We start from the raw sequence: 257,374 nt of genomic DNA, 5'->3' as shown, positions 1-257,374 counted from the left end.
TATCAATTTAACTATTCGATTTTACTTGGACAAGTAACATCTTGAAATTCTATCTATCTCCTTCTATTACTTATTGTTTGTTAAACAGTTAGATTAAGTAAAATGCTAAATAAACACAAACAAGCCAGACACCCAGTTTCCTTGGTATTGTCACACTCCCGACAAGACACATTTTCCTAGAATTAAATTTCCCTGTAAAATAAATTAGTTCTGTAGCATTGGTTATATATACCCCACAATGCCAATCAATGTATTTTATGTTGTCTTACATAATATGTTGTTCTACATACATAGTTACATGGCTGAAAAAAAGCCATCAAGTTCAGCCTTTCACACATATATTTCTGCTATTGATTCAAAAGAAGGCAACAAAAACAGCTTGAAGCTCTTTATAATTTTGCAACAAAATCAACCACAGAATGGCAGTCAGATCTCTCCTTAAATATGTTTTTGCAAAAATGTATCCAGTCGCTGTTTAGACAAGTAAATAACCCATTCCTTTGCCTTAGACTAAATCTACTTTCTAAATGGTTGACATTGTGGGCTATATATTATATTTATAAAAGGATTTCCAGACAATGGTTTGTATTGGCCCTGCATATGTGTGTATAATGTTTTCATATTCCCTCTGAGGGGACTAAACATATTTAGGTTTGTTAGCCTTCCTTCATAACTAAAATCTTCCATTCCCCTTATTGATTTAGAAGTTTTGAATGCGGCTTTAAATTAGTGGAGCAATGGAATTGGTAAGAACAATCCTGTGGTGAATTTGTCACTATAATTACTTTACATAATCAAGAGTGTGGAAATAGATGATGCTTTGAACTCTTGTTTGTGTTGGAACATGCAGGGTCTCTAGGCAGTGTATCTAGTAACATAGGGAACAGGTGAATAGCTACATATATAAAAGTATGTTTGCTTAGCATTAGTTTGTGTCATTCGTTAATGTCATTCGTCATGTCCTATGCCAGCTACTTGCTCGCTAAGGATTGATTGAGCAATCTCTTGGTGGAAAAGTATGGATTAGTTGTATGTGTTATAGTTTTACCTGATTCTGTGCTAGTATGGTCAGAGTCGGTTGTGTGGAGTGAGTTTGGCCGTTGATGTCAGGCATGTAGTTCATTATGTGGCTTGTTAATGTAGTTAGGAAGGAGGGAAGAGATCTGTCTGGATCAAGGAAAAAGAAAGGATAGCCGAGGGGGAAAAAGTAGTATGATGCAGTTAAGAGGTTGAGTGGCAGATGCAAAGAGAGAAGAGGGCCTCAGAGGAGAAAAGGTGGCAGGCCAGCGTGCACGGGTCCCCCCCGTCCTGCCTCAGTCAACCTCTCCCCCTCCAATGCCCTATCTTGTGCTTGCTAGATACATATACCATGGGCGCAAGTTTGTCACTTTGGTTTAATAGTTCCGCTTGCTTCGCCTCAGCAGCATGGATTTCCTCCACCCTCAGCAGCGACTGAGAGGTCATCGGGGTTTTATCTGTTTCCAGAGGGCCAGCACCAGTGATTTGGCTGAGTTGATCAGATGTCGCAGAATCGATTTTTTGTATCGTGAGACTGGTAGGTTCGTTGAGTGCAGAAGCACATTCACGATATCGAAGTCTGGTGTCTCCCCCAGAATCACCGCTGTTATGGTTTTGATCTCATTCCATTATGTGCAATCCCACCAGATATGACACGTGGTCCCCACCCCTGCCTCGCACCTCCAACAGAGGTTAAATACCATTGGGAATATCCTGTGGAGAAGGGCTGGACCATGGTACAGTACCATTGTGAGAGTAATTTATACTTTACCTCTTGATATTTGCAGCTAATTGAGCTTTTTTTTCAGGATGAGAATTTTCTCCTCTTGGGCTTCAGAGAAAGATTGAGAAGTTATCTCCTCCCATTGTCTTTTGAAGGGGTCCTTGCGATATAGGTTACCCACCAATAGCCGTTGATATAGGGAGGAAACACATTGGAGTCTGCAAAGCTCTCCAAGCCAAGTTAATTCCCTGTGTATTTTTGTTTTGTTTGGTAGTTTGGAATATAAATACTGTAGTTGTGAGTAGCAGAACTGGTGCATAGGGGTCGGTGCCCACCAGGTCGTGGAGGTCTCGTACCCCCGTGTTCGTAAGTGCTTGTTGGGGTGGTATGAGTTCTGCGTGTTGCGCAAATGTCCATGCATGAGGGGGGAGTCCTCCACCCAGCTCTTTATTATATGTCAAGGGTATCAGTGGGCTCGGTCTTGGGGCTAGGTTCTGTTCATGCCTCACCTTGTTCCACACTTTCAGTGTATTCAAAATAGGTGAGATGAGTGTCAGGACTGGTGTGGCGTCTATGTCCTTATACCACATGTGTATAGCGTTTTATTGGCACTCGCCTTATCTAAAGCGACCCATAGTTCGTGGGTTGGGGTTTCATGCCATTCGCATATTCGTTGTAGGACTGTTGCTTGGTGGTATTTTCGGAAGTCTGGTAAGGCAAATCCTCCCCATTCTTTCTGAAGGCATAGCTTATCATGTCTCAATCTGTCTCTCTCTCCTCTCGAGACATACTGGAGTGCTGTTGTTCTTATCATGATGAAGAAGTCTCTCGGCAGACTCAAGGGGATGGTGTGAAACAAGTAGAGGAATCTCGGAAGGATGTTCAATTTCACTACTGCTATGCGGCCCTGCCAGGAGATGTGTGCACAGTTCCAGTCTTTAAGGTTTTCTTGTACGGTCCTTAGAAGTGGGAGGAAGTTCTGATGGAAGAGTTCCGTTTGCATGCATGGTACCCATACCCCAAGGTAGCGCATTTTATCTGTGCACCAATGGAAGGGCAACTCAGCTTTAAGTTGGGTACACGTCATTCATAACAGTAACATTTAGGATCTCACATTTGGTGAGATTGAACTTGAGACCCGATAGTTTGCCATATATCTGGAACTCCTGTAGTAGTGCCGTTAGAGTGGTTTGGGGTTCTTCTACGTAGAACAGCATATCATCTGTGTATGCAGATATCTTGTGCTCCATGCCCTTGTATCGAAACCCTTTGACCAATTGTGCTTTCCGTATAGTGGTTAGGAAGGGCTCCAAAGTTAGGGCGAACAGCAGGGGCGAAAGAGGGCACCGCTGCCTGGTGCCATTGTGTATTTGGAAGCAGTCCGTGAGTGCCCTGTTGTCCCTCACCCTCGCATTCGGGTTATGGTAGAGCGCTCAATCCAGCTGAGCAGTCTCCCCCAATGCACACTTTTCAAAGGGTTGCCATCATGAAGTTCCAGTCTACCCAGTCAAAGGCTTTCTCCGCATCTGTGGAGAGCATGAGAAGCCTTCTACCCTCTCGTCTGGCCGTTGTCAGGATCGGGACAGGGATCCAACACGCAGAGTACAAACAGTAGCCAGATACGTATACCGGACCTTAGAATGGCCGGACTAACGTAAGTAGTACAGTATAGAATGGTCAAAGACAAGCCGAGGTCGAGGGTAACAGAAGACAGGTAAGCGAGAGACAAGCCGAATCAAGGGTAACAGAGATAAGCAGAGTAAGGTAAACAAGCCGGGTCAAAACCAAAAGGGATAATAGAATACACAAGCACTGAGTGACTAGAACAAGCTAGAACCACGACAGGGCAATGAGCTAATGAAACAAGCTCTGTTAAATACCCTGTTCAGAGCAGTAACCACGCCTCCGAGGCGTCCTGATTGGTCCTGAAGCAATTGACTGACAGGTCGTTCCGGGGGAGTGTCCTGATGACTACTTCCTGCCTAGATGCTGTAAAAGGCAGTCACTCCCTCGCGGACGGCCTAGCATGACCGGATAGACCGCGGGGAAGGGAGCCATCAGACTGTCTGCATGGAGGAACAGCTAAGTCTCTACCTCTTTCGGAGGTAGAGACCACAGGTACCCTGACAGTACCCCCCCTCTCAGATACGCCCACCGGGCGGAATGAACCGGGACGAGATGGGAAGCGAGAGTGATACGCCCTGCGGAGACGGGGAGCATGAACATCCTCCTGAGGTACCCAACTCCTCTCCTCAGGACCATATCCCTTCCAATCAACCAGATATTGTACTCTCCCCCGGGAGATTCGAGAATCAATAATAGAGTTAACCTCATACTCCTCCTGACCCTCCACCTGAACGGAGCGAGGAGGGGCTATTGTGGAGGAAAATCTGTTACATATGAGTGGTTTCAGCAATGAAACGTGAAACGAGTTCGGGATGCGTAAGGTATTAGGAAGAGCTAAACGATACGCAACTGGATTGATACGGGTCAGCACCCTGTAGGGTCCAATATAACGAGGAGCGAACTTCATGGAGGGCACTTTTAAACGGATGTTCCTCGTGCTCAGCCATACCCTATCACCAGGAACAAAGACCGGAGCCGCCCTTCTACGTTTATCAGCGTGTTTCTTGACCAACATAGAGTTGTGCACAAGGATTTGTCGAGTTTGATCCCACAACTTCCTCAAATTGGCAACATGAGCATCAACCGACGGTACCCCCTGGGAAGGAGAATCCGAAGGAAGAATAGACGGATGAAAACCATAATTCATGAAGAAGGGGCTTGAATGAGTAGAATCGCAAACGAGATTGTTGTGTGCAAACTCCGCCCAAGGAATCAAACCGACCCAATCATCCTGGTGTTCAGAAACAAAGCATCGTAAATATTGTTCAATTTTCTGGTTGGTACGTTCAGCAGCTCCGTTAGACTGAGGATGATAGGCAGAAGAAAAGTTTAATTTAATACCAAGTTGAGAGCAGAAGGACCTCCAAAAGCGGGAAACAAATTGGGAGCCTCTGTCCGATACAATTTGAGAGGGTATCCCATGTAGGCGAAAAATCTCCTTAGCGAATATCTCTGCCAATTCGGGAGAAGACGGGAGTTTAGGCAGGGGAATGAAGTGTGCCATCTTAGTAAACCTGTCAACCACGGTGAGGATAACAGTCTGTCTTTTAGAGATAGGTAGATCGACAATAAAGTCCATGGCCAAACAGGACCATGGTCTTTCTGGAACCTCCAAGGGTTGCAGGAATCCACATGGAAGCGTATGGGGTTGTTTGGTTTTAGTACAAACTTCACATGCAGCGATGAACTCCTCAATATCCCTCCGTAAAGCAGGCCACCAGAAGTCCTTAGAGATCAACGCGTAAGTCTTGCGAATACCAGGATGTCCCGCCATCTTGCTATTATGTAAACACTGTAAAAGTTCCAGTTGAAGAGCAGGAGGAACGAAATGATGGCCCGCAGGAGTCTGTTTAGGTGCTAGATGTTGCAACTTAATGATCTCGGCCAATAATGGAGAATGAATCCTGAGATTCGTATTAGCAATGATATTGCATTTGGGAACTATAGAAGAAAGAACTGGTTCAGGTACAGTAGAAGGTTCATATTGGCGAGATAATGCATCGGCTTTAGAGTTTTTAGAACCAGGTCTGTAAGTCAGTACATAATTGAAGTGAGTCAGGAATAAGGACCAACGAGCTTGTCTAGAGGATAAGCGCTTAGCCTCCCCAATATAGGACAAGTTTTTGTGGTCCGTCAAAATCGTAATAGGGTGTAGGGTCCCCTCCAACAAATGTCTCCACTCCTTTAAGGCTTTAATGACTGCTAACAGTTCCCTTTCCCCGATGTCATATCTGCTCTCAGGCCCAGAAAATTTCTTAGAGAAGAAACCACAAGGGTGTAATGGTTTATCCACCCCTAACCTTTGAGACAGAACAGCCCCAACTGCTGTCTCAGAGGCATCGACCTCGAGCAAGAAAGGCAGAGTCGTATCAGGATGGACTAGAATGGGAGCCGAGGCAAAAAGTTCCTTGAGAGTCTTGAAAGCACCCAGAGCCTCCTTAGACCAGAACTTAGTATCAGCCCCTTGTTTGGTCATATTGGTAATAGGCGCAATGATAGAGGAGTATCCTTTAATGAAGCGCCTATAGTAGTTGGAAAAACCAATAAACCTTTGGATAGCTTTGAGTCCTTTGGGCAAGGGCCAGTCTAAAATAGATTGAAGTTTTACAGGATCCATTTTAAAACCTTCCCCAGAAATCACGTATCCAAGAAAGTCTACCTGAGACTGATCAAAACTGCACTTCTCCAATTTGCAATATAGACCATGTTGCAGCAGCTTGTGTAATACCTTTCTGACCTGTCTATGGTGAGTCTCAATCTCCTTAGAGTGTATTAGTATGTCGTCCAGGTAAACGATAACACAATCATGCTGAAACTCCCTAAGTACCTCATTAATCAAATCTTGAAATACTGCAGGAGCATTGCATAGTCCAAATGGCATAACAGTGTATTCGTAATGGCCATACCGGGTATTGAATGCCGTCATCCACTCGTGACCTTGCTGGATTCTCACCAAATTGTAAGCCCCTCTGAGATCTAACTTGGTGAAGATTTTGGAGCCCTTAAGACGATCAAATAACTCGGTAATCGATACAAGGTCTCAGCGTGCCATCCTTCTTCTTAATGAAAAAGAACCCAGCCCCGGCCGGAGAAGAAGACCTCCTGATGAATCCCTTTTCTAAATTCTCCCGAATATACTCCTCTAGAACCGAGTTTTCCTGAACAGACAAAGGATATACATGGCCCCTCGGAGGCATAGTGCCGGGTAGAAGCTTAATCTTACAGTCAAATGACCTGTGTGGAGGCAAAGAATCGGCATTCTTCTTGTCAAACACTGCCCTTAAGTCTAGGTAAAGGTCTGGTATTTGTCTTTCTGTGGACTGAGTAGGATTCTCCGGTATGTTAATATTAGCTAATGGAGAAACCTTGCACAAACACCGATCCTGGCAGCCCTGGCCCCACGAGAGTATCTCTCCTAACTCCCAATCGATAATAGGGTTATGTTTTTTCAACCATGGGTACCCCAGAACTATGGGAACAGAAGGAGACGAAATGAGCAGAAGAGATAAATTCTCCACATGTAGGATACCAACATTTAAATTAATGGGTATGGTCTCACGAAAGATAACAGGGTCTAGTAGTGGTCTACCATCTATGGCCTCAACGGCCAAAGGTGTCTCCCTTAGCTGGGATGGGAAATTGTTCTTACTAGCAAAGGCTTGGTCGATAAAATTCTCAGCAGCACCGGAATCTATCAATGCCATAGCCCTTACTACTTCCTTCCCCCAAGTTAAGGAAACTGGTAGCAGAAGCCTGTGATCTTTATAATCAGGAGTAGAGGACAAAATAGAAACACCCAAGGCCTGTCCTCTAGAGAGACTTAGGTGCGAGCGTTTCCCGGGCGGTTAGAACAGTTCGAGAGTAAATGACCCTTGGCTCCACAATACATACACAAACCCTCTCTTCTCCTGTGCTGTCTTTCCTCCTCAGAGAGGCGGGTATGCCCTATCTGTATAGGTTCAGTAAGCAAAGATATCGTGGAGTCAGGACTTGGAACAGCGGGAGCTAACCTAAAAGAAGGTCTCTGGTTCCTCTCTCGAGTGTTCTGTCTCTCTCTTAGACGTTCATCTATACGAGAGATGAACGAAATTAAATCCTCTAAATTCTCAGGGAGTTCTCTGGTAGCAACCTCATCAAGGATTACATCAGATAGGCCATTCAAAAATACATCCATATACGCCTGCTCATTCCACTTGATTTCTGCCGCCAGAGACCTGAACTCTAGTGCATAATCCACCAGTGTTTGGTTCTCCTGTCTCAGGCGCAACAGTAATCTGGCTGCATTAACCTTTCTACCTGGAGGGTCAAATGTTCTTCTAAAAGCAGCTACAAATGCGTTATAGTTATAAACTAATGGATTATCGTTCTCCCATAGTGGGTTGGCCCATCTCAGAGCTTTCTCAATGAGTAGGGTGATAATAAATCCTACTTTTGCCCTATCTGTAGGATAAGAGCGAGGTTGCAATTCAAAGTGGATACTAATTTGGTTTAAAAAACCACGACACTTCTCAGGAGCCCCACCATAGCGTACTGGGGGGGTAATGTGAGAAGAAGCACCCACTGTGGCTACCTATAGACCTGAACCGACAGGAGAAACAGGGGTATTACGTATCTCCTCTGGTGGGTTATTGGCACAAGCTAATAGAGCCTGTAGCGCAAGCACCATCTGATCCATTCTGTGATCCATGGCTTCAAACCTAGGATCAGGAGCAGCCAGCTGACTGTTTGTACTTGCAGGATCCATTGGCCCTGTCGTAATGTCAGGATCGGGACAGGGATCCAACACGCAGAGTACAAACAGTAGCCAGATACGTATACCGGACCTTAGAATGGCCGGACTAACGTAAGTAGTACAGTATAGAATGGTCAAAGACAAGCCGAGGTCGAGGGTAACAGAAGACAGGTAAGCGAGAGACAAGCCGAATCAAGGGTAACAGAGATAAGCAGAGTAAGATAAACAAGCCGGGTCAAAACCAAAAGGGATAATAGAATACACAAGCACTGAGTGACTAGAACAAGCTAGAACCACGACAGGGCAATGAGCTAATGAAAGAAGCTCTGTTAAATACCCTGTTCAGAGCAGTAACCACGCCTTCGAGGCGTCCTGATTGGTCCTGCAGCAATTGACTGACAGGTCGTTCCGGGGGAGTGTCCTGATGACTACTTCCTGCCTAGATGCTGTAAAAGGCAGTCACTCCCTCGCGGCCGGCCTAGCATGACCGGATAGACCGCGGGGAAGGGAGCCATCAGACCGTCTGCATGGAGGAACAGCTAAGTCTCTACCTCTTTCGGAGGTAGAGACCACAGGTACCCTGACAGCCGTGTATTGAATAGAGAACATTCTCAGCATGCATTCTCGCCTCCCTCCCTGAAATCCAGCTTAGTCTCGGTGTACTAATTTTGGCATAATGGTTGCATTCAAGCGCTAGGATCTTGGACAGTATCGTCATGTCTGCGTTAAGCACAGATATCAAGCAGTAGCTCCCACAGCTCTCCGGGTTTCCCCCCGGTTTTTGGAGTACTGTTATTGTCGCCACCAGTGATTCTCGCTGTAGGGTAGACCCAGTCATCAGCTCATTTAGTGCTTTTGTTAGTTTGGGAAAGATATTTCCAAATTTTTTATAGTATCCTGCTGGTAGCCTCCGGTTCAAATCCCTGAAGGTATCTTTCTATGTCCCTCTACCTCTGAGGAGTTCCTCGGTGAGTGGCTTGATGTTGTACAGTGTCCCATAGTATTTACAAAATACATCCGCTATCTTCTCAGGGAATTGTGTCAGGCTCCCTGATGCCTTCCTTATCTTGCGTACCTGTGCCATAGCTTGTTGCCCTCGTAGCATTCCGTCTAGTAGTTCTCCGCCCTTGTTCGCGTGTAGATAGAAGAAGATTTTCAAGTGTTGCAGTGCCCGGTGGTATTTGCATTCTAGGAGTTCCGTCAGTTGTCGGCGTGTAGTTATTAAATCCTTGTATACCTGTTCTTTTTGGTGGCGTTTGTGCTATGTTTCAAGTTGGGCTATTTTTGTTGAGAGATCACAAATTAGTTTCCTGTTTTCTTTCTTCTTGTCAGTTGCTATTTTGATGAGGTGCCCCCTAATGACACTTTTACGCGCCTCCAATATGGTTGACTCTGACATTCCATCAGTTGTGTTCTCTGCAAAGTAGAGATTTAAGTGCTGCTTTACTTTTTCTACTGTAGCCAGGTCTGTGAAGAGTGACTCGTTAAGTCTCCAGGCCATTCTAGTGGGTCAAAACAGGGGCGAGTCCATCGACACTGTGGCCGAGCAATGGTCTGACCATGGGGTTGATGTTATGTCCACTTTCTGTAGATGTGTGAGTCCCTCCCGTCGAATAAAAATGTAATCTATGTGGGAGTATCTATGATGGAGTGCCGAATAGTATGTGAAGTCCCTTCCTTCCTGATGCAATGCTCTCCAGGTGTCTACTAACCGCAAGTTACTGAGGGATCTTCTATACTGCAGGTTTGGCTGTTTGTGGTATGCTAGTTTGGCGAGTAGAAGAGTCCAAGATGGGGTCGAATGGTACATTAAAGTCTTCAACCAGTATCAGTGCTCCTTCCGTGAAGCCTGATAGGAGCTGTAGTGTTCTGCGTAGGAAGTTGGCTTGCCTGCAATTCGGTGCATATATCGATGTGAAGGTGTACATACTCTGTGACACTTCCCCTTTCACAAACAGGTATCTGCCTTCTGGGTCTGCCATGGTGTCCGACATTTTGAACTGTATGTTCGCTGCCAGTAGAATCGCCACTCCAGCCCTGCGGGCATCTGGGTGGTTATTGAAATAGTTTACTGAGTAGTGTTTGTCTTTCAGAGTCAGTGCTGTATATTCGCTAAAGTGCGTTTCTTGAAGTAATGCTATGGAGATTTGTTGTCGTTTAAGTTCCTGCAGAAGATATGAGCACCTTTCAGGGATGTTTAAGACCCTACAATTCTGAGCTAGAATCCAAAGCGGAGCCGGGGTGTATGCCATGTCGTGAAGACTGGACTCTGACTCCGGAGGGTCCCCAGATGCGTTATGGTGTGGCCAATCTGTTACATTGTCTCTGCAATGCTCATTGGGTCGTGCCCCCGCACGTTCGCCATGATGGTGTTAGGGAGAGAAAGAGATCGGGAAGAGTAGGCAAATGGTCTCCCAGCCATGCCCGCCGGCTGTCACAGCGGGAGGTGACCAGAAGAGTGGAGCCAGAGAAGAGATAGTCAGGTGCAATGCGTGGAGGGGTTAGATTAGGTAACAGGTTGAGGACCCTGCAGGCACCCCCCCATGTCTGGTCACTCCGCTATGCCCCTCCAGTAAAAACTGATGGGGGATAGCTGGGCGAGCACCGGTCTGGTGGTGAGAAGGTGGTAAATGGGGGGGGAGAGAATAAAGTTAGAAAGAGAGATAAGGGACCAGAGATAGAAGCCAAACAGAGAAGAGGAATGGGGGAGAGAAATTAGTTTGTAGGTAGATGTTTCCTCTAATCAAGAAGACCTTGTGTGTCTGAGTGGTTGGTTGGCGCAGAACCGCTCCCAGGTTATGCCTGGGGCAGCCTCAGCATCAATGCCCTCAGTGTTCAGTCACACACGGGTACAGGGGGTGCACATGTCTGGTCCATCCAGGGCGACCTGTCTTTGTAGCCGGGTTAGATATTATTTTCGGTTGATTGATCTCGTCTCATTGTCCACTTCTAATAGTATGTTGTATGTGTCGTATGGTTGGCAGATAATAGCGACAGTGGGTGTTATAGGTTCTCAGTGTTGCGTGCGTTCGATAAGGGTCTACCAGGGAGAGCATCCCAATGTGCCCATCCCATCTCTAACGAAGTAGCTGGGAGGTTGGGTGTCTGGGACCGTCACATTCCTGGTTTCTAGCATTCTGCCTTGACTGTTATTGTCTGTACCTGGGCTGTGTCACAGTATGGTGTATCGGTGGTATGTTCGTTGGCCAGCTCGGAGGCTGCATCTTATTTGCTCATCGAACCTGAGAGAAGGACTGGAGTCAATAGCGGCCAGGTTAGGGCCTTTACTGAACTTGTCTTGTGTACTGCTCTCTCGTCATGGTGAGGTTAGGGATATCGCACTAAAGGGCCTCTGGGTCTCAGTGTGAGTATGCCCATGTCGGCTGGGAGGGAGGGAAGGGTGTGGGGGGTGCCCCTGGTTTCATCGGGAAGTCGTATGGTATGTCTGGAGATCTTGTGAGAAGGGAGGTGTGTGTGCATCCACTGCCATCCTGGGGTGCCCCCCCCCCTTCTTCTTGTGTCCCCATTTTTACACATCCTCCCTTTGCTCCTGCTCAGCCCTCTTTCTCCCCCTATGAAGTAACTCCGCATTCCACGTGTCCCTTCCCTTCACCTCCCTGTTCTCTCCATCTCCCCCTATGCATTAGCAGTATTCCCCTCTCCTCATCTCTCCCGTATTCAGTGTAGTCCCTCACTGCCTTTTGTCTACCATTCCCCTCCCCACGTCCTCCATGTTGTATCTTTACAGACCGCAACTAGCTCCTTATCAGGTCTTGTGTAGAGAAGAGGGCCTATAGGCAGTAATAAGACCAGTATTTCCGCTCCACCGGGTACTATATCATTGAGTCATCAAGAGGTAGTCCCTCTGTTCTGGGTGTCCCCTCAGGTTTGAGTTACAGGTATGGGCAGCTGAAACTGAAGCGAAAACCCCTCTCCCATAGTACCCCCCCTCCCCAATCCAAATTCCAGTTACCCAGGGTAAGAAGCTCACCATGTTCCAGCTCTGGCTGTTACCAGAAGCCAAGTGTCCAGTCGAGACGTAGGGGCGCCGGGCTTCGGGTGTGTGGGAATTCACCCAGTGAAGGAGTGGGCAGGCTATCATGAGGTCCTAACACCCGTGACACCCCCATCCCAAAACCAAGTCCCATGTACCCAGGGGGGCAAAGAGAGGCCCTTCCAATCCAAATTGGGATCATCTTTGGTCGCAACCCCAGGACCCCAGACTCGGCTCCGGGCCCAGCGATTGTTGGAAGCTAAAAATCCAGTCAGGCAGTAAAAAACGAACTTGGGGAGGAGGAGTGTTGACTGTCGTGCCCCTATCTCTCCCTCTTGCACCTTAGATTGAGTACTGTTCTCCGGTGGCATGAGGTGTAGAGCAGGCCTCCCAGGCATTGAGGCGTTGATATCTGTCTGTGTAGCCTGAGACAGCTGGGCCTGCTCCTCCTGTCGGCCGAAGTTATTCCTCAGGTAGGCTTGGGTCATGGTTCCTCCGTGGCCTGGGTCCTCCCGGGGAGCACCCTCATCTGCACTGTGGAAGCCGCTGTGGTGGCAGTCCAGGTCTTCTTGTGACCTGTCCTAGGATCCAATCTGGGACCTCCGTGGGTTGTAGGCCCAGGCATTGTAGGAAGTTTGGGACTTCGCCCGGCTATTGCAGGGATACTGTAAGCATCCGACCACTTACCTTATTGGTCTGCCGATACCGGGATCTGTCGGACCGCCACTCCCATGCCGGGACAGGATCCATTAAGTATCAGGGACACCGACCGCGATGCGCCTGCCCCTTTTGAGGACGCGGCGCATGCGTACCAGTGCCATGAGGTCAGGCGAGCTCTAAACAACAGAGCTCAATGCGCACGTACCTTTTGATGGTGTGGTTAGGAAAATCATGCCCCCAGTCATATAAAAGCCCAGTCTGCCCCTAAAACAGTGCCCTGTTGTGATTCATAGTGTGCCTTGTGTCTCTAGTGTCCCCTCAGTGTGTTCCTGTATCCTTTTGATAGTTCTTTGGTTTTGACCCGGCTTGCTCTTGTCTATTCTTATTTCTGGTTTCCATGACTTGGCTTCATTCCTCGCTATTGTGTATTTCTGGCTTCCCTTGACCTTGGCTTGTTCCTGGTGTTTCTTGCAGTTTCTATTTTATCCAGCCATTCTAAGGACCGGTTTAGGGACTTATTTTCCGTCTCTATTATTCTAGTGGTTTTCACTCTGCGTATTGGGTAATATCGTTACAGATATTGTTCACAGTTGGAGTGTCACAGGCCTCAGCGCTCTGCGAGCTTCCAATGTTAAGAGGTCTTGAAACAGGGAAACTGCTGCTCCCTGATATTATCATGAGGATCTAGATCTGGCCTTGTGCATAATCTTCTCCTTTGTGGAGAATTAATGGAGGCAGCATATTACGTCTCGCGGTGTCCCTTCCTCCAGTCTTGGCTGTGTCGCCCTGTGTGTTCTGTCGAATTCAATACGGGCGGGTGCATCTGCGCCTAAAATCTCTCTGAACAGCATATCCAATAATTTTGCGACATCTTCGGTACGTTGTGGCTAAGGGAGGCCTCTGACCCCTGATGTCCAGGTCTTCGGTTTGCCGCCTGAGTGCTAGCAGCATGTTCCCATGTCTCTTCAGGGCAACACTGGAGGTCTTCTTGTGCATTTGGAGGGACTGTGTTGTTGCTTCCAGGGCCTGTATGCGGCTCCCCTGGGATACCATCTCCATCCTCAACATCAGGCCCGGACTGGCCATCGGGCATACCGGGCAAATGCCCGGTGGGCCGCGATGGCCGTGGGGCCGAGGCCGGCAGGGGAGATCACAGGAACTCCCCTGCCAGCCCCTGCAGGGCCAGCGCGCTACCCGAGCACCGGCCCTGCTCTGTGCCTCCATGGGCCGGTGGGGGAGATCAAAGATCTCCCTCACCGGCCCAGAGGCAATTAGAGGCGGCCGCCGGCAGGACAGTGTGTGAGGGGTGAGGGAGGGAGGCAGAAGAGAGGACTGGCGGAGCTCTATCCAGCAGCTCCACCGGGTCCTCTCGCGAGGTCTGAGAGTTACCGCGGCAACGCTCAGATCTCGCGAGAGTGAACTCTAGCCTACAGGCTAAAGTTCACTCTCACCACTGGACCACCAGGGAAGGATGGCAGCACGGCACCCCCCCCACCCCCCAGGTAGAACGGACCCCCCCTCCCCCCAGGCAGAGAACGGATCCCCCCCTCCTTCCAGGCTAAAGGTAAGAAGGGAGGAGGGGGGATATAACATTTTTATTTTTATTTTTTATTAATAAAACAAATATATTTCAATTTAAATAAAATATACATTCACACTCACACACACAGCACCCCCAGACACACAGCACCCCCAGACACACACAGCACCCAGACACACACCACCCCCAAGCACACACAGCACCCAAACACACACAGCACCCAAACACACACAGCACCCCCAAACACACACAGCACCCAGACACACACAGCACCCAGACACACACAGCACCCAAACACACACAGCACCCAGACACACACAACACCCAGACACACACAGCACCCAGACACACACAACACCCAAACACACACAGCACCCTCAGACACACACAGCACCCCCAGACACACACAGCACCCCCAGACACACACAGCACCCTCAGACACACACAGCACCCACAGACACACACAGCACCCAGACACACACAGCACCCAGACACACACAGCACCCTCAGACACACACAGCATCCAGACACACAAATCACCCTCAGACACACACAGCACCCAGAAACACACAGCACCCAGACACACACAGCACCCAAACACACACAGCACCCAGACACACACAGCACCCTCAGACACACACAGCACCCCCAGACACACACAGCACCCTCAGACACAGACAGCACCCTCAGACACACACAGCACCCAAACACACACAGCACCCAGACACACACAGCACCCTCAGACACACACAGCATCCAGACACACAAAGCACCCTCAGACACACACAGCACCCAAACACACACAGCACCCTCAGACACACACAGCACCCAAACACACACAGCACCCAAACACACACAGCACCCTCAGACACACACAGCACCCAAACACACACAGCACCCTCAGACACACACACAGCACCCTCGCTCACACATATACAGCACACTCCCACACATACATATATATATTATACACACACACACACACTACAGCACCCCTCACACTGCACCACTACACACATTACGCTCCAGATACACGCTAGATCCCTTACCCTATATGCACTCGTAATCAGGGGCGGGCTGGGCCGGGGGGCAGGGAGGCAATTGCCCCCCAGGCCGCCCGAAATTATTTTAGGACCGGCCGCGGCGGGCCGGCCCTTTAAATGATGCAGCCGCCGAGCGCTCTGTAAAGAGCGCTCGGCGGCTGCAGCTGCTTTTCCCTCCCTCCCCTCCCCTGTAGGTGGCCGAGCTGCACTCCGGTCCGCGGTCCCGGCCGGAGTGATGGGAAGGTGCACACTGAGTGTGCACTTCCTGTCAGTCCGGCCAGGTACAGGAAACAGAAACTCCTGTTCCGCGCGGAACAGGAGTTTCTGTTTCCTGTACCCGGCCGGACTGACAGGAAGTGCACACTGAGCACTTTCCTATCACTCCGGCCGGGACCGCGGACTGGAGTGCAGCTCGGCCACCTACAGGGGAGGGGGTAAGAAGAAGGGGGGGGAGAGTAAGAAGAGGGGAGGGGGAGAGTAAAAAGAGGGGAGGGGGGAGAGTAAGAAGGGGGGGAGAGTAAGAAGAGGGGGAGAGTAAGAAGAGGGGAGGGGGGAGAGTAAGAAGAGGGGGGAGAGTGAGAAGAGGGGAGGGGGAGAGTAAGAAGAGGGGAGGGGGGAGAGTAAGAAGAGGGGAGGGGGAGAGTAAAAGAGGGGAGGGGGAGAGTAAGAAGAGGGGGGGAGAGTAAGAAGAGGGGAGGGGGAGAGTAAGAAGAGGGGGGAGAGTAAGAAGAGGGGAGGGGGGAGAGTAAGAAGAGGGGAGGGGGGAGAGTAAGAAGAGGGGGGAGAGTAAGAAGAGGGGAGGGGGAGAGTAAGAAGAGGGGAGGGGGAGAGTAAGAAGAGGGGAGGGGGGAGTAAAAAGAGGGGAGGGGGGAGTAAAAAGAGGGGAGGGGGAGAGTAAGAAGAGGGGAGGGGGGAGAGTAAAAAGAGGGGGGAGTAAAAAGAGGGGGGAGAGTAAGAAGAGGGGAGGGGGGAGAGTAAGAAGAGGGGAGGGGAGAGTAAGAAGAGGGGAGGGGAGAGTAAGAAGAGGGGAGGGGGGAGAGTAAGAAGAGGGGAGGGGGGAGAGTAAGAAGAGGGGAGGGGGGGAGAGTAAGAAGAGGGGGGGGGAGAGTAAGAAGAGGGGAGGGGGGAGTAAAAAGAGGGGAGGGGGGGAGTAAAAGAGGGGAGGGGGAGAGTAAGAAGAGGGGAGGGGGGAGAGTAAGAAGAGGGGAGGGGGAGAGTAAGAAGAGGGGAGGGGGGAGAGTAAAAAGAGGGGGGGAGTAAAAAGAGGGGGGAGAGTAAGAAGAGGGGAGGGGGGGAGAGTAAGAAGAGGGGAGGGGGAGAGTAAGAAAAGGGGAGGGGGAGAGTAAGAAGAGGGGAGGGGGGAGAGTAAGAAGAGGAAAGGGAGGAGAGTAAGAAGAGGGGAGGGGGAGAGTAAGAAGAGGGGAGGGGGGAGAGTAAGAAGAGGGGAGGGGAGAGTAAGAAGAAGGGGAAGTAAGGAGGGGAGATAAGAAAAAGAGGGGGGTAAGAAGAAGAAGGGGGGAGTAAGAACAAGAGTGGGGAGTAATTAGAAGAAGGGGGTAAGAAGAAGAGGGGGGTAAGAAGAAGAAGGGGGAGTAAGAAGAAGAAGGGGGAGTAAGAAGAAGAGGGGGGAGTAAGAAGAAGAGGGGGGAGTAAGAAGAAGAGGGGGTAAGACGAAGGGGGTAAGAAGAAGAAGGGGGTAAGAAGAAGAATGGGGTAAGAAGAAGAATGGGGTAAGAAGAAGAAGAGGGGGTAAGAAGAAGAAGAGGGGGTAAGAAGAAGTAGGAGGGTTAAGAAGAAGGGGGAGTAATACGAAGAAGGTGGTAAGAAGAACAAGGGGGGGAGTAAGAAAGAACACAGGGAGGAGGGGGAGTAAGAAGAGGGGGGAGAGTAAGAAGAGGGGAGGGGGGAGAGTAAGAAGAGGGGGGAGAGTAAGAAGAGGGGAGGGGGGAGAGTAAGAAGAGGGGAGGGGGAGAGTAAGAAGAGGGGAGGGGGAGAGTAAAAATAGGGTAGGGGGAGAGTAAGAAGAGGGTGGGAGAGTAAGAAGAGGGGAGGGGGAGAATAAGAAGAGGGGGGAGAGTAAGAAGAGGGGAGGGGGAGAGTAAGAAGAGGGGAGGGGGGAGAGTAAGAAGAGGGGAGGGGGAGAGTAAAAAGAGGGGAGGGGGGAGAGTAAGAAGAGGGGGGGAGAGTAAGAAGAGGGGAGGGGGGAGAGTAAGAAGAGGGGAGGGGGGAGAGTAAGAAGAGGGGAGGGGGGAGAGTAAGAAGAGGGGAGGGGGGAGAGTAAGAAGAGGGGAGGGGGGGAGAGTAAGAAGAGGGGGGGGGAGTAAAAAGAGGGAAGGGGGGAGTAAAAAGAGGGGAGGGAGAGTAAGAAGAGGGGAGGGGGAGAGTAAGAAGAGGGGAGGGGGGAGAGTAAGAAGAGGGGAGGGGGGAGAGTAAAAAGAGGGGGGGAGTAAAAGAGGGGGGGAGAGTAAGAAGAGGGGAGGGGGGAGAGTAAGAAGAGGGGAGGGGGAGAGTAAGAAGAGGGGAGGGGGGAGAGTAAGAAGATGGGAGGGGGAGAGTAAGAAGAGGGGAGGGGGGGAGAGTAAGAAGAGGGGAGGGGGAGAGTAAGAAGAGGGGAGGGGGGAGAGTAAGAAGAGGGGAGGGGGGAGTAAAAAGAGGGGAGGGGGGAGTAAAAAGAGGGGAGGGGGAGAGTAAGAAGAGGGGAGGGGGGGAGAATAAGAAGAGGGGGTAAGAAGAAGAGGGGGGTAAGAAGAAGAAGGGGGAGTAAGAAGAAGAGGGGGGAGTAAGAAGAAGAGGGGGTAAGAAGAGGGGAGGGGGAGAGTAAGAAGAGGGGAGGGGGGAGAGTAAGAAGAGGGGGGAGAGTAAGAAGAGGGGAGGGGGGAGAGTAAGAAGAGGGGAGGGGGGAGAGTAAGAAGAGGGGTGGGGGGAGTAAAAAGAGGGGAGGGGGGAAGTAAAAAGAGGGGAGGGGGAGAGTAAGAAGAGGGGAGGGGGGGAGAGTAAGAAGAGGGGAGGGGGAGAGTAAGAAGAGGGGAGGGGGGAGAGTAAGAAGAGGGGAGGGGGGAGAGTAAGAAGAGGGGAGGGGGTGAGAGTAAGAAGAAGGGGGAAGTAAGATAAGAAAAAGAGGGGGGTAAGAAGAAGAAGGGGGGAGTAAGAACAAGAGTGGGGAGTAATGAGAAGAAGGGGGTAAGAAGAAGAGGGGGGTAAGAAGAAGAAGGGGGAGTAAGAAGAAGAAGGGGGAGTAAGAAGAAGAGGGGGGAGTAAGAAGAAGAGGGGGGAGTAAGAAGAAGAGGGGGTAAGAAGAAGGGGTAAGAAGAAGAAGAGGGGGTAAGAAGAAGAAGAGGGGGTAAGAAGAAGTAGGAGGGTTAAGAAGAAGGGGGAGTAATACGAAGAAGGGGGTAAGAAGAACAAGGGGGGGAGTAAGAAGAACACAGGGAGGAGGGGGAGTAAGAAGAGGGGGAGAGTAAGAAGAGGGGAGGGGGGGAGAGTAAGAAGAGGGGGGGAGAGTAAGAAGAGGGGAGGGGGGAGAGTAAGAAGAGGGGAGGGGGAGAGTAAAATAGGGGAGGGGGAGAGTAAGAAGAGGGGGGGAGAGTAAGAAGAGGGGAGGGGGGAGAGTAAGAAGAGGGGGGGAGAGTAAGAAGAGGGGAGGGGGGAGAGTAAGAAGAGGGGAGGGGGGAGAGTAAGAAGAGGGGAGGGGGAGAGTAAAAAGAGGGGAGGGGGGAGAGTAAGAAGAGGGGGGGGAGAGTAAGAAGAGGGGAGGGGGGAGAGTAAGAAGAGGGGAGGGGGAGAGTAAGAAGAGGGGGGAGAGTAAGAAGAGGGGAGGGGGGAGAGTAAGAAGAGGGGAGGGGGAGAGTAAGAAGAGGGGAGGGGGGAGTAAAAAGAGGGGAGGGGGGAGTAAAAAGAGGGGAGGGGGGAGAGTAAGAAGAGGGGAGGGGGTAGAGTAAGAAGAGGGGAGGGGGGAGAGTAAAAAGAGGGGGGAGTAAAAAGAGGGGGGAGAGTAAGAAGAGGGGAGGGGGGAGAGTAAGAAGAGGGGAGGGGGAGAGTAAGAAGAGGGGAGGGGGGAGAGTAAGAAGAGGGGAGGGGGGAGAGTAAGAAGAGGGGAGGGGTGAGAGTAAGAAGAGGAGAGGGGGGAGAGTAAGAAGAGGGGAGGGGGGAGAGTAAGAAGAGGGGAGGGGGGAGTAAAAAGAGGGGAGGGGGGGAGTAAAAAGAGGGGAGGGGGGAGAGTAAGAAGAGGGGAGGGGGGAGAGTAAGAAGAGGGGAGGGGGAGTGTAAGAAGAGGGGGGGGAGAGTAAAAAAAGGGGGGGGAGTAAAAAGAGGGGGGAGAGTAAGAAGAGGGGAGGGGAGGAGAGTAAGAAGAGGGGAGGGGGAGAGTAAGAAGAGGGGAGGGGGGAGAGTAAGAAGAGGGGAGGGGGGAGAGTAAGAAGAGGGGAGGGGGGAGAGTAAGAAGAGGGGAGGGGGGAGAGTAAGAAGAGGGGAGGGGGGGAGAGTAAGAAGAGGGGAGGGGGAGAGTAAGAAGAAGGGGGAAGTAAGGAGGGGAGATAAGAAAAAGAGGGGGGTAAGAAGAAGAAGGGGGGAGTAAGAACAAGAGTGGGGAGTAATTAGAAGAAGGGGGTAAGAAGAAGAGGGGGTAAGAAGAAGAAGGGGGAGTAAGAAGAAGAAGGGGGAGTAAGAAGAAGAGGGGGGAGTAAGAAGAAGAGGGGGGAGTAAGAAGAAGAGGGGGTAAGAAGAGGGGAGGGGGGAGAGTAAGAAGAGGGGAGGGGGGAGAGTAAGAAGAGGGGGGAGAGTAAGAAGAGGGGAGGGGGGAGAGTAAGAAGAGGGGAGGGGGGAGAGTAAGAAGAGGGGAGGGGGGAGTAAAAAGAGGGGAGGGGGAGTAAAAAGAGGGGAGGGGGGAGAGTAAGAAGAGGGGAGGGGGGAGAGTAAGAAGAGGGGAGGGGGGAGAGTAAGAAGAGGGGAGGGGGGAGAGTAAAAAGAGGGGGGGAGTAAAAAGAGGGGGAGAGAGTAAGAAGAGGGGAGGGGGGAGAGTAAGAAGAGGGGAGGGGGAGAGTAAGAAGAGGGGAGGGGGGAGAGTAAGAAGAGGGGAGGGGGGAGAGTAAGAAGAGGGGAGGGGGAGAGTAAGAAGAGGGGAGGGGGGAGAGTAAGAAGAGGGGATGGGGGAGTAAAAAGAGGGGAGGGGGGGAGTAAAAAGAGGGGAGGGGGGAGAGTAAGAAGAGGGGAGGGGGGGAGAGTAAGAAGAGGGGGTAAGAAGAAGAGGGGGGTAAGAAGAAGAAGGGGGAGTAAGAAGAAGAGGGGGGAGTAAGAAGAAGAGGGGGTAAGAAGAGGGGAGGGGGGAGAGTAAGAAGAGGGGAGGGGGGAGAGTAAGAAGAGGGGGGAGAGTAAGAAGAGGGGAGGGGGGAGAGTAAGAAGAGGGGAGGGGGGAGAGTAAGAAGAGGGGAGGGGGAGTAAAAAGAGGGGAGGGGGGAAGTAAAAAGAGGGGAGGGGGAGAGTAAGAAGAGGGGAGGGGGGAGAGTAAGAAGAGGGGAGGGGGAGAGTAAGAAGAGGGGAGGGGGGAGAGTAAGAAGAGGGGAGGGGCGGAGAGTAAGAAGAGGGGAGGGGGGAGAGTAAGAAGAAGGGGGAAGTAAGATAAGAAAAAGAGGGGGGTAAGAAGAAGAAGGGGGGAGTAAGAACAAGAGTGGGGAGTAATTAGAAGAAGGGGGTAAGAAGAAGAGGGGGGTAAGAAGAAGAAGGGGGAGTAAGAAGAAGAAGGGGGAGTAAGAAGAAGAGGGGGGAGTAAGAAGAAGAGGGGGGAGTAAGAAGAAGAGGGGGTAAGAAGAAGGGGTAAGAAGAAGAAGGGGGTAAGAAGAAGAATGGGGTAAGAAGAAGAATGGGGTAAGAAGAAGAAGAGGGGGTAAGAAGAAGAAGAGGGGGTAAGAAGAAGTAGGAGGGTTAAGAAGAAGGGGGAGTAATACGAAGAAGGGGGTAAGAAGAACAAGGGGGGAGTAAGAAGAACACAGGGAGGAGGGGGAGTAAGAAGAACACAGGGAGGAGGGGGGTAAGAAGAACACAGGGAGGAGGGGGGGTAAGAAGAACACAGGGGGGTGAGAACACACAGAGGGAGGAGTGAGAAGAACACAGGGAGGGTGGAGGGGGGATGAGAAGAGCACAGGGAGGGTGGGTGAGTGTGAGAAGAGACCGCTAGGGGAGGGTGGGGGAGAGGAGAGACCACTAAGGGGCAGGGGAGAGCTCTAAGGGACAGAAGGGATAGCTCTATAGGACAGGGGGCAAGACAGGGAGCTCTATAACACTATGCGCACACACACACACACACACACAATGCATCCCTATACATACACAGAAACACACAATGCACCCCTATACATACACAGAAACAGAACATGCTTCACTTACACACAGAGAAACACACAATGCATCCATTACACACACACACAATGCAACCCTTACACACAAAGACAATGCATCATTTGCACACATACACAGAAACATACAATGCAAACCCTTACACACACATGCAACACACACACTGTTTTTCTTACACACAGAAACACAATGCATCTCTTACACTCAATGCACACACATACAGACACACACCTTGCATCCCTTATGCATACAAACACAGATTCACACAATGCATCCCTCACACACAACCAGAAACACATAATACATCCCTTATACACAAATACACACTGCTTCCACTACACACAAACACACTGCATCACCTGCACAAACTGGTATCCCTATACACTACATATCATAAGCACACATATGAGATAACACATAACACATCCCCTACACACTCCACTCCCTGTGAGCGAGCTCATGGGTGGGTGGAACATATAAGTGGACTTATGAGTGGGCCTTATGGGCATACTCACCGTCAGGCACTGGGGCCCAGACCTTGAGCTGTGTAAGAGGCCCCCAAAAAATGGAGCTGCTTCCAATTCTCCCAGAACGTTGAATTTTGTGACCACAGTTGCAAACAGCCTCCAGAGGTCCTGTTCTACACCAGACCAGTGGAGCCAAACTGCAGCCCATCATCATCCTCATCTAATTGTAAGTAGGCAATCTAGTATATTATTAGTGACACTAATCTATAATTTACCTCACATTAAAGGGACACTATAGCTTAATGAAGTAGTTCTGGTGTCTATAGCTGGTCCCTGCAGGCTTTTTAATGTAAACACACACTGTGTGCAGCACTGGCGTTCATATGGCAGATCATATGGGTTGGGAATTGTGATGTCACATGGGGGGGGGCGGCAAATTTATATTTTGTCTAGGGCGGCAAAAATCCTTGCACCGGCTCTGATCCTGGGCAGGTGCACCAGTCTACTGGTGACCCACAGGAGGGGAGTGCACTGATTGCACTGCACTCTCCTCCTGCCCAGACCCGTCTTGACCACAGTGCAAGTGCCCTCTGCCCCTAATTTACAGTGGCTCACACTCACAACAAGCAGTGCCTAGAGCCCTTTGCAGAGACGGAAACAAAGAGGTTCTGCGGCAGCTGGCCGTCCTGCAAGCATTACATTAAACAGCTGTTCCCCATGCAGCCACAGGTGGCGTTGTGCTGGGAGACTGTGATTACTCTTCACTTCCTCCCAGCCTACAGAGCAGCGCATGGGGGAGAGAGGAGGAGGCATGATTTAATCTTGAATAAATCCTCTAAGCAAACCTTTATAAATTTGGGGGGATCAGCTCTGTTTCCACAGTTTATTGGTGTTTACTCTCATCTCTGTATTAATATTGAGGGATGTCTAAGTAGTAACATCAGTGTGTGTCAGCAGGGCCAGCCGTTGGAGTGGGCAAGCTGTGCGGTCACGCAGGGTGCCATGACAACAGAGGCGCCCGGCGGCCAACACAGCTCACAAGTTGGGTACACCAGCATATTTAATTTAAACGATTCGCTGGTGGTCCACTGGTGCGCACCAGCAGTAGGTGCAGTCAGATCAAATCCTCTCCCTCGTGGTTCCGGCGCTCAGTTAGTGAGTCAGAGCACAGGCTCAGAGATTCTCAGCCTGTGCTCTGACAACATTGAAAGTCAGAGCCGTGAAGGAGCGGGTATGGCAAATAGCTACTGATTAGCATAACATCAATATCCGTTATAAAACCAGAAAAAGGTGGGCATGGATGGTGAACTGATTTGGTGGCGCAATGGGCCACTTGACTGGTTTTGCCCCCCAGGCCTAAGGCTGCCAGCCCTCCCCTGCTCGTAATCCTCTACACACACACACACACACACAATCTCCTATACACACTCTGGGTCCTATACACAGTAGATCTCCTACACACACACTGCACCACCTACACACACTACATTCCTTGTCAGCAAACACATACAACATTCTCTAAACACACCCTCTCTACAACCCCTACACACACTACGTCACCTATACACACACACTACAACCCGTATGCACACACTCGCTACATCCCCTATAACACTATGCCCCCTATACACACACTCTCTACAGCGCCTAGCCACACATATTACACCACAAACACAAATTAAATTTACCTATTTACACAATACCACACCACACTCTACACACACGCAATCCCACAAGCAGGCTCCAAACATATGCACCATGCACTTTCCTGGCCCTTTTGTCCTCTGGTATCCCACTTGTGGAGACACCAGAGACAATTTAAAAGCAAACACAGTGCAAGCATGTTATTAATTTTGCTTGCGCTGCGCAGAACAAATTCAGGGCCTTTTTCTAATGCCAGAGCTCTTCAGCGGGGCTCTGTGCATTGAACTAACATGCTCACTTTGAGAGGGGGCGTGCTTGTCATTAGTGATGACAAAACACACCCTATCTGGCCCTGCCCCTTTCTTAGGGGGCCGCTCTGATTGAAAAATGCCCGGGCCTAATTTTTTTCCCAGTCCGGCCCTGCTCAGCATGGCTACTTCTGTGCTGATAGCCGCGTGGATGTCCGCTGATAGTGTTTGCAGGTCCGATTTGGGGACCCTGGTGGTGGTGAATGCCCTAAGGTCGGCGCTGATATCGGCCAGTATGGGTCGATCCCTGTCTGAATTAGGCGGTGTTTGCTGGTATCCATCCATTGGTCTGGGATTAGACAAGCCCGGGTGGTTCCTCTGTGTCTGGCCGGTGTCTGAACACTTGGTACAGTGGAGTGTGCTGTTAGGAGCTACGTGGAAGAGAGCAGGAAGATCAAGCGGCCATTACCTCTTGTGTACACTCTAATGTAATGTACTGTACAAGTCTATGCTATTCTATATACTAACACACCAAGGTACTTACAGATATGTTTTATTAGCCGAAATGAGAAGGAATTCTCAGATACACTCTATTAGCCAACATGACACTGAACTCTCAGATACAGTCTGTTAGTCAACATGTATGCTTACTAATGCAAGGAGCCTAAATAACAAAATTGGGGAACTAGAGGCATTAGCATACACTAAACAATATGATATAATAGGCATAACTGAAACATGGTGGGATGAGACACATGACTGGGCAGTTAACTTAAATGGGTACATGTTATTTAGGAAGGATATGAAAAACAAGAAGGGTGGTGGGGTATGTTTGTATGTCAACCATGATTTAAAGCCAAATCTTAAGCAAATGGAATGCGATGAGGAAAATGTGGAGGCTTTATGGGTAAATATCTGCTTGGGGGAAAATAAGGGAAACCAACTATTGGTTGGGATATGTTATAAACCACCTAATGTTAATATTGACGAGGAACAACAGCTGTTTGAGCAAATTGAGAAAGCTGCAAATCTGGGTAACACTTTAATTATTGGAGATTTGAATTACCCGTACATAAATTGGGACAGAGGGACTGGTAGCTCAGCAAAGGGAATTAGGTTTTTAAACTTGTTAAATGACACCTTCATGTCACAACTTGTACAAGCACCAACTAGAATGGACGCTTCTCTGGACCTGGTTTTAACAACAAACAACGTTGATCTTTTGACCAACATTCAATTAGGTGAGCACTTGGGAAATAGTGATCACAATATAGTGTCCTTTGAAATGAACTCAAAAAAACAAAAGCACCTGGGGTATACTAAAACATATAATTTTAAAAAGGCCAATTTCAATAAGTTAAGGGAAGCTTTACAATATATTGACTGGCATAAACTCTTTAGTGAAAAGAACACTGAGGATAAATGGATCATCTTCCAACAAATATTACAAAGGTACATTTCTCAGTATGTACCATTGGGAAATAAATATAATAGAAACAAATTAAAACCAATTGGGCTTAGTAGAGAAGTAAAACGAGAGATTAAAAATAAGAAAAAGGCATTTAAAGCATTTAAATCGGACAAATCAGATGCATCTTATAAAAGATATAAGGAAGCAAATAATGCGTGCAAAAAGGCAATTAGACTTGCTAAACTTCAAAATGAAAAAATGATAGCTAAAGAGAGCAAAACCAACCCCAAAGCATTTTTTAAGTACATAAATTCTAAAAAAAAAAAAAAAAAAATTGAAAGTGTAGGTACACTAAAAACTGAAACGGGGGTGTTACTTAATGAAGACCAGGAAAAGGCAGGAATTTTAAATAACTATTTCTCCTCCTTATATATTAAGGAAGAACCCATGGCAATAGATGTGCAAATGATTGCTACTAAAAACTTGCAGAATAATTGTAATTGGTTAACTCAAGACAAGGTGCTGCAGCAACTAAAGAAAGTTAATATAAACAAAGCTCCAGGGCCTGACGGTATCCATCCACATGTACTTAAGGAACTAAGTGTAGAAATAAGTGATCCTCTGTTTTTAATCTTTCAAGATTCTTTTCTTTCAGGAAGTGTTCCGGAGGATTGGAGGAAGGCAGATGTGGTTCCTATATTCAAAAAGGGTTCAAAATCCTTGCCTGGAAATTATAGACCTGTGAGCTTAACTTCTGTGGCTGGTAAAATATTTGAAAGGTTATTAAGGGATAATATTCAAGAATTCCTTGAGTAGAACATGGTTATCAGCAAAAATCAGCACGGTTTTATGAAGGACAGGTCGTGTCAAACTAACTTGATTGCATTCTACGAAGAAGTAAGTAGAAGTATAGATCAGGGTGTTGCAGTGGATGTGATCTATTTGGATTTTGCCAAGGCATTTGATACAGTTCCACACAAAAGATTATTGTTCAAACTCAAGGAAATCGGTCTAGATGAAAATGCTTGTTCTTGGGTAGAACATTGGATTAAAAACAGAGTACAAAGAGTTGTCGTTAATGGTAAATTTTCAAGCTGGACAGAGTTGGCAAGTGGTGTCCCTCAGGGGTCTGTTCTGAGACCCCTTCTATTTAACATGTTTATAAATTATTTTGAAGACAGCATTGAAAGTCATGTTTCAGTGTTTGCAGATGACACAAAACTTGGAGGACTGGGCACTCAAATGGCAGATTAAATTTAATGTTGAAAAATGCAAAGTTATGCACTTCGGCGTAAAGAATACACAAGCAACGTATACCCTTAATGGAAGCGAATTAGGGATAACAACACATGAAAAGGACTTGGGAATTGTTATAGACAACAAACTATGCAACAATGTGCAATGTCAATCAGCAGTGGCCAAGGCCAGTAAGGTATTGTCATGCATGAAAAAGGGCATTCATTCTCGGGACGAGAGTATAATTTTGCCTCTTTATAAATCACTGGTAAGACCACATATTGAATATGCAATTTTGGGCACCTGTTCTAAAGAAGGATATTATGGCACTAGAAAAAGTGCAGAGACGGGCTACAAAATTAATAAAAGGAATGGAACATATCAGCTATGAAGAAAGGTTAACAAATTTAAACCTATTTAGTTTAGAAAAATGTCACCTGAGAGGGGATATGATAACATTATACAAATATATTCGGGCCCAATACAAACCATTGTGTGGAAATCTATTCACAAACTGGACTTTACATAGGACACGAGGCCATGCGTTTAGACTGGAAGAAAGAAGATTTCATCTAAGGCAAAGGAAAGGTTTTTTACTGTAAGAACAATCAGGATGTGGAATTCTCTGCCTGAATAAGTGGTTTTATCAGAGTCCGTACAGATGTTCAAACAGCTACTAGATGAATACTTGCAAAAACAGAATATTCAAGGATATAATCTTTCAATGTAGGGTAATAGCTGCTTGATCCAAGGATAAATCTGACTGCCATTCTGGGGTCAAGAAGGAATTTTTTTCCTAGCTTGTTGCAAAATTGTGCTTCAAACTGTTTTTTTTTTTGCCTTCTTTTGGATCAACAGCAAAAAAACAAATGTGAGGAAGGCTAAACTTGATGGACGCAAGTCTCTTTTCAGCTATGTAACTATGTAACTATGTAACTATGACAATGAATACTCAAACCCATGCTATTAGCCAGCATGACATGGGCTATGACATTGCTGTAAAGGTTATCATCATGAATATTTGTATATTGATATATATTCAGTTGAGAATGTTTTTCAGAGAGTGTGTCTTACAAAGGAGGACCTGCTAATATATATATATTATATATATATATATATATAATAAGCGTTGTGTCCTGCACTCACTGCTCCTGGTCTGTTGCCCAGGTGCAAACTTCCACCTCCAAATATATAAATCCTTGTTTGAAGTGCACTCACAGGACTCAAATCGTGCTGTTTATTCAAAGCATATAGGATATAGAATGCACACCATAACAATCTCAAAAAAATATTTACATTTTATTATGGTGTAAACATATAAGAAAAAATGAATGTAAACAAAGTAACAGAAGTAAAGGCAAATTACAATAAAATAATAGTAATAAATTACCACAAAAATCCTTACAAGCCTCAGACAGAAACACGAGTCACCAAACCCCCCCAACGTTTCGGCACCAACTGGCTGCCTTTATCAACAAGAACACCTAGGCAGCGAGCCTGCGTGGTGGAGCTGATGGTAGCACCATTGACTTGGAGGAACACAGGAATAGCAACACTTGAGGGAGGAAATACAAGAATTTCAGTTTTGGTCAAAGTTGAGTTTAAGGTAGTGGGCAGCCATCCAGTTAGAAATAGCTGAGAGGCAGTCAGAGACACTAGTCAAGAAGGATGGGGAGAGACCAGGAGAGGACAAATAGATTTGCGTGTCATCCGCATAGAAATGATATTGGAAACCAAGGGAGGCAGTATAGATGGAGAACAGTAGGTGACCGAGGACTGAACCTTGGGGGACACCAACAGAGAGGAGTTGGGGAGAAGAAGTAGAGCCAGAGAAAGAAACACTGAAAGAGCGCTGGGAGAGGTAGGAGAAGCACCAGAAGAGAGCAATATCTTGTAGACCGATATTGCGGAGGATGAGAAGAAGCTGTTGATGATCAACAGTGTCAAAAGACGAAGAAAGGTCAAGGAGAATTAAGTGTGCTTTTGATAAAGCCTTATATGGGCGAAACGCATCCAACTTATTCTTTTAAAGGATTTTATTGTTTTTGATTCAATAAATAGCTGGCTTTTTTATAGCATTTTTGCTTTTTATTGATTTATCATTTTGCTTCCTGCTACTTTCATATCCTGAGGTGGGGATTATACCACCCATGCTGATTGTACTAGAGCAAGGTTTGCTCTAGCAAATGTAAGTACATTACTTTATCTCTCCTATATATGTACAGTACTTACTTCACTATTGGAGTTCTCCCTCTCTCGTTTTGTCTCCATACATATTTGTATACTACATTTGGTGCTTCAGCACACCTATACTGCCACCATATCCTTAGACGGGGATAGTACCATCCATGTGCAATCCAGCTGAGCTCTTAGTTAGCTCAAGCAAATGTGAGTGAATTTAACATAATATTGTGATTTGAACTTATATATATACTGTATTACACTATTATTGTGTTCTTTTTTTCTTTTTCTGTTATTCTGAGGTTCAAAGTACCATATTACCCAGTGATATATGTACGAATAATCTTGGGCGCGGTATATGCCTTTTTTTATTTGCTTGTTTATTCACGAGGTTGGGAAGCCTTGCACTGTGTACTGCAGCCCACACACACAGATCCTCTCAACTATAGTGAGCACCTATTACCTATACTTTTTTACAAATCTAGACAAGAAGCTATTGTCTTTATTAGAATTCTTGCACTCTATATCCCATTAGAGTCAATAGTTAATGTAAGATGTTCGGCAAACTTCTAAAATAGGTACTGTGGTATTGTTGATACTTTTGCATGGCTATTCTACTATTTACTAGATATTCTGTTTAATGCACACCCTATGCGGTATCCAACAAAGCACGTGTGAACTTAAGATATCACTTAAAAAATTTAAAGATGTCTTAATTGTTAAAGGGACACTATCGCCAGTAGAACATCTACAGCTTAATGTAGTTGTTATGGTGTCTACAGCCTGTCTCTGCAGGCTTATTAATGTAAACACTGCCTTTTCTAATAAGAGGCAGTATTTGCATGCAGAATCTGCAGGGACAATCTTTCATCCGAACCACTACATTAAACTGAAGTGGTTATGGTGTTTGAAGTGTTCTTTAATACTTTAGTCTATTGACTAAATAGAACCACATAGGTTAGAGTAAATCTTTAATGGGCTATAGTCTGTATATTTATTTAGAAAATCGTCATCATTCCAACAGAGTGACTGCCTTTCGCTGAGTTAGAACTGTTAATATGTAACCAGTGGCAGCATATTAATTCTAATTTAATCAGCCAAGAACAATTACACACAGAGTGTTCCGTACGGTGACAGGAGCACTGCCTTAAGCTAAGATTTTCATACTTAGTGTTCTCTGAACCTGTTGTTAGCTGTCTTAATATATTGTAAAAAAATGACTAAAAATATGCCTGGGCTGAATAGATGTGTGGATAACTGTACGTTAAGTACACAGCTAAGAGAAGCACACAGTTAGAGGACAACACAATTAACAAATACAAAACACAATGTAAGTACTACGGTGACTCCCCGGAGATGGATAACTGATGTCCTCACCCAATTTCACTTACCTAGACTTCGAAGGGTCATGTCACGGGCTGCCATTATATATATATATATATATAGGGAGGGAATATGTGAGGGAGTGAATCATTGCTGGACTTTCCAAAACATGTCCATTGACTTAATGATAGGTGGGGTAGGCAACTTATTAGATTTATACAATGTTATTAGATATGTTTATATTTCAGATGCGTTTGTCTTGTTTATTATTCGTTTTTGCTACCTAATAGACTTATGCACTTTGAGAGAATGTGGCTTTTCAAAAATAAATATAAATTATTATATATATTTATTTGTTTTATTGCACCTGATTTTTTTTGTCTTTATTGCTCACTTCTCTCACCTGATCTAACTTCAACATTTAGTCACGGTCCCCTAGCCATCATCCATATATTTACCCATTAGTCATCTCTATTATTTTGTTTTTGGCACCACAGGCGGAATTCAGAATCATGAATCAAACCAAACATGCTTGGCCATTGTAAGCTTCATTTGTTTTGCGATTCTGCTCCATTTTAGCTGGGATCTATCACCAAAATTCAGACAGTTTGCACTTCGGAATTAAATAAATCTCCAAGCTTTATTCATTCATTCATTAATTCACTCAGTTGTAAATGTAAATAAGAGATTTACCGCCTTAGACCTCATAAATAATTCAATAGTCCAATACCTTCAGTTACACTTTATTTGAACATTATAAATTCTACCCTTCTTTTAGAACAGCACCAATTTGTGTTTCCTTCAATATTAAAGTCATTTAACTGTAATGATGCCTATTATACCTCTAGCTGTGTCCTCCAACCTTCTTTTACTTCTAGAGCTGTGATTTATTGTTCAGTTTATTATCCATTAATCAGGAACCAATCCCGTGTTTGTATTTCTACTGTTCTCCAGAAAGAGATCTTCTTTACTGACATATTTCACTCAATCATATTACTACATTTTGCATATCTATCTAGATTTAACTATCTATTCATTTGTGGTTTCCAGATATTGTTAGTTTTTGTTTTTTTATTGATGGGAACAGATTTAGTTTGGGATCTCCGACATTCATTAGTTTGACAATTTGGTTCTTCTGAATATCGTCCATGAAAAATATCCAGTAAAACTATTTGCAAAACAATAAGAGACGTGAAAATGGACCAATTAGTGTACTGCAAAGTATACGCATAATGCAAAGGCGATGTTTCCTGCCGTGTGGTTAACAGAGAAAGTGAGAAAAAAACTAACCAACAGAGGAAAAAGTGATGGAGCAGTAATTTATTATATATATGATATATAAATATAGATTTGTATTAATGCTTCTCCTTTTTCACTCTATTGGCCACTTCTCACCTGATCTTTGAATTATGAAATCAACATTTAGTGGATGTTCCCTATCAAATATGGAGTCACTGGAAGAATCAGAATCGTGAAGCAAACAAACATCTTACCCACTGGGCTAGTTGTTTGCTCACCTATTTTTGCCCAGAGAGGCATAACCGGAGTGAAATGCCAGAGCTGAAAGTACGCTTGTGCTGTGCTCCTGCCGTGCAGAGCACGGGAATCCTGATTACCTCAGATTGTTAAAATGGCATAATTGATGGAGGACTCCATATCAGTGTCTGATTTAATGGATGCTTCTCCTTGGGGCAGTCCCATCAATGTTGTAAAGCTCCATAAGAGAGCTTTCCTTTCCAGGGATCTGTCCTCTTCACTTTCTATGAAGGACATGGTCCCAGTTCCACATAAAAAGAATAAAGAGAGTCTCTTCTGCCAGTTCCTCATCTGAGGATATTTTTTCTGCTCCTTCTTTCCCTCATACTCATTTGAGCAAGCACAAAATTAAGGGGACAGGATCCCAAAAGAGAAATAGTGTGTTTCCCTTGTTTGAGCACCAGAAACACCTTCCAGAAAAAATGGACAAATCTTGTTGGAGGCTAGATAGTCCTTCTCCTTCCTCTTCTAGAGCGTTTGCTCCTTCCTCCTCCCAAAGCCGATCCAGTTCTAGACACGGTTCTCCAGAAATAGACTGGGAATATGAGGAAGTGGTCCATTCAGCAGCTTCAACTGAGTGAGGGAAACGTAGCGGGCCAGAAGGAGTCTCCTAGGAAAGACTCTCCCAACAAAATTATTTCACTCCAGGTGAGCTATGGAGCACGATTCTGAGGTTAGAGATTTTGCCAAACTAGCCTTTAGACCCCGTTGGTTAAGGAGGTTGACCGTCCCCTCAGGAACCACATTGGTATACCAGACATCCAGGCTTTAATGGCTCCTGAGGTAGATCCTGCTCTGTTATCTATCAAATTTGCAGAACCCGCTGGCTCCAAGCAGCAGGAATGTCTGACCTAGCCCCTAAATCACATGAGTTCCCAAATTTGGAGGATTCTTACCCTTTCGGTCCTTTGTTCATTCAGGAGGTTAAGTGCCTGTTATAAGGCAGGGAAATAATTTTCAGAGCTCAACAAGTCCTTTAAAGGCTACAAGAAGCCCTTTCAGACAGAGGGTCACCCCTATCGCGCTGCAGGAGCATCCCGAGAAGCATCTCACCAGGCCCAGTGCCACCACTACAGTAAAAAATAGTTCCCAGGTAGAGGAGCACGTACCAGATGTGGTCCAGCTTTTAAGAGAAAACCTATGCATTCAAGTAAGTGTGCCTCCTCACACGCCACTAAATTGGAAGGATATTTCTTCAGACAAATGGGTTGTAAAGATTGTTCAAAAGGGTTTACAACTCCCCCTTTTAAGGTTCCCAGTTCAGAGGTGTGCACCCGGCAGAGAGGTGAACCCAGTGATAGATGCCTCCCCTTCCCTCTCTAGCTTAAAATCAAGGGAAGATAGAGTTGGTAGGCATGTCTATCACAGGATGGGTCAGTCCGTTATTCCCTATACCAAAATCAGACAGTTCCTGAAGACTGGCTCTAAATGTGAGGTCTCTAAACACTTTCATCAAGAAAAAAAGCTTCAGGATGGAGGGTTTATCAGATCTTCCAGGCTTAGTATAGAAACATTTCTTCTGCATAAAGTTAGACCTAAAAGATGCCTTCCATTCGGTCCCTATTGCCAATTAACACAGGCGTTTCCTCAGGTTTCTGTGGAAAGGAAAGGTTTGGCAGTGGACTGTTATGGTGTTTGGCCTATCCAACACATTCTCCTGAATAATTAAATCCGTGATTACTCATGTCAGACTAAAATGTTGCATGTGTCTGTACTATCTAGATGACATCCTGCTAATGAACCCAGATAGGGAAGTCATTCCTTCTCAGAGGGACTATCTTGCTTCCTTTTTACAAGACCTAGGATTTGTAGTGATTTTATATCAGTCCTAATTCCCACTCAAAGCATTTTATGGATTTTGTACTGAATACCAGGACTATGTCACTAGGAATCCCTCAGGACAAATGGGACAAATTATTGGTACATTTGACCCAATCTCTCAGGCACCAGAACTGGTCCTTGAGAGATCTGGCAAAGGTTATCAGGAAATGAATAGCTTTAACACCAAGCTACAATGATTCCCCTTTATTTTGCATAAGTCTTCTGTTTATAGGGAATCAATTAAGACAGGGTAGCCATTGGGAATCAAAATTCTTTCTCCCGAAAAAGGCCAGAGAAGAGTTGAAGTCTATTCTGGGGTTAGAAATCCCACTTCCTCGTCCCCTGTTAGAGCATCCGTTTGCGGTTGCTCTGACATCAGATGCCTCAAATCACAGTTGGGGAGCATTTACAGCCCAAAGCACAATAGAAGGAATTTGGTCAGACCAAGAGAGACTCCTTCATATAAACATCTTGGAGTTAAGAGCAATAAAATTAGCTCTTCAGGGTCTAGTTCCTCTAAACCATGTCGGTTAAAGTCCAATCGGACAACAGGACAGCGGTGGCTTACATAAACCACAGAAGGGGGCACAAGATCAAGGGGTCTTTGTTTGGAGGCTCTAGATCTTTGGTCTTGGGCTTTAGCAAATAAAGTTGGGGTTTACACAGAATACAAAAAAAGTCACTCAAACCACAACAAAGTGGATGAGTGAAAGCTCTATAGTTAGTAAGTATCTTGTTTGAATACCTGTTTAGCTTAGCTGGAGAAGCTCTAAATGTACATATATACACAGATGAGTCTCAAAACTAGAAACAAAATAAGAAAATGACTAGCCTTATAAGGCTTCTCCACTAACTCATAATGGGAGCATAGGGTCATCCAGTTCAGGGGCGGACTGACAACTTACAGCGCCCTCGGTTAATAGGAGATCAAGGGCCCCCCTCCTGGTGCAAGGTCGTTGTGCAGCTCTCATACAGATATGTGCACGCGACCCAGCATGGCTGTGTGAGTCATGGCGTCCCCCAAACAGGGCCAGATATACTTTAAGGGGTTAATCCAACCAAAAACAGTGTTTTAATAAAACATTTATTTTGAGTGGACTACCCCTTAATAGCTTGCCTTACGTTCCTCTCCCCCCTCCCCCCCCCCCCCCCCATTAAAATAAAGAAATAAAGCAAATTTAATTACTCCCTTCCTCTGTGTTTGTTGGTGACATCACAAGCAGCATCCCCCACATGTTCAACCATACAGGTAGCCTCCAAACACATGTTTGGAGGTTACTTGTGTGGGATGCTGCTTGTATTCCTGTATGTCAACATGTTGAGTTAGAATTAATTATCTTGTTTTACCTATTGTACTGCACTGCAGAATATGTTGGTGCTATATAAGTAATTGTAATAATTGCATTTGTGTGTGTATATAAGGAGGCTGTATGCAGTATTGCCATGCTGGGGATGCCTCTTGCGTTGTGTGTGTAGGGAGATGCATGTGGTATTGAATGTGTGGGAATGCTGTTTGTGGGATTATGTGCATACAGTGAGGTTCCTTGTGGGTTTGCGTGTGTATGGAGCTGTTTGCAGTGTCGTATGTTAGTGGAGAGGGCTGGTTGTGTTGCAGAGAGTGTGTGGATAGGGGCTGTTATGTGTGTGGGGGATAGGGGCTATAGTAGACATCTGGGGAATACTGGGGCTGTCATGTGTTTGTATGGATACTAAAGGCTCTACTGTGTGGGGGAGATGCAGAGGCTGCAGTATGTGTGTGGATAGTGGCTGCAATGCATGAGGGGGGATATGGGCTATAGTAGGTGCAGGGTGGGGGGATAGCGGCTGTAGTGTGTGCAGGGAGGGAGAGGGATGAGAGTGATGAGGGCTGTAGTGGGTGCAAGAAGGCATGGGGTGAGGTGGTTACAGGGAGAGAGAGAGAGGCTGCGGAGTGTGCAAGAAGGCACAGAGGCTGTGGTGGGTACAGGGAGGGATTGGAATGAGAGTGATAGGGCTGTAGTGGGTGAAGGGGGAGTGGGGTCTGGGATGGTAAAGTGGGCATGGAGGCTGTGGTGGGTGAAGGGGGCATAGGGGCTCAGATGTATAAAGAGGGCAGAGGGGCTGTGGTGGGTGAAAGGGATCTCAGACAGATAAAGGTGCATAGTGACTGGGATGGGTGAAGGGGGGCACAGGTGCTGTTATGGGTGAATGTGGCACAGGGGCTGGGATGGGTAAGGGGGCACAGGGGCTGGGATGGGTAAGGGGGCATAGGGGCTGGGATGGGTAAAGGGGGCACAGGGGCTGGGATAGGTAAAGGGGCACAGGGGCTTGGGTGGGGGCACAGAAATTTGTACAATTCTGTTTGTTTCTGGCTGGGGAGATCTGTGATCTGATCTCCCAGCCAGATAGGAAAAGGTGGGCACTGGGGCTGGGATAGGTAAAGGGGCACAGGGGCTTGGATAGGAAAATGGGGGCACAGAAATTTGTACAATTCTGTTTGTTTCTGGCTGGGGAGATCTGTGATCTGATCTCCCAGCCAGATAGGAAAAGGTGGGCACTGGGGCTGGGATAGGTAAAGGGGGCAGAGGTACTGGGATGGATGAAGGGAGCACAAGGGCTGGTATGGATGAAGGGGGGCACAGTTGCTGGGCTGGGTGAGGGGGCACTGGGGCTGGGATGGGTGAAGGGGGCACATGGGCTGGGATGGGTGAAGGGGGGCACTGGGGCTGGAATGGATTAAGGGGGCACAGGGGCTGGGATGGGTGAAGGAGGCACTGGGGTTGGGATGGGTGAAGGGGGGCACAGGGCTGGGATGGGTAAAGGGGGGCACTGGGGATGGGTGAAGGGGGGCACTGGGGATGGGTGAAGGGGGGCACTTGGTCTGGGATGGGTGAAGGGGGGCACTGGGGATGGGTGAAGGGGGGCACAGGGACTGGGATGGGTGAAGGGGCACAGGGGCTGCGATAGGAAAATGGGGGCACAGTGGCTGGGATAGGAAAATGGGGCCACAGAGGCTGGGATAGGAAAATGGGGGGCACAGAGGCTGGGATAGGAAAAGCGGGGCACAGGGCCTGGGATGGGTGAAGGTGTACAGGGGCTGGGATAAGTAAAGGGGGCACAGGTACTGGACTGGGTGAAGGGGCACAGGGGCTGGGATGGGTGAAGGGGCACAGGGGCTGGGATAGGTAAAGGGGGCACATGGATGGGTGAGGGGGGCACAGGGCTGGGATGGGTGAAGGGGGGCACTGGGGATGGGTGAAGGGGGGCACTTGGTCTGGGATGGGTGAAGGGGGGCACTGGGGATGGGTGAAGGGGGGCACAGGGACTGGGATGGGTGAAGGGGCACAGGGGCTGCGATAGGAAAATGGGGCCACAGAGGCTGGGATAGGAAAATGGGGGGCACAGAGGCTGGGATAGGAAAAGCAGGGCACAGGGCCTGGGATGGGTGAAGGTGTACAGGGGCTGGGATAAGTAAAGGGGGCACAGGTACTGGACTGGGTGAAGGGGCACAGGGGCTGGGATGGGTGAAGGGGCACAGGGGCTGGGATAGGTAAAGGGGGCACATGGATGGGTGAGGGGGGCACAGGTACAGGGATGGGTGAAGGGGCACAGGGGCTGGGATGGGTGAAGGGGCACTGGGGCTGGGATGGGTGAAGGGGGCACATGGGCTAGGACGGGTGAAGGGGGGCACTGGGGCTGGAATGGATTAAGGGGGCACAGGGGCTGGGATGGGTGAAGGAGGCACTGGGGTTGTGATGGGTGAAGGGGGCACAGGGCTGGGATGGGTGAAGGGGGGCACTGGGGATGGGTGAAGGGGGGCACTTGGTCTGGGATGGGTGAAGGGGGGCACTGGGGATGAGTGAAGGGGGGCACAGGGACTGGGATGGGTGAAGGGGCACAGGGGCTGCGATAGGAAAATGGGGGCACAGTGGCTGGGATAGGAAAATGGGGCCACAGAGGCTGGGATAGGAAAATGGGGGGCACAGAGGCTGGGATAGGAAAAGCGGGGCACAGGGCCTGGGATGGGTGAAGGTGTACAGGGGCTGGGATAAGTAAAGGGGGCACAGGTACTGGACTGGGTGAAGGGGCACAGGGGCTGGGATGGGTGAAGGGGCACAGGGGCTGGGATAGGAAAATGGGGGCACAGAAATTTGTACAATTCTGTTTGTTTCTGGCTGGGGAGATCTGTGATCTGATCTCCCAGCCAGATAGGAAAAGGTGGGCACTGGGGCTGGGATAGGTAAAGGGGGCAGAGGTACTGGGATGGATGAAGGGAGCACAAGGGCTGGTATAGATGAAGGGGGGCACAGTTGCTGGGCTGGGTGAGGGGGCACTGGGGCTGGGATGGGTGAAGGGGGCACATGGGCTGGGATGGGTGAAGGGGGGCACTGGGGCTGGAATGGATTAAGGGGGCACAGGGGCTGGGATGGGTGAAGGAGGCACTGGGGTTGGGATGGGTGAAGGGGGGCACAGGGCTGGGATGGGTAAAGGGGGGCACTGGGGATGGGTGAAGGGGGGCACTGGGGATGGGTGAAGGGGGGCACTGGGGATGGGTGAAGGGGGGCACTTGGTCTGGGATGGGTGAAGGGGGGCACTTGGTCTGGGATGGGTGAAGGGGGGCACAGGGACTGGGATGGGTGAAGGGGCACAGGGGCTGCGATAGGAAAATGGGGGCACAGTGGCTGGGATAGGAAAATGGGGCCACAGAGGCTGGGATAGGAAAATGGGGGGCACAGAGGCTGGGATAGGAAAAGCGGGGCACAGGGCCTGGGATGGGTGAAGGTGTACAGGGGCTGGGATAAGTAAAGGGGGCACAGGTACTGGATTGGGTGAAGGGGCACAGGGGCTGGGATGGGTGAAGGGGCACAGGGGCTGGGATAGGTAAAGGGGGCACATGGATGGGTGAGGGGGGCACAGGGCTGGGATGGGTGAAGGGGGGCACTGGGGATGGGTGAAGGGGTGCACTTGGTCTGGGATGGGTGAAGGGGGGCACTGGGGATGGGTGAAGGGGGGCACAGGGACTGGGATGGGTGAAGGGGCACAGGGGCTGCGATAGGAAAATGGGGCCACAGAGGCTGGGATAGGAAAATGGGGGGCACAGAGGCTGGGATAGGAAAAGCGGGGCACAGGGTCTGGGATGGGTGAAGGTGTACAGGGGCTGGGATAAGTAAAGGGGGCACAGGTACTGGACTGGGTGAAGGGGCACAGGGGCTGGGATGGGTGAAGGGGCACAGGGGCTGGGATAGGTAAAGGGGGCACATGGATGGGTGAGGGGGGCACAGGTACAGGGATGGGTGAAGGGGCACAGGGGCTGGGATGGGTGAAGGGGCACTGGGGCTGGGATGGGTGAAGGGGGCACATGGGCTGGGACGGGTGAAGGGGGGCACTGGGGCTGGAATGGATTAAGGGGGCACAGGGGCTGGGATGGGTGAAGGAGGCACTGGGGTTGTGATGGGTGAAGGGGGCACAGGGCTGGGATGGGTGAAGGGGGGCACTGGGGATGGGTGAAGGGGGGCACTTGGTCTGGGATGGGTGAAGGGGGGCACTGGGGATGAGTGAAGGGGGGGACAGGGACTGGGATGGGTGAAGGGGCACAGGGGCTGCGATAGGAAAATGGGGGCACAGTGGCTGGGATAGGAAAATGGGGCCACAGAGGCTGGGATAGGAAAATGGGGGGCACAGAGGCTGGGATAGGAAAAGCGGGGCACAGGGCCTGGGATGGGTGAAGGTGTACAGGGGCTGGGATAAGTAAAGGGGGCACAGGTACTGGACTGGGTGAAGGGGCACAGGGGCTGGGATGGGTGAAGGGGCACAGGGGCTGGTATAGGTAAAGGGGGCACATGGATGGGTGAGGGGGGCACAGGTACAGGGATGGGTGAAGGGGCACAGGGGCTGGGATGGGTGAAGGGGCACTGGGGTTGGGATTGGTGAATGGGGAGCACAGGGCTGGGATGGGTGAAGGGGGGCACTGGGGCTGGGTGAAGGGGGGGCACTAGGGCTGGTATGGGTGAAGGGGGGCACAGGGACTGGGATAGGTAAAGGGGGCACAAGGGCTGAGATGGGTGAAGGGGCACAGAGAGAGATAGGTTGCAGGAGCAACCTATCGCTGAAATTTGTACAATTCTGTTTGTTTCTGGCTGGGGAGATCTGTAATCTGATCTCCCAGCCTGAGCATGTTTGTGCATCCTGCCGGGCCCCTGACTGCCTCGTGCCCTCGGTCCATGACCGATCTGCCCGGGTGGTCAGTCCGCCCCTGATCCAGTTAATTACTTAAACTAATGGTAGTTTTATTACAATGCTTGTTTTAGCCAAGGATTTGCCCTGTCTCCAATCTAGATTAACGTAAATATAGCAGGATGAGAGTAAATACCTTACTAGTGGGGGTGTCCGAGACCAATAGACACAATATCTATGGAGTAATAAACAGCCCTAACAAAGGTAATTAGAAAGTTTGTAGGACAGTAAGATAAAAAGCCTCTCTCCCTGGTAAGCTATCTAGATAGTTAGTAGAGACAGAATAAAAAGAGTGAGATAATAATTAAATCAGTGAAAACACTGCATGTCAATATTAAATAAATATCCCAAATGCATAGGTGATAGGTGCCCAACACCCACTTAGAACATAACACCCGCCGCGCGTTTCGGTGCACTAGCGTGTGCACCTTCGTCAGGGGCCCCTTAAGTGGGAAGATTGGACGTTCATCAGGATCCACCTAAGTAGGAAGATTGGATGCTAGTAGTATCTGCAATATGACATTTTCATTTGCTCCATGCATAAAGGCTCTGCTCTCAGTATCTTGTTACATCATTTCATTTATCTTTACAGAACTTATTTTATTGCAATTTATGATGTTCCAGTTTCAGTGTCTTATTGATACTTTCGTAAACTTATACATTGTTTTCTTGTTATCTGTTTAGGTGTGTGCAAGGTGGTTATGCTCATCCCCAAGACAAAAAAAGCTTGCAGATCATAGATTCCTGCAAACTCTGATATGTCTGTATGTCACTACACAGATTCTGAATTTAGCCAAACTGATTGGACCAAATACCACCAATTTGCCCAATATCTAATTAAACAACCAAATTCATTATTCTTTTTTTTTTTATTTTAATTATTTAAATGTGACTGCATAGCAATCTTAACAGGATTATGTGGTTTAATAAATTTGATTCATGACAAACATATCATGCTGCAAATATTGAACACAAGACATTTGTGTCATTTATTGATGTTGGACCAGCGGTTACAGACAAAATATTCTGAAAAGCAAAAAGCAATATTGTAGCATTAAAACATAGTTCACTTTACATACAATAATCATGACATTGGAACATAGCTCAATTCATCAACAATGTTAATTTCCTTTAAAGATTTGCTTAAACATTTCTAAGTTTGATAAATAAAATTAACAAATCTATGGGGTCCAATCAAAAGACTGCATTGCAGTGATTACAATTTTTCAATATTGAGGCCAAAACAATGAAATGTAAACAACTTCAACTCATCTATATTCCCAATCTTGACTTTTAGGCCATGGGTCCAAATAGGGATTGTAGTGTGTAGGTATTTGATTGTTATTTTCATTCCCCTTAATTTCGATTTTACTATTCTTGCTATTTACTAAGCTTTGTTTTTGTGAATATTACCATCATTTTATTTAGAACCATGGAAGCACCAGATGGTTTCTGGGATGCTGGAATCATAACAGCAGCCCTTGGATTGGCAGTCCTTGCCACTGATATTCGGATACCCACATTCCTTTCTGAATTTGTGGCTCACGGAACAACCTGGTTAAACCACGTGGGGAAAAAATTTAATTGATCATATTATTGCAAAGATAAAAAGCCAGTACATGCTAATATTTACCCACGTGGATGTAGATATTTACCTTTAAACTTTGGATAGAAGCAAAAGTTAACCCCTCCAGTGCTTGCATCAAAGCAGCAGCCAATGGCTTGGCACTCCTTGGCGCTGATCCCAGGGTAACCGCAGTCCTTTCTTTTTTTGGTGCCTACACTGCACTGTGAATTATCTGAAAACATAAAACAGCAAATGTAACAATAATGAACATACTGCATACACACATGGTATTGATTAAACTATAAATTGTTTTCATTTGGGCCAAAGTAGCCCAAAGTAGTATTTTCTATTCCAATCCGACCTAACTTTTTGAATTCCCAGGGCCTTTCTTAACATATGCACAATTTATTTGTGCTCTCTGCCTGTAAAGTGCTGAGTACACCTTTTAACACTGTATAAATAAAATATACATACACTGTATACCAAGCATGTCAAACTCACGGCCCACAATGGAAATCTTTGCAGCCCGGCAAGCCACGAGTACATGCTTGGTGTTAAAGCAGAATAGGCACCTGCTTTCTTCACATTGCCTAGTCTGCTAAAATTTACTTTACTGGAGAGGAAGCAGGATGCTGGCGGCAGCGAGTGAGCTCAGTCTTCCTGCTCCTCACTCTCACTCACATGTGCCGTCTGCACACGGCATCATTAAACTGCACGCAAGGGAGCAGTGAGGAGCAGAAAGACAGAGCTCCAGATAGAAGATCCCCACTAGACCCCAAGGAATGATGTATGTGTGCAAGAATGTGTAAATGTGTATGTGTCTGTCTGTCTGTCTGTCAGTATGTGTGTCTGTCTGTGTGTCTGTCAGTGAATTAGTGTGTGTGTGTGTGTGTGTGTATGTCTGTCAGTGAGTGTGTGTCTGTCAGTAAGTATGTCTGTGTGTTTGTCAGTGAGTGTGTGTATGTCAGTGTGTGTGTATGTCAGTGACTGTGTGTCTGTTTGTCATTGAGTATGTATTTGACTATCATTGTGTGTCTTTCAATGAGTGTCTGTAAGTGTTTGTGTGTCTGTTAGTGTGTGTGTGTGCCTGTCAGTGAATGAGTGTGTGTCAGATCAGTGAGTCTGTCAGTGATGTCTGTGTGTTTGTCATTGAGTGTGTGTGGGACTGTCAGTGAGTATGTGCCAGTGTGTGTCTGTTGGGAATGTGTGTGTGTCAAATCAGCGAGTCTGTGTCTGTCAGTGACGTTTGTGTGTTTGACATTGAGTATGTGTGTGTGTGACTGTCAGTATGTATCTGCCAGTGTGTGTCTGTCAGTGAATGTGTGTGTGCCTGTCGGAGTGTGTGCTTAAAGGTAAACTATAGGCACCCAGACCACTTCAGCTCATTGAAGTGGACTGGGTGCAGTGTTCCACTCCCCTTTAACCCTGCACGTTTAATGATTGCAGTTTCTCAGAAACTGCAATAATTACCTTGAGGGGTTAACTCCTTTCGGGTGTTTAGGTGCATGAGGACACCGGCGCCTGCTAAATTCCCATAGGAAAGAATTGATACAATGCTTTCCTATGAGGAAGCTTAATGCAAGAGCGGAGGAGCCCTATAGTATCCCTTTAAAAGGAGGAAGGGGTGGGTTCTTAATCAGGAAGAGGTGCAGCCTTGATCGGTAGGAGTGGGGCAAACTTAAATTAGGGGGGTGCCCAGTTTTAGTCATGCCTAGGGCAGCATAAAACCAAAATACACCACTGGCCTAAGACCCTCTATAATTATTTTCTATTTATTTCAAAAATGAGCTGGTCATATTGCTCGCATCCAAAAGTTCTTATGAGAAAATTCAGCCATTCTGAAAGAGATTCTTTATAGTATGATACATGGAAGCAAGTGTCTCTTTGTATTGCTATGCAACAAATTACAGTAACTACATTTACCGTTTCACAATAGAGACATTTTTCAATGTGAACATATTGTAACACAGCAATGTTGTGTATAGATTGCTTTGCAGACAAACTTAAAAATGTAAAATGTGTAAATTTACACAATTTTTATTTTTCACGTATTTGTTTATTCTTTATAACAATATTTGGAAAATTGAAAGCTTTAGACATTATACAGTATCCTTTATCTTGCAATATTTCACACAGAGTATGACATTCTCGTATAAAGGAAACAAAATGCAAGATGTCTCACATGCAGTAGGAGTGGCACAAATATTTGAATACAAATTGTAAAATACCTTGCTAATGGGTATTTTTAAGAACCCTGAAGGACCTACTAGTAGTACAGATTACTAAGAATCTCAATAGAATGGAAAAAGAATGTCTGCCTTTATCCATAATGCCCAGATATAATAAATACCGTTCAATCTTATATTTCTAAATCATAGCTATTTAAGACTGCTACTATTTAATTACCTCACAGGCTACACCGTGTTTGCATATATCCCCTGATCTCTGAAATCATTTTGTGTTACCTTTAGATTGTAAAGTATCATGCTAAGCACTTTGTAAAAAGTACTTGTATTTTCTAGACAGTAAGCTCACTGACTCATTTTATACCAGTATGACTTTATTATTTGCCTGTATTCCCTCTGTTGTACAACGCTGCGGAATATGGTGGTGCAATATAAATACTTAATATTAATAATTTAGGAACAGGTGAGCTTAAACTGTTGGCAACACGGCTACTGTCCTCGTATGAGTAAGACGTACCTTGGAATTTGCTGAAAAAACACCAGATTTCTTCTGAGATACTGGTGTCAAAGCAGCAGTTCCGTTTTTCACATTCCAAAGCGCTGATTCCACGATATCCGCACTCTCTTCTCTGACGTGGAGCAATGCTACATCCGTTGGTGTCACTTGCTGTCAACATAAAAAGAAAACTTTTAATGCAGAAATGTTGCAGCATTTATGAAGACTGTAACTTCAAGCTTTCTTCACTTGTCAATCATCATTCAAGATTGTAGCAGAAGAAAAACGGAGGAACAAGTCACTTTATCTTATATCTACCTCAGCTAACTACGAGACTTTCACAATCACTGTAATAGTAATTATTACTGTGAAGGAATACCCCATCACGTTCGGCTCTTTCTGTTCATCTGGATTCATGTCCCAGTTTTGTTTCATTTATTTTGTTCGGTTCCCGAACCGTGGCCACCCCAGAGACCCATTAGAATGTGGAACGTTATGTATCTTGTACAAAAACCGCAAAGGAAATAATTAATAGAATGCTCCACTGGGTGTCTCCCGAACGCTGGCAGCGGGACTTGGTCGTTGAGTGCCTGGAACTCATTTCGACCAGGCACTCCCGCGAACACCGGTCACCATGGACCGAAGGCCTGTTCCAGTTCCAGTTCACATAGATGAACGGCATTCGGGAGTTACAGACTACCGAACAGAGGGAGCATTCTACATGAACCAGCTTTCCTATACCTTATGTGGTTTTTGTACAAAACCCCACGAACGGAGACCGGCTCTTGCCACAAATTCCATGGAACTATTTTGGGCTTCTACCTTGTGGCAGACCAGTCAGAACTTCCCTGTTATGGCGATACAAAACTACCAAACGGATCTGGGTGATTTTTGGATATATTGTTAACCCAGATCCAGGCTATCCAGGGATTGGACTTTTGTGGGGTTCCCATGTGTTGTTGAGGTACTTTTAGGGTGTTGTAAAATTGTTCATTTTTCTGTGCATGGAGATAATTGAGTTTAGTACAGTTCCTGACTCAATTATCTCACAGGCAAAGAGGAGGAGTTTACTGACTGTATAAATTTGATGTATGTACTGCCAATAAACAGTCTTCTCCCAGCATTAAGCCTTGGCTCATGTTTGGGGGGGAATATGTGATACCATCAATATTATACCTCGTGGATTATTGGTGTGTTATTATGGGAAAAGAGCATCCGTGGCAGTGATACTTTGACAGACCGTCCACAATTACCATTCTTCTTCTTCCTATTAATATTATTGCCATTATTATTTATCTTTATCATGATCATTCTTATTTTAATTAATGTTACCATTATTATTTGTACAATTATTATTACTAAACTAGTGCATTTCGTGAGTTGCATTAGTGGCATCAGGGCCAGCTCATCCTATAGGCGACTAGGGTGCACTGGCCTGGGGGGGTGCCAAATTTGAATGACTGGTAGGAGGGAAGCGCACAGCGTGGCCAGGCAACGTGGACCACGGTACAGTAGTTCTGTTTCCTGTACCCAGCCAGACTGAAAGGAAGTGCTCTCTCAGTGAGCACTTCCTGTCAGTCCGGCCGTGTACAAGAATCAGAACTCCTGTACCCTGGACCGTGCCACACGGCCACGCTATACCAAGGTAGGAGGCACACAAGGGAAAAGGGGGGGAGTGGGAGAGACCACCAGGGGAGGGGGGAGGGGGAGAGAGTCCAACCAGGGGAGATGGGGAGTGAGAGAGAGACCAGGAGGGGAAGGGGGTAGAGAGAGAGACAGCCATTGGAGGGAGGGGGGGTGAAACCACCATGGGAGGGAAGGAGAGCAAGAGACCACCAGGGGAGGGGGTCAAAGAGAGAGAGACCACCGGGGGGGGGAAAGACCACTAGGGGAAGGAGAGGGGAGAGTCCACCAATGGAAGGGGGGGAGAGGTTAGAGTCCACCAGGGGAGGGGGGGAGGAAGAGAGAGAGAGACCACTAGGGAAGGAGGGGAGGGAGAGAGACCATCAGGAGAGGGGTTAGACACCACCATGGGAGAGAGACACCACCAGGAGAGAGGGGAGGGGGGGAGAGGCTGGACCACTAAGGGACAGGGAAGCAGGAATCCTACACACACACAGAAACACACCATGCTTCCCTTACACACTCGTCTTTACACACAATGCAGCCTTTGCACACATACACAGAAGAAAAAAGTTTTAAAAAATGCATTTGAATTTTTTCTTAACACAAGGCCATGCTAAGCTCTCGGTGCTGCTCGGCTAGCCTCCTTGTTATGTCACAAGAGCAAAGCGAACGTCCAATCAACGGCTTCTCATGAAAGACTTTGATTGGATCATTTCACCAGCTCAGGGCGCATGCACACACTCTGAGATGGCAAAGGCAGGGGAAGAGGGAGTGGGGAGGGAAATAAGGATGAGTGAGGGCTGAAATAAAATAAAACAGCAGAGATTATAGAGAGGAGTGATGGCTGTATTTAAATAGGGAGGGAAGGATACTCAATCTTAATCTTGCAGGCTCGGCCTGTAGAGGGAGAAGAAGAGAACGTCTGTTGTTAGTGTGCAGTGCGTGCAGACGACAGACGTAAAACATTTACAGAATTAAAATTTGGTCGTCCGGAAGCAGACGTGTTAATGGTGGTTGGACTAACCATTTAATTTTTATCTCTTGTCTTTCCTCTACCTATTCCCTATCAGTCTGTCTGTCTATCTGTCTGTCTCATCAGTTTGTATCTCAATTCAATATTGTATAAAATTAACCTGCTATACAATATATTATATACATACAGAACATGTTATAACATTTTATATACTTACAGAAACTTTCTTCACTGCTGCTGCTGCTGCTGCTGTCTTTGTCGGCCAAGCTCGGCTGCCCCAAAACCAGGACAACCACTACCAAAGTGACGATTTTAGACATCATTGTAACCTTAATGCAGCTTTTGTCAGATCGCAAAGTTAAGGTCCTCACTGTATATATTTATATAAACCGAGCTGTTTGAACAGCCCAGAGAACATTTACAGAAGGTGGCCAATTTCAGTAGTTATTGTGGCTGCACCCATTTTTAAATAATGTTAGATCACATTATGGTCCGTAATAAATATTATAATTTAATTTATTACATTTGACAGGAACAGACAGTAGACTGATTATAGAGTGATACATAATTACCTTTATCTGAACAGATATAAATGCACGTGATGAAGAAATTAAGGACAACCAGCCCTGTATTTGTGTAAACTCTTTTTAAGGATTTATTAATCAAGCAGTATGTTCATTTGGATTATGCAACTGTGGTGAATTTTTACTGAATATAAAAATTGATGCGAAAACAGCTGAGTTGGAAGACTTACCAGCACTTCTAAAATGACATTAATTTTGGAATTCAATTGTAATCACATTACAATTCACTGTTTAATAAGCATACCTATTAAATAATTCTATTAATGATACACATATTAACAGATGACTGATTACGTGTACAAAACACAGACGTGTTGCTTTCTATATAGCATGATCAAACAACATGTGTACAACACATACAAAATACCTGACATTTTACTATTTGGTTGAATTTTAAAACACCTGAAATTACATTTATCAATAGAAAAAAATAATAAAGTATCCAATTTTTGCACTAATTACCCAGTCTGTGCACTAATTAACTTACCAATGTAGGCACCCGTTCACATGCCAGACTCCTTCAGGCAAACCCAAGCAGCATAACAATTTTGAAAACAAATGTCACATAAAGTAATGTGATAAAAATGAGTGTGTCTGACGCATTTCACCCAGTAGTAAACGTAATAATAAACTAATGTTATTGGAAAAGTTACCACATTTAACCCTATAAGTAATATAAGGTTTACCTACAGTAAAGATAGACAAAGTATAAGTAAGTAATAAAATAAATGTAATCAGTAGAAAACGAAGAAAACAAAATAATATAAAAAGCCAAATAAACCAAATGTCCCCAATCCCATTAGATAGGTTTTAAAAAAAACATGAAGTATGAGCATATGAACCACAAAACAAATTCAGAAAAACATCCTTGTCAACAATATTACATTGAAACAAATTAATGTATTTTATATTAACTTCTTAGAAACATAGCACAACAATAGAATCCCCTTCCCCAAAAATGTCAGGGTTGCCTGTTTTGTAAAATTGAGGCTAAAGTAGCCAAACTTTGACTAGGGGCGACACTTCTTTTCCAATGTATTTCTAGTTGAACACACCTTAATTTTATATTTGGATCGAATTTGATCAAAATATGAATTTTATTGAATAAACTTGTACCACAAGTGACACTGTAATGTAAATATACATCTAAATATACTATGAAGTATAAGAGGGTAATCTTGTATTACATGAGATCTACAGGTACATAACAAAATACAATACTTACTGAAAGGAAATACTAATGTGAGCGCTGCCATTGATGTGCATGCGCATTCGATCTGCCACACCAGCTGACGTTAATAGGAGAGAAGCCAGAACCAGTGCTGAAGGATATCGCCCTGGACTCAGGTAAATGATAGAGGGGGGCACTATAAGGAGCCATAGTGAAAGGAAAACCAATTTGTTTGTGTGACACTGTAGTGTCCCTTTAAGGCTCTGGATGAGACCTTAAAAGAAATTCTAATGGATCAACTGAAATAGTGTCCAAACATTTGCACATGCCACATTTACTTACTGTATTACTACCTGTTAAATTCAGCAAATAAATGATAAATACTCTTTGTGATTTATAAAAAAGTATGTAGATTATTTATTATATATGTGCTGATATTTCTTGCACACTACATAATAAATTGTAAATCTTATACATCTTTCTTTTTATCTTCTTTTGATAGTTACATAGTTACATAGTTAGATAGCTGAAAAGAGACTTGCGTCCATCAAGTTCAGCCTTCCTCACACCTGTTTTTTGCTGTTGATCCAAAAGGCAAAAAAAAAAAAAAAACCCAGTAAAAAAAAAAAAAAACAGTAAATATATAAATATATATATATATATATATAGTAAATATATATTTTATAATACATGAACTGCTATGGTATATTATACACAAACATTACTTGTTTTTCTAAAGAGGTCCATCTTGCCTGGTGGAGTGTACCCTAACACTAAGGTGAGGCTGCTAGGATTACTGTGACCTTTCTACACAGCTGCCATCTGCACCTTCTAGTGACACCAGTGATGGAGTGATGTCACCTTGCATCGTTACAGGGCACACTTGGGAGATGTGCAGGAAGAGGACTAATATCTTAGTCTGTTTTCTACTGAGCCCTCTCAACAAGGTACACAGGTAACTAAACCCCCAACAAAATGACCAGGGCTTGACACGGACAGAAATATGGCCCAGGCACTTAGAGGCATTAAAGAGCACCCATAAGAGAGTCTGGACCAGAGAGGTCTTGTGCTATGTGATTACCAATGACTATCCCTCTCCCCCAAAATGAGTGTTAGTTTTATACCGCTCCATGGCATCCCACAAGCAGAGTCCTGCTGAAAATGTCCTGTATTTGTTTTGCACAGCAAAAGTACATTTATTTGGTAAATTTGCTCTATGTTTGCTGGTGGGCTGGTAGAGGGTGTTGTGCATCTGTGGGGGGCTGCTTGTTGTATGTGTTTTGGATCCTGTTTGTAGGATTGCCTGTGTCTATAGGAAGCTGTTTTTGGTGTATTATATGTGGCTGAGTGCTGTTGCATATGTGTGAGAGATTGTGTGTGTGTCTAGGGCCTGCATATGAGTGTGTTTCTAGGGGCTATTGTGTGTGTGTTTTATACCTAGGGGCTACAATGTGTATTTATATGTGTGTGGGGGCTGCAGTGCATGTGTATTAGGAGTTGTAGTGTATATATGTGCATAGGGGTTGTAGTGAGCATGTGTGTATAGGGGTCGTGGAGGTTTTAAGGGCATATAGTATCTAGGAGGTTTAGTGTGTGTATAGGGGGTGTAGTGTGTGTATAGAATGTGTAGAATGTGTGAACAAGGAGTATTGTGGGTATAGGAGTATGATGTCTGTATAAGGGATATAGTGTGTGTGTGTGTGTGTGTATGTGTATAGTGGATGTAGTGAGTGTATAGGAGATGCAGTGTGCATTTAGTGCTGTGATGTATCTGTTGAGAGGTGCACTGTGTTTATAGGGGGTATGGATGTGAATATGGGGTGTAATGTGTGTAAAGTGGGTGTAGTATGTTTATAGCTGGGTGTATTGTGGGGTGGATAGTAGTTTTATTTAATTATTATTAATAATGTATATTTTTTTAAACGTTAATTACCGCCTCCCTCTTGTTACCTTCCATGAAGACCCCTGATTATTTACATACAAAGCTAACTTTAACTGCAGAAATTAATTGCAAACATAAGCAGAGATATGAATTCAAGGGGAGGAAGGGAGACATTAAATGAAAGGAGGGAGAGAGTTAAAATAAAGGGGAGAACATGTAAACTATAGAGCCGAGAGTGGAAATTAAAAGAGAACCGGAACAGCAAGAAGACTCAAAACGTAACACAACATATTCCAAGCCAAAAACATCATAGACGATGTCAATGTTTTTCCTTTCTCCCAAGGTATGTAACATCTTGGAGCCATACTAAAAAACAAAGACTATCAGGGTTATTTAAGAACTTAAAGCAAATTTAAAGTGAATTTCACATTTAAGGCCAGAGTAGCTGAATAGAAAGCATAGTTGGCCTTGAATTCTCACTTCAGTGAATAACCCTGTATATCTTGTATCCTGTGACTAACTCAGGTCTTCAAGTCACTAGGGACAGCCAAGTGTCCTTCTCCTGTGCCTTAAGGTGACTCATCGTGGCATATGGGCATCTGAACCTCTTGGCTGGTCTCCCCTCTCCAGACCACAAGACCAGCCAAGAAGTTCTGACGCCCATATGGCACGATGAGTCACTTCACTAGATGTTCCTCAACACAACTCATCCTTTGAAGACAGAAGGTCCCAGATGGTCTTCACGGAAAGTTGGTGCCATTCCTTAACATTAGCAGAACTTTCTTTTAACAAGCCCATACTAATACATTTGAGTTGGTTTTACAACCACCCCTAATATTTGGACCTATAGAATAATATAGGAACCAAATATCCTTATACCTCCTTTAGCTAACCATTGGGAAATCACTGTTTTGAAGATCATTAACCATTGGTTCAAATCAGGACTGAGATTAAATTATTCTCAATAATGTGAACGATGACTTCAGACAGATGGTAAGTGGTAGGTGGCTACAGGTGTAACATAAAAGTGGATGAAAACGAGGGAGTTGACCTATTTACTCAGTATTTTTATTTTCAGCTTTCAGGGTGTTTTTTAACTTTAATAATCTTACTCAGTTAACAGTAAACAGAGCAGACAATGCAAAGCAGCCTGAGACTAGGCGTGCTAGAACTATTTACCTTTGCTATAGTGTGGGATGAAGAGAAGTGAAAAACAGGTACAGGGGTTGAGTAAATACATGAGAAAGGAGTTATATAGCAGTAAAGTTGATCAAAGGAATCAGGAAAACAAGTAATGATTTATTCTTTTAAACATACATAAGGAACTACACTCAATTCCATCAATCTGAGCCAGGGTGCAGCATAACCAGGACCAATCACCAGGTTCCAATGGCAATAGCATACAGTATAAAGATGGTTCAGGCACTCCAAGGTTCAGAAAACCCACAGCCACGTTTCGTCATTTAATCAAACAATAAAAATTAACAGATATGTAATTAAACAATATATTATTAAAAAAGGCATTGACAGCTTTTGTATATGGTTTATGAACCTAGATTATGTTTTTGAATGCTACGCTTGTACGGATGGACCAGTTTTGGCTGTATCAATTTCCTTTAAACAAATTCCAACGGTTAGTTATTTTTATTTATTCATCTTTATTTGAAATTTGCCCTTTACAATCTCCCATCGGTGTTGGGTTTTCTGCAACAGCTGTCACTGCCTTTTTTAATTATATATTTTTTTAATTACACATTTGTTAATTATTGTTTGATTAAATGAATTGATGTGACTATATATTCTCTGTGATATATATGTGATTGATAGTTTGACAAAGACCGCAAGGTTGAAACGTTGCTGTGGGTTCTAATAATTTTGCCTTTTCTGAACCTTAGAGTGCCTGAACCATCTTTATACTGTATGGTTTATGCCTTCCTTGTCCAGAAATGTTGAGTTCAGAGAAGAATTTTGCATGTAAGGATTGTTCCGTTGTTAAAGGCTACTTCTTTATCTGTTGTGACCGGTTTGGTGAAGAGGGTTTAGTGAAGAGGAGATGAATAAAAATCCTTGTTGCCTCACTTACCAGTCCTTCTAATAACCTGTAGAAAATGTTAGATTAACAACCTGTTCACTACTCTCAAGTTACAGTCTGGTAGTTAAAAATTTGCCAGATTTTCTCATGGGGTGCAATTGTGAGATTCACTAAAGGAAGGAATATCCAGTATGAACAAGGCATTCATATGTCATTAGAACATCTTGTCAATCAAAGTTCTGGTTTAAGATCAGTCATTTTCCTCTATAAATCCTAAACAAACATTTATTTGCTAGAGTGATAATTGTAGATTATGCTAGCTTTAGTGTACCTATAATCTTAATTTTATTAATGACAGGAGGCGAGTATTTGCTTAAGACTTTCTTTACTTAAGCTTCACAGCAGCACTTTTTACTTAGTAACAGGGTAACCAATCAGAAAAAAGATAACATGGCATAAAAGTCCCTCCCTGTGACGTCACTTCCTCTTTCTGGCTGCGAACAAATAGGAACAGGAAACTGATAAAGAAGTCCAGATGCGAAATCCAGAATGCCAGGTGAGAAAGTTGATGCTTGAGAGGGAACAGGAACGTAAACAAAGATGTCTTCTTGGAGAGCTGAGATAATGCTTGATGATACGGCACCTAGGCTTGTCCTCTTGAGGGAGCTTTACGCTGAAACGAGAGAGCAGAGTCGAAACCAAGGATTAATCCGTGAATTGGATTTCTAAAATTATGACATCCAGTAATTAGAAATCATATATCATAGCCCACCTCCAACAAAGTGTTAAACTATTTACCATAGAGTGTAACCCTTAGCCCCCCCTGGGAGAAGATACATCGTGTATTACTCTTATCTTAGATGAACTTACCTAATGAGGCGACTCTAAAGGGGGGGAAAACGATAGTGAATGGGTGGGAAATACTCGCCTCCTGTCATTAATAAAATTAAGATTATAGGTACACTAAAGCTAGCATAATCTACAATTTTATAACATGACAGGAGGCTTCGTATTTGCTGTTTTAACGCTCCCCGAGAAGGGGTAAAGAAGCGTGCACAGCCGGACGAAAATAGAAGTTGCGGAACGTCTGCTCCCGTGACCAGTCTGCAGACTGAAGAATGTCTCGAAGAGAGGCTCCCGCGTTGAATGCTCCCGATGCCGCCGCTCCCCTGATGGAGTGGGCTCCGAAGGATGCTTCAATCCCGGCCAGGGAGAGTAACCATCTAACCCATCGGGCAAGGGTTGTGGTTGATACCGGATGGTGAGGTCGAACATACGAGACCAATAGTTGGCTGGAGGAGTTTGAACGGAGAGAGGAGGTGAGTAGTAAATAACGGGAGAGAAGTGAAACCACACACAATTTCGGGTGGTTAGGGAAGTACGGGTAAAAAACTGAAGAAGAGTTTGATTTTGTCCGTCTGGATACTAAAAAGGTGACACCTTCTGGAGAAAAATTGACAGCGTCATGGTCAAATGCTCGAACATCCGATACCCGTCGGAAGGACACTAGGCAAAGTAACAGGGTGAATTTTGCAGAGAGTTGACGGAGGGATAGATCTTCGTTGTTTGGCCAAGTTTCCAGGAAGTGAATCATGACATTGACGTCCCAGAGATGGGAGTATTTCGGTGTTGGAGGGCGAGCCAGTTTAATGCCCCGCAAAAGCCTACAAACCAGCGGGTCCTGGCCCACTGGAGTTCCTTCTAGGGGAACGTGGGCTGCCGAGATGGCTGACCGGGCAACGTTGATGGATCGGTAGGATCGGCCCAGGTCGAATAGATGAGAGAGGAAATTCAATATGAACTGTCTAGGGGCAGTAAGGGGATCGGTATGCCGTTCCAGGCACCAATTGCACCAAGTGTTCCAGGAGGAAAGGTAGCATCTTCTGGTGCCAGGGGCCCATGAATCCCAGAGGAGTTCCTTAGTTCTCTGCGATAGTTCTCCGAAATGCCAGGTTCCCCTGAAAGAGTCCAAGCTACTAGGTGGAGGTGGTCTTGCAGTATCATTGGATGAGGATTCCCTTGAGGGTCCTCTAGGAGATTGGGCCATGGAGGTAGCAGTAGAGGATGTCGACAGGAGAGGTCCAGGAGATCTGGAAACCAGGCTTGGCCCCGCCAGAGTGGGGTGAGTAGAACCAGCATGACCTGTTGTCTGCGAACCTGAAGAAGGATTCTGGAGATCATCGCAAATGGAGGGAAGGCATAGGCTCCCGTTGTCGGCCACCTCTGAAGGAAGGCATCCACTGCCGAGCATTCTGGGTCTGGGAGCCAGCTGAAGAAACGAGGGACTTGAAAATTCGTCCGGGAGGCGAATAGATCTAGAACAAACGGGCCCCTGAGTTTGGAGATGCGAAGGAAGATTGTCCTGTGTAGGCGCCAGTCGCTGGCGTCTCTCCAATGTCGGGAGAACCAATCCGCGGTAACGTTCGTCTCCCCTGGCAGATATTCTGCTTGAAGTGTGATGTTGCGTTGGAAGCAAAATTCTTAGATGTCCTTTGTCACTTCGGAGAGGATGTGAGATCTGGCTCCGCCTAATTTGTTGATGTATTGGACGGCTGAGATATTGTCCATCCGAAGGAGAATACAGCAGTTTGAGAGATGATTGGTCAAACTGCGAATTGCGAAAGAGCCGGCTATTAATTCCAGGCAATTGATGTGGAGAGAATGTTCTGTGTTGGTCCATGGTCCTCCGGTGGATGATGTATGGCAGGTTGCGCCCCAGCCTAGAAGGCTCGCGTCTGATTCCACCACGAAGTCCGGAGTGGGACCGAAAATTGCCTTGCCGTTCCAGGCAGACATGTGGCGGAGCCACCAGTAAAGTTCCTCCCTCACTTCGGTGGTGATCGGGACCCTCTGATCGTATGATGGGTGGGTCCGGAGGAATTGAGCTTTCAAGCGTTGCATGGCCCGATAGTGTAGTGGACCCGGGTAGATTGCCTGAATGGAGGCTGAAAGTAGGCCTACGATCCGAGCCAAACCTCGGAGGGGTAGATCTGCTTGACGAAGCGTTTTGCGTAGTTCTTTCCTGATCGCAGTTAACTTGGATTGAGGCAGGCGAAGAACACAGGTTGAAGAGTCGATCTCGAAGCCGAGAAATTGAATGACTCTGGATGGGGCCAGTGATGATTTCTCTTGGTTGATGACGAATCCCAAAGATTCGATCAATAAAGATGTATAGTTCGTCTGTGAACGCAGCCTGGATACGTCTTCGCAGAGTAGCAAGAGGTCGTCGAGGTAGATTAGGCAACGAATGCCCCTTTCTCGAAGATGTGCGGTGACTGGTTTGAGTAGTTTGGTGAAGCACCACGGGGCGGAACTCAGGCCGAATGGAAGGCAGGTGAATTGAAAAATCCGGTGGTGCCAAGGAAAGCGGAGAAAACGCCGACTGGATGGATGTACTGATACAGAGAGGTAAGCATCCTTGAGATCGAGTCGGGTGAACCAATCGCCTGGTCGGAGAATGTCTCTGAGGAGATGTATTCCTTCCATTTTGAAGTGTCTGTAAACCACGAAAGTATTCAGTTGGCGAAGGTTGATTACTGGGCGGTATTCCCCAGATTTCTTTTTGACCAAGAAGACGGAGCTGAGGAAGCCTTCGTCGAGGGGAGCAGGTTGAATCGCTCCTTTTGTTAGAAGAGAACGTAGTTCTGAATCGAGAAGACGATTCTGAGATTTTGACATCGTTGGATAGAGAGGATAACCTGTTTGAGAAGGGAGAGAATGAAACTCTATGGAATAACCTTGAACTGTGTTTAGAACCCAGGTATCTGAAGACAGCGTCTTCCACATGTCTACACAAAGTGACAACCTGCCCGCATGATAAACAGTAGAAAGGTGAAAGATAGGGAATCTCACCTGTTGGGTATCTGTTGCGTCCGCGGGCTCTGTATCCTCTTCCCCTATCCGCCCTTTGGGTGTAGGAGCCCCTTGATTGATAGTTGGGGAAGAATGGTGAAGTGGGGGTTCTCTGGCGTTGATTTGTGGACCAGAAGCGGCTGACTGTACGACCCCTTGTACGGCCAGCCCTGCCAAAAACCCGTGAGGGTTGATGATGGAATACCCTTTTCATGGATGACTGCGCCTTGTTTAGTGTGGCGTATAAGTTTACATGTTTATGTAATTCTTTAATGTAGGGTTCTCCAAACAACAAGCCTTTGGCCTTGGGACCCAATTCTTTTGTTCCCAAGTCAGCTAACTTGGCATCCATGCGCAGCAGCACTGCTTTTCTACGCTCGGTACAGAGAGATGTATTTGCATTGCCCAGCAGGCAAATTGAGCGTAGTGCCCATTCTCTTATCACGGATGGGTCTAAAGGATCTTCATTAGAAAGGGCTTCATCAGCCAGTAGAAGAATTTTGGCCAGGGGTCCCAGGATATCTAGCATTTTGTCTTGCGTGAGGCGCAAGCTGCGCTCAATGCCCTTTTTAGGGTCACGGCCGGATCTGGCCATATATGTGTAGAGCAGTGTGTCAAACTCTGGGGTGACAGCGACCTTGTCCGGTAGAGAAGGTCTGGGACATTCGGCTCTTAGGCGCTTGCGGACTTCCCGATCTAGGGGTCTCCTGATCCAAAAATGTATATACTTGGAGAGATGGTCTGGGAGTGACCATTCAGATGATCGAGGGTATCTGATCTGTCTTGGGTCGAAAAGAGGTTGACCAAGCGAATCCAGAAAGGATTCAGCGTCCCCAGAAGGATTGGAACTGGGTACCATATCTTCAGTTGTGAGATCTCCCATAGCAGTTTGAAGGAGAGGTGCTCCTTTAAACGATGTCTCGGGCCAGTCTTCCTCATCTTCAGAGGAGTGGTCGGCTTGCCATTCATCTAGGATGGCTAAGGGGTGTAGGTCGAAAGAATCTTCCTCCTCTTCCGATAGAGTGGGTTGGACTGAGTGCTTCTCTTTAGTGTCTGACTGTTTGGGGCGTTTCGCCGGTTCTTTCCCCTTGCGTTTGAGAGGTTCTGGCCCATTCCCTTTCCAATATCTCTTATTGGGTTTGGAAGGGTTTATTTTTGTGGAATCGGACTCCACCGCTTCTTCGTCAGAAAGCGGGGGTTCAGATATTTGTGGATCCTTTGGCTCAATGGGCAGCACCCGAGCCAGGGCCTTTTCTAGTGAAACGGCTACAGCCGCATTAATAATTGCTTGCAGGTTTTGATCTTGATTTGAAGCCTCCATAGCAACAGTGTTGAGACCTATGGGGCAGAATAGGCCAGCATTAGAATGTATCTTAAGGCCGTCACCATATATCACAATATGTTATAAATCCGCAGTGCAAGCTGAAACTGGGGGTCACCCAGCATAAATAACCTCTGGGAATAATTATACAGACCCGTATAGAGGTATGGAGGCACAGACAAAGCGGGCCAATCATGGGCTGTATAAGTAAACAGCAATCATAAATCTTGTGTAGGGATTTTTCCCTATACCCATCCACAGTATAAGTATGGGTTGTATTTAGTCAAAGGTATAGACAGGGAATTTACCCCATATGTATTCCAAGGTATTCAGTAATATAAACAAGGATTGTTTTATTCAATGAGAGTATAGGTTAATGTAGTATAAACAAATTTTCACCAGGGGGTGATAGTCTGAAATAGATTGTGGTTGTTCTAATGGTATTTTAAAATCCCTCCTATGGTGAGTAGAGGGAAGTAGAGAACACTTAAACCTGTAATTTTAAGTTATATATAGTACTGAGCAGGTATACTTGAATGTTTGCGTTTAATCATATAGGTAAGTTAAATATGAAAACGCCGCGAAATGCGGCAAAAAATGGCCGCCGCACGGCCGGAGAGATTGCAGATCGCGGAACCAAGAAAATGGCCGCCGCGATCTCGCGCATGCGCACAAGCGAACGAGGAGGCCGCTTGGATCTCGCGGATGAGTGCGAGATCCAAGATGGCCGCCGTGCGCACTGAGAGCTGATGGAGGCGTTCTCCACAGCCCAAAAGCCCGGGAAAAACGGGGCACAGAATGCCGCTCGCAAACCGGACTAAAAGAGGTAGCAAACAGATATTAGAAAACGGAAAAAAACAGTTATAAAGAATCGGAATACAAAAGATAGAATTTAGATGTAGTGAAAACATAAAAATCTCAATAGTGTTTTAGGAAAGTATAGGCAAAGGATAAATAAGGTGGATAAATAAAAGACCAAGGATAAGAAATATTAGAACAAATATAACAGTATATAATAATAATGAATGATGTAAAACAGATGACAGAAAATTAGTAAGTGAACCACAGAAAAACCCACAGAAAGTAGGAGACAGTGGCACTCTGACCTGTACTGGTGTGAAGCAGCAAAGAAAGAGGAAGTGACGTCACAGGGAGGGACTTTTATGCCATGTTATCTTTTTTCTGATTGGTTACCCTGTTACTAAGTAAAAAGTGCTGCTGTGAAGCTTAAGTAAAGAAAGTCTTAAGCAAATACGAAGCCTCCTGTCATGTTATAAAATTCAACGTGAATTTCAAATTCAAGACCAAAGTAGCCAAGCGGGAAGCATGACCAGCGCAAAGAGTTTTTCCAGTACAGATATTATGGCCAAGTCATATGGAGGCAATATGCCCACCATGTAATTACCAAGTCAATGTCCGTCTCTAACACCCACCTAACATGGTTCATCAATTTTCCAATACTAGAAAATGTTCCAAATAATTAGCAACATTTATTAGTAAGGTGGGTGTCTACAAGGCTATTAGCTTTCCAATACTAATTTATTCTCTGTAAACGTTAGCTGACATGATGACAAACTCTAAAACACACAGTTATTCTTCACCTGTTTCCTGATCTCATCTTTCCTCCAAGTCTTACATCTTTTACCATTATTCCCACCATGTTTTATTTATTTTCAAGGTATTTATTTTATTTTCATTTGTAAGAGGTTCTCTCATGTGGTAAGTTAACTACTAGACATTGACCTTGATTACCTGTCAATAAAACTTAATTGCAAAATAAAACTTCTTGAAAATTGCAAAAAATATATATATATATTTGTAATGATTAATTAAAAATAAATCTGATGTATACGAATATTAAAAATAAATAAATAGTAGTTTGATTGTATAGTTATTTACACAAGTTATGCTGTATTTTAGAATGACCGTCCCTCAGAAAAACAAAAATCCACTAATCATTGAAATGATGTACAGAACATACATGTAATGGACTTTCTCAAATAATAAAGAAACATGCCAACATTAAACATATATGGATTTATTTTAATTTTAATGATACAGTTTTCTCCATTAGGAATACATGCTTAAAAAATATAAAATATATATACCGGTATATATATATATATATATATAAATCTCCACAAAAAAAGGCACACGCTGGGCTTTTTGAAGAAAATTATTTGTCTTTATTCATAACTCATGGGTTACACCAAATCGACGTTTCAGTCCATCATAGGACTTTCATCAGGATCCTTCAAAATTGTCTTCAAAAAGCCCAGCGTGGGGAGTCTGACCGCCATGCCGAACAGATGCACGGGGTAAAAGCTCCTGGCGGGCGAGAGAAACAGAGGGCACTAGCGGCGGTTATACAGCCCAACGACATCCCGAGGTTTGCTACCCACGTTGGGGGCGCACTGAGATCTCAGGGGATACCCTTTGGGAGCCTATCGGGGCATATTGAGCGACAAGCAATCTGAGGCCTGCAGGAGCGGGAGCCGGAGAGAGGCGGCTCTCTCCGACACCGCATACACCAGCAACCACAGCTAACCTCCTAACCCCTCCCCCCCCCCGGACCGGTGGGGGTCATCCCAGTCCCCGCAAGACAAGCGGACGGACATTGACAGCAAGCGAGCTGAACTAAATAAACGGAAGAAGCGAGGGGCAGTCAGAGCGCGTCCAAGATGGCCGACCGACAGCAGCCACAGAGAGAGACCACGAGCAGCAGTCAGAAGCCTAACTCCCTAGAGGCCCTCGACCGACTCTGCTCGGCCTTCTACGAGATGATGTGCAGTCGGGGTATGCCCCACCATCAAGCGGCCCGGACTGTGGCCTCGTGGATACGCCCGACGACCCGCCGAAGCTACTACGATGTGCCACAGCAGACATTTCAGGCGGGCGTCCGACGGAGCAAACACGGACAAACACGCAGGCGGGAAGCAGACCGCGCCGACCCAGGCACGTATACCTACACAAGCGGTGAAAAAAAGGCCCCAGCAGTATGTCAAGATGCAACACCTCTGACCAGCTAGCCACTATGCTGCAACCCAAGAACGCCGGCCCATGGAGGTCACCACCTTTCCAAGTTTGACGCCGCACACGGAAAGAGCGAGGAGGGGATGCAGAACCCGATACCATGCTACCTCATCAGACCTGGACTCTAAGTGGCATTGACTAAATGTCTTGTGTAGACTCATACTAAACCAAGGGTAACCAACATGTTATAACTTAGATTGCATTCACTTTTCTTTTTCTTTTTCTTTTTATTTCCTCTGATTAGAACGCCTCAAATCTATAATCATCAGTAGCATTTGTACGCATGCCTGCTATATGCTTATGCTCCCCATCATACTGATTGATCTTTTCCTATAGTACACAGTGCTACCTAATCTAACCTATTCTATTAACACTCTCATGTCTGCCGTTTCTACTCATGTCTCAACGTATAACCAATCATATCGTTATCTTTTGTTTTCCCAAGAATGATACATCAGTCATGTTTCCTGTATTATAAGCATGTTACATTAACCACTCGGCGATGACTGTTTTTAGCCAGACTTGAAGGTTAACGCTCATACTATACGGTGAGAGTACATAGTAACTCCGTCTTAACTCACTTGCATGCTAGACTACAGTGCAGTAACTATTAACCATTGTTCAGCCTGTTATTCAGCTTACGTACCTGTCTAACCTACAACTGTTTATTAAGCATGACCACGATATATATGCTCCTAGCTAGGCATACAGCGGTCATAGCGTCCCACTGCTCCTCTTCTACTCATGTCTCAACGTATAACCAATCATATCGTTATCTTTTGTTTTCCCAAGAATGATACATCAGTCATGTTTCCTGTATTATAAGCATGTTACATTAACCACCTGCACAAAGAAAAATAAAGAATACAAAAAAAAAAAAAAAGCCCAGCGTTTCTTCGTGGCGATTTATGTTGATTTGGCTGAAAGAGCACCGTGGCACTTATACTACAAATGTGAGTGCAGGATCGTGGATTATATATATATATATATATAGATATACCATGATAAGAAGCATTAGGACATGCATATATCCAATGTTTGTACTCACACCTCCTCTTCAAGACTTCTCTAGGGCTGTGCTGTTCTTACGGACCTTCTGTCTCTACTCTGTTAGACTCTCATCCAGTCTCAGTTGCTTCAAAAAAATCATTAAAAACTCACTTCTTTAGGAAAGCATTTCAATTAAACTGCTAATAGCTTTTCCTCTCTGCACCTTAGTAACTCACCCTGTTTTTGCTCCTGCCACTGTGCTATCCAGTAAACTAGCCCTTCATTCAATCTTTTTTCCCATACATGCAGGGCCGGATTAAGAGCCCAGTGGGCCTGGTGCTGATAATTATGATGGGCCTAATTACAAAATCTTATTGACCAAAAACACTAAAACAGTCCTACCTCCTAAGCGTCATGTATCTGATGGAGATGATGCTGTAGGGAAACTCATAGGATGCAACTATGAGAAAACACATACCCTTTGCTAATCTCATGCTTTCATCTTTCAAGTAAACCCATACCCCCTAACAGCAGTGTCCAGTAAAGCAGGAAGTCTATGGATGCGGTAAAAGGGTGGGCTACTGACACAAATCACATAACCAGAACGTCCGAAAGGGCGAACATACACAAAAAGGGGGAATGTCTGTGTCCCTATGTCTCCCAGTCCCTTAGTGTTTGTGTCCTCATGTCTCCCAGTGTCCCCATGTCACTAGGGGACATTGAGAGACATTGGGACACTGGGAGACATGGGGACACAGATACTAGGGAACACTGGGAGACCTGGGAAATCTGAGACTCTTAGGGACACTGGGTGACAGACACGAGGGGACACAGGGAGACATGGGGCACTGAAATACTGTGATATATAGGGGACACTGGAGACTTGATAAAAACCTGGGTACAGGTCAAAATGTTGTGGTGTCCAATAAACCTGCTTAAAGCTATCACAGTGAGTGCCTGAGATTTTTTTCTTTTATACTAGGGGACACTGAGACACTACGGGCACAGAGACACTACGGGCACAGAGACACTACGGGCACAGAGACACTACGGGCACAGAGACACTATGGGCACTGAGAGACATGGGGCACTGAGACACTGATACATAGGGGACACTGATACATAGGGGACATTGGAGACTTGATAAAGACCTGGGTACAGGTCGAAACGTTGTGGTGTCCAATAAACCTGCCTAAATCTATCACATTGAGTGCCTGAGATTTTTTCTTTTATACTAGGGGACACTGAGACACTAGGAGACATGGGGACACAGAGACATTGGGAGACTAGGGGACTTTGGGAGTCTAGGGAACACTGAGACACTAGGGACACTGGCACACTACAGACACTGAGAGACACCAGGGACACATGGCGATACTGAGATACTAGGGACACTGGCTGGGAGACATGGGAACACTGCCATGTCTCCTATGTCTCAGTCGCCCAGTGTCCCCATGTCTCCCTGTGTCTCCATGCCTCTCAGTGTCCCCATGTCGCCCAGTGTCCCCTAGTGTTTGTATCCCCATGTCTCCCAGTGTCCCTTTGAGTCTGTGTCCTCATGTCTCCATGTGTCCTGATGTCACTAGGACACTAGGGGACACTTAGAGACATGGGGACACTGGGAGACATGGGGACACTGAGACACTAGGGACAGTGGCTGGGAGACATGGGGACACAGACTAGGGGCCACTGGGAGACATGGGGCCACTGTGTCCCTAGTGTCTCAGGGTCATGGGCATCCGAATGGGGGGGTAAAGGGGGTACTTGGCCCCCCCGGATTTTTCAGCTTGTGCTGCTATTTTTCGTTTTAGTGTGAGAATACAGTGCAATACCAGCGCTGGCCAGTAGGTGGCGCTGTGAATGGAGAAAGGCAGGAAGCTACAGCTTATCCCTGCCTCTCTCTCATGACTGAAACCGCAGGGGAGCAGCACAGAGGCAGCCTACAGAGCAGGTAAGTGAGGGATGGGGGGTGGGGGAGACCGCATAGAGGAAGGTAAAGTAGAAACTTTGGACCTTCTCATCTCCCCAGGTAAAAACAAACAATATCAGTGTTAATGTGTTCACTTTTATTTACTGAGTGTCAGGAAACACAGAGGGCCGCTGGGTAGGGGTGCCGCTGATTGGCTAGATGGGTCAGCTAGCACTCTAAGCCAATCAGTAGCTCCCCATTCATAAAAACGTAAAACATTTTTATGTATCGGGAACTAGCGATTGGCTTAGAGGGTCAGCTGACCACTCTAGCCAATCTGCAGCACCCATGCCTGACGTCAATCTGCACTTCCTGACACTCTGTTTCAGAAGTTGAATACCACTGAGCGACCTGGAGATCTGGAGCTGAAGGAAGCCTTTGGGGGTAAACCATTTGAGAGCGGTTTAACCCCTTCAAAGAAAGAGCACCCAGGGGCCTCCTTGCATCACATCATTTTCATTTAGATAAAGTTGTTATGGTGACCAGAATGTTCCTGTAATTTGATGAAAGGAACACTATAGTGTAAGGAATACAAACATATATTCCTGACACCATAGTTGTGAAAACGCTATTCACCCTGGCTTTATGTGAAAATGACTATGCTCCTTCCCTTTCGTGACACTGTCAAAAAGGGGCCAAGCATGGATGTCATTACAATTATGTCCCCCCTCCCCCCCGGAAAAATTCCTGCGGACGTCCATGCTCAGGGTCCCCATGTTACCCAGTGTCCCAATGTCTCAGCGTCCCCATGTCTCGGAGCTGCTGTCTGGACTCTCTGTGCAGAACTGGTCCCCGCGGATCAGTGAGTAGAGAGATGCAGGGAGGGAGATGCCGTAACTTCTTATCACTGCCTCTCTCCACACAAACAGCGACCCCTACTGGCCGGCGCTGGTATTGCAGAATAAACTATGTTTATACTGAGACAGACATTTGTATTGCCGGTATTACTGCAATACCGGCACCGGCTAGGCAGCCTCAAATACCTGAGAAATACTTCTGAGAAATACCTGGCAACCCTAAGAAATACATGAGAAATACCTGGCAACCCTAAGAGTAGTGTGTAAAAAAAAAAAAAAAAAATGTAAAAAAAAAAAAAATTTTTTTTTTTTTTTTAAAACCAATGGGCCTATTCCATGGGCCTGGGCCTGGAGCTGCAGCTCCATCAGCCCCTATGTTAATCCGGCCCTGCATACATGACAGGGGCATCATCGCCATATTGGCAGGTGAAAATTACCCCAACAAAACCTATCTCAATAAAACACATACACTAATGATGTATGAGTCAAATATGTCCACAGCTTTAATAAGTTATAACATAAAAATTAAATAAAGTTGTTGTCCCCAACCCCACCCTACACCATGACTTATCCCACATGTAATGACAAAGGCAATGACCCGTATCTTTAAACAATAACATTAACAATATAACAAACAATGATTGGCATCACAACAATAAATAAGTAAGTAACGTGCCAACAAATTTTCTTAAATAACTAAGGTAGGGTAGGGGCCACCGACAAGTTCAAAACTTACCAAACTTATAACCAGCAATATTTATAAGCCCGCCTCCTAGCCCTGTCAAGGCCCCTTTCCACTATGCTGTGCTTGTTACATGGGACTATATAAAATACATCCTTACCCTACCTCTTGTGCCATTTTACCCCACTACCTCTAGAATGTAAGCTAGTTCCTCTTTTCCTGTGAGTTTCAACTTGTCTTCTTGTAAATACTTATCTGCTAGCCCACCAAATGTAGAGAGCTGTAGAATTTGTTGGGCCTTTATAAATAATAATGGTAATAATGAATATATTCATTCATTTAAAGTCTTCAAGAGGAAGCATCTCTATCGGCTGTCTGATTGATTGATTGATTGTCTGACAGCCATTAAAGAGGCATCCTTATTGACACATGTAAACACCACCAATGCTTGCATTTTTCACACTGCAAGGACAGGGTCTGTGCGCCAAAATCAGTAAATGAACATGTAGTGGTATCAGTACTTAGAGTGTTCCATTAAGGTTTTTGCTATACTGTTTCTTTAAAAGAAGTAAGGTTAATGGTTCTTGCGACACAATACTTGGCAAGTTAGATGTTTGTTCTGATAGCAGTTATACTCGGTAAACACACAGACTGCATCAAACAACTGGTCAGTGTGGCATATGTCAGACAAAGATTGAGATCAAATACTTATTGCAGTTTCCTTTTGTTCTTTGTTTCGAATTGCGCAGTTTGCACCTGTTCACGCGTTATGTATATGGTGCAGATTTACTTTAAAAAACGCAATATAAATAAAGAATAGTGATCGCTTTAGGAATTATCAAGGTAGATAAACAGCAGTAAATTATGATAAATAAATTCCATCATAACCCTTTAATCAAGGTCCGATTGTGCAAATCTAGGAATGACCCAAAGCAAGTGCAATCAAAGTCTAATCAGTCGCGCCTTGTAATTGATTATAGCTATAGCTGGGATAAATGATTGATGAATTAACTGTATGCAAACCACCTCATCATTTCATTTCTTCCGGATTTAAATGGGATTATCCACTGGGATCCAGAGGATGCGGAGACCAGGAGAATGGAATTGCCTGATTGTCAGCCCAGTGTACGAGGACGTGAGACTCAATATCCACTTACATTAGCGGTTTCAGGCTAAAATGCAGCACCTTTCTGATTAGTAGGTGCAGTAAACTAAAAGGAACCATGTTTCACAAAATGTAGAAATTACACAGCAAAGAACAATGAAGTGATTAAATAATAATGACCAATATGTGAATTAGGATTTAAAAGTGGAATTGCAGCAGCAAACAGCACTTTCCCATCAGAATAGCAGAAGAATAATTACACTGTGATAAAAAGGTGTCTATACCCCTTTAACCCCTTAAGGACCAAACCTCTGGAATAAAAGGGAATCATGACATGTCACACATGTCATGTGTCCTTAAGGGGTTAAGCAATCCCACTTTCCTTCCAAAATTGTTTATATAAATAAAATATTTGATTGTTAGATACCGCCCTGTGGTACCCTAGTATGTGTGTGTCGCGAAACCAACCTCGCCACTGGGCATTGGAGAAGCCTGTTTGCCCGCCTCCTGCCTGCTGACTATGGCCCCTGGGAGATTGGCCCTTTAAATACAGTATTTGGGCATATTGTATTTTATTATGCTGCTGCTGGCCCTTTAAGAACCATCTGGGGACATACTGTGACTTTTGGGAACAATGCCCCTTTAAGACAGTGTCCCCAGTGTCCCCAGACTTATTTAGGACAATGCTCCTTTAAGACTTTGTCCCCAGTGTCCCCAGGCTGTTAATATACTGTGTTCCTGGCTTTCTCCCACTTGGTTCAGTAAATGGGGCTTACTGAACCAAGTACCACACAGGCGGACCACCCAGAAGTGGAAGTGTGCAGGCAATTTACCTCCCAGGCTGGGAGCCTGCTGTAGGTAAATTGCCGACTGCTGGGTGGCCGCCGTTCGCGCAAACGAACATGTGGCGGTGGCCATCTTTAATTCAGTTGAAGTTTTACCTTCTCCAGACTTCAATGCATTCGACAGTTCGAATGCCATTCGACAGCTCATTCGACAGTTCGACAATTCGAATGGTTGTCGTTCGTCTGTTTGAACTGACTTTAACATGGGAAATAGACCGACCGCACAGCCTGCTTCTCTGGAACTCTTTTGGGCATGAAAATGTGCTTGCGGTCGGTCAAATAAGACTTTCCCTTAACTTTTTAACCCCTGAACCGATTGCCCTGATTTTTGAGTATGTGTATATTTCAAGCATGCTGATTCTGAAAACGTATGTGAATGGTATGTGTATTTTGGAAGTTATTAATATTTTGTAAAAACTGTATTTCTCTGCCTGTGATAACTATATTAACCATTGTGTTAAGTAATCATATCACAGGCAGAGGGGAGGATTTTGTGTGGGAGTAAAAACAAAAGGATAAATTGGTTGGGTGGTGAAGGAAATGACACATTTAAACTTAATGTAGGCAAGCCACTGTTCTGAGGTCACTCCAACCTCTATACAAAAATAAACACAAAGTCTGGACTCTAGTACAGACTACAGGGCGCCACAAGCATTAAGATGTGTGGTGATCTAATTAAAAATGATACTGAATAATTCAGAATAATGTCATAAAAATACCATATATGAAAGTATAAAATCCAATTTATTAGGACAATATCTAAAAGTGCAACATGCACAAAAGAATCAAGAGCCCCTAGAGGCAGCAGCTATACTTATACAATGCTTGAGTAAAGTGCCAAATGCTAAAGTGCAGGACATACAAAGTGTCAATGATATTTTCTTTAAGCAAAAGAATGCACAAATACTTTAACAGAAAAAAGCATGTAAGACTAGACTGCTATACCAAAATTGTGGGGTTCTTGCAGGTGCTCGGTGCTCAACGCGTTTCGTCGGTAACGACTTCCTCAGGAGCTTGCTGAATTTCTGCCGGTCTTCTCTCTCTTTTAAATTCGCCGGTCTGGCCGCCAATTAGTGTTTGCGCATGCGCAGTCCGTGCCGTGCGCGCCGTCATACGTAATGACGTGCGGTTAGTCGGAGTGCGCATGCGTCATCCACTCTGGAACGCAAATAAACTTTATGTGTAATATACACAGCCACAAAGCGAGCAAAACTCCACTTGGAGCGCTCGAAAATAATGCGGTCTGTATTCACAGACCTGCCTACATCCAATCTTTGTGTAATTACAATTTCAGCATCCTAAATAAAGATGCAAATCGGGCCTTAAAGATAGAGAAGACCAATTTTAGTTGAGTTAATTTACAGAAAATGTGGTATAAAAAATCTATATATGGTATATGAAAACATGTGACAATCTACATGTATATATATATATAAAAAGAAAAAATAGGACCTGATAGCCCATTTGCATCACTACATTCATGATATAAATTACATAAATATATCTAAGGCTAACATAGAAAAGCTATCTACAAGAGGTCATAAAAATGAACAATAAATCAGTGGATCCTAACGAAATATATGGAGAATATCAAATAGTTGGATATCAAATCCATGAATATAAAATATAGAGATTAAAAAGAGAATAAAGTTCAACTTAATTGAATAGAGAACAGATATAAAATAAACAAATAATATCAAAAAGCCACGGAAGGTTATAAAAAATGGCAACCTCTATATAGTGAGGATCATTTTATAAGATTCAACGAATGGAGGAGCTTTCTCTTGTTTTCTTCATTGCACAGACCGGACCAAAGGTAAATATAAAAAATAAGAATAAGGATATATATATATGGAGAAATCTAGATAAAAAGGGGATATAAACACAAGTTAATATATGCAGGTTAATCCATAAAAACCAGTATGTCAAGATCCGTATTAAGACCCGAGGGAACCGATGATTTCATTCTATATATCCATTCGGTTTCCCTCATTGCCAACATTTTCTCTGTATTCCCCCCTCTCCAGTGTGGTTTAATTAAATCAATCCCAATGCAAATAAAATCCTTCCAGTTAAAAACATTGCAGGTAGTACAGTGTTTCGGAACGCTATGTTTCAAGTTTTTATTATTAATCCCATTAAAGTGTTCAAGCAGTCTAACATGAAGTTTTCTGATAGTGCGACCTATATACTGGACGCCACATTTACATTGTAATAAATATACAACATTTTTACTCTGGCAATTAATAAAATGTTTTATTTTAAAAACCTCCTTTGTGACTGTGCTCCTAAATTCCATAGTTTTGTTTGCTTGAAATTTACAAGTACTACATCTGCCACATTTAAAAAAACCATTCGGTTTCCTGGATAAAAAATGCTCCTTATCCTTGCCTTCCTTGGGTAGTATACTAGGTGCTAGAATGTTTTTCAAATTATTAGTTTTTTTGTATAGCACTTTCGGTCTTGATGGTAAGACCCTTTTTAGATACTGATCCTGTAGTAAAATGGGCCAATTCTTCCGTATAGATCTTTCGATCAGATTCGCCCTGCCATTATACTTAGTGAGGAAGGCAAAATCAAAGTTATTCCTATGGCTTTTATTATTCGTAATCTTATGTTTATCTTTATCTACTAGGAGATCTTTCCTCTGGAAACCTTCTATCTTTTGTTGGGTTTTAAATAAAAGATCATTGGGATAGTTCCTGTCTTGAAATTTTTTGTTTAAGATTTGTACTTGTTGTTTAAAATCGTCCCTGTCTGTACAATTTCTAAAGATTCTCATGTGTTGCCCCCTTGGGATATTTGTCAACCAATTGCGATTATGGCAGCTAGAAAATTCAATGAATCCATTCCCATCTGTGGGTTTAAAATAGGTCTTACTTCTGACTTTTCCTTCTTTTATAAATAGAGTCAGATCTAAGAAGTTTATATGTGTATCGTGGATTTCCTCAGTAAATTTGAGGCCATAGGTATTAAGATTAATAAAAGATAAAAACTCATTTAAAATCTTCCTTCCCCCCTTCCAAATTATTAAAACATCGTCAATATATCTTCTCCAATGTACCAGGTTCGCACCGAATGGGTTATTCTGCCAAATGTTCTGAAGTTCCCAATCTGCCACAAAAATATTAGCATAACTCGGTGCGAACCTGGTACCCATTGCTGTTCCACAAGTTTGAAGGTAAAAAATCCCCTCAAACCAGAAAAAGTTGTGGAACAGAATGAACCTTATGAGGGTCAGGATAAAAGAAATCTGCTCTGTGTTCATTTCTGGGTCTTTCATTAAAATCCTATGGACGGCATCTATACCCTTCTCATGATCTATAACGGTATATAAGGATGCTACATCCACAGTTACCCAGATATACTCATCACACCACTCAAAATCTTCGAACTCCCTAATGATCTGGGCAGAATCCTTGACATACGATCTCGCTTGTGCCACGTATTTCTGGAGAAAAAAATCTATGTACTGTGAGATGTTGCTAGTCATTGAGCCAATCCCACTAATGATGGGTCTTCCTGGTGGGGATGTGAGGCTCTTATGTACCTTTGGTAGGTAATAGAAGACTGCTGTCTTGGGGGACGAGATGAACAAATAATCAAGTTCTCCTTTATCTATAATGCCTTTATCATAACCCTCATTTAAAATTACATGTAATTTTCTCTTAAAATCACATGTAGGGTTACTTTTCAAAACTTTATAGGTATTAGTGTCACCCAATATTCTTTGGGACTCTTTCATGTAGTCGTCTCTGTTTAAGACCACAATACTCCACAATACTTTATCACAGCTCTACACCTTGACATTGTACTTACTCTGTAGTTACCGTAAAGGAAAGTGCCATTTGTTGCTGAAATTAGTTAAAGGGCTATGCACATTTTTTTTCTAGTATTTTGAAGGGTAAGTGATGTTCACTGCTGCAAATACTTAAAAGGATATGCAGACCTATTTTAGCACAATTCACATATTTATTATTATACTTTGTGCACTTAATTTTCCGATTCAACTTTATTATCACTGTACAGTGTACATACAGAGACAATAAAACACGGTTTGCCTCTGATCAGGAATACAGTAGTGACTAATAAAATATACATTTGAATTAAAATGTACTCCCGGTGTGACAGTCCTTACCCAATGCCATTATCAGTGGCGGAAGTACCGTCGGGTCCAACACACTTTGGGGGCCCATCAAAAGGATTATGCACTTAGGGTATTATGACTTTATTTCTGAACAGGGGCCTGCTTAGGTGCAGCGAACCTTTAACCCCTTAAGGACCAAACTTCTGGAATAAAAGGGAATCGTGACATGTCACACATGTCATGTGTCCTTAAGGGGTTAAGAGAGCAACTGGGCCCCTGTAATATCAGGGCCAGGCCAGCTGGGAGGAAGTGACAGCCTGTCACTTCCTCACAGCTTCTCAAAGAGCGTGCTACGCAGGAGAGGGAGGATGCAGCGGCACCCAGCCAGCAGTGGGAAGAGAAACAACCAGAGAGCAGCAAACCCATTAACCCATGGCGCTCTCTACGTTAGTTCTGCCAACAATACAATCTAACTCTATCGCTTATAACCAACACTACAGATGGAAACATCTATCCAATATAAAGCAACTACACTGTAGGGAAGATAAAGTGTATCAAACTACAAATACGATTAGCATAATCTTGTGCAAATAATGTACATATTCTCAACAATATATCATGTGAGAATTAGCGCATACCACAATTCAGCTAATCAAATCATCGTACGCACAGAACACAAGTTGAAAGCACATTGATCAATAACATAATTGTGAGAACATAGGCTATCTGCATGAATTGCAAGATATGATCATATAGACCATGTGCATAAGAGTGCAAGTGAGAGCACATTGGCTATATAAATAGAGTGCAAATTGTACATTAGTCATGAGCATAAAGTGCAAATATGAGGATAACAATCATTATGACCATATACAGAAATTTCTTAAAACATTTTTTTTTTAATTCAGGAAGTGACAATTCAGTTTTATATAGTGATGTCGCGAACATAAAATTTTCCGTTCGCGAGCGGCGAACGCGAACTTCCGCAAATGTTCGCGAACGGGCGAACCGCCATAGACTTCAATAGGCAGGCGAATTTTAAAACCCACAGGGACTCTTTCTGGCCACAATAGTGATGGAAAAGTTGTTTCAAGGGGACTAACACCTGGACTGTGGCATGCCGGAGGGGGATCCATGGCAAAACCCCCATGGAAAATTACATAGTTGATGCAGAGTCTGGTTTTAATCCATAAAGGGCATAAATCACCTAACATTCCTAAATTGTTTGGAATAACGTGCTTTAAAACATCAGGTATGATATTGTATTGATCAGGTAGTGTAAGGGTTACGCCCGCTTCACAGTGACAGTCCAAACTCCCCGTTTAACGCACCGCAAACAACCGCAAACAGTCCATTTGCACAACCGCAAACTCCCCATTTGCACAAGGTTGGATACCAAGCTAGCCATGTCCCGTTCCTTGTCCTCACTGATGACAACATCATCATCATCACACCGTACGTCCATGTGTGTAATGCTGCCTGACTGAGACATATCCCTGTTATCTACATCCTCTGGCAATAATGGTTGCGCATCACTCATTTCTTCCAACTGATGTGTAAATAACTCCTCTGACAGATCAAGTGAAGCGGCTGTGGTGCTAGTGTTGGTGCTGGCGGCAGGTGGGCGAGTGGTAACTTGAGAGGTGCCCGAAGCTAAGCTGGAGGAGGATGGTGCGTCAAGGTTCCGAGCGGAAGCTGTAGAAGATTGGGTGTCCTGTGTTAGCCAGTCAACTTTGTCCTCAGAACTTTTCGAGTTCAGGGTACGTGGCTTCTGAACACTGGGCATTATTCTAGGGCCAAAGGGAATCACAGCACCACGACCACGATGGCCTCTGCGGGGTGGCCTGCCTCTGCCTGTCATTTTTTTTTCGATTAGTGGTACTATGCATGCAAGCTACTGTGACAACAGATATGAGTGGCACTGTGCACTGGCAGAAGTTGGCAGAGTAGACGCTGTAGGCCTGACACACACACTTGCAGACAACTAACTGCTATTCAATCTATTACAGTCAAATTTTTTTTTTTTTTAGAGAAAAAAACGGGTCGCAAGAGTATTCTGAGAACGGACAGCAGCTTGAATAGCCTGCCCTTCGGTGGGTCCCCGCTCAGAACTCAAGCTGGTTTTAGCTCATCTTGTGCCATTACAGAGAGAATATATCTGAAGCATATCAGACTGGTCCCACCCATACGGGCAGTCCAGATCCGAAATGCCAGCAAGTTCTCTCTGCACGAGAGATACAGCAACCCCAGACGATCGTTTCAGCCTTGTTAGGCATCATCAGTGAGGCATAGCTGATATCTCTCTAGGCACCGTGAGCAAGGGGTCCACGTCTGGATTACCCTTTAAACTTATGGAGAGAAAAAAATGGGTCACAAGAGTATTCTGAGAACGGACAGCAGCTGAAATAGCCTGCCCTTCGGTGGGTCCCCGCTCAGAACTCATGCTGGTTTTAGCTCATCTTGTGCCATTACAGAGAGAACATATCTGAAGCGTATCAGACTGGTCCCACCCATACGGGCAGTCCAGATCCGAAATGCCAGCAAGTTCTCTCTGCACGAGAGATACAGCAACCCCAGACGATCGTTTCAGCCTTGTTAGGCATCATCAGTGAGGCATAGCTGATATCTCTCTAGGCACCGTGAGCAAGGGGTCCACGTCTGGATTACCCTTTAAACTTATGGAGAGAAAAAAACGGGTCGCAAGAGTATTCTGAGAACGGACAGCAGCTGAAATGGCCTGCCTTTCGGTGGGTCCCCGCTCACAACTTTTTTTTTTTTTAAATGTACACTACTGTTACACCAGATATGAGTTGCACTGGTGTGACACTGTGCCCTGGCAGGCCCTGAAACGCACACGTGTGAAGGAAACTGACTGCTATTATATTACAGTCAAAAAAAGTTGTTGTTTTTTTAAATGCAAGCTATTGTGACACCAGATATGAGTGGTGGCACTGGGCAAGTGGGCACAGTATACGCTGTGAGCCTGACACACACGCTGGCAGGCAGGCAACTGCAATTAGATTACACAGGAAAAAAAAAAGCAGACTGATGTTCTAGCCCTAAAAAGGGCTTTTTGGGGTGCTGTCCTTACAGATCAGATGAGTCCTTCAGGACTGTAGTGGACACTGAATACAATAGCCTAGCTATCGATTTCCCTATTAAATCAGCAGCAGCTACACTGTCCCTCCTCTCACTAAGAATGCAGCTTCCGGGGTGCGGGGCCTAGCTGTCATGGAGGAAAGACGCACTTCATGTGAGCTCCCTCAATATCTCACTTTAAGCAGCTATCAAAAAGCGAATTTCATCAGGGGATGACCCAGCAATGTTTTTCCTACCTGACCGACCTGACATGCTTAATAGCGGTCAGCAACTCGACAGAGTCTTACTTACCTCCGCGTGGCAAGTGTGACCTGGTGCTCACCGGGCGGGAGAGGCGGCCGATCTCCCGATCCTGGGATGCCCAGGAGCAGCTACTTCCCATCAGGTGCTCCGTTACCCCCCCCCCCCCCCCCCCCCGGACCGGTGAGAGGCTGTCTGGAGCTAATGGACACACAGAGCACAGCCGCCCAGGCTGACATACTCATCTGCGACTCTCCCAATATGGCGGCAGCCGCGTGTCCTCCTGGTACCAGCAAAGCATGGCAGGATATTGAGTCTAAGCTGGACAGACTCTTTAATCAATTTTGGAAGCAAATAACAAGCAGGAAGCCCCAACAAGCTCCACCACAGCCCCAACAAGCTCCACCACAGCTAAGCGAAGCAGTCCACATTAAAATCCACCAACGTAAAAGGCGTCGAAGACGGGACCGGAGGCACAAGCAGAAATGCAGAGCCTGCCCCACGTCAAGCACTCGCCTCCACCTTAAGCCACCACAATCCCGCACCGGACATGAAGCACCACCGGGACAGATCCGACCACCTGACAAAACAAGCGTCCACCACCTCAAGCCGCGAACCCGGCACTCAGCCAGAGACTTGCCTTTGTTGTTCCAGGTATAAGGGACTCCCAGGGTCTGCACCTGGCGCCCAGAAGGGATCGGATGAGCACAAGCAGTAAACAGCAGCCTGCCAAGCATGTCCCACTACAGGGAGTGCAGAATTATTAGGCAAATGAGTATTTTGAACACATCATCCTCTTTATGCATGTTGTCTTACTCCAAGCTGTATAGGCTCGAAAGCCTACTACCAATTAAGCATATTAGGTGATATGCATCTCTGTAATGAGAAGGGGTGTGGTCTAATGACATCAACACCCTATATCAGGTGTGCATAATTATTAGGCAACTTCCTTTCCTTTGGCAAAATGGGTCAAAAGAAGGACTTGACAGGCTCAGAAAAGTCAAAAATAGTGAGATATCTTGCAGAGGGATGCAGCACTCTTAAAATTGCAAAGCTTCTGAAGCATGATCATCGAACAATCAAGCGTTTCATTCAAAATAGTCAACAGGGTCGCAAGAAGCATGTGGAAAAACCAAGGCGCAAAATAACTGCCCATGAACTGAGAAAAGTCAAGCGTGCAGCTGCCAAGATGCCACTTGCCACCAGTTTGGCCATATTTCAGAGCTGCAACATCACTGGAGTGCCCAAAAGCACAAAGTGTGCAATACTAGAGACATGGCCAAGGTAAGAAAGGCTGAAAGACGACCACCACTGAACAAGACACACAAGCTGAAACGTCTGGAGCTGAAAAGACTGGGCCAAGAAATATCTCAAGACTGATTTTTCTAAGGTTTTATGGACTGATGAAATGAGAGTGAGTCTTGATGGGCCAGATGGATGGGCCCGTGGCTGGATTGGTAAAGGGCAGAGAGCTCCAGTCGGACTCAGACGCCAGCAAGGTGGAGGTGGAGTACTGGTTTGGGCTGGTATCATCAAAGATGAGCTTGTGGGGCCTTTGCGGGTTGAGGATGGAGTCAAGCTCAACTCCCAGTCCTACTGCCAGTTTCTGGAAGACACCTTCTTCAAGCAGTGGTACAGGAAGAAGTCTGCATCCTTCAAGAAAAACATGATTTTCATGCAGGACAATGCTCCATCACACGCGTCCAAGTACTCCACAGCGTGGCTGGCAAGAAAGGGTATAAAAGAAGAAAATCTAATGACATGGCCTCCTTGTTCACCTGATCTGAACCCCATTGAGAACCTGTGGTCCATCATCAAATGTGAGATTTACAAGGAGGGAAAACAGTACACCTCTCTGAACAGTGTCTGGGAGGCTGTGGTTGCTGCTGCACGCAATGTTGATGGTGAACAGATCAAAACACTGACAGAATCCATGGATGGCAGGCTTTTGAGTGTCCTTGCAAAGAAAGGTGGCTATATTGGTCACTGATTTGTTTTTGTTTTGTTTTTGAATGTCAGAAATGTATATTTGTGAATGTTGAGATGTTATATTGGTTTCACTGGTAAAAATAAATACGTAATTGAAATGGGTAAATATTTGTTTTTTGTTAAGTTGCCTAATAATTATGCACAGTAATAGTCACCTGCACACACAGATATCCCCCTAAAATAGCTATAACTAAAAACAAACTAAAAACTACTTCCAAAAATATTCAGCTTTGATATTAATTAGTTTTTTTGGGTTAATTGAGAAGATGGTTGTTGTTCAATAATAAAATTAATCCTCAAAAATACAACTTGCCTAATAATTCTGCACTCCCTGTATAGCCGATCCTCCACACCATGCCTTTGATCACATGAACTGCTCTCTGCACATTAACTAATCATAAAGTAGCAAGCGTTTAAACATGTCATTATTTCACCTCCTAAAGAGTTTATTGTCGTAGTTCCTTACATGCCTTTACCTTAACCGTTCATATATTATGTTATTCACTAGTCTCATCTCATGGGGCGACTCACACTTGATTTATAACTAGTGGTGGAGCTGCTGATATAAATACACAGTTGATAACGTGCAAGCTACACCCTAAACATGACAGCCATCTTTCACAACAATGTACTGCTATATACTCATACCCTCAGTGCAACTAGCCATGATATACGCACGTTCAGCCTAGCATGCTCAAATATAACACACTTCTGTCTAAAAAAAAATAAAAAATAATACAAAAAAAAAAAGAATGCAGCTTCCGAATGAATCTAAAATGGATGCTGGTTGAGAGCATGAACTAAGCACTCCCAGTCACTAAAAGAACCTCTTAGCATATAAATAAAATTACAATTATCCATTCTGAGTCTCTCTTTCCAGGCTAGCTTCTAAAGGCAGACAGAAGTGGAGTTACACCTCCAGCATCAACATAAAAAAAAGTATGAAATGCTGCAAATACAAATTTTTTGCACCACCACCACCACTTTCAAACACAGAAGTAGTCAAGGTACTTGGGGTAACGATGGTGAGTATGTGTGTTATTGTGGAACAGGGGCACCTGCTGGTAACTGTTGTATCACCAGGTAAACAGACAGATTGACTACAAACTATTAGAACATTTGCTAAACTGGAAACAGACTAAGTAATAACACATTTTATGGTAAAATATCTGATGGGAAATGAACTGTTTTACCTAGGCAATGCTTAGTGAATATTCCTCTACACATACAGAGCTATAAATATATGCATTAACCTATAGATGTATTGCATACTGAGACATGGATTTAACAACATATATCATTCTGTATCTACAAATACCCGGACAGGTCTTTCTCAATGATTTGTTGGTGGGGGGGGGGGGGGCAAGGGAATAGATGTGAAGCGCTAATTAAAGGCCCACAGGTGTAATTAGTACATTATTATTTTTATTATGTTATTATTAATATAGCGCCAACAAATTCCGCAGCGCTTTACAGTGGGTGGACGAACAGACATGTAGTTGTAACCAGACAAGTTGGACACACAGGAACAGAGGGGTTGAGGGCCCTGCTCAATGAGCTCACATGCTAGAGGGAGTGGGGTAAAATGACACAAAAAGGTAAGGATAGTATTAGACTAATGACAGTTGCAAGAGAGGAATCAGTTGGGAGCTATTAACCATTTTTATTTATACGCTTTTTTTTTTTTTTTTAAAGTGGGTTTTTAATGATTTTTTTGAAGGAGTGGAGACTGGGCGAGCTTCTCACGGAGGAGGGAAGTGAGTTCCACAGGAACGGTGCAGCCCTTGAGAAGTCTAGAAGGTGAGCATCAGAGGTGGGAGTACGGACAGAAGATAGACGTAAGTCTTCAGCAGAGCGTAAGGACCTAGATGGGACATACTTGTGTATTAGGGAGGATATATAGGTGGGAGTAGCATTATGTAGAGGTTTGAAAGCAAGAACCAGAACATACAAAAAGATTAAGGAAAGCAGGATGTGTTAATTGCATAAGTCCATGGCAGCATAAGGGTTACAGACCCTGTACATTTTGCAGCCTAACAATATCCAAGCTGGAAAAATAGCTGAGTTGGAAAATTTAGTTGACATTTAACTACATTTCCCCTTTGGTAAATAACTTTGTAAGTTTTAAAATAGATCATTCAGAAGGAATAACAATTGTAGTTGTAATATTATATTGTACCCTCTTGTAGCAAATCACAATGTTTGCGGGCCCAGGACATGCCTAAAAACGAGAAAAATGTCAATGTATCCTTCCTGATAAAATATATTAGAAATAAATATATTGTCGATTGGGCCCTGCCTGCACCTGAACAGACACACTACACGGGGCACCAATGAACACAATAAATTATTTTTAATTTTGCTCAGTTCATTTTTATATGTAATATGATTGATTAGTACAAATGGAACTCTACCTTCTCATTACACATCTGCAGGGCATTTGCAGCCCACACTGCACTATGTACACAAATGAAATGTTTTGCTCGTGTATACAGTGATATCTCCTTAGAAAAACCTATGCTGAGTTAGGGTAGCGTTACAGTTATTATTGGGTTAGGTGTCATGCGAAGGTTAAAGTAGGGTTAGGAGATATAGCAATTGGGGTGGAGGTAATTAAGGAATAGGGGACAAAGTTATACTTGTCTGTCTGAAGGTTAGTTGCTCGCTTACCTTTAGTGCCATCTAGTGGTTAGAAAGGATATTTAGTTAAACAAGTGCACCACACTAAATTTGCTTTAGGATTTTAAAATACTTAAATAATCTCATGGGGTGTCTTTGATTGTTTCTGGCCTACAACTCCCATAATCCTCAACTATGCTTGGCTTAGGGAGCTGTAAGTTCATAGAGCATTAGGTGAGGTTTGGGTTACGATTAAAATCCCTTCAATGACTACTAGTGATGTCGCAAACATAAAATTTTCCGTTCGCGAACAGCGAACGCGAACTTCCGCAAATGTTCGCGAACGGGCGAACCGGGCGAACCGCCATAGACTTCAACGGGCAGGTGAATTTTAAAACCCACAGGGACTCTTTCTGGCCACAATAGTGATGGAAAAGTTGTTTCAAGGGGACTAAAATAAAAAAAAGTTGTTTCAAGGGGACGTGTATATAAGGCATCGATTTTAGGAAGCAGGAGATGGAAAAAGATGCTTGGTCGGTCCTCCTACTTCAAATTTGGGGCACTGCGCGTGCAATCTAATGTGCCACCAGATAGGAGTAGTGTGTTAAGTAGTACTATTCTTATCAGTTTAATCCCTGTTACGTCCCCTATCAGGGGACGTGTATATAAGGCATACATTTTAGGAAGCAGGAGATGGAAAAAGATGCTTGGTCGGTCCTCCTACTTCAAATTTGGGGCACTGCGCGTGCAATCTAATGTGCCACCAGATAGGAGTGGTGTGTTAAGTAGTACTATTCCTATCAGTTTAATCCCTGTTATGTCCCCTATCAGGGGAGGTGTATATAAGGCATCGATTTTAGGAAGTGTGTTGTGTTAAGTAGTACTATTCGTACCAGATAGGTGACAACGAGCACCCTGGGATGCCTGTTGTGGTTGGTCTTCCTCCACCTCCTCAAAGCCACATTTCTCCTCTGACTCCTCTTCCTCACAATCCTCTTCCAGCGTTGCCGCAGGTCCAGAAAGCGATGCTGATAAGGCTGTTTCTGGTGGTGATGGTGACCACAACTCTTCCTCTTCACGCTCATCTACGGCCTGATCCAGCACTCTTCGCAGGGCACGCTCCAGGAAGAAAACAAATGGTATGATGTCGCTGATGGTGCCTTCGGTGCGACTTACTAGGTTTGTCACCTCCTCAAAAGGACACATGAGCCTACAGGCATTGCGCATGAGCGTCCAGTAACGTGGCAAAAAAATTCCCAGCTCCGCAGAGGCTGTCCTAGCACCCCGGTCATACAAAAACGGCTTTTTCTTGTTGGAGCAGGCGGTCGAACATTAGGAGTGTTGAATTCCAACGTGTCGGGCTGTCGCAAATCAAGCGCCTCACTGGCATGTTGTTTCGCCGCTGGATATTGGAAAAGTGCAGCATGGCCATGTAGGAATGCCTGAAATGGCCACACACCTTCCTGGCCTGCTTAAGGACGTCCTGTAAGCCTGGGTACTTATGCACAAAGCGTTGTACGATCAGATTACACACATGTGCCATGCACGGCACATGTGTCAACTTGCCCAAATGCAATGCCGCCAACAAATTTCTTCCGTTGTCACAAACCACTTTGCCGATCTCCAGTTGGTGCGGAGTCAGCCACTGATCCACCTGTGCGTTCAGGGCGGACAGGAGTGCTGGTCCGGTGTGACTCTCTGCTTTCAGGCAAGTCAACCCCAAGACTGCGTGACACTGCCGTATCCAGGATGTGGAACAGTACCTGGGGAGCTGGGGGGGGGGGTGCCGTTGATGTGGAGCAAGACGCAGCAGCAGAAGAGGACTCAGCCGAGGAGGTTATGGAAGAGGATGGAGTAGGAGGAGTAGAGGAGGTGGCAGCAGGCCTGCCTGCAAGTCGTGGCGGTGTCACCAACTCCTCTGCAGAGCCACGCATTCCATGCTTGGCAGCCGTCAGCAGGCTTACCCAATGCGCAGTGTAGGTGATATACCTGCCCTGACCATGCTTTGCAGACCAGGTATCAGTGGTCAGATGGACCCTTGCCCCAACACTGTGTGCCAGACATGCCCTTACTTCCTTTTGCACAATCGAGTACAGGTTGGGGATTGCCTTTTGTGCAAAGAAATTTCGGCCGGGTACCTTCCACTGTGGTGTCCCAATAGCTACAAATTTTTTGAATGCCTCAGACTCCACCAGCTTGTATGTTAAAAGCAGGCGGGCTAAGAGTTCAGTCAAGCCAGCTGTCAGACGCGGGGCAAGGGGGTGACTTTGTGACATTGGCTTCTTATGCTCAAACATGTCCTTGACAGACACCTGACTGTGGGCAGATGAGCAGGAACTGCTCAAGGCGAGAGACGGAGGGGCGGATGGTTGAGAGGGGGCAAGGAGGACAGCAGTGGTTAACGTGGCTGAAGATGCTGAACCAGGAGGAGGAGTTTGTGTGCTGCTTGTACTCATGTGTTGATCCCATAGGCGTTTGTGATGTGCGATCATGTGCCTTCGCAAAGCAGTTGTACCTAGGTGGGTGTTGGACTTCCCACGACTCAGTTTCTTTTGGCACAGGTTGCAAATGGCATCGCTGTTGTCAGAGGCAGACACACAAAAAAATGCCACACTGCTGAGCTCTGCAAGGACGGCATTCTGGTGCTGGCAACAGCATGCGTTGATTGGCGAGCTGTCTGGCTGACCCCGGGTGCCGATGCATGCTGTCTGACTGTGCCACTAGCTCCTTGTGACGACCTCCCCCTGCTTCCAACTCGTCTCCTCCTCTCTGTCTCCCCATCTGAATTTTCCCCCTGTTTTTCTTCTCTTCTAGCTGGCACCCACGTGACATCCACGGACGCATCGTCATCATCAACCGCTTCACTTGTATCTGACAACTCAGCAAAGGAAGCAGCAGTGGGTACAACATCATCATCATCACACCGTACGTGTGTAATGCTGCCTGACTGAGACATATCCCTGTTATCTACATCCTCTGGCAATAATGGTTGCGCATCACTCATTTCTTCCAACTGATGTGTAAATAACTCCTCTGACATACCAAGTGAAGCGGCTGTGGTGCTAGTGTTGGTGGTGGCGGCAGGCAGGCGAGTGATAACTTGAGAGTTGCCCGAAGCTAAGCTGGAGAAGGATGGTGCGTCAAGGTTCCGAGCGGAAGCTGTAGAAGATTGGGTGTCCTGTGTTAGCCAGTCAACTATGTCCTCAGAACTTTTCAAGTTCAGGGTACGTGGCCTCTGAACACTGGGCATTATTCTAGGGCCAAAGGGAATCACAGCACCACGACCACGACGGCCCCTGCGGGGTGGCCTGCCTCTGCCTGTCATTTTTTTTTTTATTAGTGGTACTATGCGTGCAAGCTACTGTGACAACAGATATGAGTGGCACTGGTGTGACACTGTGCCCTGGCAGACCCTGAAACGGACACTCGTGAAGGAAACTGACTGCTATTATATTACAGTCCAAAAAGTTTAGTTTTTTTTTAAATGCAAGCTATTGGGACACCAGATATGAGTGAGTGGTGGCACTGGGCAGGCCCTGAAACGCACACTCGTGGAGGAAACTGACTGCTATTATATTACAGTCCAAAAAGTTTAGTTTTTTTTTTAAATGCAAGCTATTGGGACACCAGATATGAGTGAGTGGTGGCACTGGGCAGGCCCTGAAACACACACTCGTGAAGGAAACTGACTGCTATTATATTACAGTCCAAAAAGTTTAGTTTTTTTGTTAAATGCAAGCTATTGTGACACCAGTGAGTGAGTGGTGGCACTGGGCAGGCCCTGAAACGCAAACTAGTGAAGGAAACTGACTGCTATTATATTACAGTCAAAAAAGTTTCGTTTTTTTTAAATGCCAGCTATTGGGACACCAGATATGAGTGAGTGGTGGCACTGGGCAGGCCCTGAAATGCACACTAGTGAAGGAAACTGACTGCTATTATATTACAGTCAAAAAAGTTTTGTTTTTTTTAAATGCAAGTTATTGTGACACCAGTGAGTGAGTGGTAGCACTGGGCAAGTGGGCACAGTATATGCTGTGAGCCTGACACACAGGCTGGCAGGCAGGCAACTGCAATTACATTACACAGAAAAAAAAAAAGCAGACTGATGTTCTAGCCCTAAAAATGGCTTTTTGGGGTGCTGTCCTTACAGCAGAGATCAGATGAGTCCTTCAGGACTGTAGTGGACACTGAATACACTAGCCTAGCTATCAATTTCCCTATCAAATCAGCAGCAGCTACACTGTCCCTACTCTCACTAAGAATGCAGCTTCACAATGAATGTAAAATTGATGCTGTCCAGGAAGTGGGAGGGTCTGGGAGGGAGGGTCTGCTGCTGATTGGCTGGAATGTGTCTGCTGACTGTGAGGTACAGGCAGGGTCAAAGTTTACTCAATGATGACGAATAGGGGCAGACCGAACAGCGCATGTGTTCGCCATCCGTGGCGAACGCGAACAAGCGATGTTCGCCAGGAACTATTCACCAGCGAACAGTTCGGGACATCACTAATGACTACCATATGGAAAAAAACTCGGTCAGCAATGGAAATTGATAAACTAGCTTTGCAGTTACACGTCACACCCAAATTCTTCGATATAATGTGGAATCATTGGCTGAATGGAGAAATCCCTACTTACTTGGAAATCATTGATCTTAACCTCAAGGCTTGAACCTCAGAATAAAGGCACTCCATCTCACACCTTTACTCTGTCTCTCCTTCATTCTATCTTAATTTGTCTCTCCCTATCCACTCTTCTATCTAGTTGTGAGCCTGGGCACTTCGTCATGCTCGTATCTACTCATCCTCTTTATTTTCATTTCAATATTCCCCTATTTGGACCTAGTCCATTTTATTTCCTGTTCTCTCTCCGACCCTATACCCCTTCTTCCCCATCACCTCTGCTTTTTATCTAAACTTCAGGGATGCTTGCTGTAATGCGAGCCATCAAGATCTTCACATCACAAAACACTGGAGCTTGCCATATCTAACTCATTCCCATTTTGCTCTGTTTGATAAATGTTTATATTTGTTTTTGTACAAAGCTATCTTATTCACATGCAAGTTTCAGACTTATTTTCCAAATGCCTTTATGTAACTCTGTTTTCTTTGAAATGGCATTGCCCATCATATATTATAAAGTTTAATGCTTACATGTCATGGATCCAGTTACATTGTTATCCTTTTTATACTTGCATGTCAATTTATTTACTATATGCTTATCCTATGACTCTTAATAAAGGAAATAAAGAATAAAAAAAAACATCAAATATTTTATTACAAAAGGGCAAGTAAGGGCAGCCAACTGTGTTAAGTTATATACAATGTTTCTTCTGCTATTAGTGGTGTTTAAATAGCAAATAGGGGTTTATTCTTCCATCTTTAAAGTCTTAGCTAACAATGAGAAGGTGCTGTGTTTTTTTTACGTAACTCCTACGGTTTTTATTGTGACAATTTCTGACATTAAATGCCTTCTGTACTTTTATTTTTATTTTTTACAGTACCGACTGCCCATCTGAAACATTAACTTGACAACTGACATTTATGATTTGTCCAGAGTAGTTTTTGCAATTATGGCCAGTTTGAAAATTTTGCCGGTTCCAGCTGCCGTGGTGTAGATTTTGACAGCTGGATGTAAGAGTCTCACATTTTAGTGTTTATTCCGTAAACCATCAAGACTTGGTAGGATGAGCCTGTAGATGTTGGTAGGAAGGTCCAGGGTGTAGGGTCTTACGCAGCAATTCTTTTTAGTCACAATCTGTAAGTAAATGAAATGTGTATATTTAATATGTTGCAAGGCAATGGAAGTGGGTAATGTAATAATGGTTAAAATTATTGTTTGAGTATTGCAGGACTTTTTAGCCCATACAAAAAACACTTGCACATTTTTGCCTAGGCAGGTATAATGGCATTGGTCATCTGCCTTACATGGCTGCATGTAATTTTAATACGCCCACAAATCACACCACGGAAGCAGCTCTCGCACCGTGTCCCATAAATCCCTGCTTCAATTGCGGCTCTGAGTCTGCGAAGGAGATTTATCAAAGTGTTCTTTTTATGGGAATTCAAAAATCTGCTCCAATTTAATAAAGTGTTTTAAACACGATTTTAAAAAAAACAAAAAACAACAACATATTTTTCTAGTTTATATTCTTATTTTTTTGTGTGTGTGCTTCTACCACATACTAAGTATAAACTGGGAATTTTCTATGAATACTCTCTATCACTTTCTATGCCAATAAAAGAAGTGTGAAAGAGCTTTAGAAATTAAAAAAAAAAGATCTGGTGCACAAAATACCATATGACAAATATTTCAGGTGCAAAAAAAAAACCCAACAAAACAAATTAAACACAAACACAAAACACAAAAGAAAAAGTCTATTGAATGTAATTGATAAAACAAAGACCTCAGAATTGATTATTCCCAAAAATCCTGAATGTGCAGATTATTAAGTGGCTTTTTAGCCTCCCCTTGTGTGTGAGGCAGGTTGAGTGTGTGGGCATTTTTGTATGTGTGTGTATATATGTATATACACACACATATATACATACACACACACACACACACACACACACACGATATAGCCATAATGAAAAAACAAAAATGCCTATATATTTATATATATATATGCAAATAAATGAAGAGATGCACTCTGAGGACTTTTTAAGTGGATAGAAAATAATTTATTCCAGTAGGTATCACATCAAAAAAATGACCGATGTTTCGACCCGTTCGGGTCTTCCTCAAGATCAATGTACCAATACACAAAAGTTATATATATATATATAAGAAATATAAATGTGTACTCACCAATAGTGAAGAAACCCCTGATTCCCTCCGTGCCTACCTGGAAGTCCTGAGAGTGCATCTCTTTTATTTGTATTTATCCACAGCGTGGGATTGCACCCAGGCACAAACCAATTGCATTTGGAGAAAGGGTGAGTGCCAAGTTATCTATTTTGTTTATATATATATGTATATGTACAGGTGTGACAGCCTGTGCGTGTTTAGGTGTCAATGTGTTTACTGGTGTCACTGTGTTTAAAAGTGCCTGAGAGCCGAGAAGCAAGATACACACAGGAGATAAACAGAAATAATTGAGACTGTAAAATTCTAATGGAAAGTAAAATAATTATAACACTTCATTGTTTCTTAGAAATATTGCAATTCGATATCTGTGTACAAGTAAGGTTTGAAGCAATCAAGCTCTTCAGTTACACTTTGCAGGGATCTTCTCTGTAACGCTATTGTAATAATGTATTAGGGTTGTGCACAAATTGTAACAAATCCTACTGGATAAGATCATGTAAGAAATACTTTTAATAATTTTGAAATGAAGTATTGATGCTTTAACGCCTTAAGTACCAATTACATTACTTGCCTTTGGTTCTGGTTCTCAAGGGACAAACTCCAAGCACCATGACCACTGCAGTATGCTTTAGTTGGTATAGTGCCAGAGGTGCCCTTGCATTTAAAGGAGTCTAACCATTTTTGAATAATTTGACTTATTGCCTGGGTGCCGCTCTACCTTCTGCATTACCAACGATCCAGAGCCAGGAGTTCCTAAGTAAGAACTCTCATTATTTCTCCTGAGCTGAGCCCTGCAATTCAGGTCTCATTGGCACAGAGTGTCAGCCTGGCAAAGGCATATATAAAGAACTCAGGAGATTTTGACAAGCAATTTTTTTTAAATTGCAACAACATTTATTGAATTAACCAAAAGCACAGCAAAAATCTAATGTTGAAGGGGAAGGGAGCAAAAATATGAATTTTTCCAAAACAAAAAGAAAGTGTCAAAAGGCCTTTGAATTTGTTATGGTGCTAGGAGGATCCCCAGCACACTCTTATCTTAAGAGGTTAAGCCATTCTTGAATGGTATAGCCCCAAAAGTTGCCTTCAACACCGATGTCCAGATCCCCCAGACAGCATTTGGCTTCTGAGTCTCAGTTACAGGAAGTGCCACTGACTGGCTAGAGTGGTCAGCTTCAAAAATGGTTTAACCCTTAAGTTAATAGTGCACACAAGGGCCTTCTGGCACCACAACAACTCCCAGATTGTCCCTTAAACTGTTCAAGGTTGTTTTAAAAAAAAATCCCTTTCTTTGTTTTCAGTTTCAAAAATGTTTTCTTTGTTTTCAGTTTCATCTGAAAGCTATCAAAAAAATTAAATGGCCTTAAAAATAATAGATATAAATGATGTTACCAGGCTCGGGCATAAAACACTTGTCTCCTTCTGGCATTTCATCATCGAAGCAGCATCCATTGTCTTGACATTCTTTTTGGGTGTTTCCTTCCGAGTCACACTTTGTTCTTTCTTCTACAGGAATATCACACACAGACGAAGCTATGGAGGAAGCAAGAGACAAGAAAGATACCTGAGCCTGGACAAACAAAGCAAACAAAGGAGATTTACAGCAATAAACAGCCGGTAACATCACATCATTAAAATGGCAGGAGAATTTATCAGTTTAATTATAACACTTCACTGTTACTCATAGCTATTGGAATTCTATTTCTCTGTACAAGTGAGGTTTGAAATGGTCATTCTCTTCGATTACACTATCCAGGGATCTTCTCTGTTACACTATTGTAACAATTTATTAGAGTTTTGCACTTTGTTTATTTGTAGAAGTTAAAATTTTAACAAATCCTACATATAAGATCTTATTATAGATTTTAATAATGTTGAAGTAAAGCAATGATGTTTTAGCTCCTTAAAAGGACATTATAGGCACCCAGAACACTTCAGCTCATTGAAGTGGTCTGGGGGCTGGGTCCCTTTTGTACTAAGTGCTGCAATGTTTACATTGCAGCTCTAAGTCTGCCCACAGTGGCTGTCTACCAGAGTGCGTACGGGGCCTACTGGCACCAACACAATTTAATTTAGCTGAAGTTGATATAGTGACTGGAGTGTCCCTTTTAATGTTTAACGTTGTTTTCATTTACATTTTTTTTTACACATTTCTTTATTTTAGGTTTCATCTGACAGCAATCAAAACTATTAAATGGCATTAAAAATAATAATGATATGAATGACGTTACCAGGGTCAAGCATAAAACACTTTTCTCCTTCTGGCATTTCATCATCAAAGCAGCATCCCTTGTGGAAACATTCGCTTTGGGTGTTTCCTTCAGAGTCACACTTTATTCTTCCTTCTAAAGGAATATCACACACAGACGTAGCTATGGAGGAAGCAAGAGACAAGAAAGATACCTGAGCATTAACAAACAAAGCAAACAAAGGAGATAAACAGCAATAAACAGCCGGTAAACTCACATCATTCAAATGGCAGGAGGATTTGTCAGTTTAATCATAACACTTCATTGTTACTTATATCTATTGGAATTCTATTTCTCTGTACGTGTGAGGTTTTAATATATCAGCTCAATGAAGTGGTCTGGGTGCCAGGTCCCTCAGGTTTTAACCCTTCACATGTAAACATAACTGGAATGTGAACCAAGGACAGGTGTCCAGGGAACACTAGTGAGATACTGGCCTGAGTTGTTAGTCACTTAAAATAAAAAATCATTTAATCGGTATACAAAACCATGAACTTAGAGTAAATGTAAAAAGAAAAAAGTATAAAAAGTGATAAGTGCACTCCAACAGGGAGGAGGGTAAAGAGGTAGCTCAGGGAGCGCAGGGATGAGCTTAGGCAATGGGTAAAGGGAGGTAAAAGTAGTTATAGCTATATACTAGTCCTATGCAAGAGAAGACAGCTCTCTACAGAAATGGACATAAGCTATAGTGGCTTCTATGAGAGCCTCTCCAATACCCAGAGCAACAATGTACATAGACTGGTAAACTCCAGGATACTGTAACAGCCTGTGTGATGTAGAGTGCTCCACACCTGCTATAGAAATAGAATAAAACCTTGGAGTGTACAACCAGCCCGTTAGTAGTACCCCAGTAAAAGGTTACATGAGAGGATAAAGACCTAGACCTGTGTTGCAAATTGCTTCACACTATCTCCTAAGGTACAGTATATCCTCAAAGGCTAATGCCCTATCTGTGCCAAATCTGAGGTATAAACTCATACTGAGCCCTGAATAACGCTCCAAACCGGCTACCAACCCTCCTAACCCCGATTAAACACCCAAAACAATGGTGAAGAAAATAGTGCTGTGCTTTAAAAGAACATTACTTCTGCCTAAAGAACATTACTTCTGCCTAACGCGTTTCGGCGCTAAAGAGAGCGCCTTTCTCAAAGGCTATCAACGGAGAACTGGCTCCGGACTCGTGTTAAGTATGTAGTGCTGAAAGAAATAAGCCAATCAGTGATGAGTGTGGGCGGCGTTCTATTCAGCCGTAATAGCCGTTTGTGAGTGGTTCACCAATCTGTCAATCAGATGGTGAGGCCCCAATCGGAAGCAGAGGGGCGGAGCTAGGTGCCGAATCTGGAACTCATGTATAATGAGTTACCATGGGTACCTGCTCGTGTACCGGTCTCGTTCTTTATAACGTAAGTGTAATCATACAGTATGGTATTGCCTTAGTCGCTCGAGGGAGACAGTAATCCCCATTCTCCATGTAATGGCGATGGATAAATCGCCCATGGGGTGGGTTTTTCCCCCGATTTATGGCAAGAACGTATTGAATGGATTACATATAAAGTGCATATGGAGACACAGTGTATCACATGGTGGCTATTAACAAGAAATACATAAAGCTGCCGTAGATCTTTTTACAACAGTCCATGAAAATGACATATTAGTATAATGATGCTTGTTGGGAAAAGTGACAAGCAACTAATATATATCGTATGAAGGATTTATGATGCAATAAATGGGGTGAATGTGAAGTCTTCATTGAGGCCACAAGGGGATAGGGTGTTCAATGTCTGGATCCAATAGCATTCTTTCTGCCTCAAAATCAGATCCAGATCTCCCCTTCTTTTTCCCACAATGACCTTCTCAACCCCTGCAAATTTGAAGCATCTAAATGTTTCACTATGGTGTCCTCTAGCATGTCTAGCCACAGGGGTATCCCTATTTTATGGAACTGAGTGGATATGTTCCATCATACGCCTCTTGAAGGGGCGTATAGTTTTTCCCACATATTTTTTTCCACATTTACATGTGAGTAGGTAGACTAGTCCAGTGGAGTTACAATTAAAAAACTGTTTGATAGGGATAGTTAGTGTGCCTGAGGAGTCTGTGATGGATTTGGAGTCTTTATCTATGTAGCGACAAGCCACACAGCGTCCACATTGGTAGGTGCCGTACACATTTAACCAGTTTTCCTTGCTAGTACTGTGTTTGGAAAAGTGGCTGGGTACTAGCATGTCCTTCAGATTTTTGCCTCTTCTGGCTGTTATTGAGACATGTGGGGGGATCACATCTTTGAGGTGTCTATCTTGAGTGAGTAGTGGCCAAAACCTAGCCAAAATCTTTTTCGCTGGGTCCCATCCTGCATCGAACTTAGCCACGCATCTAATAGTTTTAGGGGGGCATGGTTTGGGACGGTTGTCCAAGAGATCCTTGCGTTCACTTAAGAGTGCTCTTTGGTATGCCTGTTTCAGGCATCTATTAGGATACCCTTTGGCTTTAAACCTTGCCCTCAGTATGGCTGCTTTCTCTATAAAGTCTTCCACAGATGAACAATTTCTTTTAAGGCGCAAGTACTGTCCCACTGGAATACCCCTCTTTAGTGGGTTAGGGTGGTGACTACGCCAGTTGAGCATATTGTTAGTGGAAGTGGGTTTGCGATATAGAGTGCTCTGAATTGTGAGTTGTTCAGTAATAGTGAATGTGCAGTCTAGGAAATTCAAAGATGATAACCCAATTTCCATGGTCAGACGGAGGTTCAGGTTGTTAGTGTTTAGAACTTCCACAAATTCTGTGAATAGTTCTTGGGTTCCTGTCCATATGACCAGGATATCATCTATATAGCGTTTCCAAAGATGGACGTAGTCCATATAATGTTTTAGGCGCTCTGAGTAGACAATATGTTTTTCCCACCATCCCAGGTGCAGGTTGGCATAGGAGGGGGCACAAGACGTTTTTTAATTGTAACTCCACTGGACTAGTCTACCTACTCACATGTAAATGTGGAAAAAAATATGTGGGAAAAACTATACGCCCCTTCAAGAGGCGTATGATGGAACATATCCACTCAGTTCCATCAAATAGGGATACCCCTGTGGCTAGACATGCTAGAGGACACCATAGTGAAACATTTAGATGCTTCAAATTTGCAGGGGTTGAGAAGGTCATTGTGGGAAAAAGAGGGGGAGATCTGGATCTGATTTTGAGGCAGAAAAAATGCTATTGGATCCAGACATTGAACACCCTATCCCCTTGTGGCCTCAATGAAGGCTTCACATTCACCCCATTTATTGCATCATAAATCCTTCATACGATATATATTAGTTGCTTGTCACTTTTCCACACAAGCATCATTAGACTAATATGTAATTTTCATGGACTGTTGTAAAAAGATCTACGGCAGCTTTATGTATTTCTTGTTAATAGCCACCATGTGATACACTGTGTCTCCATATGCACTTTATATGTAATCCATTCAATACGTTCTTGCCATAAATCGGGGGAAAAACCCACCCCATGGGCGATTTATCCATCGCCATTACATGGAGAATGGGGATTACTGTCTCCCTCGAGCGACTAAGGCAATACCATACTGCATGATTACACTTACGTTATAAAGAACGAGACCGGTACACGAGCAGGTACCCATGGTAACTCATTATACATGAGTTCCAGATTCGGCACCTAGCTCCGCCCCTCTGCTTCCGATTGGGGCCTCACCATCTGATTGACAGATTGGTGAACCACTCACAAACGGCTATTACGGCTGAATAGAACGCCGCCCACACTCATCACTGATTGGCTTATTTCTTTCAGCACTACATACTTAACACGAGTCCGGAGCCAGTTCTCCGTTGATAGCCTTTGAGAAAGGCGCTCTCTTTAGCGCCGAAACGCGTTAGGCAGAAGTAATGTTCTTTAGGCAGAAGTAATGTTCTTTTAAAGCACAGCACTATTTTCTTCACCATTGTTTTGGGTGTTTAATCGGGGTTAGGAGGGTTGGTAGCCGGTTTGGATCGTTATTCAGGGCTCAGTATGAGTTTATACCTCAGATTTGGCACAGATAGGGCATTAGCCTTTGAGGATATATTGTACCTTAGGAGATAGTGTGAAGCAATTTGCAACACGGGTCTAGGTCTTTATCCTCTCATGTAACCTTTTACTGGGGTACTACTAACGGGCTGGTTGTACACTCCAAGGTTTTATTCTATTTCTATAGCAGGTGTGGAGCACTCTACATCACACAGGCTGTTACAGTATCCTGGAGTTTACCAGTCTATGTACATTGTTGCTCTGGGTATTGGAGAGGCTCTCATAGAAGCCACTATAGCTTATGTCCATTTCTGTAGAGAGCTGTCTTCTCTTGCATAGGACTAGTATATAGCTATAACTACTTTTACCTCCCTTTACCCATTGCCTAAGCTCATCCCTGCGCTCCCTGAGCTACCTCTTTACCCTCCTCCCTGTTGGAGTGCACTTATCACTTTTTATACTTTTTTCTTTTTACATTTACTCTAAGTTCATGGTTTTGTATACCGATTAAATGATTTTTTATTTTAAGTGACTAACAACTCAGGCCAGTATCTCACTAGTGTTCCCTGGACACCTGTCCTTGGTTCACATTCCAGTTTCGTTTTTGTATTGCATTACAAGGGTTATCCCCTACAGAGATACGACCTGGACACACTGAATTCATCTCTGTTTTCAGGGATTTGTTCTTTATCTCACATGTAAACATAGCAGTTTCAGAGGATTTGGGGTTAATCCAGCCTCTAGTGGCTGTCTTCCGGACAGCCACTAGAGGCTCATCTGCGACGCTGGAAGCGAAATTCGCCTCCATCGCGCAGAGCGTCCATAGGAAAGCATTGAGAAATGCTTTCCTTTGGACACTTTGAATGCGAGCAAGGCACTTGCCGCACATGCGCATTCAGCTCCAGTGACATCAGACAGGGGAGCTGACGTCGGACGGGGAGGAGAGGTCACCAGGTAAGTTGCTGAAGGGGTTTTAACCCCTTTAAGGTTTGAAACGGTCGTTCTCTTCAATTACACTTTCCAGGGATCATCTCTGTTACACTATTGTAACAATTTATTAGAGTTTTGCACTTTGTTTAATTATAGTAGTTAAAATTGTAACGAATCCTACGGGATAAGATCAGTTGAGAAATACTTTAAATAATGTTGAAATAAAGCAATGATGTTTTAGCTCATTAAGTATCAATGACATTATTTGCCTTCATCACAATCTGGTCCTTAATAGGACACTATAGGCACCCAGACCACTTTAGCTCACTGAAGTGGTCTCGGTGCATTGTCTCTGTCCCCCTTAGTCCTAATTATATTGCAGCACTACCAGACAGCCACTGGAGGTGCTCCCGGGATTTTACCAGACTTTAGGTCGCCTAACTGACGCTAGACATCCTCTCGCTCTGCATGAGGACATCCAGCTTCAGTAAAATCCCCATAGGAAAGCATTGAAGCATTGGATGATGCTCTGCATGAGGACACCCAGCATGTGTGACATTCGGCGCTGGAATCGGGTAAGTGATTAAAGGGTTTGTAACCCTTTATTGGCCAGGGGGCTATGAGGGAGGCAGGGGCCAGGGGGAACTAAAGTGTTTTGCATTCCTAACACTATAGGACCCCTTTAACCCCTTAAGGACACATGACATGTGTGACATGTCATGATTCCATTTTATTCCAGAAGTTTGGTCCTTAAGGTGTTAAACAAATGCTTCAGAGTGTTGTTGTGGTTATGGTGCCAAGAGTGCCCTGGTACCATCCTCATTTTTTCCCATAATAAGCAGTCAAACCATTTTTGAACAGTTTGACTTCTTACCTGGAGTCCTCTGGGAGCAGCACCACGCTTGCACTACCAGCTTCAGAGAGCTGAGAAATTCCTTTTAAAGACAGAATGTTTTGATGGAATAAGCTATAATTGGTACTTGATGGGTTAATGTATTGCATTCCACATGAAAGTTAAAACCTTTTTCTCCAGTTTAATTTGTGGTGATTGGATTTATCTCACACCTGGGATGGCACTGACTATATTGGAATTTCAGCATTTTGGGATTAAAGAACAGGGTGAGGCATTAATAATTAATAGTGATGTCCCGAACAGTTTGCCGGGAACCGTTCGCTGGCGAACATAGCGTGTTCGTGGTCGCGAACACGCGCGCTGTTCGGTCCGCCCCCTATTCGTCATCATTGAGTAAACTGTACCTCACAGTCAGCATACACATTCCAGCCGATCAGCAGCAGACCTTCCCTCCCAGATCCTTCCACCTCCATGACGAATAGGGGGCGGACCGAACATCGCGCGTGTTCGCGACCGTGAACACACTATGTTCGCCGGCGAACGGTTCCTGGCGAACTGTTCGGGACATCACTAATAATTAACCCTCAGTGTTCTAAACAACACAGAATGTCATACATTATAACCACCAATATTTCTGCAAAGATGGACAAAGAAATTCAAGTAAAATGCATTTTTCCTAAATGTTCAAAGTTTCATTTGACAGCAATCCAATAAATAAAATACATAAAAAGTTGATAAAGATGTAAATGATGTTACCAGCCTCGGGTATAAAACACCAGATAGCATCTGGTGTTACATCATCAAAGCAGCATCCATGGTCAATACATTCTTGTTTCGTGATTCCTCCAAAGCCACAGTTTAACCTCTCCTTGGGAGAAAATTTGCAATCATCGTTAGCTATGGAAGAAACAAGATACACACAGTTATTTACTTTATACATTTGTGCGCATATCCAAAACAGGCACATTCACTACATGTAAATTCAAGTAGAATTCCAGTAATCATTCATTGTTAAAAAATATTAACAATTAACAATCATTTAAAGCATGGTCGTGCCTTGAAGCGGACAATGACATACAATGCATTTTAATATCAAGATGTGTCACATTGTGGAATTGAAACAGCCATAGTCGTGGCGCAATTATTATTATTATTTTTTTTGGCGGGGTGGGGGGGGAGTAATTGCCCTCCCCCCACCATGAGCCGTTGAATTTGCTGCATATTCTACAGCAGCAATTGGTCTGTATAATTGTTAGACCCAGCCCAGCACTCCTTTCCAGTGGCCAAGTAGTTATCATAGACTGGCAGTATACTCAACAAGGCATGGCTCTCCTGACCGGGAGCAACCCACAAACTCTCTGGAACTCCTAATCGGATGGTGGAGTTGCCACGATCCGGTAAAACTTTGTCAAGCATGTTCTTGGTCCAAGAGTCACCAAACAGTGTGGGTGGAGGGTGGTAGAGGGGGTGTTTAGACATCGAATGATACCACAGACTTGCTTGAGCTCCATGTAATGACGGAAAGCGCCATTATTTAAGATGACTGGAATTTCACACACAGCGCTGAGTCAGAGTACGGTCACGGACCAGTCAAAACTTTACTTCCAGCCAACTCAGGCAAGATATCTCCAATCTGAGTGCTTTTTGGACAGAATGGGTGTTTTCTGGGGATGGCATTTATTTGGGAATGTGGGCACGGGGACCCTGTTTTATTGTACATATAGTTTTTCAGTGCCGAGGTGTCTGGCTGCTATGTAAACTACCTGATCAGGCACAGATACCTAGGCGCCAGGTATGTTGCACTGTTCATTGTTCTCCTCAGGACCTCCTATTGGGGACCCAAGTATAAAAGTGTGCCATTCGGTCAATAAAATCAGTTCTGCATCACCCTACACTAAGTCTCAGGTTGTATACTCTGGGCTATAATTACTGAAGGTAATGGAGTCTTTGGCAGTGACAACTCTGTGAGTAGGCCGCCACACAGATATTATTTTATACTACAGCATATCAAAGGATGTCTTTCATGTCAGATCCCTGCCATTCATTAAAGGTATCACATATACACAACACTCATATATTAGAACTGACTGTCATGTACTTATTATATATGAGCCACAGGGATTCTATTATCATATCCACGTATTAACTCGTTTTCCAACTTACCTAAAGGAGAATATTCACCTTAAACAGAAATAAGTCAAAATGTAAGAATAATCATGCAGATTCACTTTAAAGACATGATATCCGAGTTTTTTTTTTTTTCAGAAAATCTGCCATTTTGAATTCAGACACAGTTGTAAACATATTGTGAGGGTTATGTACTAAAGCATGAATTGTTGGGAATTCAAAATGACTATTGAATTTTTAATTGATCCTCAAACATAATTGACTTGATGAATTTTTCCAATTTTGCTATTTTAGACAATTCACACTACATTCATCATGTAGCCAGTGAGATAGCTCAGTGGGCTAATAAATCATCAGTAGAATCTGTTCAATTCCGGCAGGGTTGACTCAGCCCTTTAACCTTCCGAGGTAGATAAAATGAGTACCATTAACGTGTATGTACTTGACAAGTATGTACTTGAAAACCAGAGTCATCTTAATGTACCTTTCCTGGTTAAATACTTTGTTGTCCTTATTATTATTATTAATCCATAAGCATTCTCGGCCTCTCTATTGAGGGAGATGCTCAGATACCATAGAGAGAAGGAACCATGGTGACAGTATTTTTCTAAAAAACGAATAAATATTGGACTTTGCAGATGGCGACAGGTGAAAAAGGTTTAATATCAAAGTCAAGGAGGGGATTGGAGGTTAAGTTAAAGAAACACTATGTAGTAAACTAACTATTTAGATCACAACCCCCCCCCCCCCCCCCCCAAGAACACAAAAAAGTTGTTTAACCCCTTTTTCTTCATTACCTACACAACCATTTGTATCTAACTTGTGATCGGTTAGGATCACTGTTTATAATAAGTATATAATTCTCCACACATTTAGTTCCATTTCTATTCATCTTCTGATAATGACCTTTCTTTTCTCTCTTTATTAAACTCTAGACTAGCTCCTCCCCCCGTATTACCCTGACCTCAAGATATCAGCTCCTCTCCCCCTGTATTATCCTGACCTCATGATATCAGCTCCTCTCCCCCTGTATTATCCTGATCTCATTATATCAGCTCCTCTACCCCTGTATTACCCTGACCTCATTATATCAGCTCCTCTACCCCTGTATTACCCTGACCTCATTATATCAGCTCCTCTCCCCCTGTATTATCCTGACCTCATTATATCAGCCCCTCTTCCCCTGTATTATCCTGATCTCATTATATCAGCTCCTCTACCCCTGTATCCTGACCTCATTATATCAGCTCCTCTACCCCTGTATTATCCTGACCTCATTATATCAGCCCCTCTTCCCCTGTATTATCCTGACCTCATTATATCAGCTCCTCTTCCCCTGTATTATCCTGACCTCATTATATCAGCTCCTCTACCCCTGTATTATCCTGACCTCATTATATCAGCCCCTCTTCCCCTGTATTATCCTGACCTCATTATATCAGCTCCTCTACCCCTGTATTATCCTGACCTCATTATATCAGCCCCTCTTCCCCTGTATTATCCTGACCTCATTATATCAGCTCCTCTCCCCCTGTATTATCCTGACCTCATTATATCAGCCCCTCTTCCCCTGTATTATCCTGACCTCATTATATCAGCCCCTCTTCCCCTGTATTATCCTGACCTCATTATATCAGCTCCTCTTCCCCTGTATTATCCTGACCTCATTATATCAGCCCCTCTTCCCCGGTATTATCCTGACCTCATTATATCAGCTCCTCTTCCCCTGTATTATCTTGACCTCATTATATCAGCCCCTCTCCCCCTTTATAATCCTGACCTCATTATATCAGCCCCTTTCCCCCTGTATTATCCTGACCTCATTATATCAGCTCCTCTTCCCCTGTATTATCCTGACCTCATTATATCAGCTCCTCTACCCCTGTATTATCCTGACCTCATTATATCAACCCCTCTTCCCCTGTATTATCCTGACCTCATGATATCAGCTCCTCTTCCCCTGTATTATCCTGACCTCATTATATCAGCTCCTCTTCCCCTGTATTATCCTGACCTCATTATATCAGCTCCTCTACCCCTGTATTATCCTGACCTCATTATATCAGCTCCTCTACCCCTGTATTATCCTGACCTCATTATATCAGCCCCTCTTCCCCTGTATTATCCTGACCTCATTATATCAGCTCCTCTACCCCTGTATTATCCTGACCTCATTATATCAGCTCCTCTACCCCTGTATTATCCTGACCTCATGATATCAGCTCCTCTTCCCCTGTATTATCCTGACCTCATTATATCAGCTCCTCTACCCCTGTATTATCCTGACCTCATTATATCAGCCCCTCTTCCCCTGTATTATCCTGACCTCATTATATCAGCCCCTCTTCCCCTGTATTATCCTGACCTCATTATATCAGCCCCTCTACCCCTGTATCCTGACCTCATTATATCAGCTCCTCTACCCCTGTATTATCCTGTCCTCATTATATCAGCTCCTCTACCCCTGTATTATCCTGACCTCATTATATCAGCCCCTCTTCCCCTGTATTATCCTGACCTCATTATATCAGCCCCTCTACCCCTGTATTATCCTGACCTCATTATATCAGCCCCTCTTCCCCTGTATCCTGACCTTATTATATCAGCTCCTCTACCCCTGTATTATCCTGACCTCATTATATCAGCCCCTCTTCCCCTGTATTATCCTGACCTCATTATATCAGCTCCTCTACCCCTGTATTATCCTGACCTCATTATATCAGCTCCTCTACCCCTGTATTATCCTGACCTCATTATATCAGCCCCTCTTCCCCTGTATTATCCTGATCTCATTATATCAGCTCCTCTACCCCTGTATTATCCTGATCTCATTATATCAGCTCATCTTCCCCTTTATTATCCTGACCTCATTATATCAGCCCCTCTTCCCCTGTATTATCCTGACCTCATTATATCAGCTCCTCTATCCCTGTATTATCCTGATCTCATTATATCAGCTCCTCTATCCCTGTATTATCCTGATCTCATTATATCAGCTCCTCTTCCCCTGTATTATCCTGATCTCATTATATCAGCTCCTCTATCCCTGTATTATCCTGATCTCATTATATCAGCTCTTCTACCCCTGTATTATCCTGACCTCATTATATCAGCCCCTCTTCCCCTGTATTATCCTGACCTCATTATATCAGCTCCTCTTCCCCTGTATTATCCTGACCTCATTATATCAGCCCCTCTTCCCCTGTATTATCCTGACCTCATTATATCAGCCCCTCTTCCCCTGTATTATCCTGACCTCATTATATCAGCTCCTCTTCCCCTTTATTATCCTGACCTCATTATATCAGCTCCTCTCCCCCCTGTATAATCCTGACCTCATTATATCAGCTCCTCTACCCCTGTATTATCCTGTCCTCATTATATCAGCTCCTCTACCCCTGTATTATCCTGACCTCATTATATCAGCCCCTCTTCCCCTGTATTATCCTGACCTCATTATATCAGCCCCTCTTCCCCTGTATTATCCTGACCTCATTATATCAGCCCCTCTTCCCCTGTATTATCCTGACCTCATTATATCAGCTCCTCTTCCCCTTTATTATCCTGACCTCATTATATCAGCTCCTCTCCCCCCTGTATAATCCTGACCTCATTATATCAGCTCCTCTACCCCTGTATTATCCTGTCCTCATTATATCAGCTCCTCTACCCCTGTATTATCCTGACCTCATTATATCAGCCCCTCTTCCCCTGTATTATCCTGACCTCATTATATCAGCCCCTCTACCCCTGTATTATCCTGACCTCATTATATCAGCCCCTCTTCCCCTGTATCCTGACCTTATTATATCAGCTCCTCTACCCCTGTATTATCCTGACCTCATTATATCAGCCCCTCTTCCCCTGTATTATCCTGACCTCATTATATCAGCTCCTCTACCCCTGTATTATCCTGACCTCATTATATCAGCTCCTCTACCCCTGTATTATCCTGACCTCATTATATCAGCCCCTCTTCCCCTGTATTATCCTGATCTCATTATATCAGCTCCTCTACCCCTGTATTATCCTGATCTCATTATATCAGCTCATCTTCCCCTTTATTATCCTGACCTCATTATATCAGCCCCTCTTCCCCTGTATTATCCTGACCTCATTATATCAGCTCCTCTATCCCTGTATTATCCTGATCTCATTATATCAGCTCCTCTATCCCTGTATTATCCTGATCTCATTATATCAGCTCCTCTTCCCCTGTATTATCCTGATCTCATTATATCAGCTCCTCTATCCCTGTATTATCCTGATCTCATTATATCAGCTCCTCTATCCCTGTATTATCCTGATCTCATTATATCAGCCCCTCTTCCCCTGTATTATCCTGACCTCATTATATCAGCTCCTCTATCCCTGTATTATCCTGATCTCATTATATCAGCTCCTCTATCCCTGTATTATCCTGATCTCATTATATCAGCTCCTCTTCCCCTGTATTATCCTGATCTCATTATATCAGCCCCTCTTCCCCTGTATTATCCTGATCTCATTATATCAGCTCCTCTTCCCCTGTATTATCCTGATCTCATTATATCCGCTCCTCTTCCCCTGTATTATCCTGATCTCATTATATCAGCTCCTCTATCCCTGTATTATCCTGATCTCATTATATCAGCTCCTCTCCTCCTTGTGTTATCTCACCCTTTCTTTCATCCCCTTAGTATCAGCATTTATGAAGCACAAACATATTCTGCAGCTATATATATATATATTCAGGCAGATAAATATCATTAGGGGAACCAAGGAATTTACTGGTGAGGTGGTGAGGTCTGACCTGGATTCAAAACTGCATTTCCCAAGTGTCCCTGTTCTAAATTAACACTGTTCTAGCCAACAGATATCTGGTGCTCTCTATATCAGCTCCTCTCACCATTTACAGGGATATTTCCTGGTGGGCAGGCATACCTTCAGGTTGTTCATGGCCTCCTAGTGTGCACCGGCCCAGGAAGAGGGGTGGTGTGCGCAATCACCGGATGACCGTCAGTACGGGAAGCACTCCCCTCCTCCTGGTCACTCTATGTAGCATGGCCGAGCATACCACGGGTAGAGAATCACTACTGGGCCTGACAGGAAGTGCTCTCAGTGAGCATATCCTGTCAGGCCTGGTAGAGTAAATAGAAGATCCTCTACCCACGGTCCACAGCTCTGCAACACTACAAGAAGGCCAAGAGTGGAGTAGGAGACACATGGAGGGGCTGGGGGGGAAATGAGACACTTAGGGACTAAGGGGGGAATGAGACAGAAGGAGGGGCTGGATAGGAATGAGACTCATGGAGGGGCTGAGGATGAAACACATGCAGGGCTTAGGGGGAATGAGACACATGGAGGAGCTGGGTGAATGAGACACATGAAGTGATTGTGGGAGAATGAGACACATTGAGAGGTTGGGGGAAATGAGACAGCAGGAGAGACTGTGCGGAATGAGACACACAGAGGGGCTGGGGAGAAAAAAAGACACACAGAGGGGCTGAGGGGGAGAAAGAGAAACAAAGAGTGGCTGGGGGAATAAATAGCCAAACATAGATGGGGAGAAACAACCAAAAGGGCTGGGGTGGAGAAAGAGACACACAGTGGGACTAGGAAAAGGGAATAGGAGACACAGAGGGGATGATGAATGTGAACAATAGACACACAGAAGGGCTGTAGGGAAAGAGGCACACAGACGTGCTGGGGGGTTAGTAGAACATACACAAAGGGAGTTTGTAAGAGACACTCAAGAGGAGTGTAAAACACAAAAAGAGGAAAATTGGAGATAAGATATACTAAAGCAGGTAAGACAAACAAAGGATGGGATAAGAAACAAAAAAGGGGCCAAGAAACTCAAAATGGAGATAAACAGAGGTGATTTTTTTTTTGTGGTGACGGAATGCAACTTCACCTGTGTCTCCGATCTCCCTGTAACTCAGTTCTTCAGCACAGGAGTCTATGCCAAGGAGTTGATTGACAGGTAAGAGACAGATGTCTTATTTAAGGGATACTATAGTCATCCGAGTCACTACAGTCAGTGGTTCTGGTGTCTGTAGTCTGCCCCTGCAGGCTGAGCACTGTAAATACTGCCTTTCCAGAGAAAAGTGAAGAGCACAAGCATAGGACTTCAAACTAAACAAAGTAACATCATTTTTTACAGCTGTGCAACAGCATACAGTCACCATTACAGTCACCATTTCAGTTCCATTACCAAACTTTTCTTAAGATGTCAAGGTTGTTGAACTGAAACATTGACTATATGCAAATACACATCTGCTTAAAATAAATCTGTGCTTTTATTTATTTTGAATTCCTTTCATGTTGGAGTAATAGTTTTTGGTTTTCAATTTTAAGTTATCTCTTCCACCTCTGTATCAGCACAATATACTGGAGTAACACATTATTGAACTGGTAAATATTTTTTTATTATCCTTTATCATCTTATCTACTGTATATTATCCTCAAGCCCCTTTACTATCTCATCCTCTCTATATCAGCTCCCCATATATCGCCTTATCCTCTATATGATAGCTCCTCTTTGTGTGAGCCCACTGCACCATGTCACCATCTTACTTTCTCTACATCCATTTACATTTATTTTCAGTTCTCCCTTTATCTCCTACATCTGTTCCAGATCCCCTTTAAATGTCTGCTTCTCTTCCTCTCTCGGTATCTGCTACTTTTATCCCTATGTGCATATCAGACCCGTTCATCCTTACCAAATCATTTCCCCTTTCATTACCAGTCCCCTCTGGTCTGTCTACTCCATATTAGCAGAGATCAGCCTTATCCTTGTATTGCACATCTGCTTCGTACCCCCTATCAATATAATCTGCTCTTTTATTCTTTTCCCTCTTTTCACAATATAATCACCTTCCTAGATATGGTTCACCCTGTGTGTACTCATCATCAAGCACCTTATCAGGACTGGACTCATGGTTACCGTATAGAATTATTATCAGACTTAGAACCTCAGTACCTGCAGTGTTATTGTCATTGCTACAGAATAACACATGTTCCATTAGGTAGTCACAAAGTTTAACAATGTTTTCCTGCATTTGGCACCTCTATCTCTATCTCTATCTAATTAAAAAAACACTTACTTGATTTCACAGCAGAGATCATATGCCCTATTATAAGCATAACAGCCAGATTGCAAAATAGTCTCGAATCCATTTCAATCCTGTATGTTTTTAAATTCAATAAATGTCCGTAATGACGGGAGTTGGGAAGAATTGAATCAAGACCTCCAAGGGGTTTTCTTTTTATATGGTTAAGTTATTTACTAAATCCGTTCAATCAGGTTTGCAAAGGGAGAGGCACAAAACTGTCTTCAATTACCCCACCCAAGTGTTCGAAATGATTCAAAAAAAGTGACTCAGGGTTACCGCATTCTATCTTAAGATAAGACGCTCTATTAATCTTATAACATTCTTAATAGTGTGGATTTTGTTTATGTCATTTGATATGTGTGAAATTATTAGAAGGAAGGGCACACCATAAGTCCAGGAGCTACAAAAAACACAAGTAAAATGTAACCGAAAATAGCAATAGGGTAAATGCTATTTACAACTAATAGTAAACGAATAAGGAGTACAACCAATAAAAATGTAACCAACTTTATTAAATAGACATAAACATGTACATAATACGCAGTAATAGATCAAAAATACATAATAGAAAATAATCAGACAACATATCCTAAAATAGTCCGTCTATATATACATGGGTCACATATAACCCACATAAACAATTAAACAAATAGCATACACAATTTGAATAAAGAAATAATTGGATACCTAAGCAAAACAAACAAATATGTGGGAGATATACCTGTATATAGACTGACTGTCTTAGGACGTGTAGTCTGGTCATTTTCTATCGAGTTATCTCCGGAAGTTACAACTCTAACTCGAATCTCATCTCAAGGTTTCTGATGAGGACATTTTGTTTCAAAGCCCTCAATTTAAGGCTATGCCTTACATGAGTTAGTAGGCATAAGCCTTTATTTAATATTTTTGGATAAGTGTTCCAAATGATTTAATATTTTTGGATTTAAAAAACATTTACAGTTTGTATTATTTTAATATTTTTTAATATATATATATATTTTATATTTTTTGATATTTTTGACATGTTAAATAAATCATTTTAAAAGCTTATCCAAAAATATAAAATCATTTGGATAGCTCATCCAACAATATTAAATCAAGCCCCTTCATTAACCCAGCAGAGAGGACTTCTCCCTGACACACAGAAAGGTAGATAAAAACAAGGAGGGGAACTTCGAATGTGTTTCTGGGAAGAGTGGGGAAATGCCCATTGTGGCTTGGATGGAAATCACAAAGCAGAGAAAGGGAATTAACAAGGCAGCAGGCAGAGATATGGAAAAAAACTATATTTGTGGCTGAAAAGGCATTGTGCACTAATTTATGCAAAAAATATATATATTTATAAAGTCTATTTACCTTCAAGTATAATTTGGTATCTTTACATATGGAATCTCACATAAGGGCACCAATTTAGGGAATTCTCTACTAAACAGCTAAAAGATCAAAATTTAAAAAGCCTTTTTCTTAATTTTAATCTTTAGGTTGTTTAGTAGATAACTCACTTATTTGTTATCCTTATGTGGGATTGACATATTTAAGGACATTCAAGGGAGGGGGTGACTGGGTGACAGGGTGACTGAGGGAGGGGGTGACTGGTGACAGAGTGACTGAGGAAGGGGGTGACAGGGTGACTGAGGGAGGGGTTGACTGGTGACTGAGGGAGGGGGTGACAGGGTGACTGAGGGAGGGGTTGACTGGTGACTGAGGGAGGGGGTGACAGGGTGACTGAGGGAGGGGGTGACAGGGTGACTGAGGGAGGGGTTGACAGGGTGACTGAGGGAGGGGGTGACAGGATGACTGAGGGAGGGGGTGACTGGTGACAGAGTGACTGAGGGGGGGGTGACTGAGGGAGGGGGTGACTGGTGACTGGGGGGGTGACTGGTGACAGAGTGACAGGCTGACTGAGGGAGGGGGTGACTGGTGACAGGGTGACTGGGGAGGGGGTGACTGGTGACAGAGTGACTGAGGGGGGTGACAGGGTGACTGAGGGGGTGACTGAGTGGCTGAGGGGGGATGACAGGGTGACTGAGGGAGGGGGTGACTGGTGACAGAGTGACTGAGGAAGGGGGTGACAGGGTGACTGAGGGAGGGGTTGACTGGTGACTGAGGGAGGGGGTGACAGGGTGACTGAGGGAGGGGTTGACTGGTGACTGAGGGAGGGGGTGACAGGGTGACTGAGGGAGGGGTTGACAGGGTGACTGAGGGAGGGGGTGACAGGATGACTGAGGGAGGGGGTGACTGGTGACATAGTGACTGAGGGGGGTGACTGAGGGAGGGGGTGACTGGTGACTGGGGGGGTGACTGGTGACAGAGTGACAGGCTGACTGAGGGAGGGGGTGACTGGTGACAGGGTGACTGGGGAGGGGGTGACTGGTGACAGAGTGACTGAGGGGGGTGACAGGGTGACTGAGGGGGTGACTGAGTGGCTGAGGGGGGATGACAGGGTGACTGAGGGAGGGGGTGACTGGTGACAGAGTGACTGAGGAAGGGGGTGACAGGGTGACTGAGGGAGGGGTTGACTGGTGACTGAGGGAGGGGGTGACAGGGTGACTGAGGGAGGGGTTGACTGGTGACTGAGGGAGGGGGTGACAGGGTGACTGAGGGAGGGGGTGACAGGGTGACTGAGGGAGGGGTTGACAGGGTGACTGAGGGAGGGGGTGACAGGATGACTGAGGGAGGGGGTGACTGGTGACAGAGTGACTGAGGGGGGGTGACTGAGGGAGGGGGTGACTGGTGACTGGGGGGGTGACTGGTGACAGAGTGACAGGCTGACTGAGGGAGGGGGTGACTGGTGACAGGGTGACTGGGGAGGGGGTGACTGGTGACAGAGTGACTGAGGGGGTGACAGGGTGACTGAGGGGGTGACTGAGTGGCTGAGGAGGGATGACAGGGTGACTGAGGGAGGGGGTGACTGGTGACAGAGTGACTGAGGAAGGGGGTGACAGGGTGACTGAGGGAGGGGTTGACTGGTGACTGAGGGAGGGGGTGACAGGGTGACTGAGGGAGGGGTTGACTGGTGACTGAGGGAGGGGGTGACAGGGTGACTGAGGGAGGGGGTGACAGGGTGACTGAGGGAGGGGTTGACAGGGTGACTGAGGGAGGGGGTGACAGGATGACTGAGGGAGGGGGTGACTGGTGACAGAGTGACTGGGGGGGTGACTGAGGGAAGGGGTGACTGGTGACTGGGGGGGGTGACTGGTGACAGAGTGACAGGCTGACTGAGGGAGGGGGTGACTGGTGACAGGGTGACTGGGGAGGGGGTGACTGGTGACAGAGTGACTGAGGGGGGTGACAGGGTGACTGAGGGGGTGACTGAGTGGCTGAGGGGGGATGACAGGGTGACTGAGGGAGGGGGTGACAGAGTGGGGTGACAGGGTGACTGAGGGGGGTGACAGGGTAACTGGGGGGTGACAGGGTGACTGGGGGGTGACTGGTGACAGAGTGACTGAGTGGGGTGACAGGGTGACTGAGGGGGGTGACAGGGTGACTGGGGAGTTGACTGGTGACAGGGTGACTGAGGGGGGGGTGACAGGGTGGCTGGTGACAGGGTGACTGGGGGGGTGACTGGTGACAGGGTGACTGAGGGGGGTGACAGGGTAACTGGGGGGGTGACAGGGTGACTGGTGACAGGGTGACTGATGGGGGGTGACAGGGTAACTGGGGGGGTGACAGGGTGACTGGGGGGGTGACTGGTGACAGGGTGACTGAGGGGGGTGACAGGGTAACTGGGGGGTGACAGGGTGACTGGGGGGTGACTGGTGACAGGGTGACTGAGGGGGGGTGACAGGGTGACTGAGGGAGGGGGTGACAGAGTGACTGGGGGGTGATTGGTGACAGAGTGACTGAGGGGGGTGACAGGGTGACTGAGGGGGGTGACAGGGTGACTGAGGGGGGTGACAGGGTGACTGAGGGAGGGGGTGACAGAGTGACTGGGGGGTGATTGGTGACAGAGTGACTGAGGGGGGTGACAGGGTGACTGAGGGGGGTGACAGGGTGACTGAGGGGGGGTGACAGGGTGACTGAGGGGAGGTGACTGGGGGGTGACCGGGTGACTGAGGGGGGTGACAGGGTAACTGGGGGGTGACTGTGACAGGGTGACTGAGGGGGGTGACTGGGGGGTGACTGGTGACAGGGTGACTGAGTGGGGTGACAGGGTGACTGAGGGAGGGGGTGACAGAGTGACTGGGGGTGATTGGTGACAGAGTGACTGAGGGGGGTGACAGGGTGACTGAGGGGGGTGACAGGGTGACTGAGGGGGGGGTGACAGGGTGACTGAGGGGAGGTGACTGGGGGGTGACTGGTGACAGGGTGACTGAGGGGGGTGACAGGGTAACTGGGGGGTGACTCTGACAGGGTGACTGAGGGGGGTGACTGGGGGGGTGACTGGTGACAGGGTGACTGAGGGGGGTGACAGGGTGAGGGGGGGTGACAGGGTGACTGAGGGAGGGGGTGAGAGGGTGATTGAGGCGGGTTACAGGGTGACTGAGGGAGGGGGTGACAGGGTGATTGAGGGGGGTGACAGGGTGAGGGCGTGACAGGGTGAGGGGGGGTGACAGGGTGACTGAGGGAGGGGGTGACAGGGTGAGGGGGTGACAGGGTGAGGGAGGGTGACAGGGTGACTGAGGGAGGGGGTGAGGGTGAATTTACAATAATATTTTCTTACCATGATTCAATGGCTGACTCTCTCCAGCCCAGGCAGTGCAGCAGGTGCAGGCAGAGTGGCCGCAGGGGAGAAACCTGGCAGAATGCACGCTCTGCGCCCCCTGCTGGCACACTCCATAATAACCTCCCTGGTGCTCAGTGATGACTCAGAACACAGGCTGGGAATCCCCTCCCTGTGCTCTGACTCACTCACTGAGCGCCTGAGCCGCGAGGGAGAGGACGACCAGCAGGAGGAACAGAGTGTGGCACCCCCCTACTGGATGGCAACCGGGGCGGACCGTCCCCCCCGCCCCCCCTTAGTACGCCACTGCCCCCATATCATCAGGGGAGGCACCATAAATGCCTGAATCACACAAGATCCTGTGAGTGCATTTCAGATTGTGCAGTTTGTAAATTGTATAACAGTATTACGCTATATTTCTTTTGTTTATTTTTATTAAGATAATCAGCCGGTTCCCTCGTTGTGTGTGTATATATATTCTTGTGGTCAAGTAGATTGCCAGCTGGGAGCGATCTGAGGGAGGCTGTGTGATGAGACCAATCTCGCCACATTGCATTGGAGGAGCCTGGTTGCCCACCTGCTGCCTTTCGACTATGGCCCCATGTTGGAACGCTTGATTTTCCCCTGCAAAGACACGAAAGCCGGGTCATTCTGTGCTTGCCCTGTTTGAGCGGTGATACCCCAGATAGCTATGCCATGGAGCCCATTCGTATAATGAAAGACTATGGGAAAGACTTTGGCTCCATGGCAATTGAACTGTATGTGTGTGATCTGAGCGCCATTCAGTAATAATGTGTGCTCAGATCTGAGCTATGTGGGGATATGTTGAATGTACCTGTTTTATGCAATGGCTGCACAGTTATATATTCTTCTGCTGTTTACGGCATTCATGTGCTTCTCCTGTTCGGTGGATTGGTGTCTACGGTAGCTGTGCATGTGTCTCTGGAAGGGAAGATCTACTAAACGGCTTTTAACCCCTTTTATGCCTGGGGGTGCCGTTACAGGCTGTATTCACAGACTTTTGATAAGTATCCTTATATATAAGTGTATTTGTATAAGGTATATTTCTTTTGGACTTTTTTTAGTGTTGCAATGCAAAGATTGCAGCACTAAGTACAATAAGGACACTGCACCCAGACCACTTCAATGAGCTGAAGTGTTCTGGGTGCCTATAGTGTCCCTTTAAGTTCTGTACAGACTAGGACAGAGCTGACACCTGGCAGCCAATCCCAGCCCTTAAATTTTAAATATAGCAATAGTTCCTAATCATATTCTCAACAGCAAATACATTCTTGAGACTTCAACTAATACTTGTTGAAGACCTTGTTCTAAAGTTCTGAATTAGAAATTGTCGTGGAAAAAAATATATATTCCTTATATTATATTGATATGTACCTACCGTACTTACAGATTAGTGAGAATATAATAACCAAGAGACACATTTAGTACACCAAAGAGTTATAACCATATAAAATACATGAATGAATGAATACTTTATTTCACAATTGAATGTAAGTACAGATAGATATTTAATGTGAAATGCGTTGTTTCTCCAGGTATTTTCCTGTCGATGAAAGAAGAGGGGTTCTCCACCAGTTCAATTTGCTAAGTAGTTCTGGATGAAGAGCGGAAAGCTTTTATGTTTTGGTTTGACACAATTTCAGCCCAACTAGACTTACTAGAATTGTACAGAGTGAGTCAAAAGTCAAGATGTTTAATGTGTGATAATGTTAAGATTAATCTAAGAAAGTATTTGGGTGGTCCTTTCATTTTGACTCATCTCGTATTTCACAAACTTTTCCTATTCAGCTGTTTTGTTTAAATGTTGATTATCAGTTGCCAAGGTGACATAAATCAGTGTTTAGTGAATAAACTGCCAACATCTTCCGTATTGGCCAATATTATTGTTATACTTTATTTATAAAGCGCCAACATGTTCCGCAGCACTCTACATGGGCAGGCATCCATAAAGTGTGTCCAGGGGTCAGGCATCGAAATTCAGTTACCCAGTTCATTTGTTTTTAAAGTAAGCATTCTGAAAATAAACAAAAAAAAAACTATAAGAAAAAATATTTTTATATCTAACCCTGAAAATGTAGAACCAAATTATAATAATTTGTTTAAAAATACATAAGGATGAAGGAGAGAGCGCAGGTAACTTGTTTTTCTTTGGTTTTTACTATATATTGGGGCTGATGTGTACTGTAGTCATTGCAGCCGCCCAGTAGTGATGGGAGTGAGCGCAGGACTTTTCTTTCTGCATTTGTATCCAAATTATAATAATGGCTATCAATTAATCACAACTTACTGATTAGTAAATAGGCCACCCCACAGTCAATATGTATTAATTGTTTTAGTTGTTTTGTGTAGTCAGTACTTTCAGATCACACTTCCACTACGTTGGTTGCTAGAACGCAGTTGTGAATTTTAACATGCAAAAGTTGCTACACTCAATTAAAAAAAATCTGAGATGCAGAGTAACAGCATTGAGTACTGAGAGACAAATTTGTTTCTCTGTAGGATAAAAACTAAAGAAAGAACAAAAGAGAAGGTTGTGATTCATTGTTTAATTGATTGGATGGAGAACAGGAAGGCAGAGTGAGAGGACATGATTTGGGACAGACAGGCTGCAGAACGAGCTTTAAGAATAACTGCAGGGAAAATCTAATAAATAAAATAGCAAAAAGTTAAGCCTTTAAATCCTAAGATCTGTTCAGCAGGTCAATCCAACAAGTATACCGAGCGGAAAAAAATACTAACTATATAGCTGTATACTTATATACGGTAACTCTAAGCAACTCTATTTGTGTGTGTATTGCTGTTGCCATATATTTGTGTAGCTGTGTGTTTCGATGTGTTGTTATGTGTGTAGGTAGGTGCCTGACTTTCTGCTTGTCTTCCGGTTTCAAGGTACGACCGCATGTGGTGTAGATGTCAGTGTGTGTGTATGCTTGTGTGCAGAACCAGGTTCACCACCGGGCAAACCAAGCAACAATTTGGGAAACTATAATTATCACAAGCTATTTTTACTAATCTCTCTAAGTTGTCCATTATTATATACTTAAATCTCTGGTACATTGGTGTGCACAAGGGGTGTACCCGGACATCCCCTAATGAACTACCAGATTGTCCTTCCTATCACCTGTTTAGGTCTCTATGGGCAAATTCCACGTGAGTTTAGGTGAGCTTGTTGTGTTTTTGAAGAAATAAATCATGCCTGTGTACACCTTGTTACTAGTGCAAAAATGTTTTTAATTTGTACCCCATTTTTTATAATTCAATCTTTTTAAGTAAGGTTTTGATTGTAATTTTCTCTGGGTGCACAGACTAATATAATATGCGGTGCATAGTTATGATTTGGTGTCTACCAAGTTTATGGCTCCAGAGATAGTTGGCCAACATGGACAGCATTGCCAGGGTTATTTTATCTGAGGTATATATGCAGCATAATTGCACTCTCAGTAATGCTGCCAGCATCTTTTTTCTACATACCCTCCAACATCGGCCCAATAGGCGGCATAAAAAGGGGGTGACATGAAGCTAATCACTGGTGCCGCCCAAAGGGTCAGTCCTGTCCAGAAAGGTCCACTTGAAGTATAGACAGGTTAGTCTAGCATCACACAGGCCATCCCACCCCCTGAAACAGCGCACTCTTTGTATATTTCATGGCCCTAAGAAGAGCATAAGCGGAGATAAAAGCAGGAAACAAAGTGGAGACAGCAGAACACTCTAATAGGGACTGTCCTACTGAATTCAGGACTGCTTCTAGTGCAAACCTTGTCAGTATAGGTCTGGCACAAGCACTCTGGGGGTGATGGAAGGAAAGGATGGTAACCTTTATAGACTGGCTGTCTGTGCTACAAAAATAACCTCAATAATTAGTAAAGTGTAATCTTAGAAATACTCTTAAAAAATAAAATTCTAAAAATGATGTTCTTTCTACGGTATAGTACAAAAAAGATACGTAAAAAAGCCAGAAACACTAGAAATGAAAACACATGTGAACGTGATCATCCTAATGTATCTGACAAATACACAGAAATAAACATAAAGTACAAATGGTGGAAGATAAAGCAAACACTTGTGTACGGCAGAAAAAAATATCTAGAAAACAACCTGTATGAATGGAGAAATCAAACGCCGGAGAAAGAATATTCAGAAAAAAATTAATCTGGAAACAAATCATATGAGATACATAACGTAATCCAGCAAACGGTGGAATACCCCCCCCCCCCCAGTATACTATTGATGTTACACTTACAAACAGATGTAGATATGGACACTCATCACCCCTCCGGGCTGCCTTGAAATCCCTCATGTGATACAGTCTGTGCACAAACTGTATCTCTTGAGGAATTTCAAGACAATCTGTACGTATTGAAGTTCCAGAGAGGACCTCACTAAATAATCCTAGGTGGTGATCATACCAGCTATGCCCTATACATTGAACAGTTTGTCCTGTTTAATTAAATAGATCTACCATATAAGAAGATTTTCTTTTTGATATACTCCAGAAGGGTAATGAGCGCTCATAACTACATCTGTTTGTGAGTGTAACGTCAATAGTATACTGGGTGAGTATCCCACTATTTGCTGGATTACGCTGGATTTCATGTGATTTGTTTCCAGATTTATTTTTTCTGGATATTTTTTCCCCAGCGTTTGATTTCTCCATTCTCCATTGATTTCTCCATTCACAGGTTGTTTTCTAGATATTTTTTTCTGCCTTAGACAAGTACAAAAAGATAGCCGGTAATATTCTCAGAGATCTAAGAAGTGGATGAGAATTGGACTATTACCTGGAGTCATTTAAATAATCCTACATTTCTTCCATAAAAATTATAAGTCATTCTGTGCTAATTTTCTGAACCTGTCGGAACGATTGCAATACTCAATTGAGCTAATACGACCAAAGATTTATAAAAGGAACACGGAAACATAATAAACCCGTAAATGTCATTCTAAGTAAATGTTGAGCTCTAATGGAAATACATTGATAATAAAAGGGTTAGTCATGTTTGCTGATGCTGAAATTCGTCTATCTACATTCAAATTTAGAACGTAACAAAGATGACATTACCATCTTTAGTCTGAGCGTGAAAGCACCATGGAGCACCTTGAATGGCAGAGTCAAAGCAGCACCCTTTATTATCACATTCAGCTGCAGTGATTCCAGGAAACCCGCAGTTTACTCTCGCCGAAGCAGAAACTTCACACTGAGTGCCGGCTGTAAAATAGATTCACACACAGTTATAGAGTTCGAATGTCTGTGCACAACTACAAAATCAGTAGAGTAAATGCTGCAAATTAACTCCATCATCACCAACAGTGTATGCACACATTTTGAATTTTTTTTGCATTCTAATAAAATCCAAAACAAAATGTAACTTGTAACACTATGATTAAATTCCCTTTTCGGCAGTGCTGTTTTCATCTGCAGAGAATCAAACTCTCTGCAAAGATCCTCTGACTCTCTGCAGAGAGACTGTAAACAGCAGTCCCCTTTCTTTCCCCAATATCTTGCATCCAAAAAGGAGAAAGGAAAGATAACGCTTGGCACAATGAACACTTGGCAGCCTTCAACAGAACTTCATTTCAACATAATTTTGTTATCAACAGAGATGAACTACTAGGGACACTGAAACATTTCTTGTTTAGAATAGGCAAGCAATATTCAGTTCTCTTTCAAACATAGTGATAGAATTATGGAAGAATATAGTACGTCAGAAGTCACATTGCAAAGATGTGGCCACTGCTAGGGGATTTTGAAAAAATAATGGGTGCTTCATGTTAAAGGGACAATCTATTGCCCAAATAAAAAATAAAATCATGTATGCATTTAAGTATGCATTGTTTTCCATGGGTTATATCTAAAATCCGATTTTGTTTTATAAATTGCAGTTCTCTTTTTCTGCAGCCTTTGCAAGCCCTCCCTTTCTAACCCCGCCCAGACTTTATGCGGCTGTCCAATCACAGACTTCCCAATGCAGCTCAATAAGAAGTTTTTGCAAGGCAGGTGCTTTGGGCAATTGCCTTTTTCTTGTGCTAACTGAGCTAACTAAACCAGGAAGTAACATGACATTGATGCTGTAACACTCTTCACTCTTAAAGTGTCCCTTTATTTGTTTACCATTACCAATTTTTTACCATTGTCTCCTACAGAAGATGGACAGAGTATAAGCAGTTAAGTGTCTTAGGGTATAAAACTGGTGAATCAATATTTATTTTGGGGCATTTTTTTCCTGATGGGGTATTCTTTAAAAATCTTCACAATCTGTCAAATGCAGAAGCCGACATGACTTTTAAATGCTTGCTTATCACAATTGGAACTCACACAGGCAAATATCAACAATTGTGTGGATTCCTCAAATTTTACCTTTTCGCATCTCATTGTAATAACTAAAATCCAAACTTATGTAATTGGCATTAGATCAATAAACCTAGCTTAGGGCAGAGATCTAACCATGTTCTCGACTTTCCCTTTTATTTGAAGGGTACATTTTCTAAAGCTATCTTAAATATCAAATGGTTAGTTCTTTAACCCCTTAAGGATCAAACTTCTGGAATAAAAGGGAATCATGACATGTCTCACACGTCATGTTTCCTTAAGGGGTTAAGCTATCACAAACATGGTCAAAGTAACTTCTAGAAATGGAGGTAGATATCCTTCAAATCCATCTGAAATGATTCAGGGCTTTACAGAACACATTAGGGAATCCCAGCTGGTTGTTTATTAATATTGGTAGCCTGTATAATGTTGGTTAGCCAGCATTTCACGTATTTAAGTGAATAACCCTTGGCATGGCTGCTCTAAAAGTGTCCAAAACAGTTTTCATGTATCCATCTCTCTGTTTGGGTTCCTCTCCTTCTCATTTTGCATTTATTTCAGGCTTCTTGTCCTCTTCAAATATTGCTGTCTTTCTTTCTTTTCTAATTTAGGACGAAACATTTTTTAAAGCCTAATGTCATCTCTATATAAGTTCCTTCTCATGTCCCATCATTTGTCCTTCTAGCTCACTTTCAAACCAGTTGCATGTTTAACAATCCTCTTCTCTCTTACCTAGTTCCTGTGAGATCTATCAGAATATGCACTCTCCCCATCAGTCTTTAAGTCCCACAGCTAAAGTCAGGAAAAAAAATTATCATCCATACGAGTCCCCTTCTTCCCTCCATGCAATTCCCTTTCTCTATTTCAATTCTCTCTGTCCAATCGCCTTCAAATTACTCCTCTGTAACTCCTTCCTCTTCCATCAAAACTGAATGCACTTTTCATGTCCTATGCCTTACCTTACCTCGTTTGGTTATGCTTACTTGTACCCGTTCTGTTACAAAAGTTCTTTCTTGATGTGTGTCCAAAGCAACATTAACTACAAAAGGTTCTCTTAGAAGGTGCTGTAGCACATCAAGCACTCTATCATAGAACATTTACTCGGAATTTCTGGAACTGTGGTTACTCAACAGGTAAATGTTTAGTACCAAGCTGTCAGACATATTATGTCGGAAAATATGGAAGTCACGTATCACCCAGTCTGCAGTCAAGGCTCTCCTCCATACAGTGCTTTCTATAGAATGATAGAATATAAAATAAAAGAATATAAAAATGACAAATAAATGAACACTTACTTAATGCCACAACAGAGTGACCTGCTATTAGCATAATAGCCAACACGCAAAACAGCCGTGAATCCATTTGAATTCTGTTGCTCTTATAATGTAGCAGATACCTGGAATGACTGGAAAGTGTAAGTCCTTCGAGGGGTTTATTTTTATATGGTTCAGTTTATTTACAGAATACCTCCAAAAAGGTTTACTCAGGGAGAGGCCCAGAACAGTCTTCCATCACCCCACCCCAGAGCTCTAAATGATTAATTATACTTTAAATTTAGATAAGAAACTGTAGTTAATTTGTTTCCTGTGATAAATGTGGCATAATGAATGACAGGTATATAATGTATGAAGTATAAAGTAAGCTATAAGGTATGTGTGTCTCAGAAAAGCAGGATTGGATTATCGCAGAGGTTGATGGACTTGGCAGTTGCTTATGTCCTGTAATGAGCTAAATCCAATTCAGGTAGTGCTGAGTGACACCAGCTAATAGGAAGGTTAGGAGAACTAGAGATTGCAAGGGAGGATGAGATCCATGGTATCTCTAGAATATTGAACATCAACATCTGAAAAAAGGGATTTAGGGGGAATTATTTCTGATGACTTAAAGGTAGGGAGACAATGTAATAGAGCAGCAGGAAATGCTAGAAGATTGCTTGGTTGTATGGGGAGAGGTATTAGCACTATAAAGAGGGTGCTCATGTGCTCATGCCATTGTACAGAACATTGGTGAGACCTCAGTTGGAGTTTTGTATGCATATGCAGTACTAGAGACCGTATCTTCAGAAGGATATTGATACTTCAGAGTTCAGAGAAGGGCTACTAAACTGGTTCATGAATTGCAGGATAAAACTTACAAGGAAAATTTAAAGGACAACTATAGGCACCCAGACCACTTCAGCTCAATTAAGTCGTCTGGGTGCCAGGTCCTCCTAGTTTTAACCCGTTTTCCTAGTTTTAACTAGTTTTAACCAGAGAAACTACTTTATTTACATTGAGGGTTAAACCAGCCTCTAGTGACTGTCTCCCTGACAACCACTGGAGGCCGCTTCTGCAATCCTCAATGCGAAAATCGCTGTGGACACACTGGACGTCCATAAGAAATGCGCATGCGCATTCAGAGCTGATGTCGGCAGGCAGAGGAGAGGTCACCAGCACCGAGGGAGCCTGGTGCTGGATTAAGGTAAGTGGCTGAAGGGGTTTTAACCCCTTCAGCCCAGCGGGAGAGGGGCCCTGAGGGAGAGGAGAACCTAATAACCATATAGTGCCAGGAAAAGCACTATAGTGCTCCTTTAACCCCCCTAAGACCGCAGCCAAATGTACAAGTTGTGATCCAAAAAAAACGTAAACAAAATCTGGCATTTGCGCTATATGTCTGTCCAACCGTAATTCACCTCTTTCATATTAAATGCACCCACACTTATTATATATCATTTTATCCAGGGGAAACAGGGCTTTCGTTTAACATCAAATATTTAGGTATGGAACATAATGTAATATGAAAAAAATATATAAAAAAATGGGAGAAAATAAGAATTTTTTAATTGTTTTAGTTCTACGTGACATTTTAACTGTGAATGTCAAAATACTGTTTGCTTTTACTGCAATACAATACACATATTTGTATTCAGCGATGTCTCACGTGTAAAACAGTACCCCCTATGTACAGGTTTTATGGTGTTTTGGGAAGTTACAGGGTCAAATATAGCGTGTTACATATTTCAGTTTTTTCACATTGAAATTCGCCAGATTGGTTACGTTGCCTTTGAGACCATATGGTAGCCCAGGAATAAGAATTACCCCCATGATGGCATACCATTTGCAAAAGTAGACAACCTAAGGTATTGCAAATGGAGTATGTCCAGTCTTTTTTAGTAGCCACTTGGTCACAAACACTGGCCAAAGTTAGTGTTAATATTTGAAAACGCAAATTTTGGCCAGTGTTTGTGACTAAGTGGCTACTGAAAAAAACTGAACATACCCTATTTGCAATACCCTGGGTTGTCTACTATTGCAAATGGTATGCCATCATGGGGGTAATTTTCATTCCTGGGCTACCATACGGTCTCAAAGGCAACCTGGCGAATTTTAATGTGAAAAAACTGAAACGCAAACCTTATATTTGACTCTGTAACTTTTGAAAACACCATAAAACCTGTACATGAGTGGTACTGTTATACTCAGGAGACTTCGCTGAACACAAATATTAGTGTTTCAAAACAGTAAAACGTATCACAACAATTATATCGTCAGTGTAAGTGCCATTTGTGTGTGAAAAATGCATAAATGTCACTGTCACTGACGATATCGTCATTGTAATATATTTTACTGTTTTGAAACACTAATATTTGTGTTCAGCGAAGTCCTCTGAGTAAAACAGTACCCCCCATGTACAGGTTTTATGGTGTCTTGGAAAGTTACAGGGTTAAATATAGTGCTAGAAAATTTAATTCCCTGAACTTTCGGCCTGGGTTGTCAGGCAGGTCCTGCAAATTGTAATTAATTAAATTACCTAATTATGTAAAATTATTACATAAATATATACGTAGAATTATATTATATATATATATATATATATATATTTTTTTTTTTTTTTTTTTTTATTATTTTTTTTATATATAGGTATAGATATAGTGATATATACGTATATACTTATGTATATAGATATATATATTATTTCGTTCTACATGTGTCACGATTCCGGGAACCCAACACGCTAACAGACACACACACACACAGAAAAGGTGCCGTACCGGACCTTAGAGTGGCCGGGCTAAGCACACACAGAATAGTCAGGAGACAAGCCGAGTCAGGGGAACCAGAAAACAGGATAACGATAAACAAGCCAAGGTCAAAGGGTAGGAGAAAGTCACAAAGTCAGTTTAACAAGCCAGAGAGTACGTAACCAGAAATCACAAGTTCAGAATCAATACCATACAGCAAAGACCACAACAGGGCAGGGAGGAACAGGAAAGGTGAGTATAAATACCCTAGGTTAAATTCTGATTGGATAACTTCCAATCAGAATTAACAATCACACGTGGGAGATATCTAAGCCTCCCACTGTGATTGTGGTACTGTTGCTTTAACGCCGGGTCACTCACGTGACCCCGGCATTTGCATAAATCAACGACCTTCCAGCGTGCAGCGTTATACATGCTGCCGCTGGGAGGCGTGACGGATGCGAGCGGCGAGCGACGGAGAGGAGACGCCGCTCGCCGACAGGTAGGAGGAGGGGAGACCGCAGGCGGCGATGGACTGAGGGTGAGTGCTGCGAGTTGCGAGCAGCCTCCCCTACTAGCCGCCCGCGGACCCCTGACATAGCCCCCCCCTCGAGGACCGCCCAACGGGCGGGAAGCTGAAGGCTTCAAAGGAAACCGCGCACGAAAGGAGCGGACCAAAATGGGCGCGTTCACGTCAGAGGCAGAAACCCAGGACCGCTCCTCAGGGCCGTATCCCTTCCAGTCAACCAGATACTGCAAGCGACCCAGAGAAAAACGAGAATCAAGCAGGGCTGCCACGTCGTACACGTCACTAGAGGCTGCGCGGAGGGAATCCGGACGCCTGAGAGGACCAGAGAATCGATTACAGAGCAGGGGGTTCAAAAGGGAGGTGTGAAAGGTGTGCGAATTTCATCGAGGGGACCCTGAGGCGGAGATTCTTAGAGGACAACCAAACCCTATCACCCGGAACATAAGAAGGAGCAGCACCTCTACGGCGATCAGCAAATCTCTTCTGAGCAACAGCCACTCGAGAAAGAGTAGCATGGACCTGATCCCACATCTTCCGTAAGGAGGTTAGGTGCTCGTCCAAAGCGGGTATTCCCTTGTCGGAGAATACGCTGGGAAGGACAGAGGGTTGGAACCCATAAGCAACCAAAAAAGGACTTAAGCCAGTGGACGAATGAGTCACAGTGTTTCTGGCGAATTCAGCCCAGGGAAGGAGGTGAGACCAGTTGTCCTAGTGTGCATTCGTGAAGCAGCGTAAATACAACTCCACAGATTGATTTGCCCGTTCGGCAGCTCCATTGGATTGTGGATGATAGGAGGAGGTAAATGACAAGGAAATCCCCATCTCAGCACAAAAGCCCCTCCAAAACCGAGAGACAAACTGAGGACCCCTGTTGGATACGATATCCTGTGGTATACCATGCAAGCGGAAAACCTCATTGGCAAACACCCGAGCCAACTGAACCGCAGAATGTAGTTTTTTGAGTGGAATAAAGTGTGCCATCTTAGAGAACCTATCAGTCACAGTCAAAATTACTGTCATTCCATCGGATGAAGGAAGATCAACAATAAAGTCCATGGATAGGTGGGTCCATGGTTTTTTGGGTACGGACAGAGGCATCAGGAGACCCGGGGGTTTAACAGTAGGGGACTTACACTGTGCACAAACACGACAAGCCTGCACATAATCCACTACGTCTTGCTTAAGTGAAGGCCAACAGAATTGTTGAAGGATACCCTTGTATGTTTTGGTAACCCCTGGGTGACCAGCCGTTTTGGCGGTGTGAAATAAAACTAACAATTTCTTTCTATCTCTCTTTCTTTCACGTATAATCTATCAACAGGTGTCTCAGAGGGTGCTTGGGTTTGGTATGCCTTGATACCATCCAGGAAAAGGGACGAAATAACCAAACGGGTAGCGGCTATTATCTTAGACGTGGGTACAATGGGTTCAGGAGCGGGGGCAATAGACTCCAAAGGTTCGTATTGTCGGGAGATAGCATCAGCCTTGACATTACGGTACCCAGGCCTATATGTGATAATGAACTGAAAGCGTGAAAGAAATAAGGACCATCTGGCTTGACGAGAGGACAATCTTTTAGCATCAGCTATATAGGAGAGATTCTTATGATCAGTTATAACCAGGATTTCGTGTCTGGCTCCTTCTAATAAGTATCTCCACTCTTTAAAAGCCATCACAATAGCTAATAGTTCCCTGTTCCCGACGTCGTAATTTTTCTCCGAATCAGATAATTTTTTAGAAAAGTAACAACAGGGATGGAGGGGTTCGTTATAGGATAGTCTTTGTGATAATACAGCTCCCACACCTGATTCTGAAGCGTCTACTTCCATTACAAAGGGAAGGATCGGGATGGTGTAGCACAGGGGTAGTGGCAAATGCCTTTTTGAGAGTCTCAAAGGCTTTAATGGCTTCAGGAGTCCAAACCCTGGGGTGCAAACCCGTTTTAGTCAGTTTAGTGATAGGAGAAATTACTGATGAAAAGTTTTTAATAAACCTGCGATAATAATTGGCAAAGCCTATAAATCGCTGTATTGTTTTAAGGCCTTGAGGAAGAGGCCAAGACAACATGGCTTCTAATTTTGAAGGATCCATGCTGAACCCCTGTTCAGAAATGATGTACCCTAGGTATTGTACTGATTTTTGGTTGAATAAACATTTCTCCAATTTACAATAAAGACCATTTTGTAGCAATCTCTTAAGTACCTTCCTCACATGGGCATGATGAGACTCCAGATCAGGAGAAAACACAAGTATATAATCGAGATAGACCACGGCACAGACATGTAGTAAATCTCTAAGGACATCATTTATGAGGTCCTGAAAGACAGCAGGAGCATTACACAGTCCGAAAGGCATAACTAGATACTCGTAATGCCCACTGCGTGTATTGAACGCTGTCTTCCATTCATCGTTTTCTTTTATACGAACCAAGTTATAAGCCCCCCTGAGGTCTAGTTTGGTAAAAAATCTAGAACCTTTGACACGGTCAAACAACTCAGTAATGAGAGGGATAGGATAAGCATTTTTAACTGTTATGTTATTCAGGCCTCTATAGTCTATACATGGCCTTAAATCGCCCTCTTTCTTGGCAACAAAAAAGAAACCAGCACCAGCCGGAGAGGAGGACCTTCTGATAAAACCTTTACGTAAGGATTCCTGTATGTACTCCTCCATGACCTGGTTTTCTTTCTCAGAAAGCGGGTAGACCTTGCCCCTAGGAGGCATCGTTCCAGGTAACAAGTTTATGGCACAATCATAATCCCAATGTGGGGGTAGTCTATCAGCTTCCCTTTTTTCAAAGACCAATGCGAGGTCTGCATAGACAGGGGGGACAGAAACAGAAAGTGGTTTAGCTGTAGGCACATTGAGTAAACAAACGGGATGTAAACGGACCATACAGTCTTGTTGATAGGATTCCCCCCAGGAGAGTATATCCAAACAACCCCAATCAAGTACTGGGTTATGCTTAACTAACCAGGGGAAGCCCAGTATGATGGAAGCTGTAGGGGAGTCAATTATTTGGAAGGTTATCCATTCTTTGTGTAAGGCACCCACGGCCATAACCATTTCTTGGGTCTCATGGGTCACCAGGGGTTTCTCAAGTGGTCTACCATCTATGGCCTCAATGGCCAAGGGTGTGGCCTTTTGGATCAGATTCAAGGCTGCGGTTTTAGCAAAGTTCTCATCGATAAAGTTATCTGCAGCCCCTGAATCGATCAAGGCTTTAGTTGTAATCGTGGTTTGATTGACCAAAAGAGTAACCGTAATGAATGGTCTGGAGATGGACACATGAGGGGAAAAAACCATAACACCCGAGGCCGACCCCTCTCTAGGCTTTAGGTGCTGTAGTTTCCCTGCAAACTAGGACAGTTACTTCGGAGATGCCCCCTCTTACCACAATAAAGGCACAAGCCCTCCCTTCTGCGGTATGTTCTTTCAGCTTCAGATAAGCCTACAGCACCTAATTGCATGGGTTCGGGAGGTGGTTGAGTAGGGGGAGGTAACGCTAGTAGTGCAGTACTGGGTAAAGCAGGTAACCCCTGTGTATTCATTCTTCTTTGACTACGCCTCTCTCTTATACGGTTGTCAATTAGAATGATATAATCTATTAGATCATCCAGAAGAATAGGCAATTCCCTGGATGCTATTTCGTCTAATATGTAAGCGGCCAAACCCTCCTGAAAAGCTGTTACGAGAGAGTCGTTATTCCAAACCACTTCAGCTGCCAGAGTGCGGAATTCAATGGTATAATCCGCTACTGATCTACTGCCCTGTCGGATCCTAAGCAGAGCTTTGCCAGCAGAAGCAACCCGGCCAGGCTGATCAAACGTACGTTTGAAAGCTGTTAGAAAGTCTGCAAAGGACATTGGGGACGTGTTCTCCCACATGGGGTTGGCCCATGCTAGAGCTTTTCCTGACAAATGGTTGATCAGAAAAGCAATTTTGGCTCTGTCAGTGGGGTATGAGCGCGGATTCATCACCAAATGAATATCAATTTGGTTGAGGAAACCACGGCACGATGCTGGATCACCGCTATAGCGCTGAGGTGGCGTCATGTGAACCACGTGAGCAGGAGCGGTTACCGGATCAGGACTGGGTTCTGGCCCAGCAGCAACAACTTCTTGAACGGCAGGTTGCAAGTGGGCAGTACGAGCCAGTATGGTTTGTAAAGCCTGGGCAAACTGATCCATACGATGGTCTAAACCATCCATTCTAGCCTCCTGATTAACTAGGAGCTGTGGAATGTCAGCAGGTTCCATAATGGCCCTGTTGTAATGTCACGATTCCGGGAACCCAACACGCTAACAGACACACACACACAGAAAAGGTGCCGTACCGGACCTTAGAGTGGCCGGGCTAAGCACACACAGAATAGTCAGGAGACAAGCCGAGTCAGGGGAACCAGAAAACAGGATAACGATAAACAAGCCGAGGTCAAAGGGTAGGAGAAAGTCACAAAGTCAGTTTAACAAGCCAGAGAGTACGTAACCAGAAATCACAAGTTCAGAATCAATACCATACAGCAAAGACCACAACAGGGCAGGGAGGAACAGGAAAGGTGAGTATAAATACCCTAGGTTAAATTCTGATTGGATAACTTCCAATCAGAATTAAAGGACCACTCTAGGCACCCAGACCACTTCAGCTTAATGAAGTGGTCTGGGTGCCAGGTCCAGCTAGGGTTAACTAATTGTTTTATAAACATAGCAGTTTCAGAGAAACTGCTATGTTTATCAATTAGTTAAGCCTTCCCCCTAATCCTCTAGTGGCTGTCTCACTGACAGCCGCTAGAGGCGCTTGCGTGATTCTCACTGTGAAAATCACAGTGAGAGCACGCAAGCGTCCATAGGAAAGCATTATGAATGCTTTCCTATGTGACCGGCTGAATGCGCGCGCAGCTCTTGCCGCGCGTGCGCATTCAGCCGACGGGGAGGAACGGAGGCGGAGAGGAGGAGGAGAGCTCCCCGCCCAGCGCTGGAAAAAGGTAAGTTTTTACCCCTTTCCCCTTTCCAGAGCCGGGCGGGAGTGGGTCCCTGAGGGTGGGGGCACCCTCAGGGCACTCTAGTGCCAGGAAAACGAGTATGCTTTCCTGGCACTAGAGTGGTCCTTTAACAATCACAAGTGGGAGATATCTAAGCCTCCCACTGTGATTGTGGTACTGTTGCTTTAACGCCGGGTCACTCATGTGACCCCGGCGTTTGCATAAATCAACGACCTTCCAGCGTGCAGCGTTATACATGCTGCCGCTGGGAGGCGTGACGGATGCGAGCGGCGAGCGGCGGAGAGGAGACGCCGCTCGCCGACAGGTAGGAGGAGGGGAGACCCCTGACAACATGTATTTTGATATCAATATATATATATTAATTTTAAAATACAGTTAGAACGAAATTACGCATGTTTATATATTTTTTATCTATTTATTTTTTATTATTTTTTTAATTTTATTTTTCAACATATTTATATATTTATTTATTTTTTATTATATATAAATATATATATATAATGAAAATTATATATATATATTTAATCAATATCATTGTACGTGTATTTTAATATTAATATATATATAATTATGTATATATTAATATTAAAATACACGTAGACAGTGTATGTATATTTATGTGTATATGTGTATATATATACTTAGATCATATATATAATAAAATACATATGATCTAAGTATATATAATCTTATTTTTACACTGTTTTAACTTATTTTATTTTATTTGCAGGCAGCAGGGGGAGTACCTGTCATTACAGGCACTCCCCCTGCTGGCATTGACATGGACGGCTATGTCGTCCATGTGATTGCGGGGTCCTCGCAAGGACCTCGCGATCACATGGCCCTGGGGGGTCGAAGAGGACAGAGGGGGACTCCCTGGGCTCCCAGGTAAGTCCCCCATACCGCGATTGCCGGCGTGGGATCGCTGGCGACCGGGTAAGTACAAAAGACCGCAGGGCGTTCTATGCCGCCCTGCGGCGTTTAGAGCCACCAAAATAAGGACGGCATAGAACGCCCTGCGGTCTTAAGGGGTTAAAGGATCTTAACATGTATAGCTCGGAGGAAAGATGAGACAGGGGGATATAATAGAAACATTTAAATACATTAAGGGAATCAACACAGTAAATGAGGAGACTATATTAAAACGAAGAAAAAACACAAGAGGACATAGTATCTAATTAGAGAGGCAAAGGTTTAAAACTAATATCAGGAAGTATTACTTTACTGAGAGGGTAGTGGATGCATGGAATAGCCTTCCAGCTGAAGTGGTAGAGGTTAACACAGTAAAGGAGTTTAAGCATGCGTGGGATAGGCATAAGGCTATCCTAACTATAAGATAAGGCCAGGGACTAATGAAAGTATTTAGAAAATTGGGCAGACTAGATGGGCCGAATGGTTCTTATGTGCCGCCACATTCTGTGTTTCTATGTTCTATGTTTCTGCTCATTAAAGCTATATGGCAACAAATACAATAGGCAGAGCTAGAAGACTTTACTAGAATTGGAACTCTGTAAATTAATTAAAATACTAAAGACACACAATACCTTTCATCATGCAATGCTGTTTTATTTTACATTTATTCTAAAGAAGTAACAAATGATATTACAATCCACTTATATTCCCCACTACAGCCACTATCTCTCCACTACAGCACCTACATTCTTTTCTCCCCATCCACAGCCGCTCAACACACAAGCAGCAACCCCTGTCTCCCCAACATACACACATCAGTCCCTGTCACCCCAAAATAGCTCTACAGCCCATATTTTCTGCATACATACACTAGAGACCTGGCCCCCCATACATTCTCTACAACCCCAATTTTCTGGCACACACATTTTATGCTATATTTTTTGAAGGAATTTTAAAAGACACGGTTACCAAGCAATTCCTGAACTAGTTGACCTTGTTTTGGGTCTATTTTGGAAGTATTCAGGAGCTGTTTGGACATTGGAGGAAAATAATTCCAAAGACCAGATTGTTATGACTGTATAGACCTTCAGGGGTTAAATATCGTTGCAGGTTTTAGATCACACTGACTGTGGGTAAGCACTGGTATCGTTCTTTCTCTCGTTCTCAATGTGGCATGTCCCTAATAATGTGGCACCACACACTGGTACTTTCATGTACTACACTCATAAGCACTGTGTTCAATGTAAGAGATTAAATTGTTATTACTATAACTCATTTAACCCAGCACATTTAACCTACATATTATGTTGTTGCATGAATATGTTGTACTGTATGTTTTATTTTCAGTAGATCTGACACGCAACCGTGATCTCATAAGAGATGGTGGGAGCGCGATCTTAAGCCCACCCTGCCGCACGCCTTGCCGTCAGAGTCAGCCCTAGCTTTACTATGAATTTGGAAAGCTGGTTAAAGCAGTGAACTCTTCAGAGAAAAATTATTACTACTTTTACCTGTTCGACACTTATAGAAACTGAGAAAGACGATACAACTAACAATCCAGAAAACATGCCCGAAATAGTTGTATCTACTGTTCCTCAAATAGCAGAGACAAGTGACAAGTAAAAAAAAAAAAGAGAAAAGCACACAATGCCAGCCAATCATCTTCTCAAATAAAGAAAATAAAATATGATGATAGCTACTTGTCATTTGGATTCACAGGTGCCAGAAATGAAAATATACCTCAAGCACAATGCTTAGTTTACAAGAAAATATTGCCTAACAGTTCATTAGCACCTGCTAAATTATGTCGTCATTTTGAACAAAACCACGCAGAGTACAAAGATGAAGACATTGCCTTTTTTAAGCGAAAGCTTCAGGAGTATCATACGACTAAACAGTTTATCAGCAAAATATTTGAAAATAGTAATAAAAAAGCCACTTAATAAAAGGTTTGTGCTGCGGCGCAAATTTTTTGGAGGGGATACCACAAAGTTGGTATACTATGTCAAAGTGTTTCATGGGAAACATTAATTGGGAACCTCTGCCCTAGACCAGGGGTGGGGAACCTTCGGCTCTCCAGATGTTTTGGACTACACCTCCCATGATGCTTTGCCAGCATTATGTGTGTAAGAGCATTATGGGGGATGTAGTCCACAACATCTGGAGAGCCGAAGGTTGCCTATCCCTGCCCTAGACAGTTGACTGTTGTTAACTTACTGTAAAGGTTTACCACAACTGTTTTTATCTTCTGCTTTGTAAATTGAACTTTTATCACAAACAGGAGTCTCTTGCAGGGTCTAGAAATCTATTTACAGAGTAGGGGATAAGACATTCTGAATTTAAACAGACTGTGTAATACAGGAAGTGTATACATTAGATGACTCTTTACAGGAAGTGTTTATGAAAGCTGTGTAAGTCACATACAGGAAGGTTTGGCTAAGGCTGCATAAGTAAAGTGATTTAAATGGCAGATAATTGAGCAGTGAGACTGCATGGGCATGAGGTACACCCTGAAACTGGTTCATGAAGTTAAAGTTGCTTTGATGCCTATAGTGTCCCTTTAATGTGGGTCAGCATTTATATTTACTTGACAGTTTGTATAGTAGCATTATAGTATTATAGCAGTTTGTGTTCAAATTAGTCACTCCCAAAACAAGGATATTATTTATTAGTATTTTTATTTAATGCATTATTTGTGTGAAATCCCAGTCTGTCCTGCTATTGAAATATGTGAGTCTGTTTAAAATGAGAAATAGCATAATTACTGCCCAAATTAAAAAAAATAAAAAATAAAATAACTGTTTAGTAGATATACCTTCAAAGCAAATATGCATTTAATTGTACATATTTTTTTTATTTGGGATATACCGTATCTAGACACAGTTGAAAAAGCTGCAGATATCGTGTCTGCAGCCTTTGCAATCCCTCCCCTTCTTCCCCAGCCCAGACTTTCAGTGACTGTCCAATCACAGACTTCTCAATTTTTTTGGCAGGTTACCACGAAGTTGGTATACTATGTCAAAGTGTTTCCCGGAAAAAAATTTTGTTGGGAACCTCTGCCCTAGACAGTTGACAAAGAGAAGTGTTTGCAAGGCAAGTGCTCTGGGCAATTGCCTTTTTCTGAGTTTAGCTACACTGTTACAGGAAGCTATATGATTTATAAATGTGCCAATTCTATTAAAATGTACACTTTTTATAAAATGGAAAAAGAGGACACACTATTAACACATAAAGCATTTCAGCAAGTTGGAGTGTGTTAGGGATCTGGAGTGTGTCTTTAAGGTTGAACCGGACATTCTCTGATCCTTTAGTAAAAAGCCATTCTAGACCCTTAAATAAAAAAAACAATGAGACGTTCTATATCCATTTGCATGTTTTTATTACTTTGTACACGTGCCTGGCTGTTACATATTAACTAATAGAGAGTATTTTAATGGGATGTCTGATCAGGATAAAGGGGGAATGTAGATCTTTATTGGACTTAATGGTTTTCTCTTCGTTGTTATTTTGCTTTGTTCCACTGGCAGAGACCGTTTTTTTCAAATTCCATTTATAAGAGGCATTCTAAGGAGAGAAGAGAGGCAGTGACACAAGAATATTAATTTTGCATACACCTTAATATATGTTTAACACTAGGCAAACTCATTGGCCTTCAATTAGACTGTTAGCTCCATGGGATAAATGTGTGCCCTTATCTATATTAATGCCAGTGCTGTGAGCAAGGCTTTCACATGTAGGGTAACCAGAATTCAATTAAAGGAGGCATGTATAACAAATACATCATTAAAGCAGCCCTGCTGTATGAATTTATTAGCGTTTTTGTAACAGCGGAAATCTGGCCAGCCTATTCATTTTGATAGAAATAACACTGTGGGTTATCCAATGAAAAATTTGAAATGCTGGTTAAAAAAACAAACAAAAAAAAACTAAACATTTAGTCCAAGTGCTGGCATAGATAACTTGCTGTTTAGGATACTGGTTTCTCTCTGTTACATTCAGGTCATCAATACCTGCTAATTATCTTTTATCTGGAAAAGAACGCTTTATGGGAGCTGTTAAGTAAGTAAATAAATAGTTGCCTTTAGAAGAATAAAAAATATGTAAATTAGCTGTCATGGCTAACCTAGCTTTAATTTAAAAGTAATTAAGAATTACCGTCATCTGGCCGAGCATAGAAGCACCAGATAGCGTTGGGCTCACTGTTGTCATAGCAGCAGCCCTTGTCGTAGCATTTGTCTGCGCTAATTCCAGGGGGCCCACAGTTCACTCTTGCTACGGGTTGCACGTTGCACTGGGCCTGAGCTAAATCAAAATGAAGGAGACAATATTGAAGAGAATCCAGACAATTTTGACAAATCAAGATTGAAATTGCAGAATGACTGATATAGTAAAGAAGTGCAGTCCCCTAATTTATCTAGTAACAAAAAAAAATTATTCTGCAGAAATCTGACATTAAAAATAAATAAAATGAAATAAAATAAATCGTTATGGACCACTGCATATACTTGGGTTCCATGAGCAGTAAGTCCCATTCTGGTGATCTGTGTTATCAAACCTGCAATACCATTTATGGAAACCAGATACAGTTGCAAACCAGTTAGTGCTGCTAATCTCTACAATAGGTAAGTGGAAACCTCCACGCCAGCCAATAGGATTCACTTATCCACTAGATAAATACAGCTCAGTTGTTTAGCTTATTTCTATGTGTGGGAAGACTTCACTCAACCCCCTATTCCATCTATGACTGACATTTATAATATGTTGTTCTTAAATATGGATTAAGAAAAAATATATATATATCAGGTATGCATTTTTAAGGTCCATGATTTCTATGTTGTATGTGTTTCCCTAGATTTTTACAGCAGACAGTTAAACTACTCTTCTCTTGGTAGTTTACCATCCCTGCCGGGAGGAATTGTGAAATTTGTTGTGTTTTAACTTGAATAAGAATAATCCATTTTATGCACAGGTGAGCCAGTCACAGGTTGCACATTTTGGCTGATTTACTCATTTTGCAAGCATCTCGGTCAAGTTATAGTATCCTGTAAAAGGACTAGACCAGACTAGGATATATATATATCTAAACACGAATGATTAACCGTGGATTCGATGGAATCTAGGAGCACCATAAGCACTGCAGTTCCTGTAGTGAATATAATATAATGCACATGGCTATGGGTACTGCCCATTCATTGAAGTTGAACAAGCTTTGAAACACATTATCAGTACCCAAAGCCTGCTAACTTCCTCATTATTCTGCCAAAATATGTGTACATTTAGCAAGTGTCAATTCAGCAGTAACAAATGGATGTGGGAATTTAATATGGCTGTAACTTGCTTACCCATCCATATGTTTGGCTGATTAATGAGGGATGAACTTTGGCTTCTGAGAATCCTCGTTTTGCGTACTCCTATACTCTATACTATAGAGCAGGCATAGGCAACCTTCGGCACTGCAGATGTTTTGCACTACATCTCCCATGATGCTTTGCCAGCATTATGGGTGTAAGAGCATTATGGGGGATGTAGTCCACAACATATGGAGTGCCGAAGGTTGCCTGCCATAGAGTATACTATATACTATACGTACTCTATAACCATTGACAAAAACCCGAGAGACCGCAAGTATATAACTTCAATAAACATTAGTGGTTGGGGTGCTAAGGTGAAGTATAACTATCTTGTATGCACTTAAATGATGCCAAGAGAGAACTGAACAGAAGTCAGATATCAAACAACAATAAACTATTTCTAAATGTAAAAAGTGGGTGATCTGTATCTTAGTCTGATATCTGTGTGTCCTTATCTGAATGTTAATTCACTAAAAAAAAGTGCACTGTGTAGGCCTTAAGACCCAATTGCAAAATTTAGGTTAAAAAAAACTAAAATTGGAAAAATTCTGTTCCAGTTGTGTTATTTTTTTTAAAACTTAGTTTTCTCAGCATAAGTTTTGTTATTCACTATCCGGTTTGCCAGTTGTTATTGTTTATTAAATAATACCCAATAATCAATCCTAAAAACTTGCCTTCCAAATTTTGATTTAGAATACTGAATTACTAGAGAAAGGTATTTATTTAATACAAAACTTTTATATTTAAAATGACCGATTATATTTTTTTATGTGTGACATGTCTATATTAAAAAAGAAAAAAAAACACATAGCTGAGAACTAAACTGGAAATAGTTGGAATATAACTAGAGACCTGCACATTTAATGCCAAAGCAAGACAAACATAGACGAGTTGATCAATATTTCCTGTTGGGCAAGTTTGATTTAATATTTCAAATTCTCTAGAAAATTCCAACAAGTCTATGTTTAGTAATTAACCCTTTAAAAAAGACTGAACTAAAAGAACAGCTAAGTGTTTTGTACAATAAAGTGATTAGTGGAAAAAGTTTATTTCAAAATATACACATAATTACACAATTTGGAAATCTGATCTCAGCTGTTTTGGCCTCAGTTGTTTGAATTATTTTAATTATTTCCGAAATTTTTATCACTATTTTCCAAACTAAAAAAAAACAAACCTGTGAATTTTTACGATTTTTGTTTTAAATGTTTCTTTATTTATTAAAAAAAAAAACATTTTCTATTTTTTTTTATTTTTTTTATATGTATATAATGAAAATAGCATTTAAAGAGGAAATGGTTACTAAAGCAAAGAACAGAATCATGGCGTTACATCATTACATTTAGGTTTAAAGACTTACTTAGAGCTGCCTGTCCATTAGCAGAGGTGAATGACCCCACGATGAGGGCGATGGCAAACAGGCAAAACACCTTGTATTCCATTGCAGATGGCTGGTCTCGGTCTAGCCGTGGATAAGATGGGTTTTAGCGTAGAACTGAACATGGTCCCAATGGATCTTTTTATACTCCTCGCTTATTTTGTCTTATCCAATGAAATTTGTCTAAATCCAAGCCCACGGAATTTCTATTCATTGTCTTTGGTTTGGCATGAAGCCTCTGTGATAGCTTTCAATTTCTTCCGATTAGTCACACCAATCTTTTTTGGATATCCTTCTATCTGATTTAATAACAAGCCAGCCAACTTCAATATTGCTTAGGAGAAAGAATTGGTACAGCCCAAACCACTGAATTACTCATACTGTATGTGTAGACGCACCATATTTTTCTGTAGTAATTTTTGTGAGCATGTGCATTGCCTTTAAATCTTTCTAATTATCCAAACTATTTAAATGCATGTCATGATGGAATTTATACAGAAACCCCCCCGTTAGCCACATCTCTATTTTAAGTCTAAGTTGGAATCTACCCAACTTTGGAGATGAAGTTTATAAAGTTAAGATCTAAGCAATGGTGTACTTTAAGAAGACATCACAAAGACTTATCTTCTGTTTTTGAAAATGGCAAATGTCACACAGCTTCTATTCTGAGTACATCATATTGGAGAAGGGATAATGTCATCTCCAGATCCCTCCATTTGTTGATCTGAAGGACTTTGCTTCTTCATTTACTTCCTGCTGTCTCTTAGGATAGAAATTGGGCAGAGGAGGTAAAACAGAAAATACATGATTGCAGCAACTTCTAGTTTAGTTCCATAAGAAACATAAATGGTACACCAACCTCCAACTTGTACTAAAGGTTAAGATTGCAGAACTTTTACAAATTTTGTCCAATTATCAAAACTAGCTGCTAAGCAAAGAGAAATACATACTGGGGAGATTAAGACAATTAACGTGTAGAAGAGAATGCCTGGGCACAAACACTTAAATTGAGAATGGATGAGAAATCAAATTACATTTCAAATTTGATGCCAAAATAGCTGAATTGAAAAAAAAATCAGCTATGCTTCCAGTTCAGTTATTGTGGTCTAAAGATTGAAATTCAGTCTGCATCCTTTTAGAATTCCCACCAATTCTCACGTTAGTAATTAACCCCCGATATTTTATTTTTTATTTTAAAAAAATAACACAAAAAAATGAAAAACAACATTTGTCAAAGGACCCTGTCCCCACACCAAATTAAAGTTGGATTTTTACCAATTCTGCAATCTCCATGCACAAGTTACAGAATAAGCCACATGTATACAGCTCTGAAGACATATGTAGGAACCCATTAAGACACCCTGATGTACAAAGAATGACTTAAAAGGCTTCTATGAGCAGCAAAGAGGATATGGAGAATAAACACAGAAAAGGTCCCCAGCACCCAATAATAAAAGGTTGGTTTAAAGTATACTCTCCCTCCACTGACCCCATATTTTAGAGAATTATATACCTGACAGGGGCTCCTCCTAAGCCTACATAATGTGAAAGTAAGTTTTCTATCCCAAAATGTACCGTTCCTTCTTAGGTTCCAGGAGATGCAGAACCTAGTGGCCTTTAAGTTATCCCCTGCGTCCTACTTGTGACAGTGTCCAGAGAGTCCACAATCAGTCCTGTGCCCTCCCTGTCCATAACAATATTACTTTCTTGCTATAAATAATACCTTGTCGGTCTCTATTTACTTGTAACAATAATAATATTAACATTAAAGATTACCCTACCTATCCCCATTACATTTGATAAATACAGGAAAGGGGGATCATGAATATTTATAAAAAATTAAAACCTTTCAAATTAATAACATTAATCACAAGTATATTGTGCTTTCCCTTGATTGCTCACTCTGCCCTACATTGGCATGAATCAGGGGACTGAATTGTATTCCGCTTCTCAGTGGTCTTACGTGTTCCCAGCTTGCCCATTTGTAGTCCATAAAAAATGCAGAGATGCTCATCTTCCTGTCTGCCCGCACCATCCATGCCTCCCCCTCTGACAGTCTTTACACTGGCTTCCCGTAAGATATATGGCTGGATTTAAAATTCTGGTTCTTGCTTCCAAAACACTGCACAATGCTGCTCCGATCTACCGATCCTCACTGATACACAAGTAAATCCCGTCCATGCGCACACGCTCTGCTGAAGATCTACATCTACTCTCTCTTCCTACTCGCACCTCTGATGCCTGCCACCAAGACTTCTCTAGGGCTGCGCCGTATGGAACTCCCTTCCCTTCTCCATTAGACTCACACCCAGTCTCCATTCCTTCAAAAGATCATTAAAAGCCCACTTCTTAAGGAAAGCGTTTCAATTAAATTGTTCATAGCGTTCCCTCCCCGCACCATGTTAGCCCACTCTGCTTTGTCTCCTGTCCGTGTCATCCAATAAACAAATCCTTCCCTGTGAACTATTCTAGTGACCTACTTTTTCTCAGATACATGAAACACATCCTACCCTTATCTCTTGTGTCACTTAACCCCACTCTCTCTAGAATGTAAACTCGTTTGAGAAGGGTCTTAATACCCTCTGCTCCTGCATGTCCGTCCGTGTCAAATACATGTCTTTTAGTTCACCTATCGTACAACGCTACAGAATTTGTTGGCACTTTATAAATAATAATAATAAAGCAAGGGTATATCAAGCCATGTAACAAGTGGGCCGAGAGCTGAGTATCACTCACTCCTGTGTGCTCTGTCAATGTCTAGTTGGATCAGGATATATGGAGGACAGTCCTGACCACTACTATACATCACTCCATCAGGAATTAACAAGCAGGGGATTGTCACAGTTATCATCACTCAATTTTTGATTTCTGAATCTTGTAACATGTTCTGCTACATTATCTCTGAGAAACTCTTATTTGGTGTGGGGTGGAGTTATAAGGGGAGTATAAGTAGTGGCCATTTTAGATCTAAGGATCACTTTAATCTGAAGTTGCACTTACCTGTTGTTGTCCCACCCACCCTCCCTTTGCTTTCAGGTGTTTCCCGTTTGGTCACGGCGGCGGGAGATGGAGAGTAAAGTTGGCGGGAGAAAAGAGTGAGATGGGGGAAAAGTTTGGAGTTCAGGGCTAATAGGTAGGCCTTTGGACTGGTTTGGTAGGTTCGAACTCGTAGGTAGCTCCGAACCGGGGTGTGTAGGGGTGTCTCGGTATGCCCCTACACTTGTGGTGCCCTTTGGTGGCAATGGATGGTGCCCTTTGGTGGCAATGGTCATGTTTCAATGTTAAGTTAATATGTTACAATGTTTGGGTATTATGTTATGCGGGGGTTGGTCATTGTCAGGGGGTAAATTGTAAACTACTGTGATAATTGTGCAGGCCAACGTGGGCCTGCTGTTGACAATGACCTTTATAATTGATGTTAATAATCAATAAAAGCTGTGATATAATTTTGCCAAAAACCCTGGTGTCAGTGTTTTATTTAATTGGGTATTGGTGGGGTTTTTGCAAATGTCGACAAGGCGTGCATATGTCATGTTTCATTACTAGAAATGTCAATGTATGATGTACACTGTAACGGATCACCTGGCACCCCGACTGGGTACCTCCGTTGAAGGATGCTCCTAGCGCTTACAGAGGGCTCCAAGTGCTCCGCCAGAAACCACAACCACTGTAGACCCCATGAACCGCCGGGGCATGGTTGGGGTCTCGCTGTCTCCTACTCACCCTGAACCTACGACAAGGCCCCATGTTCCAGTGGGTGAACCTCTCCTCCAAGAGAGTGAAGCAGTAACAAGCTCTTAAAAGAGCTTAGTAGTGATACAGCAAGGGAGTATGACAAGCATAGCAATCCCTTGTAGCATATTTCCCCAATAAGAGACAGGACTCCAAATTGAGGGTGAAGTAGAACTGACTGTACTGGCCCATACAGCCTCTTTTATTCACATTCTACAAACATAATACTGTCCACAGGGTTTTGAAATACAACCCATCAATCCATACAATACACACAGACACTCCCACACAAAATCCTCCCCTCTGCCTGTGATATGATTACTGAACACAGTAATCACAGGGACCCCAAAAACATGCAATAACCCCATATAAAGTATATCCTCTGAACCGGGGGATCTGGGTGAACCACATATCCAAAATTCACCCAGATCCATTCAGTAGTTTGGAAGATACGGTTTAATGCAGATTCCGCAGAACATATACAGGCTATATGAAAAATAATTACTCTTAAATGTGTCCCCTGTTCTGTAGTTCAAAACTACTGCAAAATGTCTTTGTGCACCAAATACCAGCGAGATGGCACCGTGTAGAAAAGTCAAAACAGTGTCTGTGAGTTAAAATGGCCGCCATCCATTGTTCTCACCATGTGCTTCATCCATTGTTCTCACCATGTGCCTCTGATACATGAAATGGTGGCCACACAGTAACTCCACAGTATGTCCCGAGATGGTTCTTAAAGGGCCAGCAGCAGCATAATAAAATACAATATGTCCAAATGCTGGTTTAAAAGGGTACAATCTCCCAGGGGCCATAGTCGCAGGGGAGGAGGCTGGCAATCAGTCTTCTCCAATGCCCAGTGGTGAGGTTTGCCATAACCAACTGTTCATGTTCATGTTTAAAATGTCGGCTCAATGCAAAGCCATTTGAAAACCCAAGAAAAATGATACAGTGAAAAAGAAGAAAACAAAGACTTACTTGAGAAACTGTCAGGGTACCTGAGGTCTCTACCCCCGAAAGAGGTAGAGACTTAGTCGTTCATCCATCCGGACGGTCTGATTTCCCCCTTCCTCGCGGTCCATCCGGTCATGCAAAGCCGGCCGCAAGGGAGTGACTCCCTTTTATAGCATGACGTCCGGAAGTCGACGTCAGGACGTCAACCCGGAACGACCTGTCACTCAATTGGTTCAGGACCAATCAGGACGCCTCGGAGGCGTGTTTACTTATCTGAACAGGGCATTTAACAGTGCTTCTTTCGTTAGCTCATTGCCCTGTCGTGGTTCTAGCTTGTTCTAGTCACTCAGTGCTCGTGTATTCTAGTTATCCCTTTTGGTTTTGACCCGGCTTGTTTGCTCTACTCTGCTTATCTCTCTTACCCTTGATTCGGCTTGTCTCTCGCTTACCTGTCTTCTGTTACCCTCGACCTCGGCTTGTCTTTGACCATTCTCTACTGTACTACTTACGTTAGTCCGGCCATTCTAAGGTCCGGTATACGTATCTGGCTACTGTTTGTACTCTGCGTGTTGGACAGGGCCGGCGCCACCTGTAAGGCGACCTAGGCAGCCGCCTAGGGCGCAACTTACCAGGGGGCGCCGGATCCCTGTCCCCGCTGCGCCTCTCATGCTGCGCCGCCTGAGCGCTTTAGCAAGCCCCAGGCGGCGCAGCACTGCTGCATGGAGGGCGGCCGGGTTTATGACCGGCAGGAGGGAAGCGCAGAGCGCTCCCTCCTGCCGGTCTCTCCATGTAGAGTGGCCGGGCGGCGCGGAACGCGAGACAGGAACCTTTGTTTCCTGTACCCGCCGCCGGCGGAATGACAGGAAATGCTCACTCAGTGAGCATTTCCTGTCATTCCGCCGGCGGCCGGGTACAGGAAACAAAGGTTCCTGTCCCGCGTTCCGCGCCGCCCGGCCACGCTACATGGGCAGGAGGGGAGGGTAAGGACCACTAAGGGGGAGGGGGGGGGGGTTTAAGGACCACTAAGGGGGAGGGGGGGGTTTAAGGACCACTAAGGGGGAGGGGGGGGGTTTAAGGACCACTAAGGGGGAGGGGGGGGGGGGTTTAAGGACCACTAAGGGGGAGGGGGGGGTTTAAGGACCACTAAGGGGGAGGGGGGGGGGTTAAGGACCACTAAGGGGGAGGGGGGTTTAAGGACCACTAAGGGGGGGAGGAGGGGGTTTAAGGACCACTAAGGGAGGGAGGGAGGGATTAAGGACCACTAAGGGAGAGGGGGGGGGGGGTATTAAGGACCACTAAGGGAGGAGGGGGGGGGGTATCGGGACCACTAAGGGAAGGGGGGGGAATAAGGACCACTAAAGGGGGGGTGGTATAAGGACCACTAAGGGAGGGAGGGTGTATAAGGACCACTAAGGGAGGGGGGGGTATAAGGACCACTAAGGGGGGGTATAAGGACCACTAAGGGAGGGGGGGTATAAGGACCACTAAGGGAGGGGGGGGTTAAGGACCACTAAGGGGGAGGGGGGGTTTAAGGACCACTAAGGGGGGGAGGAGGGGGTTTAAGGACCACTAAGGGAGGGAGGGAGGGATTAAGGACCACTAAGGGAGAGGGGGGGGGGTATTAAGGACCACTAAGGGAGGAGGGGGGGGTATCGGGACCACTAAGGGAAGGGGGGGGAATAAGGACCACTAAAGGGGGGGGTGGTATAAGGACCACTAAGGGAGGGAGGGTGTATAAGGACCACTAAGGGAGGGGGGGGGTATAAGGACCACTAAGGGGGGTATAAGGACCACTAAGGGGGGGTATAAGGACCACTAAGGGAGGGGGGGTATAAGGACCACTAAGGGAGGGGGGGGGTATAAGGACCACTAAGGGAGGGGGGGTATAAGGACCACTAAGGGAGGGGGGTATAAGGACCACTAAGTGAGGGGGGGTATAAGGACCACTAAGGGAGGGGGGTATAAGGACCACTAAGGGAGGGGGGGGTATAAGGACCACTAAGGGGGGTATAAGGACCACCAGGGATGGGGGGGGGGGTATAAGGACCACTAGGGGAGGGGGGGTATAAGGACCACTAGGGGAGGGATGGGGGGGGTATAAGGACCACTAGGGGAGGGATGGGGGGGTATAAGGACCACTAGGGGAGGGATGGGGGGGGGTATAAGGACCACTAGGGGAGGGATGGGGGGGGTATAAGGACCACTATGGGAGGTTGGGGGGGATAAGGACCACTATGGGAGGTTGGGGGGGGGATAAGGACCACTAGGGGAGGGGGGATAAGGACCACTAGGGGAGGGGGGATAAGGACCACTAGGGGAGGGGGGATAAGGACCACTAGGGGAGGGGGGGATAAGGACCACTAGGGGAGGGGGGATAAGGACCACTAGGGGAGGGAGGGGGGATAAGGACCACTATGGGAGGTTGGGGGGGATAAGGACCACTATGGGAGGTTGGGGGGGATAAGGACCACTAAGGGGGGTAAGGAGGGAGGACTACTAAGGAGAGGGGAGGAGGGTGATTACCACTAAGGGGGTGGGGGGAGTAGGGGAAGGTCTACTAAGGGGTTTGGGAGAGGGAGGACCACTAAAGGGGGAGGGGGGAGTGAGAAGACCACCAAGGGGGACTGCAGAGGGACAGGGGGCCAAGGGAGAGTACTAAGTGACAGAAGGGGAGAACACGGAGGGACAGAAGGGAAGGGGAAATCAATAATTGAGGGGAGAGCACTATGAATTTTTTTTTTTAAAAAAAGAAAGCTGTTCCCATCTCACACACTGCATTCAATTACATACACAGAAACAAACCTTGCACCCCTTACACACACACACACACACACACACCCAGAAACATACAATGCATTCCTTACACGCAAACACACACTACATCCCCTATAAACACACTACATCCCTTACACAAATTGCACACATAAAACATCCCCAACTCATGGATGGGCCATGTAGGTGGATTTATGGGTGGGCATTGTAGGCGTATGCCCCCTGGGGGCCCAGACCTTGAGCTGTGTAAGGGGCCCTAAAAAAACGGAGCTGCTTCCTGTTCATTAATTGTTGTGAGCACTGTTAAAAACAGTCTCCAGAGAGCCTCTTCTACACCAGACCTGTGGAGCCAGACTGAGCCCATCATCAGCCTCTTGTCCTCATCTGGTGGTAAGTAGGCAATCCAATATATTATTAGTGGCACTAATCTCTAATTTACCTCACATTAAATGGATACTATAGTCACCAGAAGCACTACAGCATAATGTAGTGGTTCTGGTGTCTATAGCCTGTGCCTGTAGGCTTTTTAATGTAAACACACTGTCTTTTCAGATAAGACACTTTGTGAAGACTGGCGTTGGCCCATATGGCAGAGCATATGGGTGGGGCATTGTGATGTCACATGGTGGGCTGGACATATGGGGGGGGCGGCAAAATTTTTTTTGCCTAGGGCGGCAAAAATCCTTGCACCGGCCCTGGTGTTGGATCCCTGTCCCGATCCTGACATTACGACAGGGCCAATGGATCCTGCAAGTACAAACAGTCAGCTTGCTTCTCCTGATCCTAGGTTTGAAGCCATGGATCACAGAATGGATCAGATGGCGCTAGCGCTACAGGCGTTATTATCTCGTGCCAATAACCCACCAGAGGAGATACGTGCTACCAGGGCCGGCCTTAGGCAAATAGGCGCCCTGTGCGGAAAGTCTTCATGGCGCCCCCCCACCACCCACCAAGTTGCCTGAATACAGTAACACACACAGGCACCAGGGACGTGTATATCGTGAGGCAAACAAGGCATCTGCCTTAGGTGGCACTTTGCAGGGGGTGGCAAAAAAAGCCGCCCCCAAACCCCCAGATCCCTTGCTTGCCTCACGTCCTGGGGGGCTCAAGAGCTGGCCGGCTGGCCATGTTTGAGCCCCCCCCTCCCCCCTCCCCCCCGAGGCTGGCAGCGGGCAGCGAAGGAGCATACTCACCTGAGCTCTTCCTGCTCAGCTCCCTCTGCGCCGCTTAATGAAGCCGGGATCCGGAATATGACGTCAGTCCGGCTCCTGGCATCACTAAGAGCCGCCTACTCAGTCTGTGCGCCCCCTGCCTGCCCGCCCAGCAGCCACACTGGACTGCAGGCAAGAAATCCACTCCAGCTCTCCCATGGAGGCTGGGTGGATTTAAAATAAAATTAAAAAAATATTAGTTTGTGAGTGTTAGTGGAAATGTCTGTGTGTGTGTCTGTGAGTGTGTATGTCTAAGTGAATGTGTGTGTGTGTCTGTGAGTGAATGTGTGTGTGTGTGTCTGTAGGTGTCTGTAAGTGTGTGTGTGTGTGTCTGTGAGTGAATGTGTGTGTCAGTCAGTGAGTGTGTATGTGTCAGTGAGTGAGTGTGTATGTGTCGGTCAGTGGGGGCGTGCGTCTTTCAGTGAGTGCATGCGTCTGTCAGTGAGAGTGTGCATCTGTCAGTGTGTGTCCAAGTAATAGTGTGTGTGTGTATGTCATTGTTTGTCAGTGTATATGAGAGTGTGTGTCTGTCAGTGAGTGTGCGTCTGTCAGTGAGTGAGCGTCTGTCAGTCAAAGTGCGGCCTTGACAGGAAGGGGTGGGGGAAATTTAAACTTGGTTACAGGCATGTACACACACACACACACACACACACTCAGTTAAAGGCAGTCACACATACAGGCACAGGCACACACAATGGCACAGCTACAGCGACACACACAATTAGAGTCACACACAGACAGTCACACACACACACAGCCAGTCACACACACAGACAGACAGTTATATACACACACAGGCAGTCACACACACACACACAGGCAGTCACACACACACAGGCAGGCAATCACACACAGACAGTTACAGACAGACAGACAGTTACAAACAGACAGACACACACAGGCAGGCAGACAGTCACACACACAGGCAGGCAGTCACACACAGGCAGTCACACACACACAGGCAGTCACACACACACAGGCAGTCACACACACAGGCAGTCACACAGACAGACAGTCAAACACACACACACACACACACAGGCAGTCACACACACAGACAGGCAGTCACACACACACACACACACACACAGACAGGTAGTCACACACAGACAGGCAGTCACACACACACACACACACACAGACAGGTAGTCACACACAGACAGACAGTCACACACAGGCAGTCACACAGACAGACAGTCACACACACACACACACACACAGACAGTCACACACACACAGACAGGCAGTAACACACACACACAGACAGGCAGTCACACACACACACACACACAGTCACACAGCCACATGGGACATGTGGGGGGGCTATAGGGACACATGGGGGCTATAATGAGACACATGGGGCTGGGGAGGGGGCTACACATGGGGCTATAAGGACATATGAAGGGCTGGGAGGGGGTACAGGGACACATGGAGGGCTGGGGGGGCTATAGGGACACATGAAGGGCTGGAGGGGGGGTATAGGAGCATATGAAGGGCTGGGAGGGGGGAATAGTGGGACACATAGAGGGCTGGAAAAGAGGGCTAACAGGCAAACAGTCACACTTACCTCTATCCAGTGGATGCAGCTGGCTGATGGGGAAGCAGGGACTCCTTCCCTCTTCCTGTGCAGCAGGGGCTTCGGGAGGTATTAGCCCCGCCTCTGCCTCACGATAAGCCCCGCCCCCGCAGCTCGGTAAGCCCCGCCCCCTCTGCCGCGATTTTTTTTTTTTTTTTTTTTAAATAGACCCTGACACCGGCCATGTGCGGGCTGTGTCGGCTGTCAGGGCGCCCCCTGCTCCATGGCGCCCTATGCGGCCGCACAGCTCGCACACCCCTAAGGCCGGCCCTGCGTGCTACTCCTATCTCTCCTGTAAATTCAGGCCTAGAGGTAGCCACAGTAGGTGCTTCTTCTCGCATTACCCCACCAGTACGTTATGGTGGGGCTCCTGAGAAGTGTCGTGGTTTTTTAAACCAAATTAGTATCCACTTTGAATTGCAACCTCGCTCCTATCCTACAGATAGGGCAAAGGTAGGATTTATTATCACCTTACTCATTGAGAAGGCTCTGAGATGGGCCAACCCACTATGGGAGAACGATAACCCGTTAGTATATAACTATAACGCATTTGTAGCTGCATTTAGAAGAACGTTTGACCCTCCAGGTAGAAAGGTTAATGCAGCCAGATCACTGTTGCGCCTGAGACAGGAGAACCGAACACTTGTGGATTATGCACTAGAGTTCAGGTCTCTGGCGTCAGAAGTCAAGTGGAATGAGCAGGCGTATATGGATGTATTTTTGAATGGGCTATCAGATGTAATCCTTGACGAGGTTGCTACTAGAGAACTTCCTGAAAATTTAGAGGATTTAATTTCGTTAATTTCTCGTATAGATGAACGTTTAAGAGAGAGACAGAACACTCGAGAGAGGAACCGCATTTCCAAGCATTTCCCGCATTTCCAAGCCCTGACTCCACGGTCTCACTGCTTCCTGAACCTATGCAGATAGGCTATACCCGCCTCTCTGAAGAGGAGAGACAGTACAGGAGAAGGGAGGGGTTATGTATGTATTGTGGAGCCAGAGGTCATTTACTCTCAAACTGTTCTAACCGCCCGGGAAACGCTCGCACCTAAGTTTCTCTAGAGGACAGGCCTTGGGTGTTTCTATTTTGTCCTCTAGTCCTAATTATAAAGATCACAGGCTTCTGCTACCAGTTTCCTTAACTTGGGAGAGGGAAGTAGTAAAGGCTATGGCTTTGATAGATTCCGGAGCTGCTGAGAATTTTATCGACCAAGCCTTTGCCACTAAACACAATTTCCCATCCCAGTTAAGGGAGACCACTACTGGACCCTGTTATCTTTCGTGAGACCATACCCATTAATTTAAATGTTGGTATCCTACATGTGGAGAATTTATCTCTTATGCTCATTTCGTCCCCTTCTGTCCCCATAGTTCTGGGGTATCCATGGTTGAAGAGACATAACCCTATTATCGATTGGGAATTAGGGGAGATACTCTCGTGGGGCCAGAGCTGCCAGGAGAGTTGTTTACGCAAAGTTTCTCCATTGGCTAATATTAACACACCTGGTAGTCCTACTCAGTCCACAGAAAAACAGATACCGTTCCTGTACCAAGACTTAAAGGCAGTATTCGACAAGAAGAATGCCGATTCTTTACCTCCACACAGGTCATTTGATTGTAAAATTAAGCTTCTACCTGGGACTATGCCCCCGAGGGGTAATGTATATCCTTTATCTGTTCAGGAGAATTCTGTTCTAGAGGAATATATTCGTGAGAATTTAGAGAAAGGATTCATTAGGAGGTCTTCTTCTCCTGCCGGGGCTGGGTTTTTTTTTCGTTAAGAAAAAGGATGGCACGCTGAGACCTTGTATTGATTACCGAGGTTTGAATAAAATAACTATCAGAAATGCCTATCCTATTCCATTGATTACCGAGTTGTTTGATCGTCTTAAGGGCTCCAAAATCTTCACCAAGTTAGATCTCAGAGGGGCATATAATTTGGTAAGAATCCAGCATGGACACGAATGGATGACGGCGTTCAATACCCGGTATGGCCACTATGAATACACAGTTATGCCATTTGGACTTTGCAATGCTCCTGCAGTATTTCAAGATTTGATTAATGAGGTACTTAGGGAGTTTCAACATGATTGTGTTATTGTCTACCTGGACGACATACTGATACACTCTAGGGAGATTGAGACTCACCATAGACAAGTCAGAAAGGTATTACACAAACTTCTGCAACATGGCCTATACTGTAAATTGGAGAAATGCAGCTTTGACCAGTCTCAGATAGACTTTCTTGGTTATGTGATTTCTGGGGAAGGTTTTAAAATGGATCCTGACAAACTCCAATCTATTTTAGATTGGCCTTTGCCCAAAGGACTCAAGGCTATTCAGAGGTTTATTGGTTTTTCCAACTACTATAGGCGCTTTATTAAGGGATACTCTTCTATCATTGCGCCTATTACCAATATGACCAAACAAGGGGCTGATACTAGGACCTGGTCTACGGAGGCTCTTGATGCTTTCAAGACTCTCAAATAACTTTTTGCTTCTGCTCCCATTCTAGTCCATCCTGATACGACTCTGCCGTTCTTACTCGAGGTCGATGCATCTGAGACGGGAGTTGGGGCTGTTCTGTCTCAAAGGTTAGGGGTGGACAAACCGTTACACCCTTGTGGGTTCTTCTCTAAGAAATTATCTGGGCCTGAAAGCAGATATGACATCGGCGACAGGGAACTGTTAGCGGTCATTAAGGCTTTAAAGGAGTGGAGACATTTACTAGAAGGGACATTACACCCCGTTACTATTTTAACGGATCATAAGAACTTGTCTTATATTGGGGAGGCTAAGCGCTTGTCCGCCAGGCAGGCTCGTTGGTCCTTGTTCCTCACTCACTTTAATTATGTACTTACTTATAGACCTGGTTCTAAGAACTCTAAAGCCGATGCTTTGTCTCGTCAATATGAACCGTTCACTATAACTGAGCCAGTCCTTTCCTCCATAGTTCCTAAGGGTAATATCATCGCTAACACGAATCTCAGGATTCACTCTCCGTTGCTTGCCGAGATCATGAAATTACAGCATCTTGCGCCCAAACAGACTCCTGGGGATCGATACTTCGTTCCTGCCACTCTCCAACTAGAAGTGTTACGCTGTTTCCACAACAGCAAGGTGGCTGGGCATCCTGGCATTCGCAAGACGTATGCTCTGATCTCTAAAGATTTCTGGTGGCCTGAGTTACGTAAAGATATTAAAGAGTTCATCGGGGCATGTGAGGTTTGTACCAAGACTAAGCAACCCCATTCGCTTCCATGCGGATTTCTGCACCCTTTAGAGGTTCCTGAAAAGCCATGGTCCTGTTTGGCTATGGACTTCATTGTTGATTTACCTATCTCTAAAAAACAGACTGTTATCCTCACTGTGGTGGACAGATTTACTAAGATGGCTCACTTCATTCCCTTACCTAAACTCCCATCTTCGCCCGAATTAGCGGAGATATTCGCTAGGGAGATTTTCCGTTTACATGGGATACCTTCCCAAATTGTATCTGACAGAGGTTCCCAATTTGTTTCCCGTTTTTGGAAATCCTTCTGCTCTCAACTAGGCATCAAATTGAATTTCTCTTCTGCCTACCATCCTCAGTCCAATGGAGCTGCTGAACGTACCAACCAAAAGGTTGAACAATATTTACGTTGTTTCGTTTCTGAACACCAGGACGATTGGGTCGGTTTGATTCCTTGGGCGGAGTTTGCACACAACAATATCGTTTGTGATTCTACGCATTCTAGCCCCTTCTTCATGAATTATGGCTTTCATCCTTCCATTCTTCCTTCGGAGCCTTCTTCCCAAGGGGTACCGTCGGTGGATGTCCATGTTGCCAATTTAAGGAAGTTATGGGACCAGACTCGACAAATTCTTCTGCACAATTCTATGCTGGTTAAAAAACACACTGACAAACGTAGAAGGGCAGCACCGGTGTTTGTTCCAGGCGATAGAGTATGGTTAAGTACTAGAAACATTCGGTTAAAAGTGCCTTCCATGAAGTTCGCTCCTCGGTATATTGGACCTTACAGGGTACTGACTCAAATTAACCCAGTTGCGTATCGTCTAGCTTTGCCTACTGCCTTACGCATTCCTAACTCATTTCATGTTTCGTTGCTAAAACCACTAGTATGTAACAGATTCTCCTCCACGATCGCCCCTCCTCACTCTGTTCAGGTGGAGGGTCAGGAGGAGTATGAGGTCAATTCCATCGTCGATTCTCGAATCTCCCGGGGGAGAGTACAATATCTGGTCGATTGGAAAGGATATGGTCCTGAGGAGAGAAGTTGGGTACCCCAGGAGGATGTTCATGCTCCCCGTCTCCGCAGGGCATTTCACTCTCGCTTCCCTTCTCGTCCTGGTGCCTTCCGCCCGGTGGGCGTATCTGAGAGGGGGGGTACTGTCAGGGTACCTGAGGTCTCTACCCCCGAAAGAGGTAGAGACTTAGTCGTTCATCCATCCGGACGGTCTGATTTCCCCCTTCCTCGCGGTCCATCCGGTCATGCAAAGCCGGCCGCGAGGGAGTGACTCCCTTTTATAGCATGACGTCCGGAAGTCGACGTCAGGACGTCAACCCGGAACGACCTGTCACTCAATTGGTTCAGGACCAATCAGGACGCCTCGGAGGCGTGTTTACTTATCTGAACAGGGCATTTAACAGTGCTTCTTTCGTTAGCTCATTGCCCTGTCGTGGTTCTAGCTTGTTCTAGTCACTCAGTGCTCGTGTATTCTAGTTATCCCTTTTGGTTTTGACCCGGCTTGTTTGCTCTACTCTGCTTATCTCTCTTACCCTTGATTCGGCTTGTCTCTCGCTTACCTGTCTTCTGTTACCCTCGACCTCGGCTTGTCTTTGACCATTCTCTACTGTACTACTTACGTTAGTCCGGCCATTCTAAGGTCCGGTATACGTATCTGGCTACTGTTTGTACTCTGCGTGTTGGATCCCTGTCCCGATCCTGACAGAAACATGGGATGAGGAAGGATGTAGAGGAAAGAGAAGTAAAAGTCACAGTAGACAAAAATGACAATTTCTCAAGTCTCCTTCTACCGGAGTTATTCACCAAGAATCAGATTGTGTCTGGTTGGCTGGTAACCCATGATTTGCAATAGCTGACATAGCATGGGAAACAGGGCCGGCCTTAGGCATTTGGGCGCCCTGTGCGAAAAATCTTCACAGCCCCCTCCCCTTCCTGCCCCCCCTTCCCACACACCCTGTCACACACACACACACAGACAGCCACACGCAGACAGCCACATGCACACACAGACATAGAAACATAGAATGTGACGTTAGTTAAGAACCATTCGGCCCATCGAGTCTTCCCAGACAGTCACACATAGGCAGTCACACACACAGAGGCAGACAGCCACACAAAGACAGCCACACACAAACACACTCGCAGACAGCCACACACAAACACACACGCAGAGAGCCACCCACAAACACACAGGCAGACAGCCACACACAAACACACACGCAGAAAGCCACACACAAACACAGAGGCAGACAGCCACACACAGACAACCACACACAAACACACAGGCAGACAGCCACACACAGACAGCCACACACAAACACACAGGCAGACAGCCACACACAAACACACATGCAGACAGCCCCGCCCCGACGCATGGTAAGCTCCGCCCCTGCCACTTTTGTTTTATTCTGGTCATGTGTGAGCTGTGTCGGCCGCACGGTGCCCCCTGCTCCATGGCGCCCTGTGCTGCCGCACACCTCGCACACCCCTAAGGCCGGCCGTGATGGGAAAGCCTATATAAGGACTTTCCCCAATATCAGAGCTCAGTCTGCGGAGAGCCCTCCACGAGTGAAGATGGATACATTTTTGTTGTGATTTGGGATTTTTCTCTATTTTCATTACTTATGTCGGTTATTATGGATTTCTATTTGACTTTTTTTGAGGCTGAAGAATTAGAAGAAAGAAGACTTTTTTTACACAGGTATTAGATTTGTTGTAGTTACCGATACATTTTATAAGGGGATGTCAAAAAGATTGGGGATACCTAGCCACTGAGGGTGGGTAGATGCGGAAAGGATATGCCATTATTTGGGAGGGGTGAAGAATACCAGGTCCCCTTTTTTATTTTAGTTCATTAGAGTTCACAGTCCCCACCCAACCCCATGGGTGGGGTATTAGGTCCTACGCCCTGAATATTATAAAAGTTCCCATCCTACTAGTGCTGCAAGCAAGAAAAAAATGGAGTAATACGCAACTGGTATTTAAAGTGCACACCCGGGTGCTACCATTTAATGGAAGGACAAAATATAAGTTGCATACGTTTTGGGCGATTGCCCTTTATCTATTCTAATGTCTTTGATAAAGCATGGATACAAACACACATATATGCATGAAAAGTGCTCACAATAATTGCAGTGCCGCCACCCACATATCAAATAGGATTAAAATCAGCTGCAGAACTAAATCCAGTGACTATCCACCTTACTGAGTATTCCATCCACTTCCTGGTTCGTCAGAACGTGCGTGATGACGTCACCACATCTGGTTGCTAATAAAAAAAAAAAGAGAGAGACTACTAGTGCTTCCAGTGGGTAAATAGTTTGGATTTTTTTTTAAATCTGGATGGGATTTGGATCCTCTAGGCCCGGATTTGAAGCATTTGGTCCAGATATCAACTGTCTGATGGCGCTTTGTCTGGCTGAAATCCAAACCAATTTTAGACCCAGGGCTGGATTTTGCCCTGGAATGGTCTTGTATGCAGCCGAATGGTTTTGCCACATTCAGTACGGAGCCATTTGGACTTTAGTAAAAAAAAACCTATAGGAAATCCAGGAATAAAACATAGAGACAAGAAATTAATTTGAAGGAAAAAAAAAGATAAGACAGACCGAACAAATGAAAAGAAACAAAGAAAAAAGAGACAAGTGGAAGTGACTGTAGGCCCCATTACATTAGCCCTAGTCACTGAGTTTTCATATCTCATCTCATGCCTTGGCACACAGGGTGTAAGGCAGGGGCCGAAGGTTTACAGTTATACCTGTCTGCGTTCTTTACCCTCCGAGACTCCACACAAATTGGAGGAAGGGGGTGAGCTAAGTCGCACAGGTTAATTTATTTTCCATCAGTCAGACCCATCATTATACATGTCCTCTAAAATTCCACTTTTACTTTATTATTATTATTATTATTATTATTGGTTATTATTTATTTACAAGCTTACAATTTAGAGGAGGTGGGGTATAAAAACACAATAGGAAGGGTATTGAGTGAGACAGCAAATAGGCATGGTAGGAAAGTAGCAGAACTGGAGGTGAGAGTGGAGTGTGGCCCTTTAGGAGAGAGCAAGAGGAAGGATTGAGAGATAGAAGTTACTCTGTAAGGACTTAAGCAATCATGAAAAGATGGGTTTTGATGGACTTATTAAAGGATTGAAGACTAGGGGAGAGTCTGACAAGGGTAGGCAGGCTGTTCCAAAAGAAGGGAGCTGCCCGGGAAGACCATTTCGGAGAGAATTACAGTAATCCATGCGAGAGATTACTAGAGCATGAACAAGCTCCTTGGTAGCATCTTGTGTAAGAAATGCTCGTATGCGGGCAATGTTTTTTTAACAAAGTGCTGCTAATGCTAAATTAGGGAGAGATTAGGGTAAGATTAAGATTAGAGGGAAATATGAGGGTTATATATGTATAGGGTTAGGAATTACCTGCCTTTAAGATTCTGTAAACTGTATCTCTCATGATTATTTGATCCACGATAACATGAAAAAAAATTAACAAAAAGAAAAAGAAAAGTCCAGGAATTATGTGGATGAATGCAGATTTATTCCTTCACTTGGACAATGGAACATCAATGTTCGAATTTTCACATCCAATTCTTAATCAACACAAGAGGCTGGACTTTCCTACATTATTCCTACAATGTGTGGTATACCCAGTTTTGTCCAGAAGTAATGGGTGGATTAATTGGTCTCTTTATCTGCTCTTCCTCTTTGGGCCTTTCTAGAAAAAGCATTGAATCGAATGTTTCATATAAACCGTCTATTGCTAGCAGCAACAAAAAAGACAACCGACTGCATTGTCTTTGAAAAAAAAAAGTATCACTAGATATTTTCAGAAATTCTAACAAACATTAAATAGATTTCACTGTAATTCTAAAAATCTTAGGTGAACAGTGGATTGAGTACACGGTGGTCTACAGATGTCTTCTTCCACATAGCTGCATCAGTCAGCTTTGAGAGTCTTTGTTGTAACGTCATTAGAGATGTCCCGAACGGTTCGCCAGGAACCATTCGCCAGCGAACATGCAATGTTCGCGTTCACGTTCGTGGCGAACACACGCGATGTGTCGGTCAGCCCCCTATTACGTCATCATTGAGTAAACTTTGACCCGGTACCTCACAGTCAGCTGACACATTCTGGGAGGGAGGGTCTGCTGCTGATTAGCTGGAATGTGTCTGCTGACTGTGAGGTACCGGGTCAAAGTTTACTCAATGATGACGAATAGGGGCGGAACAACACATCGCGTGTGTACGCCACGAATGCGAACGCGTACATTGCATGTTCGCCAGCGAACGGTTCCCGGCGAACAGTTCGGGACATCTCTTAACGTCATGTTTGTACTCTGACTGTGGCTGGATCTCCTGCTTGCTGAGGTATATTCCATTAAACAGTGGATTTATTGGAAGCTGGATATGTTCTGCAAAGACCAGTTTGTCTTTCTTTCTTCTCTCTGTCAGAATAGAACAAATAATCAAATGTCAGTATCTATCTAAACAGATGACAACTTATAATGGGGACAGAGGTCCTTTTTATCTGTTATTCTTATCCACGATTGAACAAATACAATGCTGAATGGCCATTCATGTTTACATCTAACTTTTTATACAATCGCTTTTTAAATCTTGTTTTTAGTTTCTTTTAAGCATGTGTAATGAGGCATGAAGTCCGCAGAGAGGGTTTATTTACCTAAGTGTGACTTGTCAGAAGAGGAATTTTTTATATCATTAAAAAAATTATAATAATAAGATTGGGAATATTGTCAACATCTGGGAAGATTTCTGTTTAGCCGTGTTGGCTTTAAATTTGAAACTCGCTTTTAATTCCCAGCAATTCATAGTGTAACAATTAACTCTGATAGTCTTCATTAATGTTGTCTAAATAGCGATGTTACAGATTTGAAACAAAATTTGTAGCCATGCACATCAGTCAAAGCACACTCACAATGACACTTCAATGAACAATTACATTTTGGTAATGGTGTATCTGAAATGGTTTGGAGTGTAATTGCCATCTGACTAGAACATGTCAAAAAAGTGGTCCATGTGTGACATGAATTGGAAAAATGAATGTTCTGCCTCATTCCTTTATGACAAAGGCGATGAGCTACAATCTAAATTTGCATACACCCTACACCCTTCTTACCGCTGTAGCCTATTGGAATCCAATAAATCCCATATAACTATTCCTTGAATGTTCTCACATACGGATTGCATATCACGTGAGGGCTTCCTCAATAAATATTGATCTTTTTAGAATTTAGTAATATTTATTGTAGGGAAACCATGTTCTATTCCCTCAGAAATCATTGTTATTGTTTATCTCTGATACTTTGTTCACAGACTATTAACCTTATTATTGTTATCAGCTAAAGAAGAACTGGAGTCTCTTTATCTGCTCCTGTGTTACACAGTAGTAAAGAGTTTTGATGCAACGCTCCATTGTTTTATAGACTAATATTTAACCTATTATGTAGCGTTCCTACAAACCATCACTAAATGTGCAGAAGAAACTGTGATGGAAGTGGTTGAATTTGGCAAACCATCTTTACAATCAGTAAACCTGTTAGTTATTAATACATAGTGATATCGAGTATGTCAATTATTATTGTCTTTTGCAAGAAACCAGTTCCTGTTCCCCGATTTAACACATCTACCTCTACATCAGAGAAACATTGGGTGGAAAGAATAATTTAAATACTCTGGATTGCCAATAGGGGGCGCCAGCAAAAATAACATGTCCAGTCAATCCCCAAAAACCTTACTGAAACATGCAATACAGGCTGTGACAGGCAATATAAGAAGTGACAAAGGCTACATATCCACCTTATCCATGTCACACCCTCAGAGACTAGATAGATAGAGATTTACATAATAATTAAAGGGAAGTTTGTTTAATACAACCATAACAACCTTGCGCTGTGTAAATAATATAGTACAGAGAGTCCCTTGCATTCACTTTCAGTTGTGAGATTGGCATAGTACTGAAGTGATTTGTAAATATAATTGCAGCTATACGACAGCCACTCAGAGCTGTCAACATAAAGCATTCTAAATGCTATCAGTATTTGACATTAGTCTGCCTCAACGCCAATGTACCCCATTTTAGCAGGTCCTACTCCAGCAATCTATGGGTTACTAGAATAGGACATGCCAAAAATGGGATCCATTGGGGTACATTGGCGTTCTGACAATGTACCCAAATGTATGATCATATACTATAACTAAACACCCATTATTTTTACCTGTTAGGTGTTTTAAAAAAAAAAAAAAAGATTATATTTTGTCAGCTTTGCGGTTTAGTGGAAGAGTGAGTGCACTGTATCTTGTATGTTGTATGAACCCTATGAGGCATGCATGTTCAGGTGAGGGCAGCCTCTTGGTTTCATATCTTAATATAGCTGGAAGTCCAGGCCCTGGGTTTGCACCCCTCCCTGTCACCGGTGCCTCATTCCAGGACCCTATCTAACCTTGACCTGCAGAGAGTCCCAGGGGGAAGGATTTAAGTGGGTTAATCTCATAAGAGCAAAATGACAAAAATGGGGTACAATGTGTTTTGGTGGGCTTATGCAATGCATTAGCATATACCTTAACTAAATCCCCATTCAGTGAGTAACAGTATCAGATTCTGTATTTTATATATATATATATATATATATATATATATATATATATATATATATATATATATATTCACCTACTATATATATATATATATATATATATATATATATATATATATATATATATATATATATAAATGTGCACAGAGCTATCAGCAGCATCATATGCCTATTTTAAGACTGATATTTCCTGTTACCGTAAAACACAATTTTTCCATATATTTGAACTTCTGCAAGTCTGTACATATGCGATATCTGTAAATATGTGATTATTTGCATTCTGTAAGTCTGTTTCTGTTTGAACGTCTGAACATCTGTAAACCTCGAAAGCAAACTTAATTGGCAGAATGATGGCGTCCTTAAAATATTTTATTACTACCTGTCATTATGTCACATTCCAACCATTAAAAGAACACAGAAAAAAACCAACTGAAACACATGTTCATTTAACCATATATATATATAGTAACGTTTTCTCTGAAAAACTGTAAACGATTTATTATATAGCCTTTTAAAGAACTGAGAGTTATTTAAACCCTTAAGGACCAAACTTCTGGAATAAAAGGGAATCATGTGTCCTTAAGGGGTTAAGCACCGAGACGTGTTCATGTCTTATTCAATGTATTTTTTAGAACAATAAGCACCAGCCCTGATATCCAAACACAAGCAATCTTATCTGGCTGAGTGGGAGCAAACTGTACAAAGATTATCACACTCTCCAATATGTCCTATCTCACCTGTCGAAATAAAACATAATCCGTGTTAGCATAGGGGGTGACTCTAAACTCTGCGGACTGAGTTCTGCAGGTAAATAAGGAATTCAATGAAACACCCTTTTCCCCAGCTCCAGCCAATGTACATATTGGTGAGGTTCTTCTGTTCATCTATACGGAGACTGGTTGCGTTATATGTCTTATAATATTTCGACATTTAAGAAACCTTGGGGTTTATTTGAAATCCTCTGTCTTGGAGTATAAAACTTAGTCCCTGTGCTCCAAACTGTTTGAAAAAGTATATCTTCAGATTGTGAGCTTGTTGGGGCACAGCCCTCTTCACCTACTGTTCACGTAGGTCCTATATGTTTTACTAGAAATTAATGTATGTCTTATTTCCTCTTGTACAGCTCTGCGGAATATGTTGCAGTATGTAAATAATTGTAATTGTCAGTGTATATCAATTTCATTAGATCTGAAGTCAATTGCCTATAATGAACAGCACATTCTCCTATTTAACCCCTCTGACAATCAGAGGAATCTAATCACATTTGTTATATATTATATATATATATATATGTGTGTGTGTGTGTGTGTGTGTGTAATAGTTGAAGAATTACTCACTAAAATAGCAATACAATATCCATAATTTGGGTTCCAGTCTATGAAGGTTAAGAACCACTGCACTAAACTTCAAACTGTGAAAAAATATTCAAGGCAATGGCCCCAACATTTTTTTGCTCTGGTGAATATTTCTACTTCAGCCAGTTTATTGAATACGTTTGATAGATTTTGTACCGTGGGTACATGCGATATTATGCAGTACTGTAATCTAGAGGGATTTTCACACTCTGTGTTATAATAATACTTTATAGATTATGCTCAGCATTCCGAAAGACTGGAGAGGTAAGTTTTGACTGTCTAATTGGATGCTGGATATATCACATAGGCTTTGTATGGTGTCAATCCAACTGCTACATTGTGTTTGTACATTGCTACTTTATTTGTAAAACTGGCTAGCTTGAAATTGTTCCCATTCTATAATTGTGAAGCGTAAAGTGTATAATTGTGCAATTGCTGCAGAATATGCTGGCACTATATAAATCCTAATATTAATAAAATTCATGTAAGATTTGTTGACAAGTTAATGGGAGATAAGAATTGTATACCCAGGCAAAGGACAGTGAAGCTCTATTACACGTTAAACACAAACACTCAAAATCCCACTAATGCAATACACACAATAAAAAAAACAAAAAAACAAAGTTACGTACACACTATCCTAAATCCCTATGCACATTTAAATAACAGGAGATTTTTTTTTTGTATAACTCCAATGGCCATTAAAGTGTAAGCTCACCTGCCATGTCAAGGTTATACCTCTTATCCTTCCAGCTTAAAGAAGCAAGGGGAATTGTAAGTGTAGCCGTTACACTTTAATGGCCATTGGAGTGATACTAAAAATCTCCTGTTATTTGGAAGTGCATAGGGATTTGGGTTAGTGCGGAAGTAATTTTTTTGTTGTTGTTTTTACATGTTTCATTATATCAGTTTCACTTTTACCTAATAACCTACCAAACATCGCTGCAGCAGACCAAACACACAGTTATCCAAAGTTAGCCTACTTAACAGCCATTTTTCATACAGTCTTAAACAGTGAAGAGGGCACTCTAGTAACCAGAGCTAAATAATGCCGTGTATTAGAGGGGCAGCACTGGATGTGAGATCTAGCAGGGTTACATAGTTATTTACAAAAGTGAGAATTGACTGAAAAAAATGAATTCAAAGTTTGTCTTTTTTGGGGCTAAAAGTTTAAATTCACTTTGAATTAATTTACATTTTTCAACAATTCTCACTTTACTCACTAAACTGAGAATTGAAGGGGTCTTTGGGGCATAAGACTGGCCATGGGGGTTTATTCACTAAACATTGAATTGTTGAGAATTTAAAAGTGACTTGCTCACCTTTTCACCTTTCCAACTCGTATAGTTGGAAATCTCCCACTTTGGCTAATTCGGCCTCAAAATAGCACTTCCCTTGTTAGTGTTCCATAATTCCCTGTTTTGTGGACAATTGTCAGTTTGTCAATGCACCCATGCCACCAGTGTTACCAAGGGCATGGTAAAATCTTGTGATGGATATTGCTTACTACTACTTCAGTTTTAGGCTATGTTTTTTCTTATACTAAGCCTTTGTCAATACAGGTTGAATTTGCCACTAACCTGTATTTTTGTCTTGTAAAACATACGTACCTCCATTTGTATGTGAATCCAATCCAAAAACGAGCTGATTCGAGTGTAAACCCCTGGTTTATATCTCATTGCACAGCCAATACCCCAGCTGGTGGTCCCCATTAGTTTCCACACCTTCCGGTCTTCACATGCTAGAGGTCCCCCACTGTCCCCCTATTGAGACAATAAGAATATTTTTTTATACATTACATTTAGAAACGGGAGTCTATGATTACGGAAAAGGAACGCACAGCAGTGACATTTCTGATGTCATCAAGTGTCAAATGTAAGTCTTGGGTGGTTTTGAATGATGTGATTTAATATACAGATGAAGCAGGGTGATCTTTAGAAACTTAACAATGTCCGCAGAAACTGTCCTCTAAATTTAATTAAAGGTAATCTTGATGAAGGCATAGGAGGATGTGCCAAATTCTATCTATGAGAGGGAATTGGGGGGGTCACACTAGCAAAAATGCATTTCTTAGCAGTTGTGCTGCCAATTCTATCTATGGCAATGGTGGCAAATTACCAATTCTGTCTGACTGGTTGGCTAAGACAAGTAAGGTATTCAAATGCATAAAAAGGGGCATTCATTCATGTTGCAAAATATACATGTGCCTTGTTATATAAATCAATTGTACAATCCCACCTTGCATATGCAGTGTAATTTTGTTTTATAGAAGGATTTTATGGAAATAAATAGAGCGTCAGGGGCAGCCTACAAAATTAATAAGGAGAATGGAAAATTTAATACACGAAAAATGGATTGGAAACATGAACTTGTTTACTTTAGAAAAAAGACAGCTCCGAGGGATATTATAACATTATACAAACATAAATAGAGTCAGTACAAACAGTCCTCTGTTAACCTGTTCCTAACTAGAACTGTACAAAGGTCAAAAGGTTAGCCATTTAGACTAGCCTACAAGTCTAACCAGGTAAGGGTTCTTTACTGTAAGAACAGCAAATTTGTGGGTGTCTCTGCCTTAAGAAGTTGTTTTAATAGATTTGTACGGATTTTCAAATGTTGTATGTTTTTTTGGAAAAAAAACTGAATATTCAAAGATTTAATAGTTAATATGTGGGATGAAAAAAACTCTTAATACAAGGAGTGACCTCTCCTCACTCCTAATTTGTGGAAAATTACTTCAAACTGGGGTTTTCAGCCTCGTTTTTGGATCATCAGCAGTAATATTCATGTGAGGTTGAATTTAATGGTCTTGAGTCTTTTTGTTTTGCCTGTTTCACAACTGCAAAACTACCAGTGTATGTTTTCTGTTGTGTGTTCAATTGTAGGATTTATTTCCCCCTACTAGGCCATCTATGAACTTAAATATTTTATTTGTGTATTGCAAAATAACCCTATGATCCATTTCTTAGCTTTCTTCAATGTGTTTGGAAAAAAAAGTGTTTACACTGATCAGCCACAACATTAAAACCCCCTGCCTAATATCATGTAAGTCCTCCCTCATGCTGCCAAGACAGCTCTTATGCATCAAGACCTCTGAATGTGTCCTGTGGTGTCCTGCACCAAGATATTAGTAGCAGTTTTTTTTAAAGTCCATTTTTGACCCAAATTTGTTGTTCCAGCACATCTCACAGATGCTTAATGAGACTGAGATCTGGGGAATTTGGAGGCTGAAGTAACACCTTGAACTCTTTGGGTTCCTCAACCATTCCTGAACCTTTTTTGCTTTGTGGCAGGGTGCATTATCCTGCTGAAAGAGGACGCTGTCAAAGTAACATCCACCTGAATGTCAGGACCCAAAGTTTCCCCGCAGAACATTGCCTAGAGTATAGCACTGCCAAAGTGCATCCTGCTGCGATCTCTTCCCCAGGTAAACGATGCACATGCAGCCGGCCATCCAACTGATCTAAAAAAAAAACATGATTCATCCGACCAAGCAACCCTCTTCCTTTGCTCCAGGTGTAGCAGAGCAATAGTCCTGACCAGGACTCTCCCTCTGCTATGATCAGGAATTCAGGAACGCAGGAACAAGAAATAGCCAAGTGAATAGCAAAAAATAGCCAACTGGACGACACACAGTTCTGGGAGTACAACTCATTTTATTTTGGCCACACACGGCTTTTATGCACTGACCCCTACCGTGTGGGCTCCACACCAAACATTCACGTGTTTTTCTCCCAGGATGCTGTGTTTCTGAGAGATAATTGAGTGAGAAAGCTATAAATGAATTATCTCTCAGATACAGGAAACATATACAATATTGCAATTTATCCTAAAAATACATTTTAAAAACATAGGAACCCCCTTGAAAGTCCTATCACCGAATAGCTGAGATCTGAGCGTTCACTTTGTCAAAATAGCGCTCAGATCCCTTTGGTTGTTCGGAAACGCCATTTGAATAAAGTTTGGACCGGTTGGCCAAGAAGTGATGCCCCAAAATAGTTTAATGGAAAACAAGACAATGACCGGTCATCTTTCAGGGGTTCTCACAAGAACACCGATGAATGCTCCCCCTGGCTGTTAGGGAGCAAATGCTCCCCCTGTTCGGTAGATCCTATATTTCATTTGCCTAGTTGGTTGGGAAGTAGGCAACCAGCGGTACCATCTTTGCCCGGGTTCGCAGAGACCCAAGGCCAAAAACTGTTCCAGGCGTTCGACCACCAGGTACCGCTGCCTGCGTTTGGGAGACAAAATGGCCACACAGGGAAAGCACTCAAGTTAATCACCAAATTGTGGTTAACAGCCAGGGGAGGTCGGCATTCAAAGGGCTATAAAAGGGGGGACCACACACCAACCATTTGGAGGACGAACAAGGGGATACGGACCACCGAACATCAGGGAATGGAGTTTGTTACACCATGGTCTAGTTCTGATGCTCACATCAACATTAAAAACACTTTTTTGACGGTAAACAGGGGGTAATTAAGGGCACTCTGACCAGTCTGTGGCTACGCAGCACACTGTGATTTACTGTGTGTTCTGACACCTTTCTATCATTGCCAGCATTACGTTTATCAGCAATTTGAGCTGCATTAGTTCTTCTGTGTGATCAGACCAAATGGGCTAGCCTTCGCTCCTCACATGCATCAATGAGCCTCGGGTGCCCATGACCCAGATGCTGTTTCACAGTTTGTCTTTCCTTGCACCACTTTTAGTAGGTCGTAACCACAGCATAGAGGAAACACCACACAAGACTTGCCATGTTTTTGATGCTCTGAACCTATTTAGCCAAAGTCACTCAGATCTTTTTGCGTGCCCATTTTTACTACTTCCAGCACATGCAATTCAAGAACTAACTGTTCACGTGCTGTCTGGTATATCCCACCGCTGTGACAAGTGCCACTATAACAATATAATCAATGTGATTCACTTCACCTGTCAGTGGTTTTAATGTTGTGGCTGGTCAGTGTATATTGTGTTCATATATCAGGAAATACATGTTTCCACAATGCAGTGCAGTTACAGAGGTACATGCAAGGGAATACTGGCACAAGAACAGTTAACCTTTTTCTAATGATTCACATTAAGGGCACCAAGCCCTATTATTTTATTAGTATTTGATCAACGGGAAGGGTTTAGTTATTATTTAATGGGTGACTTTATTTCAGCCCATGATTACTTAGGATGCAATTAATATTTAATTTCCTCTTGATTTCCTACCTGACAGGTGTCTACCCCTCCTTCTAGAAAGCCTGCACACACCATGGATGGCGTTATAACACCCCCGTAGATATATTTTGTGTTGCACACGCGATTAGAAATGAGGGGAACGCCAGCATAATCCATTGTTTCCGATGTGTCACCTGGAATAAAAGCAAGCAGAAGATAGGATCACAGGACAATTGTTTAAACTGGTTTATTTTCTTCAAATTTAAACTTGGTTTTTAATAACATTTATCGTGGCACTTATTAACTAAATATGGAATTGTGGTGATTAAAGGGTACTTTTATAAATTAACCTTGTTACACCCCCTTAGTTTTCAAGCAGACAACAGGTTATGTTACTTCCTGGTTTGGTTAGTTCAGCGGAGCTAAACTCAAGAGGCAGCTATTGCCCAGAGCTCCTGCCTTGCAATTACTTCTCATTGAGCGGCATTGAGAAGTCTGTGATTGGACAGCCACGGATTGTCTGGGCTGGGTTAGAACGTGAGGGCTTGCAAAGGCTACAGACAATAGACCTGCAGCCATTGCAAGCTTTTTTTTTTAGATAAACCCGCAATGAAAACATGCATAATTAAATGCGTATATATTTTCATTGGGGGTTTATCTACTAAACAGTGTTTTTTTTTTCTTTATTTGGAAAATGGAGTGTTCCTTTAAAGAAAGGACTGAAAAAAAAATAGATCACAATAACTAGTTTGGTAGACTCCAATTCTTATTATAAAACAAATATTGAAGTTTGGCTATTTCACAAAAAGAGTTGTAGTACAATTTAAAAAAAAAAAAAAAACTAAAATTTTGGCTAAAAAATATATGATGAAGGAAACAATTCCCCTATAGACACTGATTGGCTGCTTTGGCCTGGATGATACAGTTTGGTTTCAATTCACTACCATTTGATGTGTAGTGAATAAACCCTGTGTCTTCGAGACTAAATAGCATATTCCCATCACTGCAGGCACGGTTAGAATTTAATTCTGAGGATGCACAATCAGGGGGACATGTACGAGAACTAGTATCTGTATGTCCCAAGACTTGCAGGGTTATTCTAGTAAGTATTGCCAGGAATTCAGTGAATTCAAATTGAATCTCTAAATTTAGACCAAAATAGCAATATTGGAAAAATTATATTTTCAGCTCGGCTACTTTGGCCTTAAATTGAAATTCTCTTTGAATTTACTTTGAATTCTCTCTTTAGTAAATAACCCTGTTAGAAAGCATTTCAGCAGTTAATTAAAAAAGTAAAGTACTGAATATAAACAGATAAATAGTGTGTCAGTAAATCACACTGACAGGGTTTTTTACTACAGTGAGAATTTCAAGTGAATTCCAGGTGAATTTTAAATATAAGGTTAAAGTAGCTGAACTGAAAGCATAGCTGGCTTTTCAATTTTGGCCTTAACCCCTTAAGGACCAAACTTCTGGAATAAAAGGGAATCATGACGTGTCAGACACGTCATGTGTCCTTAAGGGGTTAAAGGGACATTATAGGCACCAAAACAACTTTAGCTTAATGAAGCAGTTTTGGTGTATAGAACATGCCCCTGCAGTCTCACTGCTCACTTATCTGCCATTTAGGAGTTAAATCCCTTTGTTTATGCTGCCCTAGACATACCTCCTAAACTCTTCCTGTAAAGAGCCATCTTATGTTTACACTTCCTTTATTGCACATTATGTTTAATTTAGAATTTCATATCTCTTGCTCTGTTAATAGCTTTCTAGACTCCGCAGGAGCCTTGTGTGTGATTAAAATTCAATTTACAGAGCAGGAGATAAAAACTTTTAAAACAAGCATCTAAATGAAAATGAAACCATTTTTTTGTTTTCACGCAGGCTGTGTCAGTCACTGCCAGAGGAGGTGTGGTTAGTGCAGCATAAACAAAAACAAAAGTATTGTAATTCCTAAATGGCAGAGAATTAAGCAGTGTGACTTCAGAGGCATGGTCATGGGTTCAAGGCACCCTTAATATTTATATATTTTTCCAAGGCGCCCCAAGTTGAAATGTCTAGGTCGTATAGCGCTGCAGCATTTACTGACGCTATAGTGTAATGTATAGTGTTGGTGTTGGAAGAGGTGCTTGTATATAGTTTTAGTATTTTAATACAGGGGTGTGTTTATATGTAATATTTGTGTTAAATTGCAGGAATGTGTTGGTATGTTGTACTGGTGATTGACTGCCTGAAAGTAGGCACATACACTACTACATACATACATACCTACACAGATAGAAATGCACAATAACACACACTTGCATATATATATATATATATACACACATGACACATTCACTCAATACATATAGATACAAACACATACACACACATAGATACACACCTACAGATACACACACTGACACATACACACACCTTAACACACACGTACACCGATATACACACACACAAACACTCTGACACACAGACACATGCAGCCTCACACACACAAACACTGACACATGCACACACCATGACACAGATACACACCCTGACACACTGATGTGTGCGCACACACAGACACACACACATACACACAGAAGCCCACTGACATATATACACACACACAGATGCACACCCTGACACACACACATGTGATTTTTTTTTTTTTTTGCAAATCTTTTAATGTAGAGAAGGCAATAAGAAAATGAGGCTCGTAGGCCTCCATGGGAAACATTGTGGAAAGATGTAGCACAAAGCATTTGTCATTCCATTTTAGGATACAACTTTTTTTTTTTTTATTCTTTATTTATGTCGTGCATGGATTGACAAACAGATTTGCGTAGCCATAATAGCTGGTGCAATCTTATCAATAAACAATAGTGAACAACACTGTGGCTTTATGTACAGTGCACATTTTCTTTTTTTTTTTTAAACAGTGGAAGATTATCTTAAGAGCTGGAAATATATGTCTAGATTGCGCATCTGTTGCATATTTACCATAGGATGTACTGTCTAGACTGAAAGTAAATTATAGCAAAATAAATAAGAAATAGATTGAAATAACCAACTATATAACATCGATGAGTTGGTTTAGACATGCTAAGCTAGACAAGCTTATGAGGAGTTAGGTCACGTTTACAATCATGTTAACTACATAACTTTGCGTTCCTGAGGGGGTCGAAGAATGGTTATCTTTTTTCCCTCTCTCCTTCCCTCTCCCTCTCCTGCGGCATGCACAATTTTTATGGTACGAACATAAGCTAAACAGAGTGTTGTACTGCCTAGGTAGGTTAATCAATCTGAAAATCATGGTACAGTTGTATGTAGGTGAGTTGGCTAGGAGACTTGCTAGGTTAAGTAACATACATATAGGTCAAAATATAATACCAGACTGTGTCGGTGTTAAACATGCTAGGCGCACATGAAGGGCAGTCGTCCTATATAGATTGCTAAACAATAACATTGTGAGTTCAGTAGTTGGAAGTCCTGTCTATTAGATATTACAGACTGTATCTTATACATTTGTCTAGCGCTTAGTGGGTCTGAGCAGGCTGCTCTTGGGCTGGAGCCGCAGCGAGACAATAATTTTAAGACAGTGCTAAAGCAGTGACATTACGGGTTAAACAGTAAAAACCTTATCATGGGGTGGGGTTAACCACGATTAACTTAGCTAAAATAACCTCGCTAGAGTAGTTGTAGTGTGGTATTCTGTTTTGCAATATAACAATATCTGGTCTTTATGTGATAAATATACATTTAACACGCTGGAATAAGATTCGCTGAAAAAGCATATAGAAACAATAGGCCATAGTCACCAGTCACTGGTGGGAGCAGTATGAGGTATTAACAATTATCTCATCTGCAGTGATAAGTGTCCCGTTCAGCCAACTCCTGCCGGAGGCATTGCACAGTCCCGGTTAGGTGTCCAGGCGTATCTTGTTCTCAGGCGCTGCCTGTGCTCGGGAGGTTACCCCTTCCGTGATTGTGTATCTTTGTTGGTTCGGTTTGGTTTGGTGTTGCCGCCTTTTTGGGCCTCGTCTCGCTGGACCCCCATGGGCTGGGTGCTGTAACGTGGCTGCGGAGTGTTGCAGGCTCATCATGGCCGCAGGGCTCAGTGTTTCTTTTGCTGGGGTCAGCTCCAGTAAGTCTCTTCATGATGTGCAGCCTCTTAGCCGCTTGTGTTGCAGCATTGGTCGGGGAGAGGTGCTTGGTGCTGCGCTGATCAATGTCAGACGCTTTTTTCGTGTGCATCGCTTGCTTTAGGGTCCCTGTGTTGCTTGTGTGCGTGTGGGAGCGTGTGTTTCTCAGGGCCCTCTGGTATCTGATTTGCCTGACGGCCATCTTAGATGCTCGGGGTACCCGCTCATAATATTTGCGTCTCACCGCTAGTCTTATCCACGAGGCCACTGTTACGTCAGCTTGTCGGTGGGTTGCCCCTTGGCTTTGCAGGGCTCTCCTGAGGCCTGCACATAGCTGGTCAAACACTTCCACAGGGGATATGTGTGTTTTAGAGCGGTTTCTCCGTTTAGTAGCTCTAGGCTGGGCAGCCATTTTGACTGTACCTTGTGGGTCAGTTGCCCCGCCGTGTCTTGTGTCTGTATTGCATGCTTTCCTTGCTGGTCTGTGCGGCCAGGGTTTGTGGACCGGGATATCCCCCCCGGTCCAATGGGGGGGGAACGGGACTCTTTGTATTCCTGCTGAGGGTTCAGGCAGGGGTTCAGGCAGGGCCCGGAGCCATCACCAGGCCACATCCTCGTTGTCTCGTCTTGATTGGCAGCATTCCGGTTTTCGATATCGGAATCCTCCACCCGTCTTTCTCGCTGATTAAGTCCCTGTTTGGTGCTGTTTGTGGGCGGCAGGAGTCCCGGTAAGACGCTCGGGAAGGTAGTTTGTTAGGGAGCTCCTGCATAGTGCTGCCATCCGCCATGCTTGTCAGGCCCTGCCACATGTGATTTTTTTTATATCTCCTTATATGTCCAGGAAGGGTGGCTTGGAGTCCTGGTTCTGCTGGCTGATGTGAGTGAGGGGAGTGCTCCTCTCCCCTCTTGCTGAGGCTTCCTCCTCTCCCTCCTGCGCTGTCTCCCTGCATGAAGCTGGGAGGAAGTGACAGGCTGTCACTTCCTCCCAGCCGGCCTACATTACAGGGGCCCGGATGCGGTCTTAAAGGACCACGGCACCTGACCGGGTCCCTGTTCAACAGAAGTTTTTCCCTGTGGTATAATCATACAGTTTGGGAACCGCTGGTCTATACACTAAAACTGCTTCATTAAAGGAGCACTATAGTGTTAATAGGTCCCCCCCACCCTCAGGGTCCCACTCCCGCCGGGCTGAAGGGAGAGGAAGGGGTTAAACTTCCCTCGGTGCTGAGGAACTCTCCTCCCTCTTCTGACGTCAGCGCTGAATGCGCATGTGCGGCAAGACCTTTTGTCTTTCAGCCAAATTTACTAATACTAAGTAAAAATTACTTAGTATTAGTAAATGCTGCCCCTACTCGCTATACCAAAATTAATTAACCCCTACTTACCCCCCTCACCCTACAAATAGTGAGGGGGGACCAATAACTAAGTACCTGTAAATAAATAAATTAAAACTTACCATTTGATGTCTTCTTTTTTTCTAAAATCTAATTTTTTCAGCTCCAAAAAAGACCAAATAAAAAACATAATAACCGTTGCACTTTGAAAAAAAAAACCTGAGCGCAAATCAGACGGGGAAAAAAAAAACGGCGCTGAAAAAATTATCCATCTTTACCCATGGAGGGCACCGCGCAGACTGAGTTCCGCAGGGCGTGGGAAGGCTTATAAAGCCTTGCCCGCCCTGCAATTAGGCTTAGAGCACTCTGGTTGGTTGGTTTAAGCAGGTAAGTCTCTACAGGTAAGTCTCTACATTTACCTGTCACAGCACTCTGATTGGTTAGCTTGAAATCCAACCAATCAGAGTGATCTGTGTCATTTTGCACAGCGTGGAATTTTCCCGCGCAGTGTAATTTGACGCATAACAACACTCTGATTGGTTGATTGAAAGTAACCAATCAGAGTTATGAGCCACAGGCTGCTCACTGTTTACTAGACATGCCCCTACTCGCGGCATAGCGAGTAGGGGCAGAATTTACTAATACTGTGTAATCTTTACTTAGTATTAGTAAATTTGTCTGAAAGACCAATTTAAGTCTTTCAGCCTTTTGGTAGATAGCTCCCTAATAATGTGGGAATTAGGGAGTTATCTATCTACTTATTCATTCCCATCCATTGACTGGATTTACATTTTATATGAATGTGTGTTACTTGATTATTGTAAGTGTTGCAAATGCTTACAGCTGAATCCTGGCTATGTTTGTATACATCTTTTTATTTAAACTGGTATACAGTGTAAAATTCTTCATTCTTCCACTAGGTAGGTATATTAGTACTTTGGCAATTCTGTGCTTCGGAACTTCGGAACTTCTGCAACTTCGGAACTTCGGCACTTCGGAACTTCGACACTTCGGAAGCATCCGAATGTCCGAATTGCCCGAAATTCGTCTGAATTGACATTCGAAACGAAACGAATTGCACATGTCTAATAAATAACTGCATTCCATCATAATAATATGATCTTTAAAGATACTCTATCAAACTGTAATCTCCCACTAGTTTATCATTTGTACACCAGGAGAACAGGAATACAGATACTTGATAAAGAAATGACACACTTTCAGTTCCGTCACATACTGTTTACATCAAGGCACACCTATTGACCTCACTCAATCTTGATCTGATCTATAGCACGGAATCTAGAATTATTTGTATTTAAATGTAAGAATAACTGAAAGTAAAGGGAACAAATATTGGTTTAGCAACGTAAAATGTATACATGACTGTTTTTTAAAGAACAACCAACTGAAAAAAACGCAGAATACATGCCTATTAAAGTTTGAAGGTGAGATAACTCACTTAACCTAATATGCATGATGTATATACCAGCAAATGTATAAACTGGTTATGGTGCAAAGACCCTATCACTATAGCCTTCTTGTTTATAGAAATAAATACTTTCTGAGGGGCTGACTCCCTGGGCTGTCAATCAGCCTGTTGGAATAGTCTCTTCCTGGCTGACATTGTCAGTTTTGTGCAACTTTTGTATCTGGTGTCAGTACACACATCATACACAGCATGCTAACCTCAGATTACTGGAATAGGCTGCCCGTGGCTGCCCAACTCTCAGGCAGTTTAACTCTCTAATTCCCTGAGAAATATAAAACCATAAATAAGTTCTGTTTTTTTTTTTTTTAATCTTTGTAGGTGTAAACATTAGAGAAACAAAAAACATAAAGAAAGCAAAAAGAGACACACAGGCCAGTTCTGCAGCCAATAAAATGTAAGTTTTTAAGGCCTGGGAAATACGTGTGCAACTTTGACTAACAAATTAATCTAATGCATTAAAAATATGCACGTTTGCGTGTAGAGTTTCCTTTAAAAGGACATTGTAAACACTCTATGTGCTTCATCTCATTAAAGTGGTTATAGTACCTGATAACCCCTGACTTTATCCTTCCATTGCATTAAACGAGAGCTCCGACTAATGAGGAAACATTAACCTGAACAGCAATGAGTGGCAGTGATTGGTTGAGAGTGTCAGCTGACAGTATTCAGCCTATCGCAGCAGTCCATTTTTGGGATGAATTTGTATGGCTAGAAGGAAGTATGTAATCCCGGCCTTAGCCATTCCTCCAGCGGAGCCTTTATTCTGTGTTAAACTGTTCAAAAATGGTTTAAAAAGGAATATAAACTACATGCACTGTAACTAATTGTATGACATGAAATGGTTATATAATCTGGAGTGTGCCTTTATATATATATATATATATATATATATATATATATATACAGAGAGATTGTACCCCATGGTAGCAAGCGTAGCTAAGTGTAATGGAGGTCTTGACAGGGCTAGGAGGTGGGCTTAGTTGGGGATGGCTAGGATTGGCTGTTTAGGATATGGGCAGGCCTAGGATATATAGGGTGGCCATCTTGATTTCGCCATAATTAATCTGCTCACCAGTCTGGGTTGGTGGATTCAGCCTAGTCGTGCATGCGGAAGGACCATACCAAACAGTTTATCGTTCGGCAAGCGCTTAAGGGGTTTTCTTCCCTGGATCTGTTTCAATGACTACGAGGTGTGTTTGTTTAGGGCGGCATATATACTGGCCTTTTTCGGCGCTTTTCGCATCGGGGAGTTGGTGAGCACTAATCTGTGGGGCCATGGGAGTGTTCAAATAGGGGATGTTCACCAGATAGGGTGGTTGTTCACCTAGCTCGGTCTAAAACTGGGGAAGGGCGTGGATGTCATGTTCCATGGGGTCGGTCTTATGCCCCGTCTTCCAGGTTTCCCACTAGCTGGAGTGTTGGCCGTGAGGTGCTGGTTCCTTCCTGGTTCACGCCGACGGGTCAGCGCTTTTGCGCTTTCAGTTCCTCAGGGTCTTCAGGTTGGGGCTGGAGAGCTTGCGGCTTCAGCCTGGCCAATTTGAAACACATTCTTTTCGTATAGGTGCTGCTACGGAAGCCACAAGATTGGGATTTGTGGACGAGCTTATTAAGAAGATCGGTAGGTGGGAGTCAGTGCTGTTCCTGTCCTACTTGTGATTAAGGCGTTTGGTGTAGACGGTGCTGTAGGGGTTTGGGGACCCGCAGTTAATTTTTGCTCTTGTTTTTCAGTAGGTCATGTTGTCTGGATCGTGGGCCATTCCTACATCTTCTGGGCCAAGAGGAGGGCTGCAGCTCGGTTTAGAGGTCAGCAGCTGGGCTTTTTGGAGGACCAGATTGTGTTGAAATGGTTTGGCTATCGGGGTTACGGGTGGCAAGTGGTTTGCTGAGTGGTCCTGGGTCTCCTGGATGGCAACCGGCGATCTGATATTCTTGTGTTTCATGCGGGGGCAATGAAATGGGTTTGGTCCCCCAGAGGCAATTAGTTAAATGGATGAAACAAAACATCAACAGGTTCAGGACATTAATGCCAGGGCTTATGGTAGTTTGGTCAGAGATGGTTCCCCGACTCCGCTGGAGGCACGCGCGTGACCCATCTGTGATAGTGTGCTCCAGGGGTAAGGTTGATGGCCAGTTTTGTGAGGAAGTTGGGGGGTGTGGTAATCCGGCATGGGGACCTTGAAGCCATTTTGCCGGGGTATTACCGGTGGGACGGGGTCCACCTCTCTGATGTGGGGTGGGATCGTTTCAACCTGGGATGCAGGAGGGGTTAGTATGGGCCCTGTTTCCTCGGGGTGGCGGAGCTCAGACATCTTAAGGGGGTCAAGGTCTGACCTTATGACGGGGTTGGTGAAGGTAAGGAAAAGGAAAAATATGGTCTATGGTCAAATTAAGAAGAGTTAAAAAAAATGATTGGTTGGTTACAATGTTGGTATAATGTTGGTGGAATTCGAGCCCGTCGGTGGCTCAGAACCGTGGAGGTGTAGGAGTATCCGGGTATACCCCTACCAGGAGGCGGTTAAGCATTATGTTGCACTTTATTTATGTATATATTTAGGTGTTGTTACACTGTTGTAGAAATGTTTACTATATGGGTCTTTGCCTTTATTAATGACAGACGGGTATGTATGTATCGGTGGAGGGGCAGGGCAATGACTTTACATGTTCAGTTTATATTTTTTAAAAGGTTATTATTATATGTATGATGTCTTCAATAAAGCTGTGGACATATTCACCCATACCTCTGAGTTTCCGCGTTTTAATGGTAACAGGGGGTGAGGTTGGGGTTTTGGGGAATCTCCACCTGCCCATATAGCGACTATGCACCGGTCAAGAGAGAGGAGATATAACAGTAACTTGTATTCTGTGGGAAAATAATCAAGTTTTTCTGAGATATGCAGAATAAAGAACATTACAGGCACTCGGGGATAGCATAAATCGCAGCTTTATTGGGGCAAAAGCAGCAATCTTTCGTCCCTACCGGGTCTTTATTAAGCTTGAGAAAGACCTGGTAGGGTCAAAACTTTACTGCTTTTGCCCCAATAAAGCTGCTATTTTTGTTAACCCAGAGTGCCTGGACAGTTCTTTATTCTGCATATCTTGGAAGGGAGACCTGGCTAGCCCTGGCTTCAGAGCACCTGGGTTATTTGGTGAGTGTGGCATCTCTACTATCAAGTTATTCTGGACATCATAATACCCCACAAGAAAAACAATGGAGTGTTTAATGATGTCTCCAGCAGTCATTGAATGCATTATATTCCCATAATATGCACTTCCCCATTATGTATCTTCTCTTTCTGACTTCAAAAATGTGAAAATGCTGGTCTTCTCTCATCTAGAATCTACACTAAATCTGCCCTTATGATTAAAATATTAATAAAACCACCTATTTTGTTGCATCTGCCTGCCCCCAATCTTATGTGGTTCAAGACATTGAGTATTTATGAAATAGCTCATTTAACTAAACAGTAGATTTGTGCACAGTGAGAAAATTCCGCTCGGCTGATCCATTTTTCGTTTCAGTAGATTCTCAACACCAAAAAAACTGAATCACAAGACCCATAACAGTTTAAAAATGCTCCTATCAGTGGATTACAAAATATCAATAATATCTGATATCATTGGGAGCATTCTCCCACCATTTGGTTCACACATCATGTAAGAATAGTAATCTACAGAGGGAAAAACAGTCAGCGCAGTAAACACACAAAAAAATACAAATCTAGATTTATATCATTATATACAATATATTTATTTACTATAATATAATATATAAAGATTTTTTTTAATGCTTCTCCTTTTTCCCTGTATTGCACACACCACTTGATCTGTGAATAAAATCAATGTTTAGGGGGCGGAGCCAAGCAGCCAAGCCGAACGGTCGCATGTCAGAGGAGCTCCTCACAAAAACGCCTGAATTAAGCTAGAATAGCGACATAAAGCCCTAAAACTGCCTGCCTTTCAGCCCATAAGGCGAGGGCTTACCACATAGGCAGCAGACCACGGAGACGACATACCAGAGATTGACCTGAGGCCTACAAGTGGCCTACTCAGACGGCGCGGGGGAAGTGGCCGATCCCTCTGCTAACTGCTGTCAAACTACTTGGCGGTCTCCCTGACACACTCTCCCCCCCCCCCCTGCCGGAGAGGGATATCCCAGCACACGGCTCACGCCTCAGGTGTACGGTAACACTCTTGACTCACCTCCACTGCCAGTCCAGCGCTACACAACATGGTGGATGCCACGTGCCTGCCAAAACACAGTTCCTTATTGCCACCACTCTTGGAACGGCTGGACCGCCTGCTAGCCGACTTCTGGGCAAAGCTTTCGGCATGCAGGAGCGCTCCAACAGCAACACCATCGGCAACATCCCCACGGGTCACCAAGCCACGACCCACGGCTCCAGGAGGGGCAACACTACAACCTTGAAGGCTGGGAGGAGAAGGCGGTAGACTCGACACAAGCCTCAGTGAGCCAGCAACAGGCCCAACTAAAAGGCTACAAACCCCAGGTCTGCCCGCTCAAAACCCCCCTTCCCTCACGGTGATCACCAACCCTCCTGGGCGAAGACACCACGACCGAGGCCCTCAAACTCCCAGACACAACCCAGCCCAGTGCCTCTGCTTAAAAGTGATGGGGCGAGGAGGGATCTCCGACACCTCAACAATTTGCACCGACAGGGGATTCCAGCTACCGCCAGCTTCACAACCCTCGCCAGAGACAACAAGCCCAAGACAGGCTAAACACAAGTCTGGGGACTTTTGTCACCACACACTTGGGATCCATCCCGGCTGGGAACTGGAAGAGCACCGAATGGGGGGACCCCCACCGTCTACTACTCCAGGCACCAAACCTATGGCTGATGGGGATCGGTTAAACCACTCCACCTGGACTTGGCGTCACTTGATATGGATGCAGCATACTATGCTCAACACGATGTGTGCATTTAATTTATGCCTGCACCAAGGCTGACCATCTTGCTAGCAAGCAACAGATTTTGAATATATCGAATAATCACCAGCACTAGCTTAACGATAACCATGCAGTCTGGAAGCAACTACCATTACACCTATCACTAGCATATTCTGCAATAGCAACACCTTACTCTTTAGCGCTAAACATATGTTACTCTGCTTCTCTAATATTATTTAACCTTAATGTCAGTATTCATTACGGTCTCTTATGTTTTATGTTGCCTGTTTTACTGACATAGCTACTGCTTAACCCAGAATCAAGCATGAATACTATAAGCCTGTTTATAAAAAGCTTCGTTAAACGACATAAAAATAAAAAAGAGGCACACATGATTCAGAAATGTTAACCAACAATGTTATTGAACCCTATATTGTATACTGATCGCACATTTCCCTTTCTCTCTTCTGTACCCCATCTCGTATGACTCAATAAAAGAAAGATTGCCAAAATCAACATTTAGCGACTGTCCCCTAATAATCAATCATCTTTTTTCCCATCAATTATCTCTTTTTTTTGGTGCCTCAGGTGGAACCCAGAATCATGAACCGCAACAGACATGGTCGCCCATTGCGCTATTTTGTTGGTTCGCAATTCGCGTTAAATACAGCTCGGAGTTCATTAATATAACCGGTTAACCCTCGTACTGAAACAAATCTACAAATCTACTAAAACGTGAGTTACCCACATCTGGAAACCACTTATGCTATTAACATTAAAGTCAGTAAGACCACTCACTGCTTAGTGCATGAGCCCCTGGATGTGTGTTGCTTGCCAGCATTGTACCAGAACATATTTTTTTTTTGTTTTCACATAAAACTATTGTAATCATCGCGCACAAAATGGGTTCTAATCTGTATTCTTCGCGTTCCCCAGGGAGAAAAGTCTTTTGTTGATGAAATAATCTCCTAGCCATGGCGGAGAGATAGAGCTCTACATGCAAACGCAGCTCAGAGTTTTCTCTTTTGAAAAGCGAAACCTTTTTGCCTGGCTCGGTAACACTACCACCTGCTGCGATCCCATATCTGCTTTGAATCGGTAATAACACAGATGTTTCCATGGCAACTGGTTGTGACACGATGAATTCAGTTGCAGGTCAGAATTATGCAGGAGAGGAAAACAAAAAGCCAACTTAATCCCTAATTTAAATAACTCTTAGAGACGTAGCCTAGCCTGCACAGCGTTACTATTATAATTAACAATCTGAGAAAGAACAGCTAGAAGAATAATGCAGAAAATTGCAGGTACAGCTGCTCGCAATACAAACCTCACAATACAAACCTTTTAGCACAGAGGCTTTCAAATAGTTTTCCTCTCTCCAATTGTTGAATTACATATTATTACAAAAGTTTTAAAAACGCAAAGAGAAATTGTCACCATTCAGACTTCTACACACTCCAAACATAGTTATTTGTAGTTCTTTATGCACAAAAAAAATTTGGTTGAAGTTTTTTTTTTTTTTTATGATTATTATTTTGTTTTGCATCATATGCTCTTTTGGCTGCCAATATCATTTCTATGCACATGACATGCAAATCTATCTCTCCTGATCTCTCGCCGTCCATCTTTATTCGTGTCTCTTACTGCCTCTCTGCTATTTCAAACTGGATGCAGGGCTCGAGTCCTGCAGGAACGCGTGGGAACGGCGTTCCTGCACTTTTTCCACAGCAGGAACGCCGTTCCCATTACTAGTCCTGCAGGACCCAGGGCTGGCACAAGCGGCTGCCAGAGCAGGGGGGAGGACAAATCCGAATCCCCTGCCTCTGACTGGGGACTCGGATTTTTAAACTCACCTCTCCCCCTGCAGTCAGTGGAGTCGTCCAGCCTCTCCTGATGATGTCAGTAGGAGGGGGCGTGACTTTCTTTGCTCTTCTCACAGGACCGCTGGGGAGCAGAGGAAGTCACGCCCCCTCCTCCTGACATCATCAGGAGAGGCCGGCTTACTCCACTGTCCCACCCCTCCTGGCCCAAGGTAAGCCTCAGGGAGGGGGGAAGACACTTTAGTTTTTTTTTTTTTATCCCTTTCCTCAGTCCCTGTCCCCCTATTTAAGTTCCTGTCCCCCATTTAAGGCCCTGCCCCCCCTCCTCAGTTCCTGCCCCCTCCTTAGTCCCTTTCCCCAGTCCCTGTCCCCCTCCTCAAGCCCTATCCCCTTACTCAGTCCCTGTCCCCCTCCTCAGTCCCTGGCCCTTTCCTGAGTCCCTGTCCCCCTATTTAAGGCCCTGTCCCTCTTCCTCAGGCCTGCCCCTGTCCCCCTATTTAAGGACCTGTTCCCCTTCCTCAGTTCCTGCCCCCCTCCTCAGGCCCTGTCTCCCTCCTCAAGCCATGTCCCCTTACTCAGGCCCTGTCCCCTTACTCAGGCCCTGTCCCCTTACACAGGCCCTGTCCCCTTACTCAGGCCCTGTCTCCCTCCTCAGTCCCTGTCTCCCTCCTCAGTCCCTGTCTCCCTCCTCAGTCCCTGTCTCCCTCCTCAAGTCCCTGTCTCCCTCCTCAAGTCCCTGTCTCCCTCCTCAAGTCCCTGTCTCCCTCCTCAAGTCCCTGTCCCTTTCCTCAGTCCCTGCCCCCCTCCTCAAGTCCTGTCCCCTTACTCAGTGCCTGTCTGCCTCCTCAGTCCCTGCCCCCCTCCTCAAGCCCTGTCCCCTTACTCAGTCCCTGTCTCCCTCCTAAGTCCCTGCCTCCCTCCTCAGTCCTTGCCCTCCTCTTCAGTCCCTGTCCCTTTCCTCAGCCCCTGTCCCTTTCCTCAGCCCCTGTCCCCCCTCCTCAGCCCCTGTCCCCCCTCCTCAGCCCATGCCCCCTTCGTCAGCTCCTGTCCCCCTCCTCAGCCCCTCAGTTCCTATCCCTTTCCTCAGCCTCTCAGTTCCTGTCCCTTTCCTTCCTGTCCCTTTCCTCAGCCCCTATCCCTTACCTCAGCCCATGTCCCCTTCCACAGCCCATGCCCCCCCCCCCCTCCTAAGCTCCTGTCCCTCTTCCTCAGCTCCTGTCCCCCTCCTCAGCCCCGTGCCCTTACTCAGCCACTTCATACAAGCGTATCATTTTCTTTGGGGGGGGGGGGGAGGGGGCGGGGAGTGGATCTTGGGTGAGTTCCTGCACTTTTTTACCCAGGACTTGACCCCTGACTGGATGGCTGCTCGTGTTCTTAAATTTGAACTATCTAAAACAGCGCTTCTCGTCTTTCTCCCTCAGACTCTTGTGTCTGTCTCCTTCAACTCAACAGAACTACAATCAGTACTACCTCACAGGCTCACTGTTTAGGTGTTCTCTTTGACTCCAAACTCTTTGTCACCCCTCATGTCCAGTCAATCGCCAAATCCTGCAACAAGTCCATATAACTGCCGTCTCTCGCCTTGATTACTGCAATCCACTTCTCAGTGGTCTTACGTGTTCCCAGCTTCCCCAGTTACAGTCTATAATGAATGCGGTAAGGGTCGTCTTCCTGTCTGCCTGCACCTCTCATGCCTTCCCCCTCTGTCAGTCTTTACATTGGCTTGCCATAAGATTTAAGGCTCAATTTAAAATGCAGGTGCTTGCTTACAAATATCTACATAAAGCTGCTCCTAGCTATATTCACTGATGCATAAGTGTGTCCCGTCCAGGCCCCTACGCTCTTCCGAAGATCTGTGTCTATTCTCAGTTCATACTCGGATCTCTGACACCCGCCTCCAAGACTTCTCTAAGACTGCGCCATTTCTATTTACCTTTCCTGCTCCGTTAGACTCGTACCCAGTCTCAGTTCCTTCAAAACATCATTAAAACCCACTTCTTTAGGAAAGCATATGAATTAAACTGTTACTAGCTTTCCCTCCCCACACCTTGCTTCCTCCCCTGCAACTCTGTCATCCAATAAATGAACCCTTCACTGTAAGCTATATAGTAACCTACTTTTCCCAAACCTGAAATACATTCAACCCTTACCTCTTGAGCCACTTTACCCCACTCCCTCTAAAATGTAAGCTTGTTTGAGCATGGCTCTCATCACCCTCTGTTTCTGTGCTTCTAATTCATCTGGTTCACCTATTGTACAGCACTACAGAATGTGTTAATAATAATACTATGGAAATGCGGTGCCTAGCATTCAATGCAAAGCAGGACAATTATATTAGGGGGCACATTAGGACAAACATGTGGGTTATGCTGATCTTAAGTGGTATTTGTTTATTACTAGTATAGTTTAAATGGAAAATAAGTTTGAGAGAATCTGCACCGATTGGTACAGTGTTCACTTCCCATTTGATTTTATCAAATTGTACTGTGTGAGAACCTATAATTAAAATGGATTTAATTTGAATTTTATTAGGAAATGTTGTCATTGATCTATACAAAACAAAAAAGGAAATGGGGAAAGAAATCTGCATATCCAATCTAATGATATATACAGTAAAAGTCAAACTGAAATTAATAAAGGTTAAAGGACAACCCAGGTACACTACAGCTACCAAAACAACTTTAATGCATTTGACCGGTTGTGGCCTCATATTCATACTGTGTTTTTTCCCCACATTCAACCTCTTTTGTTTTGCTATAAAAAAAGGTTTTACAACTTCCTAAAACATAACTTTACCCCCTCCCCCCCCACCAACCCACGCCTCCTCTTTTCACAAACCAAATTCCTTATTAGAAGTACACAGCCTAGCCAATGGGATATCAGTGTGAATTGAACTGGTGTCATGACTTTTCCCCACAACCAATAACTGTGCTCTTATCATCTGCCACCTTTCCCCTCATTGAAATAATAAAAAGACAGTGATTGGCTGTGAGGGTAGAGTCAAGTCTACAGCTCTGCCTACACTGGTCTGTTATTGACTGAGGGTTTGCTGCCAAAAAGTTGCACAAATTGTTTTCCTTTTTTCTTTGTTTAACAAATCTAAAGAGATTTGCCCATGGAGAAAAGCCGAGCATAAACATGAAGCTAAAATCTATGAAATGCATAAAAGATATGTTGTATGTTTCAAAAGTATTCCTTTAACAATCAGGGTTTCTTTAAACATTACTATATTTATTATTATTATTATATTAAAAAAATATCCCAAACTATGAGCAGCCACCAGAGCACCATTCATTTAAAGAGTCTTCCTGTAAAAACAGACGCTATGTATGGGGATCATAAATCACCGATGTAACTAACAGGCCAACAGTTACAACCCCGAATGACCTGGAGAGATCAGCAGACAAGTTGGAAGAAACTATTAATGGAACTAAAACATTGATCATCGTCAAAGCCCAAATCTTAATTTGAGTGAGAATATGTTGCAAGAGTTTAATGCTGCTTAATACCAATGGTCCAACCCTTCAAACACCCACCCCAAGTATGGGTGATTCTACCAGCATGATTGCTAAAAACTCCCTTAGCTGTTCGGACTAAACTGGAAGAAATATATCCTTGGCGATCAACATATAACATTACTGCCATGTAATTAATCTAGAGGGTGGTTGCATGAGCAGTCAAAACAATGCTTGGCATGGGTCAAGCCTAACTTGTTAAATTGTTGAGCCTTCAAATTGTTAAAAGGATACTTTTCACATTGCCCCTCATGTTATAGCATTATGTAGATAAAACATTACAAAATAGAAATAAAACAATACTAAGTATTAATATAGTATAAATAAAAAACAAAAATAAATTTTCATATCCCTGCATTTCTTAAAAATTCCTATTCTCCACATCACCACATCATCCTCTGAGTTCAGCCCATACTAGGAATCAGCTCAGCCAATCAGCATGCTCCCTTTTTTTTCAATGACACTGCCATAAGGATACTGAAAGTTCCATTTACCCTTTTTATGAGTAGCTTGACTTCCTCTTCTTATGTCTAAGACTGAGGGTACGGCCTTATAGCTTGCAGCAATTTTATTTAAATATATACCTTTGCAAGAAGCATACATTGTATAATCTTATTCATTTTAATTCTATATTGTAACAGAACATAACAAGGCAAGTCGGGGGATGGACTGGTACAGCAAATATTATCAACAGTTATCAACCATTACCATGGAAACCAGTAGCTAGAATATTTCTGCTGAACGTTTCACGTTAAAGTTCTTTGCTCAGAAATATCTCCAGTCCAGATTTGATAAATAAGGTGCTATTGAATAGTAATTCAGCATTCCAGTAATAAACAGAAATTAAGTAGTAACGTACCTCCTTCCTCCGTGGCTCCCCAGCCAGATATCCAGCAAATTTTACCCGCAGGGAATTCTTCACCATAATTCGGCAAACAGATCGGTTGTATTAACCCTAAAAATGAAAATAACTCTTCAGTGACATACATGAAGAACATACATAGGGCCAAATATAGGCACTGGTTTAATATCTCTGGATAGGATTTTCATACGATTTCAGATTTTTTTAATAAACCTTTAAAATAATTTCATTTGTTTGAATCATCGTCAGAAATTATTCCAATCTGCTAGAAAAAAAAAACCTTTTCAAGTGATTGATCTACATAAATTTCCATAGAAGTCACTTCAAGAAATAAACCATTTGAAATGGGTTTTTTTTTCTAACAGATTGGAATCATTTCTGATTTAAACACATTAAATCGATGCCATCATAGTTACGCACGAGAGCACGTTAAAACCAACTTGCACTGCACTTGGAGTAAAATACAATGCATTTAACATACTGGTGAGCATGATATGCCCCCCTTATCAGTATGTGCACATTGCCTGTAGCAGAAATTGTATCATGGGTTGAAGATTTTAGAAACATAAAAGAAGAAAAGGCAAATAAAATACAAGATTTTTGCAAATATTTTACATAGGTTGAAGAAAGACTAGTGTCCATCAAGTTCAGCCATTCTTGCGTCTGTTTTTTGCTGTTGAATCAAAAAAAGGCTAAATCGCCCAGTTATAAATATCTCATGCCATAATGTACATTGGCCACAAGATGGCAGTGTGAGACAGCATGTCCAGATAAGTTTGCTTTTTGCCCTTAGCTTGAATTATCTTCTTTATAACTACAGTTGTCACCTTCATTATTGAAATATGTGTTTTCTTTCTTGCCGTATTTTTGTTTTTTTTATTAAATGAAATCCAACAAATTGCTTTGAATGTATTCTCTTCTCGCTTTCTTTGATCTATATACAGTTGATCAAGATGAAGGTGAAGCTTTGAACTCTGCAAACATTGCTCAGGTCCCTGTCTTAATATTGATTTAAAATTCCCTACTGTCTGAGCCCATGAAGGATACAAACACAGTCATCAATGCACCATTTACAGAATGGTTTATTCACTAAACAGTGAGATCTGGTCAACGGACAGTCAAGTTACTAAATCCAGGATAGAGCAGCAAAACTGTGGTTGTTGTGGAACTTATTAGAGTTGGGTGGTTTTTTTGTTTTTTTTTTATTTCTTTGCAAATCAGTCATTTTTTCCCTCCTTTTAATAAATAAATCCTGAGGTCTAGTGTCGGATTTCCTGATGTTTCAAGTATTTGATTTACGTGTGGATTGAGCTGATAAATGGCAATGCACATATAAAAGGAATTAGTTGTGTTTTGTTTTAGGAATATTACGCATTTATGTACGACCTACCATAAAATTAAAATTAAAATAATACTTTTGCATAATATATATATATTTAGAAACCCACTTTTTGTGTTTTCACACTATCTCGGTTATTAAGTGAGAATTCAAAGTGAATTTCGAATGTAAAGCCAAACTAAAAGCATTGCTGACTTTGAAAACGCTTCAACTCTGCTATTTTGACCTTAAATTTGAGATTAACTTTAAATTCTGAGTTTAGTGAATAACACTGAATAACTTCTAACACATCCGATTTAAAAAAAAAAATTCTTACTCAGAGCTCCAGCCATTTCCTTTGCTTTCCACTGAGTTAATGTAAACCATAAGTGGCCTTAAAGGCACACTGTAGGCCCTTTTACAACTTCGTATTATTGAAATTGTTATTATGCCTGCAATTCTGTCCCCCACCCCCATCCTATCACCAAAACCCAATATTAAACCAATTAGAAGGCTTGGAAGGGCAGCTTCAAGCCACGCCTCTAAGCCCTCTAGGTATGAGAGCCAGGAATCTTACTTCCTGGTTTTCATACTGTAACATATACCTTGATGTCACACACGCATGTGCAGTCCATCATGGTTGGTCATAGAGAATCATTGTATTCAATCACTGTATTCCCCAATGCTAATTCACAGGATTTTTCCTGTTATGTTTACTTATCCCCTTTTATTTAACAAATATGAGTTTGGTAAGTCAGAAAAATAAAATTAAATGTACATATCTACACTACTGTCTTGGAACTGATCGCCATCATGTTGACTTCTGTCAGCCATTGCTATAAACCATATATATATCCGTATGGTTATTTTGTCTCACTTGATCTGTTAACCAAATGGTGGGAAAATTGTCAGGGTACCTGTGGTCTCTACCTCCGAAAGAGGTAGAGACTTAGCTGTTCCTCCATCCAGACGGGCTGATGGCTCCCTTCCCCGCGGTCTATCCGGTCATGCTAGGCCGGCCGCGAGGGAGTGACTGCCTTTTACAGCATCTAGGCAGGAAGTAGTCATCAGGACACTCCCCCGGAACGACCTGTCAGTCAATTGCTGCAGGACCAATCAGGACGCCTCGGAGGCGTGGTTACTGCTCTGAACAGGGTATTTATCAGAGCTTCTTTCATTAGCTCATTGCCCTGTCGTGGTTCTAGCTTGTTCTAGTCACTCAGTGCTTGTGTATTCTATTATCCCTTTTGGTTTTGACCCGGCTTGTTTACCTTACTCTGCTTATCTCTGTTACCCTTGATTCGGCTTGTCTCTCGCTTACCTGTCTTCTGTTACCCTCGACCTCGGCTTGTCTTTGACCATTCTATACTGTACTACTTACGTTAGTCCGGCCATTCTAAAGTACGGTATACGTATCTGGCTACTGTTTGTACTCTGCGTGTTGGATCCCTGTCCCGATCCTGACATTACGACAGGGCCAATGGATCCTGCAAGTACAAACAGTCAGCTGGCTGCTCCTGATCCTAGGTTTGAAGCCATGGATCACAGAATGGATCAGATGGCGCTTGCGCTACAGGCTCTATTAGCTTGTGCCAATAACCCACCAGAGGAGATACGTAATACCCCTGTTTCTCCTGTCGGTTCAGGTCTAGAGGTAGCCACAGTGGGTGCTTCTTCTCGCATTACCCCCCCAGTACGCTATGGTGGGGCTCCTGAGAAGTGTCGTGGTTTTTTAAACCAAATTAGTATCCACTTTGAATTGCAACCTCGCTCTTATCCTACAGATAGGGCAAAAGTAGGATTTATTATCACCCTACTCATTGAGAAAGCTCTGAGATGGGCCAACCCACTATGGGAGAACGATAACCCATTAGTTTATAACTATAACGCATTTGTAGCTGCTTTTAGAAGAACATTTGACCCTCCAGGTAGAAAGGTTAATGCAGCCAGATTACTGTTGCGCCTGAGACAGGAGAACCAAACACTGGTGGATTATGCACTAGAGTTCAGGTCTCTGGCGGCAGAAATCAAGTGGAATGAGCAGGCGTATATGGATGTATTTTTGAATGGCCTATCTGATGTAATCCTTGATGAGGTTGCTACCAGAGAACTCCCTGAGAATTTAGAGGATTTAATTTCGTTCATCTCTCGTATAGATGAACGTCTAAGAGAGAGACAGAACACTCGAGAGAGGAACCAGAGACCTTCTTTTAGGTTAGCTCCCGCTGTTCCAAGTCCTGACTCCACGATATCTTTGCTTACTGAACCTATGCAGATAGGCTATACCCGTCTCTCTGAGGAGGAAAGACAGCACAGGAGAAGAGAGGGTTTGTGTATGTATTGTGGAGCCAAGGGTCATTTACTCTCGAACTGTTCTAACCGCCCGGGAAACGCTCGCACCTAAGTCTCTCTAGAGGACAGGCCTTGGGTGTTTCTATTTTGTCCTCTACTCCTGATTATAAAGATCACAGGCTTCTGCTACCAGTTTCCTTAACTTGGGGGAAGGAAGTAGTAAGGGCTATGGCATTGATAGATTCCGGTGCTGCTGAGAATTTTATCGACCAAGCCTTTGCTAGTAAGAACAATTTCCCATCCCAGCTAAGGGAGACACCTTTGGCCGTTGAGGCCATAGATGGTAGACCACTACTAGACCCTGTTATCTTTCGTGAGACCATACCCATTGATTTAAATGTTGGTATCCTACACGTGGAGAATTTATCTCTTAAGCTCATTTCGTCTCCTTCCGTTCCCATAGTTCTGGGGTACCCATGGTTGAAAAAACATAACCCTATTATCGATTGGGAGTTAGGAGAGATACTCTCGTGGGGCCAGGGCTGCCAGGCATCGGTGTTTGTGCAAGGTTTCTCCATTAGCTAATATTAACATACCGGAGAATCCTACTCAGTCCACAGAAAGACAAATACCAGACCTTTACCTAGACTTAAGGGCAGTGTTTGACAAAAGAATGCCGATTCTTTGCCTCCACACAGGTCATTTGACTGTAAGATTAAGCTTCTACCCGGCACTATGCCTCCGAGGGGCCATGTATATCCTTTGTCTGTTCAGGAAAACTCGGTTCTAGAGGAGTATATTCGGGAGAATTTAGAAAAGGGATTCATCAGGAGGTCTTCTTCTCCGGCCGGGGCTGGGTTCTTTTTCATTAAGAAGAAGGATGGCACGCTGAGACCTTGTATCGATTACCGAGGCTTGAATAAAATAACTGTCAGAAATGCCTATCCTATCCCACTGATTACCGAGTTATTTGATCGTCTTAAGGGCTCCAAAATCTTCACCAAGTTAGATCTCAGAGGGGCTTACAATTTGGTGAGAATCCAGCAAGGTCACGAGTGGATGACGGCATTCAATACCCGGTATGGCCATTACGAATACACTGTTATGCCATTTGGACTATGCAATGCTCCTGCAGTATTTCAAGATTTGATTAATGAGGTACTTAGGGAGTTTCAGCACGATTGTGTTATTGTTTACCTGGACGACATACTAATACACTCTAAGGAGATTGAGACTCACCATAGACAGGTCAGAAAGGTATTACACAAGCTGCTGCAACATGGTCTATATTGCAAATTGGAGAAGTGCAGTTTTGATCAGTCTCAGGTAGACTTTCTTGGATACGTGATTTCTGGGGAAGGTTTTAAAATGGATCCTGTAAAACTCCAATCTATTTTAGACTGGCCCTTGCCCAAAGGACTCAAGGCTATCCAAAGGTTTATTGGTTTTTCCAACTACTATAGGCGCTTCATTAAAAGATACTCCTCTATCATTGCGCCTATTACCAATATGACCAAACAAGGGGCTGATACTAAGTTCTGGTCTAAGGAAGCTCTTGGTGCTTTCAAGACTCTCAAGGAACTTTTTGCCTCGGCTCCCATTCTAGTCCATCCTGATACGACTCTGCCTTTCTTGCTCGAGGTCGATGCCTCTGAGACAGCAGTTGGGGCTTTTCTGTCTCAAAGGTTAGGGGTGGATAAACCGTTACACCCTTGTGGTTTCTTCTCTAAGAAATTTTCTGGGCCTGAGAGCAGATATGACATCGGGGAAAGGGAACTGTTAGCAGTCATTAAAGCCTTAAAGGAGTGGAGACATTTGTTGGAGGGGACCCTACACCCTATTACGATTTTGACGGACCACAAAAACTTGTCCTATATTGGGGAGGCTAAGCGCTTATCCTCTAGACACGCTCGTTGGTCCTTATTCCTGACTCACTTCAATTATGTACTGACTTACAGACCTGGTTCTAAAAACTCTAAAGCCGATGCATTATCTCGCCAATATGAACCTTCTACTGTACCTGAACCAGTTCTTTCTTCTATAATTCCGAAATGCAATATCATTGCTAATACAAATCTCAGGATTCATTCTCCATTACTGGCCGAGATCATTAAGTTGCAACATCTAGCACCTAAACAGACTCCTGCGGGCCGTCATTTCGTTCCTCCTGCTCTTCAACTGGAACTTTTACAGTGTTTACATAATAGCAAGATGGCAGGACATCCTGGTATTCGCAAAACTTACGCGTTGATCTCTAAGGACTTCTGGTGGCCTGCTTTACGGAGGGATATTGAGGAGTTCATCGCTGCATGTGAAGTTTGTACTAAAACCAAACAACCCCATACGCTTCCATGTGGATTCCTGCAACCCTTGGAGGTTCCAGAAAAACCATGGTCCTGTTTGGCCATGGATTTTATTGTCGATCTACCTATCTCTAAAAGACAGACTGTTATCCTCACCGTGGTTGACAGGTTTACTAAGATGGCACACTTCATTCCCCTGCCTAAACTCCCGTCTTCTCCCGAATTGGCAGAGATATTCGCTAAGGAGATTTTTCGCCTACATGGGATACCCTCTCAAATTGTATCGGACAGAGGCTCCCAATTTGTTTCCCGCTTTTGGAGGTCCTTCTGCTCTCAACTTGGTATTAAATTAAACTTTTCTTCTGCCTATCATCCTCAGTCTAACGGAGCTGCTGAACGTACCAACCAGAAAATTGAACAATATTTACGATGCTTTGTTTCTGAACACCAGGATGATTGGGTCGGTTTGATTCCTTGGGCGGAGTTTGCACACAACAATCTCGTTTGCGATTCTACTCATTCAAGCTCCTTCTTCATGAATTATGGTTTTCATCCGTCTATTCTTCCTTCGGATTCTCCTTCCCAGGGGGTGCCGTCGGTTGATGTTCATGTTGCCAATTTGAGGAAGTTGTGGGATCAAACTCGACAAATCCTTGTGCACAACTCTATGTTGGTCAAGAAACACGCTGATAAACGTAGAAGGGCGGCTCCGGTCTTTGTTCCAGGTGATAGGGTATGGCTGAGCACGAGGAACATCCGTTTAAAAGTGCCCTCCATGAAGCTCGCTCCTCGTTATATTGGACCCTACAGGGTGCTGACCCGTATCAATCCAGTTGCGTATCGTTTAGCTCTTCCTAATACCTTACGCATCCCGAACTCGTTTCACGTTTCATTGCTGAAACCACTCATATGTAACAGATTTTCCTCCACAATAGCCCCTCCTCGCTCCGTTCAGGTGGAGGGTCAGGAGGAGTATGAGGTTAACTCTATTATTGATTCTCGAATCTCCCGGGGGAGAGTACAATATCTGGTTGATTGGAAGGGATATGGTCCTGAGGAGAGGAGTTGGGTACCTCAGGAGGATGTTCATGCTCCCCGTCTCCGCAGGGCGTATCACTCTCGCTTCCCATCTCGTCCCGGTTCATTCCGCCCGGTGGGCGTATCTGAGAGGGGGGGTACTGTCAGGGTACCTGTGGTCTCTACCTCCGAAAGAGGTAGAGACTTAGCTGTTCCTCCATCCAGACGGTCTGATGGCTCCCTTCCCCGCGGTCTATCCGGTCATGCTAGGCCGGCCGCGAGGGAGTGACTGCCTTTTACAGCATCTAGGCAGGAAGTAGTCATCAGGACACTCCCCCGGAACGACCTGTCAGTCAATTGCTGCAGGACCAATCAGGACGCCTCGGAGGCGTGGTTACTGCTCTGAACAGGGTATTTAACAGAGCTTCTTTCATTAGCTCATTGCCCTGTCGTGGTTCTAGCTTGTTCTAGTCACTCAGTGCTTGTGTATTCTATTATCCCTTTTGGTTTTGACCCGGCTTGTTTACCTTACTCTGCTTATCTCTGTTACCCTTGATTCGGCTTGTCTCTCGCTTACCTGTCTTCTGTTACCCTCGACCTCGGCTTGTCTTTGACCATTCTATACTGTACTACTTACGTTAGTCCGGCCATTCTAAGGTCCGGTATACGTATCTGGCTACTGTTTGTACTCTGCGTGTTGGATCCCTGTCCCGATCCTGACAAAAATGCATCTATCAGTGTATTGCAAAAAATATATACAGAATATTTACATAATATATATATATATATATATATATATATATATATATATATATATAAAAATATTCAAAGTCTGGCACTCTACCTTAAAGTTGATTCAAATGCAAAAAAAGCCTCGGTGCTGCAGAGCGTAGGTATATAAGCAGGACATAGAAAGAGCACTCCAGAGGTCTTATTCGAAGATATTTATTCGGTGAGAAAATCAATCGACGTTTCGACCCTAAGGTCTTTATCAAGATACAAAAACAAGTGCAGTAGTGACAATATATAGCCAAACCAATAAGAGAGATGATCACTAACCTGAGAAAGCTGTGTATCCCCAAGCCATGTGTGAACGCCAGTGTGTAATTATAAACAAAGCCGGAGTGATTCCGTCGGCGACTGATGACGTCACAGGAATGCGCCCGGAAGAAATCGTGTAAGTGTATCAGGGTAACCAAGGTTACCGATCCGTAAATACCCAACTGTGCTGATATGTGAAGTAGTAGTTAAAGAAATATGGATGAAAGCCTAAATTGCTAACGATACTGGACTCACACACTCACTTTTTTCCACTTTTATAGTATACTTGGCGTACTGTCTGCCCCCTCACACATCCTCTCTATGCTTTCACTCACTTTTAGTTCCCTATTAGTCTATTCCATTTATTTACACTCTTCCAGTCATTCATCTATATAGGACTGCTTGTCACATCTTCCGTTTGTTTTCATGTCGGTTTCAGTTTCCCGTTTCTGCCACGTCACTTTTTTACACACACACCATACATTCCAGCTCTCACCTATCCGTCTATTCACTGGTCTTATATTTTATACACACTTCTTAGTTCCCATGCTTTACACACTTCTGTTTTCTTCCGTTCTTTTTATTCTAATTATACATTATTTTCACCGTCTGCAATCTCTCTCTGTAACCTCTTACCGTTATCAGGCTAGTCAGTGCATGTACACTACACATTTATCCAAAAAACATCCAGTATCGTTAGCAATTTAGGCTTTCATCCATATTTCTTTAACTACTACTTCACATATCAGCACAGTTGGGTATTTACGGATCGGTAACCTTGGTTACCCTGATACACTTACACGATTTCTTCCGGGCGCATTCCTGTGACGTCATCAGTCGCCGACGGAATCACTCCGGCTTTGTTTATAATTACACACTGGCGTTCACACATGGCTTGGGGATACACAGCTTTCTCAGGTTAGTAATCATCTCTCTTATTGGTTTGGCTATATATTGTCACTACTGCACTTGTTTTTGTATCTTGATAAAGACCTTAGGGTCGAAACGTCGATTGATTTTCTCACCGAATAAATATCTTCGAATAAGACCTCTGGAGTGCTCTTTCTATGTCCTGCTTATATATATATATATATATATATATATATATATATATATATATATATATATATATATCGCAGTACAGTGATTGGTCCATTTTCACGCCTTTTAGTTTGTTGAAATCGTTGTTCAAAAAATATCTCATGGATGAACCATAACGCTACATGGACAAATCCTGAATTGTCCAAAACACATTTTTATTGACTTATTTTTTCAACTAATCAATTTGGCTGAACCAAATTTTTTCGGCACATGTACAATGTCCTGGCTGTGCCAGGGCTGAACTGAATTGGGATGTCATTTGCTAAATCATTGATACATATTTAAAAGAAAACAGAGCTTCACAAGATGTTTTTCTTAATAAATATTGTAAAGATGTAGTATATAATGAATTATAATGTACTCACTGAATATCCATGCATAATAACACAAATCAAGGTAACTAGACCCAATATCTCCAAAACTTACCACTGAAATTAAACGGACTTGCCAATTTGATAAGAGCGATATCATTTGTCATGGAACTAGACTTGTATTTGCTGTGGTATATTATCTTCTCTACAAGAACAGGATGATTCTGGGAGTCGTGAAGATGGTTCACTAGCCCCACTTGTACGCTCCAAGACTCGGGGAAGTACAAACTGGAAATATAAACAAGCAGCAATACGAAAATGGTCAAATTTAACAATTTGGCGAGTAAAAAAATATGAATCTAATTGTGCAGTAAATATGCAAAGAGACAAACCATTGCTATTAAAATCATAAGCTACAATTCGATGCTTTAACAATTTTTCATAAAACTCTTTATAGTTAATGATAACTGTTAAAATATATAATTATACAAAAAATAAATGTGTATTTATTTGAGTAACATGCCATCTAAAAGGGGCACGTCAGAGGAGACGATCCATTCCTATTTATTAAATTCTATTGATAATGCATTAAAAATAAGCAAAAACTGCCAATTGAAATGAAAACAAAATAAAAAATGATGCACATTTGTAAATTCACTCACATACTACACCATCAGCCTAGAGAAAGAAGCTTAGCTCAGGATTCTGAAATGTTGGCTATGTTTAAGGGTTAAAGCGTAGGGAGAGGGTCTGACTAGCAGATTTCCAAGCTCTCTGTGCACAACCTCACTTGTGCTCAGAGCAGGTGTTTTTCTTTGAGCTTGCAGGTCACTTTTCTGCTTATGAAAGCTGTCAGCCCGATCACAGCTCCTAGAAATGTTCGCTGGGCTTCCTAAGACTGTAAACTCCTTTGAGCCCTGCCTTCTTCATCTCTGGTGTCTGTCAATACTATTTTTATTTGTCAATTACTTTTTGTTAAACAGGCCCGCCATATAATTGTGAAGCATTTTATAAATGCTAATAATATTAATCTTTCGACAACTGTATTACTGGACTTTTCGAGTAAGGAGAGAAAGTAGGGGAGTTACACGCGGGATCATTAAAACCAGTGAATAACATTGATTATATCATTACAACGGCACTGTGAAGGGGTGGGATATATTAGGCAGCAAGTTAACAGCCAGTTCTTGAATTTCAATGTGTTGGAAGCAGTAAAATTAGCAAGCGAAAAGATCTGAGTGACTTTGACAAAGTCCAAATAGTGATGGCTAGACGACTGGGTCAGAGCATCTCCAAACTGGCAGGCCCGCAGATGCAGTGTTTTTCTCTAGGCAATGTTCTGCTGGGAAACCTTGGGTTCTGACATTCAGGTGGGTGTACTACCTACCTAGAGATTATACATGCAGACCACATATACCCATTGATGGCAATGGTGATCCCTGATGGCAGCGGCCTCTTTCAGCAGGATAATGCACCCTGCCAGAAAAAATGTTCAGAATTGATTTAAGGAACAGGACGAAGAGTTCAAGGTGTTGCCTTGGCCCCCAAACTCCCCAGATTTCAATCCAACTGAGCATCTGAGGGAAGTGCTGGAACAACAAATCCAATCCATGGAGGCTCCACATAAACTGCATGACTTAAAGCATGGGTCCTCAAACTCCGGCCCCCCCCAGATGTTGCTGAACTACAACTCCCATGATTCTGTGGCTAGCTATGTAATTCAAAGAATCATGGGAGTTGTAGTTCAGCAACATCTGGGGGGCCGGAGTTTGACACTTTTAATTAACCCCTTAAGGACACATGACATGTCTGACATGTCATGATTCCCTTTTATTCCAGAAGTTTTCAACAGGTGTGGTGTCTATCCGTAAGGACCCTGGTTATTTGGTTTATTTGCCAACCCAGTGATGTCAAACTGACCCCATTCAGCTCTGGCTAGAATGCATCTCAGTCTCACATAATTCTCTACCAATCTATTGCTGCTAAAGGATCACGGGAGTTGTTGTCCCAATATATTGAGGGTGGTTTATTGACTAAATTTTTTTGATTTGTAGTGAAAACAAAACAAAATTACTGTTGATTTGGAGTGAATTGAATTTTGCAATGCAGTTATTATTCACCATAATTTACTGTTTAGTGAAAAAAAACATCCTTTGGCTTTTTTTTATTTTATTATTATTATTATATACTACGTTTTGGTGAGTTAACAGATAGATACATTTAGAAATTTAGGCCAAAGCTGTCAATCTGCTTTGGCAAACAAAACTTTTCTGTAGTCAGTTCACAAAACAAGTCACTCTCTAGTGTATAAAGCTCTTTCAATTCTTGTATAGCATAGTGCATGCTATGTGCAGCCAAAATTAGTTTGTAGTTTGTTGTTTTCTTATAATAAGATTCACTAAAACATGCAAAAGATATAATGTCTCCGCAGGGTGTGCAAAGCAATGACATGTAAATATTGGTAGCAATGGGACAAGGCAGAAACTGTGTTATATTAACAAAACAATAATAAACAGCTTTTGGAATTGGAACAGCTACATATTTTCATCGGACATATTGTAATTTTAAAGAGTTGTACAGGCTCATCAGCTTCATATATTACTTTATATTTCTCCTTAAATCATTGTTTTTCTCTCGTTTAATTGGAAAAGTAGATAGCATACATTAATTTGATACTCTATATTTTTTTTTATCCCATTTTGCTTTTTGCATGAATATTATAAAACAAAAACTGCATCCGTTGAGTCCACACAGCTGGGATTATGTTTGCAAGCATATAAAATAACACAAACGAGATGTATTTTAATTGAAATGTCATCCAAGGTTTATAGATGCTTATAAGCAGAACTTTGCAAACCATATGTAACCAAATAATGTGTGTGAGCACTACTATACACCCAGTAAACATTGTTAGATTTTGCGGGGCTTATTCACTAAATATCACATTATATTGAGTTGAAAATGGCAAAATGTATGCACCAATAAATGATTTAGAGGAACTTGGCTATTGTTTCTGCAGTTCTGATTTTAATTCACTGCAATTCAATATTTAGTGAATAAATCCCTTTATATGTAAAATATTAATATATAAAATATATGTAAAATATCTTTAGTATTTTTATTTGGAGTGCCATCATATTCTGTAGCGCTGTACAATTGGTATATAAAATCAAAAAAATCAAAGAAGTATGAGAGAAAAAAAACAAAGCAGAAACAAAAACTAAAAGTGAAGAGGGCTGTGAAAGCGTGCTTACTATTTACAGGAGTTGGGATTATTTATACATATTTGTGGTCAGGGACAAAGGCTGTATGCATTGTATGCATACAATAAGGTTTGAGCTATACCAGGGATAGGCAACCTTCGGCTCTGCAGATGTTTTGGACTACACCTTCCATGATGCTTTGCCAGCATTATGTGTGTAAGAGCATTATGGGGGATGTAGTCCACAACATCTGGAGAGCCGAAGGTTGCCTATCCCTGAGCTATACCAAGAAGTCGATTGTGGTGTGCCGAAGCCAACGAACGGAAAACACAAGTAGGACACTTAGCATATATTGTATTTCTGGAAGCAGTGTAGACAAATAGGTAAAACTACCTTGAGACTAACTAACGATATAACAAATAATATGCACATGCTTAATTACATCTTAGCCAAACATGGCTTAGACATTAAGTAATAAAACGCGCATTTGAATGTAGGCTGAATATACTGAAACAAAGAGAAAATGTGGTGTGGCCAAACGTAGGCTGAATGTACTGAACCAAAGTGAAAATGTAGTGTGGCCGAATGTAGGCCGAATGTACTGAAGCAAGGTGAAAATGTAGTGTGGCCAAATGTAGGCCGAATGTACTGAACCAAAGTAAAAATGTAGTGTGGCCGAATGTACAGAACCAAGGTGAAAATGTAGTGCGGCCGAATGTACTGAACCAAAGTGAAAATGTAGTGTGGCCAAATGTAGGCCGATTGTACTGAACAAAGGTGAAAATTTAATGTGGTCGAATGTAGGCCGAATGTACTGAACCAAAGTGAACATGTAGTGTGGCCGAATGTACTGAACCAAAGTGAAAATGTGGTGTGGCCAAATGTAGGCCGCATGTGCTGCACCAAAGAAAATATTTAGCTTAGCCGGACGTAGGCCGAATGTACTGACCCAGATTGAAAATGTAGCATGGCTGACCATAGGCCCAATGTACTGAATCAAAGTAAAATGTAGTATAGCAATACGTATATGGAATGCACTGAGCCAAATGAAAATGTAGCATGGCTGACCGTGGGAATATAAAGTGCAATCCCCATGTTTGGATAGACCATAGAGTTGGTGCATTAACTCTTTCACTGCGAATGGCACTGTGTATTTTTTGGATATCAGTGAGAAAATCGGAAATGCACATTTATAGTTATTGAATACATTTCAAAGTGACTATGTAGCATGGCTGAATGTAAGCCAAATGTACTGAGTCGAAACGAAAAAGTAGGCCAAATGTACTAAACCAAAGTGACTTTGTAGCACGGCCAAACAAAGGCTGAATGTACTGAACCACACAAACATGTAGCATGGCGGTGAAAGTAGGCGGAGTGTACTGAATCACAGTGTAAATGTAGGGTGACCGAACATAGGCTGAATGTACAATGTCGAAATGAAGAGAACCACGGGTCAGGCTCCCTCTGACAAAGCAGATTCCCCTCCACCAATGCCGGAATGCCACCCAACATACTGCAGTTACACCAATGTGGGTTAAATTATTTTTCATGATATGCTCGGGCTGAGAATTAGAAAAAGCTAATCCATAGCTAACTTTTATTGTGACAATGTGACAAGTTCTTTTCAAATGAATGGCATTTGAGAGGTGACTTAATTCAATGAAATTATTAGTTCAAGGGACACTATAGTCACTATAGTGATACTATAGTCAGCGTAATGTAGTGGTTCTGGTGTCTATAGTAGGTCCCTGCCTGCAGGCTTTTTTTTATTTTATAAAAAATACTTTATTTTGTCGTGCATGTAAAATACAAAGAGGCAAGCAATGCCACAACAGCTATTGCCAGCTCAGCTTGTATGGAACCTAATAAAATTGCACATTTTATAGTATGTAGTAGGATAATCAAAGGATAAACTAACATGTCAGCTACTAGACCATGCGTGTGTGAGTACGGCAGATCATACATCACAAAGGGAAACAGTAACATTAGCTTGGCTCACAGATTGGCATCATATTTTAGTAGGGGCAGTAGGGGCAGATGTCAGGCTAGGACATAGCATTAAATTACCAAGCTGAGCACACCTGTCACAGTACCCGACTGCACATGCTTATGCGGCTAATGTAGTAGGTCGGATCCAGGCTATTAGTTGTAAACATGCTACGATAGGTAAAAATAAGAAAACTGACTGTAAGAATCTTAGAGCAGAGCCGTAAGTATTAACAGCAACTAGTTATCACCGAGTAGGTATGATAGTCCTGTGTAGCTCTCTATAAAGTGTACAAAAAACATGTAATTGCATTAGGCAGGAAGCAGAGGGGAATCTATAACCAGGCGACAGGGCACTATATAGGGTGTGCCAGCTTCTCAGCCAATTCCGAGAGATGGTGAGGTCCAGAGTATGCTATTGTCATTTGCATTAACCCCTTAAGGACACATGACATGTGTGACATGTCATGATTCCCTTTTATTCCAGAAGTTTGGTCCTCATTAAAGCGGCTTCTCTGACCGAGCCCGGGTGCCAGACAGTCCAGTAGACCTTGAGTTGCAGCAGTGGGCAAAGCTCAATGTCGCAGCACCTCGGCCCTGTGATCCGATGTGCAGTATCATGAGTCAGTGGGCTTTGCTGGGAGCGGAGAGGTATGTTTCGCTGCAGCAGGAACGGGCCGCGTCAAATCTGCCGTCCCCCACCATGGGAGTTCGGTGTCGTTCGGTGACTGCCGTGTTGGGCGGTCACGCCTTCCCGTTTGCTGTGTCCCTGTGGGGGGATGACGCCGAGAGTGGTGAGGCAGGCGTTGATGGCTCGCAGAATATGCCTGGAGGCCGCATAATTTGGAGGTAGGTCCTGGATCTTCGCCCAGAAGCGTGGGTGTCGAGTTGAGTGTACCTTCAAATGGGGTCCCCGTCCAGAGCTGGAACAGGGTGCAGGCATATCCTCCCCCTCCGCAGGTGGAGATTGAATGGGGGGTCTGCTTTGTATGCTCCTCCAAAATGCCTGGCAGATCCGGTCAAATTGTTGCGTCAAAGTGGTCCTTCCACCGCTGCATCTCTGAGCCCTCTTGGTGCTGTGGAGTTTGTGGCATGGACACCATTTCAGCCATGCAGTCTGTGGCTTGTGAGGAGAGATCTCTGCTGTAGGTAAGTATGTTTCCCCAGCAGGGACCTAGATATCCCCCACCGGCCCAAAAGGGGGGTTGCAGGGCTTTAGGCAAGCTGCTGTTTAGATCTGGCCCCATGTCAGGGAAGCGACTGTTACCCCCGGACACTAGGCCACAAGCTTCACCAGGCTTCATACTCTGATATTCGTACTGCTTGACAGACTTTTGTAGATCTGCAAGCACCCACTTGTTTCGGCAGCAGATCACAATCTTGCAAGGCTGGAAATCTCACGCTTTTAGACAGTAAGTGCTAAAAATTTACTCATCCTGGCTGTCATGTCCCACCCTCCCCCAACCCCCCTTCGGGCTTCTTAATATAAACATTGCCTTTTCAGAGAAAAGGCAATGTTTAAATTGCTGTCTTAGAAAACCTCTAGTGGCAGCCATTCAGACAGCCATTAGAGTTGCAGCCTGGGTCAGTGTACACAGCAGCACCTACGTTCAGCGTCTCCATGCTCTGCACGATTTGCCGCACATGCAAATGGCCTCCCAATGCTTTCCTATGGGAAAGCAATGGATCGGCTGAGATCATCAAAGCTGATGATGTCAGCCGTGGAGGCGGAGACAGCCATGGCGAGACTGGCACAGTGTTGAAAAAAAGGTAAGTTTAATCACCCTTCTACCGCAGTGGATTGGAGGCCAAAAAAACTAAATAGTTTAATGCTATAGTTTTACGGAATGTGTGTTTGTATTTTTGACACTCTAGTGTTCCTTTCAGTTTATCACCATTTAACATACATATTTCATTACCAGACAAATGAAAGAGAAACTGTTGCTTTATAGAGGGTTTCTCCCAGCACTATTAGTGGTTATGGTACAAGCACTCTGTGTTTGATCCTTCCGGATTTTGTCAAACTGTTTTCAAGTAGCTAGACACAACCCAGAGGATTCCCCTGCACCAAAAGCTCACTCTTCATCTCGGAACATCACATACCTTCCTTATGTGCCCAAAAATCTCCATACCAGTTTTGTGGGATCTAGTTACCAAAATATTTGTACAGATTAGTGGGATTAAGTAAAATTGCTCTAAACCATTTTGTTGTAGCCAAACTGACACCTTGAAGAGAAAGCCCGGGCTGTCTCCCCCAGGAATAAAAAGTGCAATCCACATGTTTGGATAGAGTTGGTGCATTAACCCACTGATTTCTTTCACTGAAGAAAGCACTGGGTATTTTTTGGATGTCAGAGAGAAAATCAGAAATGCACATTTACATTCATAGAATATATTCCTTTTTGTTCCATTCTCCTTTCCAGGAAATCACTCTATCATGTGTAAGTCATGCAATGACAGCATACTAAATAAAGGCATTTATTCATCAAGGTTTAGTTACTCGTAAACGCAGTGAGCAGCTGTTACGACCCATTGTGCAGTAATGAGGGATCCCCCGCACAAATGTATCCCTTGGAAGGTAAGACTGGCTTGCCAAGGCCACTGGCCCTCAGCAGACGAATTTCCACCAACAATTCGTGTTGACGATGGCGTGTAGCTGGGCCTGCTGCCACACACTGCAAGAAGAGAGAGACTTCTGATTATCCAGAACCGTGAAATCAGAGCGACAGAACAGCAAACTAGCATTTTAAATTGATTAAACATTACTGGGGTTTATTTACTAAATAGTAAATTGCAGTGAAATGAAAACCAAATCTTTTTGCTGTTTTGTGAAATTTCGTCTCATTATAGTCACGGCTTGGCTATTTTAGAATTGATGTTAAAATTTGCATTTCGATTCTCTGCAATTTCGATGTTTACTGAATAAAGCCCCACGAAGATGTGCTCTACACCACATTGCAATACAGTAATAAACAAAGATGAACATCATTATTGCATTCATTCAATCTTGATTCAATTGTTACAGTGTCCCTTTAAGTCTCCCAACTTTATATGTTATTATTATTATTATTATTATTATTATTATTGTGTTATTTATATAGTGCCATCAAATTCCGCAGCGCTTTACAATGGGTGAACGAACAGACATGTAGTTGTAACCAGACAAGTTGGACACACAGGAACAGAGGGGTTGAGGGCCTTGCTCAATGGGCTTACATGCTAGAGGGAGTGGGGTAAAGTGACACAAAAAGGTAAGGATAGTATTAGACTAAACACAGTGGCAGAAGAGGAATCAGTCGGGAGCTATTGACAGTTTAATTGATACGCTTTCATGAAGAAGTGGGTTTTTAAAGATTTTTTGAAGGAGTGGAGACTGTGTGAGCATCTAACGGAGGAGGGAAGCGAGTTCCACAGGAACGGTGCAGCCCTCGAGAAATCTTGAAGGCGAGCATCAGAGGTGGGAGTACGGACAGAAGATAGATGTAAGTCTTCAGCAGATCGTAAGGGTCTAGACGGGACATGCTTGTGTATAAGGGAGGATAGATAGGTGGGAGCAGCCAGTGGCGGATCCAGAGCCTGATCTCGAGAGGGACACTTGTAGATTATTTAAATAAATAATACAGGCACAATAACCACTACAGCTCAGTGCAGTAGTTATGGTGCCAGTAGTGCCAGGATCCCACCCCAGAGTAAGTAGTCATACCGTTTAAGAACAGTTTGACAACTTACCTGGGGTCTGCTGGGATATAGGGCATAGGAGCAGTGGTGTGTGTTAGGGGTAAAGTGTGTGAGCGGTGAAGTGTGTGTGTGAGTGCGGCAGTGTATGTCAGGGTTGCAGTGTGTGTGTGTTAGGGGGCAGTGTATGTGTGGGGCAGTGTGTGTGTGTGAGGGTGGCAGTGTGTGTGTGGGGGCACTGTATGTGTTTTTGGGGCAGTGTGTGTATGGGGAGCACTGTATGTATGGGGCACTGTTAGTATGTGTAAGGCAGTGTGTGTGTGGGGGGGCACTGTGTGTATGGGGAGTCGTGTGTGTGGGGCAATGTGTGTATGGGGGGGCAGCAGTGTGTGTAGGGCGCTGTATGTGTCTGTGTGTATATGGGTGTGCAGTGTGTGTATGTGTGCAGTGTGTGTATGGGTGTGCAGTGTGTGTATGGGTGTACAGTGTGTGTATGGGGGGCAGTGGTGTATGGGGGGGCAGTGTTTGTGGGGCAGTGTGTATGGGGGCAGTGTGTGTATGGGTGCGCAGTGTGTGTATGGGGGGCAGTGTGTGTATGGATGTGCAGTGTGTGTATGGGGGGGCAACGTGTGTATGGGGACAGTGTTTGTGGGGCAGTGTGTGTATGGGGCAGTGTGTGTATGGGACAGTGTTTGTGGGGCAGTGTGTGTATGGGGGGCAGTGTTTGTGGGGGGCAGTGTGTGTATGGGTGCGCAGTGTGTGTATGGGGGTGCAGTGTGTGTATGGGGGCAGTGTGTGTATGGGTGTGCAGTGTGTGTATAGGGGCAGTGTGTGTATGGGGGCAGTGTGTGTACGGGGACAGTGTTTGTGGGGCAGTGTGTGTATGGGGACAGTGTTTGTGGGGCAGTGTGTATGGGGGCAGTGTGTGTATGGGGACAGTGTTTGTGGGGTAGTGTGTGTATGGGGACAGTGTTTGTGGGGCAGTGTGTGTAGTGTGAGTATGGGGGGCAGTGTGTGTATGGGGCAGTGTTTGTATGGGGGGAAGGAGGGTAGGGAGGCTTTTTAATAATAATAAAAAAATGTATTTAATAAAATATATATATTTATGTCTCCCCTCCCTTCTTACCTTTACTGAGGAGGAGGGGGGACATATTTCGTTCCCTGGTGGTCCCAGTGGGATCCCCTGGTGGTCCGGTGGTTACAGTGAACTCTAGCCAGCGCTCCAGGGCTAGAGTTACATCTCGTGAGATTTGGAGGCCAAATCTCGTGAGAGGAGGCCCCGGAGGAGCTGCAGGTAAGAGCTCCCGGGTCCTCTCTCCCTCCCCTGATGGCTGTCAGCACAGTGCCTGCGGACCGGGGAGGGAGATCTCTGATCTCTGATTTCCCTCCCCGGTCCGCAGGCTCATTGCAGGGCTAGCGTCTGCATGTGCTGGCAGGGGAGAGGGAGATCAGAGATCTCCCTCCCCGGTCGACAGGCACATTGCAGGGCTGGCACTTGGACAATGCCAGCCCTGCATCAGCCGGCAGGGGAGAATCTTGGGGGGGATCTATATCTTATAGGAAGCCAATGTAGGGACTGACAGAAGGGTGAGGCGTGGGAGGTGCGGGCGGACAGGAAGATGAGCCTCGCCCCTGCATTCATTATGGACTGTAACGATGCAAGTTGGGAGCACGTAAGACCACTGAGAAGTGGATTACAATAGTCAAGACGAGAAAGGACAGTGGAATGGACCAGCACCTTAGTCGCATCAGGCGTTAAGTAGGGGCGGATGCGCGCAATGTTTTTGAGATGGAAATGGCAGGATTTGGCGATAGACTGAACATGAGGCTTGAAGGAGAGGTCGGAGTCAAAGAGAACACCTAGGCAGCGAGCCTGCGTGGTGGATCTGATGGTAGCACCGTTAACTTGGAGGAAGACAGACACAGGAGTAGCAACACTTGAGGGAGGAAAGACCAGAATTTCAGTTTAGTTTAAGGAAGTGGGCAGCCATCCAGTTAGAAATAGCAGAGAGGCAGTCAGAGACACTAGTCAAGAGGGACGGGGAGAGATCAGGAGAGGACAGGTAGATTTGCGTGTCATCTGCATAGAAATGATAAAACAGAATTTAGACAATTTAGCCCCAATTTCCATCCTATCTGTTACAGCTCCTATCTAACAGAGGAACTATTTCCTATTTTAGTGTTCCGGTCAGTTCATAACAAAAGAGACAATAAACTCTGGTCCCATCCAAACATGTTGGGCCCACTCTGGCAAAGAAGAGACCAAATATTCTGGCTTCAGGAATAGCCAATCTTTGGTACTCCAGATATTGAGGACTACATTTACACTGATGCTTGTTAAAGCATTGTGGGGGTAAAAGTATTATACTATTATGGTAGATGTAGTCCACAACATCTGGAGTGCCGAAGGTTGCTTACCCCTGCTGTAAGCCATTGGCTACATTCTAGAAGGGACAAATCTGGGCACCCTACAGGGCTTCTCAGGAGGGTGCAATAACAGCCTGTATTGCATGCAAACCTAGTTTTAAATACTGCATTTACTGTATGTGGAATATCAACATAAGACAATATTTCATAATTTTAATGGTACTTTTGGCAAATTGCACTCCCCAAAATGTTATTTGGTTTCTTACAAATATATGAATCTTATTTGACCATTTTTACTTTCCCATTTTTATTAGACCTACTGTAGGCTGTAAAAATAGCATTGCTTGCACTATACTAACAATGTACACTCTATCTTTTTGTCCCATTCACCATATTTCCATAAATCTTGCTGTAGAATAGTACATAATTTAAATTTTTTACGTATCCGAGAAAAGAAATCTATATATAAACATCGTATTTTTTTCAAGTTGTATGCTATGTAGTGATTGGTTAATAATGGAATTTTTTTTAAATCTAGTTTTTAGCGAGGACTTACCAATGCATTTTAAGGTAGTAACATATCCTGACGAGCAGTGTTCCCTTCAAAAAGAAAAAAAAGGAATCAGTTTGTTTATTGTGCTTATCAACAAAGCAGCGTAATTCTCGAACCTCCCCCAGCAATAATGTATGTTACTGATAGTACAAGATAACACAAGTATCTGTGATTGAATCTAATTGGTGTATTCAATGACAGTGTTCTGCAGCAGGTGACAGAGATCTATTTGCATACAACTGCAAATCACCTACTGCAGCAGCAGACAACATAAATTTAACAACTTGACGGCAGAGTTCATATCAGCATGGAGCTTTAAGAATGAAATAACGTCCGTCACACACATTCATTATGTATGTTATAAACTTTCCTTAATCTATAGTTTACCTGGGGTGTATTATATTTTGAAGTAGCATCATGGGGCCAGTAAAATGTAAAGATTTTGTTACCGAGACAAATTGTCTTTTAAATTTTTCTTCCACGGCTTCTACAGGCAAACCAGAGGAGCTCACATAACTGAAATGACATATAATCATTATCAGAAACTGAAACTAGAAAAAAATAATACATAAAAATACTGTGAATTACGTGCTACATAGTACTCTAAATATAGAATATTAACCCTCACAGTTTTCAGAGCGGTTAGCAGAACATTGCAATTGTTGCAACTGTCTATCACTGAAATAGTTAAAGGGACACTCCAGTCACCAAAACACCTTTAGCTTAATGAAGCAGTTGTGGTGTACAGATCTTGCCCCTGCAGTATCACTGCTCAATTCACTGCCATTTAGGAGCTAAATCACTTTGTTTATGCAGCCCTAGTCACACCCCCCCTGCATGTGACTTACACAGCCTTCCTAAACACTTCCTGTGAAGAGTCATCTAATGTTTACACTTCCTTTATTGCACATTCTGTTTAATTTATAATGTCTTATCTCCAGTACTGTTACTAGCTGGCTAGACTCTGCAGGAGCCTCCCTACTGTATGCAAATAAAGTTTAATTTACAGGAGATAAAAACTTTTAAAGTAAGATACATTTGATTTAAAACAAAATAATTTTGTTTCCATGCAGGCTGTGTGAGTCAGAGCCAGGGGAGGTGTGGCTAGGGCTGCATGAACAGAAAAAAAGTGAAATAAACGGCAGGGAATTGAGCAGTGAAACTTCAGAGGCATGATCTATACTCCAAAACTGCTTCATTAAGCTAAAATTGTTTTGGTGACTATAGTGTCCCTTTAACACAAAGGAACAACAACAATGTTAATCTTGTATGTCAAAAAAAATTTTAACACTTTTTTTTTAATATACATTGAGTATTGATCAGCAAGAAATGTTAACAATACATTATTAAAAAATACAGTAACTGACCGTGAATTTATACCAATTTACAAATAAGTGCTTAATTGTAACTTCAGTGAAGATGGAGCTCAATAATAACAAATCCATGCTTGCAGTACTTGTGTCTACTGGGTCACCCGCAAAGGTTTCAAACTCAATACTAATAGATATTTTTCCCTATGTTAACTATCACTCACAGTCCCCGTAGACCCCGCCTCCACACACAAACATTCCTTTTTGAGTGTCTTCTGGTCACTAACCATGAATTGCGTCAATGAACTGCTGCACCACCAAATCAGTAGGTAAATAGTACGATACGGGTATTCCACTGTGGGAGTTACCATTAGGAGAGCGGTGAGGAAGGACCATATGAGAAAAGCGCATGAACGGAGAGTTGTACTCAAGAAAAGGTAATATAAAAGTAAGAAAGGGAATTTTAGCACCCCCCCCCCCTGCTTTCCGCCATCGCATGACCTCAGCTCCCAGTGACTGACATTTTTATGCTTTTTTTATAAAGTGGAATTTACATGTTTTTGCAGAACCTGATCGCTAGCTAGAAGTTGGATAAAACGAATCCCATAACTTTATATATTGCACATGGTATGCATGTCTGTCCTGGTATAACTAGAGTATGCCATGCAGATTAGTTTAACCCCTACAGTGCTATATGGATTTGCAATATGGCATCAGCTCTTGTGGAATTCTCATGTAGATTCCAGGGCGAGCATTAGCTTGCGTAGAGCATTATGGGCGATGGTGTGACCCTTGAACATGGAAGTGTGGTTAACATAAGTGCAATTTTTATATCACACTATAGGCTTCAATAGCGGCTACTGAGGGTGACAGATACGCTTTAATACACATATACACACACTGCATAGTTCATATGGTACAAAACATCAATAGACTTGGATGTCTGTAACCTCCAACGGGAAATATCAAACAGTCTGGGAAAGTACATTTATTTTGTTATTAACCTCACAATAATGGCTGATCAAGCTCAACGTTTTAGATTGACAAGTAAATCACAAGTTAGATCTTAATTTAAAGTTGATAATGTTTTCTAACTTTGGCAGCATTACTGGCAGTAAAATGGTTTGTGAATTTTGGAATTTAAACTCATTAAAAAGTGTCACAAAGGATCAACTGGAAGTAAAAAAATATCATAAATTGATCGGTTTTCGACACTGAATTGTAATTTTACCCCTAAACTGGGAATTGTGAAGAATTAACTAGCAATTTGCAAACTGGATTCCAAAACATCTAAATTAGAAAAAAAATCTTTTATTTTTTTTTACTTTTCATCTATTTTGACCTTTTTTTTTTAATTTTCCATAGTTCGTACTTTATTGAATAAGACTTTTTTTTTTTTATTTATTTAGTAAGCAAATCAAGAATTAAGAAAGGTGCTATGAATTTGCATAACTGGTAAAAAGTCTTCCCGATTTTGGAAATTTTGGTATAAAATTTACTGTTGCCTTGTCAATTCTTCACAGTCCTCCACAAATCCCTTTGCTTTCATGCCTGCAAAATAGGCAATTCACCTCCACAAATTTAGATATATTCTCTCCAAAGTTCTTCTGCGTATTCTGCCCTCAAGAAACATGTATCATGAGATTATAAGGTTTATCCTTTTTCTCGTTTGCATTCACCAGAACTCGCACTGTTACGCATTCAGCTCCAATTTGTGTTACACTTGAAAGCTTCTCTCGAACATTAAATCATATTGAATCTGTGTTGTGTGACATCTCTACTGTTTTCGCACAATCCAAACAGAGATGTTATTCTCTCCTGACTTTTTGTGTGTTCAAACATTAAGGCACTTCACATTCCTAATTGTGTTAGTATATGGCACCTGTTATTCTTTATTACTTGAAACAAAAATTGAGAATGCCTTTACGTTAAAGAAACATTCCAAACACCAAAATCACAACAGCCCGTTGTCATGGGTGCCCTGGTGCCCTCCCAGAACAAGGAGTCAAATTGTTTAATAACAGTTTGACAGCTAACCTGTGGTCCACGGTCCTCCGATGAACTAAGTCATTCCTTGTGGGGCCAGCTCAGTGATAGCTGAGCCCTTTCAGCCAATGAGCACAGTCCTCTGTAACCCATGGAAAGGCTGACCTCAATAGCAGCAGAGGATCCGGCTGCAGAGGAGGTGGAGGTGGGTGTACAGTAGACCTCAGGTAAACCGTTCTTAAAAGGTTTAACTAGAACCACAACAGCAGGAATAACCCTTTAATGATTAGAATTTAAAGTGAAATAGTAATATTATTAATAAAAACCATACATGTCAAAATGAAAAATCATGCAGAAATACATATACATATATAAGATATGGACAAGTCAATTTCCAGGACAATGCAAATATAGCTAAATAAAGAGTGGGTGTAATAAGGTGGATGGGCTTGGAATGGGTTGAAATGGGGCCAGTGGCAGATCTAGGGGGGGGGGAAATGGGGCAGTCAGACAGCCACTAAAGGGAAACTCCATGGTGGTTAGGCAAGTTTTGGTCGCCTAACTGACACTCGACGTCCTCAGGCTCTGCATGAGGACATGTAGTGCTAGTCAATTACCCATAGGAAAGCACTGGGAATTCATAATTAATTATTGAATTTAAAACTTGAGACTAAAAGAGATGAACTGAAAGCAATTTTATAGTGTTCATTCATTTAATTTTGTGTGAATTAACAGGAATTCAACCCGAATTGACTGCCAGGCCACGGATTAAACGATCGTTAAGGTGTATCATGCAGCCCTAACGGTGTTTAAGCCCATATTGTGAAGAGCAACATGGTACGCCCTAACAGGGTTAACAGGTAAAACTATTTTTAAATTATCCAACACTTACCTGTACCCCCCTGGTCCCCACATTTCATCCCTCTTCACAGATATCACTAAAGTTTAACCCCTTAAGGACCAAACTTCTAGAATAAAAGGGAATCATGACATGTCACACATGTCATGTGTCCTTAAGGGACACTATAGTCACCAGAACAACTACAGCTTAATGTAGTTGTTCTGGTGAGTATCCCTTCAGGCATTTTCATGTAAACACTGCCTTTTCAGAGAAAAGTCAGTATTTGCATTTCCCCTAGGGGCACCTCCAAGTGGCTACTCCTCAGATGGCCACTGGAGGTGCTTCCTGGCTCAGGGCTGCACAGTAAGCAGCCCTGCCGTTCAGCATCCCCATGCTCTGCATGGAGACACTGAATTTTCCTCGAAGAGATGCATTGATTCAATGCATCTCTATGAAGAGGACCTGATTGGCCAAAACAGCATTTGGCTCCATCCCCATGCCGATTTTAGCCAATCCAATGCTTCCCCTATGGGAAAGCATTGTATTGGCTAAAAATCTGCCATTTTGATGATGTCACAAAGGGGGCAGAGCCCGTGCCGGCATACCCGCGCAGCGCTGGAAATAAGGTGAGTTTTAAACTTTTATATGGGAGATAAGGGGGCCAAGCCACCTAAATGGCGGGTTTAGCACTATAGGGTCAGGGATACATGGTTGTGTTACTGACCCCATAGTGATCCTTTAAGTTACCCTTACACAAAGGACAAACTAATTTTCTCCATATTAGTTGACACTCTCAACCAATTGATTCCATCTAAAGATGGAAACAATTTTAAACCTCATTAAGCTGAGGAACTTCTGTTTTAGCCATCTCTGAGAAGAGAGACTGGACTGTGGGTGCCCAAGGACCCAGATAGGTGTCAAACTATTCAAAAATGGCTTGTCCTTTAACATTGTGTCCAAGAGACCTTCTTGCAGTGGGCTGTAGTGGTTTTGGTGCTTAGAATAGACCTTCAATTATGGCATTAGTGTTTCATAGAGTCCTCAAAACTATACATTTGTTTATTATTTGTAATTGTGGATCAGTTGTAAATTTATTGTCATTTTCTACCTAAATGATAAGAGTCGCTCATGTTGACTTGTGGGCTTCCGTTAGGTAATTGTAGATTTTTCGTTGATAATTTTTGTTTAGTATATTTTATGTTCACCATTACATCGCTAACAGCTTTCGTAACATTTTTAAAGAAATACATACATACAAAGCCACTGTATACTAATTCCTTATTACCTTGAAAACCCTAATTGCTTACATGTGAAATTCCCATAAAAGGTTTCCCAATCATCGGAGCAAAGGGTTCTCCAAGATCCCGCAGAGTAAGCTTGCAACACAGAGTTTCTTCCACTGAGCCGAACTGAAAGATTACACACATTGCATCCATCATTACTTGTATCTGTTCATTCTAGTCACTTTCATTTCAAATTAGGCAACATTACGCACAATGTGAAGTGTTAAACTCATAAACTCATTACGCTTACCATTTTTTAACTCTTCCTTAGCCTGCAGCAATCTCCCTTTTTTCATATTCTTATATTACAAAGATTAAGACTGATTTACATCACCTACAAATCCATGATTTGCCTTTGAAGTACTTCAGTGCAGAGAGTTGCTGTGTTAGCACAGTTATGGTTAAAGAGTGGACAAAGGAAGACACATTGGGTATCTATGAGGTTGAGGTTAATCCTAATCCTTTCCTTGGTTGTCGTGTCAGTTTCTAGTCGTGTGTTCAAGTCCATGTCTAGTCATGTCCATATCCCTCCCTCATCTCCAGTCACATTCTTTGCTTGTCCAGCCATATATTTCCATACTTTCCAAGGAGGATTGCATCTGAAGGCAATCATGGTCATATTAGATGCTTTCATTCTGGACCTTAAATACATTATGTCTCCACAAACTAGCAACTCATGTTCAGTTGCCTGAATTATCTCTGTGCAAAGTGCCTCTAAACAGCAGCTATGAGAGGAGGTGTTTGGTTGGTCACCTGCTGAAATGACAAATACACTTCATAATGGAGCCTGGAGGAGCAAAAATGGAGAGAGATAGAGTTCCTTAGCACTGCCGTTTGTTCACCTCAGTTTCCAACAGTCAATGATCACTTGAGGAAATTAACAAAATGGTAATTTATTGAAGGTCCCTGGGACATGTAAAATTGTTGGCATTTCATTGAAAAATACATTTTTCAAAAAGAGTCACTCGTTATGAAAAGCACATACTGCCTGGCAGTGGAAGTATTAAAAGGGATTTTGTAGAGCTTCATATCTTCTTGTGTCAAGCTCTGTAAATATCCCAAGGTTCAAACAAACGGTAATGTGTATACATTTCAGCTCATCCTGCCAAGATTTACCATAACATTATATCAATATTTACGTTCTCTACAGATCTGTATAACCTACACCAGAGTTTTTCCATTTTGTTATAATTGTAAATGATTAGCCTAATACAAACATATAAAACAGACCAATTAACGAAAGCACTTGACACCCAGTGTCTTTAGCTGATGCTATAGAGAGATATTGTGTTGTGAAAAAGGTTATGTTTTGTTTTCTTTCTTAGTTTTGAGATGGGGGGCTTAGGTCATACTACATCATAGAAACCATTAAAATGCCTCATATTACTCATATCAGAGGGTTCCTCATATTAGTAAGCGTTCCTTTATCAGTGCCACACAATCAGCTATGGTAGTCTTATTTCTGAGATACTCCTTATATTAGTGACCTTACAGTTACCAGTTTAGTACTCCTAATTACACATGCTTTTTAAGCAATGAGTTTTATACTTCTAACAGAGAAAGTACTCACAGCACATAGAGGGTACTCTTGTCAGTACAGGTACTCCTACCAATAAAGACACACAATATCAGTAAGGGAAAGAGGGAACTAAATGGAGTCCTATCACTAAATGCATACTCTGCATATTGGGAACATGAGGTTACTCCCAGAATCAGGGTGGATGTTCCTATAAGTGGAGGTGCTGCTATCAGTGAGAGTACTGCTCCACATGAAGACATTCCTGCCAATGGTGTATTGTTACTGTCAGTGTATACACTCCCTGAAAGCATTTATATCAGCACGGTACCTCTATCAGTGAGGGTCATTATTTCTGTGAGAGTACAAGGGTATTTATGCCACTGAGGGTCATTCTTTTCGTGAGAGTATTTCTATTAGATACGTACTTATAGCTGTAAGGATCATGCTTTCAGTCAGAGTATTTCTATTGCAAGTGTACTTATACCACTAAGGGTCCTGCTTTTAGTGATAGTATTTCCATCAGTGGTGTATTCCCGTACTATATGTATTCTTTTAATGAGAGTATTTCTATCAGTGGATACTGCTGTTAGTCATGGTACTTGTGACGAGACCAATCTTGCCACATTGCATTGGAGGAGCCTGGTTGCCCGCCTGCTGCCTTTGGACTATGGACCAGACTTTAAAAGACTTATTTTCCCTGCAGAAAGGCTTATTCGTGCCTTTTCTGCCGGGGTGTTCGGTAGATTTTATCTACCAAACAAACTAATGAATGCGCGACCACCTGGGAGCTGGAGTGTGCCGTCAATTTACCCCCCTGAAGCTGCGGTTAACCGCAGCTTAATTGACGAATCCAGGGTGGTCTTTGTTCGGTTGCCGACCACGAGGCGGAGGCCATTTTAATCGTGCGAAAGACCAGCGGTGTTCGGCAAAGATTCTATGGAACTAAAAACGGACACTTATTTGCACGAACACCGCTGAGTCGTCCGTCTCCTGGTTCCTATTCGTGGGGATGTAGCCGAAGAGCCGTTCATTCGGTATTTTGTTCTATGTAAATATGTGTTAACCCAGATAGCCATGCCATGGAGCCTATTCGTGTGATTAAAGACTCTGTCTCCATGGCAATTGAACTGTGTGAATAGGATCTGAGCACTATTCGGTAGTTTTGTGCGCTCAGATCCCAGCTATCTGGGGATATGTGACATGCCTATGTTTTATGTGAAAAAGTGACTTTATGTATTTTAATGTGTTTGCTGTCTTTTGTGTCCCCACGTGTGTAATGGAGTTTTGCTTCTGTCCTGGGAGATAATTGAATTACTTCTCAATTATCTCCAGGATAGAGGGAGGAGATCAGGATGCATTGTGGGGATGATTTACTGCTGTATGTCTGTAATTGGTGTATGTCTGTCCCTTGTCACAGTCTTCCATTTGGTCCCCTAGGGGAGTGTCCACCAGGTGGGAGACCTGTATAAATACTGGGCAGGTAGCCCTCATTAAACAGACCTCTGCTTGACCCTCAACACGGAGCCTTGTCTCATTATTGGGGGGATTCACTGTATGCTGTTAGAGACTGATTGCCAGGAGTGTAAGCCGCTTGGGAGCTTTTCCTGTTCGTCTGCTAGCAGCTATTCGTGAGGTTCCAGTGCAGTTCAGGAGTTTGGAGCATTCACTTATATCCAATTCGTGATTCTACAGTAGCTTTGCCTGTCTCTGAAAAGGGGATTATCGTCTAAGTGGTTTTAACCCCTTGTCTGCTGAAACGGTCTGTTACAATTGGTGGCAAGCGGCGGGATCGTTCCTACAGCCAGAAGGACAGCTACAGGAGACACCTTTTCTGTGGATTTTACAATTTGAGGGCAACGCATGTCCCAGTACAGCGACCCTGACAGCACCAGGATGGAACCAGCAGTGGAGTATGATGAGGGTGTCATGTATGACCGAGATGCAGTCAGCAAAGGCATCTGGTACCAGGCACTGGGTATTGTGGAGTACCAGTGGGGCGAGAGACTCCCCAAGGAAGACCAGTGATTGCAGAAGCGACTAGCCCTGCGGATGCCCTTCCTGGGAGAGCAGCCCCTGGAGGAATGGGTGAAGGAATTGGAGCTCCAGGCATGACAGGAGATGTGGCTGGAAGATGCCTACCAGGCACTCTGGTGGTATGGGGCACAGTACCTGTCCTGGACAGCCGAGCATGACAAGCCAGAGGGAGAGGAGTTTGATGTCCTGGCTTGTTATGGGAGTCTTTTTCAGAGCTCGAATTTGGGAACCCTACACAAGCCCTGTTCAGTGATCTCTTGGAGTGGAGGGAGAGCAGGTATGACTGGGACGACACTCACGAAATTGAGCAAGACCTGGTCCACCTGGTGACCCGGGAGATGGAGCTAGAACAGGGCTACCAGCAGCTGTTCCAATACAGCGAGAAGGCTCAGCAGCAGAGCAGAGTTACAGACCCAGAGCCAGACCCATTCAGCTGGGACGAGTTAGTTGAGCTTAACTGGGAAGAACCCCAGGTGGCTGGTGGAGATGGGACCAAGGTCTCTCCACTGGTCCTGCAGGGAATTGGGAGCCCAGTCTCCATTCCCCAGCGGCAGTGTGATATGCAGGGAATTGGGAGCCCAGTCTCCATTCCCCAGCGGCAGGCTGAGTTACAGGGGGCACAGGTAGTTGTTCCTGCCCCCCAGCAGCAGAGTGATATGCCGGGAAGGCAGTGTGAAATGCAGGGAGAGGAGAGCAGCGTCCTCCCTCCCCAGTGGCAGGCTGAGTTACAGGGGGCAGAGGTAGTTGTCCCTGCCCCCTAGCAGCAGAGTGATATACCGGGAAGGCAGTGTAAAGTGCAGGGAGAGGAGAGCAGCGTCCTCCCTCCCCAGCGGCAGGCTGAGTTAAAGGGGGCAGAGGTAGTTGTTCCTGCCCCCCAGCAGCAGCGTGATTTTTTGGGAATTGGGAGCCCAGTCTCCATTCCCCAGCGGCCAAGTGATGTGCCGGGAATTGGGAGCCCAGTCTCCATTCCCCAGCGGCCAAGTGATGTACCGGGAATTGGGAGCCCAGTCTCCTTTCCCCAGCAGCAGGACAATGTATTGGGAGCAGAGACAGTCAGTCTCCCTCCACAGAGGATGGAAGTATGGATGGGAGAGGAGCTTGCTACCACCTCTCCCCAGTGGCAGATCATTAATGGGCAGGGAATAGAGAGCCCAATCTCCTTTCCCCAGCGGCAGAGTGTTTTATTGCTAGAGGAGTTACCCCCCCCTCCCCAGCGACAGCTTAGATTATCCAAAGGGGAGACAGTCGGTCTCCCCCTACGGCAGCGGAGCTGTGCAGAAAAAGGGGAGACAGTCGGTCTCCAGCAGCAAGCTGTGCACCTAAAGGGGAGACAGTCGGTCTCCAGCAGCAGAGCTGTGCACCTAAAGGGGAGACAGTCGGTCTCCAGCAGCAGAGCTGTGCACCTAAAGGGGAGACAATCGGTCTCCAGCAACCAGGCTCCAACCAGACTACTCCTGCGGTAGTACTGGCATCAGGGCAGAGTACCGTTGGTCTCTGCCCCCTCAGCAACCCACCAAGGCAGCCTACCAGTCCCCCACACAGCCGTGGTGAGGCACCTGGACATGGACACGTTTTCCCCTTACTCAGGTGTAGTAACCAGTTATTGTGGGTGGGCTGTACTGCTGTTTGTGTTTTGTGGGTGGGCTGCTGGACTAACAAAGGCACTGACCGGCAGGAGGTCAGATACCCTGTTAGTCTGTTTGGAAAAGGGGAGAGATGTGACGAGACCAATCTCGCCACATTGCATTGGAGGAGCCTGGTTGCCCGCCTGCTGCCTTTGGACTATGGACCAGACTTTAAAAGACTTATTTTCCCTGCAGAAAGGCTTATTCGTGCCTTTTCTGCCGGGGTGTTCGGGGCGTTAGATTTTATCTACCGAACAAATTAACGAATGTGCGGCCACCTGGGAGCTGGAGTGTGCCGTCAATTTACCCCCCTGAAGCTGCGGTTAACCGCAGCTTAATTGACGAATCCAGGGTGGTCTTTGTTCGGTTGCCGACCACAAGGCGGCAGCCATTTTAAACGTGCGAAAGACCAGCGGTGTTCGGCAAAGATTCTATGGAACTAAAAACGGACACTTATTTGCACGAACACCGCTGAGTCGTCCATCTCCTGGTTCCTATTCGTGGGGATGTAGCCAAACAGCCGTTCATTCGGTATTTTGTTCTATGTGATTATGTGTTAACCCAGATAGCCATGCCATGGAGCCTATTCGTGTGATTAAAGACTTTGGCTCCATGGCAATTGAACTGTGTGAATAGGATCTGAGCACTATTCGGTAGTTTTGTGCGCTCAGATCCCAGCTATCTGGGGATATGTGACATGCCTATGTTTTATGTGAAAAAGTGACTTTATGTATTTTAATGTGTTTGCTGTCTTTTGTGTCCCCACGTGTGTAATGGAGTTTTGCCTCTGTCCTGAGGGATAATTGAATTACTTCTCAATTATCTCCAGGATAGAGGGAGGAGATCAGGATGCATTGTGGGGATGTTTTACTGCTGTATGTCTGTAATTGGTGTATGTCTGTCCCTTGTCACAGTCTTCCATTTGGTCCCTTAGGGGAGTGTCCACCAGGTGGGAGACCTGCATAAATACTGGGCAGGTAGCCCTCATTAAACAGACCTCTGCTTGACCCTCAACACGGAGCCTTGTCTCGTTATTGGGGGGATTCACTGTATGCTGTTAGAGACTGATTGCCAGGAGTGTAAGCTGCTTGGGAGCTTTTCCTGTTCGTCTGATAGCAGCTATTCGTGAGGTTCCAGTTCGGGAGTTTTGAGTGCTACCTTATTCCCTTGTATGCAGTTCGGGAGTTTGGAGCATTCACTTATGTCCAATTCGTGAGTTTTGGTGATCTACAGTAGCTGTGCCTGTCTCTGAAAAGGGGATTATCGTCTAAGTGGTTTTAACCCCTTGTCTGCTGAAACGGTCAGTTACAGTACTACTGTCAGTGAGAGCATTTCTGTCAGTGGGTACTGCTGTTAGTTATGGTACTACTGTCAGTGAGAGTATTTCTATCAGTGGGTACTGCTGTTAGTCAGGGTACTACTGTCAGTGAGAGCATTTCTATCAGTGGGTACTGCTGTTAGTCAGGGTACTACTGTCAATGAGAGTATTTCTATCAGTGGGTACTGCTGTTAGTCAGGGTACTACTGTCAATGAGGGTATTTCTATCAGTGGGTACTGCTGTTAGTCAGAGTATTACTGTCAGTGAGAGTATTTCTGTCAGTGGGTACTGCTGTTAGTTATGGTACTACTGTCAATGAGAGTATTTATATCAGTGGGTACTGCTGTTAGTCAGGGTACTACCATCAGTGAGAGTATTTCTATCAGTGGGTACTGCTGTTAGTCAGGGTACTACTGTCAGTGAGAGTATTTCTATCAGTGGGTACTGCTGTTAGTCAGGGTACTACCATCAGTGAGAGTATTTCTATCAGTGGGTACTGCTGTTAGTCAGGGTACTACTGTCAGTGAGAGTATTTCTATCAGTGGGTACTGCTGTTTGTCAGGGCACTATTTTCGACCGAGTATTTCTCTTTTGCTGTAATGCTTCTATCAAAGTACTAAGGATACTCTTATCCAGGGGCGGACAGACCGGTCGGGCACTTCGGACATGGTCCGAGGGCCCGGCCGGGAGGGGGGCCCGCCATCAGGGGGCCCGGCCGCCCCTTGAAATGCTGCAGCCGCCAGAGCGCTCTCTTAAGAGCCTCAGGCGGCTGCAGCTTCTCCCCTCCCTGGAGCTGTGCGGTCCGCGGTGCCCGGATGGAGTGATAGGAAGGTGCTCAGTGTGCACCTTCCTGTCAGTCCGGCCGGGTACAGGAAACAGAAACTTCTGTTCCGCGCGGAACAGGAGTTTCTGTTTCCTGTACCCGGCCGGACTGACAGGAAGGTGCACACTCAGTGTGCACCTTCCTATCACTCCGGCCGGGCACCGCGGACCGCACAGCAGCTCGGCCACGCTACAGGGGAGGGGGGGTGTTAAAAAGAGAGGGGGGGGGAGGGGGGGTGTTAAAAAGAGAGGGGGGGAGGAGGGGGTGTTAAAAAGAGAGGGGGGGTGTTAAAAAGAGAGGGGGGTGTTAAAAAGAGAGTGGGAGGGGGGGTGTTAAAAAGAGAGTGGGAGGGGGGGTTAAAAAGAGAGTGGGAGGGGGGGTTAAAAAGAGAGTGGGAGGGGGATTAAAAAGAGAGTGGGGGGTGTTAAAAAGAGTGGGAGGGGGGGTTAAAAAGAGAGTGGGAGGGGGGTAAAAGAGAGGGAGGGGGTAAAGAGGGAGGGGTAAAAAGAGAGAGGGAGGGGGGTAAAAAGAGAGGGGGGGAAAAGAGAGGGAGGGGGGGTAAAAAGAGAGAGGGAGGGGGGGTAAAAAGAGAGAGAGGGGGGGTAAAAAGAGAGAGGGAGGGGTAAGAAGAGAGAGGGAGGGGGGTAAGAAGAGAGAGGGAGGGGTAAGAAGAGAGAGGGAGGGGTAAGAAGAGAGGGAGGGTGGGTAAGAAGAGAGGGAGGGGGTAAGAAGAGAGGGAGGGGGAGTAAGAAGAGAGGGAGGGGGAGTAAGAAGAGAGGGGAGGGGGGTAAGAAGAGAGGGGGGAGTAAGAAGGGGGTAAGAAGAGGGGGAGAGAAGAGTAAGAAGAGGGGGGAGTAAGAAGAGAGGGAGGGGGGAGTAAGAAGAGAGGGAGGGGGGAGTAAGAAGAGGGGGGAGGGGAGTAAGAAGAGAGGGGGGGAGTAAGAAGGGAGTAAGAAGAGGGGGAGGGGGGAGTAAAAAGAGGAAGGGGGGAGTAAGAAGAGTGGGGAGCGGGGTAAGAAGAGGGGGTAAGAAGAGGGGGAGGGGGGGTAAGAGGAGGGCAATTGCCCCCTCCCCTGTCCGCAGGCACCGTGCGGGCAGCCGGCAGGGGAGGGAGGAAGAGATGACCCGGGAGCTCAGCCTGCAGCTCCTCTGGGTCCTTCTTGCGCGAGCACAGATCGTTGCCGCGGTTACCACGGCAACGTTACGGCTCTTGCGAGAGTAAACTCTAGCCCTGGAGCTACGGGCTAGAGTTCACTCTCAACACTGTGACCACCAGGGATTCCTGGTGGTCGCAGTGGTGAGAGTGAACTCTAGCCCCATAAACACACTGCCCCCACACACCATACACATTCACACACTGCCCCCCATACACACACACACTACCCCCACACACACCATACACATTTACACACATTGCCTCACACACACACACACACATACACTGCCCACCCATACACACACAGCCCCCCATACTAACATTGCCACACACATACACAGCCCCCTCATACAAACATTGCCCCACACACCCTACACATTCACACACTACACCCACTCACACACACTGAACCTTTCACACACACTGCACCCCTTACACATTGCACCACTGCTCCTATACCCTACTACAGCCTCATATCCCAGCAGACCCCAGGTAAGTTGTCAAACTGTTCTTAAATGGTTTGACTACTTACTCTGGGAGGGGGGCCCGGCCCTCCTGGCACCATAACGACTACACAGAGCAGTAGTGGTTATTGTGCATGGATTATTTCTTTAAATAATCTACAAGTGCCCCAGTAGCGAGCAAGCCAGCCAGCCCACAGGCCGGCCAGCCAGCCAGCCAGCCCACAGGCTGGCCAGTAGCCAGCCAGCCCACAGGCCACCAGTTAGGCTTACAGCCAGCAAGCCCACAGCCTGCCAACCGCAGCCAGCAAGCCACAGCCTGCCAGCCGCAGCCAGCAAGCCCACAGCCTGCCAGTCGCAGCCAGCAAGCCCACAGCCTGCCGGCAGTAGCCATCAAGCCCACAGCCTGCCAGCCGCAGCCAGTAAGCCCACAGCCTTCCAGCAAGCCCACAGACTGCCAGCCAGCAACAGTAATTAAGGTAAGAGGAGCCAACTTGGCCTAGGTATCAGCGAGCTATGTTGTGTTGCTATATTGTGAATAGGAACCAGAGTGTTGGAGACCCCCCTCCAGGCCCCATTAGACTCCATTGTAGTCTCTAATGGGACCTGGAGGAAATTCTTTCTAACACACTCTCTAAAGGACACTGACATAGCCTCTGCTAGAATGCTCCCCCCCCCCTCCATGGCCCATTAGCCCTCAATTGTAGTCTCTACTGGGGCCTGGAGGCGACTGTTTCCAGCAGGGACACTGAGATGGCCTCTGTTAGAAAGACCCCCTTCCAAGCCTATTAGACTCCATTGTAGTCTCTAATAGGGCCTGGAGGGGATTCTTTCTAACACACTCTCTAAAGGACACTGAGATAGCCTCTGCTAGAAAGACCCCCCTCCATGGCCCATTAGCCCTCAATTGTAGTCTCTACTGGGGCCTTGAAGGGATTATTGCACTTTTGTTCCTTGTGTCTAAAGATTGTGTAGGGTGTGGCTGGAGGCGGTGCATGGAGGTGGGACATGGGTGGCGCTTGCTGCGGAGTATAGGTGGGGCCTGTAAGGGGGCCCTTGATTTATTTTGCCCGGGGGCCCTGAGGGTTCTCAGTCCGCCCTGCTCTTATCAGAGATAATACTCCTACCAGTGCTTCATATTTGTGGATATTTTCAGTACCTATTTTCAGCAAAGTTACGCCAATCGATCCCTATACATGATATCATGCTATCAATTAGCTAAGCCAACTGGAAAGTAGAAACATTAGGAAGAAATATTTTAAATTAAAAAAATAACTAATTAAAACTATTCTTAAACGCCTAATTAAAATCTAATGTCTAGTTAATATAGAAATATCTTGAGTTACATACTTGAAAGGTCGAGTCTGTAACGGCAGGCCTCCCTGCTTCTCTACGTTTATGACTATAGACTCCTATTATAAACAGTATTTTATTTAACTTCCAGTACACAATATGTCCCCATGTTATGTATTGCTAAAATTATTGTCAAGGAGCTGGCCATACTCTGTCTTCACATGAAAGAAAACCTGATGTTATCCAGGACTAGGAAATGAATTAATAGCATAATGAATTCAACACATTGCAACCTGTCTGCACGTAATGAGGTTTTTGCACGAATAGTGTCCCATCCAGGCAATTAGACCTAACTCTCCTGTACATTTTAGTGATGTAGGTTTCTCCTGCACATCTCATGAAGAGAGAATTTTGTCCCACCACTTTGAGCATTACCTGAGGTTGATATGCCTAAGAAGTGCTATTTTGGAAACTTGACTGTACTGTTTATTCGACACATGGAATGCAAAGCAGAGATAGTATTGCACACCCTTGTACTCAAGTACTGCTTGAATTGGGTTTCAATTTCAGTGGTAGGTTATGGGTCTACATACAACCCAGCTCTTGCATGATCCTGGTTCCTGAAAGCACTATGTATGGTTCTGTCTATACGGGGAACAAATTAAAAGCCAATGCATGGTCTCACTTAAAAAAAATGTATCTTCACTATGAGGAAATATTAGGGCAAGAATAATTCAAGGCTACGTAGCTCCTGTGTAGCGAACCCCGGGTAACCCGACCAGTTACCTCTGCTAATTCCTTCCTTCAGCCACTCTGGAACCATTAAACTAAGCAGACCTCCATTCTTCCCAGTAACTGGACGGCACACAACTCTAGGAGTACAACACGATTTGTTTTGTGCCCCACACGGCTTTTATGCATAACCCCCTGCAAGGGGTCTTCCACACAAACAGACAGGGGCTTCCATTCCAGGATTCTTTGTGCCTGGGAGCCAAAGCGCGAAAAGGGATCTAGTCTCTTTGTCCCCCAGGTACAGAAAGTCCGTCACCCATGCAAGAGGGCTTTCTACCCAGAAGACAAGGGTCTTCATCCCAGGATCCTCTATGCCTGGGAGCTAAGGCACGGGAAAAGGCTCTAGCCCCTTTGTCTCCCAGGCACAGAAACCCTGCCAAAATAGACAGTACCTTAAAAGTGTCCCCACCAACCTCAGGAACCCCACAAAAGTACATTCCCCGACCGGTCTCCCGTCGTGAGGTTCTTGTGCGACCATCCTTTTGGGATACGAATGCTCCCTTTGGTTGGCATTCGTCTATACGAAATGACGGCCACCCATGGGAGCACTCCTTAATTACTTCCCTTGCGGTTTCGCACTTTAGTGATTGGTGTGAACATTCTAATGGGGTGTTGTGGGCGCTCCCGAACAGGTAAACAGGGCACAATACACAAAATACATGAAAATAGCTGAGCATATAGTAAAACAAGCTGGGCACAACCGAGAGATATCTATAAAATCTATCTCTATATTGCTAGCCCTAGTTTAGCACTCTCTCTCATGAGTTCATTAGTTCTTTAGTTTTTTATTAAATATTGCTGCTGTTATGAAACATGTCAGCTATTCTATTAGCTCTTAGCACACAGTGTGCACATAGTTAAATACTCAAGATACTGATAGACTCCAACCATGTCAGCTACTCCTGAATCACTATTAGCTCTCAGCACACAGTGTACACAGGGTAAAAGCATCAATATACTGATGGACTCTTTTTTACCTTTGCAGCTGGAAATATAACTAATCTGCAGTTGTAATATGTAGCTGACATGGTTAGCAGAATTAACAATCATTACAGATTAAAACAGATTGAAATTAGAATTAGATCAGTCCTCGGAGTCACAGCCCGAGTCCTGCAGTTTGAAGCTTCACAACTTTTCAACTAGCCAAAATATGCGTGTCTCAAGTATCAGCTGTAGAATGACTGAGCAATGTAAAGAAGGTGTGGGTATGTGCAGTAGGAGTTATTAAAAGTATTAGTTACAGATAGCACAGTGTTCTGTGCCAGAAATATCACACTCCCATTTTCTTCTCTGGGCTTCACTGGCTTTATATATATATATATATATTAATTACATATTTGAGTATATTCCCTTCCTTAATCATCCCTCAGGCAGTCACTAGGGCTATTGTGGGTGAGAAAAAGAGATAATATTACACACTTACATTTGGCAGGGGTAAGGAGTTGCTACTGCTGTTGTGCTCTCCCTGTGCTACTTCCACCATGGCTTAATACTTCTCTCTCCTGTTGGCACTGTAATCCCACCCTATGGTGCTATCAGCCAACAATGGCCCCTGAATAGAGAGGCCAATAGCTTGCTCTGCTGCCCAAATGACAACTAAATTGAAATTACTGAAATGCCTTCTTAAAGTACACTAGGCATTTGCAAAACCTGCTGAAATAGGCCAGATTTCAAACCAGCCCAATTTTATTGACACGCCTAGATGCTCGCAATTAAGATTATTCAAACAGTGACAAAGGAGGGGTGCTGCATAACTGAAACCTATTACAGAATTAAAAAGGCACAAATGTTTGCCCAGGTTTTTTTTTGAGGGGGGAGGGGGCTTATCACCCTTCCCTCCAGAAAAATAATCTTAGTGTTTCTAAATTACTGCAAATACATTTCCCCCACATATAAACTGGTACGGCTTAATCCCACGTACCCCTATGTACATCCTCCATTGAAAATGAACCCGAAGTGTTGTTTTAATTTGCAAGTGAACACATTCTTTTTTATGTTTTACTGGTGCTGCTCTTTAGAATATAATACACAATTCTACGATTAACTTGTGTCATTCGTGATTTATTCATTTACAAATCGAGCAGTTACATATAAAAACTCATCATACAACTACAAACCCTGTAATAAATACTATATTATGCACTACACATTAGATGCATTGAATGCCACAAGTAGCGCTTTAAGTTGAGGTTATTACATTATTAAAGGAACACTCCAAGAACTATAACCACTACAGTGTGTTATAGTGGTTATGGTGCCAAGAGTGGACTAGTTTCCTGTCCAATGGAAATAGTCAAACTGTTTAGTAACAGTTTGACTTCTTACCTGGGGTCTTCCAGATGCCACACCACACCTCCCCTCAGCCTTCAGGAGAGTTGGAAGCTCCTGCTAGGAGCTTGTGTCAGCACTCCTGAGGTAAGCCCTGCCATGTAGAGCCAGCGTCCTTTCCACTAATCAGCTAATAATTAATATAAAAAAGAAATTCTACTTTATGGCACAAGATTCGGATAAACAGAAATTAATGGAAATATATGGCTATATAAGTCCTAAACACGGCCCAATACTGATATTTATACTGATTCCTGTCAGTTTTTTGTTTATCTTACAGTTTATGTCAGTACTCAGCCCAATTCTGAAATTGATACTGATTTCATTACTAGAGGGTGAGCCCCTCTCATAAAATGTTCTCCTTGTGGCGACGCTCGCCACTCCATAGGCACTCTCTCACAGCCACACGCTATCCTCAGAGAGAGCATTTGGCGCAATAGAGATTTCCCGCCTGTCAGGATTCTGCATTTGTGTGCTTTAAACGTGTGCCCGGGTTGACCTATTCTCTCCTTTTCAATCTACCGAGCACTTATTTCTATGTGTGCTCGGTGGTTTGTATTTTCTATCAGGCGTTCGCGTACGCCTGTTTCTCATCCTTCAATCTACAGAACGTGTATTAAAACCAATGCGTGTTCGGAGGTTTGTATTCCTTCCTGGTCAGCCCTTTGGACCGTTCTACTCCCAAACGCACATCCTCAGCGTTCGGTAGTTTCCCTTTGGGTTGTTCGTTCGAGAGTTTTCTGTGTTCGGTTTTTCCTCCGTTAAGTTTTTGCTGTATTACTGTTCTGTCTCTGTTCGCTTTATTTCATGCGACCATTCAACAGATTTCCCACGAACGCATTTCGCTGGATTTTTTTGCAGCCACTTTGGATCGCGTCTCGTGAGATCCATGGCAGCCATTTAGCTCTTGCCGGTTGCAAGAAATTACATAGGGGTGAGTCCCTTATTTATAAATGTACCCTAGCTTATGCCAGCTGCTGCTGTTACTGGAATACTTCAATACTAATATTACTGGAGGTGAGGCCCCTATCATATTGTTACATACCCTGGTACCTTACCTTACCTGAAAATATTGGCTATTTGATCTGTCTGTCACTGTAACAGCTCCTATGAATGGCCTGTCTGTGCCACCGTACCTCCCTATGGGATATACTCCTTGAAGTTTTATTATTACAGATATATATATTGGAATTGATGCAGGAATTGGCTTCTGTTCACCTTGCCTGCTGCAGGGACCTGTCAAGGATAGTACTAACCTAGGGGTGGTTCAACCGGTCAGGTTTATACCTAGCAACCAGGCTTGGGGTGTGCCCCCATATTCTGCTGCCGAGTGGAGCTGTGCTTGCAGTCTCCTTTTACCTGGGTGATCCCTAGCGTTGCCTCTACATACATTACTATGGGTCGCATTCTTGACCACCATAACCCCTAGTAGTCCCTGCTACCAATTTTCCTATTTACTCACAAATCTATTGGGTGAGCCCCAAGTATATTGGTTGTTAATAATGGAGACTCCCTCAGACCTCCAGGCAGTAATTAGCGCGACAGTTGCCGCTTCTGTGGAGAAGGCCTCAGCCAAGGCGTTCCAGCCACTCAAGACGCAACCAAAGCACCCGCTAAACGCTCAAAACAGAGAGATGTCAGAGGAGTCCGACTCCTCTTCCAAGGAGCAAGGACACCCTGCTAAGTACCACTGGATAGGCGAAAGGGTCAAAGATCAAAACCCACTAAGGGTAAAGCTTCCCTAAAGAAGGGAAAGCGTACACGACCTGTAAACCCTCTAACAGGAGGTCCCACCATCAATATTGTTTCTTGATGAGTGGCAAGCAGAAGATCCCCATTGTGATCACGGAATTTGGGGTCCCAACTCTTTTGTGAGTGAGCCCCAGCATGTGGGTGATGTGGAGGAAGAGCTGGTTTCGGCGCAGCCAGATGGCGTGCTCTTTTTTGACACCACGGGCCAACACTGTCTGACCCGAGAAACATTTGCCACCCACGTTCTGGAGATTGGACACGTGCACTTCTGGCTACGGAAGGCTCTGTACAAGGAGGTCTGCAAGCGGCTGAGATCAATGTGCACTCCGGATAAGGTCCCCTATACCCCAGAATTTGACCAGATGATGCTGGCCTTCATGGCATGAGGCATAAGCTCCTTGATGCTGTTGGGCCACTCGCCCGGGTTCTGACCCTAACGGATGAGGTATACACCCAGACTGACTCCTTTCAGCAGACTAGGCGTGCAACGGGCGCACGATGTTCATGAGTGGACCCAGAAATGTCTTGTTTCCTGGGCAACACAAATGTGGCCCTCTTTTCGGAGAGACGCCAGGCAGCCTTATTCCGAATTGATGGCAAATTGGTAAACCTCTGGGCTAAAGAACTGGGCCCACAGGCACGAGGAAATTATTTGGTGAGCCTTTCTTGAAAGGCTAATGCTAATGTCAGAAGAATCTGCTTAACTCTTGGGGGGGACAGGTTCACGACCACCTTCTTTCACTGGTACCCATGACGTAAGAAATCTGACAAGAACTTCGATGGTGGCTTGACGGTATACATGCCTGGAATTGTTGGCAGTCACCTCTGTGATCCAAAATCTAACGAAAGGGAAATCCGATTGCTATATCCTGCTACGCATGGACAATTTCTCCGCAGTTCATCACATCAACCACTTAGGTGGCATTTGTTTTCAGACACTGACGCACCTCACGATGTGCAATTCCACATTGATGGAGGAACATCTTCCAGGGGAAACCTCTCAACACTGGAGAGACAACAATGATTGGCACCTAGCTCCACACATATTGGCAACACTGAACAACCTGAGAGGTTCGCTTACAATCGACTTTTCGCGTCTAGCACCAACCGCCAACAACCGATCTTCTACAGCTGATTACCAGACCCAGACCACCTTGACCCGCTGGATACGATGACTTTTCTCTCTTGCAGGGATTGACTCTTCCTTCAGTGCGCACTCAGTTCGGGGTGCGGCAGCCTCTTCTGCTTTCACAGCGGGTTTCTCCTTATCAGATATATTGCTTGCGGCAGATGAGACGTGGTGACGAGAACCCACCTTTCGGACTCTCCCCCGTCCTCCATTGCCGCTTTCTCTCTATTACCTTAGCATTAAAAATGCAAAATACGAAGCCTTCTGTCATGTGATAAAATTGAAGATTATGCTAGCTTTAGTGTACTAATAATCCTAATTTTAATAATGTCAGGAGGCGAATATTTTGGTGGGAAATTTCATTTTTAGAAGCATATATTAAAGAAAACCTAATCCCTAGAGGTTTAAGACTGAGGAAAGATCCTGCCAATGGTTTAGAATTTTCACCACATGCTCTAAGATGGGACATAGCTCTTGAAAAATGCTCTATAACCTTAATGGAAATGATCATTGATTTTGAGAAGGATAATTTAAATAAATTATCTACTGACATGGATAAATTAGAACAAGATTTCTGCTTGGATAAAGACAATGAAGTCTTTAAGGATAAAGAGAGATTTCTATTAGAAAGAGTTAATAAAATAGATGAACGAATAGCAGAAACAAAAAACAGAAAATATGTCAGGGATAAAAATGATAGAGATTCCAATTTTCATTCTATTACTAACAAGTCCAATAGGTCTAACCATAATGGTTGCTATAATAGTAATTTTAAAAATAATTTTAGGTTAGATAGAAAAGGAGAAAAAAATATTTTTAGTCCTAATAATAAAATAATTAGTGGGCCTAAAGTTCCGTTTAGGAATAAATCCCCATCTAAAATAAGGAAAGAAATACCTGGTGAGAGTCCGTGGAAATTAGTTAAGTCTCAAGGTATAACGAACAAAAAAAAATTCCCAATAAAAAAACCCAACAAAAGAAAGATCTCTCTAAGATCCATTCAGATTCACAAAAGATCTTTGAAGAGATTGATCATTTTTTAGACAAGGGGCAAAACCAAAAGAAAAAGGGACAAATACATCAGTTTTTCTCCCCCAAACTATCCGAAATAGATCTTGCGAACAGATTTGCCCCCTGGGGGCGTGGAATGCCCCAGGGAAAAGGAAGCAAGTAAGCGAAAGGACGACCCGCTCGAAATAAAGTCATTTGCTCTATCTAAGGGCATTTTTATTATTGATGATGTAATTTTGACCCAGAGAGATATTGTGATTTTAGAAAAAGTTCTTAAGTTTTCTCCAAATACTGCTGCTAAACCCTTTGATTTATTTATTGATCTTAATAAATTTGTACGAAAAATGTCTATTAAAAGATTAAGAAGAAAGAGCTAGAAGGTTTCTGTGACAACAATATTAAATTAAATGGCTCCACAAAGTCAATTTTTAAACCGAGATCTACTTTTTTCCCTAATGAAAGAGGACATCAAATAGAGGCTTTTTTAAAAATGATTAATAAAGATATTAATGAACTAGATTTTAAATTAAGAAATTTTAATTTAACCAAAGAAGAAAATAAAGCACTAAAATCCTTAAAGAATCGAAAGGATATTGTTATTAAAAGTGCAGATAAGGGAGGAGGCACTGTGGTTATGTCAATAGATTATTATCTTAAAGAATCAAACAGACTTTTGGGTGACACCACCACTTATAAAAAACTATCCTCCAATCCCAATGCTACTTTTAATAATGAGTTAAAATTGCTACTCACTAAATATAAGGAAGAAGGTATTATTGATGGGAAAAAAAAATCTTTTTTGTATACAGAAGCCCCTAGAATTCCGACTTTTTATTTTTTTGCCAAAGTGCATAAATCAATAACCCATCCTACAGGTAGATCAATTATCAGTGGGGTAGATTCATTACATCTAAACTATCTGAATTTATAGACTTTCACCTCCAAATATACGCCCAGGGGGCCAGATCTTATCTTAAAGACACTAAGAGTCTATTACAAAAATTGGAGTGCCTGGATACAATTATCCACATGAACTAGGGCTAGCTGCGGTTAAATCAGCATTGGATTTAGATTCTGAGATATGTCCTAATTTTAGTTGTTTTTTATTAGATAGTATTCATTTTATTCTTACTCATAATTTATTTTCTTTTAATGAAGATTTTTTCTTACAATTACAGGGAACAGCTATGGGTACCAAGTTCACGCCGAGTTATACCAATATTTTTTTAGATTATTGGGAAAATAACTTTATTTGGATGAATAATCCTTTCGGCGCGAACTTGGTACTTTGGAGAAGGTATATAGATGATATCCTTTTTATATGGAACGGTCCAGAGGGCATTTTAATGGATTTTATTGATTATATTAATTATAATCAATTCTTTTTAATCTTCTCTCTGTTTTTTAGTTATAATTAAATTAATTTTTTAGACCTTACAATTTTTATCGAGGATGCTAAGATTAAGACAAAAACTTTCTTGAAACCTACCGATGCTAATAGTTATATTAACATAGAAAGTAATCATCATCCTAATTGGCTCAGGGGTGTTCCGCGGAGTCAATTTACAAGAATTAGACGTAACTGTATGGATGAGGGAGTTTTTTTATTTAAAAAAAAATAAGTTTATAGAAAAGGGTTATACGAAAAGTTTTATAAATAAAGAAATTCTGCATTCCTATAATAAGAAGAGAGGAGATTTATTACGTAATAAGGAAAAAAGAGTTCCATTGGCTAATAACAAATTTGCCTTCTCTTTTAATACTCAATATAATGTTCATGCCAATAAAATTAAGAAAATATTAAATAAACATTGGCCCCTTCTGTTAGAAGACAGAACTCCCTCTTGTTCCACAGATTATCTTTAGGAAAGGGAAGAGTTTTAAAAATGTTTTGGCACCTAGTACTTTTATAAACAGGGACAAACAAGAAATTCAAAAGCATGTGGGCTTTTATACATGTGGCTCATGCAAAAGTTGTCATCATAAGAGCCAGAAAGTTCATTATTTTTGTAGTTCAAAAACAAAAAAGAAATTTAGAATTAAGGAATATATCACATGTAATTCTACACATGTGGAATATCTCCTAACATGTGGATGTTGAACTCAATATGTAGGACGGACAATTAGACCATTGAAAAAAAGATTTTTAGAGCATTGTAATAATATTAAAAATAAATTATTAACCCACTCAGTTCCCGTTCACTGCAATAGGTGTCAAAATTTCAATCCCAATGCTTTTTCGTGTATTGGGATTGAAAAGGTGTTTTTGGATGAAAGAGGAGGTGATCTGGTACTTAAACTAAGACAGATAGAAGGCTATTGGATTTATATTTTAAAAACAATGCAACCTGATTGTATGAATGTAGATTTCGATATGGTTTGTTTCTTGTAATTGTTTTTTGTTTTAATGTTTATGAACTATTTATTTATTATTATTTTTATCTTTATTTGTTTTTTCTTTGTTTTAACATGCTCGTTTTATATGTCTGTTTTTTCTTTCTTCTCTTAATATGATGGACTTTTTTCTATATGATGGACTCCTTCTATTTTGTTATTGGAGCGCATATGCGTTCCAATATAAATCTAGAATTTCCGGTTTCAATTACTGGCGTTTGAGTACGAAAAAGAAGTGGAACGCATTTGCGTTCCAACACGGACATGCTGTCGCTTCCGGTTGATACCCGAGAGTGAGACTTGGGACGCAAGTGCGAAATTGAAGCGCGAAAAGAAGAAGAAGTCAGATGGACGGGATTACCCACAAGTGGATCGATTTGAAAGACTCTCCTGGGATTGGTTGCACAATCTTTTAGGTATCTTCTGGCGGGGTATTTAAATTGTATGTGTGTGAATTATATTTGTATCGTTGCCACAAGCCCCTGACGAAGTCATTTCGACGAAACGCGTAGGGTGGCAAGCTTTTTCTTATTATTGATTTTTTAACTGTGGACTCTTTTATCTACTTTGTCTTCATATCCTGATGGTTATATCTGTTCCTGGTGGGAAGACATCGAGTTTGATTTAATGAGCCCTTTTACTACTGTCATTTTGTAAGTGCATACAATAAAGCTATTCTTTTATTCATACAGCTATACACTATGTTTTGTTTTTGTGCTTTGTTTTAAGCCTTCATCTTGAAATAAGAAGAAGAAAAGAAGCACTTGAAGAAGACTGGTTATACCCTGCCTTTTTATTCTTACGTTTGTGAGTGCATTTCAGTCTTTTTTGTTTGTTTGTTTCTATCTGCACTATTTTGGTCTCCCTTTGTATTTTTAGATTGTGCTTTTTATTGTTCTATATTTATGATATTGAAGACATTGAGGAGTCTTCGCACTTCCTTTTTACGGGGTATTTATATATTTGTATATTTTGTCCCCTTTTTATAGCCACAAGGGTTTTTTTGCATTTGGTGCAAATTATTTATTTTTGTCTGAGTATTTTCCCCCCTTAGGATATTCATTTTTCCAAGCTTTGAATGAATCCAACCGTTCATCGTTCCTGGAATTTAAACTTCTTCGTTATTGCGTATGGTTCTTCAGTTGATCGTATGACTTGTGATGTCACTGTTATCAAGAGGAAGTGACTCAGTGGAAGGCTTATCTTATACTCTCTGCCTGTCTCTGATTGGTTCCTTTTTTTCTCTATATGTCTTTCCTGCTATGGAGTAGTAAAGGAAAATTATGCAAAATACACGCCTCCTGTCATTATTAAAATTAAGATTATTAGTACACTAAAGCTAGCATAATCTTCAATTTTAGGCATATAGATTGAATATCCTACTTTATTCATGGTAGACACGCAGGGACACCCATTAACTTGCATAATGTTAATATCTGCAAGCATAATCACACCGTGACAAAATGATTTACAATCATAACATAATTTGGATAGAAATATATATAAATATATAAAAAAAAATAATTACCACATCCGTACTCGTCATCTCCATCAGGACAATCAAACACCCCATCACAACGTTGTACTTTTTGTATACACTTTGAGGAAGATTGGCAACGTATTTGTCCAGGGCAGGTGAAGTGTACTAGGATATAAGAAGAAACATGATATTTTTTGGGAATATTATCATACAGAGTCAATCGGTGAGAAACGTTGGCAGGAAAGTGAGAATATTCAGTAATGCCAACTGAATTTTAAATTGAAGGCCAAAGTAGCCAAGCTGGAAGCATAAGTGACTCTGAGAAATTTTCCAGTTCAGCTATTTTCTGCATAAATTTTAAATTTACTTTGAATTCCCAACAAAGCTCACTTTAGTGAATGGCCCTTTAGTTAGCTCCGATGTTTAAGATAGTTTCAGTCTCATTTTTTATGGGTTTGAACCAGTTCCATTTTATTATAAGACAACGGAAAAATGTCCCAGAGCTAAAAGCATTCTTTGCTCTACTATATGTTGTCCTCACTGATTGAAGCTTCTGTCATCTGATTACACCTGGCTAGAGATTTGTGCACGATGGAAAAAATTTGTTCTGCCACAATTTTTGTTCCCAACAATGAAATTGAGTTTGGGCCCTCAAACACTCGTACAGTTTAAGGTTTGGCTCATCCAAATATCGTACATAGAAAATATTTGTGAAAACAAATTGGACGAACAAAAAAAAGAGTTGTTTAAAAAAAAAAGAATATAATGCACACACTTAAAAAAAGGTGGAATACTTCCTGCAGGGTGCTCCAGAATGGGAGGGCCAATCCCTGAAGACATCAAATGGAATTTTTTTTTAAAAATATCCAGGCACACCTGAGGTTTCTTCTGAAAGGTAGTCTTTCCGGCTCGTCTCTGAGCCTTGATCAAGAACAAAAAAAAAAGAGTGTGAAAATGGGCCAATCAGCGTGCTGAAAAATACATAGATAATATAAATATAAATATATATGTTTTGTAGTAAACTGATAGATGCAGTTGACCTTTATTTGCCCTTTATTTGGCTCAAAAAAACAAGTGATAAAAAAAGTAACCAATAGAAGGAAAAGATGAGGAGCAGTGAAAAAAAATCGATATTTATAGATTTTATATATATATATATATATACATATATATATATATATGTATGTATTAAACATAGAATACATACATATGTATTATTTTATTGCTACTTCTTTTTCACCTTTGTTAGTCACTACACACTTGATCTGTGAATAAAATTAATATTTGTTGCTGTCCCCTACATGGGTAGAACTCCAAACACCAAATCAACTCAAAACACCCCAAAAAAACCCAAGCATGTTATTTCACTGTTTATACATTTGTATATCACTTTAAGTATCGAGAATTTGGCCAAACAGCCAATCTACCTAAATCTGGGCAAATTGCAATTTGGGCAAAACCAAATGCACAAGCCTACCTGCTTATGATGACTTTGTCAATAAAGAAGAAAACTGTTCCTTTGTGGTCTGCTAGAGTATTGCTGGTTCCTGACATACTGTCTCGTCTTGCATGTGGTACATCCACTTCAAGTGACTTTGTATTATTGGATCATTCTTATAATGTATGATTTCTGTTTCAGAGACTCGGTGTCCTTGGTGTATCTAGAAATGCATGTTTTGGATTTTCTCCAAATCAATTTTTTTTTTTTAATGTACATTTGTACATCTGTTTTTAACTCATGGGTTACTCCAATTAGAAGTGTCCTCACTTGTACAAAAAATCCTACTTCAATTAGTCATAAGCATTAATTGCATCAGACTCAGAATCCATTCTTCCCTGCTTCTCCTGATGTCCACAGTCTTGTATCACTGATTATGGAAGAATAAAAGTACTTTTTTTTTCATAATTTAATGTATGTGGGACAAAGATATTTTTTTCCTGATGGTTCCATTTCCCTTGGTCTATTCATTTACAATAACAGTATATGTTGAGGAAATGTCTTGACACTGAAAACTCATAGCTACAAGATTTAACTAGGCTTTCCTTTGGTATTTGAACCTTCTCGACAATTATAGAAGAACCTCTTGGAGCCATTTAAGCAGAAATTGACATAGCTAACATGTTCGTCTCTCACATTACATTTAAATTAGGACCCACCAACCAATCATAGACCTAACATGTTCGTCTCTCACGTTACATTTAAATTAGGACCCACCAACCAATCATAGACCTAACATGTTCGTCTCTCACGTTACATTTAAATTAGGACCCACCAACCAATCATAGACCTAACATGTTCGTCTCTCACGTTACATTTAAATTAGGACCCACCAACCAATCATAGACCTAACATGTTCGTCTCTCACGTTACATTTAAATTAGGACCCACCAACCAATCATAAACCTAGCGTTGACCTTGAAACAGTCCTGTAATAGGTTGTGTTCTAAAATTTCCAACTAGGATTAAAAATGAATTTTATTGAGATTTTTACCAACCATTTGATTTAAACAATGCACCTAACATTCTGCATATTTTTATGTTCATTAAACAATAAAACGGACATTCGCTGTGTATTCTCCCCCTGAGGCTGTAATAAAATAAAATAGGGTGCTTCACCCTCCACATTTTTCAATTTCACTGCTTGTTCTCCCAAGTCTTCTGTCTATGTCCTACCACATTAATTAGTTATTCTTCTTCTTCCTGCCCGTTTTTTAAATCCATCTCTCTTTTAGCTATTGTATCAAACCCATCTTTCTTCTTTTTGGTGTTTCTTATACATTTTTGCTTTAACTCTTCTATTCCTTGCTGTCTTATCAACGACTTTTCTTTATTTGACCTTGATTTAATACACTTTTCAAATTATTTAATACTGTTTCTAAATTATTTATCTACAAAAATCCTACAGATTTTAATGGCGATTTCTGTAGATAAATCACCTGGAAACTTTTCTAACGGTATTGAATTATATGGAAAGCTTATAAAATCGAAGTCTTTATCTCATATTTATGAGTTGGTATCCCTAATCGTCAATGTCATGTATCTTCTTACCTACTCACCTCCTTCATTGCCTTATTCCTGTCTAAATCTTCCCCTAGTTTGGAATATTGCGTTCCAGGAGGCATTTTTAGCAAATATACAAATGTAATAAGGTTGATATAGAAGTTGTATGATTCTCAATAGCTTGAAACTAATATATTCTGTTTTAAAGTCAGAGATTCTAAAGAGGTGCATGCGTGATCAATGATCACTTGGATCGCGCAGGAGAAAGAAATGGCAAATGATAGACAGTGACTAAGTTCTAGCAGATGAACATTAGCCATAAAGAATGCTTTGCTTTCTTCTGTCCAATTAAGCTATTTAATACCCAGGTAAAGTAGCTATCAAACTAAAGATTATTAATAGCACAGCTCTCAGCCTGCTTTGTTTTGTGAGAAAAATACCCTATCCTCTACTTGTTATGTAATGTCTAAGAGGCCAGCAAAACTTTGAATCTTTGACTACTTAATGGAGAACTGACTGAATAATGAATAGTACTCACCAATCAGTCCTGCAGCAACGGAGAGAGCAATTACAAGTACGAGAAACAGAATGAAAATCAAATACTTCACGGGAATAATAGGATGGCACTTTGACGATTCAGCATTTTCTCTGTTTTCTGAAATGACACGAACAAATAAAAGTAACAGGGTTGTACTGACATCTATACAGCCATCAACATCAACTTCTGTACAGACGTGTCTTGGGTAGAAAATCTATTGTAACAAATACAAGTTCCATACTTGTTTCCAGCTGACATATTTACCCTACTGATATCTTTTTGGTTGTTTTTTATATAAAAAATATGTCACAAATTTATGTGCTGCGGGTTTATTTCATTTTTGTTTGTTTATGATTGTCAGCTTAGCTGTTTTTTTTTTTATTTGTTTGTTTCGTGGGTTTTTTGTTTGTGTTTTTTAACTCAGGAAATGCCATCTGTGGGAAGCTCAATAAAATATTTGTATTTTTTTTTTTTCATCTTCAGACTTGCGAGAAAGCAATAACTTCATACATTAAATGCGTGCTTTGCCATGTTAAGAATAATAAATGAATCATATTCATCATTTTAATATTTCCGGATTCGTTTAAAACATATAAGAACAAAATAGACACTTTTAGACTCTTTGCAAGCTATCCATGCCGTTGGCATGTCATGTCGTGTGAGTAAAAGCAAGCATTACTTAATCTGAATGAGTTAGACAAAATCTGTTAAAATCATACAGAATTATTCTTGGCATTGTGATAGACATGCTGAGATCACACCATATTGTTATAATTTGAGAATTTTTATTGGACCGCACCATAATTCAAACCTTAATTACCCTTACGCTGGCACAAAAATGGTCAGCTCCTGCAAGTGCATGTCCAAAGAATGAGACTGCAATGTGCAAACATTCTCAGGTCCCTCCAACAGTCCTGATTTTGGCAGGACAGTCACTATTTTGGGGTCTTGTCCCACCATCCCAATCCCTTGGTGTCTCGTATCTGGGGGCACTAGGGAACTGTTATCTGACAGCACAACACAAGTGCATCGCATTGTGTGGAGAACATATCTTATATTTCTTCTACCGGTACTAGTGAAAAACGAATACCACAGTCCTTCATTGAATGAACAATAGCCCAGCACAATGCATGGTTCATAATTACCTCTAATTAAAGGGGCAGTACATATACAACTGCAAATGTTGCAAATTGGTAACTGTGGCTTTAACCGAATTACCTTACATCATTTGGAATAGCAGATGTCAGAACAGGTCGTTATTCCCTGTTTGGCAAAGCTACAATGTTATCCCAGTCAACAGCTGCCTGCTGAGACCCTCCAAATTTCACATCTGTATGCTCAACATCTGGAAAACTAATTAGCAGCCGTTTAAACATAGCTGAGTATTCCCCAAATCTGAATAATATGCAACAATAAAAAAATAAATTATAATTTAAAAACAACTAAACAGAGCACATATGTATTAACTGCTGTGCTCAAACCTCATAGGAGGTATAGAATAAAATGTATGCAGGTGTACAATAACGATAAGAACCAAGAGTGGGAACTTCTCTGGTATACGTGTAAACTGCGCAAAGCAAGTATACTCCCAATGTTGTAATGAATGATCCAAAGAAATATAATTGCGTGGGAACAAAAAAATATGTATACAATTAAAGGAACACTATAGTCACCTAAATTACTTTAGCTAAATAAAGCAGTTTTAGTGTATAGATCATTCCCCTGCAATTTCACTGCTCAATTCACTGTCATTTAGGAGTTAAATCACTTTGTTTCTGTTTATGCAGCCCTAGCGACACCTCCCCTGGCTATGATTGACAGAGCCTGCATGAAAAAAAAAACTGGTTTCACTTTCAAACAGATGTAATTTACCTTAAATAATTGTATCTCAATCTCTAAATTGAACTTTAATCACATACAGGAGGCTCTTGTAGGGTCTAGCAAGCTATTGACATAGCAGGGGATAAGAAAATCTTAATTAAACAGAACTTGCAATAAAGAAAGCCTAAATAGGGCTCTCTTTACAGGAAGTGTTTATGGAAGGCTGTGCAAGTCACATGCAGGGAGGTGTGACTAGGGTTCATAAACAAAGGGATTTAACTCCTAAATAGCAGAGGATTGAGCAGTGAGGCTGCAGGGGCATGTTCTATGCACCAAAACTGCTTCATTAAGCTAAAGTTGTTCAGGTGACTATAGTGTCCCTTTAATATAGGGTGTGTCTGTGAACAATGTGAAAGAGGTGCTTTTTAGTGCTGCTCCTTTAGAAGGAAGTATCCCTACACTTTCTAGTACAAGACAAAGTAACACTGAAAATGGTTAAGGTAGCGCAAAAAATATAGTCTAATCAAATGTTGATAATAAACATATAAACATTTATTGAATCTTATATGAAGTCTAAAAATATATTTAAAATACAATGACAAAAAAACCTTGTACAATAATAATTATTGCTATACTGCACACTACTAAGTAATATAGCAAAAAAAAAAGAGAGACTGTGTTAATTAATTAAATATAAGGTAAAATAGAAATATACCATAAAAAAATTGAATACAAAATATGGAAAAAATAAAAAATAAAAATAAAAATAAATGAGAGTGGAATGGCAGAAAAAAACAGTACTGAAAAAAACAAAAACAAAAAAACTATACAAGGACTATACAAGGTTGGACAGTATGAAAATACACTTAAGGCATTTCTCCTAATAAATAGGCTTTATCAACACTTTTGATAAAGCCTATGTATTAGGAGAAATGCGTTAAGTGTATTTTCATACTGGTTTTTTTTACCATGTTACTGTTTTTAGTGTTTTTTACATTAAAGTACTTTTTATTGGACATTTTGCTGCTGCTGATGGATCTTTTGGCTATATCCTTGGTGGGGATAATACCACCTAAGCGCACTGGATTGAGCAAGTCACATTTTGCTCTCGAACATGTGAGTAGGCCTTTTATCTTTTTTATTGTGTTTTGCATTATATATTATGGTGTACACTATTGTGGTTTTATTTGTTTCCTCCTATATATATATCCAAGAAGAACAACTATTTTCACTATATCCTTGAGTGGGAAACATACCACTTCACATGCTATCCTTGGAGCCATATCTATGGCTCCATAACATGTGAGTGCACATTTTTATCTATACCTACTCTTACTCCTACTCCATAGCCCAACATACTACACCATATATGTTTCTTTTATCTTTTTATTTCTATGAGGATACCTCCCACAACTATGACAACACGAAGAGTTAACTGTGCACTTAATCCATGGGCGAGGATCATTTCGCCCAGGCACATAAGTTGGAGCTGTCTTAAAGAGACAGTCTGAGCCCTGAAACAACTTTAGCTTGATGAAGTGGTTTTGGTATATAGATTATGCCGCGGAAGTCTTGTTGCTCAATTCTCTGCCATTTAGGAGTTGAATCACTTTGTTTATGCAGCCCTAACTAGACTTGGGCATTCATATTCAAATGAATGGACTTTCTGACAAAAATTGCCATGTTTGTCCATTATTCCAAATACCAAATAGCAAAAGGGGAGCCAAACAAATGAACAAATGTATGGGCTCTGAACAAAATTCTTCTATGCAACATTCGTTTATTCATTCATTTGCAAGTGGCGTTTGAACTTTTGTATTTCATTCTCTGTAATTCAAAATGCAGAACACTTCGTCTGAATGCATGAATGGCTCATTCTTTAAGTGCGCCTTTGTTCTTTCTGCGGAGCCAAACTAACGAATGTGCACGGAATGAACTAGCCATTTGTTCATTTGGATTATTTGTTCGGCCTTTTCAATTACAGATAGTGTACTGTCTGTTACTGTATGTATTACAAACTGCGGAACGAGTCATGCGAATGCACAAATGGCTCCAATATTCGGTGCTCATTTGTTATTTCTGCTCACTCTCATATATTTCTTGTTACAGGTATGATGTGAGTGAGCCGAACGATCGTTTGAGCAATTTGTGCATTTTGATGAAGCGTTCAGCCTTTTGCAATACATTGCTTTAGCATAGGTAAATGGGATGCAGTGAAATCTGAAAACGAATGAGTCAATGGACGAAATTTGGTTTTGACAAAACACTTTTTTCGGACAAAACTAAAATTTCTCCAGTGCCCAAGTCTAACCCTTATCACATCACTCCTGGCTAAGACTTATGCAGCTTCCTAGATACTTCCTTAAATAATCTTTTTTTTAGGTTATTGCACAATGTGTTTAATTGAGTATTGCTTATCTCCTACTGTGTAAAAAATCTGCTAGACTCTGGAGCAGTCTCATGTGTATGATTAAAGCTCAATTAAACGGACACATAAACATCTAAAGTAAACACACTGTGCTGTAAGATATGATTGAAAATGAAACCACATTTCATGTAGGTTGTCTGAGTTACAGCCGGGAGAGATTTTGCTATGGCTGCATAAACAAACAAAGTGCTTTAACTCCTAAATGGAAGAGAATTTAGTAACGAGACTGCAGGGGCGTGATTTATACACTAAACCTGCTTCATTAAGCTTAAGTTGTTTTGGTCACTACAGTGTCCCTTTAACCTTTTTTCAATGAGCTTAGTGAATGATTCCTCAATTATAAAATCAACTAGGCAGCCGATATAAAGTATGTTGAAATAAGTTCATCCAAACATGTTTATGAGAAGAGCCGCTTCCATTCGCCTGTCTGTTAACAACCAGACAGGGGGGCAGGCAGACAGATTCCCTTTGAAGTCAAGTTTATTCATGGAGGAAACCAGTGTGCAGAACACGGACTGCCATTGCATCATGAATCGCTGCTTCAATCTCAGAATCTCAGGGCAGTGAAGCAAACTATGATGTACTGCACAGATACCAGGAATAACAGTTTTAGCCTTCACTGCTCCTTTAAGGATATTCAGCCATCAGAGATTAAACAAAGCATTGTAAAGCACACCCTTATGGCATTAAGAGGATTAGAGAAGGTTAGATGTACACACTGGCTGTTTAAATACACGGTTATGTTGCAGCTGAGTTTGCACAGCTTAATCACCAAGGCTGAGGCTCAGTAGGGATAATTATATTTAGGTTCCATGGAGAACAGAGATCGTGTTGGACACAGCTGTGCGCTTGTTAACTAATGAAACCCACAAGACATTGTATGTTAATCTGAATACTGACTGCACATAATAAAATCTGCCGCACAAATCAGTAGAAATTTAAATGTTCACTTTTTAATTTTTTTTTTATAATGTTAAACTGATTCATATAAAAGTCTTAAGTAGATCAGCAGAGAGTAAAATAATTTTAATTGCTAAGATATCACAAACATTAAAATGAATGCAGGAAAAAAATACAATTGTCTTTTGTGTAGGGATGCCATATTTTTCAGGATACTAATGAATTCTGCATTCTGCTATACAGGGCTTGAAAGTGCTGCCCGGCAGTATGGGGAAATCAGATGCTTCCAATATTCGCACTGAAATTGGAAGTGTGTGACCTGAACTATTACGCAGGGCCAAGTGGTACACTGACAGTGGGTGTTGCTGCACTGGGATGCTGGCTTGCAGGGTACGACAGCTAGTAATGCTGCTTTCCCACATTGACAGCTAGGGCCTCACCATCACCACCATAAAGCAGACCTTTCAACAGTCTCACTTTTGGCAGGACAGTCAGGATTCCCGAGTCCTATTCTGCCCTAACCTCTTTAGTTCCCTCTACCAGGGACCACAAGGAATGTACCTTCTCATGATGGCTCATTCACATGGTTAACACCATCTTATGGAGTCTTATGGAGTCTTATGGAATACATTTACAATGACCTCTATCTCAGGGAAAACACTTTTTACGGTGTCTTAAAATTTACGGAGGACATCTTTTAATACAGACTTATATCTCACGGAGGAAAACTTCTTATGGTGACTTCCATCTGATAGATTATAGTGACTTATTTTAGTGACTTCTATCTTAGGGTTTTTATCTTATAGATACCTCTTTCTGACGGAGAACACTTTCTTATGGAGTTTTCGTTTTGGTGGAAAGCTCACTTAATTTCTTATGGTGACTTCCATTTTATGGAGAACCTCCTTCTTGTAGAACCAAAGTTACCTGGACATCCTATCCCACACCATTATATATAGAGAGAGAGGGGGAGGTCATGTTATACCTGATCTGTTTTCTCCAGGTTCTACTTTCCTTTGTGTCAGGAAAAATCGAAAGTAAGAGAATGCAATATCCACGACTGGCAATTCTTCCTCAGACACGGACACGACTTCCAAACTGCCGCTAGGCGGCGCTTCATCCTGAGCCTGAAATTGAACATTAAGTATGAGGTTAACTTAAAACAGTGGAGATATAACGTTATCATTATTATATGCTTATCTACATATATTATGTTATTGTTACTGACAGAACCAAACTTCCTAGGACTAAATACAAATCACCAGTGAAAATATTTACACGGTCGGTACCAGCAAAGTAAATTATATTAATTCAGATTTTATCTGTCGTTTTCACTGTACAATTTGAACAATTACTGGAGGCACACACTGACACCCACACATTTTGTAGGCAGGAAATAATTTAGAGTTGCCCTAAGTTTGGTCCTGGCTTAGTGCTGTAAGATGGACACACTTTAGTAGTCCCCCCAAATCCCAGACATGGTATACAATAATAGGATGCAATGCTTGGCATTGTGGGAACATGCGGATACCTGATCTTCCTCTACTAGACGTTACATCTAAACATTTATAACAGTTTATAAATATATATTTTTTATGCCAAGAAATTATTTGAACTCTTAAAGGGATTCTATAGTGCCAGGAAAACAAAGCCATTTTCCTGACACTTTAAGCTCCTACAGTGCCCCCTCCCTAGCGCCCCCACCTCCTGCGGGACTAAAAGGGTTAAAATCCCTTCAGTCACTTAGCTGAATCCAGCGCCAATGTCCCCCAGCGCTGGGTCAGGCTCCGCCCATGCTCCTCCCCCGCCGACGTCAGCGGGCGGGGGAGACATAATGCGCATTTGTGGCAATGACCGCACTCGCATTAGGATTTCCCCATAGGAAAGCATTATTAAAAGCTTTGCTATGGGGAAAATCTTACGCTGGAGGCAGGGACGTTTTAGCCGAGCTGTGTGCTCAGCTCCCTCGCGCGCCGCAGAGTGAGGCTGGGAGCCGGAAGATGATGTCATATTACGGCTCCCAGCCTCACTCTGCGGCGCACGAGGGAGCTGAGCAGACAGCTCAGAGGAAGTGACAGCTCCCTCGCCAGCCGCCCGCCCGCCCATGCCGCCTGCCCAGCAGCCACTGGACCCCCGGGGAGGAAGAGAACCCCCCAGCATTCCCAAAGGTAAGGGGCGGGGGGCGGTGTTTAAATACATTTTTAAAAAAAATGTGTTAATGTGAGTGTGTGTGTGTGTGTATGTATGTTAGTGTGTGTGTCTGTTAGTGTGTATGTATGTTAGTGTGTGTGTCTGTTAGTGTGTGTGTCTGTTAGTGTGTGTGTGTCTGTTAGTGAGTGTGTGTGTGTGTGTATGTCTGTTAGTGTGTGTCTGTGTATGTCTGTTACTGTGTGTGTCTGTTAGTGTGTGTATCTGGTAGTGTGTATGTCTGTTAGTGTGTATGTCTGTTAGTGTGTGTGTCTGTTAGTGTGTGTCTGTTAGTGAGTGTGAGTGTGTCTGTTAGTGAGTGTGTTTGTCTGTTAGTGAGTGTGTTTGTCTGTTAGTGTGTGTGTGTTTCTGTTAGCGAGTGTGTGTTTCTGTTAGCGAGTGTGTGTTTCTGTTAGCTAGTGTATGCGTATTTGTCAGTGGATGTGTGTGTGTATTTAGAATGCGGGGCGGGGGGAAGGGTTGGGTGGGGGTGGTACAGGGGGGGAGGCGGGTGGCGTGGGAGGGGGGAGGGGGGCGCCTGAGTTTTGTCCTGCCTAGGGCAGCACAAATCCAGGATAAACCACTGGCTGGAGGTCCTAATGCAGAGCTGAAGTGGTCTGGGTGCTACATTGTCCCAGGGAAATATACAATTTTATGCAACATTCACGTAATAATCCAGTATATTTTAAATATATAGTAAAGAATTAGCCAGTGACATCACAGCCCCGTTCAGGCACAGAAAAGGCACTCAATGCAAATGAGGAGTAAAAACAGAAATATTGTTATTCTAACTCTATGCCAATTGACATTGGTGTAAAGGCTGTTTTTATAACTATGATTGATGCACACAGTTTTAGGCTAGAGGTATATGTACAGGTGTAGATTTCTACTTTTAAAATTTATCTTCCAGACCTCGAAAATACATATTTGTTCAATATAGTTGAAAAGTAAACATAATATTAAAATCCTGGAAAGTTACACTTTCTCTTTAGATTTATCTATACAGTAGCAGGGGAAATGGTTGGCAAAAATCATATATAACATATTACCATTAAAGTGCCACTATGGCACATATTAATATTTATCTGCGTCATGTAAAGATATTAAAATAAAAATTGAATTTGAAAAAGGCAGAGGGCACTCTAATGAGGTGAAGATATTTAGTGAGGAAAGCTAAATGTAGCTTTCATTAATGTCCGAGTACATCCTCAGATCGAGATGCTATCATTACCCAACTTAATAGTGCTCATTTCTTTGAACTTAGATTGGTGAAATGTTTAATTAATTCTACCAAGAATCAAACCCACAACTCAACGCAACAGTTACAACATTAACCACTGATCTATCTCACCAGCTTAAAGTGTTTTTCCCAAATCCATTATTTCATATCCCTTTCTAGAAAAGCCACAAATGGATGTGCTACACTTTTACAGGTCAATTTCTTACTCCGCCAAACGAGATTATAAATAAGTAAACGCTTTCTGATCTTTTTGCATGTGGCTGTATAAAATGCATCCGTTCCATAACGATTATAAAGAAATAACATTAAAAGTCTCTCTTTTTCAGACCCTACCTTCTCCTCACTGGCCATGGTTAGCAGTAAGCAGCATTTCTCTGATGGTCATGTAAAGTCATCCTACCTGCCATCCAACATCACATAGCAGTGGCTGTGCTCAGGAGATGTCCCAGGTTATTGCAAATGATACAATGTAATTGAGCCCGGCAGAGACATTTGATAGCCAGTACGCTCTCTATAGCAACCAGGAAAGTAAAAATCAGTTACCATATTGATCAAGGAAAGATGACAATGTAAAATGAGTATTGGCAACTTGTGATGACCCTCCTGTTGAGGAAGGAATACATATCATGTTTACAGAAGAGGTATCAGGACAGCTGGCATATAAACCGATCTGAGTTAAAGGCGCCAGCCTCCTAATGAGCAAGAATTAGCCAACGATAAATAATGTATTGTGAAACTATAGGTTAGAAAGATAACAAAGCTTCCTTTGATCAATGGCTTTGCTGGACTTGTGATTAGCCATTCAAGCATTGTAAATGATTTACTGTGCAGTATTTGACTGTCTTACCAACAGAGGAAGAAATCATGTAACTTAATGCCAAGGATGGCACACTATGAAATCACTAAGAGGTAGACTCTGTTATTTTACTTTAGAATAAAGAACTAGTTAAAGGAGTTAATTAATTTGCTTAATTATAAGCAAATTAGTTTATTCCGTTAAAGGCACTCTCTAAGCGCCAAAACCACTTCATTTTAATAAAGTGGTTTTGGTGCCTAGATGATGCCTAGATGCCTAGATGATGTCCCTTTTCTGAGAAACATGTCACTTCCTCGTTGAAAGCCTTTGGTTTGCAAAGGTCTCCATATTTGGCGTCATCATGCCCAGCAAGATGAAGACGCCATACAGGGCCGGCCTTAGGGGTGTGCGAGCTGTGCGGCCGCACAGGGCGCCATGGACCAGGGGGCGCCCTGTGGCTGACACAGCTCGCACTTTCTCCTAGTGACAGCCTGTGAAGGAGAGCTCAGAGCTCTCCCCTAATACAGGCTGCGCTGTGTAGCGTGGCCGCGCTCCGCCCCCCTGCCTCTTAATGCTGCCCTCACTGATAGTCCCCAGACTCCCCACTCGGATCTCAGTGAGAGAAAGGGGGCGGGGTTAAACGTCGATCGGAGGCGGAGCTACATGGGAAGCGGGGCGGAGCTACAGGCAGGCGAACCCTCTGGTAAGTTAGGGGAAGCAGGAAGGAGTTCCTGTTCCCCCATCTACCACCACACTGCCCCCTGCTCCCCCCTACCCTAACTGTGCCCCCTGCTCCCCACCTACTCTAACTGTGCCCCCTGCTCCCCCCTACCCTAACTGTGCCCCCTGCTCCCCACCTACTCTAACTGTGCCCCCTGCTCCCCACCTACTCTAACTGTGCCCCCTGCTCCCCCTACCCTAACTGTGCCCCCTGCTCCCCACCTACTCTAACTGTGCCCCCTGCTCCCCCCTACCCTAACTTTGCCCCCTGATCCCCACCTACTCTAACTGTGCCCCCTGCTCCCCCCTACCCTAACTGTGCCCCCTGCTCCCCACCTACTCTAACTGTGCCCCCTGCTCCCCACCTACTCTAACTGTGCCCCCTGCTCCCCCCTACCCTAACTTTGCCCCCTGATCCCCACCTACTCTAACTGTGCCCCCTGCTCCCCACCTACTCTAACTGTGCCCCCTGCTCCCCCTACCCTAACTGTGCTCCCTGCTCCCCCTACCCTAACTGTGCCCCCTGCTCCCCACCTACTCTAACTGTGCCCCCTGCTTCCCCACCTACCCTAACTGTGCCCATTGCTCCCCCACCTATCCACTGTGCCCTAGCTACCATAACTGTGCCCCTTGCTCTCCCACCTACCCACTGTGCCCCTTGCTTCCCCACCTACCCGCTGTGCACCTTGCTTCCCAGCTACCACCGCTGTGCCCCCTCGCCCCCAGCAAGCTTATCTGTGCACTGCGCCCCAGCTACCCACTGTGCCCCCCTGCTTCCCCACCTAGCCTAACTGTGCTCCTGCTCCCCCAGCTACCCACTGTGCCCCTGCTGCCCACCTAGCCTAACTGTGCCCCCATGCTCCCCACCTACCCACTATGCCCCACCTACCCACTGTGCCCCTTACTCGCCCACCTACTCACTGTGCCCCTTGCTCCCCCACCTACCCGCTGTGCCCCTTGCTCCTCAGCTACCACCACTGTGTTCCAGCTACCACCACTGTGCCCCCACTCTCCCAGCTGCCACCGCTGTGCCTTCTCACCCCCAGCTAGCTTAACTGTGCCCCTGCTCCCCCAGCTACCCACTGTGCCCCTGCTTCCCCACCTAGCCTAACTGTGCCCCTGCTCCCCAGCTCCCCACAGTGCCCCTGCTCCCCACCTAGCCTAACTGTGCCCCCTGCCCCCCCACCTAGCCTAACTGTGCCCCCTGCCCCCCACCTAGCCTATCTGTGCCCCTGCTCCCTACCTACCCACTGTGCCCCCTGCTCCGCCAGCTACCCACTGTGCCCCCTGCTTCCCCACCTAGCCTAACTGTGCCCCTGCTCCCCCCGCTGCACACAGTGCCCCTCCTCCCCACCTAGCCTAACTGTGCCCCCTGCCCCCCCTAGCCTATCAGTGCCCCTGCTCCCCCAGCTACCTACAGTTCCCCTTGCTCCCCCAGCTACCACCACTGTGCCCCCTCTCCCCCAGCTACTACCACTGTGCCCTTTCTCCCCCAGCTACTACCACTGTGCCCCCTCTCCCCCAGCTACCCTCTGTGCCCCTGCTCCTCCACCTTCCCACTGTGCCTCTGCTCCCCCAGTTACCCACTGTGACCCTGCTCTCCAACCTACAACTACACTACCCCTGCTCCCCCAGTTACCCACTGTGCCCCTGCTCTCCTACCTATCACTACACTACCCCTTCTCCCCCACTGTGCCCCATGTTCCCCCACCCACCACTACTTTACCTCTGCTCCCCCACCTACCAATACACTACCCTTGCTCCCACAGCTACCACCACTGTGCCACCTGGTCCCCCACCTACCACCATTGTGCCCCCTGATCCCCCACCTACCACCACTGTGCCCCCTGATCCCCTACCTACCACTACACTGCCCCTGCTCCCCCAGCTACCACTACACTACACACCTATTGACACACACAGTACATGGATAAAGGGGTATGATGGGGGGGGCGCTGTGAAGATTTTTTGCACAGGGCGCCTTAGGGCCTAAGGCCGGCCCTGACGCCATAAACGCTCCGCTCAGTGCTTGTGATAGAGAATGCAGTCCCAGAATGCATTGTATAGGTTCCCAATGCTTCTCATAGAGATTGAACTATGATGGACTTAGAATAGGCATAGTAAATGTCAACCAGATACTCGCTTTTTTGCACTGGATTACATATACGTTAAATGGTGTGGGGTGTTTATTTTTTTAAATTTATTTTTATTTTACAAGAGGGAGCCCAAACTGAATAAAAAAGAGGGGGGAAAACAGAAATGGACACACAAAGGCTTTTTGCCTTGTTTTGCTTATTGTACAGTGCTTAATCATACGTTGGAGCTACAGGCTGAACTTGATTGACGCAAGTCTCTTTTCAGCTATGTAACTAAGTAACTATAAATAATTGTAATTGTTAATCATGACATATGCTTCGCACCCAAATCAAGGACTGGAACAGAAAAAAGAGATGTGGCAGAGCCGATTGCTGACTGTCAGTTCTGCCACAGTCATGGTAGAAAGGAGTGGGAGCAGTGGGGATCTGAAGCTCCAACCCCCTTAATCCTAAGTAATCCCTCTAAAAATAAATATATTACCTTTTAAGATTTTTTAACTTAGCTCTTTTAACTTTGATTTGAGTGCACATGGGAGCCAGAGAGTTTTTCTGTGTGCGTGCGAGTATATTTAAATGTGCATGTATCTACGTATGCATATGAATGTGTGTGTGAATGTGCGTGTGTGTGTATATGAAGTGTGTGCATGTGTGTGTATAAGAATATGTGTCTTAATTATCTATTGCATGCCTTACGTACAGAAGGGGGTCGGGGGTGCAGAGACTAACAAACACATGTAAGAAACGTGTCTCACAACAAGACAACTTGTCACGACCCCACGCGTTTCATCATGCTTGTGACATCCTCGGGGATTTCTCCTCCTGTGATGTCTCATGCGTGCACATTTGTGCTTCCCCTGAGGAAAGCATTGAAAGCATCAAAGAGTGAGGTCATCCAGCATCGTTTCACAAAGAAACACCAGGAAGCGCCTCTAGTGGCCACTAGAGCAGGAGTTAACCCTGCAAAATAATTATTGCAGTTTCTGTAAATCCACGATCACCTACATTGCAGGGTTACGGGGACAAAAACACTGCACCCAGACCACTTCAATGACACGAAGTGGTAAGGGCCTATAGTGTCCAGTTTAGAGTGTGCACCTGTTGCATGTATCTGCATCATGGTAGATATTCTGACATACCTTCATTGTTACTGTTGAGATATATACGCATATGATACTGAGCGTTTGAAGGATTTATGAGAAAAAGTTTTAAGTTAAACCTAAGAGGACTAAGTCTAGTATTTTGCGTATTTACTTGTTCCTATTCCTTATATCACCAGTGACATCATGTCATGTTCTATCATCATCCTGTGGTGGACCTCAACCACGCTTAAAGGTACACCAACAATCCAGGTTATGCCAGTATCCTCATCAGAAATGAACTGGAAAATGCTTTAACCTTGACCTGTTGGTGCACCTACATGAATGGATTGGGAACCACATATAATGCTGAGATCTGGATACCATTCCAATATTTGGCACCTAGAAGTAATGCCAACCCCATCCATTGCCTCCTTCTCCGACCACCACCACACTGGTCCTTTAAAATATCATGCAATGACTCAAGATAGGGTACCATTAAAATATTTTCAAAATATGATTGTAATCAATTTAATCTCTTCTTTTTCTTTCAAGTAATATGATCTCAGCACTCTGCATGTGAATCTAAGGAATAATAAATGTATTGCTAACTCTTTGTTGCTGAAGGTTTAATCACGAACGCATTCGGCAATTACGATCAGTAGACCTGGACATATATGAATACATTAATCAGCACTGAAAGGAAAGAATAACTCACGCTGAATCTTGCTAACATTTTTCGAAATTATTTTTTTAATTTGTTTCGCAGTTTTCACTAGAGAATCAATTTCAATTTAGAACTGGTATTGGAAATCTAGAAAATGATGATATTCATATTCTTTATTTTTTAATAAGCATTAACTGGCATGTTAAAGGAGACATCCATCACAGATATATAAAATATAATCCTATTACACTGGATTTTACCTTATCTATCGAAGGATCGCATGTTCAGTTTTTTTTTGTTTGTTTTTTTATATAATTCTATATGTGTATTGCAAAGTGAAATACAATATCTGGGCATTGTTCCTCTTATGTTGAAGCACAATTTGGGTTTGTTTGTTTTGCTTAAAATACCAGTTAAATCACTGGAAAACACAATGTTACATACACAACACAGATGGTAATGTAACGGTACTGCCACCTAGTGAACGTTAGTCCATTTACAAGCCTGAAGAAGGTGCCTATGAAATAATTTTAAACAGATATTTTAGACTCAAATCAAATTATGGACGGCCTCATTTGGTAATACAACCCAACGATACCAGTATTCACAACATCTAAATCTGAGTATAGTCATTTACATTCCTGAAATGGAGGAAATATGGCTAAAGGCAACAACTGTGCAGAGTAGGGGGGTTTGGATTAGGACATTTGGGTTAGTAGACTTAGGGAATTTGGGTTATGAGTTGGGTGTTTAAGGTTATGAGAATTATTATAGTAATGAGGATTAGCGGGATTATTTAGGATTAAGAGTGTAGGAGCTTCAGATCCCCACTGCTCCCACTCCTTTCTACCATGACTGTGGCAGAACTGACAGTCAGCAATCGGCTCTGCCACATTTCTGTTCCAGTCCTTGATTTGGGTGCGAGGCATATGTCATGATTAACAATTACAAATATTTATAGTTACTTAGTTACATAGCTGAAAAGAGACTTGCGTCAATCAAGTTCAGCCTATAGCTCCAAAGTATGATAAAGCACTGTACAATAAGCAAAACAAGGCAAACGATTCATTCTAAAAAAACAAAGAATATGAGAACTCTGAGAATGGGATAAAGCTTAGGTGCCCTTCGGTTAGTCCCTGCTTGTGTCTCAAAAATGTAACAGGGATATCAGCTGAACCTCGCTGACAAGGCCCAAAGAAGGCCGAAAAGATCGTTTAAGGTTGGTGTATCTCTCGTGCACAGAGAACTTGCCGGCATTTCGGTTCTGGACTGCCCTTATGGTTGGGATCAGTCTGATAGGCAATTGGCATAGCTTCACTTTGTAATGGCACAAGCGAGCAAAGGGCTAGCTACTCAGTGTAATGGCACTGAGCGTGGATTAAGCAAAGGGCTAGCTACTGAGTTTCTCTAAGCTTGTGCCTATTCTCAGACTTCTTGTATTCTCTGTTTTTGAAACAATGAATTGTCACGAAACACATTTTATATATGGGAACAGTGGGTGAAGCTTGCTCCAAACAAGCTTACAATCTAAAAGGATTAGGGACAAATCCATAGGAGGAAGAATGAGCTGGATAAGCCTAAAAGAATGGTGGGGTGTTTGGTAGGAAGGTGAACAGTAAATGGGAGACAGCAGAGAAAGGTTGTACGGGTTCGGAGTTAAGGGGGAGCTGAAAGGCTTCTCAAGAAAAGTGTGTTTTTTAGGGACTGCAGAGACGGGGAGAGTGGAAGGTGGCGTGGGAGGACATTCTATAAGGAAGGGGCAGCCCTGTAGATGATGAAATGTTATATAAATAATATATATCTATATTTTACAGGTAACTCAGAACAGATTACACCAAGATATTTCACAGGACATTATTTTTTTTTGTATGCATTTTTACTTTGAATACATTTTTGGAGCATTTAACGTTGTTCCTTGCAGTCATTGCTGCACTATTTTGTATTGCTACAGAATTTTGAAATATATGACAAATATATCAATTGTTTAAAGGAACACTATAGTCCAGGGGCATATTAGCCGCGAGGCAAACAAGGCATTTGCCTTGGGCGGCATTTTCCAGGGGGCGGCAAAAAAAGCCGCCCCCAAATGCCCAGGGCAAATGCCTTGTTAGCCTTGCGGCTAACTGACAAGGCAGGCTGCTGGGAGGTCGGGCGGCACTGGCGGGAGGGCGGCTAGCGAGGGAGCACTTCCTCTGAGCTGTCTGCTCAGCTCCCTCGCGCGCCGTAGAGTGAGGCTGGGAGCCGGAATATGACGTCATATTCCGGCTCCCAGCCTCACTCTGCGGCGCGCGAGGGAGCTCTGAGCTGACAGCTCAGAGGAAGTGCTCCCTCGCCGCCCGCCCAGGAGACAGCCTAGCAGCCCGACCGGCAGCCCCACTAGACCCAGGGCCGGCGCGTCCATAAGGCGGCACAGGCAGCCGCCTTAGGGCGCACCGGCCCGGGGGCGCAAATGTCGGGGTGACCGGCAGGAGGGAAGCGCACAGCTCCCCTCTCCTGCCGGTCACTTCTTGTAGCGTGGCTGAGCGGCAGCAGCATCCCCACAGACCAGCCTTCCTTCCTGCCGCGGACTGTGTGGAGGGGGCGGGGATATGAACACGTCATATCCCTGCTCCCTCTGTAGCACACAGCGCGCCCAGCATGGGCAGTGCTACCGCAGGGAACACCGGCCACCTTCATGTCAGCATGGGAGGACTTCCTCCCAAGAAGACTGCAGCTAGGAGGGGGGCTGGGCAGGCAGGACCAAAATTATATATAAACACACACCTGCATTCAAAAACCCAACACTACACGTAAATGCATGCTTGCATTCAAACGCAAACACTACATACAAACTCACCCCTACATTCACACAAACATACTCTATACAAACACATGCTTACAGTCAAACACACAAATACTGCAACGTGCTAAATACAATCCTGCAAGCATGGGGAATCGGTAGAGCCCCAGCTTTCAAAGCATTGTTGAAGTTGCACGACAGATGGGGATCTATCTTTTAGCCATCCTGTGTTCATACACAGACCGTCAAACAGTCTGTATGTCTCTGTATGACGATCTGTGTATGTATTCAAAAGGAATAAAGCAGGCAACACTCTAATAGTAATAATGGTATATTTATTGATAGGTGAACCACCCCAAAGAAAGTGCAATGTTTTGGTTCAGCAGAGCATTATTGCATGATTAAGGCTCTGCTGAGCTGAAACGTCACACTTTCTATGGGGTGGTTCACCTATCAATAAATATACCATCCTTACTATTGGAGTATTGCCTGCGTTTATTCCTTTTGAAGACTTTACCGGTGGATCCAGCGATGTCTGCCTGACACGGAGCATCTATCACTGTGGATGGCCGGAGCATTTACACGGAATCAGTGTGCAGGGTTCTTTGTTTGTCTGTGTATGTATGTCTCTGTATGCCTTGTCTGTATGTCTCTTTATGACTGTCTGCGTATGTATGTCTCTGTATCACTGTGTATGTATTTCTCTATATGCCAATCTCTATGTTTCTTTATGTCTGTGTATGTATTTTTGTGTGTGCCTGTGTCTGTATGAATGTATGTCTGTGTTTGTACGACAATGTACTTGTATGTGTAAATTGTATGACTGTGTTTGTTTGATTGTGGGCCTTTTATGACTGTGTGTCTGTATATCTTTGTGACTGTGTGCCTGAATAATTATGTCTGTGTGCTTGTATGGTTGTGTGTCTGTATGTTTGTGTATTTGTGCATGTATGTATTTTTGCCTGTATCTATGTCTATGTCTATATGGGAGAAAAAGAGGGGAAGAAAGGGGCTGAGGGGTTGTATGAGACACACTAAAGGGGTGTGTAAGGCACAAAGGGACCAGAGGGGTAAGAGAGTGGATATGCAACACTAATGGGGGTAAAATTCAAAAGGGGGGCTACGAGACACAGAGGTGAAGATGCATTGGGTTTTTTTGAGTGCGGGGGGGGGGGGGGGGCGTCAAAATGCATCTTCGCCTGTGTAGTCAAAAATCCTAGCACCGGCCCTGACTAGACCCCAGGGAGTTAGAGAACCCCCCCAGCATTCCCAAAGGTAAGGAGGCTGGGGGGGGGGGTAAATTAAAAGAAAATATATATATGTTAATGTGAGTGTGTATGTATGTATGTCTGTTAGTGTGTGTCAGCCTGTTAGTGTGTGAGTGTGTGTATGTCTGTTAGTGAGTGTGTGTATGTATGTCAGTGAGTGTGAGTGTGTCAGTGTGTGTGTCAGGCTGTTAGGGATTGTGTCTGTTAGTGTGTGAGTGTGTGAGTGTGTGTATGTCAGTGAGTGTGAGTGTGTCTGTTAGTGTGTGTGTGTGTGTGTGTGTATGTCTGTTAGTGAGTGTGAGTGTGTCTGTTAGTGTGTGTGTGTATGTCTGTTAGTGAGTGTGAGTGTGTCTGTTAGTGAGTGTGAGTGTGTCTGTTAGTGAGTGTGAGTGTGTCTGTTAGTGTGTGTATGTCTGTTAGTGAGTGTATGTCTGTTAGTGTGTGTGTATGTCTGTTAGTGTGTGTGTATGTCTGTTAGTGTGTGTGTATGTCTGTTAGTGAGTGTGAGTATGTCTGTTAGTGAGTGTGAGTGTGTCTGTTAGTGTGTGAGTGTGTCTGTTAGTGTGTGAGTGTGTCTGTTAGTGTGTGAGTGTATGTCTGTTAGTGAGTGTGTGTATGTCTGTTAGTGAGTGTGTGTGTATGTCTGTTAGTGAGTGTGAGTGTGTCTGTTAGTGTGTGAGTGTATGTATGTCAGTGAGTGTGGATGTGTTTGTTAGTGTGTGTATGTCAGTGAGTGTGTCTGTTAGTGTGTGTATGTATGTCAGTGAGTGTGTCTGTTAGTGTGTGTGTGTGTGTGTGTGTATGTATGTCAGTGAGTGTGAGTGTGTCTGTTAGTGTGTGAGTGTGTGTGTATGTATGTCAGTGAGTGTGTCTGTTAGTGTGTGTGTGTCTGTTAGTGGGTGTGAGTGTGTCTGTTAGTGAGTGTGAGTGCGTCTGTGAGTGTGTGTATGTCTGCTAGTGAGTGTGAGTGTGTCTGTTAGTGAGTGTGTGTCTGTCTGTTAGCTAATGTATGCTTATCTGTCAATTCATGTGTGTGTGTATTTAGAAGGCGGGGCGGGGAGAAGGGTTGGGTGGGGGGTGGGGGGCGCCTGAGTTTTGTCCTGCCTAGGGCAGCACAAAACCAGGATACACCACTGCTATAGTCACCTAAATTACTTTAGCTAAATAAAGCAGTTTTAGCGTATAGATCATTCCCCTGTAATTTCACTACTCAATTCACTGTCATTTAGGAGTTATATCACTTTGTTTCTGTTTATGCAGCCCTAGTCACACCTCCCCTGGCTATGATTGACAGAGCCTGCATGAAAAAAAAACTGCTTTCACTTTCAAACAGATGTAATTTACCTTAAAAAATTGTATCTCAATCTCTAAATTGAACTTTAATCACATACAGGTGGCTCTTGCAGGGTCTAGCAAGCTATTAACATAGCAGGGGATAAGAAAATCTTTAATAAACAGAACTTGCAATTAAGAAAGCCTAAATTGGGCTCTCTTTACAGGAAGTATTTATGGAAGGATGTGCAAGTCACATGCAGGGAGGTGTGACTAGGGTTTATAAACAAAGGGATTTAACTCCTAAATGGCAGAGGATTGAGCAGTGAGGCTGCAGGGGCATGTTCTATACACCAAAACTGCTTCATTAAGCTTATGTTGTTCAGGTGACTATAGTGTCCCTTTAATTTACTTTAAAATGTTAGTACATCGTTTACCAGAATCTCTTGAGTTCCTTATTTTAATTTTTTATTGAACAATAATTTTGACAATGCTTTTTAGTTGACAGCAGAAGATAATATATATATATTATCATATGCCGATATAAACTCACAGTAGGCAGCTGTTTTACCACTCTATCAGTAACACTAAATTCCAGAGTCCGAGGCAAGATTACCTAGGCCCTGGGCAGGATGCCAGATTAGATCCCTCTCCTAGTACCCTGGATGGGTTATTTTTCTGTGAGTGGTGTGTGTGTGTCTAGTGGCTGAGTGATGTGTGTGTGGAGGCTGCTGAGAGATGTATGTGGGGCACACCAAAGAATCAGCAGTTTGGAACAGGACTGAGCAGAGAGGTCTATTGATCTACTTGCTGGCTCAAGGACAGCCCCTCACTTACAGAGCCAGAGCTCCAGACCCAGCCAGGGGCCCACCATGCCCCTGCCTAAGCTCGTTCCCTAGTCGTCCACCTATTCTAAGTCCAATTCTGCTGATTATGTTACATGAAACCCTCAAAAAGACCTTTTTTACCCTTTTTGATTTGTTTGAAGGTGCCTTATAGGATCAGGAACACAAACATGTATTTCTGACCCTATAGGGTTAAAACCACCATCTAGCCACCCTGGTCCCTTCATGCCTCCCTAAACATAGTAAATCTTACTTATATTCAAGACTGGAGCTGCTTGCTTTCTGTTTCCTTTAGACCTGCCCACTGCCTGCTGACATCAGCAGAAGTGGTAGCCTGATTCAATCACAATGCTTCCCCATAGGATTGGCTGAGACTGACAAGAGGCAGATCAGGGGCAGAGCCAGCACAATGTAAACACAGTCCTGGCCAATCAGCATCTCCTCATAGAGATTAATTGAATCAATGAATGTCTATGAGAAAAGTTCAGTGTCTGCATGCAGAGGGAGGAGACACTGAATGTTTGGATGCATTTTAGGCTGCCATGACCCAGGGAGGATCTCGAACAGCCATCTGAGGGGTGGCCAGTGAAGTTACCACTAGACTGTAATGTAAACACTGCATTTTCTCTGAAAAGACAGTGTTTACAGCAAAAAGCCTGAAGGTAATGATTCTACTCACCAGAACAAATTCAATAAGCTGTAGTTGTTCTGGTGACTATAGTGTCCCTTTGATTTTCAGACAAATTGAAAAGAAAAAAAAAGCATCCATTATGAAAGATTCACAAATTAATTTGTGAATTGTTGGGCAAATAAAATGAATTCAATACAAATTTGAAACATGGCAATTTTAGTCCGAACATTTTAAATTTACTTTGAACTCATTTTGCATTACTGAAAATGTATACTTTGGTGAATAACCCTCTTAGTATTCACTACACTGAAAACGAATGTCACATTCAGTTAATGACGGCAAAGAGCTGCCAAAACGTGCAAGAAATTCAGTGTTGGCAGAAGGTTTTTATGGGCCAGATTGTGAGGATGGCAAAGTGTCACTTTTAGTCCTTAAGTGGTTAAAAATTGCGTTAAGTGGAGTTAGATTAACTAGAATACATTCGGAAGACTGAAACTATAGCAATTGTGTAAAAATGGGATGATTGAGGTCACTGAGGTGGAATTTAATTCTCTCTCGTTAAGGCAGAAACATAGCTCCCCAGTGGATTGTCGCAGCAGATTCCAGACCGCAATATGTCAACGATAACTGAGCAGGTCCACTTACTGAATACAGGAGGGGTGTGAAGCAGATAGCCCTGCTTTTCATTACAGCTGGACCTGCTTGTTCTCCCCTTATTGATCAGTTTGGTGCCCTACTAGTCTGTAAGCCAGCTACAAGGTCTTGTTGCAAGTGACAGTTTTGCAGGCTGGTGTTTATAAATAAAACACTTGTATAAACTAGTTCTACCATTTGGCAGTGCATGTGATGTGGTCTATGAGTCACTTGACACTCAAACAACCAAAAAGGTGTCTAGATGTCAAAAAAAAAGTTGTAGTCAACAATTTAATGCCAACCGTTAACAAGCCCTGACCTACTCATGCCGAGTTATTCACTGAACAAAATCAAAATGGCCAATATGGAAACAAACTTTGAGAGGTGCTTTAATACTTTTCTATCGTCTGAAAGTTACACATCCAAAACCATATTGATTTAAATTAATTCCTAAATAGAGTCTCTCTCATTTACTATGCATAACCCCAAAATAGTCCAACAGTCCGGAATTGATCAGGAATGGGTTCATACACAATTCCCAAACAATAAAAAAACAATTTGCAGAAAACAAGCAATGGGTAATACATGAAGGAAACAGGGGTGCCGGGGACCCATTATTAACCAAGAAAGAGCCTCCTTTATCATCACATTGTGGGTGGTAATGTATAGGAGGTCTGGATATACATTTTGATCTCTTGCCTGATGTAAATCAGGTGAGGTAAAATGCAACACAGACATAATTAGTCTAACGTAATAAGTTGTGTTGCATTTTCCTCACCTGATCTGCATCAGGTAAGAGGTCAAAAATGATATCCAGACCTTCTATATACAGGTAGGATCCAACAACCCCTGAGCTGCAATGTGTATACACAAGTGAATTAACTTGCAACTGTAAACCAGGCATAATTTGAGATTATCACAAAATGAATGTCATAAAAATGTAACTGAGCATGGTTCGGCCAAATATGGGACTGTTGGGAAGAGTATGTTAATACATTCTCTATCGTGTCACCCATGTAAAGCATATCATTATGAATACTGTTCCCTGTACCATGCCAGCAGATACCCAGATAGAATAAAAGCTGCATTGGAAACGTTTCCAGTTTGTATATATTAGTCTAAAATTTGCAATTACTTTTTCTATTTTTCGCACTTCTAAGATTAGCGAATAGCCGAATGCCTACAATATTTAGAATAGGATATCAAGCTTCATACACTCATAATTTATGCTGATAATATATGATTATATCTGTGACAGAGATGAAGAGTTTAACAAAAATATTGTCAATTTCTATATTGAATATGGTTTAGTATGGCCTCCAGCCATTGCAATCATTTTCTCATTGAATAAATTCATAACGCCAAATGGGTTTTGTTGCAAATACGATTGCATTTTGAGAGACAATACTTTTTCCAATAAATTACATTATTTTTCCCCTAGCTTTTAATTACCTACATTATTCCTAGCTCATTGCATTACTATATTGGCATTCTTACGTTTCATTCTACAGAAGTGTTTAAAAAAAATGTATTCATTAAACTAGAGACCGACAAGGAAATTGCTCATTTTAGGATAAAATAGCTGAATTTTAAACATATTTCAACTCAAGCTCAGTTATTTTGGTTTAAAATGTACAAATCCCATCATGTCAATTCTTTACAGTTTCCATTGATTTGGAAGCCATAGCTAATTTTGGAGGAAAGTATCGGGACATCTGACCATTACACCAACAGGGCCTTTTATGACATTGCATTCTATATACATAGATTTAATATGTCGTTGGCCTCCCCTTTGCAGCCATAACAGCTTTCAATTTTCTGATTTGGGGATGTTTCTGTGGGAATTGTTGCCTATTCATCCAGTAGAGCATTTGTGAGCTCAGGACCCGATGTTGGACGAGAAGACCTGGCTCAAAATCTCCATTCCAGTTCGTCCCAAAGGTGTTTGATGGGGTTGAGGTAAGGGTTCTTCTACACCAAACTCACTCAACCATGTCTGAGACACAGTCATGCTGGAATAGAAAATGGCCTTTCTAAAACCGTTCCCACAAAGACGGAAGCATAAAATTGCCCAAAATGTCTTGAAATGCTGAAGCATTAAAATTTCCCTTTACTGGAAGTAAGGGGCCTATTCCAACCCCTGGAAATATTCCCCATACCATTATCCCTCTTCATCAAACTTTACAGTTGGCACAATGCTGTCAGGCAAGTAACGTTCTCCAAACCCAGACTCACCCATCACAATGCCAAACAGAGAAGTGTGATTCAGCGCTGCACAGAACACATGTCCACTGCTCTACACCTGCATGATGTCCTGTGTATGTGACAGCTGGCTTTTCTTAGCAGGGAAGTTCTGATACAGTAAGTTGACACAGAGAATCAACCAATTCAATGTTTTCCAACTGTATTATTTTGGTCTATGTTTGCAATCAGCTTATTCAGGGTTAATCATTAAAGTGAGAGTTTAAAGGAAGTTCAACGTTGATTATCAATTTCAGGCCAAAGAAACCTGAAAGCATAGCTCAGCAATTATGACTTAAATTTGAAATGTACTTTAAATTCTCACTTTAGTAACTAACTCTAAATGAGTAAACTAACATTGTAGGCCAAAATAATGTATTTGGGAAAAATATTCAATTAAGTGAATTTGTTATTGTATTTAAAAAGTACAAGTAAGCACAGTAGGAGCCAGCGTCGAGGGACCCCAGTGCTGTAATCAGGTAAGTAGTGAAGGGTTTTTAACCTTTTCATTCCTGGCGGGAAGGGGGGCAAAGGGACACTGTCATGTTAGTAATACAGCATTCTATTCCTAACACTAAACTGTTCCCTTAGTTGCTGTGCAGTTGCTAAAAAGGATCCCATGAGGACGGGGCCTGTGAAATAACAGGGGGGACATTGTCATCCATGTGCCCCCAACTGTGGGAATCGGGAGGGTGCTATTCTAATATACACGGGTGAAGACCTAGTGGGGGGAGCACATGGACAAAGGGTGAGGGCCCCGATATTAATAGTAAAGGGGGAAGACCTATTGTCCTCTTGGCCCCCACCTATGGTTGATGGGTGGGAGCCTTCATTTTAATATTTAAGGTGGGGGACCCCACCTGCCACATACCACCTTACAGTAATATGGGGGTCTTATTGATTAATTAATGAAAAGAATATATTTATATATTTAACCCTCATGCCACCAAGGTTTTTTAACTGCTAGCACTGGCAGCAGGCAAATAGTTTGGATTTTCTTTTATTTATTTTTAACCGTGGCCCTGATTTCAAGCCTCCGGGTCGAGATTAGCAGAATTGGGTCTGGATTTCAGCCAACTAGTGGTGTTTAGTCTGCCTAAAATCTAAACCAAATTCAGGCCTATTTACTGAATTCCATGAAAAATGTTCGGATTTTGCACATTATTATTTACTTTATTTTGTCCATGGGCTTTAATATATTTTGTATTTTTTTTTAATGTGCAATGCAAAAAGGGCTTGTGAATTGAAGATTATGCTAGCGCTAGTGTACTTATAATCTTAATTTTAATAATGACAGGAGGCGAGTATTTTGCATAAACTCTCTTTACTAACTCCACATAGCAGTAAAGAAAAGTGAAAACATTAACCAATCAAAAAATAGTAGGAGGTATAGTATTCACAGTGATGAGGCTCCTCCCCCTCTTTCAAAAGCGACATCAAAACACATAAAATATATTAAAGAAACGGATAAAGTCTCGAAACATGCACCAACGGGTGACTTTACGAAGTGCGAAGTCCTAGAGGTTAGAGGATGGCCCAAACATGCACCAACGGGTGACTTTCCCAAGAACGAAGTCCTGATGGCTGAAGGAAGGTCCGAACATGTCCATCCTGAGCGTAAGCTGTAACGTCTTGAAGTTATGCTGAAAAAGAGCGTGGAAAAGGTTAGGAACCGGTCTGGCAACTGGTTGCAGTGATGTAATAAACCCAACACAGATTCCACTGAAAGTTAAAACTAGTCTAAGTATGACATTGATTAGTAACAAGTCTGTAGCTAAACAAGGTACAAGTCCGATTAAATTAGCTGAGTAAGGAGACAGAGAAAAAGGAAGGAATATACAGAGTATAGGTATACTTACATGAGATCTCATCCTCCAGAGTATAGGTATACTTACATGGGATCTCCTTCCTCGAGGGTGTGGAGGGTGGGAAAATACTCGCCTCCTGTCATTATTAAAATTAAGATTATAAGTACACTAGCGCTAGCATAATCTTCAATTTTACCACATGACAGGAGGCTTCATATTTTGCATTTTTAACGCTGAAACAGGAGAGACGTGGCTGCCCCCGGGTTCGGGCGGAAGTAGAAGGTCCGAAAGGTTGATTCTCGTGACCAATCTGCGGCTCGTAGGATGTCTGCCAGGGACGCGCCTGCGGCGAAAGCTGATGAGGATGCCGCACCCCAGACGGAATGGGCTCCGAAGGCCTCCTCTACGCCCGTCAGAGATAGAATCCATCTTACCCACCTGGCCAGGGTGGTGGTAGAGACTGGTACATGTGGTCTAACGTAGGACACCAAGAGTTGGCCCGAAGGTGAGACCCGCAATCGGGATGTGACTTCCACGTACCGATGCAGGGTGGACACCACGCAGAGAAGCGGTTCTGTAGGGAAAAAAGGGTAGAAAACTGATGTGGAATCGGATTTCGTACGGTGTGAAATTTGGAAGGTAACTCCCTCTGGGGAGACCGAAAAGGCATCGATGTCGAATGCTCGTACGTCCGAGACTCTGCGGAATGAGACCAAACAAAGTAGAAGTGTCAGTTTAGCTGATAGCTGTCGGAGCGAGAGTCTGTTGTTGTCCGGCCAGTCCCTAATGAATTGTAGAACGATCTCGACGTCCCATAGTCGGGAATATTTAGGTCTTGGGGGCCTCTGTAGTCTGATGCCCCTGAGAAGACGGCATACCAATGGGTCTTTTCCAACGGGGATCCCCTGGGTCGGAACGTGGGCTGCCGAAATTGCGGAGCGTATGACGTTGAGGGATCGATAAGATCGGCCCGTGGAGAAGAGGTGAGAGAGGAAATTCAAGATGGCTGTTATAGGTGCCGTAAAGGGATCGAAATTCCGTTCACTGCACCAAGTAGACCAGGAGTTCCATGCTGATAAGTAACATCGTCTGGTTCCTGGTGCCCATGAGTCCCATAGGAGATCTCGAGACGTTTGCGATAAGTCTTCGGTTTGCCAGCCCCAAAGGCTGGCGTCTGATTCCAGAACGATGTCGGGAGAATTCCCGAAGATGGCTCGGCCGTTCCAAGCCTCCATGCTGTCCAACCACCATCCGAGTTCTTCCTTGATTTCTTCCGTTACCGGAATGTTCTGGTCGTAGGAAGGGTTCTGGCGGAGGAAAGAGGCCTTGAGATGTTGCATCGCCCTGTAGTGTAGTGGGCCTGGGAAGATTGCCTGAATCGATGCGGACAGTAGGCCCACGATCCGAGCTAGGTTGCGGAGGGGAATGGTGTGGCAGCGGATGACCCTGCGTAGTTCCTTCTTGATGGCTGTGATCTTCGAGATCGGGAGTCGTAAGGTGCTGGTCTTGGAGTCTATCTCGAAGCCCAGGAACTGTATCGTCTGGGCTGGGGATAGTTCCGATTTTTGGTAATTTACCACGAAGCCTAGGGACGTCAGGAGTTGAATGGTATATCGTGTGTGTTGCGTTAGACTGTACCTGTCTGAGGAGAACAGTAGCAGGTCGTCCAGGTAGCTAATGCACCGAATTCCTTGAGTTCGTAGTCGTGATACAACTGGTTTGAGAAGCTTGGTGAAGCACCACGGTGCTGAGCTGAGGCCGAAAGGGAGGCATGTGAACTGCCAGGGTTGGTTTTGCCATAGGAATCTGAGGAATTGACGGCAAGATGCGTGGACGGGGACCGACAGGTAAGCGTCCTTGAGGTCTAGCCTCGTAAACCAGTCCCTGTCTTGTAGAAGATCTCTCAGAAGATGGATGCCCTCCATCTTGAAGTGCCTGTACGTTACAAAAGCGTTGAGTCCCTTCAAATTTATAACCGGACGGAACTCTCCAGATTTCTTCTTTACTAGGAAAATGTTGCTGAAGAAACCCTGTCCGTCGTGAGCCGGTTCTATCGCCCCTTTTGTTTGGAGCTCTCGTAGTTCGCCGTCGATCAGGCGGCGGTCCTCCTGGGAGCATCGAATGGGATGCGGAGGAGTGAGCTGGTAAGGGGGTTCTACGAAGTCGATGACGTAGCCCCGAACTGTCTGGAGGATCCATGCGTCCGTGGAGATGGTTATCCATTTCTGAAAAGACAGAGCAATACGGCCTGCGGTATAAGGGGAAAGTGAAACAAGAGGCATGATGTTGCTTACCTGTGGGGAAGCGTGCTCTGCCAAGGTTACGAGGTCCTCTGCCTCGGTCTGCTCCTCGGGTATAGGAGAAGGGTTGTCTGAAGCCCACTTCTGGGTAGAAGGGTTGTGGTCTGTGTGACCGGGGGCCAGAAGGCCAGAATCGGCTGGCTGCGCGGCCCCTGTAGCGGCCAGCCCGTCCAAAAACACCCCGACTGGGGTAACCTCTGAAGACTCGCTTCATGGATGTCTGAGCTTTATTCAGGGACGTAAAAATATTGACATGCTTGTTCAGCTCTTTTAAGAAGGATTCCCCAAATAGTTTGCCCTGTGCCAACGGTCCCATTTCCTTGGTGCCCAACTCCACCAGTTTTCCGTCAATACGAGTAAAGCTGCCTTGCGCCTCTCAGAGGAGAGGGCTACGTTGGTATTGCCAACGAAACAGAAGCACCTTTGTGCCCATTCTCTTATGTCGTGTGCCCATTCCTTGACCATGCTAGAGTCAAATTGATCGGCTCTAGTGAAAGCATCATCTGCCAGGTATAATATGCGGGAGAGTGGGCCGATGGCGTCCAGCAGCTTGTCTTGGACCCCGTGGAATCCCTTCTCCACGCCCCGTCGAGGGTCGCGGCCACCCCGGGACATAAAGGTGTTCATCACCTGGTCAAACTCTGGGGTTTGAGTTACATGGTCGGGAAGCGAGGGGCGTGGGCATTCCGAGCGTAGACGGTTGCGCACCGTTTTATCAAGTGGTTTGCGAAGCCAGCGGTGCATAAATTGGGAGAGGTGGTCGGGGGGTGTCCAGTCCCCAGCGCGTGGGTGGCGGATATTGCGAGGGTCAAAAAGACGTTGCACTGTGGGGTCTAGGATGGCATCCTCTTCCTGAGTAGGTGTGAGGTCGTCTGGTAACTGACTGTGATCCAGGAAGGTGCCTCGTAAGAGGCCCGTATGGGAGCCGGAGTCCGAGTCCCAATTGTCATCTTGCGGATCAGAGTCCGCGGCTTGCCACTCGTCCAACAGGGCCATAGAGCGCGTGTGTTCTTCCCCCTCATCCGAGGAGTAGTGGGCAGGAGTGGGTGGGGCTGGCCTTTGGCGTTTGGGTGCCTTACCCTTGGCTGGTGTATCGCCTGCTTTCTCACCTTTCCAGTGACGTTTGGCGGGGCGTGGGTCCGCCAGCACGTGTGACTCTGAGGCCTCAGAGGCCTCGTCTTGAGGTTGTGTGAGCGTGGCTTTTTTGGGTTTGTCGGTAGATGCCGACATAACTCTGGACAGCGCTTTCTCCATAGAGGCGGAGACGGCTTCTGCAATCATAGACTGGAAGTCCGCAGGGGTTTGGGATGCTTCCATAGTGGTTATGGTGTTGGCACAGGGTAGATGGGCTAGGGGTCAGGTGGTTATAATATGCACTCAAAATTAATAATAATAAAATCGGTAATAGCAACACCCCAGCAGGGTGTGTGGTAGTATAGGTACAAGTAATAGTACCAGAAACCCCAGCAGGGTAAGTTGGGTTTTCTTGCTGGGCCGCACCCAGAGATGTATGTATATATATCAGTGAGGATGGCACGAAATCCACCTTAATGTGATATCAATATGGGGTTGGAATGCCCCT

General features: G+C 43.7%; 4 protein-coding genes across 4 annotated transcripts; all 4 read right to left on the bottom strand.

The window, feature by feature from the left end:
* Positions 1-40,670: 40,670 nt before the first annotated feature.
* LOC134602225 (putative gastrointestinal growth factor xP4) lies at positions 40,671-46,945 on the bottom strand. Its single transcript, XM_063446905.1, has 5 exons — positions 46,830-46,945; positions 44,035-44,184; positions 41,420-41,563; positions 41,178-41,318; positions 40,671-40,790 (listed from the first exon to the last, which is right to left on the bottom strand). Exons 1-4 carry the CDS (start codon positions 46,933-46,935, stop codon positions 41,185-41,187), a joined length of 534 nt encoding a protein of 177 aa, XP_063302975.1. The 5' UTR covers positions 46,936-46,945; the 3' UTR covers positions 40,671-40,790; positions 41,178-41,184.
* A 37,505-nt stretch (positions 46,946-84,450) lies between these two features.
* LOC134598442 (putative gastrointestinal growth factor xP4) lies at positions 84,451-103,080 on the bottom strand. Its single transcript, XM_063444930.1, has 5 exons — positions 102,987-103,080; positions 94,528-94,668; positions 87,951-88,091; positions 87,112-87,252; positions 84,451-84,536 (listed from the first exon to the last, which is right to left on the bottom strand). Exons 1-5 carry the CDS (start codon positions 103,057-103,059, stop codon positions 84,451-84,453), a joined length of 582 nt encoding a protein of 193 aa, XP_063301000.1. The 5' UTR covers positions 103,060-103,080.
* A 6,055-nt stretch (positions 103,081-109,135) lies between these two features.
* LOC134602226 (putative gastrointestinal growth factor xP1) lies at positions 109,136-115,387 on the bottom strand. Its single transcript, XM_063446920.1, has 3 exons — positions 115,282-115,387; positions 112,739-112,885; positions 109,136-109,693 (listed from the first exon to the last, which is right to left on the bottom strand). The coding sequence occupies exons 1-3, from the start codon at positions 115,346-115,348 to the stop codon at positions 109,680-109,682; spliced, it is 228 nt and encodes a 75-aa protein (XP_063302990.1). The 5' UTR covers positions 115,349-115,387; the 3' UTR covers positions 109,136-109,679.
* A 34,592-nt stretch (positions 115,388-149,979) lies between these two features.
* Positions 149,980-257,109, bottom strand: TMPRSS3 (transmembrane serine protease 3). Its single transcript, XM_063444827.1, has 15 exons — positions 256,611-257,109; positions 253,931-254,066; positions 250,222-250,297; positions 234,219-234,360; positions 228,085-228,201; positions 224,594-224,710; positions 203,432-203,555; positions 198,397-198,525; positions 198,013-198,056; positions 193,915-194,089; positions 186,341-186,513; positions 176,840-176,935; positions 158,841-158,983; positions 155,234-155,386; positions 149,980-150,099 (listed from the first exon to the last, which is right to left on the bottom strand). The coding sequence occupies exons 1-15, from the start codon at positions 257,107-257,109 to the stop codon at positions 150,046-150,048; spliced, it is 2,178 nt and encodes a 725-aa protein (XP_063300897.1). The 3' UTR covers positions 149,980-150,045.
* Positions 257,110-257,374: the final 265 nt, after the last annotated feature.

This window comes from Pelobates fuscus, chromosome 1 (genome assembly GCF_036172605.1).
Source record: "Pelobates fuscus isolate aPelFus1 chromosome 1, aPelFus1.pri, whole genome shotgun sequence".
In the NCBI taxonomy this organism is placed as follows: domain Eukaryota; kingdom Metazoa; phylum Chordata; class Amphibia; order Anura; family Pelobatidae; genus Pelobates; species Pelobates fuscus.
The sequence above is the reverse complement of the archived record's forward strand: the minus strand, read 5'-3'. Positions and strand labels throughout refer to the sequence as shown.

Bases quoted from the DNA above. Each gene is read 5' to 3' on its own strand.
- LOC134602225 (XM_063446905.1), bottom strand. From the start codon at position 46,935: ATGATGTCTAAAATCGTCACTTTGGTAGTGGTTGTCCTGGTTTTGGGG. The intron at 44,185-46,829 runs GTAAGTATATAA...TTATGTTGACAG, and splicing joins CAGCAGTGAAGAAAGTTTCT to CAAGTGACACCAACGGATGT. The intron at 41,564-44,034 runs GTACGTCTTACT...TTATGTTTTCAG, and splicing joins TTTTTTCAGCAAATTCCAAG to ATAATTCACAGTGCAGTGTA.
- LOC134598442 (XM_063444930.1), bottom strand. From the start codon at position 103,059: ATGGATTCGAGACTATTTTGCAATCTGGCTGTTATGCTTATAATAGGG. The intron at 88,092-94,527 runs GTAACATCATTT...CTTCCTCCATAG, and splicing joins GTGTTTTATACCCGAGGCTG to CTACGTCTGTGTGTGATATT. The intron at 84,537-87,111 runs GTAACATCATTT...TCTTACATCCAG, and splicing joins GTGTTTTATGCCCGAGCCTG to CTGTCAAAATCTACACCACG.
- LOC134602226 (XM_063446920.1), bottom strand. From the start codon at position 115,348: ATGGATTCACGGCTGTTTTGCGTGTTGGCTATTATGCTAATAGCAGGT. The intron at 112,886-115,281 runs GTAAGTGTTCAT...TCTATTTTACAG, and splicing joins TCACTCTGTTGTGGCATTAA to CCGGCACTCAGTGTGAAGTT.
- TMPRSS3 (XM_063444827.1), bottom strand. From the start codon at position 257,109: ATGGAAGCATCCCAAACCCCTGCGGACTTCCAGTCTATGATTGCAGAA. The intron at 228,202-234,218 runs GTATAACATGAC...GTGTCATTTCAG, and splicing joins ACCTGGAGAAAACAGATCAG to AAAACAGAGAAAATGCTGAA. The intron at 198,057-198,396 runs GTAAACTATAGA...TTCTTTTTGAAG, and splicing joins CAAAATATAATACACCCCAG to GGAACACTGCTCGTCAGGAT.